The sequence below is a fragment of the Macrosteles quadrilineatus genome, unplaced genomic scaffold (genome assembly GCF_028750875.1).
Source record: "Macrosteles quadrilineatus isolate MER2022 unplaced genomic scaffold, UCM_ALF_1.0 Scaffold_7__1_contigs__length_78375512, whole genome shotgun sequence".
In the NCBI taxonomy this organism is placed as follows: domain Eukaryota; kingdom Metazoa; phylum Arthropoda; class Insecta; order Hemiptera; family Cicadellidae; genus Macrosteles; species Macrosteles quadrilineatus.
In genome coordinates this window covers 29,443,040-29,701,858 of record NW_026542600.1, presented here as the reverse complement: position 1 = coordinate 29,701,858, position 258,819 = coordinate 29,443,040, and the positions used below count along the sequence as shown (strand labels likewise).

Genomic DNA, 258,819 nt, shown 5'->3' with positions numbered 1-258,819 from the left:
TACATGGCATATCAGCAGCTCCAACTGTAACAGATATGATGTCTATGATGAGGTCATATCCCTAGTTGTATTGCCCTAGCCAGGTGATTGCACATACTAGTGAAACTACACTCTGGTCTGGACGACATGAGATACATGGCATATCAGCAGCTCCAACTGTAACAAAGATGGATGACAAGGAAGAACAATGCAAATCGGAATTTTTACTTGGGACTTAGAAATAGCCTGTTGAGTTTCCAAGATGACTGATTATATCTTAAGCCATGACATGTCAGAGTTTTTTGTGTTTTCTGTTTTTTGTATAGTGCGAGTGCTGGCTTTTCGCCGGAACTCGGTCGGTTTGGTTCGGGCAGCAAACCTGCAACCCAGAGTCAATGTCCGCCTGACACATGTGCCTCATAAGGCCCATGTCTGTCGTCAGTACCTGTCAGAGTTTTGGGTTTGTGTTGTTAATTTACTTTTCTCACCATCTAGTCACATTTTGTACTGTGTTTTGTCCAAACCAAATCTTCTGTAACATGTAGTTTAGCGGGTTGCCGACGTCGGATGAGGTCCCGGATGGGAGGCTTTAATCAGCTGCTATCCTCGGAGAGGGTCGCCCGAGGAGCCAATCTTTCGGGCTGCCAACCATGCTGTCGCTCCGGGGACCATTGAGCCGCCCTCCGCAATTTGCCTTCACAAATGCGTCACCGCCGCCCACCACTATTATCTGTATACACAAGTTGTATACTGCAAGTTGTAAAATGCATGAACATTTTTTAAACGGACTACATATGAAGGGGCCCCAAAATTTATTTATTTGCCTATCTATTATTTATTTTATTGTTATTGTTAAGTATTTATTGTTTATTTGTTTAAAGTTTAACACAGTCCAGTTACCTAACTTTTTCTCTGTTACCAGCTAGTTGTAAGTCCAGGAGGGTACCTTTTTGAGAAAAGTTTAAATTGTCTAGTAATTCTTTGGATGGCTGAGATTTTTGTTGATGGTTGATTTTTTTTAATTATAGGTTTTGTTGACCTTTTGTCTTGTCTTGTAATTCACCCACGGCCTTTCAGTTTTTAGTTATGGTTGTGGGGCGATTACTCGCTCTGTCATTATGGGGGGGGGGGGGGGAAGCTTCCAATAGTTGCTCGACTGGGGGCGGTGCGAGAGGTCGGCTCAATCTCCTAATCAAGACGCATGGCCCCTGATAAGCAGTTGTTGATGTTTGCTGGTACAGGTTGCTGCGTTATGACGAAATGATCAGATGAAATGAAGGATGAAGGGTGTTGAATAAGGACACCTTTAAGATTATTACTTGTGGTTCCGTCCATTTGGGACTTTGCATCCTGGCATTCTTCTTTTAAGCATAAGGAAGAAAGACTATTTTGGATATTAAGAGGATACCTAATTACATATCAGTAACTCTCATTCACTATTCTACTACTCGATATCTAATGAGACGTTTGAATATTTCTTAGGACCGTTCCGTAGTGAAAGTTCAGATCGAGTTTCTAATTAACGCAAAAACTAGTTGCAACAAGGAATTGCATTAATTGAAACTAGTAAACCTAATTAGCTTGATCCTTTCTCTGTTCTTCGTTTTCCTTCGGTGAAACCCCAATGATGGCTTTGTTCACCACAGCAGAGAGGTACGTTTACGAGATGTTATGTTTATCCACAAGGTTTGATGACCGGCCGGTACTGGGTCGGGGACATAAGCCATGCGGAGTGACTAAGTGACGGAGAGCGGAGGTGAGTTTACACCGTGTCGCCTCCTCTCCGACTGTCACAACAAATCCCCGTCCTTCACTACTGAGTCGGAACAACCACTTTATTAGCAGAGAAATAAAGCAATTGGCGAGTGTGCGTTATCATGAAATAATGGCAATGTTACTTCATGTAAATATCTTGCCACAAAGGTTTAAAGAATGTGATTTTGTAAACTACCTAAGGGACCAAATGAATCCGAAGACTTCTGTCTATCTAATAACGATTTCAAATTTAATATTATATAGGTATTTTAATATTATATAGTTATAGGTATTTTTTTACAATGGGTCAGTATCCAACAAAGTGTTACATGTTTTTAACGTATGAGGCATTTTCTCTCCAATGTTTTGGTTGCTAGATTCTAATAGAGATATAGAATTTTGAAGCTGCAATGCAAATAAGATAAGTCCGTTTTACGTCTGATAAATAAAACAACATTGTGTTTTTATGAAACTCTTACTCCCCATACAAATCAGTACAGTATACTGTTCTGGTGGAAAGAAAGATTGTCGACCATTTTACGTGTTGAATTCTGACAAAATGGTATGCTATTTGGACAGTACGAGAGGGTCCTGTAGTATTCAATGTCAATGCTTGCAAAACCTGTTCCTAGTCAAAAATTCGGCTGTCTCCTGAGACAATGTAAGCACATTCAAGTGAATCTGATTCAGTGTACACTCGTTTGTCTGTATTACGACGATAATATTTTAAGACTACTCTACTTGAAAAATTAGGTTGGTTTTTCAATTAAATATACCTTTATAACTCGTAATAATTTATCTAGTTTATCTTGAGCTTGTGTTCTTGTGTTGACACCCGGGTTGTTTCTCATTCCTGTTTTCAAAATAAATAATTAAATAATCGTACACATGTTTTAATACATATGTTTTTATATATGCATGTTTTTAATGTATGAGGATATATACATTTTCTCTCCGATGTTTTGGTTGCTAGATTCTGCTAGAGATATAGAATTTTAAAGCTGCAATGCAAAATATTATAAGTCTGTTTTATGTCTAATAAATAAAATAACATTGCATCTTTATGAAACTTGTACACCCCCCCCCATACAATGCAGTACAGTATACTGTTTTGGCGAAAAGAAAGATTGACGGTGTTTAAATTATCAGAGCTGAACATTGATTACGATAGCACCATTAATTAATCAACAACCCTCTACTTTTTTAGGTTTAAGTCATGTGACCTAATACGATCTGAGAATTCCAACAAACAGTGTGGATATGCAAAGAAAACAAAGATTTTGGAATAGTTTAATTCAACAGCGTTCAGTTAAAAAATCAGATAACAATTACATTCTAGCGATATAAAGTAGGTCTAATGCATTTTCAAATAAAATATTTGAGCTTAAGACTCAAGAAGAATGTAAATACAGTAATGACTTCAAAGACTGTACAGATTCAAAAGAAGACATTTTTAGTCAGAGGACAAATTATTGATTCGTGGTTGTAATCTCTATATTTATAGTAACCATTGCATTGACCTAACTGCACAGTCACATGAAACAGATATCTCGCCAGCATGATTTAGTATTAAGAGTCCTTTGAGGCTAGCGGCCATCTTGAATAATTTCAAACAGCTGCTGAAGAGTTATTTACCATCTCAAAATATTTTTTCAAACACCATAGTGATTGTAATTTAAATATCTAGTATACTGTGAGATTAGAAATTTACTTTGTAGTTATTTATTTTTTTACAAGTTTGAACGTCTAGGCTCCAAGGACTCTTAGGATGACCTGACAATATTCGGTCTGATACAACTGACTTAACTAAATTGTTTAACCTCTTTTATGACAGTATTATCTCATCAAAATGTATAATTACACGCAGGATGTCAAATATTGTTATATTTGGTAGAATTTACTAGTACTCATTGGTTAATTTTATATCGTAATTTGCGTTCGATCCATGCACAAAATCCATAATTTTAAATTCATATTTTGCCGTAATGTATTTGATATTTAAATACGATCACTTTCAATGAAGTTGACCAGAACATACCTATAACAGATTGGTGTGTACATAATGTTTACTTTTACATAGGAGCAATCACTCAGTCTTCGTAGTTGTTTTACTACGCTAAATGCAAATACCTTATGTCTTAAATACGCATTAGTCTCTATGGCTAATATATATACAACGTATATATTTAATCCGTCCGTGAGGAACACGGACTTGTATGCAATCCGTACGCCTGACACCTCCCAACCACTTTGATGAAAGACCTTGGCATGAAATTCTTGGTTAAAATAAAGTTTTTCGACACACCCTGACCTAAGGGCACAAACTTTAATCAATGGTTGTTTTTAACCACATTAAAAATATTGAATTTACGTCGGCTGTTTCATTTGTATTTGATTTATAACTATTTTGTTTACTCTTCTCCTTAGTTAATCCTTTGACTCGTATTGATAGATTTCCATATTTTTTTCGATAAAGTTACTAGTTTTGATTCTGCCACACATCTGATTGCAAATAAAATAAATAAAGAGATACACAAAGTATGATTAAAATTAAGTAGTACAATTTTGTTTTGGCTCTATTATCAATGGTGGGTGTTTTATAACTCATTTAAAGAATCGCAGTATTCTCCTCTGTATCCTCACCCCGTTGTGGAGTACGGGCAAAGCAACTAGTTTGAGTAAATTGCAAATGATGATGGACATGTTTGTGTTTGTTGTGCATTCAAACCATAGAGGATTGAGGAGCAATCCTGCCCGCATCCATAGAAACTAGTCTTACATCTATACGTGTTTTATGGGCGGTGCTAAACGAATGACGAATTTCTACAACGGGCTATGCCACTTTGGTACCCCGATTATTTTAGCTAACACAGAAAATCAATTCTGAATTTTGACAGAATATTGAAAGTAATATAAAAATATACAACATTTTGCCGATATGAATCCATAACTAAACAATTTGGCATAACACTTATGTATACAAACACAAACACACAAGTAACGGGTGGACCGGTGTCACCGGTTCAGATTGGGCCGTCCTGAATCCTGATTAACGTCCTAAAATATGGACGGACTTGGGCAGGAAATAATCTTCACTTTTGGAGACAGGAAATCTTGGGCAACCGTGAGGCAGATATATGAAGTAGAAAACCAAACATTTCTTGTCAGATTCATGAGATTGTAAACAAATCTCTAGCTCTAAAGCTCAGGTAAAATCTATTGCCCCATTTACTTGGCCTGAATCTACATTAGTAGATGAGCAGACTAGATAATATGCATAAAGATAATTGATTTTGTTCTAAGTACTTTTTGAGTCCTGAGCAAGGTTCCACTAGAACTAACCGCACAAAGAAACGCTAAGGTAACAAATTTAAACAACTGCAAGTAATTAAAATGTCAAAAACCAATAGGTACTTAGTTAAATCCGTGAACGAAAGACCTTCTTAAGTACAGAGTTACTTTCCACTAGCTACCCATACCGATGTGTGTGTTATGTTCGGACTTGGCACTTGCTGTACTACTAGGTGGTAATCGTTCATGCGAGCGTTAAGACAGACTGTGTTCTAAAAAGGCTTTCCTCGTACAGATATAAAGTTAGTTTTCCTTTCTTGGCAATAACTAATTACCAATAAAGAAATTCGAAGGCAAACGATAGGGTAGCAAAGGTTTTTACCTAAAGGGGTTTTATTAGTCATAAATCTTTTAATTGAAAAGTCTTTAACCTTAGTATCCTGCAACCTTAGTATCCTCGCAACCTAGCAAACTGCAACCTTAGTATCCTCGCAACCTAGCAAACTGCAACCTTAGTATCCTCGCAACCTAGCAAACTGCAACCTTAGTATCCTCGCAACCTAGCAAACTGCAACCTTAGTATCATCGCAACCTACCAAACTGCAACCTTAGTACCGTCGCAACATAGCAACCTGCAACCTTAGTATCCTCGCAACCTAGCAAACTGCAACCTTAGTACCGTCGCAACATAGCAACCTGCAACCTTACTATCCTGCAACCTTAGTATCCTTGCAACCTAGCAACCTGCAACCTTAGTATCCTCGCAACCTAGCAAACTGCAACCTTAGTACCGTCGCAACATAGCAACCTGCAACCTTAGTATCCTGCAACCTTAGTATCCTTGCAACCTAGCAACCTGCAACCTTACTATCCTGCAACCTTAGTATCCTTGCAACCTAGCAACCTGCAACCTTAGTATCCTCGCAACCTAGCAAACTGCAACCTTAGTACCGTCGCAACATAGCAACCTGCAACCTTAGTATCCTGCAACCTTAGAATCCTTGCAACCTAGCAACCTGCAACCTTAGTATCCTCGCAACCTAGCAACCTGCAGCCTTATAAAAAAACATAGTACCGTCGCAACCTAGCAACCTGCAAAGTTAGTATCCTCGCAACCTAGCAACCTGCAGCCTTATAAAAAAATAGTACCGTCGCAACCTAGCAACCTGCAACCTTAGTACCGTCGCAACCTAGCAACACTTCGAAGTTGTGTGTAATGCCCCCGACAGAGCGTTTCGCTATTGTGATACAAAATTTAGGGTCAACTCACACCGACAACACAACACATGTGCCCTCCTTCTCCTCTTCTCTAAATACGACATTAGATGACATGACATCAAAAGATTGGACCTCTTTAAAAAACAATATTAGAATAAAAATCCCACAACTATTGGTTACCGTTAGTTACTAAACACAGTACGTCGTCTCTCATGCTTTCATAGCGTATCGTATAATTATAGCGTTCGTTATATGCTATAATTATTGATATTTGTATTAGTATAACTTCATGAACTTTTAGAAATTTCCTTTTTCCCGATCTTTTAAATTGTATTCAAAACAAACATTTTTGGGTTCCTCGTTGCAGCAATCCTAGGTAACCATTGAGCAAAGAGCTATACTAAGAGGGTATAGATGTATTTTCTGAAATTAAAATTATGTTTAAATGAAAACTCTATAAAACAACTAGGATGACGCTTAGTTAGGAAGTTTTCAGCGACAACTAAATAAATGTGCATATTCCTTTTTTTTATAAAGAACAAAACAGTTTATCACACCCAGTGAACTAATGTTTATCGGTTAGATATTTACAATATTTATGTAAATAATAAATTCCTTGTCTAGGGTCAGGTGATGGAGAAAACGGATATCATTTACCGACCATAAGTGACAGTGCTCTTTTTGAACTTGAATGAGCAACATACGAACTAGTAATAATAGTTACTTGATCCACAGTTTTAATTCATAAAATTGTTATGCCCCCAGTACACTCTCGCCGAGACGTTCGCCAAGGCACCTCGCCGAGGCGCTCGCCGAGTAATTCGGGCGAGAGCTTATGCGAGGTAACCGTGTACACTCTCGCTTTGTCTCGCAGTCGAAATGGAGGCAAACTTCGATGTGGAAGTAGCAACATTAACCTTGTTTTGTGCATATGCTTATTTTAATTATGTTTACGCGTATCACAAGAAAAGTCAGCAAGCCATGGACCAGAAGGAGATGGTGGATGAAGGCATACCCCTAAAAGTAGCCATTAATGATTCTTTCTTTTTCTTCCATTCGGTTACTGGACGGTTAAGTTTTACGCCCAAACGGCACCAAGCATCTGTTAGTTTAAGTTTGTCCTTGTGGTGTACGTGTCATGGGTCCCACAGTAACGACTCACCATGTTAGGCTTCTAAAAAGTCAAGAGCTGTGACATTTGACCAATACATGTTTATTTTAACGCAAAATGCACGCAAAAACTAACCACGCATAGCTGAACTAACCACGAGACAAGGCGAGAGTGAACTGGGGCGCCTCGCGCTCGCCACTCGCTCAGTCTCGGGTCCTTTGACTCGTGTCAAAAAACCGACTCCAGATGGAGCGCCGGCGAGCACGAGGCGAGGCGAGGCGAGGCGACCCGAGTCAAGGCGAGAGAAGACGAGCTCATCGAGTACACTCTCGCACTCGCCAACGCTCGCCTTACCTCGGCGAGAGTGTACTGGGGGCATTAGATTGATTTGAACTTAAAATGTTTTTTAAATTGGATTTTTCAACTAATAGATCGAGGTTAAAGTTTTTACACAAGTTGATTTAGTAGTATTAAATAAAAATAACACGAAAAAAGACATTTTCTTGTAAAAAAAACTACTGTTTCCTGTAAATTTACCTAAAAGCTATAAAACTTTTACCTATACCAGATTTGTGCAGATATAAATCAGTTATTTATGGATTTAGAATAAATTAACAAAACATAAATCATATAGAAAACAAAATTCAATACGACACATCTCAGAATTACATCAAGAGTTTTCGGTTAGTTTGTTGGCAATCTAAATAGTTTCGTTTGGATTTATTACATTTATATGCGTTGTAAAATTTACATTATATGTGTTGGATAAGATTTATAATTTTGTTTAAAATGCAGATCAATCTAGAACTATGCACCCAGAAAACTATGCAACTATGAAACTATTCTAAACTTAACTATTCTAGAACTATGAATTGTTTAAATTCATTACTTGACGCATAAACTGGTAAACAGGTCAGTGCGCTGTGGATAACAGTTCATTTATAGCTAATAACATGCCAACGATGAACTTCACAGTATAGGATAAGGATATTTCCGCATGAAAAACCATTAACGATAATTTGGTGTTAGCATTCTAACAAACCTTGCAAGATATCACATATCACGTCGCAAGCGGGAATGAGTTAATGGCGTTAGGCTCATTCAAAAACAAGCTAAAACTAAATAAGATCATGAATACTAAAATAAGTGTTTAACACAAACAAGTTATTCTGTATAACAATGGTCTACAGAATTTTTCACAATGGTTTTGTTATTCTTAATTATACTGTATAAAATGAGCCGTCAATGGTTTTAGAACTTTCAAGGTGATCTAGAAGCTATTATAACTTCGATTGAAAGATTGAAAGTGGAATTAATTTTTGTCGGTAAATCTAACATCATTGGTGGAAAACATTTCTGGTGTTTGAATGAATAAAAATGACAATTAAAACTTTTATTTGTTAAGCTAGTTATTGTGTTACGATATTGAAAATAAGAGAGAGTTTTACATTCTTCACATGAGCAAAAAGCTTATATACTGAAAGGTTAATGTATCATTTAAATTTTTTAGATCCATGTTGTATACGGTATCCGTTTTAGCAGATGACAAAATAAAGGTTATGAAAAAAGTCTGTGAAAATTCATTAACGTAATTTCTAATATAGATAATGACTGATAGACATACGTTATCAGTTCTTGTACAGAGATGAAGGATTATACCCATTCTTCTTCTTCCTACCTTTTGTACATTACGGGTGCCAACAATAAAAAACTATAGTTTTAAAATATAGAATTGAAATCTAAAAGTTTTAAGTTTGTAAGGTCCTGATTACTTTAAATACACATTCCGTTTTCCTAGTCAACCTACAAACTAGTCAATATCACTCGTAGGGTCATTATTAAAAAATATTAACTTGAAACGTCCTCGTGCATCGGTAAGCAATTGATTGGCCGATTTAGTAATCATAAGTCTATTTGGACAACTAATGGCTTTTTACTTAATTGATAGTTTATTGAAATTTCCCAGTGACCGGGTCCGTTCCTCCTCGACAGTATTATTCGTAAATTATTGTCTAAACCTCTCGAAAAATACACTTTCCGTGGAATGTTTTGAATCTCTAAATTCAGATTTAATGTCAGAAGATGAAAAATAATTTTCTTTTTTAGGGTGTAAGAATGTCACAACATTATTTCCAATTACTGTGCTCCCTACTCTAAATATTGCAATAATATAGATAATTTTAACAGCCCCTTAATTTTGGACACTGTATATAAACGATAAACATATTCTGAGCAGTGTAGTATTAAGAAACACATTCTGTGATAGAGCCTTCAAAATCTCTAGAGTTAAAAATTAAATTCCTTTTCAGAGTGTCAATATCTACAATCAACGTCCGAGATATAATTGTATTCCTTGTCCTATTTCACTATACATTTGATAAAGCACGAAAAAATGTTCAATTTTGAAGATAGTGTAGAAAAACTCAGAGTTTGAAGTGATTATAAAATAAACATGTTCAGTTGTATAAATACATTAATTAGAAAGAGCAACAAACATCAGTAATTCACATAAGCCTCATTACGCTCCCTGTTGGTGGCTTAATTATACGTTAATTTTAAAGCTTTGGCTACAATTTTAACATGGGAATGGAAGGTGTAGTTCAATGAGAGTACTTACAGGTATCCTTGGCTGGTTGGCGGGTCGTGGTGCAGAATACATCGTTGAGTGCGGCTTGCTGGTAGACGGGTCGTTCTATGGAGAGTCGGCATGACGCGGCCTGTACCATGGCTGCCGAGGTACTGGGAATGCCTGCACCTCCTCTGCCGGCCAGCACCACGGGCAGAGTCTCCGGGTCCTCCCCTGCGACATGCCACAGTCCTTCAACTGGATCTCGCTACGTCTAGTCTAGTGTGGAAGTCAATTCTACTTTGTGACTAAAGTGGAGATCAATAAACTGTATAAATCCAGTGTAGGCCTGAATATGTATGGTATTAAAGAGAATTCGGACGTTTTCCATAACAATTAGTAATAAACAATGTTTTCACGACGTTTTGGGATGAGGGATCTGATCCCGTCCTCAAGAGATGAAATACTAAAAAAAAAACCAAAAGTAAAATAAAGCAATACTATAGTAACATTAGAGTAGTAATACACAGAAATAGATCCATACGTATGCAAGGATGTAAGTAAAAACACAAATAACAAATACAAATCGGGAGAACACAATGCAAACGTCTGCACAACAAATTTTTTTTACTGATCGTGATGGAAAATGTCTCCAATTAATTAATCCTTAAATAACGTAAACAAAATTGTAATAAATGTATCCTAAAAAAAAGAATCTGTGCGTGTGTGTGTTTGTTTCTCATGGATAACTAACCTGTTGATAATTGATAATTGATAATTGTTTTTACGATTGCAGTGAAATTTTTGGACATTGCTTTTTATATGCCTAAGAAGATTTCTGTCCTTTAGGGCTCTGCCCCAAGGGGTTCCAAAGTTTCAATTTTAACCTCATAGTAGAATATGGACATGCACAACAATTAAACTATACCAGTAAGAATATTTAGATTTACAGCAAAGAATATCTGATGGCTACTGTGTTAAAACAGTGGATCAGTAATCGCGTCTGAAGAATGTCTCATGTAATTTTTATGATACATAAAAATTAAAATATTTTGTTTGCCGTTTCATTATGAATTTTGTATAAATTTTATATATTGTTTCCGTACAGTACAATGTCATGTTTAAGTTGAATAGTAAAATGTGCATTGAATGTAATGTAAAACCTTAATTAGCTTTTATTATTAATTTCTTATGTTTTTACTTAGTGTTCAGCTTAATTGATAGCATATACTTTTTTGATTCTGTAAAACAGTTTTAACAATAAATTTGTGCTCAATTTAAATTAAAGTGATTTAGATTTACGATAATTTTAAAGAAATTATTTTAAATTCATAACTACACGCAATGGGTAAGATACTGTATGTATATATTGTCTATAAAACAAATTGTTTATATTTTATACATTTTTGTCTCCATGACACAACCAGCACAACAATGACCAAACCACCCTCAGTTGTGATACAATGACTAAAACCACATAATGAGACAAAACTAGTGTCAAAACTAGTACTGTATCACTAGTAGTGTCTAGGTTACCGTTGAGCCGTGGATATAGCATCTATGTCACAAAGGAAAAATGATTAAAAACTAAGAATAATAAGTTATTGTTTTATCAGTACGTACAATGGCTAAGTTGTTACGTACTGATACGCCATGGATGGTGAGTCTATCTAAAGTAATGAAGGAGAAAAAAACAACAGAAACAAAAACTACAGATGAATCATTACTGTTTAATTTATAAAATTGCACGTCATCAAAAGAAACCGAAGTAAAATAAAAATTACTACTCCTCGAAGGAGTTAGGCTAATACAAATTTTCCAAAATATTATACTTAAAATTCAATCCATATTTATATCAAATAAATTCATCGTAAGACGGATTTTAAGGCATAAAGTGTTATTCTCTCAAATTTGCTCGAGTCCCAAATGAATGGAAGGATGAAATTATAACTTAAACATGATGGTAAAGGAGGACGAATTATTATTCAGATGATAGCAGTTCTTGGAGTGAAAAGAGCGTGATGTTAATTTAGAGGAGCCTGGTAAGAAAATCCTACTACTTGTTTTAAGTTTATCTTAGAATGTCCTTTAAATGAACATATAGGTTGTATATTATATATTTGGCCCACGAGCCAGGAAGAAAACATACTTTACAGATAACAAAATATATTTTTTAATTACCTGAATCAAGCTAATTATGACATCAACAGTGTATTTTTGTACATAAGTTGACATCAAACCCCACTCTATTGTTAGATGGCTAGTTTGGGAGTATTTAGCTCATTTTTTAAAATACAAGAGGTTGTCAAAATAGTCAAAAACAACATTATCACAATTATAAAGGGAACATCAAAACCAAAATTAATAACATGATCGCAAGGCCGGTCAAACATGTAGACACCAAACCGAGTGTACGAAAAGTTAAGAACAGTTTTTGTTTTTGAACACTCGTTTATTGGCAAGCACCTAGAATTAATGAGGTAAATTAAATTAAAAATTATTTATTTACACAGGCAAGGTTAGGGCCACGTGGCTCTTTCTTTCACTTAACCTGTAAAAAGGTACGTAACCATGCAAAATTTCAGCTCTAACCTTTCCTACTTACAAGCTACTAATATGTGTACTATTGTACCAGTATATGTAGCTTTACTGTTATATGTACAGCAGTAAATAAAAAGCTGCGGTTGTGGATAAATTATCTAAAACTGTATAGATATAAATGCAATTAGATTTATATAAAAAATATAAGTCTAGAGACAACTAGCACATAAATCTTGCTGTTAACGTAGTGTGTGCCAAATGTTGTGTTTATAGCTTTTACCTACAACCGTTTTTTTAAGTAGCTGGTTTAGTTGGTTCTTAGAATTGAGAAGATTCACAAGCACTGTTTACTTGGCCAGGCGCACACAGGCGATTTTGAGTTGCGCAACAGTTGCCCGACTAATCGGGGGACTGTTGCGCAACTCTCTCGGAGACTCTGAAGTCTAGCGACAGTTGAGCTCGAGTGCGCACACAGGCAACTTTTTAGTCGCGGATCTAGTCTTGAGACGTGTTGGAAATACATTCGTAAAGACCGGGGCCACGTGTATTCATTGGCCACACTCATCTTATCTCGCTGAATTTTTTCCACGGGCGTTACCCGTGGGTTTGAGAGATTTACGGTTAACAGCGTTCCGAATGGATTTCAATGATACAGCCGTAGTATGTGCTTTGTTGCTGAAGTTTCGCGCGCGAAAGAAAAAGAGAAGATACTGGGTTCATCCCATATATATAGTGAGTGACTTGTGAAAGGACAGTTTCAATGACTTTAAATATAGTCGGCCTCTTCTCAAATTCATCAATTAATTGTTCAACATCCTCATCACGCACACTTATACTTGTAATTTTCTAAAATCTTCACACAACAAGAGAGCAAACACTAGTGAATGTTCTGGCCACGAGTACCGTAGTTGAACTCCTGGGGTGAGACTGAGCGACACAGCGACTATTTAGTTGCATGTGTGCGCATCTACACTTGTTTCAATGGATACCAAACCTGGAGCGACAGTCCCGCAACAATTCAGTCGCAGAGCAGTCGCTGGCAAATTGGGTCCGGGAACATCGGTTGCAACAGTTGCGCGACTGTCCCCAGACTGTTTCCTTCGTGTGCGCACTCCAATTTAAAACAATGTTGAACATTTTAGTCGGGCAACTGTTGCGCGACTCAAAATCGCCTGTGTGCGCCTGGCACTTAACAGCCTTGTTGTTTTACTTAAGAACACGGGTAATGGACCAATGAGGTTCAAGGATTGTGAGAGAAGAAGTAAAATTGATTGCTTCGAACATCAACTAATCAGCTGTTTAAAACAATTTAATTGTTAATGAGTGGTGCAATTACTTTTTGGTACAGTGATTCGTTGCATCACTGCCAATGGCATTGAGAGGTTATAAACGAAAATATAACCTTATTTAGAAGCTATAAGTAGTAATTCTCAGTAATAAAAAAACTTTCTGAAGTAAAGTAGTGTACGAAACTCGCGTAAATAATCTTAACGACACTCGTAGACGTTTTTAAGGCACTCGCCAAGGCTCGTACCTTATATTTCTACTCGTGTCGTTAACACTATCTTTACGCGATCGTTGCGTAAACTACCATAACATTTTGAGGAACAATGTCGTCAACGTACCAACAACTCGACCCTGAACTATGATCACTTTTCATTACTATGTTGACGTTCCCAGACTATGACTCTTGCTTGATTCATGCGTGGGAAATGATAAACATACAACGTAAATGTAGTCTTACAAAGCTCAAAATTAACAATTATGCGTTTTATCTATACTTTACGTAAACAGCAATATACTTATGTTTCGAGACATTTTACAATGAATCAACTATAAACTATAAATAATATTGGAGTGAAATTTACGAAAACTAGGAAAATTACTATTGTCTACCGATCGATTCAGAATAGATCATTTAGGCAAGAGGTAAGCAAAAACCTCTGTAGGGATTTTGTTCATGGGGTCATGGGGATTTTATATACCTAAAGCTTAGTCAGTGTGTGTTTAATAACCTAAAATAAATCATTTATGATTATTTAATCCATTTAAAAAATAATCTAGCAAATTTGGTATCATAATACACAGGTTTATTAGGTACCTAGGTTTGCTGCTACAGGGAAGGTAATGAATCATGTTTCATAGTAAAATATTAATAGCTTAGTATAAAATAAATAAATTTACCAAGTTTAATCAAAACATCCATAAAAAGCAAAGTATTAAGAGTATACCAATTCTCCATAAGAATAACATAATATGAATTTTAAATTAACAATTTTTCGGATTTTCTCTGTAACCAATAACCGTGCAAAACACTTAAAATTAACAAACTTATTTGTTTTTTAAGCTCTACAACTAGTTTAAAAATAAATTGCGAAATTTTTTGTTTTTTAGGTCAAAGATGGGAAACCCCCTGTAAACCAACGTTCCCATAGTCCGATTATGCAGGTTCGCGAACTAAATAAATAAACTAAACTCGTTCGAACATACGTTGGTTTACACGTTTGTACAAAATATGTTGTATGCATATGCATTTTATGGATAGTGTTTTGGCCTCTAGGGACATTCAAAAGAAAAAGTAAATCTGTCCCGGGCCCAGGTCTTACCATGAGACCTACAATTGCTTATTCCCTATATGGGAAATTCAATAAAATATAAAATCAATTTTCATTTTAGGACGACATACCTATTATTTATTATTATTACTACCATACAATACTAAAATTTAAAAACAGCCTAATTCTTTGAATAAAACATTTTCTGTTTGACGTGCTGTTCTAAAAGTAACAAGTATTTTGTTTCAACTTTTAAATATAATCGTCCATGTAAATTTTGTACTGTATATCCATAGTTGTAACAGTAGTTAACATTAGTGTTTATGGAAGAAATTCGAATTCAAAAGATATCCACAGCAACTAGTCTCTTGACATTTAGAGCCAGTTAATAGTTCTTTCCTAGCTCCACATTGTTACATTTGGATAGAGTAAATCCATTGATGTAAATACAAAATCCTAAATTGTATTAAAATATTGTTTCGGTTTCCTGGTTTAGCATCCGGTTGTTCACATGTGCTTGAAAGTAATTGATGGATATTTTTTTAAATATTGGAAGGGGACCGAATTCCTTCTTTAAATCTTCCTATCAAGATTCAGATTAGGTGGATTTTGAATAATACACATTATTTATCTAAGCTACTTGTGTGATCAATGTTTAAGAAGTTACATAACTTGAAAATAACAACATAGTTTGAATCATATAACATTTTCTGCCAGTTACACCCTCGTTTCATCACGTTCGATTAAATGCGTACAACTTCCAACCACCTGTTTTGTCCCATTTATCATCAACCATCATAAACTATTAGAGAAAATGGAAACTCGACTGCTACACGCTCTCTCTGTAGTCTAACTACATTCTCTTCGACCTTAGTTCGATTATAAATGATAAGAAAATCTCACGAAATATTTATTTTTAATGACATAAGTGTTCTCAGTTTAATCAATTATTCCTCTCAGCTCAGTGAATTATTTCATCACTTAATTATTATATTTATTATAGTACATACTCAAAATTATTTCAACAAAATGGTGTGTCCCTTTTAGTTCAACTTGAATAGTTTGCAAACAGGTTGATAATAAGACAACAATAACATGGCTTCCCGAAAACGCAGACTATATTTTTAATTTCTCTCTCTAGAGTCTCGACAAAATCCCAGTTTACTTGGGAGAAACGCGAAATGTTCCCCGTCTGAGATATATAATCATTTATGTAGTCCCCACTGTCACAAGTAACACTGTCACCGAAAACAACGCCATAAACTTTCATGACACCAGCCGCGAAAGCCTACGTAAGGAGAAAATGTATAACCATTGAGCTGAAATAGACAATACTATGAATATCTAAGCAATAAAGTATCTTTAGCAACAAAGATGGCTAAATTGAGATGTAATTGAGTGTGGGTTATGGAAATCCGGTATATATAATTACCATCATAATTATTGCTATATGGTCACCAACACCACACACCTCTTAGGTGCGTAATATAAGCTTAATATGAACGAAAGATGAGTTTCAATGAAGTGATATTAACTGAATAGTTTTTGTTATTAACTAATATAATCAGGTTATTTACCCAGAGCCATATAATCCAACCCGATGATCAAGGACTCCTGGGCCCAGTTTTGAACCGGTAACTTTCCGATTGTTATGTGAATAGTATAATCACTAAGCTACCCAGATATATCAAGTATAGCTATGCAACGGTTTAATATTATTAATTTTTTATATTTTTGTTATGTCCCACTTTTACATTTTAGGACGCTAGTTCTAGCAAGGAACAGTTTGACACATTACTTCAGACTAGTCCTATTAGGTTGCGGCATTATCACATAGATGAATTCCATTGGTGATTGGCGGGATTTGAACCCGGGACCTCGGGCCCCGAACCCCCGCGCTCTACTACTAGACCAGTCGAATACATTGGTCGACACACGAGCCGCCAGGAGATGGTAGGGTCGCCCTTAGGTTCCAAGCTAATATAGACGAGACTATCTGTTGCTGTTGGGAAATCGTCGCTACAGGAGGTCCACACAAAAGATGTTTCTTCATTCTCAGATAACTTTGATTTATTCTTTCGTCAAAGTGTTAGATTGTGTCGCAATGATGCTGTATGAAATCCTCCTGCTAACACCTATTGTTAAATATTTTACCTGCGACCGTTTTTTAAAGTAGACATTTCAGTTCAGTTCTTAGAATTGAAAAGTTTCACAGCTGTTTACTTTCATAACAGCATAGTTTCATTTCATAACAGCATAGTTTTTCTCATAACAACACGGGTAACGGACCAATGAGGTTCAAGAATTTAAGGGGAAAAGAAGTAAAATTGTAATGCCTCTAACGTCAACTAATCAGCTGATCAGTTGACAATTTTAATTGTTGATCTTACTTGTTCCTGTTGGCTGTAGGTAAAGTAGTGTACGCAACTCGCGTTTATAGTCTTTACGACACTCGTAAAAAAAGTTTTTTTTTACTTCGTGTAAGTTTTTAAAGACTCTTAAATTTTCTACTCGTGTCGTAAAGACTAACTTAACGCAATCGTTGCGTAAACTACTATATTCTGTTAGTAAAAAAAATCCGCTATAGTAAGGCGAGGGCCTTAAAAACTTCTACGAGTGTCGTTAATACTATTTACGCGAGTTGCGCACACTACTTTGCCTACGACAGTGTTTGACTTACTAAAAATCACTTCTCATAACTTCTAAGAGGGGTTACCTTTTCGTTTATATTCTCCTTGCCAATGAAAGTGATGCAGCGAAACATTGTACCAAACACTAATTGCACCACTCAACAATTAAATTAGCCTGAACAGCTGATTAGTTTAAGTTTGAATCATTACAATATTACTTCTTCTCTCTCAATCCTTGAACCTCATTGGTCCGTTACCCGTGTTGTTATGAGTAAAACTATGCTGTTATGAAAGTAAACAATACTGTTATGAGAAACGTTTGAATTCTGAAGAACTTAACTGAAACGGCAAAAAACAATTTCCATTAGCCTGATTGGTTTTACACTAAAATGCCTCCTTAAAAATATCACCCTATTTAAATATAACTAATTTAACGAGTACTTAGGTTTGCTGCAACAGGGAGGGTAAATTTTTTTTTGTAAAATGTTAATAGTTTAGTACTACAGTAAATGTAAGTATTTTCCAAATTCGATCAGAATATGTTCCTTAACAAGCAAACTACCACAGTTGACTTATTCTCCTTAAGAATAACATGGGAATTTTAAATTTAATTTTTTCCCCGTAACCATTAGGCGCACAATCACACTTCAATATATTAAATTATTTGTTTTTTTAAGTTCTACAAAATGGTTTGGAAAGAAATTAGGAAATGTTGTGTTTTTAGTAGGGTCAAAATTGGGAAAACCTATTTTTACCCCATAAAAGTTTGCTTGTTACCCCCATACACACCCTCAAAATTTTGAAGGCTGCTATACCCTTAAAGCCCTTCACAAAGTAAACCCACATCAAACCTCTAAATGCAACCAACTGGTCTTAAGAAATTCTGAATTGGCTCACCAGTTGGTACTGAAAACAAAGTTCCCCTCTGTAAAAGGCTTAAGGTTACTCGGAATATTTAATGAATTACATAAGAGTTTTTTTTAGTTCTATGGTGCGTTTAGAGTAGGCGGAATGTAAATTAAAGTAAATAAAAAAGATGGGGTGTATTTTTTGCGAATTTCCCATGTAGGGAAATTACCGTAGGTTTATAGTAAGACCCACACTCGGGGTCACTTTAACATTATGTAGAGCTCAAAATATAATATAAGGTTATTGAAGTTTCGTTGTATGTCAAATGGTTAACAAATTTAAGAAAAACTATACATTTAAAATACAAATGTTAATCTAATAGAAAATAAGTAAACTGTTACAGTTTGCCCGTTAATGGATCAAATTTGGTAAATTTATTTATTTCATAACAAGCATTAACGTTAGAAATACTCGCTCTATGACATTCTTGTAGCATAAAACATAGGTTCTCACTAAACCTAATGGGGAATAAATCTAACATGTCTAAGGGAATATTTCAGTGCAAATATGACCAGGCAAATGGAAAATCTCAAGTCAGGTGGTTGGCTGCGATGGGGGTATTTACAAATATTTGTGGATGTCTATTTTTATTGTGTTTTCAGTAAATTTAAATTTAAACAAAACTATCTACTCCATGTGTTGCCAAAACTAATAAGCCACTCTTGAGTGTCTACAAGATTATTTAATTGCCAGCGCTAAGCAGTCACAACATCGTGGATATAAGGCACAAGGAACCAAGAAGCAGGCTGCAGAACAGATGACATTGAGCCATATTTATGAGGTGAACGGTGCAATACTACGCAGGAACGAACAAAAGGTCATAAATGTTTACAAGAACTTCCTCGTTGGTGAGACGAAGATAGCAGAGAGTCTTTACAGATAAGGTAATGAGACACTGGCCTATTTACTTGTAGGTATCAGGTTCAAGTTTGTTTTAAGGCTGAAGAGGACATAAGCCCTAGAACAGCCTCCATCCAATGAAACGTCACGATCACGTGATAGTAGTATATTTCACTGGTATCGGAACCTAGATAACACGATGTTCATCCGTAGGTACATGGTCACCATGCGTAGGTATGATGTTGGGTTCAGCCATAGTTAGGATATTTTTACTTTGTATTTTGGTGTTTAATCGATAGACAAATATTTTACTAGACGAAAGTTTATGTCTAACATATGTCAATCGTTTCTCCATACAGAATGGAGGTGACTTTCAATATTGTTTTATGAGGTGTTAAGACAACAGGTCAGGGGTGTCGCACGAGGGGTGAGAGACACTTTGAATTTCCCAACTATTTTACGTGGATTTTCCAATTATATTATTCCAATTTCCCAACTACATTACACGGATTTCCCAACTATACTACTGGAATCTTTCAACTATATTACTCAGGTCTCATAACTATTAATTATTAATATTAAGTTTTAACAGTAAGAAGGGCATTTTACCTTTAAACCCTCTTCATAGCTGACATACACAAATAACAAGAAATAAGTTTCTCTCAAATTATTGGTTTGACTGTCAATCTTCATTGTTGATTGTGTCCTAAGTATCTTAACAAATGGTCACCCTGTATATATATTAGGTTTTCAGCCTGTTAAAATCAATTTATAATAACAACTCAAGTGGATACGGCTCTCCACGCACAGCTCAGAAAGAAATTTCCCTTAAGCCTTGAATTACTACTTATACATTACGTAACGTACCATTAAAATTTCATTGGAATTTCTAACACTTCTTAGTAGAGGCAATATAGAAAATATAAAGTGGTGCTGGAATTAAATATTATTTAAGTCCAGCCCATAAATAAATATTTATGGGTTGGTCTTTTTGAAATACGTTTGGGGGGTTGCCTATGAAACTATGAGGGGCGAGAAGCAAGCCCATGGCAATGCTGTGGGTCGGGAGCAAGCCCAAGTTGTAAGGCCCTATATCATTTAGGCATGAAATATTCGTCTGAGGCATCCTCGGTAATACATGTTCCGAGACCCCTAGACTGGTTTGGCAAAAAGAAAACATTTTTGATGTCCCAAGACTATGTGTTTCATGTCATTTAAAGTAATTCCAGCAACACTTTATATTTTTCAATATTTCAAATCCACTTGGTGTGAAAATCTTATGCAAATCTTGCACAGGCAAGTCCTTGATATTGAAAATATATGCGGATGGATGGGGATTGAAAATATATTAAGGAGTTGCATATTAATGAAATGAGTTTGAGGGCTGCCTACCAAACGACGATGGGACGAGAAGCATGGATGGCTTCCCCCTACACCCTTTTGGGCGACGCCCCTGCAACAAGTTAATAGAAAATTCTCCATCTCGAGAGCAATTCAACAATACTACACACATTAATAGACAATTTAACTTAAATCTAATACAAAAACTATGTTCATCTGTGGAGTGAGAAAATCTTAAATGGAAAAGTCACACACAATTAAGTTTGAACTTTATCAAAAAATGTTGTAGTTCATAAGATCGTTTTAAAATAGAATAATTTTTTTAAACACAAACTACCCTAACCGTATCTTCGTACAGGTCCTTGTGTTCATGGTAACTCAGGAATATGTTCAAGCACTATCAGAAAGGAAGTTACACACCTACCCAAATAGGAAAGTTAAGATGCCCAAAAGGTAAAATATTCCAGTTTTCGGCTTTTTCATGTCCTGAATTCAAGCAGTTAAGATTAGTTTTAAGTTTCGTGTAAAGTAGTACATTTTTAGCCTATTAAACATCGCCAATGTTTTTTGGAATAAACTATATATTCATTCATTCATTCATTCATCGAGAAAATGCTACTAAACCGTAAAAATGCTACTAAAACTGTTTTTAAACAAATGAAATTATATAAAGACGAGCATAAAACACAGATGTGTTTTATTATTAATGGGCGAGGATGGTCTGGTCGTTATAATGCGTTACTTCTGTACTGAAAGACCAAGTTCAAACCCCATTAGTTACCTACGACTTTTGGGAATAGAGGCGTCCTTAATTTCGGTCGAGGTCGAACTATATCACTTACAGAAGAATATGTCAGTCGACGAGAACTTTCTATGTACTGGGAAGAGGCTAGCAGACTGGTGGTTTTCGGTGCAGCATTTTCTTCCCAAAAAGGCACAAAGCTTTATTTATTTGTTCCATGTGAAATTCTGATTTAATATGTTGGGTTCTTGTAAAAATCCGTCGCGATTAAATGTTTTATCTTGATATGAAACCCCGACACAAATGTTGTAAGTACCACTTGAGATTTTTACTCATATAATTTCATTATACAGTCTGCTTGAACAAAATCCATAATTTTTGTTTTGAAAAGCTGTAAAGTAAACCAGATTAATCTAGTTTCCTTATTTAAATCCAGAAACCCCTATTGTTTCCCGGATTTAAAAAAGAATTGTTTTTTTCTGTAATTAGCACGTCTGTCACAAGGCTGTCTGCAAATATGCAGCTGTTGAGATTAGTTACAGTCAGTTAAAACGGCTACTCTGCGGCCAAATGTGCCATGCTTTAACCTGTGATTTTCATGCTTCGGAGTTTGCTAGAGCTTGGCCAATACTGTACCTAGAACCGAAATAACTTGAAGACATCTCTTTTGTGGTATATTTTCATTAAGTGTAACATGTTCAAGAGTAAAATATGCACAAAATCAGAATTGCACATTGCCATAACAAGCCTTCACGAAGGGCCTAGACCCATCCTAGTGTATTGGTGTTAGTAAACCATTTAAAGTACAGATTAGCTCTTTGCTATGCATGGGTAATTTGACTTTTCAGCTGAACAAAAATTTGCAGAATTTATAATAGAAAAAGAGTAGCAGTTGGTAAACGATTAATTAAAGTGTCGGGTGCCGAGATCAAATTGACGATGTTAACTATGCCTTTTACAACATTAATCATACAGAGCCTTAACAACCTGTATCCCTTTTGTGGGATTGTTCGTAGCATATAAACATACAAACTTTGTCTTATAACCATGGGTCTCCCGTGTTCTAGTTTTCCGTCTATCTGCTCGTATGTGATTTTTGCAAATTTCCTTAACGCTTCTTAACGCTTCAACATAGAATCTTCAAATTTGGTAAATAAATGTAAAATTACGTTACAACAAAAATTAAATTACTATATTTAACAATTTCAAAATGGCGGCTATTTAAAAATATAAATAGCCAAAAAATTTGATCGAAAAACACAAATAATAGTACAATGGTTTAAATTTATAAACAAATATCTTTGGTAAATAACTATACGCCTTTTAAAATGTTTCATCATGTGGACTTGTCCATGCTTGTCAGCTGTAACTTGTTAATTTCTTCTTGTTAGTAATAAATTAGCTGATAATTAGCATTATAGTTATAGTTATAGTTATAGTTATAGTCATAGTTATATATCATATGGAATTATTGTATGGGGTAATGACACCAATGTTAAGGAATTGCTAATTGAACAAAAGCGTCTATTAAAGTCATAGCAAATGTTGACATGAGGACTCACAGTAAGCCATTGTTTAGGAAATTCAACATACTCACTGTACCTGCAATGTATATTTTTGAATGTCTGTTGTTTATTAAAAGAAATTTACATACTATACCTACAAATAAAAATGTTCATAACTATTTCACTAGAAACTGTAACTCACTTAGAATTTCCCAGTGTAATTTAAAAATTGCTCTGAATTGTTTTGTTGAAATGGGAAAAAAACTGTATAATTCTCTACCCTCTCATTATAAATGTTTAGAATTTAACTGTTTTAAGAGGAACGTTAAGCACCTTTGATTAGTATTAGTCCATATGACATAAATGAGTTTTTCCTTAATGTTAATGACCATGTATAATATTACTAAAAATGTCTGTGATTATCTGTGGACTGTTTTATAGTTATATTTATTGTAACTAGTTGTCACTGCTATGCATTGTAAAATGTTCTGGCAATAAAGATTTGATTTGATTTGATTTGATTGTCTGAACAATGAAATAGCTATTTGTGTATAAATACAGCAAAGTTCTGCTCGATAACTGTGAATCAACCGCGGCAATGACAAGTTTTGTGCTCGTAATACACGTAATACACACAAGATTTAACTTGCCACCCAATTTACTTAACATAATATACCTGATTAACTTTTTAGTTGCAATATAATGTCATTTAGGTTATGTTTCCTTTTTTTGGTCATGTAATTTGCTTACCGGGTTTAGTGAATGTCCCATATAGAGAATTAGCTATTATCGCAGGTCTCATGATAAGACCTAGACCCGGGACCGATTTACTTTTTCGTTTTAAGGTCCCCAGAGGCCAAAAACACCATCCGTTCAAATTCATATATATATATATATATATATATATATATATATATATGGGGGGTATTTAATTATTGTAGCTTCATTGCAATTTTTAATTTTTTACAACGAGGAAGTTTGACATACTTTTTAAGAAAATTTACAAATCTATGAAGAAGATGCAAAGAAATTCCTTTCGTTTCTTAACTCATTACTTTTTTTACCACGAATATTAGAATAGAAACTGGTATGTATCATAAACATAAACATAAAAATAAACATCACATAAACATTCGGGGTTGCTGGCCCGAATCCTATACTAATAACATTAACATATGGTTTAGTTAGTTCCATTTAAGTAATTTTAAACTATTTACTTTCGGGCCAGAAACATAATTTGTTTAAGATCCATACCAGGTCTGTTCTAGTATTCGTGATTTTTACTGTAGATTTATTTTCTCGGGACCAGACAGTTTAGCCGCTTTGTAAGATAAAACCTTTTACTGGAATACTATCCATGGTCTCATTTTAGTTTCTATGCTACTTGTATCGAACAAACCAACTTTATAATTCATTAAAATTGAAAATCCAAGAGATAAAAGGATCCAACATTTATAACTGATATTTTTTAATCACGTTCCTCAGTGCAACAGAAAATACGATATACCACATAGCTAACTTGAAGACATCTCTTTTGTGGTATATTTCCATCATGAGAACATCCTCATGAACTCCTTGGAGAACTTTCCTTGGTGAAAGTTTCTCTTTCAGTATTTTTGTTTTTTTGTTTGTCATAATGTAAGAGAGGAAAAGATTGCCATTGTCAAAACGGGCTTCTTGCTTGAACATTGAATGTACTCTGTCCATACAATAATACAAGAATGAAACTGCACGTGTTTAATAGCGGCACATGAAGGCAATCACAAGCCGGCTGTATGTATTTATTTCACAGTCCCCCACACTACGGGCTGAGTCACCAACACATAACAACAACAACAAATTCATTCATTTTATATTTATCCCGACCAGAAATAAAAATTATTGTTAAACTAGCTTTGTTACGTGAGTAGTGTAATAAAATAAAAATGTGGCATACACAATTTTCAAATAAGTTAATTATTAATCACTACGTAATGTTTACTGAGTATTTAATTTCAAAATTCAAAAGGTTTGCTTCATCTATTTGTTGTATTCACTATTACAATCCCAATGCAAAAAGGACATTACAACGATAAAAAAAATTAACCTGTGAAATAACATAATCGTCAATTTAATTTGTCGCTCAGGTTGCAGCATACATACCACGTACTTCCAAACGGCAGCTTTAAAAATAGACAATCACAATGTTTTAATAGCTACCTAGTGATTTTAAGAAATATCTATATGAGGACCAAAGAAATAACCTCTGATATAGGTCTCGAGGTCAAAGTTCAACCGATAACTCTGATTCGATGTCTAGCCGGGACGTTGTACGTGGATGACTAACATTTAGTACAATTTAAATCACTTTCAGTAATTTGTTTTGTCATATTACTTCTATATATTTTTACATATTTCTAACCGTTTATTTACTTGCGTACCTACATTAAGGTTAATTTTTCTTTCTTTCTCCGTTGTTTTTCAGCCGGCTTGGTTTGTTGTAATGTAATATTCGGTACTGGAATCTCAACTGGAAACTTAACTTCAAACCTTTCTTGGCATAAAACCAATGATTTGCTTTCAATGTATTATTCTAACTCTTCGAGATTGGGGAATCGTTATGTTGCGTCTTACTTACAATAATGATTTTTTGTGTGGCAGATTGCGCTTCGTATTTTCAACAAATTTTCAATAACACTTTTGATTTGGGTTCCTCGTTAAAAACGCCCTTAAGGAATAAAGAGCTCGCAGAAAAGTTCCCACTTAAAAACACAGATACAGTATTTTGTTAAATTAGTGTAATAACACAGGAGAGTATTTAAAACATACATTAAACCAGGTTTTAGCGAATTTCCCTATAGGGAAGTAGCTATTACCGTAGGTCTCATGGTAAGACTTAGGCCCGGGACCGATTTACTTTTTCATTTTGATGTCCCCAGAGGCCAAAAACACCATTCGTTCAAATTTTTATATATGTATATATATATATGTGTCCGTGAACACGATAACTTGAGTAATTTTTATCCGATTTTGATGAAATTTGGTTTGAAGGTGTAAGGCGGGATAAACTTGAATGAGTTCGCGATCCAGCATGATCGGACCATGGGAACAGGGTTTTATGGGGGGTTTTATGGGGTAAAAATTGGTTTTTCTCACTTTTGACCCTCAAAACACAAAATTTCCCGATTTTTCTCTAAACCTTCTTAAAGAGCTTAAAAAAACAAACAATTCAGTATATCAAAGTGTTTTTGTACGGTTATTGGTTACGGAGAAAACTAAAAAAATTGTAAATTTAAAATTCCCATGTTATTCTTATGGAGAATATTTTAAAATGTTGTAGTTTGCTTGTTTATGGATATCTTTTGATCAAACTTGGCAAATGTATTCATTTTCTACTAAGCAATAATTATTTTACTTAAAATACACACTTCATTATTTTTCTTGTAGCAGCAAACCTAGGCGGTACTCGTTAAACCTAATGTTATTTAAATAGATCGATTGAAAATCAATTCAGCCAAATGGAAATTCGCTTAGACGGCAGGTTTGCTGCGGCGGGGGTATTTTATAATTTATAATAGGATGAGAATTCAATAAGAAATATCAAAGTCAATCGATGTACCCATGTTATAAGAAATGTAAGTATGTAAGTAATGTGTGTGAAGTTGGGATGTGTTGCTAGCCAAGTAGAATGGGTTCGATTCCCGGTATATCCTCAAAGGTTTGAGTTTGGACCGCTTTTCTTTAAGTGTTTGAAATACTTCAATTTAATCTACCACTAAGTCATTAAAAACAAAGTTTTGTTTGGTAAGGAAATTCCTCAGCATTATTCGTAGTGAACACGCGTCACAGTGTACTAACATTGCATCAGCGGATGTAAGCACATTCTGCAGGTATTACTAGAGCACAACGGGCTTCTGAACTCTGTGTTATCTTCATTGTAAATACAAGCAGCAAGTGTAACTGTTTATACACTCTTGGGGCTGATAACACAGATAATGCAATCCTAACAAAATATTATATCTTTGCCTACACTCGTGGTAAGCGTGTTCGCTTGGTTCAATTCACTTGGTTCAACTGGAAAGGTTGAAGTTATTTAACGTACTAAAATAGGATTTTTGGAGTAGTAAAAAGTTGAATATATGGGAAAACAATAAACCGTATATGATTGTCCAGTACATTAAAAACTCTCGCCCATTCATTTTTATTTAAATGTTTTCATGAATTAGTGAACAAGAGATGGTCGGTACAAGAGGATACTTATTGAATAGTAAATAATTACAGTGCAAGCCGTAATAACATTTAACAAGGTTAAAAACTCAATTCAACTCATTAAGTTAGAAAAAAATTACACCAGTTATCTTCCCCACAAAACTCTGCGCTGCTAATTTTGGTCAAGCATAATGAATTTCCTCTCTGTAAAACAAGTAAAAAATTACCAAGTACTGTAGTCTAAGCGAATTTCCATTTGCCTGGCTGGATTTTAGAAAACAATTTTCACGAAGTATTCAAGAATTAAAAAAACATAAAATTCATGAAAAGTAATTTCTCCGAGTGTACTACAGGCCCGCACTCTGGGAAAGAGCTCCTACCTACAGAAAACATTGGTTTTGTAATATTTCATCATTATGACTGTTAACACACTTATTCACTACTTGGTCAAATACTGAAACAGAAGTATTAAAGTTAACTTATAGAAATCATATACAAATCTCCTGGATCCAAAAAAGACCAGAACGAGGGTATAACAATAGTACCTATGGTATGCAACGTTATTAAACTGGAGATTTCATTTAATTAATTCTTTAGATGTGTGTAAAGGGGAAGATATACTGCATTAAAGCATGAGTATGAGAGAGTATACTTCGATATAAAGGATGAGTGAGAGATATTATTAAACTTAATGCAGCAATGGATTTCAAGAATTGAAACACTGTTTGGTAGTGAACGGATTAGACTCTTGAGCCTCCTGCCTGACTTCCTATACTCATCTTACTCACGGGACCTGCCTGGGCTTGTTTCAGCAGCTGTTATGTCGGAACGTTGATTGATTGATAGTGGATTACTATAAATTATGTGAGCTATATAGAATGACTCAACACCGATATATTACCTTGTACTAGCAGCACCTTCTTGCAAATATTACCTTGTACTAGCAACTATTACTCTACAACCCAATAAGGAGGGGGTATTTACCTTGTAGCAAGGGAAGGCATTCCTCATGAGACCGTAGCATCTCTGCGAGATATGAGACTTTACTCGGACAAACCACGAACGTCACTTATCACTTATTGTTCATCACTTGGTCACTTATTTGGTCATGGTTTAGAAGAAACCCACTTGGATTGCATAGTAAATCACCTCTGTATCTCAGTTTCCCTATGTATCGAGCTAAATTTTGTGATTTATCTGTATTTGAAATACCGGCCTAGTAAAAAATTGTAGTATTTTACGTTATATCGTAGACACAATCGTAAAGAAATTAAATGAAGAAATTTTACTTTTTAAGACTTTATTCACGTATTGTAAAATATAAAAAAACTATAGTATTTTTTGGTCAATCATGAATCAACATCAATATTTACAATTGCTATTTTATCTTGGTTACGTAATCAAGTGATTGCCTATATCTTTCAGACGTACATATACAGATTACTTTCGCGCTGGTTTACAAATGAATCGTTCAGTATTTAATCTTGTTACCTGAATGTCAAACATTTCTGAAACTATATACTAACAAAATAGTTCAAGATAATAGAAACCAGACTGAAATTATGTCATGAAATTATGACTGAAATAAATAGTTATGAGACCAAGGATCTATGAACGGTGACAACGAAATCTTTAAAATAATTAACCAATCATACACATTCGGATCAAAGATTTAAAAAACAACTTTCTTCAAGATTGTAGGTAATTGTAGGCCTGTTATTTCCTTTAACAAATCCATAAGCCGACATACAAACTATCAATCACTTCACACTAGCATGGACGCACAAGGTATCTACAAGATTAAGTGAAAAACATCCTAACAAGTTGGGCTTAGCGCGTATGATCCGGCAAATCTACATAGAACAGACATCACCAATACAAACCCGCATAGGCACAGCCACAGTCAGTCACTGATTAAGCTTACTGGCGCAGCTATCATTAACGGGTTATCAATTTAATTGGCTAGAGAGGGAGGTATTGGCCTCATCATATGGCAAAGAAGATGTGCTGTAGTAATTGGCTTCCAAAAATTCGACAAAGTTCCATAATTATACAGGCTGAACAGTTTTAAATTAAATCATCCCCAGACATGACACTTTAAGTATGAACACTACGATAAATACATAAAGTAATAATGAGTAGTAATAATAAAGCAATAAAGTACTAAATACATACCAAGTTTCATAAAGATCGGTTTGATCAAATAAAAGCTAAAAGTGTTTATGAAAAGATACACAATGTTGGACATCTGGTTTACAAAGCGCTTTTGGGGAAAACCCATTCTTTATTTACTCTTTTTCTACCCATAAAATCATTACCCGGAGTTTGGATGTTTACTTACGGGACATTTTGTAAAATTTAGGATTGGTACACAACCAAATTCATAAGATAACAGTTTTTGAAGGTATATAGTGGAATAAAATTCATGGGAGTCAAATATTACTACCAAATTTATCACTAGGCCTTTTCTTTCATTTGCCTCGTCATAAACTTTGTGTCACACAAAAAGTTGCTGATGAAATATTATACTATCATTGGCCACGCGGTTCCTATATAAGGAATAGTAACAATTGTACAATGTACACACGTTGGGAGTGGCTTCGTTTGAAAATGAAAATTTCGTTAAAAATTTTAGCAATATAGCTAGTAGACTTCGACAGTGCGAGTATTACATTTCAAAATATTTTGTATACAGGATCTGACCACGTCATGTCCGTCAGCTCATCGAGACCGTATCCCTAAGAAAGACTCTGCGATTTTAGTATGTTTATATTTAGTTTTATAAACGATCTTAGCAAAGACTTAAGAAACGGCGATAGTTTATCAATTCAAGGACAAATGAATTAATTTTTTATACAATTATAGCTACATTTTATGCTATATAGTGATGATAGTGAACATATCCATATAGAAATTTGTAATCTTTTAGTTTGTTGGAATCTAATTTGAACACGGTTGTGAGCTTTGTGATCAAAACTTATTTTATAGAAGTATTTTTGCAATAAATAAACGATGGTCATATAATACATCACTATGGTTCAGTTTAGGGGGTTCAGCTGAATCAGTTCGCTGAAGACACGCCAATGCACTTTGATCTGTCAGAATTATCTGTTACAGTGTTTCCATATTAGCAAGCAAAGTGTTAACATATGTTTGATGTTAATAGTGTCATTAGTAGATGGATAGAGCCTCTATCAGCACTTTGCCATAGATGATAAGCACTTTTAAAAACTTAAATGGATGTAATTAGTTGGACACAAGGTTTGGACAGTTAATATAGTGATAGGTAAAAGCCTAAAATTATACAATTATTATATAGTTTATACAGTGCATTTCTACTGGTGCATTTATGTAAGGAAAGTGTTACAGTACTATATTTATACGTAACCTACATAAGAAGTATCCAACATTTCCTTAGTTTACCAAAAAGGTCAATTGTTTTAAGGTATCATAACATACAAAGAATATCTTATCGGGAAAGAGCCGTAGTTTGGTCAACTATTTGACATTATCAAACTCGTAAGACTCAAGAACTCGTTACTTGTTTAGGAGCTGTAGGATGCAGAATGTACACAGTAAGCAATTCACGGTGTAAATCCTGGACGAGTAGTTTTAGACAACACATAACGAATAAAAAGTTTTTAAATTCCATTTATATTATAAAACAATCACCAAATACCCAGTCCCATGAGAAATATTAAAGTTGCAGGCCATAACGGAAAATAGACGTCATATTTTAACAATTCCAAACCATCCCAAAATACATCTTCCATATAAAGGGGAGGGCCCTATAAGAAATAAACTACCCTTCTCATAATAAAAAAGTTAGCTATTGGTTCACTTTAGGTGAGACACCCTGTATCATCTTAGCGGATCTCCCAAACATAGGTAATATTAACATTGGAAAAAACATTTTGCAATTAGGGATACTCTTATTGTGTATATGCGATAGCATGTAACATAAACAACTTATCACTCTTTAAACTTGATTTATACCATGTTAAGTAAGAGAGGTTATCTATAAAATTATGAAAACTGAGTCGGAATTTTAAAATTGCTCTTATCAGCTTACCACAGGTTCCAAAGGAAGACCTCACTCTGTTTGGAATGTACCAATATATCACAGGTTCGACGTAAAGGCACTCATACCAACCGGGAAGTTGTAACCATTCATTTTTTGATACTAAAGTAGATATCCCAACTATATGGACCAGCTGTAGCCTCATTTTTATTAAAACCCACATAATTGAATTAGGCCCTTACATAGAATGCTTTAGTATAAAATTGTGTTTTCTCCCTTTGACTTTGTCACAGAGGTATTGATGTGATACAAAAGATGCTATAGGGTACAATGCACATAAATTCACTTTTCATCATTAATTTATCATTGATTTGACGGTAAAGCACTCTGACGTTTGTTCAATTCCATTTTGTAGCTTACTACATCTTTAAAACGAGATGGTTAATGGTACAAGCTCTGGACAACAATTGAACATACAAATAAATATGATATAGTAGTTTACGCAACGATTGCGTAAAGATAGTGTTAACGACACGAGTAGAAAATTTAAGGTACGAGCCTTGGCGAGTGCCTTAAAAACTTCTACGAGTGTCGTTAACATTATTTACGGAGGTGCGTACACTACTTTACCTACGACATTGTTTTAATTACTAAAACTCACTACTCATAACTTCTAAAAGAGGTTATATTTTCGTTTATAACCTCTCATTGCCAGTGACAGTGATGCAACGAAACATTGTATCAAACATTAATTGCACCAATCAACAATTAAATTGGCCTGAACAGCTGATTAGTTGAATTTCGAATCATTACAATTTTACTTCTGCGCTCTCAATCCTTGAACCTCATTGGTCCGTTACCCGTGTTGTTATGAGTAACTGTTATGAAAGTAAATAATGCTGTTATGAGACACTTTTCAATTCTAATAACTGTACTGAAACGGCTACTTTAATAAACGGTCGTAGGTAAAATTACATAAACAATTGAACATGCGGTTTCAGTTCTGGTTACCTTGGGTACATATTTTCTGAGGCTCGACTCCACCTTCAAGTTTGAGAAGGACCTTCTGGAGACCATCTAGAGATGCGTTCAGTTCGGAGGATACGCTGGTCGAGCAGCTGGACAGCTGAGCGTAGGACATGGTGGAGATGGATGCTGATGCTGTCCTCTGCCGCCGCAGCGACACTGTCTCATCTATCACAAACACCTGATAGTTTCCCCACCACGCCTGTTGTTTGATAACGTTGATCCTGTAATTGCACTGTTTAACCTTCTGAAAATAAACTATTTCGCATAAATGGGCGAAAATCAAGTGTTTCATGCGGTAATTTTATGTGTTTTTATAGTTTTATATTCCACAAATTAATGACATTTTATGAAATGTACAAAAACCAAACTTTATACAATTCAGCCATAATTGGAAGCTGTTGGTAACTACTTGGGAATTATGGAAATTTCAACGATGTCGCAATATTTATAACTTGGAATTATTTATAAAAAAAACTTACACAGTACTAAGAGCCGAAAATGAGGTGGGTAAAAAGAAACATACTTCAGAGCTGGGAAATACAATAATATAATACTAGTAATTAGAACAATGTCGCAATTCTCGTATCTTGGAATTGTCAAAAAGAAAACCCAAATGCGCTATAGCAACCTTTCTCAGAACTATTGTTAACCTTAAGCTAGGAGCCGAAACTAACAACATGACGAAATTAAATTTATGTATAAAATACATTTTTCACCTATAGTTAAATTTAAACCCTCCGATTGAAGGTACTTTTGTTGTTTTATTTTTTAATTTATTTAGATGTCTTATTTAAAAAATGTATCTTCAATATAGCATATTTGTAAAGGCTACTCAATGAATAAAGATTTTTTCAATTGAATTGAGTTATAGGCACAAAACCGTATTTGAAATTGACATAGCCGAGAACATAAAGATCAAGAGCTTGAAAATTTTGATGTACCAAAAGAATTATGTTTCGAGAGAATAATTAATTAAAACTTTCTTTCATTCTATTCAATACTTTGTCGTATTAATTTTTTGTTAAAATAAAATATATTGTGATGTCGGAAAGAAAACATTAACATTGCGATAAATAAATATTGATTCTATGGTGATAGTGATTCCGTAGGTTATTGACCTTCTCAGACACACATAGATTTTTGTTTCATGGGATTCTTTCTTATAAAAAGATAAATAGTGTTAAAGTTTGTTAGTGTTAGTATTTTTCAAATCAGGTTGGGTGCTAAATAAGGAATAAAATTATAAAATGGTAATTAAAAATGTCTATTGTTACAGAGACAATTTGAACAACGAAAACTTATTAACTGTGGGTTTAGAGCTGACCATTACTTCTAATTCTTAGCGTGTATTAGTTTTTCTAACTTATATTTTAGACACAATTTCAAGACATTATTTTTACTTACTTTTGTTTGTTTTACAAACTCTGTAGGTGCTTAATTCCTACACGGTTTTTGTTATATATCAGATACGTAACAACACTGAAATGAGTCTTTTACGCTCATATGTTAAATAAAACAAACATCACATTTGCGAGTAAAAGAACAATATGAATGTTAACTGTATCAAGAATAATAAATTTACACTTAACAAGATAAAAATATCCCAAATCAGGATAACATATCGATGACTTCCGGTAGTTGAACACGTTTTCAACAATCCAATACTAACACAATGTCGGTTGTCAACAATCGAATTAATCAGCTGTTTCAACTAGTAAAACATAGACACCACACACAACAACCACTTTACACAAACTCCAGTTGTAACAATTAATTACTACTGTGCTGTTATCAATATTATCTTATCTCAGTCGTTTACTCCATGAAGTACAGTACTGTATTTTGTTGGTGCATTCACAGCTTTCGAGAAACGCACCAAGCACCGAACCATTCACGTATTGGCAAGCTTAAACCCTTATGTTTACATGCTGTAGATCGGTGTTAGTTGAAAATTACCCTGAATATTTGCAAAGAGTTATCAGTACCTTGTTTGAAAACAAGAATCTGCTCTACTGCGGCTTTTAGAAACATAAATAAACCCCCATTAATAAGCTGATCAGCTGTTTTTGAGGAGTAACTCCAGTTAATGTATATATATTTACCACAAAAACTCCATACTCCTAGACGTAGTCTGAAGGTTCTATAAGTAAAGATAAGGGGGTTCAAGCTACACTTGTGCAATATTTAAAAACGCTCAAAGGTGTATTTTAAAACTATACTTAACTAATACCATCTTGACTTATGGTGAGGGAGCAGGGGACAAATCCGAGAGGGCCTGCTGTAGGCTCTTAAGGGCGCGCTCTACCCCTGACGCGCAACCGAATGCAAGGGGTTACAAGATTACTGTTTTCACCTGCTACATTGAAGGTAGAATCAAAGTTATGGTCTCATATTAAAGAGGATGAAATTTTCTATAGTTCTGCGTTTCATTATTTCATTTATTTTTAATACACACCTTATAAACTTGATTTGTAGGAGAAGAAAAAAGGTCTTTTCAACTAGCCCTAACTTATTGAAAAAACGTTATTTGAAAATTTGAAAAACGCAGAACTATAGATTGGTATTTGCACTACTATAAGCCGTTTACAGTGCGTAGCTATCATTATTGGTTAATTCGAAAACAATAATCTTGGAAACCTCTGCAAGCGCTTCTCGCGGCACTGTCCAATGGTGCAACATATTAACTGAAGCCCGAGCTGAGATTTCCGAGCTGAAGTATAATTAATTAACTAAAGAGATTGACAGGTTGTATTTTTAATTATTTTTAAAATCATAGTAATTATGGAATAGCAAACTACACTGGGAGAAAACGTGATCTTACTACACTTATACATAATTAATGATAAATATACAAAATATGTCTAAGTAGGGGTTGAATTGCAACAAATTAACGGACCACGGCACCATTCTAATAGAAGCAAATCTCCTTCAGGCTTGATCAAAATAAGAAACAAAGGAATACAAAAAGTTAAAATGGAATAACTTAGCAAAGGGTAGTTAAGATTAACTTATACGAAAGAGGAAATTTCTCGAGAAGCAAAGATATATTAAATTTGGTAGGACCCAAAAAGGTTTAGTTTTTAACCAGTTAACTGGACGCCAATTAACGCCAACCCCTCGAAACGCGTAACCATATAAGTGCAGAGTTTTTTATTACCAGTTTGGTTTCAGTATGGAAGGCCATAGTTTTTCTCCCTGCTAGGTGCTGACATCATAACAATCTTTGGATGGTACAAGAGACAATAGGTTGTAAACAGAACAATAAATCAAATTTTATTTTGTTTTGTAGCGTAAATCTACCAGTCGTCTTAAAAAATACACACTTTGTTAAAAATGACATATGTAAAAATCGTGAAAACATGTTGACATTTATTTCTGGCAACTAAAAAAGTAACTAAAGAACAGTTAAAGCTTCTGGAAACGGAAGAAAACACTTTGAATATCAAATTCATAATTCATCTATAAGGTTTAAGATCACTGGCTATTGTACAAAATTCCATGGGAATGACAATAATCACAGAAGAGATTTTCAAATCAAATAACTGTCAATGTGTGAACGTGAAAAGTGTTGATTATCATGGTCATGTCGGATTCTTCTCGCCAACCAACCTTGTATCCTGGAGTTGGGCGAAAGATGTTGATATGCACGGTCATGTCTATGGTTGCTCATTGGACGACGACGATGGTGACGACCCAGCGTTGTTGCTAGAAGAGGCAGTTACGTAAAGCGAAGAGACAGACGTTTGGTTCATCGTAGAGGTTCCCTGACGTTGTGTCCACATTTCAGATTCTAAATCACAGACCAATTTCAACGTCTTGACCTTAGCTTGCTGCTGTAGGTCAAGAGACATTTTACGTACACTTTTGGCGACACTTCTAAAGAACAAACTAATATCGTCATTTTCATGGGATTTCCCAAAAAGATTCTTAATAGCTCTTTTTGTTGATCGTTTCTTCGTTGTCAACCTATGTTTGTGTTTTGAAATAATTCTTTTTCTATTAGATTTAGGGGATTGTCTTTGTTGTACTGAGCTGTCATTGGCAAATGTTTGTTGTGGTAGATGAGTTTCAGGCAAGAAATCTGTTTCTGTAATTTCAGGATTTTCTTGCCTAGCTTCAGAGTTATCGAAACCGGCAAAATCATCTTGACCGTTTAAGGAGTTTTCTTCGTTGCCACCGTTCATATTGCAGAGACACCTGAAAATAATCGTAAAATATTGTAGATTTGGATACAAACAAAAATAATAACGGCACAGGAATGGAAGGGAAAGTTGGCTTTAGGATAAATTGGGCTTGAAAGAGATTACTTAAAAGCTTTAAAGTAACTGCCGAACTATCTTTCTGTGTTCTAAGCATAAGCGTGTAAGCCAGTAGATTAAGTAAGCAATTATCTACGATTTTACAAAATTTGAGGAAATTGCAACTCAGAATTAATTAACACAAATCAGGATAAAAGTCTCCCAACTGACGCCAACTCGTATCTTGCACCTATTTATTACATCGTAACAAGACATGGCCCGAACACATCGTTGCGATATTTGTGTCGTGGAACCGACCATGTAGCCGTCGACTCAAATAATTAACGATCAATACCAATCATTCACAACTTATACAACTTGGTTCATCTTCAAACATCGCTCATACAAAAGCATGAAGTAAGCTTAAAACTGTTGATCAAGGAAGGTTAGGTTTATAAATGTACTCATGGCAAACTACACGGTTTTAATGTTGACTTTTCAGCAGGTTCAGTCAATGATTATTTGTAACATGTTTAACGTAGTTCACTGTCCCCAAAAAATCAATATTGATTAGCCTGTGCGCATTTGTACCAATGTCTTTTAAATTTATCGCAGTTTTACAATAGGTTTAGGGTTTAGCTTAGGCAGCTTAAGGTGAAATATAACGCCTTAATCTGTACTGAAATGTAAACTTGTTTCAGGAAAGAGAGTGCTAATTAGACTTACTAACTCTTGTCTACGCTTAATGTTTTTATGTGTTAAATGATTACATTTTCCTCTTCACTCTACAAAAAAATGATAACAAAACATAGTTAACTTTTTAAATCCTGGACCTACTAATAAATACAAACTAATTATATCTTTACCTTCTATTTCTATCTGGAGTACAAGTTCTTAAAAACGCGAGTTTTCCCTCTAACAGCCACGTCTTCACTCTCTTGCGAGCACAGGTCACAGAACCAGTTCCAACTTGTTTTCGGATCCTTCTGCGATAATTATTTCTTATATTCCTCCATCGACTTTTGCAGTCTGCAACTAGAGATTACAACATTTATTGTAATATCTCTGGGTTAAGTTGCATTTATAACCTACTACATTCTATTTAAAATTTAACTCTAATTAAAATTCAAATATATAAATACAGCTTATTCTGTTTTACAACTAAGTACTTCAGTTCAGTAGTTCACGACTTAGATTTTAGTTCAATGGGATTACACAAACTCTATCAAAGTAACCGAATAGTTTGATAGGTCAAAAACCAAAACTCTGGATAAGTATCATAACGTCCAAGAAAGTACAAGTTCCCATATCTACAAGAACAGTCGTCGTTATCACAAATGAACCGATTCAAATCAAATCATTTTATCGAGCTAAAGTTTTAACTAAGTAAAATAGAAAATAAATACAGTTTTCGTCATGTTCTTGTGCTAAAAATACAGAGTTTGCTATGAATACAGAAGCAGAGACTGTCGCGAGATTTTATCAGGAGGCCTGCGATTCTGTATTGTCTTCTGCCTTAAAATTCAACTAAACTTCTCATATGGCATACATTTATAAACCGAATGAGTTACTGAGTAATGTGGAGCAGGTAGTACTGTAGTTTAATGTAAGTAGTACAAACCAACATGGAGCAAGGCAACAATGGCTATAGCTCTTGGCGTGGCCGTGAGTTATTCAGAATGATATGTACATTTAGTCCAATATATCTGGTAAATTAAATACGTCATTTTCCAATCCAAAAATAGAAAAATTTCACTTACTAATTTTTTTTCCATCTGCGTATCTAATACTTCACCTTTTTACAAAGTAAAAACAGTAAACTATTTAAAGTTAAATTCATTATATTGTGGTATTTAGGAACTCATGGAGATAGGGAATTTAAAAGTTTTTTCCTAACTAATTTTACTATAAGTAACAGTTGCTTTACTGATAGGGGATGAGGGGGGTTGTACACTGTGAGAAGTCAAATTGCGCAGGCCAATATTGGTTTTGGTCATTTGTTATGTCCCACCTTTACATCAAATGACGTTAGGCTCGTTTTACTACTTCAGGGCAAATGGTTGCGGCATCGTAACATATACAGTACTATGGGACATTGGTGATCGGTGGGATTTGAACCTGGGACCTCGGGAACCAAAGCCCCCACGCTCTAATAGACCAGCTCGTATATAGTTTGCACGTTTATGGTCTTTATAACACCTGGATATAATCAATCGCCTCTATTTAGATCGAAAAAACAAAAAACCTGATTTGTTGGATTTTAATATTTACAAAACAAGATTCGTCTAATTACTACATGGTCAAAACTTAACTCACTAGTCGTGTCATGAACAATTAAGCTTAACATACCTGATCTTCCCACCTCTTCAGATACCATTGCCCAAACACCGACCTTGTCTTCTTTGTTTTTGTACTGAGGGTGCAGTACGTCGTAAATATTGGGATGTTGAGAAATTGCATTTACGAGTTTCTCGTCTTCCTCGTAGGAGAAATAGTACAGATTGTTGGCCATATTGCACGAACACTACAACAGACACATGGATACTAAACTGCATTGCCACTGCCAACGCAACAACTTTGTGATCGTGCAACTTATTGATGGCAATTTTAATGTTACCCCCTTAACAAAACCGACGTCACTATAACGTAGTACCTCTCAAGTATGTTTGCGAGCCAAATTTACCCCTAGTTATATTGTCTAATGAACATTGGCAGAGCGTGATAGATTAGATTAGCAGTAAAAGACGGAATTTAACCCCTCCCAATATAACTAAGTTTTCAGAAGACTGTAGATGTACGGCCCGGAATTTTACCCCAACGTAAAACTATCCGAGTACAATTTTACCCCCTGTCCAGATATAGAATTTTGTGTGAATAATTAATTTTGTACATAACGGGCTTCTTTTAGGGGAAGACCTCTAACAGTTAAGTAATATTTACCGCTGCTTATATTTATGTCAAATCCTCATCTTTTTACTAGATATTCCGTTGAAAAAAAAAAAATTAAATTATAGAAAGTACAACGAAATATAATTCTTCCAGCATATTATTTAATTGTTGTATTTACGTTTAAGTGTTCTATCACCGTTTGAAACCTTGAAATACCTAATCTCTAATAAATGGAAATCGTAAAAAAATCCCAATTGCATTACATGTTTAAAAATTACTTTGTAGGCTTTGCAGTTAGTAAAAAGATCTTGTGTTTTGATTGATAAACATTGATTCGCAATTTACAGGCCTCTACTGTATAGGTACCGAATGCTACGGATTTTATTAAAAACGTAAACGCATAACTAGGCTAATAAAAATTGGATTCACGAAGGTTCTCCAACTATTATTGTTTTTGACTATTTTGAGTAAATCAAGATCAGGTTTACTTGTTTATTTAGAGTAACTCGAATCATTGCCACAACATTAACCATGGCAGTAATTAAAATAAGAGTTTCAATATGTTGTATTCCAATTTTAAAAACCGTGTCATTGATGGTGGAAACCGTTCTTGTAGGCTATGGTTTTTTGGATTCGGCCTTAGAATAAATAGATGTGTTACCATTTTATATACACCGTGTGTCCCAAAAGTAATTTTACGCTTTTATTTGTTCATAGATACTTTATTCGCGTTACAGGTTAGGTTTGGTTAGTTTAGGGTAGGTTAGGTTAATGATAGGTAAATTCAAATGAAACATAAGTATTCACTTTTTTGTACTGATTAACTTTATATTCTTAGTTGCTGGGGTATCGTACAGTTCTAAATGATATACATTTAATAACAAATTCAAACTTCAAATACACTCTCAGCCGTCAGGGCTGTGAGAGCCAAAATTGACCACCGCGCGGAGTTGGACATGGGCCGCGAGGGACCCGAAGTAACCACTGCACGGAGTTGGACAGTCGGTTTTCACAGATTTCTGACCGCCGCGCGGAGTTGGGATAGCCTTTTTAAGCCCCACAATCGACATCGATATCGTAACTTTACCGTCGGATAGTTTCGATGCAGATGCTATACTTATATACAATTATTATTAATTGTTATACTTTTAACGAATCATAATGTTTTAGTTTCCTACCAACTTCATAGTAGGTGCCCAACGCATTTCTACGTAGCTCTCAAATAGTAGCCAATATATTACAAATACGATGTAGATATAACCAATAAGTAACTCCTTTGACTTTGGCTCTAGCACTTTAAAATAACTGGTAGAGTTGAATATCATTGTCCTTAAAAAAGATTCCCGGGTAACCTATCACAAATGATATCACTTGTTATTTGTTAACCGCTAACCTTATTTCCAGATCCAAAGGGAAGCAAACCCCCCGAAAACGATTTATTTGGAATTATAACTAAAAAAACTTAATTACAAAACTGATGAAGTTCATCTAGGCACTTAGATAGATTACAATTAATTATCTTACCTTTTGTCTTTTACTGACTAGTAGCTACCACACACAAATGAAATACGTCTATGTCTTATCTCTGCTGGTATCTACGCCAGTGTTATCTTGTGAAGGAATATACTAAAGAATTTAAAGTGAAAGCTGCTCAACCTCTGAAATGTTTGTGGATCCCCTGTAGGATGGGACATGTCTCCCGACCCTTTGTCGTCCTGGGACTGGCCCGGACGGGTACATCCGAAGTGCGCCACTCCCCAGGTCATTTAGTAAGGGGGTCATAAAATGTCACCTAATCCCACTTCACTAGTGCACCATCTCCAGTCAGGCGTGATAATTGTGTAATCAGACAAACATAATGGGCTTACTGGGCTCTACATGTTTTAAAAGAATACTAGCTGCTGTACCCGTCCAAACCTGCAGACTTCTATTTACATGGGCAGATTTCCACTTAGGGTGGGCGCACACTGATCCAGCATTTCACCTGAAGCAAAATGTTGCACAACGATTTGCTTGAAGCGTATTGTTTCTTTGCTTCTCCAGTGTGCGGGAGGTTCAAGCATGATTCAGCATTTGGTTTCAAGCAAAAATAAGCAAATATAAGTACTATTTTTACTAGTCCTCTACAGTATTGTTTTAATATGTGTGAATATTAATTGATAGGAAGTCAATATTGCTATTGCGGTTCTATGTCAGTTTTTGCAAATGCTGGACTAAATAGACAGAAAACACTGGGTTCACAGAATCAATCAGATAATATACATTAAGGATTTCCTCTCAGAAATGAAATCAGACCCAGGGAAATTTTACAATTATTGTCGAATAATTGCTATGATATTTTATTGGAAGGGTCTCTACAACCCCTCAAAATTACTGAGGTAAAATACCTCATCAGTAGGATTTACTGGGTTAAATGCCGTATAGGATATCGTTCGAAATTTCTTTGAATGGGCTGTATGACTGTCAATGTTTATTGACTGTTGCATTGGTAGCAGGGAAATTACACAACAATATTGTCCAATGGAAATTCAAAATATAATTATTAAGTTTAACAACACTTCAAAATTATTTTTTCAAAGAAGAGTTATTTTTTAAACAACCAAAGGTCAATTGAATTTCGTGAGCCACTAAGCCTTTACTAGTTAGAAGGAATTTGGCGCATGCGCAGAACGTTTTGCTCCTTGAAACATCAAACATCTTGCTGTATGGGATCCATTCGTCGAGCAACTGCTCAAAACGTCCTCGTTAAAACATAAAAGAATGGCGTAATTGGATGGATCTAATACTAATAATCCCTCCTTATGTTTGGACGTTTTTGACAGTTGCATTGAAATAATAATAAGCATATTTTAATTTTCGGGTCATTTGTTCGGTTACGATCCATATCGTTTCTGTTTTACAATTCGTGGGATCGTTAAAGATCACGCCCATTCTGGTGGCGCGTCCTCAAAAACTACAGAACGAATTAATTTTCCCAGAACAGTGGCTAGCGTGGATATCATTTTTAGCCTGAAACTAAGATATTCCTAAAACTTTAGAGGAAATCATAGGAGCCATTTTTTGAAATTATTGTGTGCAAACTTTGCTTGTATAGATTGACTTTAATTAGTTCTTATATAGGTTTGCTGCTACAGGAAAGGTGTTGATAGATTATTATGAAATAAACAAAATTGCCAAAATTGATTAAAATATATCCACAAACAAGCAAACTACAACCGTTTATTTATTCTTGATAAGAATAACATGGGACTTTTAAATTTACACTTTTTTAATTTTCCCCGTAGTAAGTTTAACCCATCGATAGTCATACAACAACGCTACAAAATACTAAATGACTGTTTTTTACGCTTTACCAGTGGAGCCAAGAATAAATCAGTTTGTTTTAATCTAAGATAAAATAGATATCAGTTTATTTCGAAATGTAACTTTATTTTTTTTACTCCAGTAGTTGAAGCTAACATTTTTAATTCCAATTTTAAATTTCAGATAACTAATGTTTACAAACATTTAGCTTTGCTAAACCAATTTCCAATCACAACTTTGAATTACTACAACATACACGTCGCTAGGAATTAGCCGGTTATGTGATTTTACAATTCTGTTTTGAATACCTAATACAATTCCTCGTATGCATGCATATTTTTAGGGTGACCAACCCCAGTTGATATGCGGTGCAGAGTTTCGAGGCAGCAGTAAATCCACAATATTTGTTTGAATAACCTCACCTATTTTTTATGTACAAACCTACCCTCACATTGGTCAATTTGTCAGTATCTCTCTAATAACATATCACCATCAAAACAGTGTTTATAGCATCAGTTTTATCATGGACATATTTTTGTTACGTGGATTTACACGTTTAGTTAAGAACGGATTTACCTTCCATCTCATGACGAAACTTAAAACAACAGATTGAGAACGGTGGCGTTGCTCGGTAAAGCCGTGTCACAATATTAGTCACACGATATATAAAATACAAATGAATGACAGGAGCCACGGCATGGTATGTAGTGTGTAATTAATAACAAATGATGTAGTGTTAAATTAGTTACCTACTTTTTGGATGTACATGTTCTAGTAAGTATAGAAACTTTCTGCCTGAGTGGTTGAATAGGTGGCGCAAGTGTGGGGTGGCTCTAAGCTTGTGGCGCACTAGTGGAGTGTTTGTACCGATCATATTACACAGGTAGAATGGTGCAAGTGTGGAGAGCCCGCCCGGACAGTAAACCATTGGCCGGTTCCCAGGTTTATTTCTAGAAAATTCCCTACTTTATAAAAAATCATAAATAAGCATAGTAAAAGAAAAGATCGATTTTTTTACAACTCTATCATTAATGGGTTTTGCGTACATCTTTTAGTGACTCGTTAGTCACTAAAAAATGCAACGCGTTCAATAGCAGTTGTGTTAGGACTAGTAGTATTTAGACTTGGTCCTGTAGTCATAAAAATTGTTTTCAGTATCTAAGATATTTTATTAAAAGGCATTGTTTAGTTAGTTTATCAATGAAACAAGTACCATAGCATTCAGGTTAGGAATATTGCAGATTTTGTAGTCATAGATCTTTAATTTTTGAGGGTTTGAGTTGTTAATTTGACACACATGATAATTAATATTCATATTACATCTTTTAATTTACTGAAACAATGCAATACGTGTCATAGCAGTTAGGTTGGGATATTGTAGACTTGGTACTGTAGTCATCATTTTCTTAAGGATATTAAATTTCTAACTATATAATTCACATATTATTATCGTATTGCTTGATTTATTATCGATACAATCCAACATATTCCATGGCTGTAAGTTTAGAAATATTGCAAGTTTGATAGGAATAATAAATATTTTTTTTGTAGGTACCTCAAGTTTAAGTTTAAGATTTTAAGATACTAACTTTGTTATCTTAATTGTTACATTATTAGTGTATTGTTTAATCTAATGCTTAGCCTATGCAAAATGTTCAATAGCAGTCAAGCTAGGACTATTGAAGGTATTAATACTAGTTTTGTTCAAGTACATAGACATTAATTTTTCAAACGTTGATTTCCGTACCAAGTTTCTTTCACCCGATTGACGTTTTTCTGCAATTCCATTGTACAACAGGCAAGGGAGATAGTTGGTCTTTATTTCTCTTTATGCACAATTTCCAGGTTATTCCTATCTTAGCTCGGTCAAACTCCAATTCCCTCTTATCAGTGAACATGTCCATTCAAGTGCACGTTCTAGAAGCCACGTTTTCCCACTAACATCCCATTTCCCTGTGAGCTTTGGTAGGGCGTGCATCTATAGGAGTTCTTCCACTTCGTGGACATTTTCAGGTTAGTAACTTCACCTGTGTTACTTATTTATTTAATGCTGATAATCACATATATTCTTTTTGTATTCAGTTTTTTGAATGGTCAAATTTATTAATTACAGAATCATTCCTCAGAAATCGTTGGAGTTTGATACATGAAATTCATGTGGTGTCTTGTAAATCACGTTGTTGACTTTATATTTGAAGCTAATCATTCAATCTGAAATTGTTGGATTTAAAGAGTGAGATTTTAGTTAAGTTTCAATAATATCACAAACAAAATGTAGATTCTGAATGTTAAGCTAAGCTTGTTTTTCTTCACATGTCTCTTCTAATTAAACAAGTTCAATCAAGATCAAACAATTTCTAGGCATGAAATATTGAGGTTAACCAACGTGTTGATTATTTTTCTCTTAGATAAAAGTCATAATTTTGAATCATTAACTGAGAAACACATATTAACGTATTTTTATGACAAATATTACTCTTATTAAATTATTAATAAATCCGTGATTTGTTGCTTCTCAACTACATTTCCTGGGGGGAAATAAAACTAACTAGGTTTCTGAAAGGATTTAAACTATAATATTTATTTAGAATATACATTGTAAGAACAAATTATAAATTTATTAATGAACCGAGCCCTTCTGCAGTTTCTTGTGGGGTTCCAAATCCTGTTAGTAACAATGTATAAAACACTTATTTTTATATAAAAAGGTTCAACTTTTTAATATTTAAGAATAAGAATATTTAGTTTTAATATATAATATTAAAACTAGTTTTGATAACATTTCCTATGGTAGTAAAATGTTCAAGAAAACTTCGAAAAAAGTAACAAGTTTTAAAATTTTAAACAAAAACATTGAAAGATAGTAAGGACCAACTTTTAAAGAAGACGGTAGAATTTTAGAATTTTATTAAATACTAGTTTATAAAAGCAGATACTGTAATTGGACAGCAGCTGTTTGTAACATCAGAATATCATTAAATAAAACATGGACCGAGTAAAAGAAACATATTTGTAGGTCAGTTTTGCAAGCTATTAGTTGATCAGCAATAGTAATATACAGGGTGTATAAACTCCCGGTAAAAACTGTGTTTTGTTCCATAGTCTAGACAATAAAACAACTTAGTGTAAATACGGGATTAAGATTTATGATGTTCTGTCTATATATTTTACGCAATTTTTACAATATCTCGTATAAATAAATGTTGAAGTCATTTTGTGATTTACTTCAAAATTAGAACATAACTGGTGACAGATAAGTCTAATTGTTATACAATTAGTACCAATTCAAAATGACGGCCATCTAAAATTGTATACCTTAAATAGCTAAAAACGAGTGATTGTACTAAACCCACATCAGGAAAATATTGTTTAGACAAACTTATGAATAATTTATAACTAAAGAAATTTATGACTTTTATCCCTTAGGGGGGGGGGGGCTTGAGGAGTCAGACGAAGTTCTTGAATAGCAGCATAGATCGAGTTTTGTATAAAATTAAAGACCTCCGTTAGTAAAACACAATGTCACAACCCCGAACTCAATAGGACAATGGAGTAAAAAATGACAAGATGTTGAAAGATACCTTCCATCAAAGATTACTACCACAGTAATCTTTGATTTTACCACAGTAAAATGTTCAAGATAACTTCGAAAAAATGTAACAAGTTTTAAAATTTTAAACAGAAACATTGAAAGGTATTTAGGGCGCCCGCCCGCTAAAAGTCGAAAGAAAATCGTAAACGTAAGCATAGGTCGATATGCACATCACATTAGTAGAATACAATGCCGCAAATATGAGCTTAAAATAACAGCTGGGTAAAAAATAGCAGCTGTTCAAAGATTCAAAATGCAGATTCAAGAAATATTTGAACGGCTGGCATTTTTGACTCGGTTTTCCGTTTGAGTTTGCCAGGTTTTTTGCCAGGTGAGTTTTTTGGGTTTGCGGCAATGTGTTTTACTAAATAAGACCTATAACTTTTGATACTAAACCTATACTGCTATTCAAGAATTTTGTCTTACTCTACGTGGGGTCCCCCTTTAGAGGTCAAAAAGTAATAATAGCTAGAAAGAGTAGACATTTATAGTTATTATTGTTGAACCAAGTTTTATTACTTTATCTATGATGTTAGACATATATTACACCGCTCTGGGACTTTTCAATCACACTGTATACTTTGCCCAGTCATTCTAGAAACCAGTCGGCATACTGTAGGCAAAGTACGCTGTTTTATGATTTTTTAAATACATTTGTACCCTTGTTAGGCATTTATCTTCTCCAAACTAAACTAACCTAACCCAACCTAACCATATACACAATGTTATATTATTCAAAATATTATGTCTTTTGACTATTTATTCCTTTTTTGGCATTAACCAACCTAATGTAAAATTATAACTAAAATTAACCAACCTAACCTATCCATACTAAAATCACTAAATTAATCCTGTTAAATAAATAATTTTTTTACAAATATTTTTATGTTATAGGTAATTTGTCTAAACACATCTACGGGCCCTATTAAACCCTATCATTATTATATTTCATACTTTGCCTAAAATTTTCAGGCATTGCATAGAATGCCTGCATTATATAGGTACTTTGCCTGTAACCTGTAACATATTACTGTATATACAGAGTGAATCATGTAAGCAAGGTGTCCTCTATTGATATCGGACAACCGGTTTGTCCCACAATGATAAAATAAAAGCTTTTCCCACTAAAGCAAGGCTAAGGAATATTTTTAATGTTTTCCGAATACAGAATGTACCAAAACCAGAGGTTCGCTAGTTCAAATCTCACAATAATTGTCAAGTACAAAAAAATTTCATTATGGCCTATGTATAATTTTAAAGCTCTTGTTAATAAAACATTTTGGTGGAATCAGAATTTTAATATTTGTATTCGTTACAAAATGGCGGCTATTTATGTGAAACATTTTGAATAGGCCTGCCCTATATTCTTTTTGAAATTCCAAATATCTCTACTCTAGTTAATATTTTGAATTCATTATGAGCTAGGGTTTTAATTTGAAATGCAATATTACAATAATATAAAAAAAACTTTAATATTTATATACACAAAACTCAAATATTTTGAATAGCATAATGTCAAACAGCAAATCATTTTTAAGGTATGGAAATCCCAAGCAACTTTAAAATTTAGGAACCTTATCCATAACTCCCCCACCTTTTTATTTATTGTTCAAAATTTGTTATTTAGTAGAATTTACAAGATTTTAAATGGGTTTAGCTGTCTACCATATTATACGTTTTCTGATAGAAAATTTAATGAAGATTCAAAAAATACTATTGGAAATATCATTATGTAGGCTAAAGGCTAATAAAAATGAGATTTTATAAGACAGTGTCAAGAAATTTAGAAAATTTTCAAAATGGCTGTTGCCGGAAGTAGTGAGATACAACCATCCAAATTGTTGATTTTTATTGCAATTTGCGTGCATAATAATGCCTTTAAATATTTGACTCTAACTACCAAACACCCTATATTGACACATTTGCTATATAAATAATACTTTTTAAATGTTTTGACTACATAACTATTTCCAAAATACCCCGCAGCAGCAAACCTGCAGACTAAGCAAATATCCATTTTCCTGGTCTGATTTTTTCACTTAAATCTATTTAACTAACACATTAGGTTTAATGAGTATCTAGGCTCGCTGGTACAGAGAGGGTAATGAAGTGTGCTTTTTAGTAAAATATTAGTAGCTTAGTATAAAGTAATTCAATGTGCATAGTTTGATAATAATTGATGCATAATCAAGCAAACTACAACAGTTTACTTATTCTACACAAGAATAACATTGGAATTTTATGTTTAGAACGGTTTTTCTCCCTAACAAATAACCGTACATAAACACTTAAATATACTAAATTGTTTGTTTCTTAAGCTCTTCAAAATAGTTTAGAGATAAATTAGGAAATTTTATGTTTTAATGGTTGAAAATGAGAAACTAATTTTTACCCCTTAAAATCTCCCCTAAAACCCTGTTCCATGGTCCAATCATGTTGGTTTGTGAACTCATTCAAGTTTATCCTGCCTTAAACTTTCAAGCAAATTTTCATCAAAATCTTACAAAAATTACTCAAGTTGTTTACTTTATTGACAAGTTGTTCACACTTATAAATGTTCACAGACAAAATAGCTATATAACTTAAACACGGTAAAAGCTAGGCAAAGATTTAAAATATTTTTTATGATCAGGAATAAAATTTTCTGCAAACTGTTCACGTAAGGCATTGTATTCTACTAATAAAGACCTTTAATTTGATGTGCATATCAACCTATGCTTACATTTAAGATTTTCTTCTGACTGTTAGCGGGCCCTCCCCCTGAAGAGGTACCGGTAGTTAAAATAATTTTAATTACCAGTAGCTGTCTACCAAGTTTTGAAACTCTATCTTTATTACTTTTTGAAATATTTAACCGTCCTGGGGCTTTTTCCCACCCTGTATATAAAAAATATACATATAACAATCTGAACAAATAGTGTTTGTTTTTTTTAAGCTATCACTTAATAAGTAATTATTTGGTAGAGTATACATTCCTGTTACCAATATATAACTTCAATATCCGTTCATTAAAATTGCATATAAATAAAAATTAAAAATTGTATCTTAAAATAGTTGAATCAGAATAAGTTATATGATAAGACAAATATTTTATATAAGATATTATAATGTCCTTGATTTATCTTTCAGCTAAAGAAATATCTTTTGTGGTTCGTAAAATATTGATATTTTACCTATACCACACTCACTGATCACTCTAAAAAAATACCTCAAAAACTACAAGCCATTAGAACTCAGGAATTATAATGGAGGTTCCAATTAAGGTGTGTGTTTTCAAGAAATCCCATCAGGGCTCTGCCCCAGTGGCCTTTAAAGTTCCCTTGTTATCTTTGTTGTGGAGAAAAGATTTGTTCACATTGTTGTTCACATTTGAACAGATGAATACTAGGCCTATTACATTTTACACTATTATTTAAGGGTTCAGCTGGTTTTTGTCTAAAATATTATTTTGTCAATATATTTTGTTTTACAGAAATCTGGTTAGTCTTTTCTTTTCAGTTTTGTACATTTTGTGAACAATTTCTATGGTGAAAATTTTGGTTTTATTACAGAGGCAAAGCATGCTAAAGAAACCTGTTTGGGAGAGGTTGGGGTGACAAATTCAGACAAGGAATTTCAAACCCTCACTTTTAAGGTAAATATAAAAAATATACTTTTTTATATCTTTAAGTTGGTAAAATAACAAGAATTAAATGATAAGTAAAATACAAGTGCCTGCACAAACCGTACAAATAATCCTATAAATTGCCTACACCTGATCCATAAAGTAAAGATGATTGATATATATCTACAAAAGAGGGTATATGAGGGAGTATGTTTTATCTATGGTTTTACTTGGCAATGGATTTATTTGAGTAAAAATAGAAAAAAACAAGACTTAAACTGAATAAAACACATAACAATATCTCCATCATTGTTTACATAAAACTCCATTTGAATTATGAATTTTTCTTGAAGCTTTTATTTAGGTATTGATTTATTTATCAATATTTCCATATGGGTTGTAATGTGTTGATTTAAAAAATAACAACAAAAGCTAAAATAAAGAATCATTGCAGCTGCATACATAAACAAGTTTAACCAGCCAAGTATAAGGGTGGAACAGAACATAGACAGAAAATATTTGGATAAATACTATCATAGACTAACCAACACAAGTAGACTTCTCATCCCATTGTAAATTTTGAAGCACGTTTTTCCTGTCTAGTTCATGTAAGTGACACAAAGGCGCTAGTTTCGACGAAACTTTGTTTCTATTATTTTAGGGTTAATTTCTTGATTTGTGCTTTACTGTTTGGTTATATAACTAGGGGACAAGTTATTGTTTATGATTAGATCGTATTATTTGGTTAAACGAGGTTTTAAATGGCTGTAATAACGGGAAACAAATTGTAAACAAAACACGACCTCTACAGAAAACCGGACAGAACTAACAATAAAATTGGCTTCAGCTGTTCCATAAGGATGGGAAATCTACTAAGGGAGTATGTTTTATCTATGATACTATTGAGCAAAGACTTAGAGTAAGTCTATACAGGGTGATGCAGACCACTCGTATGCATACTTTTACAGAATTACGTTTTCACCTAGAGATGTGAAAAAAATTATTCCCCCCTAAATCCCCTACGAAGAATTTGTATAAAATATTTAGAATACGATCCTATCACAGGGTGTTCCAGAAATGGAGGTCACGGATTTGAATCTCAAAATTTCCTTATGTCAACCAGTATCTTATTATATGTTTTTAGAAAGGGCTTGCTTAAAGCAACATTTTGGTGAAAAAATAACTTAATTATCTCATTTAGTTTCAAAATGGCGGTCATTTTTGTGAAATTTTCCCATATTTACGTAAGGTAATACCCTGTATTTTCGAAACCGCTAAACATAAAAAATATATCCGTTCTGATTGAAAATTCGTAATCCTGGTGAACACAGCTTCACAATGATGTGTCACATGTAATAATTATCAAAATTATAATTTTTTACCAAAACTTTATTTTATTGTAATATTAGTAGCCCTGTATTTAAAAAATAAATAACATGGCAACATATGTCAAATTGCATATAAATGTAAGCGTCTTCTTAAGATGCACAACTTTCCAATTTACACCTAGTGTCTATTTCTTTTAGTATTTGAGTAATAAACAAAAAACTAAATTTTCTCATATTTAAATGCATGTTAACTGTGTTACCCAACAATAGAGTATTTTTAAAGTTTTTTTTAGCTTTATGCTTTTAAAATTACCATGCATTTTATATGGGAAAATCAAATATAAAACTTTTCCCAAAATCGCTTTTTTAACCAGATATACACCATTTTGTATTTTTTTACATAAACATATTTACAAGATTGAGCACCTACTTCGTTCAATTGTAGGTTTCAGTAGATATGAAGTGCCTCAGTCTTACCGGAATGTTGCAATTTTCCTACTAATTGTTTATTACCAACTAAACATTCAACACTTGTGTATCAGACACATCTTCCCCTTTTTTCGTTCATCGAAACCGAAATATTAGTTAAACTTATATCCATGTCAATTGGATACGTGCGGAAAGATAGAGGATTGGTGGCTTGTAGCTTATCAAACACGTGGAGCTGGGAGTCTTAAGTGCTAAAACTAGGAAAGACAACTGTATTAACTTTTGTAGGAATGGTTTCACCTAGTCTGCTCCATTAAGTGATATTGTTATTTGTGCACCTAACCATTGCAACGAAAAAATGACAAGTATTACTGTGGCAAGACCGTTGTTGGCACACAACAACACATACAACAATCATGGCCCCCACATACTGTGGCAAGACCGTTGTTGGCACACAATAACACATACAACAATCATGGCCCCACATACTGTGGCAAGACCGTTGTTGGCACACAATAACACATACAACAATCATGGCCCCACATACTGTGGCAAGACCGTTGTTGGCACACAATAACACATACAACAATCATGGCCCCCACATACTGTGGCAAGACCGTTGTTGACCCACAATAACACATACAACAATCATGGCCCCCACATACTGTGGCATGACCGTCGTTGACACACAATAACACATACAAAAATCATGGCCCCACATACTGTGGCAAGACCGTTGTTGGCACACAATAACACATACAACAATCATGGCCCCACATACTGTGGCAAGACCGTTGTTGGCACACAATAACACACATACAACAATCATGGCCCCCACATACTGTGGCAAGACCGTTGTTGATACACAATAACACATACAACAATCATGGCCCCCACTTACTGTGGCAAGACCGTTGCTGTTGACACACAATAACACATACAACAGTCAACAATCATGGCCCCCACATTCGATTGTGTAACTAGAATCGGAGCTCGGGCCCCCTTCCACTATGACTATGTTCGCGTAGTATGCTATTGTACATGGCAATGTTTCAACCATTTACAAATTTTTTCAATGTAAGTATTGAGACTATATCAAAGCAATAAAAAAACCGTATTTGCTAAATTATTGCAAATGTAAATTAAAGTAAATCATCCACTTTTATTTTAAGCTACTAAAAGTAAATTTCCATTTTGTGTTTGATTTCTTGTACTGACCAGGAATAAAATTGAAGTTATGAAAATAATAAGATTATGACTATAACTTGGGAGCTAAGCAATTAAAATATTTTTGGCGTGTTTAATACTCTGACTAGTGTATTTTATGTTGCTCGAAATCAAGCAATTGCAAAGTATTACAGGAGTTATTTAATAACGAATAACAGTCATAGTTTCCGATGAGTTTAAAAGATTTAATTCATTCGCCTATTGGGTCTGATGATGATTGGAGGGTCCAATCAAAATTGATCCCCACTTACCATGTTTTTTGTATATTTACTGTCTTGTAAGTAAAAATATAAGTGTAAATATATGTTTTAACTTTAAGTGTTATAAGACGTTTCTTTTATTTACATTCCGTAAAAGATACAACTCAAAGATTATGCAACTAATGGAAATACGCACAATAAATAGTTATTACAAAAGTAGAACAGTTCCATATAATCAAAATGTCTTGTAAATATTGTATGGTTACAAAAATACTGATCTTGTTTTTTTAGCGTTTTCTACAAATTTTTCCCACTCATAGCCGCATTAGGTTGTCCATGTTCGTTCACCTTCGTCATTGATAACTTAGCCTTCATCGACTGTCATAGATTACAAAAACCTTACCTTGATGTATGATAGTCTATGGTCAATATAATCATAGCTTTTTTAACATTATTTTCAATAAAATCATTAATAACGTCTGAAAAGTCAAGTGAGTTTCGCCAATTCATAACTAAACCTAAAATCTAGAATTAATATTACAGTATTTTTTCAATTTAATTTTCTAATAACTATATGTAGGCTATTTTAATTTTAAATCTATGATCCGCTGTAAAATATTCTTCAATAAACAAACAAAAATTAAACATCCGGGCCCTGTGACCATGTCAACAATGATAACGAAAGACAGTCATTTTGCAAAATGTTCCTTTTGGTTTACTATGTTTACAAGTGCAGATTTAAGTTTGAATTTTTAACTTGGTGTGTTTTTCTTCATCTCTAAAGAGTAATTTTTCTGGCTTTTAATGACGTGGGAAAAAATGTTTATAATTGGCTCTAATACTTGAGTATAATGATTTCTTTAATTCTATTTGTGTTATCGGACATTTTAAACAGTATTTAAAACAGTTAAAACAGTAGTAATACTGTAAAACCAAATTTTGTAGGAAATCATTCATGTGTTTGTTTTAGATTCTTTGGACCACCAAAACATAGGCCTATTAAACTCTATCAAGGATCGGTAATTACTGATTTTTGCAGTAGAGCCTATATTAATAAATAACACAATAGGTGGATCATAAATCAGGTTTGCTCTGATAATGAATCTAATGTGTTAGGGATACTCAGCTGTCAACAGCAAATAACATACACTACATTAGACATAATACATCGTAAAGAATAGAAGAAAAGCACACAATGAAACATAAATATAATATTCAAAACTGTCAACACTTAAAATGGAGTTGATTTGTGTACAACCTATAAAAATAAACTATGACTTTACGTTTTTCAATACTAATGGATCTTGTTTTATTTTTCTTTTCAGTTGAACCCATGTTCTCTCGGCTGAATCCTGAAGCAGCTGTATTTGTTCCAGTTTCACCGACTAAATTGATTATGATGGATGAGGCTATAATCACTGCATCTCCTGGTGTACAGATTGAAGAAGACATTTTACCCCCTGTGAATATTGAATATTCAAGTAAGTCCCAAAAATAACACTAGGCATGCGGCCTCAGGTCCGCCAATTGAGCGGAGTAAGCAAGCTTTGATATAAACAAATAACTTTAATTTGTTTACATGATTCAAATTGAATACATGATGACGTCACCATAGCAACAATCCAATTGAATTCTCGTGGTTGGTTGGAAGAGTTGAAGGAAATATGAATCCAGTCAGCTGTTTCTATTAGGTCATTGATTTTTACTTGTATATATGAGTAATAGTAAAACTGTGTGTTTGTAATAGCATAAAGATAAGTATTATTTTGTCAATATCATAATGTTTGTTTAGCTCCCATTTATGTAATAGGCCTATAGACTTCCTTCTCATTTTCTCCAACTAAAACATTTAGCCAATTAGTAAACTTTGCTCAGCGAACAGAATGACAGAAGAAGGTGACTATATATATCAATACCATAGTCAATGGTCACCACAGGAAATAAGGCGTGGCTAATTTCACGAGCTGATGATACCCTGAAAAAGATGGTGGTTGCCGCGACGCTAGTGGCATTGAATTGGTGACGTTTGCGCTAGCTCCGCCCCGATGCCAAAATAGGCCTACTGTACTCAATAAATAGATTAGATTTTAAAGACGGCACTGGATAGAGAATTGATGAATTAAACCCGAATATATTTATTCCTCATGCTAAATTACAGCATGATTAAGGGAAATACTGTATATGCATAATAAACTACTGTACAAAATTATTAAAATCAAATATAAAAGACGTTTTTATATTAGGCTATGGCAATTTAATTTGAGAACCTGCACTTTGTTGATGTAAAGCCTATTTATTGGGTTGTACTAAATTTTCAACCTGACATTAAAATGCCAACGTGCTGTTCTGTTAGCTGTATTAATTCATCTTATAGTATTACGGAAAAAATTGGAATATTATATCACGCTTATTTTATAACTGGACTCCCGTACAGGCCAAGCAGTCTAGGCTCTACTTTTTGGAATTATTACCTTATTATCTTCATCTTTTACCCAAAAGGGATTGATGGCATCAGACTTTCAAATAAAAATATATATAACAAACAGACATAAATTACTGAACATATATTTACAACATTGGCATGTGTAATTATAACTGTGTCTGTATATCTGCACAGAGAAAATTATTTCCACACTTATAAGTTATAAATTGGACAACACAAGTTAACAAGTTTAGTTAAATATTTAATTATAATAAATAGCTATAACTGAACTGTATAGGCCTAGCAGTCTAGGCATTAGGCCTACGCATCGTAATCGTAACTGTACAAGCCTAACCAATTATTTACACGATTTAGTTAAAGTGGACTTCTATAAAATTCTAGGTAATTATTTATTTATTGTAGCCGCAACTGGACTTTAGAGTGCAAGACCAGCAAATCAATGTATTTATTTAGGATAGGCAACCGTTAATAATATTTGTAAATACTGAATTCCTGCTTCGAAAATACAGTTTCTATAGTTCTCAATTTGAATACTCTCTTTTACTGTTTATAAACTAAGTACCTGGAGACCGAGCTTTGCTCGGGGAAAATCATTCCCCCACTCTGCGATGCCAGCCTTCACTACTTCCTTCACCATTTCCTACGTCATTGTTTCCTTCCCTTCTTATAGCATTTAAATATTACAGATACATTAATCTAACTGCCACAAACGGTTACCACACTCTGCGATGCTAAACTTTGCTACTTCCTACGTCGTGGACATGTTGTCATCTCTTTCAATTGCATTTTAGTATTTTAAATACATTAATCTAATTGCCAACAACATTTCCCACACTCCACACTGCTAGCATTTACTAATTCTTTAACCATTTCCTATGTCTTGGACATCTTTCCATCCCATCTCATATAGTATTTCAGTATTTCAATTTCTGATACAGAAATCGAACTGTTACAATTGGTTTCCAGTTCCCAGACTCCACAGTGCTCGCATTTACTACTTCCTTCACCTCTTCCTACGTCGCGGACCTGTTTTCCTCCCTTCCCATTGCATTTTAAGATTGCAGATACCTTTATATAATCCTTATAAACAGATTCCACACTCCAAACTGCTCACCTTGACTACTTCCTTTACCACTTCCTACGTTTCAGACCTGTTTTCCTCCCTTCCCATAGCATTTTAAGATTGTAGATACCTTAATCTAATCGTCGTTAACAGTTCCCACACTCCAGACTACTCGCCTTTACTACTTCCTTCACCACTTCCTACGCCGCGGACCTATTTCCCTCCCTTCCCATAGCAATTTAAGATTGTGGATACATTATTCTAATCGTCATAAACAGTTCACACACTCCGGACCGCTCACCTTTACTGCTTCCATCACGACTTCCTACGTCACGGACCTGTTTCCCTCCCTTCCCATAGCATTTTAGGATAACAGATACCTTAATCTAATCGTCATTAACAGTTCCCACACTCCGGACTATTCGCCTTTACTGCTTCCTTCACCACATCCTACGCCGCAGACCTGTTTCCTCCCTTCCCATAGCATTTTAGAATTGTAGATACCTTAATCTAATCGTCATAAACAGTTCCCACACTCCGGACTACTCACTTCTACAACTTCCTTCACGACTTCCTACGTCGCGGACCCGTTTCCCTCCCTTCCCATAGCATTTTAGGATAACAGATACCTTAATCTAATCGTCATTAATAGTTCCCACACTCCGGACTACTCGCCTTTACTACTTCCTTCACCACTTACTACGCCGCGGACCTGTTTCCCTCCCTTCCCATAGCATGTTAGGATAACAGATATCTTAATCTAATCGTCATTAATAGTTCCCACACTCCGGACTACTCGCCTTTACTACTTCCTTCACCACTTCCTACGCCGCGGACCTGTTTTCCTCCCTTCCCATAGCATTTTAGGATTGTAGATACCTTAATCTAATCGTCATAAACAGTTCCCACACTCCGGACTACTCACCTTTACTGCTTCCATCACGACTTCCTACGTCACGGACCTGTTTCCCTCCCTTCCCATAGCATTTTAGCATAACATATTCCTTAATCTAATCGTCATAAACAGTTCCCACACTCCGGACTACTCACCATTTTCTACGTCGCGGACCTGTTTCCCCTTCCCATAGCATTTTAGGATAACATATTCCTTAATCTAGTCGTCATAAACAGTTCCCACACTCCGGACCGCTCACCTTTACTGCTACCTTCACGACTTCCTACGTCGCGGACCTGTTTCCCTCCCTTCCCATAGCATTTTAGGATAACAGATACCTTAATCTAATCGTCATTAACAGTTCCCACACTCCGGACTATTCGCCTTTACTGCTTCCTTCACCACTTCCTACGCCGCAGACCTGTTTCCTCCCTTCCCATAGCATTTTAGAATTGTAGATACCTTAATCTAATCGTCATAAACAGTTCCCACACTCCGGACTACTCACTTCTACAACTTCCTTCACGACTTCCTACGTCGCGGACCCGTTTCCCTCCCTTCCCATAGCATTTTAGGATAACAGATACCTTAATCTAATCGTCATTAATAGTTCCCACACTCCGGACTACTCGCCTTTACTACTTCCTTCACCACTTACTACGCCGCGGACCTGTTTCCCTCCCTTCCCATAGCATGTTAGGATAACAGATATCTTAATCTAATCGTCATTAATAGTTCCCACACTCCGGACTACTCGCCTTTACTACTTCCTTCACCACTTCCTACGCCGCGGACCTGTTTTCCTCCCTTCCCATAGCATTTTAGGATTGTAGATACCTTAATCTAATCGTCATAAACAGTTCCCACACTCCGGACTACTCACCTTTACTGCTTCCATCACGACTTCCTACGTCACGGACCTGTTTCCCTCCCTTCCCATAGCATTTTAGCATAACATATTCCTTAATCTAATCGTCATAAACAGTTCCCACACTCCGGACTACTCACCATTTTCTACGTCGCGGACCTGTTTCCCTCCCTTCCCATAGCATTTTAGGATAACATATTCCTTAATCTAGTCGTCATAAACAGTTCCCACACTCCGGACCGCTCACCTTTACTGCTACCTTCACGACTTCCTACGTCGCGGACCTGTTTCCCTCCCTTCCCATAGCATTTTAGGATAACAGATACCTTAAGCTAATCGTCATAAACAGTTACCACACTCCGGACTAATATTTACCACAAAACTAATAGCAATAACAACAATTAAAAGTAATAATCTGCTTGGAATAATTCAGTAAGGCCGCCAAAAATTATTCGAATCGGTGTATTGTTAATCAACGCTTAACGGTATTCATCGGACTCCTTTTCTTTTGTACTGTCTTTTGTAAATAGGCCATATGTGCATGTGCAAGCTGAGGTGCCCGTGGGTACAGAATGTCGAGTCGCATACGCTACGATTCTTTGTTTTCATCAACGTTGTTATCTCGTAACCATCATGGCAACTCATAAGACTCATGTTAAACATTGCAAATTTTATGTCAGTCTTAAATTGTACAGGTATCATCAAATTGAAATTTGTTTGTTTCGAAACATCAAAAATATTTGTCGAAATACCCCTGGTAAGTTTGGATTCAAAATGTTCAGCCGTTATTGAGTTAATTGATTACATAGTTTGCATAAGGTCCGATCTCAAAGAGCTTCGCTCGCTTCGCTCGCTCCGCTCAATTATCAAAAAGTATAAAACATAAGATGGAGCTGAATATAACCTCCTGCAGCAAACCTGTAGAGTAAGTGAATTTCCTTTCATGTGATTGCTGGATTCTAAATCAAATAACAAGTAGGCCTATTTCTAATGTTTTTTCGTGAGTAAAATCTTATATGTGATTTGTTTTTATTTTAATGCTATTGACAAGTCTGGATGAATCATTCTTGATTCTTGAAATATCACTTGACAATGCCTGAATAGGTGAAACACGTTTAGTGATTTTGGCCATTACTTTGTTGGACAGTTGACATAACAGTATGTACTTTCAAACAAATCAAGATATATTTCGGCTGCCATTTTTGGCTCGATTGTTTGTTTGAGTTTGGGTTAGTGTCATTGTATTCTACTAATAAAGACTAATAATTTGATTAGCAAAATTAACCTATGCTTATTTTAAACATTTTCTTCTTACTCCTAGGGGGGGGGGGGCTTGAGAAGGTAGGGTGTTACTGAATAATGTGTTCAAATAACTTTTATGCCGAGCAATTTTCGTCCAAGTGTTGTAGCTCTGACATTATTTTTTTTATATCTATCTGTCTCACAAATTTTCCCCTTGGTAATTTTCCCCTACGGTATATATTTTGAACAGGATTTGTATTCGTTGTATCTTATTAATATATTATATTGATTGTTCTTTTTTCAAGGTTTGTTCCTCATAAATAGGCGTAAATATCATACAAGTTTTTATTTTATTTTAGGTTGTCCAAAACAAGTTGATTACTTCATGAGAGACAACTTCTCTACAGTTCCTAATAAAATCAAGGAGCTAAGTCACGTGATCGAGCACATGAAACAACAAGGGGTTGACAAAACTTCAGGATTGGAGTGCAATAGGATTGATCTCGAAGGCCTCGATATTGTTGGGCCAACTGATCCAACAATCGCTGATAATAGTCCCGCTCAGATAATATCTCTCATTCTTAGCCATCGGCCACAAAATTTTGAAAATGATCAGATTGTATCTGATGTAGTTTTACCCAATGAAGGGGGGGCACCACAAAAAAAGAAACATAAGTCTAAGAGTAGAAACAAGAGAAGATACAAGAAATTTGAACCTAACACTGTGGAAAATGAAGGATTCATAACAGAGCTTAGGAAAACTCCTCCAATTGACCTGACTTTTAAGCCAATCCAGAACTTTGGTGATGAAAATCCTTTTGTCACTCTTCAAACACCTACCATTACCACACCTAATACCACTCCTATTGATGACTGTTACAATCTTGCTGAATTGTACAAAACACCACCAACATCTCCAAAGAGAGAAGTATCATTTGAAGATGAAATAAATGAAAAGAACATCAAAACAAACACACCCCCTTCTTTCATACTGAGGAGAACACCTGTAAATGATGACGTAGTTCCATTTGAAAAGCTTGAATCTCCCAACGAGGTCCCTCCTTTCATGCATCCTCCAAATGCAAATAGAGTAATTTTGTCTACTGAATTGCCAAAATCTCCTGAAATTGAGGAAAGACTAGAAAACATTGAGGATAGTAACAAAGTTAACAAGAAGAGTGATTTATGTGGAACAAAGCATGACCTGAGTGGCCAGACTGAAAATAACAAGAAGAAGAAAAATCGTTTCTATTCCGAGAAAAAAACAAGCGATAAATCATTATTAAATCATGAACTGGATTCTGGAGAAAACTTTTTGAGACCTGAATACACAATGAAACATTCAAAAAAAGAACGTAAATCTAGGTTCAAACAAAATAATGTTGAAACAAAACTTGACAGAGAGGCGTTTGAAGCTGATTCATCGAAAAAGAATGTGGATGAACAATTGCCACATAAACATGATGATCTTACAACAATTACCAGTGAATCCAACTTCTTAACTAGATCAGAATTTACTGAAGTAGATGAAGCTCATGTTAATGACATTAAGCAAGAAAAAATTGATGATGATTTAAACGTTGAGATGCAGGAAACCAGCTTTACTACTGAGAAAACTGATAATAAGGAATCATTAATGGACATGCCCTTATTAGAGCAGGATCAAACACCAACGCTAGAAAAAAATACAAATGTGAACAAAGAAGAAACACAAGTTTCAAATGATAACATTGAATCTACTATTAGAGAGGAATTAAAGGAGATGACGTTAGAACTTGAGGCTCAGGTTACCAGTTCACAGAGTACACCGGAAGAGTTAAGAAATATTGTTAGAGGTTTTGAAGTTATTGACAAAGATGAGCTAGAACTCATCAACCCAGATGAGATAAAACAAGAAAAGTATCCTACTATGGAATCAAACAAAGCTGAAAATTTTGAAAACAGCTCAACAACTGATTGTCAATCAAAAGCTGATATTCACGAAATAGATGAGGGTAAGAAGTTTTGTTCTATTGTTACAAAACATAAAAAAGGCCTCATCGCCATCGGTAAATGTAAAGCCTCTGAAAACTTTGAAAAAGAAAATAGTCTTTTAAAGATAGATTCTAACTATTTCCCCCAATTCAACAGGGAAACAGTTGAGAACAGCGATGCAGATGAAGTAGCTCAACAGGTTTCAGAGGATTTGATTGCAGAAGTAAAAAATGTCATTGAAAATCCTTCTTCAGATACTGCAGGAAATAAAATAGTTGAAAACAAAAGTATGGAACCACTCGCAGAGCCTGTTGATCAAGAACATATGGAAAGTGATGATACTACAGGTCAAGTTGAAGAGGAGAAAATTCAAGCATCCAATGATGATTTCGACGAAGTTCCACTCACCGAGACCTCAGAAGAGTTGCCAATAGAAGAGCCTGCTCATCCTTCACTCCAGCAAGATCTGAAGGATGCCCAGGACCAACTTAGCCTCTCTGACCAGCAACCCCTCAAAACTGAACCAGGTACAGTACAATTAGATAAATTAATGTTTCTTTTTTACACAACAATATAACAACATGAACAATATAAGTAAGGAATTAAAAGATATTAAATACTCCACAAAATGATCGCCATCATAAGCAATGCAACATGTGCTTTCCTTTAAGTTTGAATTGCAAGTTTAAATCATCAGATTAGTTACATAGAGAAATGTTATGAAAACATAAAAAAAGGTTTAAAGATTGTTGAAGGTTTTTTTATGTTTTTGTTGATTGGTACAGGAAGAAATTGTGATATTGATATATTTATACGAGCAGAGCCCTCTCAAAATTGGTCATCACAGTGTTTATTTTTTACCGCATCCGACTAATTGCATTCACGTAGGATTTTGATTTTGCATGGACATGAGAATTTTTTTATTTTTCTGTTATATGCTTCTGAGTTATTGAGAGCCATGTTTGAGGGACTTTACTTTATATGCAAAACTGTATCAGAGTTTTTATTTTAAAATTATTTAGATAAACTTCTACTTTTTAAACACCAATGGGCCTACTTTACCTGCCACCTGAGACAGGATATATCTTACCAATGTGTTGGTAAACTGACTAAAGACTAAAGTACGGTATGCTGTTGGTTAGTAGAAGTAAAAACATAAACAAAACAATAAACCAATGAGTAATATGTTATTTCACAACTTTGATGTAAATGAACAAACTGTCAAAATTGCATTTAATAATTTTTATTAATTACAAAAAATACTTCATTAATTTATTACCTAGAGAAGGCAAGGGTGCACCAGCCATGATTCAGGTACCGGTAGGCAGTATTCTACCCTCGAGCTGTCACTACATGTGAGACACTGTCATTACTCATAATTTGTTTTACTCTAGGTGTATTTTTGTTCTAAAATAAAAAGGTTTAGGCAATTTTTAGTAAAATCTTTTTATCTCTAGAAACATATTTGTATCTAAAACTTACAATTGATGATAAAATTTTATAAATTCACATAAGATAATAAACAAGTAGTTCAAAATGTAATAAATTTCAATCATGTTTTAAGCTCTTTTACTCTATATCTGGGGTTTACACTTTTATTATATAAAAATAATATCGTATAACGTAGTGTAAATGGTTTCAAAAACGTAATATTTCATTCCGTATGCTTCTATTTTCAAAATTTTTAGATATACCTAACTTTTTAATTCGATCTTGAGTTATTAAGCTTTAAAAAATCTAGAATTTCAACCTTCCTAGATTTTCTGAGCAATTAAATAATACAGTAGAATCCTGCAAACTTGGCTTTTGATAACCCGGCAGTCTGGATAACTCGGCCAACACCTGGCTCAGAAAATTTGTGATTTTTTGAGTCTGAGTTAAACATGGACCAAGTCAATCCAGCTCAAGTCAAATCATTCGCAGCTCGTACCAAGGATTTGTTGTACTATATCTGATGACTTAATACTAACTTGTATATAAATAAGAGGCAGTTAATAAGCTTAAAAATTTTATTGTTCTTATTTTTAACCCTAGTTTCCGATAACCCAGCATTTCACAAACTCAGCACCCTTATAGTCCACATTACGCCGAGTTTGCGGGACTCAACTGTAATAAGTCCATGCAATCAATACTATAATTAGATGTTTATCATATACATTAATGTATTATGTTGCCCAATATATATTTTACTCCAATTCTCAAACAGGCATGGTTTTTAAATAGCTCGTTCCCTATATGGGAAATTAGCTAAAACAAAATTATTTGCGTACCTATGGACAATTATTTGCATTTAAATATAAATAACCCCTCTGCAGCAAACCTGCGGGAGAGCAAATTTCTGTTTGCCTGATTGGATTTTTAAACAAATATTTCCTTAAATATGTTAGATTCATTCCAGGCCCTCAGTTTGCATGTCATGTGCTATTGCGCCACCAAAAAACTTAACCCTCCTGCGCCCCTAGGCCCAGGCCCATTAATTAAAGCGGCACTGATTCATTTCCTATTTAAATAACAAAAGCAGGTTAAACGAGTACTTAGGTTTGCTGCTACGCTACAGGGAAGGTAATAAAATGAACTTTTTAGTGAAATGTATATATAGTCCGGTGGCTTAGGGCTTTAATTTACGAATACCGTTACCTGGTGGATAAAAGCACCAAATTTGGTATGAAGGTACCTTAGGGTATACTAATAAATTTTAGCCTAGGAGCCCTTTTGAAATTTTAAATATTTCCACACACGGCACCAAAATTCAAAATGGCCGACAAATACGACAAAAACTACCTTTAAAACAATCCATTCTCCTGTTAACTCTAAAATATAACTTTAATCCAACCAAGACTCTACAATACAAACCGGAGACATACTAAATTATATGAAAGAAATCTTATGTGTGTCTGTGTGTGAGTGGGTGGGGGTATGTGTGTGAGTATTTATGTAACGAAACCTATACTGGACATTGCACAAAAATGGGCAACCCAATTTACTGCAAATTTAGTGTGGACTTTGTTAGTATCATATGTCAACATTTAGATCTGTTTCCTTTTATTTATCTATTTTTATAATTTTATTTAGTTTTTTATACAATTTTTAACTATTTTTTTTTTAGATCTACGGGGTTAGGCAAAAGTATGGAACGCCCCAGTTAACTTTTTAACGCGTTGCAGTAGGAAAACCAAACTCGGCATATATTTACAAAATAAAAATTGCACTTTTTATCAAAGTTACAACTTTGCCTCAGCCCCAAAAATGGGGTATTTTGGGGGCCACCCCAAATTTTCAAACTTAAAAACCTATCATGTGACCACTCATTTTAAAGGGTTTATCAAGATAAATTGAATGGTGAAAACCAGAGGTCGATATCGCACCCCTAATCAAAATGGCATCCATTTTAATTTAAGATGAGCAAGCAAAAGATAAAGTCTGGACACCTCCAGTTAACTTTATAACGTGTGGCAGGGGAAAACCAAACTTGGCACATGTTTACAAAAATAAAAAAAATCACTTTTTCATTACAGTTAGAACTTGTACCCGGCTCCCAAAATGGGGTATTTGGGGACAGTCCCAAATTTTCAAATGTAAACACCTATCATGTGACCCCTCATTTTAAATGGTTTCTCAAGACAAATTAAATGGCGCAAACTAGAAGTCAATATCGCCCCCCTAATACTACTTACTTACTTTCCGTGCCCGGAAATCAGACTTCGCATTTCCAAAAATTAGCTACCGATATGGCTTTGTCATTCGCATGTAAAAGATCATCAAATGTGCAAGACTGGTCTAGCCGTGGGTAGATCAGCAGATGGCCAGGATCCTGGACAGCACCACACGCGCACAAGATGTTTTCTTTGTCTGGTAAGAGACCCCATTTCTGCATGTTTGTCCTGCATTTTGGCACCTCGACCCTAATTCGATTTAGGGTCTTTCACACCGTGTAATGAAGGCCTCCATCAGGAGCCAGTTCCTCCCTGGCTGGTAAGGAAGGGTTAGTCAACGTGGCCTCCCACCTTGCCACCCGATTGATTGAGAGTGATCCATCCAGGACTCGTGTCCGTGATAAAAAGCTCTTTCTGGACCGAAGCCGTCACTCTGCAGGTTGGTGGCCGTGTAATGGGTGACGAGGGTCTGTCTCTTGCTTAGTCCTTTCTGCGTCGGCAGCGACATCACGTCGGATTGATGGAGGGGCGATCCCTATGATAGGATAGTTTGTGTACTGGGGTTGGTTTCAAAGACCCAGTTACAATCCGAGCCATGTCATTGACTGCTATGTCAACCTTTTTTGCATGTGACGATGCATTCCATACTGGTGCAGCGTACTCCGCAGCCGACACACTGAGCGCTAAAGCTGAGGTTCTGAGGACATCAGGGTTAGCACCCCTAGCATCTGCTGGTGAGCTTCCTGATGATATTATTCCTCGCTGAGACTTTACCTCTTGTCGCAATACAATGCGCCTTAAATGCCAGTGTGCGGTCCAGTATGACACCAAGATATTCCCCCCTAATCAAAATGGCAGTCATTTTGAAATATACCTTATTAACTTTGTAACAGGTTATAGCTGAAACACTAAACTCTACATACCATTATAAAAAAAGATAACTCACCTTTTGGCCAGTATTAAAATATTAAATTTTTAAAGTTAACTGGGATTATCAAGACTTTATCTTTTGCTCTTGCTCATCTTAAATAATTAAAATGGCTGCCATTTCGATTTGGAGTGGGATATCGACCTCTGGTTTTCACCATTCAATTTATCTTGATAAACCCTTTAAAATGAGTGGTCACATGATAGGTTTTTAAGTTTGAAAATTTGGGGTGGCCCCCAAAATACCCCATTTTTGGGGCTGAGGCAAAGTTGTAACTTTGATAAAAAGTGCAATTTTTTATTTTGTAAATATATGCCGAGTTTGGTTTTCCTACTGCAACGCGTTAAAAAGTTAACTGGTGGGTTTCCATACTTTTGCCTAACCCCGTAGATCTAAAAAAAATAGATGAAAATTGTAAAAATAAACAAAAGAAAGTTATAAAAATAGATAAATAAAAGGAAACAGATCCAAATATTGACATATGATACTAACAAAGTCCACACCAAATTTCCAGTAAATTGGTTTGACCATTTTTGCGCAATGTCCAGTACAGGTTTCGTTACCTAAATCCTCACACACATACCCCCACCCACTCACACACAGACACACATAAGATTTCTTTCATATAATTTAGTATGTCTCCGGTTTGTATTGTAGAGTCTTGGTTGGATTTAAGTTATATTTTGGAGTTTAAGTTATATTAAGGAGAATGGATTGTTTTTAAGGTAGTTTTTGTTGTATTTGTCGGCCATTTTGGATTTTGGTGCCGTGTGTGGAAATATTTAAAATTTCAAAAGGGCTCCTAGGCTAAAACTTATTAGTATACCCTAAGGTACCTTCATACCAAATTTGATGCTTTTATCCGCCATGTAACGGTAATAACACTAAGCCACCGGACTAATAGAGCTTGGGATAAAATACATAAATTTGCCAAATTTGATCAAAATATATCCATAAATCAGCAAACTACAAAATTTAATCATTCTATAAGAATTACATGGAAATTTTAAATTTACAGTTTAATGGAATTTTCTCCGTAACCATTAGGCGTAAAATCATATGTCGATGTAATGAGTTGTTTTTTTACCTCTTCAAAATCCCCTTGGAGAGACTGCGAACGTTTTTGTTTTGAGGGTAAACATGGGGAAAACTCACTTCCACCCTATAAAACCCCAATAGTTGTGGATAAAGTACACATTACTGGTACATCACTGGAGTCAGATATAACCAGCTTGCTTTTAGACCTTAATCCACGGACTAGGTAATAGTTCTTTATTAAACATATTGGTTAAGTTACACTTTGTTTTTCATAAAGAAAAACTTATATAAAATTTGAATGCAAACACTTAACAAGTTTTTTTTTTATGGAGAAAATAAACCCAACCAAACAACCATATAACTAGGCCTATGTGGCTTCAAAGAATATAAAAAAATCTTTCAAAAATTACAAAAATGTGTTTCCTATCTGATTATTAAATTTAAGTAGATGAATGAGTTGTTTTGTTTTTAAACCCACTATTTTATATCCAAGTCCTAAGAGTTTCTATAATTAGCATTTCTATTAGCCCAGAGCATTATTTAAGACAACCACAAAAAGCAAGCATGTTGGTACACTCCTCCCCAGAGTTTTTCTTTTTTTAAATTCTAACGAGGTGCTAGATTTGTCCAATTACTAGTTTTTACCCATTATCGGGAGATTTTCCTTTGCCCTAAAATTTTCTCTGCCTATCTAAAACTATTTCTCTTTATACTTTACCAAACACATAAAAGTACACATTTTTACTTTAAATGTAAAACAGGTAAATTGGCGTTTGAACCAAAACAATTGTAAACATTATGTAACCATTTTGAATAAGTTTGTTTATTTATGGTTAGTTTTAATGTGTTTTCTGTAAGCATAAAAAAAGATTGTTTTTTATTACCAAAAAAGTGTAATTGGTTATTGTGTTTTGGCTAATTTAGCCAAAGGGTTTAAAAAAATCTAAAATTATTTTGGGATTTCGAAAGTTTTAGTCTTAAGTAAAAATATTGGACTGAATTTTCCATGTTTTGAATAACTTATAAGCCCCTACATAGCCTTTATAAAATATGAGCTCTAATAGATTCACATTACCTAATTAATTTAAAAAAAATTTGATGGCAGAGGAAATATACATTATAGTATAATTTATTCAAAAAGAATTTTCGTTAAGTTTTTTTTTTTTACTATAAATCAAAATTTTTGTCAGAACGGTTCAGTAGCTAGAACAGTTTCATATTTTTCATCCCACAAGTTCATGTTTGTCATTTGAAAGTGTGAGTCTGTGGGGGTGTTTCAAATGTCCAAGACCAGCAAAGTGATGTTATATTACAGTGTAAATTTATTTTAGTAAAGATAGGGGTTCAATTTTAATTGTGTAAAAGGTAAAGGGTTATACTGTTAGAACATGAAAGTATGAGTGAGCAATGTGAATCTAACTTTTTGGGTCAGAAACAAACTTTAAGCTAGACCAATATAGGTTATTAGGAAGTCAATAATTTATTGTTCTATTATTTTTTTGGATTCCAGTTTATTTGGCTACGATCGCCACACAGTTTGTTTCCCTATTGAATTAGACGTACAAAAATGTTAAAATGAACAACTCTGAAAAGTGAAGTAAATTAGTTCTGTGTCATTCAGCAACTCATGTTTATTATGAATCAAGTATAGAAGACAGCTAGAAGACCATGGTTATTAAATTTACAGGTCTATTGAATTAAAATAACCTCGCAACCGTCGGGTCTGTGGTCTGTTTGCTTGAGCCACAGCTGTTCTTTCATCATAATTTAAGACTGTTGTAATATATTAGTTTTTGTAATATTCTAGATATTATGTGACTAATCAGTTCTCTTGCATCATTTTAAACCTATGATTTTGACAAAAAGTAGTTTTGAACAATTACAATATGGGACTTAAATATTACAAGACTCATGAGAGCTAACCATGTAATAATTAGCTATTTACTTCTAAACAACTGCATCTCATGTTTCAGAAGCAGGGACTGATGTGACAGACCAGTCCAGTGAAAAGGAACCTGATGAAGATACCGAATTTTCTGAAGTTGCTAATACTACTTCTGAAATCCAAACAACACAGCCTCAAACTGAAGATGAACATACTTCTATGACAAGAACTGAAACAGAAACTACAGTAGTGAATTCACCTTCAGTTCAGGCCACAACAGGTAAACCATCTACGACTAAATCCACAACTGTTAAACCTGCTACTTCCGTTACTGAATCAGCTAAAAATACAAAAAATAATGTTGCACCTTCAAAATCCAGCGTATCTGCTATAAAATCCACTGCTTCGTCTACAACTTCACCAAAATCTACTGCTTCAAATAGTGCCTCTTCAAAATCTACTTCTAGTACAACTTCTTCAAAACCTGCTGCTCCTGGTGTGACAGCTTCAAAGTTGAACACTCCATCAAATGTAGCCTCTACTAAGTCCACAAGTTCTAGTGTGACACCTTCAAAGCCTGCTAGTTCAGTGGGCTCCTCCAAATCTAATAGTACCAGTGGAGCTGCTGCAAAATCTTCCACTTCTACCTCTACCACAGCAAAAACTACAAGTGCAACAACACAAAAGTCTACTGTTTCTAGTGCATCTTCAACAAAACCAGGCACTTCCAATATTGCTCCTCCAAAATCTTCAGTAGCTTCGAAATCTGCTTCTAGTGGTTCAACACCAATGAAAGTGACAGCAACTACGACCCCTGTTAAGAAACCGGTAGCACCAGCATCGAAACCAACTCTTAGTAAGACACCAACCCCATCTTCAACCAAACCTGCAGTTACAAGCACCGTCTCTTCTAAACCAGTTCCAAAACAGCTTCCTGTCGGTGAACCATCAGCCTTAAAATCTTCAAGTCCTACAAGCAATCCTTCTTCCCCAACCACACCTAAATCGCCAACTATACCAAAATCTCCAATCACACCCAAATCTCCAACTATACCAAAGTCTGCCATTCCTCCCAAATCTCCAGCATTGAAGACAAGTGCTGGAGAAAAGACAACATCGCCTGCCAAATCACCGCCTGCTTCCAAACCTATCAAGGATAAACCTTTAGAAAAGAAACCTCTTACTACAACTGATAGTAAATCATTGGCTAAAAAACCTGAAGCACCAAAAAGCTCAGCCGCAGCAACAGTAAAACCTGCAGCTTCAACAAAATCTAGTGTACCGGCACCAAAAACTGCCACCTCTCCGAAACCCCAAATAACAACACCAAATAAAACCACATCAGTGAAACCCGATATTTCCTCTGCAGCCAAACCGAAACCAGGAGGTTCAAATGAAAATCCAAATGTTTCTGTCTCTACCGGGGCAAAGAAGTCAACAGCTACAATAGTGGCAAAATCAGCAGAGAAAAGCAGCAAAGACCCTGCAGGAGTAAAATCAGCTGTAATTGGGAAACCTGCTGCGGCTAAGGCTTCTAATGTCAAGATTGAATTGAAGGGAACAACAAAAAATGGAGCCAAACCTCTTCCTGGCAAGAAAACTGAAGAAGGTAAGAAACATGAGAAGTCTACTCAGGTTCAAGATCTTAAGGTAACTACCACAAATGAGATCAACCAACCACCCATGACCCAACAAGTAGCTGTTGTGTAAACTAATCCTAAGGATAAGAACAATCTTACAATAATAACAGCTGTTAAAACAAATTTTGAAAATAAAAATACATTTTATATTTTAGTAAAATGTAAAAAAATGAAAGTATGAAATGAAACAAAAGCTTTTTATATTGATTCAAGAAGTATTTTAGTTGTTATTAAGCTTTAAAAATAAATGTTTTCTTTTCTAGTATTTATTGCATAGTGCTACCTATAACATTTTTAAAGAATGGAATAAACTCTTGACTTAATGATTTAATAGCTGATAAGTTTTTCAAAACTTGTTTACATGGTACAATTTCATTTTAATAACAAGTATTATAATTTAGTTCTAAGAAATGCTTTATGTTTAAGTATATCCAAGGCTTCATTTGATGTTAAGTTGCCTTTATAGTGATTCTTTTTTTATAATACATTTAACAATGTTAATATAGACAGCATAACATATTTTTTAGATATGATGTTATGTATATTTACAGTATATGCCGCAAAAAGTGACTCCTTACTTTAGAAAGAACATGGATATTTTATTTGCATTGTGTGTTAAATATTTTTTGTTTGATGATAAAGATAATATTTATTTATGTTTTAAATATTTCACAGGTGTGTAATAACAATGTTTTACACATTCCCTATTATGAAATAAAAATGTATATACTAATAACATTTCTTTTCTAATCCCCCAAAACAAAATTGGTATGTTTAATTATTGAGAGTTAAGGTGGCCCAATGTGTGTATATATAAATACTATATATGTATAAAAAAAGTAGATTTGAATACCCGATCTTCGGTTATTTGACCCTTGCTGCCCTTGCTTTGCCTTGCTGTACCGAGAAACCAGAAACCACACACAATCTCTGTATGATATGACTGTGCACTGTATCAAAGAAAACCCTTTGGCTACCCCTATCTGTAATCAGAAGATACTGAAATTCTGAGATACTGAATGAATAAGTTACAAATCTACCACTGAATTTAGATTTAAAATTCAATTGTATAGTTTACTTTTTTTCAAGTGTCTTTTAATTCAAGTAAGCAGTGAAAACTTATTTGCCTACTTAGTAAGAAATGTATAGCTGATGTATAAAAAAACCGAAACTATATAATTTTTAAACGATGTGCTTACTTAAACAATAATTACTGTAATTTGAAAAACCTACCAAAGTCAATAGGCTGTAGAAAAATAATACAAAACTTTCACTATCTAACACTGATGAAACTTTGAAACATATCTCTATTGTAAAATAATTCATTGATATAAATCAAACATCAACTAACGACATATTTTTCATGGAACTTGTGAGGTTCACATTGAACATTATACTATTGGTTTTTGGATACTGTAGTAGATGTCCCATCTGTTTAGACTGATGCAGCCTATTTTAGCGAATTTGCCTATAGAGAAGTAGCTATTACCGTATGTGGCACGGTAAGACACCAATTTACTTTTACATTTTGATGTCCCCAGAGGCCAAAAACACCATTCGTTCAAATTTATATGTATGTACCGGGTGTCCGAAACCACCCGTACACCCCTTTAAAAACGAGGGAATCGGAAACCTTTTCTTACAAACAACAAATAATACAGAACTAGATAAATTGGACACAGTTTACCAAATGGTGATAATTTCAAAGCACAATCACAGCGGAAGTGGCTTTTTCAAACAGGAAGTAAACTTTTTTAAATGTAAACTACTGTACCAAATTTGATCACAGAATCGGATTCTACGTTAAAAATACATAACTTTTGTAATTAAAAAATAACTTGTTTTCTACCTCCCCCTATTAAAGTCAATAATTAATTAGGTAATTCATCTGCCAAAGTTACTTGAAACAATAATAGAGAAAAACAAATATAGATTACATAAAGGCATATGATGAAAAGAATCAGCTGTTTATTGTAAACACTATAGTAATTGAGTAACAGCTGTTCTATGCATTGCTTAGTTTAATTTTATTTTAGAAAGAAGTAATTCGTTTTTACATGAAAGTGGTTGACTCATTTAAAATCATAGTGTTTACAATAAACAGCTGATTATATTCATCATACCTCTTTGTCAAGTAACAACAAGTAACGTCTTTCTTTATGTTGCCTAACCTTAGTTATTAGCGAATTTCCCTATAGATTCAATTGGAAATCAATTCAATTGTCAGCAGGTTTGCTGGGCCTATATATATTCAAAAGTAATTGATTGAGCAACTCACAGAGTAGGCTACTGCCAAAATTCTATATCCTCTTTTTATAAAAAGGTTTTAGATTTTACAATAGGGAGCTAAGTGCAGACTCCTTGCTACTGTATTAGTATTCAAGATCAATTACAGATGAAAAGATAATTAGCATCTCTGAGTAAATCCATCAGGATTTGTGGTAGTAGTCTAAAAGTAAAATTTGATTACACATTAAACATCTTGAGGGCAAGCACTGGGTAGCTATTGTTTTGTCAAAAGGCGACATCGAGGAATATGAATATTGGCTATGTCACGAATGTTGTACTGGTGGACCTGGTCTCTTGTTGTGTAGTTTTCAAGATTCTCTTTGACCAGCAGCAGAGAATTCAAAACAAACTGACCGTGGACGGTAAGTATGCCAAGTTCAGCAAACAGAGGTCAACAGTGCTCTCTGGAGTCATTAGATGTTAAAGTTCTTACAGCAATCTTCTGTTGCAAGAGAACTATATGGCAACTGGATGAATGTCCCCAAAACACAATACCACATGTAAGATGACTAAGGTATAGGGAGTAGTATGCTATAAATAGGTACGATGGTGTCCACCAAATATTGGTCCACATTGTAAAAATAAATAAACCTGCCACATGTGCAACAAATTAAACTAACTTATTAAATAGCTGAGTGGATTGCAAAATAAATGCATTTGACAAATTGGCTTGCTTATACTGAGATACAATGTAAACTATTGTGAATTTTCTCTTTGATGGCATGGAGATGGAGACCAATCAATAATTATTTTTAAAAGCCTCACCTCAGAACTTTGAAAGCCATTGGTGCAGAGCTTCTGGTCAGCATTGAAGCGGGAATGGTCTTAAGATAATCCTTAGGATTGTAGCTTTGTAAAATATATGCCCAGTCGGTTCAGTTGTTTTACGTGATTGAGTAATACACACATGCAGACAATTCACCATTAGATTTTTATATAATAGTAGAGATTATTCATCATTATCATATCAGTTCCTTCATTAAGACGTTAAACAAAATGAGCAATAGGCCAAGTTACAAAAATTGGACAAGTTAATTAAATTCTTTAAAAATTTTAAAGAACTTCTTGACTAAAAGCAAGGGTTTCCCTGGAAAAGTTTTCGTAAAGGGCCATGGAGTTGTTCCTTATCACTAAACAAAATATCAGTGCAGTTGGAGACTTCCGGTCAAGATGTCGGGTCGTACAGTTCGTTATCCCTGTGGCGTCTGTGAAAAAACCGTGAATAAAGGAAATCCTGGAGTTACATGTGACGGATTTTGTTGTAAATCGTTCCATACCGATTGTGTGTCATTTGAAAGTGATAAATACCAATCTATAAAAGAGCTGGGAGATTCAGTCAAATGGTTTTGTGCAGGCTGCGAAGTCAGGTTAGCTAGGCTTAAGGATTATGCTCTGAGCTTTGATGACAACTGTAACCTACTTCAGAATGTTGGAAAGCTATTTAAATTAGTGAATGATATAGTAACTGACAATTGTTTGATTAAAGCAAAGCTAGATAATATTTCCAGTGACGTTTGTAGGTTAAAAGGCAATGTGAGCCCACCGGAAGTTCAAATCAATGACGAAGTACATATTGCTGATTCTGACTCTACTTTGACTCAAGTAGTTGGAAATAATGGAAATAATTCTGTGACGTACTCTCCACTGCATGGAGATGATGAACTTAGTTTTAAAAATTGCTGTAAGACTGGCAGCACTGACGATGACGTCACGCCTCATCAAGATGGCCGTGGCGATGACGCTGACGTTATTAGTAATTTTGCTAACCCCTCTAGAAGTGAATGTTATAGTGAGGTACTGAAACGTGGTAAAAACACTTCCAATATCACTACCAGTGTTGTTGTATCGCCTCAGTTATGTATGTCTCCTGGTGATGATGGCAATTGGAATCAAGTGACTAGGAAGAAAAGGATTAATGTAAATAGTCGTGGTGATAGAGAGAAGTCAAATCCAGTTCGTCCTCAATCTAAAGTGCAACGAAACCGAGCTATAATAGGCAAAGCCAAACAAACTGGACCTCTTGTTGTGGCGCAGAGGAAATCCTGGGTGTTTTTATCAAGATTTGACCCATGTGTGAAACCTGAAAGCCTAGTTGAGTATATAAGGAACTTGTGTCCTATTGAACACTCTCAAATCCAGTGTGAACAACTTCCCACTAAGTACCAGGGTTACTCATCTTTTAAGGTAGGTGTACCTTCTGACTCTATTGACAAGCTGTTGGATAGCAATCTCTGGCCTGAGGGAATACTTATATGTAAATTTTTGACTCCTAGAACTAATAGTCACAGGACCAGTACTAGGCCTAACCTTGAACAACATGATAGGCCTAGGCCTACTTCTAAGACTTCTGATGGTCCAAAAAACGGGACGTAAGCCCCAACCCACATTGTCTTGGGGCGGAAAAAAACTGTGATATTAGTCTTAGGTTTGATTTCTTAAATATTAGGTCTATTTTTAACAAGATAGAAGACCTTGAAGTTTTGTTACATAATGAGAACCCTGAAGTATTGTGTGTTGCCGAAACGTGGCTTAATGAATCTAAGCTGAATTGTTTTAATGTAAATGGATACAAAACCATTTCTGAATATTCTAGACCTAACCGAGTAGGGGGTGGAGTTGCTCTGTTGCTTAAAACCGACTCTAGGCTTAAATTTAAGCCGATGACATTATCTATTGACGAAGACATTTGTTCTGAAGGTGTATTTGAGTTCTGTTTGGGACTAATGCAGCTAGACAAGTTCCAAATTATTGTTGTGGTATTGTATCGGCCTGGGACTGCCAACAGCGCTGATGTGATTGATTTTATTGATCGTTTTGACTTGTTGATTTCTACCCTCAGAGATAAGTTTAATATCCCGCTTCTTATTTGCGCTGACTTAAATATAAACAATCTTGAGAGATCCTGGGAAAGTCAGCTGCTTCAGGATTTGTTAGAATGTAATAACCTGAACATTATATTTAAAGGTCCAACGAGAGTAACACCTGATTGTATAACTCAGCTTGACTATTTTATTGTTGACTCGTGTGTTGCACATATGTTTCGTGCCCCCAGTGCCAAACCTGTCTTTTTTTCTGACCACCATTTGTTATCAGTACACTTGTTGTGTGAACGTTTTGGAGAGGAAAATGTAAATAAGACAGTGAAGAGGAAATTTACGGCCTCGACTTTTGAAGCCTTCAAAATTTTATCTAGCAATGAAGCTTGGATGCCAGAACCTAATTTAAGAAATATTACCTCTAATGATTTATTTGACCAGTTCTACGATTCGTTTATGTATGTTTTTAATGTAAGTTTCCCTGTGTCTACTTCAAATACAAAGAATGAACATAGCCCTTCTTGGGTCAGTCATGAGGTATCGCAGTCGCATGAAGCACTCTTGGACCTGTACTGGAATAGGTCGCCTCACTGTTCTGTCGATGGAAAAAATGCTTATCGCGCAGCTAAACGTCACCACTCTGCACTTGTTAACAAAACAAAAAAGGCCTTTTTTGGTAACAAAATATTAAATTCCAAAAACACAAGCAAGGAATCTTGGGCAGTGGTCCGTACACTGTGCGATGAAAAGTATCAGACCCAATCAAACCTGATTCTTATGATCGATGACGTGGAAGTCAAAAATCCTCAGACAATAGTAGACTATTTCTGTAAATCTTTTCACCAGGAAATATGTACGTTGGCTAAAGATAATGTAGCCCCTGTGTTGCCCACTGATCTCGAAGCGAGTCGCTTTGTACTGTCTCCTACTTCTGCGTCTGAGGTTCGTGAAGTCGTCTTATTAATAGGATCAAAAAAAAGTTCTGGCATTGATGAAGTCCCATGCAGCCTTCTCAAACTTTGCAATGAAAACATCTTTGAAGCATTGGCCTGCGCTATTAACAAGTCGTTTGAAACTGGTTGCTTTCCTGATTCGTTGAAAACTTCAAAGGTTGTCCCTGTATTTAAGAAAAATGATCCTCTTAACGCAAGTAACTACCGGCCTATTTCTGTCCAGCCTTGTTTTGGTAAAATCTTTGAGATTATTTTCCTTAAAAGATTGCTAAGTTTTATTGAAACAAATAACATCTTGTCAAATAACCAATTTGGGTTCAGAAAAAACATGTCTACCTGTGATGCCATTTTTGCCCTTTTAAAGGAAGTATATAACCACCTTGACATATCTGACAGCTTACTATGTCTCTTTTACGACATGACAAAGGCTTTTGATCTTCTTGACCACAGGATCCTTCTGGATAAGCTGCGAATGCTTGGCATTTCTGGAAACCCACTGCGATGGATTTCATCGTATCTTAAAGATCGGCACATGATTGTATCCTTGAAGCACAGAGGCCCTGACAACATCCTTCGGACATATAAATCGTCTCCATCACCAGCTCTGAACATCGGTGTCCCCCAGGGATCAAACCTTGGGCCCATCCTATTCCTGTTATACGTGAATGACTTGCCTGGCTCCATATCATCTGGAAATTTATGGCTTTTTGCCGATGACGCCTGTCACCTAGTCCCAAGCCCAAATCGGAACATCACGATTGAAAACGCCCAAACTGGCTTGCTTGAAATGTCTACTTGGTGTAGCGAAAATCATCTGGTCCTTAATTCTAGTAAAACTAAATTAATGGAATTTTATAACAGGAAGAAGCCTGAACCACCTCCGATATTGACCTTGGACGGGGTGCTACTTGAAACCTGTAGTGAAACCAAATACTTGGGCCTACACATTACGGAGAACCTTAATTGGGGAACACATGTCGATGCAATAGCGCCCAGACTGTCATCTGTCACCTACCTGCTGTTTAGACTTCAAAAGCTGGTTGACATCGAGATTCTCCTTAAGGTTTATTATGGCTGTTTTCATAGCATAATCTCATATGGTTTGGTATTTTGGGGTGGTTGTAGTGAGGCAAAACGCATCTTCATCCTTCAAAAGCGTGCAATTAGAAGAATATGTGGAGTTCATAGACGGACACACTGTAAACCTTTGTTCCAAGAACTGAACATCCTCACACTTCCGTCCCTCTTTATATTGGAATCCGCATTGCTTGTTAAGAAGAACCCCAATATTTTTGTAACAAACAGCATGGTCCACAATTACAATACAAGAAGAGCAACAAATCCACATGTACCTCAAGTAAATTCCACCCTTGCAAGCAAGAGCCCTTACTTCAATAGTATAAAAATTTACAATAAATTGCCTCAGTACATCACACAAGAGCCCTCTGTCAGCAAATTCAAGAACCTGCTAAAAACATTCTTAAGTCAAGAGGCCTACTACAGTGTTGATGAGATATATGTCTAGGCCATGTACAATCTTGAAGAGGAAATGAATCCATCTATATAAGTAAATATGAAGAAATGTATAAAAACCTGACGACCACGTCGCTGATGCGATACCAGTGGGAATTCTCCAAGTATCCAAGTAAAGTAAGTATCCAAGTATCAGTGTTCTATGTGCCTTTTTACATGTACATGTCCCTGGACTCATATAAGTCCACATGGCATGGACTTAAAATATAACATAGAGATAGCAATTAAATAAATCAATGTAAAAAGGCAATAAAATAGAAAGACACCATTTAAAAAACTTTAATTTCTATATAGTTTGTCAACAACTTTCAATTACTTAAATCATATGAAAATAAAGTATTAGTTTAAATTAATCAAATAAACATCAAAATACAAAACGTAACTTTTTACATATAATAAACAAATTATGCTAACTTCGTGACATTTGGACATTCCGATGTTACAGAAATGTGTTGCAATCATGCCTTAACAATGCGAATGATGTAACATGGAAACCAGTATGGAGCACTTAAAGTTTAATCTCCAACGTTTTTATTACTTTATTTACTTCAATATATAAACAATACATTACAAATTTTCATTATGATGATTCAAAGAAAAAATACGGACAGTGAATAACATCACATGAATGGATAGTATTAACTATTAACAATGAAGGTGAAAAAACAAGGCGCTAAGCTTTAAACAAAAAATATTTGTATTGTATTGTAACTATCACTGAAGTTATAACAAGCTCTTTTGGGCACAAAATAGTAATAATTAATTCAGCAAGGATTTTTTTTCCAAAATGTTTTCTCAGTCTCAAATTTTAACCCTAACTTGCGATCTTGTTTAGGCAAATCCGAAGCCTTCTGAACACTCATGGATGGCTTTCAAAAGATAGGTCCTTAGCTTCGTATAAGTCTCGTAGACAGGTAAATCTAACTGGTTAAAGCTGAAACACAGACAGACAATGCAAAATCAAGAAAATAGTCTCCAACTGCTTATACAACAAGTTTTGAGGAATAGCTCAAAATTCTAGATGAAAGAGGTAATTCTATTAAACATTGATCCATGTTATACTAGTTTCATTGAGTGCAGTACTATACATTTAACACGTTCAATGGCTGCGCGATGGCCGGCCACTGCCGGTGGTGTGAACAGCTAATGCGCTGCGTGGATGAGTGCGCGAAAACGTTTAAATTTAGTTTAATGTAAATAAGAGACATATACTGCGTACCAGTTGTTGAGGACGTAGTTTTACAAGAACCCAACAGATAGCAGCTCTAAACAATCCTGCTATGCGGTCCTCAGTATGGCCAAATGGAAGGAAAAAGCACGGGTGAATTACCCGGATACACCATAAAAAAATACCGCAAGAAAATGGCCAAGCAATGTTAGGTTCCTTCCACAATGCTACAGTACATACATTATCGTTGTTCTATTGCATGTCATTAGATTTAAGCCCATACTACAATATTTTTTTTAAACAATCCCTACCACCGATAAATTAGTCAAATCTGAAAACGAACTATACCAGTTTGAAGTATAAAACTGGCACAACAAGCGGCAAGCGAAACAACGTCTCACGACAGAGGCTAACCTCACACTAGAACAATTGTTTGTAAACGGCACTTTGACGAGTATACTCGTTGCACGCCACTAGAAAAGGCCAGCGGTGACAAGATTACTCGTCTTTTGCAGTGAACGTGTTAAGATATTTTTTCCACGGTTCTGAAAGCAACTATTATTGAATATAACATTTTCTTCAAACTACAATTTAACCTGTAAAAAATCCCTATAATTTTACCTCCACAAATGACTACTAGTACAATATGACCAGAAGACAGTTTAATTATACTGAAAAAATATTGTTGGCTCCAACTTGCAGCCAAAGCTATAAATGATGTTGTGTAAACCAGTTTTACAAATATTTTACACTTATTTACTATTTGTATTTGAGCATCTATTAAGGAAAGGTTTCTTTTTCATTAACCCATTTTGTTAGGTACGTACCAAGTATGGGCTGAGGGTAGACGATCTGTGGACCGTTCATCACGATGGATCTGGAACTTTTGAACACCATTCATGCCTTCAAGGGCAGCAAACCCTTGAAGTGGAACTTTGGATGTCCCTGTGACAAATTGTAGGAATTTTGCTCTGTCAGCGTGATCAAACTCCCGCAGTGCTCGCCAGAACCATTGGATCTGGAAATTATGGCAAGACGTTAATACAATAGCGAAACAAGTGAAACAATATAACAACATATACATACATTACAAACAAAAATCAATACATCTCAGATGTGCAATGAATGCATTCCAGCCATATTTAACTTACGCTTACATTCTGCATTGATCTTTTGATCACAAATAATATGGTGTTTTATGTTATTATTTTATTTTCAAATTTATCTACACTCATGTTACTATGTTACTATGGTCTTGTTATTATCTAAGGGGTGTGCGATGCAGCAAAAAATGTTTGATTCGATTCAAAAGATTTTCAATTTGAATCGATGCAACTTGATTCAAAGCAATACGGCACTTTTCTATTCATGTCAATAGAGTGAAATAACAATAATTAGAATTTACCACATTTTTGTAACGCAAATTTTTGTTCATGTGAGATTAGGCCTATTCATACATAAGACATATATGAATTTTAGGTGAACAAATAATTTATTTTCAATCATATATTAGAAGAACCTGTATTGCTGGAAATGTCAGTGAGCTGCTTGCCTAGCCTATTTCATAATATTGATTTTAGAAATGAAGATGTCTAAGTGTAAACAAATTAAAACATTTTTAAGATTTATACAGAAACTTTCAATGATTTACATTGATAAATTCTGAAGAGTTTTATCAATGTAAACCTGATAAATAAAATGGAATCAGACCTACAAACTTCACAAGGTATACATAGCTTCAGACCCACACAAATACCAAATTTATCAGTCTAAAACATCAGTCTTACTAGTTCAGTATACAATTTTTCAGACTTGTGTTATTTTAGAATGATTTTGGAGCGACTTGTTTTGGCTATGCTTACAGTAGTAAAACATGTCTCACACAGCTAATTTTATGCTTAACAAAACTTCCAATTATTTGCAATTTGTCAAAACAGAAAATTATAAAACAATTAATGCAATAGTTCATGCAACAGATTCATTAAATAAGAAAAGGAAACGCAACATCAACAAGCTCCTGTATTGCATTTACTTTCTGAAGGCGTTTTTTCGTATATGGATACTGAATCCCCCATGAATCGAATCGTTTTTTGACCACCACTGAATCGAAGCGAGATTCGATGCATCAAATCGAAACAAATCGGAATTTCAATGAATTTTCGATGCATTTCACTCCCCTACTATCTAACTTGGCCTTTTTTTAACAGTTGATTCCAAGAGCATGTAATTTAGCACCTAGGCCCTGAATTGACTTTCAGATTAGTAGGTGAGCACATAGAATTAAACAACCCATTCCTATTATTAGAACATCGGCTTATTGCAGATTTGGTTAGAAAAGCATAATTTTTATAGCAAATCATATCAAATGGCCAATTTTAGAGATTCTGGCTTTTATTGCCATATTTTAAACAAACAATCAGACATCGCTAACTTGCACTAATCAATGAGTTGATTGAACCTTGTTCTAAACTAAATATTAAAAATCAAGACACACTTTCAATAAATATTAAAAAAACAGAAAAAAGGCAACTGTTGTTCTTGTTGTTACCTGCAGTGAGTTTGGCTGATACTTGTAGTACTCTGTATTTGCCTTCAGGTCCTCTATGTCAACATTAGGAAGCCCTGATATTAACAGCTCAAGCTCCTGCTCGTTGAATATGCTGATCAACCTCTTGGGGATTATGTCGTAGAATCCCTCCAAGAAAGAGTTTAGCCTGGAAATTATGTTTTTCATTAATAAAAAGTCTAAGACAATATGTGATAGACATATAAAATTTCAAAATTTTAATTGTATTACCCTTAATTCTAGGATATAGAATATTTATTTCATCACCCTAACAGCGCCTAAATTAAAAACTTCCCATTTTTAAACTACTGGAAACATTTTTAACTGCTTATGTACTTGTGCATAGTATTTTTTAAAACAAAAATTAAGGCGTGGACTGCCAACTGAGCCACTGCCATCTTTACTATTTTTAATCCCACCAAGTGAGGTCATTCAATCAGAAGTATTGGAAGGTACAAAAAATATTTGCTCATAACTCTAGTAAAAAAACAACTGGAAACTCTAATTTGATCAATACTAACTAGTGATGTGTCGATACAAGAAGGCAATTTTTGGTTTCAACGGTTGTTGGAAAAATTACAGATACCAAGAATAATTCTTGATCAATTATTGGTGTTTTCTGTCTTTTTTTAAATTGATGTTTAAATATCGGTACTGCTACTTTGGTGCCAAATGAGCTTGGGCATATTGATCGCTTGGTATTGTGGCTTGGTATTGTGGTAGCGGAGACTGAGAACGGCTACAGATGGACCAATGGCAGCAACCATAGGCTGACTAATAAATCCAAACTATACAAAATTCTTTTATTTCATAGTAGGGATGGACAGATCTTGAATTTTTTTAGAAATTTTAATTATTGTCCTACGAGATGAGATTTTATTAATGTAAAATTACATCTGCAGAAAGTCAATGCAATACCCCCAATACAGGAGCGTGTTGTTGAGTTTCCTTAGCGAAGGCGTACTTATTTAATTAATTCTTTGTATGCAAATATTGCTTAAATTGTTTTATAATTTTTTGTTTTGACATTGCAAATGATGAGAAGTTTTGTTAAGTGTAAGCAGTGTGAGACATGTTTTACTATGCAAATATAGCCAAAACAAGTTAATCCAAAATCATTCTATAGCAAAAGACAAAAAAAATGTACTTTACTAACAGATGTTTCAGACTGATAATTTTTTTTTTCAAAGTTGAACCATATCATAACTGATATCACCATGTTTTCATTGCGTAAGAGTTATTTTTTATAAGGTAGGCCTAATTTAATATATTTTTTTATAATGTTGATTTTTATTGAGGTTTTTTAATAAAAGATTTGAAATATTTTAGCCTTTTAACATTAATATAACCAGTCATCTGTCATAAATCAGTAGGTATTTAACAATGTTAAAATAAGGTCAAAATGTCAAACGTACATTTCCCATATGTATGAGAAGGGAAATCCCGTCTTAAAATTTTATGAAAAATAAAAAATCCCGTATTGTCTCAAACTAAAAATCCAATCTCGTCCATCCCTAAATCACAGGTGTTTTTCGGGTCATCAAAATTCATGTACAATTCATGGTTTCCCTGGTTTCATGGTTGGCTGGACACCCTGTATAGTAATAAATTTATTGAATTTGTGATTATAAACTACAATACTTACAAAGTAAGCTATTAAGTCCTAAATTCTTTGAACTTGGTTTAGCATTTTATTACAGAGTTAATATTATAACTGACACCCTTAATTAAGCAAAAATTGACAACTATTTGTGCAACTAACATTTTTTTATGACATAAATATATCATGTAAAAAACCGCAACATTACTTTTACAGAACGGGTTCAAGTGGCACAAACACATCACTAGTATCAACATAATTTACATTACAAATTACAGATTGATCTAAAGAACATACTGTTTTCGGATGGCTCCAGTCATCTTCATCTGGCAGACTAGTCGTATGTAATCCATTTTGTTGTCTTCTGTAACAATAATGTTACGACCATTTGGTAGTAGGTCTCTGACGTCAGTAACACCAAACTCTTGCACCTATAATGACAATGTGTTGTGATGAGCATCAGGTTACACTTCTACTATCTACTGTCTGAACAGGTCCTTTATTAGGACTACATATCAAGTGTTATGTTTTGTGACATTTTATCGTACAATATATATTATCTATAAGCTCCTGAACTGATATTTTCTCAGGTAAGCTAGCTCAACTCAATCCCTTTCCAAAGAAAAAATCTTGTTACATATAACATTTAGTTTTTGCTATAGGAATGAACAATACAGGGTGTTTTTAAAAGAATACCGGGATTTCAAACGATCGTTGCTCGGGGACTATTCAAGATAATTAAACGATTTAAACGTCGAATTGGAGGGAATAGAATACAGTTTTTTTCTCATTCTTTCATACAATTCGGAATGATTAATTAAAATTGAAATTTTAATCAATCTTATATGAGCGTAAAACTGGCAAAGTCTGTACGCGTAGGGCGATTGGCAGGTTTATCTGTTGTCTTAACTGAATCTTTTTCGGTACAAAGACTCTATATTTTATAGTAGCATCATAAAGTTACCAATTTATGTTCGTTAAACCGAAGACTTCGTCGGGCAAACTTTTCGGGCTTCTGATGCAGAATTGTCGGATTTCTTCGGCTATGTCATCGCTTGTTTTTAGCCGGCCAGGTGAATGTCTTTTCAAAACATTTCGGTGCCACAAAACTCATTAAACCAGCTTCAAGTTTCTTTATCATCAAGTAGATTTAAATTTAGTTTAATTTAGCAATGGATATAAACTCTGTGAACTACAGATTACAATCTGTGCCTTCTGTTGCGCCATAAACGTCGTACTGGCGACTGGCGTCAGGCGTATGAGTCACAATAGCGGCCTATCACCCCGCACCTGTTTTACGCATACCAAGGTCAACATTTCCTCCCTTGCAACACAGGAAACAAAACTTAGTTATTTTAGCTTTAATTTGACGTATAAAACGTTTAGTTACCTTGAATAGTATCCAAGCAATTACCATTTAAAATCCCGGCATTCTTTTAAAAACACACTGTTTGTCACACTCTTAACTCTTATTCATGGTTGTTTTTCTAGATGATTTTTTATAAACAAAAAAAAAATCCATGTCAGAATTCAACTGCAATATTATAGGTGGGTCACAAACATATACAGGTATGAAAAAACTGTAGCTACTCCATAATGAACAGTATGCAAAGAAGTGTGGCTACCAAATTCTAACCTAAATTAAAAATACAATTAATTGTCAAAAATGAACTATTCCGTTATGAATGGCTGCTTCATTGCAAATCACTTTTAAGTTAGTTATAAGAATACTTAATTTCTATGATCTAGGTAACATTCATAGTTACCAATATATAGTAAAGAGATGTTACTTAACCCTGAATTTCCAGCAGTCCAGAAGGAGATTTCTGTTCTTAAACTGTAAGGCAAGCTATGTTAAGTGGTGAGGACAAAGTTACTCACCTCCGTACTGAATGTTAGCTCATAGCCCAGCATGTCCACATGGTTCTCCATGAGGAAGATCAGACCCTTATAGAAACTATAATCTTCACTCTCCATGTCCGTATATTTGACTAGAATTCCTAAGATATGTTTGTAAAAAGAACGAGTGAAGTAGCATTCTAGCAATTTGTTGTCGTAGATTGCTTTAGCTGCAACAAAACAAACAGATATTTGTTATGTATGTTTGGAAAAACTTCATTTAGATAGTATATTGCAAATATTATGATTTTCTGCCTACTAGATTAAGTTAATATCATATTTTTCAAATTTAAAGTCTGATTAAAGTTAGTCAAACACAGAAGACTCCCTCTAGTTCGGCTTCGGTTGGATCGGCCACTGGATGGTCCGGCCCGGTCTCAGGGGGACAAGTCATATCGTTACGGGCGAATGACCTTCGACAGGATTCAACTTAAATGTTTCGTTTCTGGCCATAGAAGTAAACAATTCATGTCATTTTAGTTGGCGGGTGCTTCTATGGGTGAATTGTTGGATATTACCTATGTAAAACTATGTTACATAACCTCAAAATACCAAGAACATTTTATAAATAGTTTTTCTTCAGTCTTATATGTTGAAATGGAGTGCATAATTAAATATTTCAGACCATTTTTTACTCGGTAGGTTCCCCAGGGACGTATTTAAGTATCTGCCGCCTCTAGGCAACGAAGTGTGCCTCCCCCCCCCACCACTTTTCAGCGCACTCCCCGACCTCACTATTATCACCCCAATGGCCAATACATGCCCTGTCAGTTGATTTTGTAGAAAAATAAACGGCAATATTGCATGCTGCATAAAAAAAATAATAACTTTTTGAGCCCTTTTAACAGACGTTTTTGTGCCGTTTTTATGCAAAACGTGATCCTGGCTTGGATACATGGAATGCAATCAGTAATTATAATCACGTTTTGCGGCGTCAAACGGCACACAAAATCATCTGTATACAAGGGCTCTTATAAGGCTTTTCATTGGATACTTTTAGTCAGATCCACCAGAGAGACATGCTATTGGCTTTTAAATGAAACAAATATGTTTCCTCATAACAGTTTTATAAAAATAAAAAAAGCATGAATCGAAAAGAAAAAAGTACGTACTTTTTCTTAATAGAATATTAGACTAATATATAATTTTAAATGAGTTAAGTTAGTACAGTAGTAAGTATTTTGTTCACACTTTCCTTATTTCAAATTTTTCAACCTTTCAGCTAGCGCTGCCGTAGTGACTAGTTAGTGCCGTATGAAGTATGAAGTAAACAGAGGGAAGTGTTTTCTTTGTTCCCCACTACGCTGACATAGCGCGCGTGTCCGCCAGACCAATTAATAGGGCAGCACAGAAAACTCAGCACAGCCGTGTAATAAACTATTGACTTTTGTTTGACTTAAATACTTCTGAAATAATTTTATACATAATTCAAATATTTCAAATGGATGTTTTTCTGTTGCCAGAATTATTTGCTAAACGTTTGTTTTTTTAGATTAAAACCTCCCTTTTTAATTTTTTAACCTCCAAAATTGTGCCGCCTCTAAAATTTGCCTAGTCCGCCTATTTGGAAATATGTCCCTGAGGTTCCCCCATTATTGTTTTTAAACACCACGGTTTATTTGACAAAAATAAATTAAAGCAAAACAAAGAAATAGCCATCGTTATCTTCAAGGTCAAGCTATCCGCTTGCACTGACAATCATCTGCTCTTTACACTTAACTGTCTACTACTTCTGTGCGCTTGCTATCTCACAACAGTTTGTGATTGGGTGATTAGTAACCATGGCAACTTGTTGAATGTGTGGATGAAGAGAAACCAAAGAATAAATAGAAGAACAAAGAAGAAAGAATAAGCGGTGTTTTACGTCATCCATTGTTATCTTTATCCTATTTTAGGATTGCCGTTATTATCTTTAAGACTTAAGTACTATGATTTTATGCTGTTTTATGAGTTATGTAATGTTTTTATCGACATTCTTATGTTCCGAAACAACATGTAGAAGTAGCCTATGCTGACTCAATTGTTCTGTTCTTTACGTGATTGATTGCTGTACATACAGTGTTGTGTAATTTTTGTTTTGCTTGAGTAAGCGTTATTTTAACCGTTACAGTTTTTATTACTGAACCAAGTTTAATGACTTAACATATCACGATTGCGCAATACTATTATTTGTATTTTGATTATGTAAAATGCAAATTAATTATCACATTAACGTCCATTTTATACAGTATTAGGTGTTTTATGGGTATGTAATGTTTATGCCATGTTGGATTAACCATGGTTTTCAGTTATCCGGATTATTGATGGCCCTCAGCCAGTGGTCCGGTCCCGAGGTGGCCGAACTAGAGGGAGTCTACTAGTTATACATTTTGTTGTACCGATGAGCTGAATTGATACTTACCGATAACTCTGCCAACAAACTTGAAGTAGCAGAGATGGTTAGGATTGCAGTGTGAGGAGGGGTTGATCATATAGGTAACTCTGTCCCCGGGTGACGTGGTAAATAGAGCGTACATAGGGTTGAAGATCTCACGAGATATTATCATATACCATTCTCTAAGTAAACCACCTGCGTCTTGTCCCTCTTCACCTGAAATGCACAATAAGAATATCAGCACAAAAGTGTAACAAAGTACATCAGTTTTCAGTGCAAATAAAAATACCCCCATTGCAGCAAACCTGCAGGCTAAGCGAATTCACATTTTCCGGGCTAGATTTCAACTAACATATTCCTTTAAAATTGTCAGTCATTTTAATGAGTACTTAGGTTTGCTGCCAAAGGAAAGTTAATGAGGTTTTTTTTATTGAAATGTTGATAGCTTAGTATGAATTCATAAACAAGCAAACTACAACAGTTTATTTATTCCCCATAAGAATGACATGGACATTTTTAATTAACACTCTTTTGTGTTTTCCCCACAACCATTAGGCATACAATACCGCTTCAATATATAAAATTATTTCTTTAATTAAAATCAACAAAATAGTTTTAAAATAAATTTTGAAATTTAATCTTTATATGGCCGAAAATTGGAAAAGCCCCAAAAAATGTTGATTCCTATAGTCCGATCATCCTGGTTCCCGAACTTGTTTGAATAAACGTAGGTTTACATGTAGGCCTATGTACAAAATTTAATCAAAATCGGATTATTTTTGCTTGAGTTACCGCGCTAACAGAATTTAACATGAATTTAACGGAGCGGGTTAATGGCCTCTGGGAACCTCAAAACGAAAAAGTAAATGGGCCCTGGGTCCAGGTCTTACTATGAGTCCAACAGTAATAGCTTATTCCCTATACGGGAAATTTGGTAAAAACAATGTAGGCTACATACAAAATAAACAGTTTTATATTATTCCTAAGACAAAAATGTAACGGGCCTAATTTTAATGGTGAGGGGGGGGGGGGTGGAATTTTTCCGGTTATCCCAAATACGTTGATTTGCCCCATGCAAAGAGTGCAGCAAACGCTGAACGTGGTGACGTCATGTGAAGGGGATGACTGTAATTATCTATCCCGCTGCCAAGGCTGAAATTCAACTCACCTTCAAAAACTATGTAAAATCTGTTTTTCCATTCCTCAGGAGTCCTTCTATGTAATTCTCTAAAAGAGTCTTCAAACACTTGGGTCCTTCTAACGTGAACCGCCAACTCCTCGCGGCGATGGCCTTCGTCTGCACGTTCGAGCTCTCCACGGAAGTAGCGTCGCTTGACATCAAAGTCAAGTACTCGTGTATGATTGACGAGAACTGCGAAGGGTCCCTCAAGCAGTGGTGTAGTCGTCTGTCGTAGGATCTGGTTAAGCACAGTCCTGTGTGTTTCTATAAACAAATATGAACAAAATTATTCATTGGAAAGCCTAATTAAGGTGTTATGGTATGTATATTATGAATAGTTAATATCAGGGAAGAGTTAATGTCTTGCAAATTTTATTATTTTAGTTTTCTCAAATTTGAGATTTGATTTACTACTCACACATTACAGACTACAGAACACACGATTGATTTTTAAGTTTATTCTTAAATTTATTAACTGTCTTTTGGTATTAATATCATCTTATCAAATATTTCTACATGGTGTCTACTAAACCTGGTTTGTAAAATTCAAGGAGTTTTCCAGGAGAATTCAAGACAAATTCCTGAATTTTAAGGAGCTACTATCGGAACCCGTTTAACTAATCGCAACCCGCTAATAAATGAAAATTATTATTAGTAGGCTATTATTATTATTAATAATGATTATTATTATTTGAAACAAAACATTTCCAAAGAATAATATTTTATACAACATAATAAAACACTATAACTGGTAGGTAAGGCGACACCAGTTATCATCTCCCGCGATCGCGGCAATACCCATGGTGAGCATATCTTGCGGTTTTAGCAACACCGATAATCGTTTCCCGCGATCGCGGTACAACCGTAGGCATCTCACGCGTCTCTCGCGATTGCGGCAATACTCGTGAGCATATCTTGCGGTTTCGGCGACACCGATAATCGTCTCTCGCGATCGCGGCAATACCCGTGAGCATATCTTGCGGTTTCGGCAACACCAATAATCGTTTCCCGCGATCGCGGCAACACCCGTAGGCATCTCACGTGGTTTCGGCAACACCGATAATCGTCTCTCGCGATCGCGGCAATACCCGTGAGCATATCTTGCGGTTTTAGCAACACCAATAATCGTTTCCCGCGATCGCGGCAACGCCCGTAGGCATCTCACGTGGTTTCGGCGACACCGATAATCGTCACTCGCGATCGCGGCAATACCCGTGAGCATATCTTGCGGTTTCGGCAACACCGATAATCGTTTCCCGCGATCGTGGCAACAAAAGCGATAGTGTTTCGGTTAGGCGACGATTCCGATGACTCGGCTCCGGATTCCCGGAGGTTTGGGTGGATTCCTGGAGTTTTCCAGGACATTTCAAGGTAAGATAAAATTCCCGGAGGTTTCCCGGTTTTCCCGAATTTCCCAGAGAGGAGACACCATGTTCTAGTAATGTTTTTCATTGTTATGGACCTACAAAGTAAACAAAATTTATTTTCTTCTTTAACTTTTGTAACTGATCTGGGCCTAGTTGATGTTGCATCAAGATACTACAGTTTAATTTAGACAGGTCTATCAGTTTGACTTGATTTAAAAAAATAAATGTTTTAAACAGAAATCTGTTATTTACACCAGCAAACTTTATCAGTGGCTTAATTCAACAACCTTAATATTTATTCTAAAACTGGTGACAGCTGAAACATGAGTATGGATGTCTACAACAATAGGCAAAAGTAGCTGATTAATTACTGACAGTTACAAACAGTTACCTGCGAACTTGAGGAACTTGAGTTGATGCGGAGGGACAGGTGGGCCAGACTCTTGTGAAGATTGAGTCGTCGGGAAGTAGTTGTACGCCTGAGACGAAGAAGGGTCATTGGTAGGCTCAGTGGGGAGGGGGGAAACTGGTGGAGGGGCTTGTGTCAGTCCGTCTAGACCCAAGCCTTGCTGCGACTGTTGGGAGGTGGCGGGCGTCTCCTCTATCACAATGGGCTGCTCACTGCTATTCCTGGTGTCTCCCCTTTGGTCAGTCTTATCCATACCACTCGCATGTACCAGGAAAAACGCTTCAACAGCAGGCTGTAATCCAAGTATAATTTCAGTAAATAGTAAAGACAAAGAAAATATAAAATAATTTGTTTGATCATCGCCAACATTGAGATTAACTGTCGTCTTCTGGGATCCCTGCAAAATCCTGAATATCTTCCTCAGTCATGGAAACATAATCACGGTCTTTCGCGGTCGCGAAAAAATCCTGAATATCACTCAGCGGTATCAGAAACACCATCATCGTCTCCCGAGATTGCTGTGAAATCACGAACATCTACTTTAGCCATGTGGACATTATCATCGTTTTCCGCCATCGTGGCCAAATTCTGATCATCTCCGGCGGTCGTGTAGACCTCATAATCATCTCCCGTGGTCCTATATATTTCACGGGAGATATATTTCATATTTATATGAAATATATTTCACCTACGACCGTTTCAGTTCTTAACAGCATTGTTGTTTTACTTTACAATACAGTTAATGAACCAATGAGGGTCAAGGATTGAAAGAAAAGAATTAAAATTGTAATGCATCGAATGTCAACTAATCAGCTGTTTAGACCAATTTTTAATGAATGGTGACATTACAATGTTGGTACAGTGTTTGGTACAATGATTGGTTGCACACTGTCAGTTGCACTTAGAGGTTATAAACGAAAACATAACCTCTCTTAGAAGTTATGGGTAGCGATTGTTTTAGGTAAAGTAGTGTAGGCAACTCGCATAAATAGTTTTAACAACACGTTTTTAGGGCACTTGCCAAGGCTCGTACCTTAAATTTTCTATTTATGTTGTTAACACTATATTTACGTGATCGTTGCGTAAACAACTATAACAGTACTGAACCCAAATTTTCTCTAATTATTATCAAACATAAAAAAAAAATTAAATCAGTTGATTTTAATGTTGGTTACAGATTTCAATTAAATCAATTCAAATTTCAAACTAATAGTACTTGAGAAAATGACAAACCTGTAGCACCAATACAGCATGGCTGTCATTGGTGTGTTGCAACTCTGTGAGACATTCACTGAGAGTGTTCCACAGAATATCCAGGTTAAGCTGTTCACTAAGTGGAGGTAGAGGTGTTTCTTCCTCACACATATTGATCACCACCACGTTTTCTGAGGCTATAAACATGAACATATGGTTAATACTACACGGCTAGTCACTACAGGTAGGTTCCCAATAGTTAACAGATTTGTGGTGAAACACTCCAATTTGTACCACCATTTACCATTTTGTAAATCAAAACTGACTGTTTCCAAAGACATCAGAGTATTTAATTATTTCATTGTCACAAAGGATTTGTGTTTTTGAGAATTGTTTACATAAATTATCGTTAAATCCACAAAAAATTTTAGTCTTCAACTACACTTCATTCCAATTTCATCGTGCAGTGCTGAGTGTCTACTAGGCATGTATTCACAAGTAGACTTCTCATCCCATTGAAAATTTTGAAGCTCGTTTTTTGTGTCAAGTTCATGTCCAGTGACACTGATCTCAAGTGTTTACGAAATTGTGTTTCTGTTATTTTAGGGTTAATTTCATGATTTGTGATTTACTGTTTGGTTATATAACTAGGGTACGAGTTATTGATTATGATTGGATCGTTTTATTTGGTTAAACGAGGTTTTAAATTACTGAAATAACAAGAAACAAATTGTAAACTAAACACGACCTCTACAGTGTACCGGACAGAACTAACAATAAAATTGGCTTCAGCTGTTACATAAGGATGAGAAATCTACTAATTCCATTGACTATTGTATACTGAACTCTAATTGTATCAATAGTCAAAGATTAAAGTGTAATATCCTTTGCAACAAATAGCCTAATTCAAAAAATCTGTCAAAATGAAAATAAAATAGCACGTAGTACGCCTATAAGGATTATTTAAAATTTATTTTTAACCGTAATACCATAGATATTATCGTTCCTTAATCTGTGGCAATACAGATTAAAGACAGTGCCCGTGCTCTAAAATAAAATTCACCAGAAAAAGTGGGAATTTCCTACAATCGTCTCAACAATCTGTGATGATTACCCGCGATCACAGCAGTTCTGTAATCATTACTGTACTTACTATCACAACCAAATCCACAAAAATGTCATGTGATAATGTCTTCTGATGGTAGCAGCATTCGTTTTATCTTCCAAGCGACCATGTGGACCCCTTTATTTTACACAACCGCGGCAATAAGGACAAGACCTGTGATGATTTCACACGATTGCGGCAAAACCCGCGATCGTCTCCAGCGATTTGTTCAAACCTGTGACTATTTTTTGGGATCTCGGCGTGGTTCATGATGAATCCACATGATCGTGGCAACGCCAGAATTGCAGTAAGGTTGTAAGTGTCTTACACGATTGCGGCAACATCCACCATTATCTCAATGCTCGTGACAATCTTTTGCGATCGCGGCCATTATCTTGGATCATATTTCAATTCAATCGTGGCAAAATTTGTGATGATTTCCCCCAATTGTGGCAACGGCTCTCATAATTTCTTGCGATCGCGGTAATTTGCGGTATTCGTAATAGTTTCCCACCATTGTAATTTTCAACTATGCCACCACTAAACTAGATAGGCCATTCGGTAAGCGCCTAATTAATTTTTTGGCGCAGAGGGGCCCCTGTCCGCCCATAGGTAAGCTCGGCCCTGATGGCACATTTCTCAATTAGGGCCTATACAATTTTTCAACAAGAATCAAACACTTGATCTAACACAAACTAAGACTGTGGCTGAACTAAACAGCCTAGAGTCGTCAAATGGAATGGAATGTGGAAGGGAAAGGGGGCAAGTCAGGCAACTCGGAAATATGGCATTTGACCTTGGGGTTCACACAGTTTGTCTCTTGGAAAACTAGTCTCGTCATTTTATGTCCACAACTCATACTTACTAGTAGGAGATTGGGGAACACCTCTAGTAGCTTGCAGGGCCTCAGTATTAGCTCTGAATATTCTGGACAACATTCTAGCAGTGTGAGGATCGAGCCTCTGCGCGTGAGGTGGTGGTGGATGGGTTGGAGACGTGGGTCGCCACTGACTGGTGTCCATAGCAGTAGTGGTTTGTTGGTTGTTAGTTTCACCTCCTGCCTGTGTTGTGTCCATAGCCGTGTCTCCAGTGTTAGCCGACGAGCTGGTGCTGGGCTGTGTAGAGGGTGCCGATTCTGTACCCTCAGAATCAGGCTGAAGTGTGGCTTGCTCACTCTGTTGGGCTTCAGCTGTAAATATTAATCATTGTCAGATCTGCAATGTAACTTTTCAACGAAATACAGGGCTTGTAATGGATACTAATCATAAACTAATGGTAAAATTAAATAAATTACAAAAAAGCTAAATAAAAAGCAAAGTCTGGACTTATAGATTCGTATAAGGAAATTTGTGGAAGGGCAATGTATAAGAAATTTGTTGCCAAGATTTAGAAAATTGTTTTGGATCTTTTATTTTAAATCTACACTACTTAGTTTGACACTGTCCCATGTGCATATTCATTTGATACTTGAAAACACTCACCAGCTTTTCGTTTCTTCCTATCATGGTTACGGACGGATTCTCTTAACTGTACTATCACTTTGAGGATACGTAGGAAGAATGCTTGGCTGGATGTTTTAGAAATGAGTGGTGCCATTGAATTCAATTGGAGATCCAATCCTGCCTTAACCTTCTTAGGTGCAGTAACAACAACTGTGTCTTTGGTAAACCTGAAATAACACAACCAGCAGTTAAAAAAATGAGCATTCACAAAAACAATGCATGTCTTGGTTATACAAAGAAAAAATGTGATACACACCATTAATAGTTATCCTAGGATGTTACCTTTAGGGACCAAGGTGAGGTTGGTGAGCAATTAATGCAGTCAATGTTTGCATTGCACAACTCCATCAGCTGACGATAGTGACAACAACTTAACCAACCAAAAATGACAAATTTCCTGGTACTTTTCCCAAGAACCGATGGAACCGACATTAGACGTCAAGTACCCATCACTACAAGAGACTTTCTTATACACATCTAAAGCCTTAGGACAATATTTCTATCTGGTAAGTTAACTGTACCTTAAAAAGGAATAACACAGTTGCATGGCATTTCCAAAAACTCTTACCTATTGCTAAGTATGCCTTTGAGGCTGGTTATTCTACTCTCTACTGAGCTATCATCTAGATCTTCGTTTTGAGCATGTTGCTTGTTCAAAACTCGCAACTCCTGAAGCATCTGCTCGATGTGAACACAGACCATTGATGCCATCTGACGAGCACCACTCAACAATAAATTCATCACCTACAGCAGAGAATCTGAATTAATACATGTACACTAATTGCAGTGATTCCGTTAAAGCCCATTGCTTGTTTTTTACCTCTCTTAAACTCATAATAAGGTAAATTGAAGTTTAATTATTTAACGTTAATACCGTTACACTCTGATAAAAAACAAAAGTAACTTCATAATTTTAATTCCTCCGAGTAAAACAAAAAAAATTTTGGTTTGTGAAATGAAGTCATCCCTAATTGAAACTTGCACAAACATGACGTGAATTGAGAGAACTAATCTCAACTAACTAATTTAGAGGGTAAAACTAAGACAAAGAAATTATTCTCCATTACAGATATATGTATAAAATATTCATATCGATATATTAACCCTTAGAGACCGACCCTATAGTATATGACGCGCTGCGTAGGACCGGGGTACCTTGAACTAGAGGTGTGCGGATATCCGAAAAATCGGGTCGGATTCGGTTCGGTATATCCGAACCGAGCCCAAATTCGATATCCGACACTATCCGTTATATATCCGACTTTTTCGGATAGACAATATATTTTGAAGTTTTGGACAGAAAACTAAATCTCCATAACCATCATTAGTTTCCCAGGACAAATTACAGCAATACGTTTCCAACGACCTAACAGCAAACGACAAAGAAGCCGTATGATGCAATACCAATAACTAGTTTAGTCGTTATCGGCTGTTTTGCTTTACGATTAGATTCATCTGGAACGAACAGACATAAAGCAGAAAAGAACTACCATGGTCAAATGAAAGTCAACTCGTGCTTGTCTCGCTCCTGATACTAGGGGCGCTGCGTAATAGGTTTTTTTACAGTACTGTTTCAAAGTAGAAAAATCTAGCCTACTACTGTGATGTTACGTAAACAATAAATTTAATGTTTCCCAAAAAAAAGTCAGAATAGAAACAATAGAAAGGCAACACAATAGAAGGGTGGGAGGGGTTGGGCAATGACCTCGAAAGGAGCGCGGGTAGTGAGTCAAGTAGGACCGGAGGGGGAAGGGGTGGGTAAGACCTTGAAGCTATATATAGACTTGCACTACTTCCCTAAACCTAAAAGACTGGCCGGCGAGTGGTATTCCAATCACAGGACAAGATACGTTGTTTTTTGGGTATTCATTGCCCGGTTTAACTTTGGATTGTCTTACTGTGTAGAAACTTTGAATAATAAAAAATAAAGTTAGAACTAACCACGATTATTTAGCATTGATTGTGTACATATTAAATGATTAAACGATAGGGACCATGGATATATACAAACTTTTTTAATTAATTAATACAAACGTGATTTTAATTTCAACATCAAAATACAATATTGCACAATGGTGATATTTTAGGTCATTGACCTTCATCATGCATCCGGTATTGCTGTTTCAGAAGAGAAGCACGTTGATAAATTATAAATTGATATTCCCGTAGTTAAAAAGAATTATTAGTCAAATAAGTCTTAAAATTGCATCCACATTCCAAAAAGACCATAAAATACTCAGTTTTCCACTTTTCAAGTTTGCCACCATTTTGGAAAATGGCCGCCATTTTTGAAATAATAGAATTAATATTTTTAACGAATTTTACAGTCTTTTTGGAATGTGGATGCAATTTTAAGACTTATTTGACTTATTTACTCTTCGCATTTCGCTATAAACCTACTTGTTTAGGAGCTACATTATGTAAAATGTACACCGGAAGTAATTTTTCCATAGGCTGTAACTCCTAAACGAGTGGGTTTATCAAAAAAATGTCAAGAATAAAAAAGTTTTTAAATTGCATGTTCTATCCGAAAACATGAAAATATAGGGCATTGCATAAGAAATTTCAAAGTTGACCGTCATATTGGAAAATGGCGGCTAGAGACGTAGGAATTGGCTAACTCAGGAACTCGCTAACTCGGTCGTGTGTTGGAACTGGCTAACTCTGGAACTGGCTAACCGTCTCAGACAGGAATTGGCTAACTCCGGAACCCGCTAACTCGATTTTGTCTCGCGGCGGAATTCGCTAACTCTGGAAGTCGCTAACCCGGCCGCGCCCACTGCACGGAGCGTTGCCAACCTTGTTCGACAAAATAATCGTACACTGCCGTATTTCAAAATGTCAGTGTCAATGGAGATACAGTAAATGTTATTGTTTTTTGTTATCAATTCCACTTTTAACAGATAACTAGCCCAAAGTAATTCAAAGACAATTGAAAAACCATGAAAAAGTGTTTATTTATTTAACTGTACAATGGCTAGTTAAATGTTTATGATTTCGATCTTAAAAATAAATGCCATCAGTACAAAATAAAATAATAGAATATGAAAAATATTGAAAATTCAGTTTAATTGGTACTAAATAATTAGACCCCTACGAAATTAAGCTAAAATACACGCAAGTTCTCAAACACGGAAAACAGATTTAATCGTTATGTCGTAATAAACCAAAACCATTAATTAATACAGTCATCAACTATCGTAACTTTCATAACTAATTCATAGATTTAAAATGAAATGTTCGTCGTTGAACCGTCCAACTTACGTGTACAAATACGATGACATAGACTAAGTTTTTATCTAGGCCTAATAGTTTGAACCAAAGCATTGTAGGCCTACTAGTAAATAGTTGCCTAATTCTAAAATGTGTTGAATTTTTAGCAATAATGTTACATGTTTTAAACCCGTTTTTAGATTGTACACCTACTAGTAAAAAATAGGAGAATATATAATACTAGTGGCCTGTAGGGGCCATAGCCCCTAATTTAGACTACAATAAAAAAAACATATATATAAGACAAATATTCGAAATATTTTTCAAAATTATCAATTTTGTGTTATTTAAAATTAACAGTGTTTCTTGTTTTATATCTTGGTTTTCCTTCCGTTGGAGTCGTATATTAGTTGCTTCTGATTTGTCAATAAAATACAATTGTAAAATAATGATTAATTCAATAACACAACCTATTAACAAATGGAAACGTGCACACGGTTTGGCCTGAGCCCGGAGAACGACGAATCAGAGCTGAAATCGTACAGCCAAACATTGCACAGCTTTTCTAGTTTAAAATTGAAGATTTGTTTTGTAATCTTACGAATTCTGCATGGTTATAGTTTCCATTTTGAGAACCAAAAGTAAAGGTTAAAAATATTATTAATTATTATGAAGGCAACTCCCCATTTTGCGGTAGTAAGTCAGAAATATATCTATGCATTTGTCCCTGAATTTTAAGACAGTAAATGCCTATTTCCCGGAAAGCGACGCAAAAGCCATTGCACTGTTGTATTGCCTTATGTTTTTTATGAAGTTCGAATCATGTAAAAACAGTTCTTTTAGTTCGTCATTTACTTGTGGTTGTGGCATGTCCATTGTGGCAACATGCGTTGAAATGTCCTTTTGTGGCCTCCTCTGCGAAGTGAAATGTGCCACAATGCATGTAAGTGCTTTAAGAGGACCTAGATTGTGAGAAACAACACTCAACTCATTTTCCAGCGTTCTTCTAAAGACAGGTTGTAAAACAGCTTCTGGATTTCTTTCACAGTTAGGCCCTACATGACGTTCTCTTTTGCATTTCTTTAGTCTGTTGAATTCCTGGACACTCATCCACGTCTGCAGGTCTTCCCCTAGCTTGTCTAGTTACTTCACTCATTATAAAAACGGAAAACAAAAAAAATAAACACAATTCATTTTGAAACATTATTTACCAACATTGACTTTCGTAATAAATGTAAACATTGCAAATAAATAAGTAACAGCTGATAGAATGCAGACGTTTTTCAGTCCCCATGCATTTCTTATGGTGGATATTTTACGTTATACCTCGTTTTCTGTTAACTTTGTGGGAATTCTGCTATTTTCCCGAGTCCCTGGGGTCAAGACCTTTAATTTAAGACCTCTCCCACCTTTCTGTGACTTACCAGACGTCCACTATTTTCTGGTAAAAATTTTGTCTTACAGAATTATATATAAGGATTCATATAATAAAACGTGACAGGGTTATTTTAATTCACGATTGTTAAACAACGAATTGACTGATTTTCCTGATTTGAGTGTTGGGTTTCCTTTATATTGCTTTCACAAACTATGTAAACGATACCAAGCCATTGCTCGGCTCACCGTTCACCGGTACTGAGCTACACAATAGACAGCTTTGTTTTTGGATAAGATCAAGTAATTTTAGCTATGACCACCATTCATAAGAATTGTAACAAACAAGAACGCCTGGGTCCATTTAGAACCAGCCTGGAGAAAAACTCTAGACTTTTGAAAAATAGGCCTACTGAAAGACGTAAAATTAATATTAATTCAACAAAATTAAGAGGATGACCCGGGTTCTACATGGTAATAGCCTATGATAAAGAAATTTGCAAGTTGTATTTTTGCATAGATTCATTTTTAATGCAATCCATGAATACATTTTAAGCCTACCACTTTATAATGTATTGATAAATAGCCTATTTATTTAAATTCAATAGCTCTATTTAAAAATGCATTACCACTACAATGTAATTCTGTAATGACGTTTAACGTGCAAATTTTATTATAATTTATGATTCAAGGTTACAAGCCCAGTATATAAAATGCAACTCAATAATTTTATTTGCAGAAGTTCACAAAATGGTATTTATTCGAATAAAAGAAACAAGTGGCGGACTACGAAAATAGATATTTCATAACATGTAATAGATCAAAATTACAATGTAAATGTGCATTTTGATCTTTTTGCATACCAAAAAGCTACTATTTAAGTAAGAAACCCACATATAACACATACTCCCTTATATGAGTACACTAGCAGAGTACCCGTCCTTCGTACGGGGTTGGCATATAAGAGTAAAATGTTTATTGCAGTCATAATCAAGCTTTGTGTTTGCAATGGGGGACGACACAGTTTGATAAAATTTGGTTCTTGAAGTTTACGGTATGCTATAGTATAACACATTTACCATAGCCATAATGCTCTACTACTGCACCTAAACAATAGAAAACAAATTATCAAACCTTTGCACAATATCACAAATGATTCATTAAATGGGCATATAGGCCTAAAAAACTGTAAACAATCCTACTTTGATAGTTCTCATTGCGTATCACAGCTTTTGTTGCTGCTTAGTTCAATTAGCTATTGTCAAACATTAAAAAAAAAAAAATGGCCTAATCGTGTTGTACCCTGTTGGTAAACCTTAACGTTTTAATGCTATTGCATATCATAGAACCAACTTGTTTAGTTGAAACAGCTGACTAAATTCTTTAATTCCTTTTAAATGTGAATACTCATAAGGTTAACATTGGGATCCATAGAGCCACTGGGGCGGAGCCCGGAAGGACTTTTGAGATAAGAATAGGCTTATATGTTAATCGGGAATGTGAGCTATCAGTATGCCAAATTTCAGCCCAATCCGTCCAGTAGTTAAAGCGTAATTGAACTTCAAACAAACAAACACACAAACGTTCACATTTATAATATTAGTATATATTAGTTCTCATCCTTATAGATCAGCTGAAGACAGTTTTATTGTTAGTTCTGTCCGGTGCACTGTCTTTAGAGGTCGTGTTTTGTTTACAATTGTGTCCTGTTTTCAGTCATTAAAAACTTCGTTTAACCAAATAAAACATTCTAATCACAACTAATAACACGTCCCCTAGTTATATAACCAAACAGTAAAGAACAAACCATGAAGTTAACTATCAAATAATGGAAACACAATTTTGTCGACACTTGCGATCAGTGTCACCGAACATGAACTAGACACGAAAAACGAGCTTCAAAGTTTACAATGGGATGTAAAGTTTACTTGTGTGTTGGTTAGTCTAACGCATTTTCCAACCTAAATCATAAGAATAATGTTAAACATACTTCCAAATATATTAATTTATCGACTACGTTGCTCTTACTCCTAATTAATCGTAGGATACGACATTATGGTACCGATACGATATAGGTACTACACTTTCGGCAACACTGGCCAAAAATATTCGTGCTTGGCTCCCATTGGACGGCCCGCGAGGCTTCTGATTGGGAGTTAGCGAGTTCCGCCGAGGGACCGAGTTAGCGACTTCCGTACGAGGACGGAATTCGCTAACCCGGCTCTAGAGCGGGTTAGCGGGTTCCGGAGTTAGCCAATTCCGAAACCGAACAAGTTAGCGAGTTCCTCTCATCGACCAAATTTGAAGATAGGGCATTTAACATGGGGTTAGCGAGTTCCAGAGTTAGCCAATTCCGCGGACCCGGCGGCTATTTACAAAAATTGTATTTAATTATTTTTGAACCTCTTTAAAAACAAGGGAATGTTCCCCATTTAAAGTTTGCTGTAAAATCATTAGTTACTGAGATCCAAATGGTGGCACACTTAAAAAAAAAACACCCTGTATAACAAAAGGTCTATGTTAGATACAGTCTAACCTTGATATAACGAACCTCGATATAACGAATTCCTTGATATAACGAATTTCTTTTTAATCCCCTAGAACTCTCCATAAGACACAATGTATATTTTACCTCTACATAACGAACAAACCATAACAACGACCTTGATTTAACGAATTTTTCGTGATTTCGGCTTAAATAAGACACCTCAATATAACGAATTTATCATTGTCAGAACCTCTACATTGCGAATTTAACCTCTGCATAACGAATTGTCTACGTCTTTCCCTCGATATAACAAATCCCCCACCCAATTATTGTTTTGGGAAAATCTGTTTCTTTATCAAATGAAATGGAAAGGTCACGTCATCGCTTGCGCTAACATTCGTCTGCTCCGTTTTACATCTTTGTCTGCTGTCGCTGCGCGCGCTATGTTGCAACACTGAGAACGAGTGAGAACTGAACTGATTTCATTCACTGAGGACTCATGACGACGTAATGTTTAGTAAGCTGTGATTGGGCAATATGGGATAACTATGGTGAATTGTAAAATTTTTGGATAAAGAGAAAACTAAGATAGAATATAAAAACAAAACCAAAGAGAAAGAATAGCAACATCGTTATCTTAACATTCCTTTTACGAGTGTTTTTATTATCCTAAAGTTGGCTATGATTATACACTTTTATAATGACTTATCTAATAATTTATTGTTTTCAATACGATTTGTTTCAACTAGCAACACCAATGCTATAGTTAATGATTATTATTGACATTTCTCTGTTGTGATAAATCAGTACTGTACTGTAAGTAGCCTACCGGCCTATCACGAGCAGTAGCTTACAAAACTTTCTACTGTTTTGTTTTGTTCTTTACATGGTTTATGACTACGCAATACAGTGTTTGGATAGGTTTTAGGAGGGTTAGAACAAGCTGTGATCTTAAACTTACAGTTTTTAACCTGTACCAAGGTCAATGCCGTTGTCATGATTGCACAATATTCAAGATCCCTTCCCTTTAATTTTCCGGATAATTTAGGTTCTACTGTACAATGTAAACACTGTACTGTAAAGTATTGTAGCGTAGTCTATGCTACTTTAATTGTATTTTAATGAAGTCAAATCCCGACCTATATTGACCGACGCTGGTTCTGAACCTCGACTTAGCGAAATTCCTGCAAACCTAACCTCTATATAACGAACCTCGTTTTAACAAAATCCTTGATATAACGAATATTCAGTTCGGTCCCTTCAGATTCGTTATACTGAGGTTGGACTGTAGTAACAAGATCAGGCTGCACTTACACTTTCCCTGGTGTTGGGAAGATTGATGGTCATGTTGAGCAGGAGACCTTTAGCATCCTCTAGTCCTTCATCTGAGCAACAGTTGGACGTGAGCACGTCAATAGCCAGTCCAAGATGGTGCAAGGTGTTAGAGTTTACCTCCACTTGCACTCCCAACTGTAACGAAACCATACAAATATATATTAATATTAAAATATTACAACATTTGTTATATAAGGCTTGGGTAACATAAAAGAGTGTTATTCTAAATTCGGTATGTTTATAAATCAAGTATGAATTAGACAGTTACATCGTCATTCATTCAAGAGCTACATTTGGGAAATAGGTACCTAAATATTAGGGGTGTGCGATGCATCGAAAATGCATCGAAATTTCGATTCGATTCGATTCGATGCATCGAATCGCGATTCGATTCAGTGGTGGTCAAAAAACGATTCGATTCACGAGGGAGTCAGTATCCATATACGAAAAACGCCTGCAGAAAGTCAATGCAATACCCGCAATACAGGAGCGCGTTGCTGTTGCGTTTCCTTTACGAAGGCGTTCTTATTTAATACATTCTTTGCATTAAATATAGCTTTAATTGTTTTATATTCTTTTGTTTTGACATTGCAAATGATTAGAGGTTTGTTTTTTGTCTTGATGTAAGCAGTGTGTGAAATATTTTACTACTGTGAACCTAGCCAAAACAAGGTAGGTTACTCCAAAATCATTTTAAAAATAAGTCTGAAAAATTGTTACTTAATACTTAACTAGTAAAATTAATGTTATAGACTGATTCATTTGGTATTTTTGTTAGGTGTCTGCCGGTCCCCGTCCCCGAATTTTTGTTGGGGCAAAAGAAAAAAAAAAGAATAATTTATTTCCAAAGAAACACTCTTATATTATTATATCTATTATTACAGAGGAATTAAAATGTTCAAATGAGAATTAAAAATTAAGTTGGCTCACGACCTTTAAGAATAAAGACACAACAGAGCAATTGCCGCACTGCCACTAGCCAGAGCCAGGTCTAGTCGTCTACTGATAAGAGTAACAAGACAAAAGCCGTGACGCAACACTAACAGTGCAAAGAAAACAAAGTCAAAAGAATAGAAAGACTATTTATCCAGACATACTAGTATAATCATTTATTGTTTATTCAATACCTAATTAAAAATATATTTTATTATTTTACATAATAAATTATAAACAAAAGAAATATCTGATATAGTGAACAGATCTGTATCTTGGTTAGATGGGGTTAAAAAAATATATTTCTAAGATCCAATACAATATTTACAACTCACAAATTACATTGAATTAATTTCTTTGAAAATAATCTCTAACAGTTTTGTGTTTTTGAATAAAGAAATATATTTCTTTGTCTCTACTCCCTTGTTTCATCACTTGCATTTTGTCAGCAATTGAAGCAACTGGGTAGCAACCGGGTGGTGTAAGAGGGGAGGGGGAGGGTCTATGACCTTGAATTCACACATCGTTGCCCGGGCCTGGCTGGTGAGACTGATTCATTGTTTTTGTTGACATACTACTACCCTTCCTTAAGAGAAAAAGGCCCTGCTGTTCCAAAAACATTGAGGGTAGTTTAAAAACATTGACCTGTGTTGCCAAGGGCACTAGGCTAGAAGATAGCATTTAACTTTCTTGTCTCTTGATTTAATATTATTTTAATCTTCTATATATTATTTAAGAGTTACTTTTCGGGTACCTAATTAGTTGTGATATTGTTTGGCTTTATTTTATGGATTTTTAATTCTTTTCATTCATTAGCTATCAAAATCAGTTGTTTTAGGATTTTAATCTCTTGCAGTAGGTCTATACTACTGTATGACATGATATGCATTTTTTAGTCCTTATTAATTATACCATAAACAATGTTTGTATGTTATTTACTGTTTTTGAGTTTTATAGGAAATTAGTTTACACAATATCTTTTCTTCAATGAGTTCTCCACTTGACATGTTGCTTCTAGCCTATTACTATTTTAGGCCCTATAAAAATAATGCCTAGGTAAAGCTGTAGGCCTACTGATGCCAATAATAATTCTTTATTTATGATGATGTAACAAATAATGTAAGTGTGAGGTTATTATACTAAGGAGGTTAGGAGGCAGGGAATGAATGATACATATTGCATGGTGGAAACATATTATTTTTATTTTCTTCTTGCTTGCAGTCCTGAAGCCGGTCCACAGGCCCTAAACTTGTGATATGTAAATTTATTTCTTAATGGTCTTTTTATATTAAGTTCCATTCAAATTTGTTGTAATTTAGCTACCGGCACCTATTTAGTTATTTAAACAGTTATTAAAATGAGAATGAATGTCTTGATAAAAAAAATATTTTCTTCTTTCTTGCAGTTGAGCCAATTCAAGTAAAAATTATGAAATAGGCAAGTAAAGCAGCTCACTGGTATTTCCAGCAGTTATTCTAATACATATGATTGAAAATAAATATTTTTTCACCTAAAATTCATATGTAAAGTATGAAATAGGCCTAATACCACATCAACAAAAATTTGTATTACACAAATGTGATACATTTTAATTATTGTTAATCCACTCAATTGACAATTATGAATAGAAAAATACCGTATTGCTTCGAATCGAGTTGCATCGAATCGAATCGAAAATATTTTGAATCGAATCGTTGCTTCGAATCGAAAATTTTTTGCTGCTTCGCACACCCCTACTAAATATGCAAGGTACATAACAATTAAATACACTTGTTTTGTTCTGTCTACCATTCGCTGGTTATAATGGGTAAGCGTTGCAGTAACTACAATGTTTTATGGGTAAAATTTCATCTGAATTGTTTTTCTTCTTTACACAAACCTGTTAAGGAGTAAAAGGTTTTGATAATGTAGGATAATTATTTATAGAAAGCCATGAATGTTGGATAATATCAATCTTCATAGTAATGTCAATTCATCTAAATTAAAAATAATGGTTTGAAATCAATCCTTCGAAGAAAACACCAAAAATGGTGGTAACCACATACCGTACCTTACTTATAACTGATTAAACAAAAATGCAGGCCTATGTTGTATATAATCCTTAAAAATATACATATTCCTAAAACTGTTTGGAATATGTCCTTCCCACCTGAAAACTAGGTTAGCTTACAGATCCTGAATTGTGGTAAATTTTCCGTTTTACAATCAGTGATGGAAATGTTAGCATAAATCCATTCGAGAACTAATATGTTCAGTTAAGAATAGTGACACTTATGAAAATCGTATGCAATATAATGTTGGTGTGTAGACATAGACATAGACATAGACATATTTTATTTGCACATAACATTCTTTACATGTGTTACATACAGAATAGGTGCATTGTCAGAGTTCGAATTGTCAGAATATAAAAAATAAAATAGTAATCAAGATGATAATATAATTAACAAAATTGAATGATAAAACTATTCTAAACTAAAGGGGCATTGTGAAAATCTGCAATTAAATAAAAGGCTCTGTCAATTAAGAGTTCACCTATTTTATCTTTAAAATTATTTTCATTTAGCAATTTATAGTTTGCAGGCAGCACATTGTACAGCCTCAGCCCAGCATATAGTGGACTTTTTTCATAAAGGGTCAAATGGTGCCTTGGAAATCTAAAAATGTTTTCATTTCGAGTATTATATCTATGGTTGATTTGAATTGATTCTGGGAGGTCGTTTTTAGCTGAATGAATGTAGTTTAGTGATTCCAAGATGTACAGTCCTGTTAGGGTGTGGATTTTTAAATTTCGAAAAAGGTTTTTGCATGAACTACGTGGATGAGAGCTGGTCATAATACGGATAATGCGTTTTTGTAGCCTGAATATTGATTTGACTCTGGTAGCCTGACCCCATAAGAGTATACCATACCTCAATACTGATTCTACATAAGCATGATAAACCATTTTCAGAGTTTCTTTAGGAACACAGTCCCTTAAGTGCAGAAATACAATTGACATGGATCTAAGTTTACTTTTTAATTGATTCAGATGTACATCCCATTTAAGTGATTCGTCTATGTAAACACCTAGAAATTTATGAGACGTTGCCAATTTAAGGGATTCAATTTTATTACCATTGTTTCTGACAGAAAATTTTATTGTTTGCGTTTTTTCAAGATTAAGTTTTAATCCATTGTTCAAGAACCAACCTTCCATGTCATGAACCACATTTTCAAGAGAAGATAGCATTTCAGAAGTACTATTATTTTTTATCAAAGCTGTTGTATCATCTGCAAAAAGAATTAGTTCCTGATCAATAGCTTTAGGGAGGTCATTAATGTAAATTAGAATTTGTAGATATTAGCCTAGACACCTATTTATTATGAGTATTTTTACCTTTTTTTTGGTAGCCTAAGGTGTCCAAAATCCTTATCTCCTGCGAGACGCGTTTCGCATTAATTACAATGCATCTTCAGTCGCTGTCATTGTCAGGTTTCAACATTGCCCACAGAAGTGGTTGTCACGATTTACAAAACATATAACACAGTTCACGAAACACATATTTATATACAGTTTTACAACCATGGTCACACACGTACTGTACATCAAGCGAGCGGGAGACGACACGCGATACCGCACAAGGTTGTAGGCCTACTGGTCATTCCTCCCTTATCTTGTCTTAATCAGCTGTTGTGTTATCCGTGGTAACCTCTTCCCCCTCTAGTCTACTGTACAGACGATAGGTAACTTTATCAGAAAAGTCTTCTTTAACATTTAACAAGCAATGTTTACCCATTGAAGTGGCCTTTTTGAAAATAAAATACTCCTCCCATATTTTCGACCTTTGAGCGTTATCACAGGCTTTTAGCACATTTAGCGATTTATCAAAACTCAAAGTTGCCCAACACCTGAAAGAACATCCTTCCCACAATATAAGTTTTGATAAATCGCTAAATGTGCTAAAAGCCTGTGATAACGCTCAAAGGTCGAAAATATGGGAGGAGTATTTTATTTTCAAAAAGGCCACTTCAATGGGTAAACATTGCTTGTTAAATGTTAAAGAAGACTTTTCTGATAAAGTTACCTATCGTCTGTACAGTAGACTAGAGGGGGAAGAGGTTACCACGGATAACACAACAGCTGATTAAGACAAGATAAGGGAGGAATGACCAGTAGGCCTACAACCTTGTGCGGTATCGCGTGTCGTCTCCCGCTCGCTTGATGTACAGTACGTGTGTGACCATGGTTGTAAAACTGTATATAAATATGTGTTTCGTGAACTGTGTTATATGTTTTGTAAATCGTGACAACCACTTCTGTGGGCAATGTTGAAACCTGACAATGACAGCGACTGAAGATGCATTGTAATTAATGCGAAACGCGTCTCGCAGGAGATAAGGATTTTGGACACCTTAGGCTACCAAAAAAAGGTAAAAATACTCATAGTAAATTAGAAAGAATAGAGGACCTAAGATTGAACCTTGGGGCACACCTGCCGATAGGTTTTCCCATGGCGAATAGTACTTGATCTTATCCAGTGTTATTAGAGTTCTTTGTTTTCTATTAGAAAGGTAAGAACTCAATAGAGAGTGACAACTTCCCCTAATACCATAATCACTCAGCTTGAGCTGAAGGACTGAGTGATCAACACAGTCAAAAGCTTTGGACAGGTCACAGAAAACACCAGCTGTAGCCTGAGACCTGTCCAAAGCCTGGGTAACCTCATTTATAAACTGTGTTAGTGCAGAACCTGTGCTTAAATTTTTCCTGAATCCAAATTGTTTGTTATAAAATAGATGATTGCTTTCAAAATAACTAACCAATCTCAAATTTATGACCTTCTCAAATATTTTAGAAAAATTACTCAATACAGAAATTGGACGGTAATTGTTAATATCCGATTTTAGGCCCTTTTTAAATATTGGTGAGATTTGGGAAAGTTTTAGTTTATCCGGAAAAATTCCATGTATTAAACACTGGTTAATAATTTGAGATAAAGGTTCAGCAATGATATTAACAGTGGCTTTTATCAATTTAATTGGGATCTCATCCCAGCCAACGGATGATTTGTTTTTTAGTGACAAAACAATCTTTTTGATTTCCTCCACATTAGTTAGCCTGAGGCTGCACAATGATATCCCATTATCATTACAGATATGTTTCACTGAAGCATGGACTCCATTGACAGTAGCCTTTTGAACATTTAAGTTACTTACTGTATTCGAAAAAAAATTGTTAAAAACTTTAGCAATACTTCCAGGATTACCAAGCTCATAACCATTTGTATCTTTCAAAACTATTCTTTCTTTTGGTTTTTGGTTTGTATTGCCAAGCTCTTGATTTACAATTTGCCAAGCTGCCTTAGTTTTGTTTTCTGATGTTTTTATAAAATTGCTATTCGCTAGTAATTTTGCTTTTTTTACAACTTTGTTAAATATGTTTTTATAATGCTTAACATATGTAATAAACTGTTGGTCATTACTGAGCTTGGCTTGCATGTGCAATTGTCGTTTTGTTTTACTTGAAATTTTTATACCTTGAGTAATCCAGTTTACAGAGAAAGACTTGGTTTTAGAATTATTACTATTATTTTTAAGAAACTTTGGAGGAAATATAGAATTAAAAGCCAAAAGAAAATCACTTAAAAAGTTACTAAAGTTTTCATTTGGGTTCAGGAATGGATCAAATGTAAAATTAATATTTTGGTTTAGATATGTACAAAATTCATCAATTTTTCTATTTGAAATTATTCTTTTGGTATAGGAACTTGTATTATTATTATTACCAGTAGTCAAAATATTCTTATATTGCCCAGGGAGGCTCAGGAATATGGCGTTATGGTCAGATAAACCTAAATCAGTATTCAGTTTATGGTCTACTTTATACATTTTTTTTTGTAATCATGTTATCTATACAAGTAAATGAATTGGCAGTTATTCTAGTTGGCTCATTAAACTGCAAACAGAAACCATTACATTCAACAATTTCCTTAAACCTACTTGTGATTGCATCATCCTTTAAAATGTTTATATTAAAATCCCCTGTTATAAAAACATTTTTCCTTTTGGCTTTTTTTTGTAAACTAACAAGTAGCTTTTCAAGTTTGTCCAAAAACAATTTACTTGAATTATAATTTGGCACTGTATAAATGGAAAAAAATACTGAATTGAAATCTACAAGTTCGATAGCAGAACATTCAAAAATAAAATCTTCATTTAAATAAGAAAACTCCTGTACAGTTAAGTATTTACAATTATTATCAACTAATATACATGAACCACCCCTTAGGCTACTATTTCTTACATAAGAGTCAGCAATTCTAAAATTATCTATTGTATTGAGTAAAGAAATAGAATCATTATCCAACCAAAGTTCATTTAATGACATGACTTTAATATTTAATTTGGACTGTGATAAAAATAAATTGAGCTCTGATATTTTAGTAGAATTTAACCCTTGACAATTGTAGTGCATTACTAAATTAAATTTACTGTAAGTATCGCTGTTTTTTAATGAATCTGAGCTAATATTACTCTGAGCTTTTACACTGTTGAGATTATAAAATTTGTCTAGAACTAGTTTAGCAGGCATTTGGTCTTTGTCAGGATATCTTAGTTTAAAGACAAATGTAAGCTATTATCTAAGGAGGAATCTACATCTATCACCTGATTGCTCTCACCACTTGACACAACACATTTACTCTGCTTTTTGGCACTTGACACTGATGGTTTACTCTTCAACACCTCATGTAGAATAATGTATCATACAAATATAATGTTCAGTCATTAAACCTTATGGAGACCTTGAAATGAGCAACCCTACCAAACCAACTCAATCAACTTAGGCCTTAGGAACTGTCAAGTATATCAAATGCAATAATTGACTTACCCGATCCCAGAGACGCTGCCGATGGATCTGCAGACTGATGGAGATGAGGGACAACAACCTAAGTAGCTTGTCCATCAGCAATGGGCTTCTGTGTACCACTGGTGACTCCAGCATCTTGAGCAATTGTCCGAATGGAGAACAATCCAGACTCAAGCTTTCCGAGTCCAAGGGCGCCGACACACTCTGTCGCGGCACCGCCTGCAAATCACACAAGTTTTTAACCAATCTCTTCTTTGTAGTAGTCTATGCCTAAAATATCATTTATATGTTGTTTTTTAATATCTATAATTACGTTTGGGCGTATTATTTTCTCAAGAACGATAGCTGAATTCTATAATATAAATTAATAAATCAGCTTCATGGCTGTAATACATTCTTTTATCTCCCATGTCTCTGCGTTGGACAAAACATATCTTTCAATGGAATGCCATGAATACAGCTAAGGCATCAATAAAACTTAAATAACAGCATTCTGGTTTGAGACATGATAGATAATAATTCCACTAAATTTTTAAAGTTTTGATCTCATTAAATTTAATGAGAACATAAAGATTTATCAGATCAGAGCTAAAATATTTCAGTATAATTACACACAGAATAAAGAATAATTTATAATATCAGACTCAGGATAAAAAATATTATTCAAATTGTATAAACTAAGTGTTCATATTGTAAGCATTGGAAGAGCGTGGAATAACGGTTTCGGGATGCAGAGAGGCTACTTGTAGATGTGAGTGTGCCTAGACTTCCAGGAAGAGGGTGAAGACCGGAACGCCTCTGAGTTGCGGCCACTTGTAGAAGGAACTACTTAGAATGTCTTAAAATATTTGGATATCAAATCATGTAGTCTAGGCCATCACTTTTAAAAGGTTTTAACTGCTAAGTTAATTACTTTGTCCTTAGAGGGGTGTCAAGGCAAATTATTTCATGAAAACACAAAGAAAAAAGTATCCAAGGAACTTTTATCAAGCAGTATTAGATTCAGATAGTTGGGAAATCTTTGCTTCAATTGGAATGGCCCTTTTTCACGCAAATCAGAACGCTCCTTATACGTATGATTTCTGTTGCCAATAAACTTGTTAAAACTCGCTGGAGACGGTTAGCCGGTTCCAGAGTTAGCCAGTTCCGACACACGACCGAGTTAGCGAGTTCCTGAGTTAGCCAATTCCTACGTCTCTAGATTTCTATACCCCTGAACATAATTCTATAAGAACACAGGACTAAATGTAAAAAGAGCCGTTTTCAACACACCTTGCCCTTTTTGGAGGTACTCAGAGAGTCAAGGCGAATAAGCATGTCCCAGAAGTTGGGAGAGTTGTCAGTCCGAGGGCTCTTAGCAGCTTTGGGAGGTGAGGCAGTTACTGAGGAGGGACCAGCATTGCCTGAACTAGACGTGGTCGGAGGTTTACCGGGTACAAAGTGACTTGGAAAGATTTTGGCTAGTGAGATCAGTATATCTAAAGCGTGCCTGAAAAAAACAAACAAATGTATGAATAGCAAAGAACATGAGCACATTTACAAGTGGGAAATATTTAATTAAAGGTTTGGCCTGGATACCTAACCTTTCAACATTCAAAAAATAAGTTGAAAAAATAAGTAAATTGAAAAACATCAGTGGAATTTAAATTGAGCAAACACTTTGGAGGATGGAAATCTGCCCAAGCCTATAATATCTTTGTGAGTATGTTAACAGGGTGTCTAGTTTATTTCCATTATAAAATTCAAGACTAATTCCAGACTTTTCAATACTAATTCCAGATTTTTCAAGACTAATTTTTTTCATCAATTTAGTTAGTGTCCATACCAAAATGTATCGATTCTCGATACCAATACCAATTTTTATAGCTTAACCAAATTTTCTAAATAATTTGGTTATACTACATACTACACCAACCCCTGTCTTTGTCATAAAGTAGTATTAAGATGTGGTATTTTCAAGTAAAGAAAAAAATACAGCAATAAAAAATTCTAACTAGCCAATTTGGGTTGTTTTGGATTATGATATATTCCACGGACAGGTAGACATCATCATTGACTGCCACGGATACGGAAACGTCATCGCCGTCGTCCGCGATCACGGCAAAATCAAGAACATTTTCCCCACCCGTGTAGACATCATCGTCGCCTCCCGAGGTCTCAGAAATGTCTTCCGTGATCGCGACAATATTATGAACATTTCCCATGGCCGTGTAGACATCATCAATGACCCATGGTTACGGAAACCTCATGGTCATTGTCCGCAATTGCGCCAAATCATTAACATTTCCCAAGTCCATGTGGACGTCATAGTAGTCGTCCAGGATCGCGGGATAATCATGAACATTTCCCACGGTTGTGTAGACATCACCATCATCGTCGTGGTCCGCCATCGTGGCAAAATCATGAACATTTCCCGCGACCGTGTAGACATCATCATTGACTCCCGCGGTCACGGAAACATCATCTTTGTCGTTTGCGATAGTGGAAAAATCAAGTACATTTCCTGCAGCCGTGTAGACATCATCGTGGTCCACGATTGTGGCAAACATGAACATTTCCCGCAGCCGTGTAGACACCATCATTGACTCCCGCGGTCACGGAAACGTCATCGTCGTCGTCTGCGATCGCAGAAAAATCGTCGTCCACGATCGTGGCAAACATGAACATTTCCCGCGGCTGTGTAGACATCATCATTGACTCCCGCGGTCACGGAATTGTCATCATCGTCGTTCACGATCGTGGCAAAAATGAACATTTCCTGCGGCTGTGTAGACTTCATCGACGTCTCCCGTCGTCACAGAAATGCCATCGTCGTCTCCCGCGGTTTCGGAAACGTCATCGTTGTTGTCCACGATAGCGACAAAATAATCATTGACTCCCGCGGTCACGGAAACGTTATCGTCGTCGTCCGCAATCGCGGCAAAATCGTTAACATCTTCCGCGGCCATGTAGACATCATCATCATTGCCTTTCGCGGTCACGTAAACCAATGATTGTGCGCGATCGCGTTAAAATCATGAAAAAAAAAGATGATATCAATATAAAGACTAAATCCCATCTTTTCAAGACCGTTTTGAAAATCAATACTAATTCCCAACTTTCCCGTTTTTCCTGACTACTAGACACCCTGTGTTTAGGATCAAACTTGTCTTTCTCGTACCTAAGTCTGATACACTAACCACTTAGGCTAGCAACACACCCATTTTGTTCTCTGATACAACAAATCACACAATTCTCAAAGATTTAATATTTAGAAATTATATCTATTGCCGTAATGTATTTAATGATTTTTGACAAAATATGTATTGGACTAATATATGGTCTAATACGTAGTAGGGTGGGGGAGCGAGCTGGTTTAGTGGTTAGAGCACAGGACTTCGATACCTGAGGTCCCGGGTTCAAATCCCGCCAAATCACCAATGTACCTATTTTATCAAAGTGATAATGCCGCAACCCCTAGGTCTAGCCTGAAGTAATGTGAAAAACAATCCCTGGCTCATGCCTAGCATCCTAGGGAAAAAACTTAGTAGGGTACTTAATATATTCAAAAACACCTGTGAACAGATACCCAAAAATCAGGATACACAACACCTGTTTGTTTATGTTTTTACTAGGGATGGTCAAGTCTCGAAATTTCGGGAAATTTTAAATCTCGTTACACGAGATGAGATTTCTTTTTGGCCGAGATTTTTATCGAGACGAGAATAAAAAAAAAAAATTAAAAACGCCTGCAGAAAGTCAATGCAATTCCCGCAATACAGGAGCGTGTTGTAGATGCGTTTCCTTTGCGAAGGCGTTCTTATTGAATTAATTCTTTAAATGTAAATATTACTTTAATTATTTTAATAATATTACTTTAATAACATTTGAGAAGTTTTGTTCAGTGTAAGCAGTGTGAGGAATGTTTTATTACTATAAAAAGTCAAAACAAGTACCTAACTATTTTATAAAAATTAATATTGCTTTTATTTTATGATTTTTTTTTATTTTAGGATAAGTTGAACTCTATCCTAACTGATATCACTATGTTTCCTAATTGTAGGCATTTTTAATAAGTTAGGCGTGATTAATAAAAAAATGTTATGCTGATGTTTTTTAATAAAAGATTGTAAATATTCTTGCCTATTATCATTATTTTTGTATTTAAACAGTCATCTAACAATGTTACAAAATCAGGTAAAAATTTTGAACGTGCATTTCCCGTTGTGTGTGAGAAGGGAAATCCCGTCTCGATCTCGTCTCGAAATTTTATGAGAAATAAAAAAATCTCGTCTCGTCTCGTCTCGAACTAAAAATCCAATCTCGTCCATCCCTAGTTTTTACAATTGAAAACATTACTCAACTAAATCTTCTTCAAATCATTCTTCCATGATTGTCATTGTTTTCAAACATGCACATGTTGTGAAAGAATTAAAGAGCTGCTGACTGAGCTAACTTTTCCAGCTGCAGACAATCCTTGTTAAGCTTATTGGTTTTAACATAAAAAAATATAACTAACAAAAACTCATAAAACTAAATACAAAATGGTTCATACCTATATACAAACGGTGCTGCTTGAGGGTTTATTGTGATGGTACGATCGTTGCGACGGCCAGGGTTTTTATGTACATGAAAGACAGTGGCTCTACAACCGAGAGCGGCATCCATACTGATATTGAGCCAAGAGGAACCTGACCGGCCGGTACCAGAGCTTGTGGAAGCAGCAGGTGTAGAGGAAGGTGTAGGGGCAGGAGCGCTTGTCAAGTGTTCAGGGCTAGCTTGAGACTGACTGCGGGTGACTCTACGATTGGATGTAACAGCAGCAGAGCTGGCTTCTCCTACTGGTGACTGGCCTTCATTGCTTTTCTCCATTATTGATAGGATAGCCTGAAGTAAAAAGCACAGTTTAGGGTTGAATTCACTATAAAAAATAAAATGTTTTCAAAAACATGAACTCGTATTCTTGTTTGAAAAAAATATTTAATTATATTTGTTGAACATTAATAATACATCAGACCTTACACTTACTTCATAGTATTATTTTTAATACAGGCAGTTTACAGTTACATTAGTGAGTTATTCAAATTTTTCAGTGTTTTAAGAGTTCACAAGGGATTATTGTAAAATCTGGTAGATTTAAGAGTTAGAATAAAGTTAGATTAAGTTAGAATAATAAAAAAAAACATAAATCTTACCCGAATAACCCATTCTCGGGTAGGAGGATGGTAGCACAGGTTTCGGAATACCCGATGGAGTCTAGCAGTGTTGATCCTAACGTCGTCGACAAACAGAAGGACGAGCAAGCAGCAAATACTCTCATAGTCCAAAACCTGTCTGCCTTTTGGTCTAAAAATATATAAAAACAACTAGGTTATAGTAGGGAAAGCAAAAGTCAATTGTTTAAACTATTATCTAATGATTTTGAACTCTAGGCTTACAATAAAATAATTTTTACGTATTCAAGCAAATACATTGGCGCTCCTTAAACAATTTTTAGGTAAGTCACAAAAGAACTAAGTATCTGAGAGCTTTTCTACTAAAAGTAAGGAATCTTTCAGAATGGGAGATTTACTTTACTGGAAGTAACTTGCAGTAACAGCTTCTTCCACTCCACAAATTGTGAAACTTTTCGCAACTAAGTCCATAATAATTTGTTACGATCCTCCTGACATCCGCAACTGCAATACCCATATTTTCTTACTTGACGTGACGATGCAATTACTTAACAGAACAACCAGCGACCATTAGCAGGTTTCAATGGCGATTATTTTAAATCTGAGATTTCCTGGTCCCATACAAAATTTACTTGTCACGATTAGGGGTGTGCGATGCAGCATATTTTTTTTTATTCGATGCATCGATGCGATTCAAAGAATTTCGATTCGAATCGATGCGATTCGATTCGATGCAGCACGGCATGATTTTCTTCAAAAATTAAATACAACATGTGTTTCTGATGGATCCTTTACCTTAAAAAAGTAAAAGTAAAAAGTGTACTAAACAAAATTATGAACAACAGGATAGTTGCTGACCTAACCTCATTAATGGACACTGCTAATTTTATGGTTGGCCTAAGGAAATTCACCCTTCACTAACAATTAGAATAAGCCTATATATCAATAAAGCAATCGTTAAGTTTATTATTATTGACCTGTATTAAATAAAATAGAGTTAATTTTATGATGCACGGTAGTATTGTTACTTAGTTTTCACATTTATATCTGTTGGCTTTCAATACTTCTGGTTCATTCTTAAATCAGCACGAACCAAAAAGTTGATAATCAGTGTTTACTCTTACTGTCTATTAGTGATGGTCGGATCCGGATATCGGACTACCGGATCCGCCGGGTCTGAGCTAGACCGACGCCCGATTGGATCCACAAAAAATCGGATCTTGGGCTGGATCCGGTTTTAATGGACCCGATTTTATTTATACTATTAACACAAAATGGGCGAGTATTCGAGATTTTGAGTTTGAGTAGAGTACAGCCTTGAAACTTGAGCTTATCTTTGAACTCCTAGTTTGGTATAAAATTGTAAAAGATCAATATTTGTTGAAATGTAACTTGTGTTTACATAAAATGATGGATAATTTGTATTAATGTAGATTCTACAGTCATACAAATATAGAAATAAGCAAGAGTTAGTTGTCCTAACCTATTTTTATAGCTGTCACGACAGAATAGGTCAACTCAAAGCAGTCGCCGGCGACTGACTGGCAAGGCAATGGTATACTGACTTGACACAGAATAGAATGACATGATCGACATGATCGACATGATCGGTAGTGATTTTGTTTTAAAGTAGGCCTACTGTTTCACAATAGAAAATTCCACTACTGAACTGTTAGTAAGCAATAAATTTATGTTTCTAAAAGTTAGAATAGAGACACTATAAAGGCAAAACAATAGAAGGGAGGAAGCGTTGTGCAATGACCTCGAAATGAGCGGAATAGTAACATTGAGTAGGGGGTTGGAAGGGGGAGGGAAGGGAGGGTGAGACCTTTGAGCTATATTTAGACTAGACTTTCACCACTTCCCAAATGGCTGGGTACGGGGATTACAATAGCAGGTTTTTTCCTTGCCTGGTTTGACTTTTGTCTTTTTGTGTAGGAGATTTGAATAATCAAAAATATAATTTGAATTGACCACAATTATTTAGCATTGATAATACAATTTGCAAGGGACCAGGAGGAAATAGAACAAAACACAGAATAACATACAAAGTAAACAAGAAATTAAATACAGAACACGGTGATTTAACACTGTCACTGTCACTCAATTTTGTTGTCTAGAAGGGTCGGTGAACTAATCAATAAATAGCCAAAACCAGTTTCCTCCCCCTCTAACCACCACCCCTCCCCCCTAAGCCGGGAGGCCCAACACTTTGTCCTTGAAACACCCTAGCCTCTGAAACAATAAACCCTTACACCAGCGTTGCTGTTTTGACAACAGGTTTATGAATGCGTTCACTATTTTTCATTTTCCAGAATTAACTATCAATTATTATTATTTGCAAGTTACAAATAGGAAACTACATGACATTATGGTACCTATTCAATGACCCATGTTGGCCCATGTATTATCAAAAATTTATAATTCATTACTTATTTTGATAATAAAAAGGATTCATTACAGCACGCAGCACTTATATATATATATATATATATCTATCTATATATATATATAATCATCAAAGTATCTGTTACTTTATACAAAATAAAATAGTTCCTTACAAAATTGTGTGGCCAGTCAAGCTTTATAAACAAACATTTTATTATATAAAATACAGATGGCAAATAGGGGTTGGTTTAAAGGAAATAAAATAAAAAAACAGATTAATTAATTATTTTGATAAACGATAGAAAGGTTATGGGATTGATTGAACAAAAATAACCACAGGGAATCTTAAGTAGAAAAGTCGTCAACCACAATCTGTTTAATCAGTACATCATTAGAGAGAGAGGGGGGGGGAGATAGAGATAGCAGATAGGGGCGTTTGATAGGGAATCTGAAAAAGTAAACAAACAAGGAACAACGACGCGACAATACTCGTTTATAGCCTTATTGTCTCGACCACTACATTTGCACACGTGACCACTTTTTGTTTATTCCTTATCTTTCATCCGTCCCAAAATGAAATTCCTGAAATAGTTTGTTGGTATAATCTCCAGCCGGGTACGACACGTAGGCCTAACTACAACCATAGATAAAACATAGCCTACTCCCTTGTGTTGGTTAGTCTATGCTACAACGATCGATTGGAACAATTGATGTTTTGAGCCAAAATATTCATATTGATATATAATCGGAAAAATTGATGTTTTATTAAAATATTATATAAAGCCATAATATGTCAAGATTTAGTTAACTGACATAATTGAACGTCAAATCTAGGTCTTTGTGAGACAAAAGAAAATCACACCGTTTTAAACTTTAACCTAATTTTATACTCTTTACAAACAAACACGCCCTACATAACGGTTCTTGATATTATCAATGTATCTTCTTATCTAAACCCTTCCCACAATAATAGACTCACACACAAATAACGACATCAAAGCAATCGTCACTTGCTCCGTTGAAACACGAACGTCGATTGGCTGACATGACAGTGCAGCGTGGCCTCTCGGCCAATGAGAACTCTTGTTACATACTTTGATTTATCTTAGATAGTCAACATTTACCATTCATTATAATATTACAAAATCGACATGGACTATGCGTATGGTGTTTTTCAATCAAAGCTTATGTTATTGTAGCACTTAAAACTTCACTTAAACTCTTAAACTAGGTAGATAGTACAGATATAATACGGACCTACTTTTTGGTGCAATAGGCAAGTCCAAGCCTAACCCTCTGACTTCAATGTTGTAATTGAATATTTTTCTAATGATGCGTAATGCAGGGATGAAACTGAACATTTAGACAAGTTTAGGTTATTTATTTTGTTCTAAAAATAAAAATAATACATTTAAAGGTCTGACTTATTGATACAGACATTTTTTAGTATAATTTCGTGTTGAGGACACTCGCGCGCCGGCTGTCTGAGACTGAATTCTGACTGTCTGACATCTTGAAATGTAGATTGTATTGTGTTGTGCAATATCATCTGCCTGCAGAGAGAACAACTAAAAATAACTTTAGCTGTTTTGAACTAAATAGTGTGCTAAGTTGGTTACTAAAGTTGTTAGCGTGATTAGAAAACTAATAGATATCAAATAAGTAAATGTTAAAATAAAATATCTATCCATCCCTGTCGGCTGCCGGTATCGGCGGAATCGGGCGAAATCGATGTTTGGCAAACGATTCTTGATACCGATAATCCTAGTATCGGCAATGTCCGAGTATCGGTGGTAGCGATAATTGACACTTCCCAATCTAAAACTTATTTTGGAGTCCTAAATTAGTTTTAAATATGCATCGGGACGTAATCGTTGCATCGGGAGTTAACCGATGCATCGGTCTTTTTTGATGCATCGAGGCTAAATCGATGCATCGTGATTTCGATGCATGCTGAATCGAATCGCGATTCGATGCATCGAATCGAATCGAATCGAAATTTCGATGCATTTTCGATGCATCGCACACCCCTAGTCACGATTCACAGATTTTCCCTGGACATCAAAATTCACATACAAATCCGGTTTTCCATGTTCCCTGTCAGGTAGGATACCTTGTATTAGTAAAACTTATTTATCTGCAATACTCCCTGGACCAACATGAAACTACTGTCATCAACAATAAGCTATATCAAAGAAAATTATCTTTATTGTAGAGTAGGCAAATAAGTGGATGGAAGTTTTATCCATTTAAAACGGGAAATAACCAAAACGTGAACGATTAAAAAAGAAACCGCACCAATAAAACATTGCGACTAACACATCACAAAATTTTTCACTCCAAGGTTAGCTTACCTGCCGATGATACCGCTAGCAGAAGCCAGGTTAGCACCTGTTAAGTTGCCAGTCTGCGAGCCTGATTGGGTTGAGTCCAGCAACCGGGCACCCAAGTTCCAAGAACTCAACCAATGTGTTCTGTTTCCTGGCCCCATATTTTGAATGGTATATCTGGGACCAGTGGGTCGCCCTTTACACAAAAAGCAAACATAAAATATAAAAACAATGGATACAAATTGCTGACATAGTGAGCTAATGACTTAAAAGAGGGTAAGTAAAACTACTACTGTAATATGTTAAGTTTCTAGAATAGTACCTTTCTGAACCAAAACATTGTTTAGTAAACTGAAATTGCCTAACAAAATAAAAACAACAAAATGTGTCTTGGACCAAAAGGGATGGCACAGAGTTTGGGATTAGGGTTGTTGATTACATCTTTGTACTAGAAGTAGACAAAAACAAACACCGGTCTGTCAGTGTCGTGGTGGTGTGGTGTCATTGCAAAAACATTGCAAGACAACATGGAAACATAAAAAAATCAGCATAACTGCAGGCATTTTTATAAAGCTTTTTCCACATAAAAACGATAAAAATGGAAACTTGCTAAGATTTATATTCTATGACATATATTTAAGTTCTTAGTTATAAATAAGTAGGCCTTTGTTTGTTAAGAGTGCTGTCTAACCCTACCATCTATTTCAGTAACATAATTGTTTAATTCCTATCACTTTAATACCTTTTTAACCCCCCATTTATTCTGGTAAAGAGAGGTTCTACCTTACTTTGAAATAAAATTAGAGCAAAGAAACAAAGCAATTATTACCAACTAAAAACCTGTTTAGTAAAGTTCCTCTGTTAAATCAAAACCTGGATTAACTAAAACCATGAAAACATATTTAAATTAAATCAATTACAATAAACAGTGTTTTTGGTTGTTAAATTAGATAAGAACGAGAATCGTTTGCCATGGTGTTGGTAATTTCCACACCCAGACAAACAAAAGCCAACCCAGGTGGAAAGTGATGAAGATTCAAGATTTATTTTGGCCATTCAATTTTTCACAATAGGCTATGTCACACATTATTCTTATATACACACATCAGTCTTTTCCTAAAAAAAAAGAAACTATTTTAACAATCCACTACAAACAAAAACCAAACCTAACACAGCAAGCAAACCATGCAAAGGTTAAACTGACGAACAAAATAGGCCTACCTCAGTACACACATTAAACATTAAAATTGGAATCAATGGCAGCTAATTGGCAATTAATGACAACAAAACACTCATTATATTTGTAATATGCGTGTTGTGAGGGAATGTTGGTTTGGTTGTTGTAGATCTCCCCTTTACTGTATTATGATGGGTTACATACGGAGATTACGAGGTGTGCTGGTGTGGCGCAGTATGGAGGACAAGGCACTTGTACTGTGTGTGACGTGAGACAGGAACCTCTCCTGCATGAGCTGTCGGTTGCGAGCTTCCCACTCCCTGCGCAGGTTCTGGGCCTCGGCAGCCAACTCTGGGGGCAGCACGGAGATCTGGGACTCTTCAATGTCAGTCAGTATCTAAAATACGACACAATGGTTATCCTACTTGTGTTTTGAAGGGTCCAGATTCCTATATTGTACTTTGTAACAATCTTCATGTAAAATTAGATTGAAATGCATATGTATGTGTCTGAAAATGATTATACAGTGCAGCTATGATGTAACGAATTTCAATGAGCCAGGAAGTTGTTTATATTGAGTATTTCATTACAATGAAGTTTCATTACATTGAAGTTAGGTAAGCTGACAATTTGGCTACTGGTACATCAAGATTCATAGACTATCACAGTTACGTTTGACCTCATTAAAACCTTGTGAAATTGTCTCTAAAAACCAACTGCTAAATTAAATGCCTTAATTTTCATCATATTTAATTGACATTATTAATTAGGCTTATTCATGCTGTTCGTTTCAGATAAAATCAATGACAGTGATCTGTTTACGTACAGTATAGTGGCATTGATTAAGTCAACAGAGCAATAATATCCAGGGGTCGATTTTACCACATTGTCACTCAAACCATAAGTTTTGAGAAAAAACTCTTTAGTACATTTACAAAAAACATTTCACGGAAACTAAATAAAAGGCCTATTATTTTAGGCATCATCAACTCCTGCGGTCACAGAAACGTCATCGTTGTCCTCCCCGATCGCGACAGAATCATTAAAATCTCCCAAGGCCATATAAACGTCATCAATGTCCCTCGCAGTCAAAGAAACGTCGTCGTCTTGCACGTTCGTGGCAATAGCGGTGATAATTTTTCGATCATGCGGGCTTGATGGGTACCAGTATCGGAATCGACTTTTGACGATCGATTATTCTCGATACCGATACCAACGGCCAAGTATTGGTGGTATCGAGAATCGACACTTTCCTAGTTAGTTATGTAGCGTGTCACCCTCCCTAAAATTAAGTGTAATATTAAGTTGTTTTTTTTTTTCTTTTTGTATTTAAGTTAAGTTGTAACAGTTTCCTTAGATCTTTTCAGCCTTTTAGGCTTATCTAATGACAAATCACGTGATTTAAATGCAAGTGTAAGAAGAAAGAGACGCGTTGAAGTTACTTGATCCCGTATTGGAATAGGGAGGGAGCACGCCGACATTATCATCTAGGTATTAGTTGCGCTTCACCCATCATACTGTTTACATCATTTCTGAAAGTCAATATATACACACACATTGTTACCTAATATTCGAATAAACCTTAAACTCAAGTTTTCAGCATCAAAGCTATTATTTTATTTTTATCTTCCCGTTCTCATTAAGCCTACTCTCCCTTTTTAGAGTGGTGGTGGCAGCGATACCTCCTGTAGACCCTTGGACTTTATTTGGGACCGGTACAGTTATGTTGCAGATGCAATGTATCAATGACCCTATTTCACTCACAGATTGTCGGAGGGCATGAGGTAGATCTTGGAAGAATGCAGCAGCATCCACTGGTTCATTAGGGTTGGCTGCAGCGGCAGCTTGGCGTTGTTGTTCAAGTCTCTGTTGAGCTAGTACCTCCTCCTGTATAGCAGGGGGCAAAGCCGCCAGAAAGTCTGCGTTCACTTCCATGCCACTTGGTCCAGGTGTGCTCAACGTATCCTCAGAACCTGCACTGCTCTGAGAGGAGATCTGCTGCACTCGATTCTGCAGTCGCTGTAGCCTGTGACAAAAGTGTTGTATTGAGCAGAGCTCGCCAAATCTGACTGAGATGAGTGATGGTTAAACTAGAGCAATATTAAATTTAAAGTACATGACCTTGTACTTGAACAAAAAATTATATTTTAAAACTAAATAAGAAGGCAACTCACCTCAGATGTTCAGAAATAACTTCAGCTCTCATGTCTTCAGGAAGAGCTGCTAGGAATGATGGATCCACACCTTCGGGTAATTCTTCAGGGATTATTGAGCTGTTGGACGACATGGATGATTGAGAAGGCTCAACAGTGAGAGCTGCACTGACAGGCAACGGAGGGGGTGGTGGGGGAATGTACTCTGATCTTTCCCTGAAAATTGATTTCATAGTTAATTGCATGTGAATGTTGAAACATTTTCTGATGGATTTAGCAAATTCTATAGAACTTACTTTCAGAGTTCAAAAAAGATATTTTTGTATTTACATACAAATAACACCTATTGCTGTTGATTCATTGTTCAACTCTAACGAGACGTAGGAATTTGCTAACTCAGGAACTCGCTAACTCGGTCGTGTGTCGGAACTGGCTAACCGTCTCTGTCAGGAATTGGCTAACTCCGGAACCAGCTAAATCAATTTTGTCTCGCGGCGGAATTCGCTAACTCTGGAAGTAGCTAACCCGGACGCGCCCACTGCACGGAGCGTTGCCAACCTTGTACGACAAAATAATCGTACACTGCCGTATTTCAAAATGTCAGTGTCAATGAAGATACAGTAAATTTTATTGTTTTTTGTTATCAATTCCACTTTTAACAGATAACTAGCCCAAAGTAATTCAAAGACAATTAAAAAATCATGAAAAAGTGTTTTTTTATTTAACTGTACAATGGCCAGTTAAATGTTTATGATTTCAATCTTAAATATAAATGCCATCAGTATAAAATAAAATAATAGAATATGAAAAATATTGAAAATTCAGTTTAATTGGTACTAAATAATTAAACCTATACAAAATTAAGCTAAGTTCTCAAACACAGATAACAAATTTAATCGTAATGTCGTAATAAACTAAAACCATTAATTAATACAGTCATCAACCATCGTAACTTTCATAACTAATTCATAATTTGAAATTAAATGTTCGTCGTTGAACCGTCCAATTTACGTGTAGATTTGATGACATTGACTAAGTTTTTATCCAGGCCTAATAGTTTAAACCAAAGCATTGTAGGCCTACTAGTAAATAGTTGCCTAATTCTAAAATGTGTTGACTTTTTAGCAATAATGTTACATGTTTTAAAACGGTTTTTAGTTTTTAGATTGTACACCAGCACCACTAGTAAATAATAGGAGAAGATAAAGGGTGACACAAAGGAACCGGACGTTTTTTAAACAGCTGTTCTATTGTTGTCGAACGTGGTAGGAAGATTGAAGTTATGTCATAACCTTCAGTGAGGCTTGCCATTTTTGTTTAAATGACTCAGTGGACCCTAGGCCATCGCGTTTTCGCACACGATACTTTGGTCCGAAATTGTGAATCCGTCGTCAAATCTAGTGGGATTTGAGTCTATATTTTAATATTGAACGCCATGGAGAACGGTTCCAAGCCGAAATACGCTATTAAGATGGGTTTCAGGGTTCCGAACAACTGGTAATATAACAAAGAAGAAACCACTAGGCCTTGTTAGAACTTCGAGAACACCCGAAAACATCGCAGTATTGAATGAACGTTTCATAAAAGGTGATTTCTCGCTTTAGTGACATACCGTGGCCGCCAAGATTACCTGACTTGTCCACTAGTGATTACTTACTTTTGGGGTTTCTTAAGGAGCGTGTTTATGCTTACAATCACGTACTCTAGAGGATTTTAAGTTTGCAATTACAGAAGATATCAATGGCATTGAACAAGACCTCCTGACCCGAGTTTCAGATGATTTTCAGACCAGAATGAACATTTGTAGATAAGTACATGGCCCCCATATGCATGACGTCATTAAAAAAAATTACTTTTTGTAACAAATGGCAAATGTTTATCTCACTATATACATTATTAAAACCATTTTATTCCATTTAACTACTGTGTACTACTTGTTTAAAAAACGTCCGGTTCCTTTGTGTCACCCTGTATAATATTCATACAATAAAACGTGACAGGGTTATTTTAATTCACGATTCTTAATAAACAAATTGACGGATTTTCCTGATTTGAGTGTTGGGTTTCCTTTATATTGCTTTCATAATCGATATAAACTATACCAAGCCATTGCTCGGTTCACCGTTCCCGGTACTGAGCTACACAATAGACAATAGCTTTGTTTTTGGATAAGATCAAGTAATTTTAGCTATGGCCACCATTCATAAGAATTGTTACAAACAAGAATGCCTAGGTCCATTTAGAACCAGCCTGGAGAAAAACTCCAGAATTTTAAAAAGTAGGCCTACTGAAAGACGTAAAATTAATATTAATTCAACAAAATTAAGAGGATGACCCGGGTTCTACACTAATAGCCTACGATAAAAGAAATTTACAAGTTGTATTTATGCATAGACTAATTTTTAATGCAATCCATGAATACATTAGGCCTACCACTTTATAATGTATTGATAAATATTTATTTAAATTCAATAGCTCCATTTAAAATACATTACCACTACAATGTAATTCTGTAATGACGTTTAACGTGTAAATTTTATTATGATTTATGATTCAAGGTTACAAGCCCAGTATATAAAATACGAACTCAATAATTTTTATTTGCAGAAGTTCACAAAATGCTATATTTGTTTGAATAAAAGAAACAAATGGCGGACTATGAAAATAGATATTTCATAACATGTAATAGATCCAAATTAAATGTGCATTTTTATCTTTTTGCATACCAATAAGCTACTATTTAAGTAAGAAACCCACATATAAAACATACTCCCTTATATTAGTACATTTCTCATCCTTATGGATCAGATGAAGATAGTTTTATTATTAGTTCTGTCCGGTGCACTGTCTTTAGAGGTCGTGTTTAGTTTACAATTGTTTCTTGTTTTCAGTAATTTAAAACCTCGTTTAACCAAATAAAACGTTCTAATCACAACTAATAACACGTTCCCTAGTTAAATAACAAAACAGTAAAGAACAAATAACATACTTCTAAATATATTTATTTTATCGACTACGTTGCTCTTACTCCTAATTAATCGTAGGATATGACATTATGGTACCGATACGATATAGGTACTACACTTTCGGCAACACTAGCCAAAAATATTCGTGCCTGGCTCCCATTGGACGGCCCCGCGAGGCTTCTGATTGGGAGTTAGCGAGTTCCGCCGTGGGACCGAGTTAGCGACTTCCGTACGAGGACGGAATTCGCTAACCCGGCTCTAGAGCGGGTTAGTGGGTTCCGGAGTTAGCCAATTCCGTAACCAAACAAGTTAACGAGTTCCTCTCATCGACCAAATCTGAAGATAGGGCATTTACCATGGGGTTAGCGAGTTCCAGAGTTAGCCAATTCCGCGGACCCACTCTAACGCTTTTATATCTTAGGTGAGTGTTTGTTTCACAGAGTTGAATATTAATGATTTTGAATACATTCAATATTTAGACTGATAGTATTGAATTAGTATAATGCTTTGAATATTGTTTCAACTAAAGATAAAGTTTTAGAAGTAGAGATACATCTAAGACACTAGAAGATTTAGTCTTTTGAAATTGTTTAACCTGTTACAACAATCTTGATGTTGAAGTTTAAAAAATCAGTTGTTGTTTGAAATTTCAAAAAGATCATGGACCAAAAGGGGAAAAAGAAAATTGGAATATGTTTTTCATTATCTTAAAACAAATAGTGTAGGTACAAGGAAAATTTCAAATCCAGATTAGATTTGTAGCATTCAAAAAAATATATAAAAACTAGGGATGGTCAAGTCTCGAAATTTCGGGAAATTTTTGGGAAATTTTTAATCTCGTTACACGAGACGAGATTTCTTTTTGGCCGAGATTTTTATCGAGACGAGAATAAAAAAAAATTAAAAAAAATTTCAAAACGCCTGCAGAAAGTCAATGCAATACCCGCAATACAGGAGCGTGTTGTAGTTGCGTTTCCTTTACGAAGGGGTTCTTATTTAATTAATTCTTCAAATGTAAATATTACTTTAATTATTTTAATAACATTTGAGAAGTTTTGTTAAGTGTTAACAGTGTGAGGAATGTTTTATTACTATAAAAAAGTCAAAACAAGTAACTATTTTATAAAAATTAATATTTTATTTTATGTTTTATTTTCTTTAGGATAAGTTGAACTCTATCCTAACTGATATCACCATGTTTCCTAATCGTAGGCATTTAAGTTAGGCGTGATTAATAAAAAAATGTTATGCTGATGTTTTTTAATAAAAGATTGTAAATATTCTTGCCTATTATCATTATTTTTGTATTTAAACAGTCATCTAACAATGTTACAAAATCAGGTAAAAATTCTTAACGTGCATTTCCCGTTGTGTATGAGAAGGGAAATCCCGTCTCGATCTTGTCTCGAAATTTTATGAGAAATAAAAAATCTCGTCTCGTCTCGTCTCGAACTAAAAATCCAATCTCGTCCATCCCTAATAAAAACTAAATTAAACTTACACATTCTGAACTGATAGTTGACGCTGAATTTCAGGTTGGACTGATTGCGCAAGTTGTTGGCTAAAGGCTTGGTTGTCTAGCCTATCCTCTTCGATCGGAATACCTTGCCCTTCGACTGTCTGCAACCAATCAGCTGACATGCGGATTTCTAGAAATCTGTTGGGTTGTGCAGCTAAATCTTGAGAACTATTCTGGATCGCTTGAATGTTAGCCATATCCAAGTTTTGAGCTGTACGGTTGATCAGAGCCATGTTTGGCTGAGTTGGTAAATCATGGAAGTCTACCGATGATTGTGAACTGTGAATAGACGGTGGTTGGCGATTTTGGATTTCTAGAGTATTATTGGGGGGTGGACGGTTCAGCAGCGCCAAATTCGGTTGGGTTGGCAGGTCACTTATATCTACAGAAGATTGTGAACCATCTTGCGAGGGCTGATTAGGGGCAAACATGTCAACAGATAACTGAGAATTTTGGGAACAATGACTAGTTTCAATTTCGAGCCCTTCGTCATTTTGGTTTGAGATGGCTGACGAGGTTTCAGAATCTCCAATGCCTTGTGACGTCTGACTGAACGGAATTTGTATTTCACCAGTTGTACTCGGTTGAGATAAAACAAACAAAGACCCTTCACTGCTCTGTGACGGTTGATTTGATGAAATTTGCATCTCTTGTTCTAGCGGGAGACGCTGTGTCAGTGGGAAAAAGGGGTCTGAACTTGATTGAGATGAAGGCAATCGAGCCTCTTGGGTCTCATCGGGTTGTGTTAGTACAAACAACGACTGAGCACTGTTGTTGGACGATTGAGTGGAGGAAGGCAAACCTGTTGGTGAGTCAACAAAGAGGGACTGGGGGTTGTTTGATGGGCTCATATCAACTGGCAACGACCCAAGAGGTCTCTGTTCCTGTCCACTTCCATCGTAATTCCTGGGATCACTGTTTTCCACACTCACTTGTGACTGTGATTCATCCGTAATCTCACTATTTACAGACCCGCTGTTGTTCTCGGTTTGGTTGATAAAAGTTGGGTTGACACGGAAGAATCCATCTTCGGGGTCACTAGGTGGGGGGTATGGAACACTGCCCGGAATCAATCCCATTGGATCTGATATTTCTGACGCGGGAGGAGTTACAGGGATGAGCTCAACTGCTTCAGGAATGCTGGATGCCTGAGGTCGGCGGTGGACGAATGGCACAACAAGTAGGTCGTTGTGTTCCTGATCTTCTGTATTGTGCTGAGTATCAGGAGGCTCTTGTGGAGACGAGGGTCCGGCTGGAGGTTGTATTGGGAGAGGTCGAGTGTTTTGAGATTGGACAACACGTGGATGTAACACTGACTCTACAATGGAGCCAGCCAGGCTCTCCGTAGCATGTGCTACCTCCTGTGCTGCAGCCAACATAGCAATGCGCCGCGTAGGCAATCTGGCTGGTGGACGCGGTGAGTCAAACATATCCATTATACCTGCAACAACACACACACAGCTTAGAGGCTATATAAAAATACTGTTATCCAGTGCTTGATTTGTAAAAAATTAGTTGCCAGAACTGTAACCTATTTAATGTGATTAGCTCCTATTCATGCCAACATTTTTATCTTTCCGAGGCAAAAATTGAGCACTGCTGATATCAACACTTGATTGATTGATTGAGTTGGGGTGGAACTTGTCCCGGTGCACGTCAGTCGCAGATGGGCTTTTTGTGCTCCCATCTAGGTGTGTCAGAACCGGTCAAACCTGAGTTGCTTGATGAACTAACAGCATTCTATAGGTGTACAGGTTCTATAGGTGATTAGGTTTCTGCCCATTATCATTGTTCCAAGCGTGCTTTCCCTGACCTCATTCAGAGCTGTACTAAATAGAAGTTTGATCAACTAAAATGTTGAGTTTATTTTAGGCTATGGGCTAACTATTAAAAAAAAAAAAAAAAAAAAAAAAAAAATACATCGATATGAAGAAAAACTGTTCTTTTGTATGAATTAATTGTAATTTATGTCTATGTCTGCCTAATTGACTTTGAGCGGCTGATTTTCGATTCCGATTCCAAAGCCAAGAATCAGTGGAATTGAGAATCGACTTTTGGAATTGACCCATCCCTAATAAAAATATATCTCCTTAACACGTTTGCTACCGCAATAGTACAAAATTGTTCATTTATATGGACCAGCTCAAGATGTTCCAACAGCTGTGCAAAACGTATACACGGCTGGTTTTTACCTATAGACTGCCTTCGCTCACATTCAAATTCTCTGCAGTGGTCTACAGGGATGTCTGTCGCACAACTGCATCGCTTGGTCTGTGGATATGATGATTGGTGACGTCATATGTTAGTTGTAATAACTGTTCTTTACTTTGCTGCATCACTGTATGTATGTATGATGCATTATCCTATGTAGCTTTTATATTTGTTCAATTATTAACTGTTCTTTAAAAATATGGGTTTTTTTACTTACTTTGATCTAAAAACAAAAATTAACTGTCGTATTATATGCGGTGATTGGGCTATTCCAAGAAAATTATAATAATTTAATAATAATAATAATAAATTTATAATAATGGTCTGTGTATATTGTTGTTAACCAAGTGACAGCCAGTCTATGTCTAAGATTGAATTGTATACCTCGGTCCATGGCAATGATCGCGGCGTCGCATATATGCGACGCTCGGTAGCGAACGTGTTAAATAAAGAAATGTACTTATTTATTACCATCATACAGTTTCTTCTTCTCTGTTTCCCCGTTAGTGGTATTAGTTTTTTTATTGTTGTCTTCTTCTTCATCCATCTTTTTGCGCTTTTCTTTTCTTTCAGCAAACTCTTCATTGCGGTAGCGTTCAAATATTGGAACCAGTTCAAATCCAACACCTATGAACATAAAAGACTTACTAATTTGTACAAGATAACTAGAGTATTATAAGAGAACAAGAAAGAGCACCAACAAAACTACGCATACTAAAGTTAAAAAAAAAATGAACTGTCGGCAACTTGCATCTACTGGCATGCTACTCAAGAATAAACAGGATTATAAAACAAAATTTACGTGAATTGAAAGTATAACAGATAAGTTTGATATAGTAATGAAATTGACTTACAGATAGCACAGTCACAAATGGAGTCCCGGTCGAGCAATTTAAGTTCCTCATTCCACCAATACATTGATGTGGGCACATTGTTGAGGGTTGCGGCCAAGCTGGGCCCCAACAGATATCCAGACTGATCCTGAAATGTAAAGAGTAAAATTAATTAGAATCACAAATATTGGTAAAGTGTCAGTTTTCGCTGTATGGCATGTATATAGTGAACTTTGTAATGGTGATACTTGACATTTTAGTAGTGAAAGGAACAAATACAAGTACAAACACTGTACAAAAGAAAAAAATTATTTAAAATAAACAAAAAGTAGTTTAAAACCTAGTTTAGTAAAGTGCATTTTGGCATAACAGTACAAATGAAAACATTGCATAATATGATTCAGCCCTTTGAACGATACCGGTACCACGTTATAATACTCACTCGCTGCATGATGGATTTAAAATACGAGTCGATTGATACTAGTGATCTTTCAAAACTGAATCTCTAATATAAAAACCACCAAAACTTTGCTAAGAATTCGGTTTTGAGATTCAATCTACTAGTTTTGAGATTCAAAAGTTTTGAAATTGAAGATTTATGCTGTCATTTATAATTTTGAATAACACCGTTTACTGTTTACACAGGGGCAGCAATGTAACTAACAGATGGTGATCCCTGATGAAACAGTAAATTATATTCTGAACTACAACATGTACCACAAATGCTAATACAACCGCGGGGGGCGTATACTGTTTTTTTTTAGTGAAATTCCTGATTTTTCAAAGTTTATCCAGGTACCTGCATGAATGTTTTCCACGTTAACATTATATTAACTCCCCCGCCCCTGTACATGTTTAGTTTCACTCAAACTATAACCAATTTAAGACTTGCATGACAAACAGCCAAGCCGTCATTCATCAAACCTAAAAGGGCTTTTATTTGATATTGTTTGTATGCTTTGTTCAGTGGTTTGTACTTAATTTTGTTTTGTCTTCTCTTTCTCTAGCGAGGTGAGAAAGTTTAAAATGTAGTTTAGCGTCGTTCGTCTGCCAAGTTTCTTTGAAATTGAAGAATTGGCCTTTGTTTGCGTCGTATTTCTTAAATAATTTGTATGTTGATGTGAATAATTAAACTTGTTTTGTCTGTTAATAATAAGTGAAAGTGGATTAGTTTATTACAGGGATGTTGAAGTAGGGCTACCTTAAGATGTTGTTTTATAGACTAATTTGTGATCAATTTTTGATAATTGTATCCCAAGTTTGAAAGTATTTTAAAATTGATGAAGCAAACAACAGATTTGCGAAATGCAACATAAATTTAATAATCTCTAGAGGTGGGGATCCAAAAGGACTTTTAACCTAATGAAATACCTAAAAACCCACAATATTGATACAGGCACTAGGCCTAAAAAAAAAAAACCGTCACAGTCACCAATCTAAGCCTTTGTTAAATATTTTTTCAACAAGCCTGCACCTTAAACTAAGTTATAACCTCAAATGAATATGTAGGCCTGTTTTCTAAAAATTTTAATTCCTGAACGTCTCCAACGATTTGTAGACATTATCGTCGTTTCTTGCGGTCACTGAAACATTATAATCGTCATCCGCGATTGTGGCAAAATCCAGGGCATCTCCCATGGTATGTAAAGATTATCATCAGACGTAGAAGTTCAGCTGGAGTAGCGTCGTCGAAAATCGTAATTTTTAATCTCCTTGAGGTCCGGACAATTAGCGATCTGGATGGTTGGAGTTTGGATAATAATTGGGAAAGGCATATCTAATCATAGTACAACTTACCACAAAATTGATTTGCTCCTCCTCGGCATTGGTAAGGATCCCTAGGCCATTGTCCATTACGATTAGTCGAGTGTTGGGAAAGGTGGAAGCTATCATCTCTCCGTAGGTGTTGCCAGGATGGCCTGGGATGTTAAGATAATTTGGGGGATCTGTGTTTCCTTGACCCATCAACCTACAATCAAATTTGCAAGTTAAGTAATCTTAGAGGTCGTTTCATGTTTAGTTGAGACAGGCTACCTCACCAGAGGATACAACAGGACAACAGCTAGACCGATCCTCCTATGTTAGATACAACCTTATCATTTTAACAGATTAACAGATTTAATTGACAGATTTATTGCCAAACTAACAATAAAAAAAAGTGTCCACGATGATGCCGTCCACCTCTGAGCAAGTGGGAAAGTGCTCAAAACATAAAATTAGTTCACAAGCTCAGGAAAGCTGGAAAATCACATTTAAAAACCCAGATAACTGTATAGTAATTGAATAAAAATTGAAGATTACATCTATCACCTCTGTACAAAATAGTGGTTTCACTTGATTGACTCTTTAGGGGCCAACCTTGTCCTGGGGCACGTCAGCCAAAGATGGGCTTTTTGTGCTTGGTCCGTCAAACCAGAGTTGTTTGCTTTCACTTGATTCCAGATCCCAAAACATCAAGAAAACTTTGTTTTTTTTTTATTAATCGAGATGGAAAATGTCTACAATATTCTTTTAAATAACATGACCAAAAATTAACTAAACAAAGAAAATAATAAAGATCTCCTTGTGTGCTAGAATTTACAAAATTAATGAAGATTTTTGCTAAGATAGATTGAATGTTAAGTGTGTGATTGACTGTCTGTGGTAGAATGTTGTATTCACATCAAGTAAACAAGTATTTTCTTTTCATTCATCCTAAAATGTAAAACAACTACGTTTTTGTTTGTCATTGGGCTATCATGATGCTACCTCCTACAAAATGTTGATTGTTAGTAGTAACAAGACCAGGGTTGAAGTTCCTTTACAAAATATAAAAAAAATGCCAATAGTGTTGAAACACAAATAATAATATTAATAAATGGAACAGTTAAATTTAGAGAGTTAATTAGCAAACAAGAAAAACTCTGATGGGTTGAAAGGTCATATAAACATAGGATAGCAGTTATCCCTTATGATTTGATGCTTAAAATTGAGCTACATACATAGTGATTTAATTTTTATATAGCCCTAATTTTTTATTGGGTAACTCAACTCACACACCTGAATGTGTCATTTTAGAGGCTCTAAATAGCAATGTCACAACTTCACAGTATAAATGGCCTATAGATTTTTAAAATAATTAATCTATTCAGTTAACTAGAAGTTGATTACTATAAATTTAAGTATATTTAAGTATACCTCTGTAAAAATACAGGTGCAGCAACAGCAGCTCGGTTCATCTGGACATATTGGTAGCGACGAGTGCGACTCATACGCTGGGTGCGGTTAGTAGATGAGGTGGTGGGTTGGTTGTCGACATTACGAGCCATCAGAGGATGCTGTGCAGGGATCACACTGCGAGAGCCTAAACATTGACAAGCCCAAGTTGTGTATTAGTCATAACATTCGCAGAGTATTACAAAATTAGAGCCAAGGCCATGTTTAATGTTCACAATATTTTTAATGAAATGTTATTAAACTTTTGTTTTTAACTGAATTATTCTTTTAGTGTGTTCACTTTCTGTACTTTACTGCCTTCATTTTACACAACAGGAAATATAAACATGAACAACTAAATATAAATTAAAGCTATCAACATCAATATTAAAAAACTTGAGTACAACAAGACTAGACCTCTCAAAATGAGGTCAGCAACTGCTACATGAGGTAATAAAATTAAATCATCACCTACAATAAGAATGAATGAATGAATAAATGAATGAATATATAATTTATTCCAAAAAACATTGGCTACAAACTGTACTCATAAAATAATATATATATATATATATACAAAAAAGTCATGTGTTCAGTATAACAATGAAGCAACAGGATTACATGAAGCTATAATAAAGTAAATTCTGTATATATAAGACAGAAACTTTAGTCACTAAAAATACATAAGAGTTTTAGTTTTAATAGCTTAAAAATTTAAAAACAAAACAAAGGAACTAGCAGACATAGGCAGTGCTACCTGTGCGTCTGCTAAGTTGCTGTTATGTAGAAAAAAAGAAAAATTATTGATTTAGTGGAATGGAAATTAAATAGACAATAGGTCATTATTATTACTGAAATTAGTAATGTTATTTCCATGAACACAATGCTGGTAAAATATAGCGCTTTAATAGATTTTCGTGGTGGCCGGGAGAGGGAGAGAGAGAGAGACTGTGTGTGTGAGTTTACGTGTGTAATGGGGGTAGTGAGGAGAGTGGAGAGTGATGAGTGGATTGTAGGGTAATGAGTGGAGTGGAAAGTAGTAAATTCGACTGCAGACAGTTCAAAGTGCCAAGGTCAGTCAATGCAAAGGTCGGATCAAGTGCGCCGGTAGTCCGCCGTGATAATAATCGGCCTCGTCGATAGTTTTAACTATTTAAATTTCAATGAAAGGCCACACACTCAACAAGCAAACGTTGCAAGGCGCCTTGCAACGCCTTGAAACATTTGAGCAGTTGCTCGACGAATGGATCCCATACAGCACGATGTTTGATGTTTCAAGGAGCAAAACGTTCTGCGCATGCGCCAAATCCCTTCTAGCTAGTAAAGCTTAATGGCTTTCAAAATTCAATTGACCGTTTGTTGTTTAAAATTAACTCTTCTTTGAAAAATGAATTTTGAAATTGCGTTGAAACTTTAACAATTATACATTTATAATTTTGAATTTCTATTGAACAATACTGTTGTTTGATTTTTCTTGCTACCATTTTGGTAGTCATACAGCCCATGCAAAGTAGTAAAATAATTAAGAAATTACCAAGGTTACTTAGTTCATTAATCATTACCTATTTATATAACCATCACGGCGCTATCTAATAATAATTTCTTACGGTATTTAAAACCCTTCCTATAAAATACTATAGCATTTATTCGACAATGATTGTAAAATTTCCCTGGATCTGATTTAATTTCTGAGGGGAAAGCTGTCTATCATCAGATTGATTGGGTGAACCCAATGTTGTCTTTCTATTTAGTCCAGCATTTTTCAAAAACTGACATACAGCAATAGTTGACTTCCTCGTCACATATGTGTTAAAACAATACTGTAGTATAAGACCAGTAGACATAATATGTAATTCTAATATTTATTTTTCTTAATTTTGATTGAAACCAAATGCTGAATCATGTTTGAACCTCCCGCACACTGGCGAAGCAAATTAACAAAACGCTTCAAGCAAATCGTTGTGCAACATTTTGCTTCAGGTGAAATGCTGGATCAGTGTGCGCCCAGCCTAACAAATTGAACAGTGAGGGATTGTTTGCCTCAAGTTCCTTAAAATAAAAGAGTATTGTGACAACTACAGTAATGGCTTATTTGCTAAAAAAGAAAATCATCATCTAAAGATGTATTAGGGTTCATGCAAAAACAAAAAAAAACTTTTATTAGAAATAAAAGTACTGGTTTAATAATACTTTGTTATGTGTTAAAACCATTTAATTTACTACTGCAAAAAACCAACACCATTTGGCTAATATTAATAGAAATAGAATGAAAAAAATAAAACTTAATGGATACACTAAAAAGCAAGAACCAACACCATTAATAAAAACAAAGACTTTTAATATTAAAAACTCATTCCCATTTTAAAATCAAATGGTAAACAGTGACTCAGCAATAACAAAGAATGTGTCAACAAGGTTGAATAAAATAAGTGACAAGCAAGAGGATGGAACCGATTTTGTTTAAATGCATGCCAAGGAATTATTGCAAAAATAAAAGTTCTTTTCAAAACTAATACAAAAGCAAATCTTTATTCAATTTTTATCCTTGACCAACTACTTAAGGTGAAAAAAAAGAAAAAAACCAACAACCTTAGGGTACAAACTACTGTAGTATAGTATCCACCACTACTAAGGGCTAGAAACATCTGACTATGGGGATCACACAATGCAGACATGCCACTTCAGGCCAGCAAAATCTTACCAGCTCATATACCAGTCAACATGTACCTGTATTGTCTGATGCATTGTTGCCTTCTTCAAAAAGAGTGAAGGGTAAGAAGTTGTCACGCGACCACAGTTGACCTACAGAAGCTGAGGGATCGGGTTCAGAATACTCAATCATGAGAAAATCGTCAGAATCTCTGTCAAGCCCAGGGATACGGAATAAACCTTCATCAGGCTCAAACAACTCCAAACCATCTTCATCATAGCCACCGTTGCTTTCCTCTCCTTCGTTTTCCTCTCCTGGAATGTTTTAACTTGTAAACTCTAAAACTATTTTAATTTAGAATACAAATCTTTTAAAGCTAAAAACTTTGACAGCCTGTTGGCAGTTGTTGAGTCTTAGTCATCAGTGATAGAGAATCAGTAGTAATATCTTGTTAGAGTTAGAGCAGGTGGTTTTAGAGTGTCCACAAAATTGACTCTTCAAAATTCCCGTATAATTCCTACCGGTATGACATATTCTGTATAGCCCCACAATTCTTCTAATTTAAGTTGGGTGAACACCCTGGGATTTGTATTTACATCAGATAACAGACAGTTTAGGCAATGATTAAAGAGGCTAATACTTGAGAACTGGCATAAGTCAGGAACCCGAAATTACCTGGTACCCACACATCAATAAATTTGGCATCACCAGAAAATAATTTTTAAATTGCACTGAAAAATTCTACTGCCTATCAACATTGACATAGTGGTATGTATAACGACAGTCAAATAACACTATGATGGGGGAAAGATGAATGTGATATCTCCACTACCGCTGGCGATGATCACTATTACCTCGAGTTTGGCTTGACTAAAATGTCAGGCTAGCACACCTCGATTAGATTTTTTTTTTGTGTTTTTAGACCTTCATTTATCTTTAATATGGTAGTTTTTAGTAGTGCGACCATCTTGGTGTTAGTTCGTTATGCAGCTCAGTCGGCATCTAGCCGTGCTAGTAAGAGGTTTCTGCTGTACCCCGTTGAGTTACTGTGACAGTTTAAAATTTCTGTGTTAATTGAAAATGCCGCGAACTGTGAAGTGCGTGCAAAAAAATGAATGGACTCTTTGGTTTGGTTACAGTTTGGTAACCAAGCTTTTCATTTCGGTTATGATCTTGTGCAACAAACTTCACGAAATTTGTGGAAAACCCATAGAGTGTTCTGTTATTGTATAATGGCTTTCGAGTTTTACAGACATCGGCATCGACTTTTTCAACAAGTTCGGCAGTCACAATGCTGGGTCTTCCACTTCGTTCTTCGTCGTGAACGTCAGTTCGGCCATTTTTAAATTTGATGACCCACTGACGAACTCCACCTTAATAATGTTTTCCCCATAAACTTCACAAAGTTGCCGATAGATTTCTACCGGTTTACAGTTTTTTGCAGTCAAAAACCTTATAACTGCACGCACTTCACAGTTCGCGGCATTTTCAATTAATACAGAAATTTTAAACTGTCACAGTAACACAACGGAGTACAGCAGAAACCTCTTACTAGCACGGCTAGATGCCGACTGAGCTGCATAACAAACTACCACCAAGATGATCGCGCTAGCCCAGCCCCTAGCTGATACAGACAAAAACATAATCTACTTTCTGGATAGCCCTCGTATATGATTTTTGTAACTACTTGATAGATTATAATTGGTAATAACCGCAAATCCAACAGCCCATGTTAAATAAAACCCAAGTGAGTCACCAACAAAAACAGTATGTCAAGAAAAACCACAACAATCAACGCCAGTCGACAAACATTTTAAGATCAATAGTTACAAAATCTGTTTTGTTGTGACAAGATTATTATGGTGTAATTCAATAATAATCCATTCAGTTAGAATATTTCATAAATATTAGTGTTTAACTTTAATCATTAGAAATATATTTTCAGAAAAAATATTAGGGATGGACGGGTCCCGAAATTTGGGGAATTTTTCGGGAAAAAAATATTCCCGATTATCGGGACGGGATTACATTTGATTTGGGAATTTTTCGGGACGGGATTTGGTCCGATCGTTGGCGATTTTGCCGCTTCGCGAGTGCCAATGCCGCTATTGTGAGCGATAGGTCCCCGAACGCAGGAGACAAAGTCATTTCCACGATTGCGCCGTGTTCCGTGACCGCGGAGTCATACAGACAATCGCACCATGACCACGAGTCATAACAACGATCGCGCCGTGACCACAAGTCATACCGACGATCACGTCGTAACCGCAAGTCATACCGACGATCGCGCCGTGACCGCGAATCATGCTGACGATCGTACAGTGACCGCTGTTACCATTAAGTACTGCATGTTACCATGACCGCGAAGACTTGCCAAAGATCGCGCCGTGATCGCGGAGTCATGCCGACGATCGTGCAGTGACCGCGGAGTCTTGCCGAAGATCGTGCCGTGATCGCGAGTCATACCGACGATCACCCCGTGACCACGGAGTCATACCGACGATCACGACGTGACTGCGGAATCCTACCGATGATCGCGCCGTGACCACGGAGTCATGCCGACGATTGTGCCGTGACCGCGAGTCATTCCAACGATCACCCCGTAACCGCGGAGTCATACCGACGATTGCGCCGTGACCGCGGAGTCATGCTGACGATCGTGCCATGATTGCGAGTCATACTGACGATCATGTCGCGACCGCGAGTCATACCAACGATCGCGCCGTAACCGCGGAGTCATGCCGACGATCGTGCAGTGACCGCTGTTACCATTAAGTACTGCATGTTACCATGACCGTGGCGTCTTGCCGAAGATCGCGCCGTGATCGCGGAGTCATGCCGACGATCGTGCAGTGACCGCGGAGTCTTGCCGAAGATCGTGCCGTGACCGCGAGTCATACCGACGATCACCCCGTAACCGCGGAGTCATACCGACGATTGCGCCGTGACCGCGGAGTCATGCCGACGATCGTGCCATGATCGCGAGTCATACTGACGATCATGTCGCGACCACGAGTCATACCGACGATCACCCCGTGACCGCGGAGTCATACCGACGATCACCCCGTGACCGCGGAGTCATACCGACCATGACACCTTGACCACGGAGTCATACCGACAATCACGCCGTGACCGCGGAGTCATACCGACGATCATGCTGTGACCGCGAGTCATACCGACGATCACCCCTTGACCGCAGTCATTTTGACGATCGCACCGTGACCGCCAGTCATTTCGACAGCGAGTCACAAGTTTCTATAGGTACCTGTAAATTGTTACCCATTTTATGGTTTTTTTATAGATCAGTGCCACAAACGGTAAAAATTAATTTCATATGTCTTTTTTGGTAACTGCAATACTCCACACTTTCTTTTTATGCACAGAAAAAAATCCCGTCCCGTCCCGAAAATCGGGAAGGAAATAAAAATCCCGTCCTGTCCCGTCCCGAACTAAAAATTCAATCCCGTCCATCCCTTAAAAAATATGGGTGCTTTTATATTTTTATAAAAATATATGGAATAGGAAAAAAACCTTGTATCCAACTGTTCAAATTGACAGTCAACTAAGACAACTGCATTAGTAATTCAGTTTTATGCAACAAGCAGGCAACGCTAAAGGTGAATATGGAAAAAATGTCTGATTGAGTTTGACCATACTGGAATGATTTTGTAATTCCATCCCACTCTTGAAATTTTGGTAATACAATAGTAGGTTAAGTTACTGCATTTATAAAGAAGGCTGGACAGTAATCATACTAAATCAAGTTGATTTGTTAAGTCAAAAGAGATGAACTTGGTCTCACATTTAGATTAAATACCCCCCGCAGCAAACCTGCAGACTAGAATTTACATTTGCATGAATTGATTTAAAATTAAATCTACTTAAATGACATTAGGTTTAACAAGTACCTAGGTTTGAAATGGAATTAAATGAAAAGTCATTTATTTACACAGGCAAAGTTAGGGCCACATGGCCCTTTCTTACACTTAACCTGTAGGTTTGCTGCTAAGGGAGGCTAATAAAAGTGTGTTTTTTTTTTGTAAAATATTAGTAGCTTAGTATAAAAAAGAAAAAAATTCCTTGTTTTATCAAAATATTTCCATAAACAAGCAAACTACAATATTTTACAATATACTCCATAAGAATAACGACATGGGAATTTTGAATTTGCATTTTTTTAAATTTTCTCCATAACAAATAACCGTACAAAAACACTTTGATGTACTAAATTATTTGTTTTTTTTTAGGTTCTTTAAAATAGTCTAGAGAGAAATTGGGAAATTTTGTGTTTTGAGGGTCAAAAATTAGAAAAACCAATTTTTACCGCATAAAACCCCACGTAAAACCCTGTTCCCATGGTCTGATCATGCTTTTTCGCAAACTCATTTAAGTTAATCCTGTCTTACACCTTCAAAGCAAATTTCATCAAAATCTGACAAAATTAGGGTCAAGGTAAGTGGAACCAGGTTTTAGTATTGTTCAACTTTGACCTTACATTGCTCAGGTAGGCCTAATATTATACTTGTAATTGTGATTTTTTGTACCATAACTACAACTAATTAGCTTTTAGAATAACTAAAAAAATAATGGTTTTTTCTTAAAAATAAACATAAATAAAAAAATTGTCTTTGTGGTTCCAGTTTCCCCACCATGAGGGCAAGTGGAACCACCCACATCTGAATTAAAATATATCGCATTGAGAGGAATGAGGGGCAAGAGGGTCAGTAGGGAAATTGTCTGTAATTCTGGGACTTTTTGAATGATCAAAATATCTCTATCCGTTTTTAAGTTACGAACTTTTCCGTAGACCTTTGCAGAAAACATCGTAAAATGCAAAGAAATGTAAAATTGCAAAATCTTGTAAAAATAGAAAATTATAACAAAAAGTGGTGCTTGCATTGTGTGTATAACTCTCTAGGCACTAACTCACTTGAAAAAAATAGTTTTAATACATAGTTTTATAAATCTAGCTCATATTGTTATGGTCAATTGATGAAAAACCTGTCTTTTCAGCTTCTAGAACTGTTACTTATATTTTACTTGCCCCACAAGCAAAATTTTAGAGGGCAAGTGTAACCACGGTTGGAAAATCTAAGTTGTAAGAAATGTAATAAATTTGAAGTGATATTCTGAATCTACATGCAAACAATAGTTGGTGCACAAAATATTGTTACATTTACTTTAACAATGTAACTATAAAAAAATGTCAAAGTTTGACCTTTGAATTTACATTGCATGTATGTAAGCTTTTTTTAAAACTAAAAAAGGACAGTTTTTCATATGATATTTAGCTTTTTAAGGTTAAGAACCTTAAAACGAGGTCCAGAGAACACAATATGATGGCAATTAAGCTGAAACTTCTCTTATCAGTGAATTGATAAGCTGCGGTTACACTTGCCTCCTGGTTCTACTTACCCCACTTGACCCTACTCGAGTTATCACGTTCACGGACGTATATATATATATATATATATATATACATATATAATATATATATATACATATATATAATATATATATATATATAAATCTATCTATATATCTATCAAGATATATACACATAAATAAAAAATTTGAACAAATAGTGTTTTTGGCCTCTAAGGACATCAAAATGAAAAAAAATATTGGTCCCGGCTCCAGGTCTTAGCGTGGCACCTACGGTAATAGCTACTTCCCTATAGGGAAATTCGATAAGAGGATATAACGAAAGTTGTTTCCAAAATTTACATAATAGCAGATTATATCAAGTCATGTGTTCAGTAAAACAATGAAGCAAAAGGATTACATGAAGCTATAATAAAGCAGGACTATCAACATTTGAATGGATTTCAGTGTTTTGTAAACCCATTTGTAAAACAGTGAGGGATAAAATATTGAGGGTATTTTATGTTGATTTGGAGATATCTCCATTTTAGAATCTTCAACCAATGCAGTGAAGTCGGAACTCTCAGCCAGAATGATAAAGTAGCAGAAAAAGGTTCAAATTGAACAGATCGCATGCTTGTGCTACTTATTATTTAAGCAATCTATTGACTTATCTCTTGCTAACAAATTGCCATACAAAGATAAATCAAGATCAAACAATCCTACCTTCTTGCTCATCATCATCGTCGTCATCGTCATCTTCATCGTCATCATCATCCTCCTCTTCTTCATCATCGTCATCGTCGTCGTCTTCTACATGGTCATCAATGTCTGTGGCAGCGTCTTCCATATGTCTATCCTCATCTGTCGGGTTGAATTCCGACTCTTCACTGCTGCTGTCTTGGCTCGTCTGAATCAACAAAGTTGTAAATATTGATGTGTTTTTTTAGAGGTGGATGAAAAGTCTGTATTGAGTGCAACTACTAGGACAAACTATATTTAGTTTACTACTGTTTTAATAATCAAGCTTATTTTCTTAAAAACAATAAAAATAAATAGAAACAAATGGCTGTTCTTTTATCACTCATTTCAGTTAAACATCAATAATCCAGCATCTGATGAATTCAGTGATATTTGATTATTTAATTAACAATGTACTTTAGTCAACAATGAGAAAAACCATATTTTTAAAGATTTACAATAAATTGCCTCAGTATATCATGCAAGAGCCTTCTACCAACAATTTCATGAACCTGCTTAAAACATATTTAAGTCAAGCGGCCTACTACAGCGTTGATGAAATATATGTCCAGGCCATGTGCATCCCTGAAGAGGAAATGAATCCATACATAAATTAATAACAAGAAAAGTATAAAAACCTGACGACCACGTCGCTGATGCGATACCAGTGGGAATTCTCCAAGTATCCAAGTACCCCAAAAAACCCTTTGTAAAACCCCGTTCCCATGGTCCGATCATGCTGGTTCACAAACTGATTCAAGTTTATCCCGCCTTACACCTTTAAACCAAATTTTATCAAAATCGGAAAAAATTACTTAAGTTATCGCGTTCATGGACACATATATATAAAAATTGTAACGAATGGGGTTTTTAGCCTCTGGGGACATCAAAATGAAAAAAGTAAATCGGTCCCGGGCCTAAGTTTTACCACCTATGGTAATAGCTACTTTCCTATAGTTAATATACAACCTATAGACTGGGACGGGTGGCGTCGTCCTGTAATCCAGCTACTTGGAGGTCACGGATTGTGGATATGTATAGGCATGCACTGTGGATGGGATACTCCCTGGTGTGGATTAACGTCCGCACTAGAGAGTACTACTACTATCCGCAGTACTATCCTGATAATTCGACCAATTCGTATATACCAAGGAAAAAATGTGGTTCGGATTCCACTATAAACTGTAGGTCCCTTAGTTGCCATTAGCTGTTTGGGCTATTAATTAACAGCTGTGTCTAAGGAATGTCGGCCTTAGTCACTAACAAGACTACAAGATCGCGCCACTCATCCTACACTCATCTCCATTCATACTTGGCTTAAAATACCTACATAGTATGGTCGCCATTTCATAAGAAAGTATAAAAGTATAAAGTATCGGGTAATTCGCTAAAACATCCCGGCTTCGAAAAAAAAGGTCAGGCGCCTTCGGCAGTGTTTGGGAGCAAGCTTTTGAGGTACTGAAACAGTCTAATACCATACTCTTATTTAGTTGATCTGTTTATTAATTAATTTTTATATCATTGCAAAACTAGCACTCAGTATATCCAACATTTTTGGTAATAGCGAACATATAATGTACTATTTAAATCATGGTAAAAATCAAACCAGTTGATACAGTATTTTTAATGACAAAGTACTGTAGTACAAGACAGTACACCTTAGTATCTTCATGAGACAAGTTTATATATGTATATATATACCTCTTCAGTTGTGGCAAAGCTCAAATCATTGGTCAACATTTGAGTAAATCTGGAAAGTTCACTGATTACTCGTCTCTGCCCTCGAGAACGTCTGTTGCGCCTGTGAAAACAAATAGAAGACATCAAGTTAATCTTATCTCTTAAAATAAATTTAAAACAAAAAGCAAATTAAATTAAAATCCATTATACAGGGTGTCTACTACATTCTGGATGAAAAATGCATGAACAATCTCCATATATTTAAGCACACATTGTCGTTACCTTTTGTCGGTGTTATTACCAAATATATTTGCCTTATTACTGTATTAATCTTTTGTTTTTTTCACTGTAGTTGTAGCAGAGGAAAAATCAAGTATTAATAGACAAGAGCTAAGTTTCAGAATAGAGATTTATTGAAATGAGACGTTTATGACTTTAGGTACAGCTTTATAGTGTAACAGAAACGCAATCATCGTCTCCCATGATAGTGACAAAATCCTGGATATCTCCATTCGTCATGGAAACATTATCAAAGTCTTCCGCAGTTGCAACATAATTTTGAATATCTCAGGCAGTCATATGGTCATCATCATCGTCTACCGCAGTCACGGGAGCGTTTTTATCTTCACCCGAGATTGTGGCCAAATCCTGAATATCTCTGTGGTTGTGTGGTCACAGAAATGTTATAATCCTCATCCTCGATCACAGCTAAATCCCGAAAATTGAGTACAATTCCCGGTTGGTAGACACCCTAGATGATCAAAGAACTGCAGCTTAAATGGGAGATTAACAAAAATAATTATTATAAAAGGATGAAAAATAATTAGGTCTTTTTCATTTTTCTCTGCTAGAGTATAAGCGTTTAGTAATCATAATGTAACAAAATGTTACCTAGAAGTGTACCTAGAATTATTAAGGTTGGGCATCCTTCTGCGTTCGATGACATCTTGCATGAGGTCTTCCATTTCATTTACCCTCTCAACTACACTGTTCATTACTTCATTGAGGGTAGGATGGTCTTCTATCATATCGGTGTGGTCTTCTTCTACATTCGGGGCACTCCCTGATTGGTCCATCTGTGTGGGCTGGTTGCCATCTGATTGAGCACTTGCTGTAAAGTTTATAAAATTGTAGATTGTAAATAAAATTTCATTAAGGTTTTTTTTTACTAACAAAAAAGTATAATCAACCTGAGCTTACAGCAAAACCCCAAATAATTAAAATAAAGAGAGCAAGACTTTTACCGACAACATATTTCTTTGGATAATCAATGGTTGGAATTCAAAGACTATACTGGTTCATAGAAATCTCAAAAAAGGTTCAGAGTACTTTTTAAAAGTGCTTTAATTAATAATATTTTAAACCCTACCAATTAATAAAACAATTTATTTCTCAAAATGATTGGCAATCAATCTATGTAATCATTTACTTCCTCGCTGGGCAAACTACCCGTGACAAAGCAGACAATTTCAGTTGCTTAGCTTATTTTCCAATTAATATCAATTTTGTATTATGGTTTCAGCAAACCCAAGTTTGGTTTAACCCCCAATGTGTGGTTAAAAGTGTATTACTATATAAGTTATACCAATAAAATAAACTGGAGTTACATATACTGTACTTGACCTAACGTATAAAATAAAAATAAACTTTTAAGTTTATATCAACACAGTGGAACTTGGATAACTCAAATGATGAGGGACCAGTAACAAATTTAATCATCAAAAAATTGTATGTAGGTATGAGGTTTACCAGCAAGGGTACTTCCAGGATCATCTGTAGTAGCAGTGGCCGTAGAACCCTTAGGTTTAGTCTTGCTGGGGGTAGGCCCTGCTGAGGGTTGACCCATGATACGGCTCAGAGTCTCCAGGGGCTTCAAAGAAGCATTGATAGTTGTTGCCATCTTGGGGCTTGACAAGTCTAGACTGTGTGGTATGCGGGCTAGGTCTGTTACAATGCCCTTGCGCATCATGAACCTCACCATGTTGTTAACACTGTTAACAGCAACAGGACAATTAGTAACAAGATCGGAACTTTAAGATCGGGTCATGGGAACAGGTTGTTTAGCTGACACATGGGTATTTTATTAAGTTCCGTGACCTTTCCACTTATCTGACTACACCATGGCTAATTTAGGCTGGATAATTGAGACTCTTGTACCGGTAATAAAAATTGACATGATTGAAATGTGCAAATCCTACCTATATTGGTTGAGTTTGAGTGCTGGACTCAGTGGTGTACTACTGATTGGCACAGGAGGACAGTTGTCTATCATAGTAGTTACCACTCCTACTAGGTCTTGGATGTGAACATGCTTCTTGGAGGACTCCGGCCAGGCTAGTGCTCTCTGCAGAGCTGCTTTCACCTGTCACAAAATTCAACAATCAAAACTTTATATTCAAACTATAGAATTTAAGAAAATGAACAATGATCTCAGTCTATATATAAAAGATAACAACGTGAAACACAATAATTACAATTAAGAGTCTTACCAACAAATTGTTTCACACTGATTTTGTTAATCTTTACTACAGGGTGTCAAGCATCTCATGAAATTAAAATTTTATTCAAGGACTTGTTAAGGTGAAAGGAAGGATACACAACTAACTCACCTGAAGAAATTGTCCCACAAAGTTAAAAGAATACAAAAAGTAACAGAAGGCCCTGAAAGGGGCGAAATGTTAGTTTAAATGTTTCACTTTTTTGTGTTCTTTTAACTATTCCCCCCTGGCCCGGTTCATCCTGGGACTCTTTGGTAGGCTAAGTTAGTTTTGTATCCTCTTAAAGCGATGTCGTTTTTCCCTTCAAAAATCTTATTCAAAGACAATTATAGGAAAATTGTTGAATATTGTGTTGTGACTAATCGAATACACAGATTACAAGTACTGTTTTGTTTTACCTCAGAAACAAGAGCACATTGAGCTTCAGGTGAATGATTACAAGATGCCAGAGCAGCTATCAGGTTACGAGCCATGTTGGGTCTATCAGGGTCTAATTGTATGTTCAGTTCTCTATAAGGCATCAGATTGTCCAAAACAAAGGCGACAGCAGAGCAATCCTATGAACATAAAAATTATTATTACAACTAGGAATAAAGTTTATGTTGAACCTTGTAAAGTATGGGTAGATCATTAGTAAAGCCTAAGAGCTGTCTTTGCTGAATGGTATACAGCGGTCCTCATAAAAAATTTAGAAAATTCACCCCTCAGTAAAATTGGTGGGAAATTAAGAGAAGGTGAAACAATTATTCTGCAGACTAGACAACAATTAGACAAATGGCACGAGCCATCGGCAATTCACCGGCGATATCCCTGACAAAAGATTATCGATATGGTAAATTAATGATGGCTGATACTACGGATCTCGTAAGGATTTAAAAACATTTACCCTCCTTAAAAATTAAAAAAAAAATGGTAAAAATAAGAAAAGATGGAACAATTTTTCTGAGGACTTGACTAGTGTCTCATATTAGCATTTGAGAAGGTACAGGCAATGTCCGAACTTAGTTGGAATTTCTATTTTATTTCTTTTTACTAAAGCCTCTTTCTTACCTCTTTCAGAATCTCTGCTTGCTTTGTTGAGTACTTGTGGTCAGTAATCATTTTTGCAATACAAGTATACGAACGAACTGCATCGCCCAAGATCTTCAGAACGTAGGAAATGAGAAGAAGTGGTAACTTCTTTTTTCTTTCATAGAGGTTATCCACTTTCTGTTCTTTTTGCTGCCCATTATTTGTGCTCTGCAGAAGAAAAAAAATCCACTTAATATTAATAAAACTGAAAACATTAACGATTGAAGGATTAATAGGCCGTCAACTGAGGCGAGAATTATTTAAAATAGTGAAATTAGTTAGTTATAGGCCTATACAAATTTATATGGCCATTTCCCAAGAGGTGTTATTTCACACCTTCAGCAAATTATTGCAATAAATTGATTATATTTCAAAGAGTATAATGCCCTCTCACTGATGTTATTATGTTCCTTCATATCAGCCCCAAGCTTATCTGTGAAAAAATAATCCAAGTACAAATGGTGAGGTAATACAGAATAAGAATCAACAGTTATGAAAAATGCTAGACGTATAAATCTTACATCACAGTCATTGTTACAAAGTATTAGGCAAAACTAATTCCTTATTGGAACAATGGCTTGCTATTTTGCCTTATATTGACTAAGGTTTGACTCGGTCTTAAAAATTGGGAATGTTAAGTTCATCATAGATTAACTAACAATTTTATTAAATGTGATAATGTAGGCCTAAAACAAATATTTGTTTGGTGAATTTTTCATACAGAGATGTGTAAAACTAAGCAGACGAATATTACCGCAAGTGTTGACATCACTTTCCATTTAATTTTCATCAAGAAACAGTGATTTTTCAAAAACAAAAATGTGGGAGTGTTTGTTATATCAAGGGAAGGGAACCGGAAATTTCTTAAGTACGGTTGAGGTTAAATCAGGGTGTCCACCGACCGGGAAAACCGGGATTTATGCTGGTCTTAATAGACATTGTTGCGAGTTTGCACAAAGATTAATAAGATCCATCTCCCCCGCACCGTGGATCTCTTCTGCACTTGAATATATATCAATATCATATTTTAATGTCATCGCATTGATTTGGTAGACCATAGTTTAGCAATCCATTTAGAACACGGTTTACAAGATTTTTAATAAACAAAAATAGGCATAGTAATGAAAGCACAAATTTTATTTAAAATAAGTACAGAATCATTTGATATTTTCAGGATAGTTACCTTCTTATTGACCCCTGAGCTGGAGATTGGTCCAGATGCTGCTATGTACATAGGCAGATTGGAAGCATTAAATGTATCCAAGTCAATGTCGTCTCTGTCATTTCTCGCCGTGGAGCAAGAGCTGATATTCTCATCAAAATGTAAAGTGTCTGCAGGTTGGCCACCTGACAATTAGAAACATTTAGGTTCTTATAGTTAAAATTTGTTGTCTCACAATAGATTTTTCCTTAATCAAGTAGTGAATATTCACATGCGGTGCATATTGTCCAGTTGCGTTTAAGTTGGTCCAAAACACTGCGGTGTGACGTTCGATCATAAATGTAGCATTCAATTTGTGTTTATTTGTTATACATTTTGTATTCCTTTAGTCAAAATTATTTTTATTTAACCTATAAAAATAATAGGCCAGCTAGTAAGTTAGTAATAGTGTATTTTATTTATTAACGTAAATTACAATAGATATGCATTTCAAATCATGACAAAGTTAATACAAACAAAAATCATGATACGACAGCCAGAATTTATTTTATAAAATCAATTTGAAACTCATTCGTCGGAGATTAGCGATTTTGTATTCATCAAAGTTTAAGTAAGTTATATTACTAAATGATGTGAATAAACGAATAACTTAGTCCAACAACTATGTTATTGAACGACTACAGCTATATACAACCGAGCTCCACCGTGTCCATCCTGCGTCTGAACCGCCTTGTGTAATGGTCCAACGGGTTTCAAGCGGACTCCAGGCAACGGGGATCCCGCCTATGTGTAGTTTGCAAAAAATTTGTCACGTTAACGCGCGAATCCCAACACGGTTTTTACGCTCTTGTAGTTGGCCTTAATGCTTTCCAAAACAATTTAAGACACTGCCTTATTCAATAAATATTTTCCATGAAAATGCCAATTATTTATCATTTAATATGCATTGCTGTTAAATAAAACATATACTTTACAAGTCTTTGACTTCCTAATCTGGCACCGTAACCTCAAAATCTAAGAGACCTCCGTGTTTCCAGTGTGTCACCGAGGCAGTCTCAGTTCCAACGACTTCGGTTAATCAGGAGTGTACTGTAATAACTTGTTATTGAATTTGAATGACATTTGAGCACTTTTTTAATACCGAGCACATTTAGGTTATAAAAGTGAATGAACATAAGAAAAAAAGAGCTGACTTGAAACTTATCTTTACCTGGTTACTAACGAAACCAAATACACAATATTTGATTAAGGAAACGCACACTACTCAAGTAGGCCTACAGAAGATCAAATAAAAAAAAAATAAGAATAACATATATTTACTTTCTTAAATTCAAATGTTGAAATTGTCAGATAAATTAACAATTAATTTGTAAAAAAAATTCTTTGATGTAGGCCTATTTCAAAGAATAGAATTTCTTAATATTTCTTTTTTTATTAGTAGGCTATATAACTTATTCACACTGGCAAAATTTTAAATAAGAACCTTTTACCAAATAAAATATTTTCTGGATGGCTACACTTCTTACTTCCAAAGTGCTAAGAGTACTAATTGTCTGTTGGCTGAAACCAACGAGTTTTCAGATATGATACATTTAACTTATATACAGTTTGGGATACCTGGTGGTGGCAGTGTTCCATCAAAAGACTGATCATCATCATAAATGATATCGTTGATTCCAATCTCTTCCTGTCTTGCTTCCACTAGGAAGTTCAAGAGCTGAGTTATGGTATTCTTCACAAGGTGATCCGCTTCTCTGTTGTTCTTTTGATTTTCTGATGGTAAACACTTCATGAGTAGTCTTGGATCATCCTCTTCACCTACAATGAGACATAGTTAAAACTGTTAAAAGTAAAAAGAACCTGTTACAATGATGACATCTGTGCTCACAAGTGTGACGGCCCCAAAAATTCCTAGACCCATTATATCAGCTGGGGAGGTTATTTCTACACCTTCAAGAAAGCCTGTCAATACCGTCACAAAAGCTTTGCTTTATTTCAAATTTAAAAGGAGGGTCTGTAATATTGAACTGTGTTAACCTCCCAGCTTTTGCATCAGCCAGTTGCCTCACCATGGAATATTCCGTCAGCCATGGCTCAGCGCTAGGCCAGGCCAATGTTCCCAGAAGTGTAACGCGCATGGCTGGAATTTGCTGAGCTCAGCAAATTACTGATTACTGAGCTCAGTTCAGCAAATCGCTTGCTGAACTCAGTAACTGCGCAACTACAGTTTGTCTAACGTCCCGAGTGATCGTTAGGCAGCAGCACTATCCAGCGTTGCTCTGACATCACGCGGCATAGCCGCAACGTTGATTGGCTGGTGCCCCTCCACGGCCAACTTGGCTATGGACGGGGAACACTCAGTTGGGGGAGTCTAAATTGATCTCGGTCGGTCGGCTAAATTTCCGCGTCGCCTTTCCCCATAGCCTCTTCAGGAGGCTATGTCCCCCCTTTGTCTAAAATGTAATAATTAACCATGTCAATCTTTACCTTAACATTGTAAATCTGTAACAACTTAATTCGGAATTGTATTTTCTCTTTCTCACCAGCTAGTACTTTTTGTTCATAAATTATTTGTGTTTATAAATTATACAGCAAGTCGGAAGCCAAGTTACATTGTGTTTATTATAATTCTAATGAATTATTTATTCGTAGCGAATTTTCGTTGTTTCATTCGGCAACCTGTCACACAAGAAGTGACTGAAGCCAGTGAGATATAGATTTGTACTATGGGAAATCAATGGACCCTAAAATTTTGTTGTTGGGACACAATCAAATATCTACAAACAGTAGAACTCCAACCATCAAAACTTGAACTAGTAAAAGTAAACATCAAAATTGTGTACATCACGCAGCGAGTCTCTTGCAGTGCTGTATTGACCGGTGGGCGTTGAGTCATGAGTCATGGGCCTAATGCCACCGTCTTATAAACTCTCTTCTTGAAAACTCCAACTATAGTGTTGATTTATCTGGATGGTATGAGTTCTACTGTACACTACCTAACTGTTATACACAAATACAGTCAAACAGAACTTAATACATTTACTTCTTCGGAAGGGATTCTAGTTCACTATAATTAGGTCAATCCAAACATGCACAGTTAAAATTTTACCTTTTGTTTCAGTTAGTGATGGTCGGATCCGGATATCGGACTACCGGATCCAAGCTAGAACCGGCACCCGATAGGATCCACAAAATTCTGGATCTTGGGCTGGATCCAGTTTTGATGGATCCGATTTCCCCCGATTTTTTTATTTACAAAAAGCTGTCTGTATCCATGTACAAGACCGATTTTTTACTAACACAAAGCTGTCTTTATCCATGCACAATACTATCTGTGACTTTGCACAAGAAGACTATCTGTGTCTGTGTACAAGAAGACTAATGTCAATATCACAGTACTGTATATTGCCGACGTCAACAATCTCTAATGTCACAGTACTGTATATTGCCGACGTCAACAATCTCTAATGTCACAGTACTGTATATTGCCGACGTCAACAATCTCTATGGTCAGTCAATGTCACAGTACTGTATATTACGATGTCAATAATCTCTATGGTTAGTCAATGTCACAGTACTGTATATTACGACGTCAACAACCTCTAAGGTTAGGCAAAGTCACAGTACTCTATATTGCCGACGTCAATAATCTCTATGGTTAGGCAATGTCACAGTACTGTATATTACGACGTCAATAATATTTAGTTAAAACTTTAGCTGGTCTCAAAAAAGTTTATATTATTGATTATTAAAACATAATAATTATATAAATATAATTATTATTACAATTGTTTGAGGAATCGCCAATCCTCACTATTTGAAAACTATTTATTAAAAGCCTATTAATAAACATCTTTAAAAATCATACTAATATATTTTAAGGAATAACTCACTCTCATAGTACCCATTATTCCACACGAATTGGCATATCTTCACGTCAGATAAATTATACTTTCTCTAAAACAAGCTCTTTCTATATTTCTAATATACTATATCAAAATATATGTTCTCATTTTAGTAACGATGACCTTTTTGAATCACCTCCCCTTAATGTTTTCAAATCAAAGAGTTAAAGAATTTCTTTCAGGCTCGGTATAGATGAGGCCGACATTATCATCTCAGCTGATTACCAGCATGTTTGACCCGACCCTTACCCCCTCCACCCTGAGCCTGCAGGAATCGTTGTCCCCACCTGATTAAAACATTTCATTTTGTTATTATGTTTTAAATGGATTTGATTTTAAGTCTTTTACCTAAACTAATATTTTTTAAGCAACAGTTATTTCAATTATCAAATAGTTCCATTATGATTTGGTTTATTATTTTTTTAAATAGCAACCCAGCAGACGCACTGGCAGCAATTGCCTATGTCTGATGATTTTTTTTTTTTTTTTTTTATATAAATAAAATCAATAAGTTAATACAATTCTTTTTATTTGAGTTTAAGTTTATATTTTGTAATCGTTACGTATAAAAATTATTTATTTTGTAAATCTGTATATTATGTGAAAAATAAACACATTACTTAATTTATTATAGAATTTATTTGGTAGGCCTACCTCTTTTGTTGAGTACAGATACGTCTACTCTCATGATCTCCTTGGCAACAGACTTAAAGATCTCCGGATCTCGACATATTGCAGGCGCGCACTCCCGCAGTATATAGTGCAGCTCTTTGAAAGTGGGTGGTATATTGGGCAAGGTTTTGAAGCGAATGACCTGAAAAGAAGTTAGAACAAATCATGTCAACTGAATTCTGGAAGCAAACTTGTGCAGTTCCATGTAGTGATGGGCGGATCCAAGAAAATGTAGGAATATATGTCAAATATAATTGTTGATTTTCTCGTGAACTACTCGACTCGACTCTATACTCGAGTATTAGGGCTAATTACTCGACTTAACTCAAAAAAACACTACTCGCCTATCCCTATAAATTATCATTTAATTTGGAACAATAATTGATTATAACCTACTTTTAAATGGTAGGTGGTTAATTTAAATATTCAATTCAAACTTCGAACCTATTTAAAAAATTTTGAATCAAATAGAATATGCCGATATTCAATTTTAAAATGTTTGAATATTTGCACACCCCTAGAATCAACCCATCCCTACCAAAAATAATCAATCAAAAAATATTGTGACAGCAAGCGCACAGCAGAAAGATGCGTCATGTGTAGGCCTAAGGAGCAGACGATTGTCAGTGCAAACGGATAGCTTGACCTTGAAGTTTGTTCAACATTTCTTTGTTTTGCTTCCATTTTATTTTTGTCAAATGAACTGTGATTTTTCAAAAACAATAATTTGTGAGCCTACTGCATATAAATAATGGGCAGAAATAGTTAAATATACCACAAATTTTTAACACATTAGACTAAAAAAACACAATTCTACTAATTCTAGATTGTTCTAGATATTTCTCTTTGACAATGAGGTTACGTTAGCAGAAGTCTATTGTGTCGGCGGCACGGTCAGACCAAGCGAGGAGTCAGACCATAGGAGGTGGGATTAGCGAGGTTCTACTGTACCAGTTAAACGGGGCTAAATTTATAAGAACTAAAGAACAAAGGTTTCGTACATCATACAATCGAGTAAAAATATCAAGGACACAAACTTGTAAATAGAGCAAAATGGGTAAGGTAATTTGTATTTGGATTTGTAACTTGTAATTTGATTGTCAATTACTTTACTCAAACATTCACAGAACATGAATTATAGTATGCAACACGTTCATGATCTTTGGGCATATCTAAAATTGTAGGGTCTTGAATAAGTCTTACTACAGCTTCGGCTTTGGATTTGTAAATTACATTCGACCTGAGGACGCTGAACAGAAGAATAACCAATTATGAATCAAGACAAAAAGCAAATTAAATTCATGCATTTGCGAAGATGTGCAATGAAAAATTTAGGATTGTAGGAAACGATGATGCCACCAAGATGTTCACGATTTCGCTGTGGCCGAGGAAGATGTTCTCGATTTTACAGTGCCCGCAGAGTAAATCAAAATTCCCACTGTGTCTCCATAAATCTTAACTTACAGTCCTGTGTCATGCATGCCAATTAAAAATAATAAAAAAACTACAGAAAAGGAAACTAAATAATATGCATTATAGCTTACTCGTTCAATGGCAGCAGTGATGTTAGCAGGCTCTTCAAGAACATGGCGGATTAACATAGTAGAGAGCCCAACAAAGCCAGTGAAGGAGGAAACTTGTCTCAGCTGAAGCAATCGTTGAACAGCATTCATATCTGCGATGAGCCGAGCATTTTCGTAATCTCTAGTGAACCGAACGCAAACCTGCATGACTGCGTGGAGGGTATCTGGGTCCACAGGCTTAGAGATCAGCTCCATGCAACACCTGCAAAGATACACATCAAAATAGAATTACTATTCTGAGTAAAAAGGACCCTGTTCGCAGCAAAACTGCAATGTGATTTTTATTTGCTTGATTGAATTTTAGCAAATTTCCCTAAAGGGAAGAAGCTATTATGGTAAGCGGCATGGAAAAACCTAGACCCAGGACTGACTTACTTTTTTTATTTTGATGCCTTTAGAGGCCAAAAAACTTTTTTTCTCTTTATATAATAATATAGGCCTATTACATAATATATACAATGTCTAAGGAAACTCCCTGGGACGTTTTTGTATTATATTTATTAATTTATTACTCCAAAACAACATAAAAGCATACTACGGTATAAACATAGGTCTTAAATGACTGGTTTTCTGCCTGTCTGTATGTATGTTATTTTCACAAATTTTATGTATCCATAACTTTATTTTTTAACCCCTTAAACAAACTTGTTGATTTCAAACTTGGTGCATAAGTAGTGACAAATATGACCACCTTCTGTACAAGGTATCAGAATTCTACATGATCATTTTACCAATTTAAAATGGCAGCCATTAAACATTTTCCATCTTATATATTGAAAAAATAAGTGACTATACAAAAAACTATTAGGAATATGAACTGTAAGGAAATTTTATGACAACCCAACGACACCTTAATGGTAAATATCCTAATTTAAAAAGGCAAAATTTATGAATAGTATGATAGCAACTGGTTTTTAGACCTCACTGCAAGAGGAGTAGTTTGTTTCTGTACCTTAACACCTTTGAGAGGTTTGAAGAGTTGAAAATGTCATTTGTCTTAGCAAACCTGCTGACCAAACAAATTTCCAACTTCTTTAATCTATTTGTATTCCAACTGGTCATAGAAAAAAACCACATTTGGTTCTGAACCGAATTGGCTGACTTTAAATTATCAATAGCAAGAGAGATTGGATAGTATAGGTACCAACACCAACGTGTCCATTCATAGGCAATACAAAACCAACCTAAGAATTATTTGAATATCTTCTGGGGTCACACCAGCAATGGGCTGTAGGCCCACACGACGATGGAAGAAGTCAACGTAGTATTCAACTTCTGACAAGGACTCGACCGTGTCATTAGGGTCTTTATCTTCAGGCATTGGCGGTGCGGAGACGAAGGGGGGCAGGTCTACAGGTTGGTTATCATAGTTGCTTCTCGCTGTAGGATCGTTAGGATCAATCAAGGTCATCATAACAGGACGAGCCTTTCCAGAGTCATCGTTGATCTGCAACAAGATAGGGTACATGAAAAAACAATATTTCACAACTAATTTGTAACTAAAATTCATAACTAATATAAAGTTATATACAGGGTGATCAACTCAAGGAGGCCACCATTGGGATATCGAAAACGGTAAGAATTAGAGAAAACTTTAAATGGGGGACATTCCTTTATTTTTTGTGGCAGTTAAAAATATGATTTTTTTTTTTTATTCAGCTGCCATTTTCCAAAATGGCGGCCAACTTTGAAATTTCTTATGGAACACCCTATATTTTATCATGTTTTCGGATAGAACAGGCAATTTAAAAACTTTTTTATTCTTGACATTTTTTCGATAAACCCACTCGTTTAGGAGTTACAGCCTATGGAAAAATGACTTCCGGTGTACATTTTACATCATGTAGCTCCTAAACAAGTAGGTTTATAGCGAAAATGCGAAAAGTAAATGAGTCAAATAAGTCTTAAAATTGCATCCACATTCCAAAAAGACCAAAAAATACACAGTTTTCCACTTTTCAAGTTTGCCGCCATTTTGGAAAATGGCCGCCATTTTTGAAATAATAGAATTAATAGTTTTTAACGAATTTTTTGGTCTTTTTGTAATGTGGATGCAATTTTAAGACTTATTTGACTTATTTACTTTTCGCATTTTACAAAAAGACCAAAAAATTCGTTAAAAACTATTAATTCTATTATTTCAAAAATGGCGGCAAACTTGAAAAGTGGAAAACTGTGTATTTTTTGGTCTTTTTGGAATGTGGATGCAATTTTAAGACTTATTTGACTCATTTACTTTTCGCATTTTCGCTATAAACCTACTTGTTTAGGAGCTACATGATGTAAAATGTACACCGGAAGTCATTTTTCCATAGGCTGTAACTCCTAAACGAGTGGGTTTATCGAAAAAATGTCAAGAATAAAAAAGTTTTTAAACTGCCTGTTCTATCCGAAAACATGATAAAATATAGGGTGTTCCATAAGAAATTTCAAAGTTGGCCGCCATTTTGGAAAATGGCAGCTGAATAAAAAAAAAAATCATATTTTTAACTGCCACAAAAAATAAAGGAATGTCCCCCATTTAAAGTTTTCTCTAATTCTTACCGTTTTTGATATCCCAATGGTGGCCTCCTTGAGTTGATCACCCTGTATAACTACAATATTTAAAACTAATCATAAATCATAAATGACGCAATGATTGTTGAACGTTTACACTTTTTACACAAAGTTTCTTTGGGCAAACAGATCAAATATAGTTCTGTTAATACTGTTCAAAGAAATGGCGACCATACATAGTAGGTAAGAAATTGTTTTTTCCTACAGTTACCTAACAATGTACATGTTCTCTCACTGATTTGAGAAAGCAAAGTGGCCAATTTGCTCATCAGTGAGACAATGTTAACATTGTCTCACTCCAATTACTTTGTCTCACTCACTCCAGATTTGCAACATGAAGGCACAAATAGTGAGCGCGTAACATACAGACAAGGACGTATGCGTGCGAAATACGTTGGCAGCACTGGCTGTAAATCAGCTGGTCAGCTGTTGTACTGTTGTAGCATTAAATGTCATATTAAAAGTTCACTTCTGTATAAAAATATTTCACGTTCCTTTACCAATTTATTTGTTTTATGGTAACTGTAGGAAAAATATAATGTGCAATTGCCTCACTCGATAAACCATTCCTCTCACATTAGCTCGGTAAGCATTTCTCCCGAGTGAGTCAATTGCTCCCTAGTTGCACAAATAACTATACTTTTTATGTTTGTAATTTAATTGTAACGGCTGTTGGTGTAAATAAAGTTAGAGCGGCTTTGAATTTTTTTTTAACTTTGGCTATTTAAAATCAACCTCCTACATAAATGTCTTAAAACAGAACTAGTAAAAAATGGTATTAACAAATCGAAAAAAATATGAGAAATGCAAATTTAAAATGAATTTCACCACCCAAATTAAAATTTTCATTTTATTTAACCTATAATTAGTAAGATTGTTTTATAAACTGGAAAAAATTTATTATAATTATTTTTCTAAATACGACTTTTAAATATAGGTAAATGTATATTTTTCATTTTGAGAAACTCTTAAGGAACACGGATAAATTATTAATTTGTATGGATACATCATATTTTTTTTTAAAGTCCAGGCCAGTTCTTTCAACTTGATCTTCAATAATAAATAATAGTTTTTGTAGAAATGAGTGACACCGTTCGATAGGAAATTTAATTTACTTTAAAAATGCCATCGGAGAAAAACACAGGTGTTTTAGTTTAGCGGCAATTTTTAAAACAAAACAGCGAACGTTTCGTTTTTCCCTATCCCTCCCATGTTATTGTTGCAGCTTTTTGCCACTCTACAGCTCCGCCGGGCCCCTCTAGTGTTCTGCTAAAGCTGACTTCACCGCAACATGTGTAATCCTATTCGCATGCCCTCTCCTTAATGTTTAATCCTTCTAGTAATTGAGGTACAGTGTTGTGGGTATTTTGCCCAGAGATTTTCGTAGAAGCAGGCAGCTTGGGAGTGGCGAGCAACCCCTCCTATAGTCTACCCTATTTCGTGACTCTGTCTAGTTTTGAAACAAGATACTTTTGAAGTATTATTCATGTTTTTAAAATTGTTTGAATTCTTAATGTAAAAATGTACACCACCTATTATATTGTGCAGATACAGTACTGTGTTGGAGTAGAGTAATTCACCAAGTATATTGTTGAACTTTTTGAAGACTTTGTCTATTGCAATACTAAGCACATGATGGCTGACGATACAGATTCTGAATTGTAAATTGAAAAACTTCTAAGTCGTCCATTAGTTAGATATAATTTTGTATTGTTAAATGACGTTTCCTATTAAACATTTAATTTTGATTATCAGCAAGTTTGTTTTTCTTTACCTCAAGTTTACTAAATACTTGAAATGCTTGTTTTATGTAAATTGGCGGGGGAGGGTAGGTTTAAATAGAGGACAGCATCAATTGGGGGGAACTACTCCTTTGGGGGGGGGGGGGATTGCGCCTTTGGGTTTGGGGGGGATAGGCCCCTCTGCTTTTGGAATTGTATGTATTTTTTTGATTTGAATGAGTTTGGTTGTTAAAGTGTTTTTTCAACAAATAGGCTTAAGTTTTAGATTCTTAATCCCTTACCGATCCTACACTGATGAAAAATAATCAGTTTTAAAAATTGAAATAGGGATACTGTATTTTGTTTAAAAATAAAACAATTAAGTAGCCTAATTTAAAATGAGGTACCGATGGTATCGGAACCGAGAACCGGGAATCGATTTTGGATAGGAATTGGTACCGACATAGAAAAAGTGGTACCGACCCATCACTAGTTTAGATATGTTTTTTGTTTCCTATATTTTTTATTGTGTTGTACACGCAATCTAAATCTTATGAACCATATCCTAATGGGGAGTGTTGCATGACGTCCAAGTGCCGACCTCCAATTATACAGGGTGATTGGTACTCAGTGTGACAAAATTTTTTGGTGTAAGTACAAAGTAAATGAAGTGTGATGATGCATATAACAGGTTCCAAGTCTAAAAATTAGCTTCCCAAAGAATTATTTTATGTTTTTCAAAAATAACTATGTTTTTAAACTTAATACAGCTATTTCTCAACCTGTAGATGTATTTGAGTAGATAATGTCATTTTCGGATTTTACATTAAATTTTGAATATGATTAATAGAAAATGACGAAAGATCAGTTGTAAAAACTCCATTGTAAATAGATTCAAGGATAAAAATTAAGATGTTTGATAACAATTTAAAAAACAATGGTCTATTGTATTCTTCACACCCTGTATACATGAAAGTGTCGGAATATGTTAAAAACTGTGCCATTTTATAAGCTTTCCAACCATATGCTACACTATTGAGGTTTAGATATTTTTTTGTTTGTTTTAGTGGTTTGAATACCAGAAAACAGGGAACTTTTTTACTGTTTTTACTGTTCAAGCTGAAACAAATATACAACTTTTGCTTAATACATGCCGACTTTCTATGTTTTTAATGTTAATGCACCATGCTTTGTAGTCTTCAAACCACTAAAGCGTACATAATCAGGTATAAATCTCAATGGTGTAGCATATGGTTGGAAAGCTTATAAAATGGCGCTGTTTTTAACATATTCCGACACTTTATTGTATACAGGGTGTGAAAAAAGCAATAGACCAATGTGTTTAAAGTTTTTAACGAACATCTTAATTTTTATCTTTGAATCTAATTACAAAGGAGTTTTTACAACTGATCCCCCGTCATTTTACATTAGTCTTATTCAAAATTTAATGTAGAATCCGAAAATGACATCTACTCAAATCTACTCATCTACTCAACATTGTGTATTAACAAACTAAGACCATAATCTCAAAATAGTGCTAGATAAAGATAAGTATACACCACCATTCATTGTCGACATATTTTCACTTGGTTATGACGGATGTAGTTTTTTCAGCCGCCATCTTGGATCCGCCATTTTGAAATGTGATCAATTAATTTAAATATGAAGGTGGTGTTGTGGCCCATTATTTTGAACTACTTTTTTACACTGGACTCAATGCTGCAATCCGTTTTTGGTTATCAAGCTTTCATGATGAAATATTAAAATACTCTTATTTAAAATTTCAATATTTCAAAATCCAAAGATGCAAATGAAAAACGGATTGCGGCATTGAGTTCAGCATAAAAAAGTTACTCAAAATGATGGGTCACAACACCACCTTCATATTTAAATTAATTGATCACATTTCAAAATGGCGGATCCAAGATGGCGACTGAAAAAACTACATCCGTCATAACCAAGTGAAAATATGTCGACAATGAATGGTGGTGTATACTTATCTTTATCTAGCACTATTTTGAGATTATGGTCTTAGTTTGTAAATGCACAATGTTAAAATGTGCTAAAAATAAAGTTATAAAAAGTCCTCATAACTTTAGAACGAATCAAGATTTTCAAAAACTAATTGCGGCATTGTAATCAGCGTAAAATTCTAGTTTGAAATAATGGGTCACAACCCTACCTTTACATTTGAAAAAAAAACTTTGTATCCAATATGGCGGATCCAAGATGGCGGCCAAAAATGTATACCCAGTCAAAATGAATTACTTACTACTAAACAATGATCTGACGTGGTCCGGGGATGATATCTTAAGAAATGTATAAAAAAGTAGGGGGGGGAACTCATTTAAAATTCACCCTGTATAAAGTTAATGAAAGAGTTGTAGTCGAAGATCAGATAGTTGTAGATATGATAGTCCTCCTATGAAGCGCTAGTAATAATTTTTGAAATGCGTACCTTTGCATAAGTAGAGAGAAAAATTATATTTAAATATGTGATTTAAGGGGAAATCGAAAACCAACAACCAACAACCGATAAAATACCCAACCCAAACCAACCCATCACTACACAGGATATTCAAAAAATCACAGTAGTGATGTGCAAAGATTGTGCAATTGAAAATTTGATAATCGTTTTTAGGATTTCAATGTTTACAAGGTTAAGTGCAACCATACATAAGATATAGTTACAGATCTCATCTAAGTTAATCAGTATCCTATATAATGTTGAACGGATTGGGCTGAAATTTGGCATGATGATAGCTCACATTCCCGATTAACATACAGGGTGGTAAAAAAGTCCCTGGACAGTTAAATATTTAAAAAAATAATGCGGATAGAGCTACAATACTTGGTACAAAGTTACAGGGCATAAAACTCTATTTTAACACATATTCAGTGATCCAATAACTCTTCAGAGGGACGGCCCACAAGGAGTCGGAAGAAAATCTTAAATGGAAGCATAGGTCAATATGCACATCAAATTAAAGGTCTTTTTTAGTAGAATACAATGCCACAAACCGCACTTCAAAAGGTTGACCCTGCACAAAATGACAGTTGTTCAAAGATTCATTTAATTTACATTGCTATTATACGCTTTATCCTCAGGGGGCACAGCCCTAGGAATCGGAAGAAAATTGTTAACGTAAGCATAGGTCGATATGCACATCAAATTAAAGGTCTTCACTAGTAGATTACGATGCCGTAAATTCAAGCTCAAAAGAATGCCTGAGTAAAAAATGGCAGTCGTTCAAAGACTCAAAATGGCGGATTCAAGAAATCTTTGAACATCTGCCATTTTGCGCAGGAACAACCTTTTGAAGTGCGGTTTGCGGCATTGTATTCTACTAAAGAAGACCTTTAATTTGATGTGCATATTGACCTATGCTTCCATTTAAGATTTTCTTCCGACTCCTTGTGGGCCGTCCCCCTGAAGAGTTATTGGATCACTGAATATGTGTTAAAATATAGTTTTATGCCCTGTAACTTTGTACCAAGTATTATGCTCTATCTGTAGCTCTATCTGCATTATTTCTTTTAATATTTAACTGTCCAGGGACTTTTTTACCACCCTGTATAGGCATATTCTTATCTCAAAAATCCTTTCGGGCTCTGCCCCAGTGGCTCTGTAGTTCCCAATGTTAACCTTATGAGTACTCATATTTAAATGGAATTAAAGAATTTAGTCAGCTGTTTCAAATAAAAAAGGTTGGTTCTATGACATGCTAAAGCATTAAAAGTTATAAGATTTACCAACAGAGTGCAGCACTATTTTTTTTCCTACAGTTACCTAACAATGTACATCATGTTCTCTCACTGATTTGAGAAAGCAAAGTGGCCAATTCGCTCATCAGTGAGACAATGTTAACATTGTCTCACTCTAATTACTTTGTCTCACTCAAGATTTGCAACGTGAAGGCACGAAATAGTGAGCGCGTAACATGCAGACAAGGTCGTATGCGCACGAAATCCGATGGCAACACTGGCTGTAAATCAGCTGGTCAGCTGTTGTACAGTTGTATCATTAAATGTCATATCATAAGTTCACTTCTGTGTAAAAATATGTTACGTTTCTTTACCAATTTATTTGTTTTATGGTAACTGTAGGAAAAATATAATGTGCAACTCGGGTGCAAAGTGCAATTGCCTCACTCGAGAAACCATTCCTCACTCGCCTACGGCTCGTGAGTAAGTATTTCTCTCGAGTGAGTCAATTGCTCACTTTGCTCACTAGTTGCACAAATAACTATTTTCATTTATGAAAACAGCTAATTTGAACTCATTTTAAGCAGCAACAAAAATATGTTTATGTTTTTAATTTCATGAATAATTTGTGATATTTTGCGAATATTTAATAATTTTTTTTTCTATTGTTTGGGGGAAGTGGTAGAACATTATGGCTATGATAGATGTGTAATACTATAGAATACCGTAAATTTAAAGAAGCAAATTTTATCAAACTGTGTACTCCCCCATTGCAAACGCAAAGCTTGAGTATAACTGTACTAAGCATTTTATACTTATATGCCAATCCCGTACGAAGGACGGGTACTCTGCTAGTAAGTCATATTTAACCAAAACTATGACAATATTCACCTTTTATAATAAACAGTATCAGCAAACTGACACCCTTTTAATCACATTAGCTTGTCAACAACTCTTAAAAATAGGTAGCGGTGGGAGTGACTATGATATTAATTCGAGTAACTATATGTCCAAATCTTAAAATATCCAAATCTGAACCTCCCAATGTCCGAACCGAGCCTCAACTATCCGACCCAAATCCGATCCGAGATGAAATTTCACTATCTGCACACCTCTACCCAGTACCTCTAAAAAGCCAAGCAATCTGAAGACACATGAGGTTACGTCTATTTACACACAGTTAAATATTTTGTTGTAATACAACTTGTAGCTTATAACAGTTTTAACTATGATTTTTGGGTATTTATTTCAAATGCTGTTTGATTGGGTTATGTCTTGATGTTGTTGTGTCTAGAAAGTTAAGCGTTTCCAGTGTTGAGATGAATTCTAATAAATTATTAACCCATTTGTGTAGCAATAAATGAGTAAGCAAGTTAAAAAAGAGAAAACAACTTATATTTTCTCATTCTTTTTATAAGTCTTTGGTTAAAAATATTTTATTTTAGAACTCAATTTAGCCATTAGGCAAATTTTTGGAATATCAGGACTCTACTGCATATTCACACAGCAGTTTATGTATGTTTAACATTAATAAAATTAATATAGCACAAGAGCCAAGCTTCATAATTGCTTGGTTTAAGTTATGAATGGCTCAAGATTCTCTTTTAGTATATGAATGAGAAAACAAACGTTAATCTTTCAATACCAGTCTTGATGTTGTTTTTTGTATATGGTAACCTAATGATTGGCATTTTTTTCTATTATTATCTTAACTTAACAATAAATTCAAATTCAAATTTATAAAGCTTTTATTCGATTCAACCATGCAGCTAGCTTAACTTATACATACAATCTTGTGCACACACACGTGCAAGGGGATCTTTAGATACACAAATTACAAAATGTAAATGGATATGTTTAACAGAAGGCTTTACTGAGGTAAATAGATGTAAAAATCACAAATAAACACAGCATTTTCTAAGCTATTGGCTCTTTCTTAGGTAGTAGTAGTCATTGTTCTTGTAGGGAGTCTTTGTTCTTACACACCCTACAAGAACAAAGACTCTAATGAAGACAGAGCTATAGTACAGTTTAACCTCGGTAACAAGTCACCCTTTATAACAAAAGTAATTTCCAAATCATCTAGAATTTATTTTTATTTGCGCTTTTTTTATCTATTTTTGTCAGTAAGGTAAGCCTGCTGTTAAACGTATCCATTACAATATCCTTAAATAAATAAAAAAAAATAATAACAAAGACAGAGAGATTTTAATTTATTATAGCTTACAATTACAGAAAAATTAAATAAAAATAAAACAAGCAACAACAGAAATTACATACACATTTTGAAAAATGACAGTGTTATTAATTTAGTAATTTCATAGTGAATGATTTTACAAAATTCACACCTCTTTATCCACAATAACTGTATTACTTAAATCATTTAACAAATAAATTATTTTTTCAAAAATGTGTAGTTCAAGGTAAAAAGTGTGAGAAAAGTTTGAAGAAAGGTTGAAAAGGAAAAACACACCAATCAGTAAGAACGATTCCAACATGCCAAGGAAGTTTTGAATGAATACCTGGCACATGTTTGCAAAGGCGATTGTGTAGCGTCTGCGACCACTACTGATGGTGACGTCTCGATCGCCTCGCCAGTACGCTTCATTGATCAACTTGTTGTTCTGAGGTAAGTACAAGGACCATCTACCTGAGGCTAAGTCAAGCCATTTCCAGACCTGTGTCGTCACCTACACAACAATAATCCTCAGTCTAAGGTTTGTAAAAAACATATTTAACACGTTTACTACCGAGTGACACAAGTCCTCTAATACAGAGGAGTGTGACGGCTGGTAGGCAACGTCTTAATTTAATGTGTTTTATACCTGCATATCTATTTTAGGTTTATACCGTACTATTTTAATTTGCAGATCAATATTTAATAAGAATGAACTATTTGAAACTAAAATACAATGACGGATACCATGCTATTATTGTTTTATTTAGTTGACTTTCGAGTCCTAACCATGTATTGTGAGGATTATTATTTTAATGTAGAAAAAGTCGAACTGCAGGCTTATCTGATTAAAAGTAGATTAACATGAATTTAAATGGTTACAGTTAACACTTCTTCCTTTAACACGTTCAGTGCTGACTACATCAATTGATGTAGTTGCGTAATCCCCACTACATTAGTTCAGTATGAGCTCAGCCGTTGCCGGGGAACGTTAAAATCGTTGCTAGCCTATAGCTTAGAATGTGAAATTTATTTTGGTGTAGGTTGGTACTAAAATTTCCCGTAAAATCCAACAACATTAATAAAATTAATTAATTAATTATTGCTTTTGTCCCAGTTTCTAGGATTTTCTCTCTTCAAGCCATATTACAAAGCCACTGACTACTGATCCAGGCAGTGCTGCTACCTTTGGTTGTTTTAGGGAACTACGTCTAATCTCGGGGTAACGTAGTACAATCGCCGCTGCTCTTTTGTTTTTCGTCAGATTGAAATATTTGAATGCCAATTGCGTTCGCTGTTACGGAACCGCGCCAGGGATTTGCCTGGGCCTCGCCGCCATTGGCGAGCGCCTGTTGGAATGCCTGCCTCACTGAACGTGTTAAAGACCTATAACCAATTTTAAGTAGGCTGATGAACAAAATACCGGTATAAACATTTTAATTGACTTGAATTAATCATACTGGTAGGCTAATTACTACCGTCTCAATGGGGAATGTTGAATTTTTCTTTCATTATGGACATTGTTGCCTTGTTAGCGAAGCAAGACTCCAAATCTAAACTATCTTCGGATCCGAATCCACTTATGTTTTTTTTTTTGCTTTTTTTCTTTCTTCAAAGACGGGTTTTTTAATCACTCATATTATGACTATTATGTCAAAGACTATCTGTGTCCATATACAAAACTGTCTGTGTCCTTGTACAAGACTGTCTGTGTCCATATACAAGACTATCTGGGTCCATATTATACAAGACTGTCTGTGCCCATGTACAAGACTGTCTGTGTCAATATACAGGACTAACTGTGTCCATATACAAGACTGTCTGTGTACAGACCACAAAAAGATAAAAAACAAAAAAAAACACATGTAAAGATAGTCATGTACAGGACTATCTTTGGACAAAAAGATTCAAGACAAAAAAGTCTTGTATATGGACTCTGATAGTCTTGTACATGGACACAGATAGTCTTGTACATGGATACAGATAGTCTTGTACATGGACACAGAGAGTCTTGTATATGGACACAAATAGTTATGGACACAGATAGTTTTGTACATGGATTCAGATAGTCACTATTATTTTATTTTAAAATACATCAATATGACACAACACATTTTCTTATGTATGAATTGTACTTTAAATACAATACTTTACAACTTTATGAAGGACCTATTAAAAAAAGACCGATCCATTTAACCACATCCAGCCCAAGATCTGATTTTCTGTGGATCCGATCGGGCGTCGGTTCTAGCTCAGATCCGACTGATTCGGTAGTCAGATATATCCGGATCTGACCATCACTAGAAAATATACTCATTGAAAACTTACTGATGACTAAAAAAGAGAGTCCATGTAATATTACCAATGAATGATCTACATTCCAAGTAAATAGCTTGTAGAGATGTGCTCAATCATGAGCTTAAAACTCAAAACTGACCTCAATAATACTTCTAGTAACAATAATTTTGCAATCAGTTGTTGCGACATCGTTTTGACACCAAGGAAAATACACACCTTGTGCATGTTGACTTTTCTGTTGACACAGACTGACACTTTCTCTAGCAGATCTATGAGGAGCAACGAGGGAGCCATCCACTTGGGGGTTGGTGCATCCTCCTCCATCACCTCTGTCACTTTCATAAGCAGCTTCACCAGTGTCTTCAGCAGGTTAGAAGAGTGCACTACCTTAGCACACGGCACCTTGATCTCCTGTCACATACAAGAGACTAAATAAGTAACCTGCAGCAATGGCTATATGTACAAGATTAAAAACATCCCCTGACCCCTACTATTACTAAATTACATTAGTAAACATTAATATTCCATTTAGTTTGGCTACAGAACAGTACTGTACAATGCTGGAGGCAGTTCAGAACACGCTATATATTGTTTGGTAGGCAGGGCCGAACTTACCTAGGGGCGGACGGGGCGAGCGCCCGGGGCCCCGAAAGGGGCCCCTTACACAGTAGTTTTTATTAATATCTTCGAAAATTAGTCAGACACTTTCCGAATGGCCTTCTCTTTTTAAAAGCTTTATTGTCATTATCCTATAGTTATATAGAAGTTATTGTTAGGTGAATTTTAAGGTATTACTAGGACCAAAATTCTTGACTCTAAGGGACTTTTCCTCAGGGTTGCACTCGGCCCCGCGCTTAGACCTAGTTTACACGAGCATAGCTGCTAGGCTGTGACGGACCAGTTTTGAGTTTCAATGAAGCCGTTCACACAAACGTACGGCCGCGGCGATCGAGTTGAAGGGGGCCCCTTCGCTTGGGGCAAAAAATACAATAAATAATATGAAAACTCTTGTCTTAACGTAGAACGTAACTTGTACAATTGTGTTGGGTTAAATGGAGATTCAATGAAGTTCTAATACTTTTGAAAAATAAAAACATTGCTCTGTTTTAATGTTTTATTAGATGTTATTCTTTTCCCTCTAAGTATATGCCAATCTCGATTTTAAGGGGCAGAAGTATTATATTAACCATTCAATTAAAAGGTTTTGTAAAATAGCAATTAAGTTATGCGTCAAAATTTGTATCTTCAATTTAGTCGTTAGAGTCAAAATCATACAGCGCCAGTATGATAAAAAAATTTATATAGACATTTTATGACAACTAGGGTCGTCTGATATGTTAACAAAAATTACATTATTTGGGAGCGGGCGAGCGTTGTCGACAGAAATCGTAAAAAAGCAACAAGCAGCTGCAACAATAAATGATAATGAGCTGATAAGGGATCCTGTCTAGTCTTGTCTGTCTCACGCACGCGCATACACATACATACAATGCCTTATCGCCTATCCAAAACAATTTGAATCACTTTACTCCCAGTGTGTTTTCGGTTGACATTGTCGTACTTTCGTGTTGTATTTTATTAATAATTCTGCAAACACTACAAAGAACAAATTAATGTTGTATTGAATGTTATGTTTGTGTTGTATTAATCTGAGATATTGAATACATTTAAACATCTTTCAGTTACTCATATAAATGGTTAGCTTGTGATTGGTTATTAGACTTGTATTGTAACATTTTACTCGTCAAGAAAAACTCAAACTCGTTAAAGTTCTTAATGGTACTTTTCATGCTAGGACTTTAACAAATTATACAAACAAAAATTCCATACCAAAACCACTATGAAAATAAACATAAGTCATAGTTTATGGTTTTATAGTTTTAGTGCAGCCAAGAAATGTAGGAAAAGGGGGTTTTAATTGCCATGCCAACGTGACCAACGTATCAGAGTGGGAAGTGACATTTATTTATAGAGAAAATAACTATGTTCTAAACCTTATAATGATTAATCCATAAAAAGTAAACTTTAACATTGTTTGGACTTGCATCTTATAAACTTAGTAAAAGGTTTGTTAGTAAAATTATAGTAAGTTATAAAATATATTAAAGCTTTAAAAGTTTATGCATTATCTCTGACTTACATCACGTGTTTAAATATAATTAATGTGTTATTTTTTATTTGTGTTTTCATTCAAGCACCAAATAGAATGTGTATTACAGCAAACAAATTAAATTAAACCTTTTACAAGTACGTGTTATTTTATTTTTATTTTATCTATAGTTTTCATTATTTGTTGCAAAGGATATTAAATTTTAATGTATTGCAAAAAAAATGTGTAAGGTACCTGCTAGGTATATTAAAATTTTATAAATACAATTACAACAAGAACAAATCATAACATAACACCGTACATTGTAGCTATTTTCAGACTTCAAATATTACATAAAATTAGTTTATGCAAAATACAGAATACTATTCTAACAGGTTTACATATTAATTCACCTTGATATTGCCTATTTAAAATTAGTGTGCATGTAATATGCGTTATATTGTGTACCATATTTGTTCTCGTATAATCATACTGGGGGCCCCATCGGCAAATTTGCCCGGGACCTCTGAAGTCCTAAGTCCGGCCCTGTTGGTAGGGTGCCTTCCAGCATCTAGCTGCCTTTGATCTAGCGCTACGCTACGTTGAACAACAGTCCGTCTCGACCCCAGCGGATACATTGTTTCTATGGCATTGGCTTCATTATGCTTTTTTTGCGTTGGTAACAGACTTTTTAAACCAACTTAAGACTTCAGTCCAACACTGTATGTAAGTTTCAAACACTGTCTTTACTGTACTATACATTTGAAAAGTAGGACCGAAGTTCGGATTATCGGGACTCTACTGTGTTTATACTAATTTTTTGCTTTTAATTTACTGTAGAGAAATAATTGAGGGGTTAACTTTTTAAAATTGTAGATTGACTATCTTTCATAACCATACCTCAAAAAGTAGCATGAAGAGATGTAAGTTTCCAGCGATTCGAGTTGAGGGAACTGAGTTAAGAACAATGTCACTAACACTAACATTGACTTTGCCACTTTCACTAATATCAAGATGTCTCTTTGCAGTGTCAATCTCATCTATCAGCTGGCCAATGTTCTGTATCGTCTGAAAATAAATAAATAATTAGTGTTAGATAAAAATGATAAGCATGAATTAAGTTAATAAAAAGTAAAGAAATGGGAGTGAAACAAAAATTTCTAGGATAAAAAAAAATGTATTGAGAGGTTTATTTTAATTTTTTTTAATTTGACAAAAAGGCAAAGCTTCTAAAAGAGCCAACCAAAGATTAGGTATTTGTTAAATATTAAACACACTTATTTGGATACAGCAATAAAACTTGGTTGGATTTAGGTTTCCAACCAATATACTATCTGAGCAACTGCAATATAAGATGGAAATGAGATAGCGTCAATAAATATACATTACACAATAGTTAACAAGATATGTCTTTTACCTACGACCGTTTTTTAAACTATCCATTTCAATTCAATTTTTGGAATTGAAAAGAAATGCGGGAGACGTTGGAAATACAGCAGAGCGATATTCACGATTTTGCCTCGACCGCTAGAGTGATGATGTTTTTGTGACTGAGGAAGATATTCAGAATTTTGCAGGGATCCCAGAAGACAACAATGATGTCTCTTCGACGGTAGAAGATGATCACGATATTACCTCGAGTTTGACTTGACCGAAAATATCTGACTGACACACCTAAACTTTAAATAAAATTTTCTTTTTGATTTTTTTTTTTTTTTTTTTGCTGGATCATTATTTACATTTGATATGGTATTTTGTTTAGAAGGGTTTAATCTCAAATTGGCTAGTTAGAATTTCTCATTGCTGCATTAATATTTTATTTAATTGAAAAACTCCCTATTAACTCGAAAATACTTTACAGGAAAACATAGAGACGGAGATTGGTGTAGTATATCCAATCCATTCAGAAAATTAGGAAATACTGTAAAAATAATATTCGTATCAAGAATTGAGAATTGATTTTTCAGATATCGGTATCGAGAATCAATAAATGTTGGTATTGACACATCTCTAGTTGTAGGTAAACTGTTTGAATGCATTCAGTATTGCTAAAAGATATGTAATATTTGTCTACTTGTAATTGAAAAAGTACTTATGGTAAGAATGCTGATGGCAGTACCTTTTCTCTGAAGAAAGAGTATTGTAATTAAGTTTTACAAATGTAATTAACCATTACGACACCCGTAGAAATTTTTAAGGTACTTGCCTTTCTACGTGTCATAAGGACTATCTTTACATAATTTTTGCGTAAACTACAATTTAACAATCTAAAAACACATAATATACAATAGAAAAGCATTTACCTCCGTGGCTAGTGTGTTTAGTAGTTTGTTGCAGTACGTTTCTCCATTTCTCCTGATAATTATCGTTAACAGATCACAAACTTTGTATACTGTTTCTGGCAGTCTTTCAATGTACTCCAGGCATACTTTGAGAACTTGATTTGAAAATTCGTCTAAAGCTTCTTTGGGCAAAAATACCTCTTCTTCTTCTGGTTCTTCTTCCTATTTTAAGACAAAACATTTATTAAAAACTAATTGAGTAAGCGATATGTAACAAATTATTGTGGACATTTTCTACCATAATTAATAAAACAATGTTTTTGAGTAATTTTTTTGTACATAGTAACACCAAAAAGTAATGTTAATAGAAGACATCTATGGTGATATAAAAAAAAAAACTATGGTAATAATTTGAGTTTATTTATGGTTTTGTAAAAACTAAGTTGAATTTACTAATCATTTTTAGCAGATTATTTGTAAAATATTTTTTATAAATACAGGGTTACAATTAAGTCTGGAACCTCTTTTTAATTTTTAAACCACAATAGAAAAAAATACCAAAGTTCACACGTGCTTACTAGTGATAGTAATGCACACATCTGCCCAATTACCGACCCGATAACCCCTTTGGGGGATGGTCCACAAGGAGTCAGGCAAAATTCTTAAATAGCAGCATAGGTCGAGTTTGGTATCCAGGGTGTCTACTACATTCTGGATAAAAAATTCATGGACAATTCCCGTACATTTAAGGACACTTTGCCGTAACCTTTGTCGGTGTCATTAGGCCTACCAAATAATTTTCCTGATTTGTAAAACTGTATTAATCTTGTTATTCACTGTAGTTCTACCAGGGAGAAAAGTAAATAATAATAGAAACGAGTTGAAAATTACAAAATAGAAATTTATTGAAAGTAAACAAACATAGGCCTACCGCCGCCTACCTATACTTTAGGTAAAGCTTTTATAGTGTAACAGAGAAACGCAATCATTGTCTCCTGCGATAGCGACAAATATCTCCATCAGTCACGTAAACTTCATAACATAGCTTATCCGATCCAGGCCGATTAATTTGGCATGATTCGCCCTGGCACAACGTTAGGTTCTCGACTACTTTTGAAAAAATCTTTAATGCATATTGTTACTCAATTCTTAGTACAAAATCAAGGTATGGTAAGCGGCTATTAATAAGCAATAAGCACAGAGTAAGATTATTGTATTTTCATTTGCAAAGTTAATATCGACATATAGCAATCATTAGTTGTTTATCTTAGGCTCAATTACATTTTCTTAATATATTTTACAGCTCTTTCAAGAATCAAAATACCCAGGCCTAGAGACCTAATTATTTAGGAGGGCCTATACTGAGTAACAAACAATGAGGTTATAATAGCAGCAAAGTCACTATCATCATTCTAGTTCATAAGATTTTGATTGCTTAAAGCATACAACTCAATAAATAAATATATGGAAAACAAAAAACATTGAAACCTGAATAGCAAACAATATAAGACAAAGATACAGAAAATGCAATGACATAATTTGAAACCAAGCAGGCCTACATAGTGATAAAACATTAATGCAAACAACAATGCTTGTGGTTTTGTCAATTGAAAGATAAAATGTCCATAAAAAAGGGGTTAACTTACAAAATAAGACTGTAGATTATTTACATGTTTAATATGAAACCACAAACAGTTTTATGGCACTGTAGGCACTGGCCGCGGCAAATTGACTTCAAGCCGAAAGTACAAGTAAGAAGTGAAATTTAACAGCCATTATAAAGCTATTATTTTCACGATAAAATAGGTTTGAGATCTAATAATAATTACCCTAGTAATAAAAAAAGAAGTTGTAAAGGAATAAAAGTGATACAACTTTTATGAGCTAGCTGCTGAGTCAACAGTTCTTGGAAGTACTTGACTTGACACTTGATTGTCGTGATAAAATATTAATGGGTTTGAGATTGTTAATGGGATTTTTATTGCATAACTACTCTAGTAATAAATTATGAAAATGTAAACAAACATCTGATAAACCTTTTATGTGCTCCTAACCAACTAGCGATCAATAAAATTATGGCCCATTAAAAATTTAAGGACATAGTCTGGCATTTAAGGACAATTCCGTACATTTCATGGCCAGTAAAAATTTAAGTACAATTCCCGGTTTCCCCGGTTGGTAGACACCCTGGTATCAAATTAAAGGTCTCCGTTAGTAAATGACAATGCCACAAATCCAAACTCAAACAGACAACCAAGTCAAAAATGACAGCCGTTCAAATATTTCTTTAATCTGACATTTTGAATCTTTGAACAGCTGCCATTTTTTATAAAGCTGATATTTTGAGCTCAAATTTGCGGCATTGTATTCTACTAATAAAGACCTTTAATTTGATGTGCATATCGACCTATGCTTTCCTTTATGATTTTCATCCGACTTCTTGCAGGCGCCTCACAGTATAATATGCATTGCAAATTCAAGGAGTATTTGAACAGCTGTCATTTTTTACTCTATTGTCCATTTGAGTTCGGGTTTGTGGCATTGTATTTTACTAAAGAAGACCTTTAATTTGATATCAAACTTGACTTATGCTGCTATTTAAGAATTTTGTCTGACTCCTTGTGGACCCAAAGGGGTTATCGAGTCGATCATTGATTCATTGGGCAGATGTGTGTGTTACTATCACCAGTAAGCACATACGAACTTTAATATTTTTTCTATTGTGGTTTAAAAATGTTAAAAAGAGGTTCAAGACTTGATTGTCACCCTGTATCAAAAAATAAAATGTAATGTTACTAAAAACTAAGAACTAAAACAATCAACCAAATCAATAATATTATTTACAAATTTTAATTTACTTACATGCAAAATAAACTTTATTCAGTAATGCTTGAACATCATACAAGGGCTTATCAAAAAGTAAAGAACTTATTTAATGAAGTACAAATTTTACAAAATAAACTTTTTACCATATACATTTAAAAGAACAGCTAAAATACTACTTTCCCACATATCCACCGAACACATTGAGACCCTAAACAAATTTTACCGCCCGTGAGCTCAGCCACCTGGTGACATGCAATTGGAGGTCCTCATTTTAATCAAAGTGCTGTGCTGCTAACAAGTTCATCATTTTGGTGCATCAGAGAGGGTTGATGAGAGAAACTCCCAAATTTGAATGATTAAAGAGATTGTATGAGCGATTTGATATGAGCTCGGGCATTGTAATGAAAAACAAATTTTGGACTTTGGAAACTGAATGCACCATTTTTAAACAAAAACTTTCATTTATTACGTTGTTTCTGTACACTTAACACGCTTGACAACAAATTTCTATAGGTTTTAACTTTTTAAGTGTATGGCCACATATTACATACAGCACCTCAAAGCTGGTAGGATTTTCAATCGCAGCACACTTTTTAAAATTTATATTTGGGACAACAGGCAGCACAATGACACTTCCACTACAGTAGCTGGACAGTCATTGAGTTAGATAACACGTCTGTACTAGAAAGTGCACGGACAGCGCGCGCCATTCAGCGTCAGACGAAAACATTCCTTACTTTCTGAACAGCCCTCGTATTTAACCATATTCTTAGTGATGTTTTACAAATATATATTTTTAGCATTGCAAGAGTTTTAAGCTTAATAAATGTATAGATAAGTTGACTTTTACTGTGAGAAAAACTAATATTATACAGTACAACCACGGTAATCTGTCACCTAAGGGATCTGAACCATGGTTAAAACAGTGAAAAGATCAAAGTATCCGAGGAGGTTCAGGATTTTACCATGATTGCCGAAGAATCATGATGTTTCTGGTACCGCAGAAGATATTCAGGATTTTGCTGCGATCGCCAATGAGGAATTTTAGCAAATTGTCCATACAGGTCAAAGTCAAAGATATGGAACAAGCTATTACCGTATGACTTATGATAAGACCTAGCTCCGAGATTGATTGATTTTTATGATACTCGTTTTTAAGTCCCCATAGGCTAAAAACACCATTTGTTCAAATATATATATGTATATATGTATACATATAATAGGGATGGGTCGATTCTTGGCTTTGGAATCAGAATTAAGAATTGACCAATCACAAGTAGAATCCGATACTGATACTTGTCTGCGAAAATCGGTGCGGTCGTAAAATTACTAATGCTAATGCCGTAATAGCATCATATATATTGGGAGATGATGACAATGTCAACATGGCCGCGGAGGAATTCGCTGAAGATGACAATAATGTCTACAAATAAATTAAAAAAAAAAAAATCTGCGATCATGAAATATGCCGGTGTTTCTGTTACCCCGGGGGTTTTCCAGGGTTTGCCTTTACCGTGGGAGACAATGACGATGTCTACCCGACCGAGAGAAATGTTTTTGGAACCAATGGAATCAGAATTGAGAATGAATTTCAAAGAATAAATAATTTCTGGAATTCACCCATCACTGATATACAGGGTCTCTCGTAACTCTCTGAAAACGGTATGTAGTGTTATTGCTTAGGTCCAGACAAACACATTTCACCATAAGAGGATAGGTCTCTGGTGCGTAGTTTCCCATCTATCTATCTGTATGTGATTTTTATAAAAACAATAATAACTCCAACTATACACCAATGTTTATCTTATCAAGACATGTTTAAAAAAGTTCTAATAAAATATCAATTTAAAACTAATTTAATTCAAACAACGCTATTACTCCTTTTACATTCTCTATAACAGCTGATGGCATAATTTGTTGTTGTCATTTATAAAAGAATTCTTGTCTTAACTTTACTGCATGAATTTGTTGCACACTATTCTTAATTATAAACAAACTTTTTACATAATCTCTGTTGGTTTTTTGATTGTTTAAAAGGAAGAGTAACGTAACTTAGCAACAGATATGAGTGAAATTGCATAAATTTAATTAACTTGTTGACTGCGCGCGCCGACTTTACAAGGCTCTCCCCAGTGGCGGGCGAAGCCCCGGCGCGCAACCGAATCAGCGAACGCAATTGGCATTCAAATATTTCAGTCTGACGAATCACAAAAGAGCAGTGGTGACTGTGCTGCGTTACCCCGAGAGTGGATGTAGTTCACTGAAACACCCAAAGGTAGCAGCACTGCACGGATCCGTATCCAGTGTCTTTGTAATGTGGGTTGAAGAGAAAAATTCCCCGAAACTGGGACAAAAGCATTGCCAGACAGGATTTTACCGGAAATTTTAGTACCAACCTACACCAAAGTAAAGCTTGCATTCTAAGCTGGCAGGCAGGCAACGATTATAACGTCTCCGTCTGAGGCTAAGCTCACACTGACTCAACATATTTCTGTTGGCCTGCTGGCGACGCCGACTAAAGTCGGCGCGCGCAGTCAACGTGTTAAAGAACAGGGCTCTGACGATTTAATGAATGATTTAATTAAAGAACAGGGACCCCAAACATTCGCACACAAAATTTGAAACTGGGCCTCTTTACATGGGATTAAAAATCTACAATCATTTACCTAATTCATACAGAACTTTATCAAAATCAAATTTTACTTATAAGCTGAAAGAGACTTTGAGCCAGAAAGCGTATTACAAAATTCAGACGTTTTTAAAAGATAAATTGTAATAGTTTTTACTCTTATTAGAGTATAATTAGATTAAGAAACCTAGATATAAATTGACCATGTACCAGCTTGGGAATTACTTTTGTAATTATTGTATCAGGCGTCATGTACAATAAAGCGTCTATTGTCTATTGTCTCTGAGGTGAATAATCATTTCTCCATTTACACCTTGAAGTTTATCATTTTATCAGTACAGTTCATCCTTGTACTGTACCAGCTCACCCCTTGCTTTGCTGGATATGTTTCACGCACGAGTCTATGTGGACAGGCAAATGCAAGGTTAAAAGAGGCCGCCAACCTCTTTAAAAAAAAGAAAGATAAAAAGTTATTTAGAGAATGTAAAAGGAGTATTAGCATTGTTTAAATGGAAAAAGGGGCCATGCATTAGAGAAAAACTAATTTATCTGTTATTCTTTATTCAATCCTAAATAATAAGGTATCATTGAAATCTACGTAAAATGGGTTAACAACTTTACGTCTCCTGCAATTCTTTGTATATTTTAAATGGCCGCCATTTTGATACTGTCAATGATATTTTATTACATTTGTTTAAAAACGTACATCTTAATAATATAAACATTTGTATACAATCTCAACGCTGTACTACAAACCATTTAGAAGTTATGGTTGTTTTTGTAAAAAACACATAGGCCTACAGACAGATGGATGGGGAAACTAGAAACTATGCACCAGAGACCCATGTTTCTGTAGTGTAGTGTGTTTGTCTTGACCTAAGCAATAGCGCTATATACCATTGTCCAGAGAGTTACGAGACACATCTCAAATTTACTTATATTATAGTATTAGCAAATTCGGAATGCCGATGAATGCCAGGTCAAATCCCATCGCACGCACGCACCCCCACTCACTGGTGTAAAGGACAGGGTAAGTTGCTTGGCCGATGAATAGCTGGGGTGGCTCGGTCTTTAAATCCCATTAGTCAAGCCTCACCGAAAACTCCACTTAAAAGCGGGTATGTAATAAATATTCATTATTTGCAACAACAAAAAATTTATACTGTATTGTTAGTTATCATAATACAAACAAATGTGTGTTTGTTCGTTAATCGGCCGACTTAATTATTATTAATACATGAATGGTAAATACACAGTTACCGTAACTATATGTTGTTTAGTATAATTTTACTTGTTACAATGTAAAGAGTTAAAAAATAATAAAGAAGTCAAAATAAAATTACAATTAAAAATATTTTTATTTTGATTGGTTAAGTACAATAGAATATTTAACGGGCGGAAATACGGCCGGTCCTAATCCCCTGCGCCTGTGTGCGTGCGGTCTTGCTTGTGTGTGAGTGAACCTACATTGCCTCCATCGGCATTCCGAATTTGCTAATACTATAGGGTAGAAGGTTGACAAAATACCTGTGCATTAACGTCACGTAAAATTGAATGTCCCTAGTAATTTTTATTAAAATTTGTCTTTGTTCTTTACATCTCTAATAAAAAAAACCAAACAAAAGACAGCTTTTACAACTTTTATGGCTATACTGGAACCAAAATGTTAAGCACGGGATTCAAAGTGCTATGTAAACCTGTCATGTGTATGCTAAGGATTTTCTGAAGTGAGCTTTGCGGGGCAATGAACGCTTTCATGTGCATGTTGCCTTGGTGGCTAATAAAGAATCTTGAAACTACATTACTTTGAAATATAAATATGTCCAGAATAAATCTTGAATCCTCCTAAATATCAAGAACTTGCAATTTAAGTTTAGATCAGTAGGAGATTAGGGTCAAATATCTAATATCCACACCTGCCGCCCCCTGCACCATCACAACCCATGCGTAGATTGATGGTAGTAAACAAAATGCAATCCAAACAAGACAGAACCTCAAGAGAAAGTAGTTTCCTGTTTTTAACAGTGACATAAATTAAGTCCAAATCGCAGCAAAATCGGCTGATTTGAAAGATTTTATGTAACAGTTTGCACTACTGTTGATGTATTGAAGCTTGACACCCCAGAGTGTGGTATTAGGTACCCCCAATGAACTTTTGACTACTTTCGACAGCAGGATGGTTGGACGTATGAAAGATTCACAAGAGTCTGGGATTCAAAATTTAAAGCTTTCACTTTCTTTGCATTAATAAAACCGAAATCAAAAAGGCAAACTACAAGTCACAATCAATACAACCAGGGATTAAGAAGTCTAGAGAAATGTTAATACATGTAATATAGTCATACAGTAGAACCTTGATTATCTTAGGTATTTATGGGGAGGGATCTACAGATAACCAATCCACGATAAACTACAGTTATGGTAAAAAAAATACCAAAAACTAAAAACATTACACTAAAATACTATTTATATAGAAATTTATGTCACTAATTAGCATTTTTACATCAACAAAAACAATACTAGGCAATCATAATATTTATTTTTACCAGCAATACACTGTATAGCAACAAATAACGCAAAGCCATTGAACGTCTTGCAAAAAGCGACAAACCAGTGAAGCTTGTAATCTGTTATAAGCTACTGCTAGTGATAAGCTACGAGCAGTTTCACCATTGAAAAATCAAAGTCTGAAAATTAATTGATATGTAGGTTGATTATAATTATCAACTAGCATTGATGTTACTTAAATTGAAAATAATAAAACCATTACAAAACTCAAATATGCTTATGAGAAAATATGGTATGAGAAAAGACTGCTGAGAAAAATATATGGACCAGTTGAAGATAAACAAAGATTGGGGGATATGAAAGAACAAATAGTTTAAGGAAATATATAAAAAACAAGAAATAGTGGTGCTGCCCAAAAGTAAATGGCTAAAATGGGCAGACCATGCGAAGAAGAGAGAAAATACCGTTCAAATAGTCTATTCCAAGTATAACTACAAGGTAGACAACTACTTGGAAGACCAAGAATGAAGCGGGAAGACCTAGTAATGAAAGACATCTCCAGACTGGGGTCTACATAAGATGAGGTAGGTGATAGAAGATAATGTAGGCGTATTGTTGGGAGACTAGGTACGTGATAGTATGGTATGCATGCACCATTGTGAAATCGGCCGCCAATCTCACGTTGATGCTTTTCACATTGACAATGTTGCTGTTTCATTGTAAAATTGTTGAATTTCAAATGCACATCATAGGTCTTTAGACAAAAACAAATAGGTGGCCATGTGACATTTGTTAATACAGTAGATAGATTTTTCACATTAAAACTGCCAGAATTTGCCTTAATGTAATAAGCCAGCTGATTATACACTCTGAATAAAAAATTTGACAGCTTGATTCCCATCTGTAGGACAGGGCCACAGCTAGTTGATACTCAATGTTTGATGTATATTTTGACCACAGTTGATCTGTGACCTGCCCCTGAATAATCGAGGTGCTTACGGTATCAGAAAACAAACTGTACAATAAAAAAGGTGAAATATACACACTCAAATTATAATTTACATGGGATTGGGTTTGAAATGTATCAAGGTATTCCCTAAGAAGTAGTGGTAGATTACGTTAGAGTTTGAGAAACTATAAAATGGCTAAACCAAACCCGTTTTGGGCCATTTAAAAGGCTTGAGAGGTATGTATTCATTCAAAGACCTGTTCTTTCCTGCATGAAGTTAACTGACAGTAAGAAGTTACTACCCCAACAAAGGCAGAGTCCAAGAGTTTTTTTTTTTTTTTTTTAGGCACGAGCCCGGGATTGTTTTTTACATTACTTCAGGCTAGACCTAGGGGTTGCGGCATTATTACTTAGATAAAATCCTTTGTTGATTGGCGGGATTTGAACCCAGGACCACAGGAACCGAAGTCCCACGCTCTAACCACTAGACCAGCTCACTCCCTGAGAGTCCAAAAGATAGTAACGCTGATAATTTTAATAAAGAAATTCAGAAGTACGACAAATGCTACTTTTAATACCCTAAATTAGATAAATATCCTATGTCAGGATTTTGAATTTAATTCAGTGAATAGATTATGGCAATGTTCAAAGCTTATTGTTTAGTAAACTTTAAACCATTAAAATCTGACAATTTCTACTTCACCAAATTAACAAACAAAAAAGTTAATAAGCTGGTTAATTAGTTATATTGGTTTTTATTCACTTTCATGCGCTCGTTAATGTGATTTGTTTAGTTTCGGCAACAAAAGTTTTTCTCTAACTTTTAACAAAAAATGTATAATTAATTACTTATAATTATAATTATAAAACTATAATAATTATAGTTATAAAAACTATAATAATTATAATTATAAAAACTTTAATCATTATAATTAATATTAATAATAATTAACTCATCCTGCTTCCTTAATAATTGTATGTTTTTTTTTTTTTAATAATCCCAGCACATTCACAAAACGTTAAAGGGTTTGGACCGTGTTCCCTTAAAAGTGTTTAAACTAACTCTGACTTCAATTAAAATGCCACTGGCGTAAGAAAAAAAAAAAACTATTAACCAGATCATGTTTAAAGTAGAGGTGCACGGATATTCCAAATTTAAGTTTGGTTTCATTTTGATCGTATATCCCTTTACTGTTCTGAAGCTAATACAAAGACTCCCAAGGAAATATTATATGAATTTAAATAGATTGCAATTTTCAAGTGTTATAATTAGATATTGGTGAATTACAGCATATTAATTTAAATCACCGACAACTTCCTTTACCCCCACACGGTGTTGTTATAAAGCAAAACATAGGAATAAGTTTAACCATCACCAAGAAAGCCAGCCATTGAATGGGATGACTAGTCAATATACTATACTGCATTCACAAATGAATCTAGGTAGATTGATGAATATTCTGAAGTACTAAACTCATGACACAGACAAATCAAGCGATCCAGACAAATTCAGAGTGAACGAGACAAATAAAGGGTAGATGACTGAATCCTAAAGTCTTTCACGAAAAAATAAAAAATCAAACCAAACATTACAAAGGACCAATGGTGACTGAGTATGAAGATTGTTGTACAACTAACTATATTGCTAAATTATGTTACACCATGAACCAAACAAAGGACATAAATTAAAGGGGGTTAAGCAGTCTCATACAAACGACTAGGGATGAAACAAGCAGCTACACACGTGCCACATTTACAAAGTGCACATTCACACACATACCAAGACTTGAGGGGGTTGTACATTATGTGGGAAAAAGTTGTTCAGTAGGTAGTCGGTTGCATGTTCTAGAGTTGAGGTAAGTATGAGAGCCTCGTAGCAGTGTTCCCGGGAGAAGCCCATATCCATTAGTTGGCTCAGTTCAACAGAATTTACTTCGGGCCTCTCCCTACCACTGGTGTTGCGTCTGCTTTCTCCAGTGGCTGAGTTTACGAGAACAGGAGGCTCGTTATTCTCCTTCTGCTTTCGCTCCTAAAATCAGTTGACTTACAAACATATCTATCAATTCGATGTTTGTGTGTATGTTAAATATAAACTTACCTGCAATTACTATATTTTACCAACAATGTCTGGAAAGATTTGACTGACTATTATGCTGAAAAGCTTATTAAAGTAAATTCTGGACTAAAAAAAATACCCTCTTCCTTTTAAGTGCTCTGGTGGTTTTCGGTTCTGGTGTTCTTTTCCTTTTACGAGAACTCTCAGCTTGTTCTTCATCTTGGCCATTGGCTATCACGTCTGAGTCCTGTGAAACATTTGAGTCTCCAGAATCATAGGAGTCACCATCCGAATCATCAGACTCATAGGAGTCACCGTCTGAATAGTCAGAGTCATCCGAATCATCAGAGTCATCCGAGTCATCGTCAGAGTAATCCCAGTCATCGTCCGATTCAGACGAGTCATCGTTAGAGACATCCAAGTCAGAGTCGTCAGAGCCATCAACCATGGAAATCAGAATCCAGAAGGAATCAGAAGTCACTTCATCATCTGATTTCTTTGCTTCCGTCTTTTTCTTCATTACCTCAAAATAAGGCTATGAAACAATTTTTTTTTTTACAAATAAGAGGTGTACCGAGCCTGCAACTTAAGATTGAGCAATCAAGCACTAGGCTGACAAATTAAGCCGAGCTTGAACGTTTCCCTTTGAAATGTTTCCAAAAGAATACAAAACTCATGAAGAGTGGTTTTACAGCTTACTTACTTATAAGTTTTTAATATAAAAATGAAATCTTCCTCTTGACTTAATTTGAAATCACCAAAAACATAATACAGAGATATTATAAAGGAGTGTAGCTGTTCATCTAGGCAGATATATGACCATGACAACTGAAATTTCATTAACTAGTGTTGGAAAAATGTAAGCTAACTTTGATTTAAAATATTTTAATCACTCATAACAACAATTTATTATTAAATCCAGTTTTCTGAAAATCCTAACAACTCTGGACCTATTAATAATACTTGGGCTCAATCTAGGCTCAATTAAAAATTCCAGACTGGCACACCTCTAAAATAAATAATATTGAACAATCTCATTAAATAGATCAGGTTTTCCTCCAGGAAAGTTACTACTGTTGTATGTGTGCACACACTCTCCCCCAAATTTGCTTAGTGGTGAATTAAAATATAAATATCTAATCTGATTTAACAAAAAAATGTAAGGAATTAAATTCTTTCACATACAGTGCATTTAAAAAAATTAAAATAAACATAGAATTAATTTTGAAACTGATAAGAAGTATTCTAGGCTAATTCGAGAATGTTTTGAGGAGATATTTAGGCTGAAGTGTCACACTCATTATCACTATATGACTATGATTTTTGTTGTTGTTAATTATTTATCCACTCAATTGCTCCTGTTGAATTATCTTTTGTTGCATTTTTAAGGTAATTGTTGACCCAGTATGTAATCAGGTTGGATCTTGAATGGGTGAAGATGTTGGTATTCTTAAAAATAAATTTCTAGACAATATACTGGTGTTTCCAATACCTATCATATAACAGTTTTCAACAACATTACAACCTAATATGACTAGTGAATATAGCCTTGAGTTGTAACCTTAAATTTTAAAATAAGACAATTGTGAATTGTACCTATCGATACCATAACCTACTGAGGTAAAGGGGATGTTGTCTAATCTAATCTTGCTTTGAAATATAATAGTTAACTTACAGTTTAAATTTTTAGGACTACTGTACTAACTTTGCATGGGTAGACAGAAAAATTGTATTTAAGTAAGTGATTTAAGGGGGAAACCGATAAACAGAGAACCGACCAAAACCGAACTGATAAAAATCAGCAACTGATCCATCACTATTCTTTTTGTATGCTGTTTTACCCTTATTATTTTTCCCACTTATGAGGTAAATTATCTAAGATACGCAACAAAATAAGACAGTCTACGGAAATTAATATATTCTTCTTATCATGTGAGGCAACATACTGTACATAAATATAGCACTAACAAAATCTCAGTAGGCCCTATCCATGAGAATTATTAAAAATTCCATTAGCCATAGAATAAAAATGTGCATCTGGCTTTGTTATTTTTAATAACCTTAACATTTGATTTACTTCAAAGTGCAAAGACATTTTCATACATACCTCAATCATTTCCCCTCCACGAATGATATGACGATAAATGGTGAGCATTGTTTCAGTCATCCGTGCTCCATACGTGGGTAATGGTCTGCGACCCCACAAAAATGACAAGGCATCAAAGGCCATCTATAAAAAATTTAGATTGCATCTTAAAACAAGTTTAGTGTATAGGTTAAAGCTTAGGCTAAAACTTAGGTCAAAGCTATATAAACTTTATTAAAAACTCTATCATCATGCAATTGACTGATGAGCAGATCTTGTGCTGAACACAGAAACGTGCAGAGAACTCAGTAATACAGTGTTGAGTCGAGATGAACGGGTTCCAAAATTGCGGGAAATGTTCGGGAAAAATATATTCCCGATCATCAGGACGTGATTACATTTGAACCCGGTTTTTATCGGGACGGGATTTAATCCGGAGATTTAATATTAACGGAGATACGGCCGAAAAAGCGCGGCCAGAAAAGTTCATTAGTCACAGGAACAACGAACGGCATCAGGAGGATCCGTAGGTGCTGCTGTCTGTGGGAGCGATTTAGAGGTTATTTGGTGAATATATATTCTTTATACCCTTGATTATATTAGGTTAACCTAACCTAACTTAACCTTTTTTGGCCATTTTGACGCTAACTCGATTTACCGACGCTTTTCCTGCCGTATCTCCGTTAATAGTAATCGGATCTTGAAAAATCTTGCATATTCTTGTTCAGCTCGCTTTACCGGTTAATTTGAGTATACACATGACCCATTTCCGCAAAATTTTTGTTTTTTCCGATTTTCCGGGAAAACGGTGCTTTTCCGATGAAAATGACAATCATTTTTGAATTCAGGACGTAATTTAGCATAAGAATAGTAAAAAAAATTTTTTAGCGACACGTCCGTGATCAATATAATTACCCACATTCCCAAGCCAGCAAAAAAATTAGCAATATAAACCAATAAATCAAAATTTAAATTTGTATGTAGAACATTTATTGCAAATATGAAGACTCAAATATGTTTAGGTTCAACCCATTGGCCTACTTCAACGAGCACCAACCGCCACAATGCGCGAGGCCCACCCAATACATTGGAGTTAGCGACCACGGCCGAAGTAGTTCGGTTTAATCCTTTACAGATGCCAGCACTACCTTCAGCTGCAACAATTGGCAATCTGTGTTACCATATTGGAGTCGTTATAGACTGGCTCAGATTTTTTGGCGAAAATCAGTAATATTATGATAAAGCCGTCTGCCTCTTGTTATTGTTTGTTTACTAACATTACAGGTGGCGATGTACGTCTTTGTTTAAGTGAAATTGATCGATTTATTGGTGATGGCGGCTTTTTGTGAATCAGACGAAGAGTAAGAGGTGGAGGGAGTGATCAAACAAAGACCCGAACCTTTTGATTTAGTTTTAGAAACAATTGGCAATCTGTGTTACCATGTTGGAGTCGTTATAGACTGGCTCAGATTTTTTGGCGAAAATCAGTAATATTATGATACAGCCGTCTGCCTCTTGTTATTGTTTGTTTACTAACATTACAGGTGGCGATGTACGTCTTTGTTTAAGTGAAATTGATCGATTTATTGGTGATGGCGGCTTTTTGTGAATCAGACAAAGAGTAAGAGGTGGAGGGAGTGATCAAACAAAGACCCGAACCTTTTGATTTAGTTTTGGACGAGTTTTGGAACGATCAAGGGAGTGGTTTAACTTATCTGAAGGTAAAATTTAAAAAAAAATTAGGTGTGCCTGTTCAATGGTGCATGCATGAGTAAGGACAACAGGCCAAAACAGTCTCTTTTTAGCACTGAAATGCCAGAATGTCCATTTTGTTACATAGGAGGGTTTACTTAGTAAAACTTGTTCTCAATACCATTGGCCAAGATTGATAACAGTGATCAATTCCAGCTAGACAAAAGATTGCTTTCATCACACATAAAAAAACTTATCGACTGCAGACAAGAAATACTAATTTTTTGTCGGATCATCAAGTTTTGCAATCCTTATTGGTTACCTAAATTTCATTTGTGTTAAAATATTTGAAAACTTGGAAGTAAGAGTTTTCTCTCTCCAGTGCATTTATACACAAGATGTCTCAAACTGCTTCGCCAGTTATTGTGTTTTCTTCATCTATATTCTCAATAAATACTTCTTTATTCAGAACTAGTTTAATACTGACCTTAGTGATTCGTTGCAAATACTTGTAGGGATCAAAACTTGTAGTTTTAAAACTGTTGTTAGGAGATTTAGATGGCAGTGTATGCGTTGTCTCTAGTATGGCCTTAGGATTGACCATTTTCTCTAATAGAAGGAGCCACGCGTCAAGAAATTCTCCAGTTCCCTCAGGTAGTGTGGTGTTATTAAGATCCATCTCAGCTGGAAACTTGTCTCCTCCGTTCAGTGCCCATTTGAAAGTCCTAAAAAATGTTCCTTTTTAATATGAGAAAAAAATGAAAAACAGTTTAGAAAACTATAATTTTGATGGCTCCTTAGAGAATTGTTAAACATAATCCTATGATTTTAAAAAGATTGCAAATTGACAAGGCATTATTAATATTACTTGTGATGATAAAAAAAAACTCGACAGATTTGTTTTGTATATTTGTAATGACAAAGCAAGGTATTTAACTTGGATGAAGTTATGTAAGGTAATTTTAGAGATATCTATCAATTGATCTGCCGCACCTCTTTTTTTCTTTTTTTCTAGGACGCTAGGCACGAGCCTGGGATTGTTTTTCACATTACTTCAGGCTAGACCTAGGGGTTACGGCATTATCACTTGATTGTGTGAGGGTGGACTCAAGGTCCAAGCACGTCAACCGAAGCTTATTGTGCATCATCATTTAGATAAAATCCATTGGGGACTTGGCTGGGATCGAACCCGGGAGCTCACAGACTGAAGTCCCACGCTCTAACCACTACGCCAGCTCGCTCCCCAGCACGTTAATCGAGGTTCTACTTTAAGTTGTAGTAATTTTTATAACCATTAACGACATTTAGAGCCTCATAGAGTCTTTATCCCTAAATCAACAACCTAAAAGTCTATTTCAGCAGTGTATTGAACAGAACATATAGAATTCAAAGAAGTTTTTTTTGCCTGGTATTGAATCAAAGAGATTTGACATTAAAAAAGAATTTTTAAAAGTAAATGTGTTATCAATCTTAATACAAGACTACGTAGAAAAATGAAGAATGTATTTAACAAAATACACCTGCCGCAGCAAACCTGCAGACTAAGCGAATTTCTATTTTCCTGATTTGATTTTCAATTAAATCTATTTCAATATTAGGTTTAACGAGTAGGCCTACCTAGGTTTGTTGCCCACAGGGGAGGGTAATAAAATGGGTTTTTTTAATAAGACATTAATAACTTAGAACAAAATAAATAGATCTGCAAAGTTTGATCAAAATATATCCATAAACAAGCAAACTACAACAGTTTACTTATTCTCCATAAAAATAACATGGTTTTTAATTTATAATTTTCTCCGCAATCAATAACCATAAAAAAACTTCAATATACTAAATTATTTGCTTTTTAAGCTCTTTGAAATGTCCTAAAGAGAAATTGGGGAATTTCATGTTTTGAGGGTCAAAAACGAGAACAACCAATTTTTATCCCATAACTTGGCATGGTTCGATCACGCTGGTTCATGAGCTCGTTAGAATAAACGTAGGTTTACACGTTTGTACCAAATTTCATTGAAAACCGAATCATTTTTGCTAGAGTTATCATGCTAACGGATATATATATATATATATATATATATATATATATATATATATATATATATATATATATATATATATATATATATATATATATATATATATATATATATATATATATATATATATATGAATTTGAACGGATGGTGTTTTAGGCCTCTAGAGACATTAAAATGAAAAAGTGAACCGGTCCCAGGTCCAGGTCTTACCATGAGACCTATGGTAATAGCTTATACCCTGTATGGGAAATTCGCTAAAATTAAACTTTAGTTTCATATCACTTATCATAAAAGACAAACTGGAAAAAATCTAAACATTACTACATCCGTCACTATATCCGTACTATATCCGTCGTGTCCGCCGTGCTACCTGCGTCAGTGTGTCTCTTATAAAATGTAGCCGGCTACTCTCATTAAATGTGCTTTGTGTCGTAAATGTGTGAACTTTATGTGTCGACATGTGTTTGTACCTCATAACGAAGACTTCTGTCGGATTTTGGACCAATCGATTTGATGAAAATGGGTTTGAAAATGGGTCATTTCTGACCCGAAACTAGTCACCCTCTGACTATTTTAGGACTGACGACGGAATAAAAAAGGTACGTAACCTATCATATCATTGGAAAAAATCATCTGTTTTGAGCAAAAATAAATACTGTAACATAATGTTAATGCTATAATCATGTTTTGTTGGCAATACTGTCTTTCTTCCATGTGGCGTGATTAAAATGTGCTGAAGATAACATCTTTAAAAGAGATTCAAATTCAAGATGGTCTTCAGTATTTAAGACTCTCAAGTGTATAAGAAATACTTAATCGTTTGGGGCTTGCTTGTTAGTTTAAACTTAATAATTATAACAAATTAAATAATTAATTAAGTATACATACTCGAAGAAAGCCACAAGGCCACCGTGTTGCACAAACTGCATCAGCATAAGGTGGTATGGATACCGTTTTTCATCAAAAAGCATTGGCTGTGTGAATCCCACAGAACAAATCAAGTATGTCAACCTGAAATAATAGGCAAAAGTTACTCAAACGAGGCAGTGTTCATAATGACTGGATTTACAGTAATAAAACCCCTTAAATTTGTATTAATATTTAAAAAAAAAATGCTTTTAAAACCCACTAAAAACTCAAGTAAACAGGTAATATTTTATATTTCAGAGTTTTTGTATTGTTGGTCATCTGTTACAAACTAAGGATAACAAAAATGTTCCAAGTTAAAATGTCAATGAGGATTTGTCAATGAAAATGTTTGGCTTATTTAATACTGTTAAACAAAATTTACAAACTGTATTAGTTTTTATTAGATTAGTGTGTATATCTTCAATAAAATTACCAAAATAAAAAGACTTCCTACATGTACAGAATACATGTTTACTGCTTCACCAAAAGGTTTGGAAATGTTTTGGCTAAAACATAGAACACTATGTTTATAGTCTACAGGTATGTAAACATTATAGCTGTGAGGAAATACAAAAAAAAGAAACCCCCATAAAGGAATAACAAAATGATTAAATAATTCTCATAGCCACTTTTAGGCATGTGCTTAGTAAGGTGAACAACTTCTTGATCAGCATCGTTTGTGTTATTCAATTACCCGAAAAAAACAAAAAGATGTACGTCTAACAACACTTGTAATAATATATTTACACTTATACTGTTGACTCACAAGACGGCAAATACATATAAAAGGTGGTAAGTGGAGACCTATTTTGATTGGATACTCCAATCATCAGAGCCTGATTACCCATTAGGCTAATTAGGCTGGAGCCTAGGGCACCAGTCAGCCAAATGTTTTAGGGGGGCGCCAGACAGCTAAGACTTAAAGTTGAGACCGGGGGCGTAAAAAATGTTTTATTCCAAAAAAGGATTCGCGCAGATAGGGAAGGAGGTGGGGAAGGGTGCGTTCGGCAGATTTTCATAATCATTATATCCATATATAAAGCCCAAAGTACCCATGAACTTTTGAGAAAACTACAAGTCAGTTTTCTTGTTTTTAAATAAACTGAATAATAGTATAATGCCTTTGGCCATTTTTAATTTTGAATTCAGTATAAGTATTCGTTCTTTGAAATTTTGAAAGTGGTAGCGGAGAGGAGGGGTAGTGGAAGGGAGGAGGGGGCGCGAACAACGTCAGCCTACTGGCGACTAGACCCTTAATCAGGCCCTGCCAATCATAATCATCATTCGCCTATTGGGTCCCATGATGATTGGAGTGTCCAATCGTTATCCATTACCACTTACCACCTTTTATATTGTATTTACCGTCTTGTGACTCAACAGTGTAAGTGTAAATATATAATTACAAGTGTTATAGACGTATATCTTTTTTTCAGCTTAGTAAGGTGTTTACACATACTTGAACTTGGGGATAGAAGAGTTAGGCAGGTTTTGGTGGTTAAGGCCCTGAGAGAGAAGTTTTGCCAGAGCAGCTGAAACTGAGTGGGACCAAGGGGTAATACTGGTGGTATTGGCCAACTGATTGCCTCGTCTTGCTCTCATTGGAAATCCAACACATAGCTGTAACAACAGAAAATTTAATCAACTGCATACACTTATGTACCTGTAAGCCAACAAGTTGATTGCTGAAAACGGTTTTATAGAATTCAAAATGTCACAAGTACTTTTAATAATTAAATCTCAGCAGTGATCTATTGTTGTTAAGTCTATTGACAAAAATTTACATTTAAACAGGCTGTCACGCCATACGAAAAAGTAGTTTTCTAGCACCAACTGTATGAGTTTTGCTTAGGAAAATAAATATTTGCTGGTTTACATACCGGTATTAGAAATTTAATTTAGGTTTTCATCAAGTTGGCTGTATTGCAACTGCATATGCAATGTGACAATTGTAAGATGTAGCCCTAAAGAATTAAAATTTGCCCAAACACCATTTTTCAGGACTAAAAATAGTCCACAACTGTAAAATGTGAAAAAGCCTACTCTCGGACTTTGATTAAAAACTACGGGTGTGCAAAGCAGCAAAAGATTTCCAATTCAAAACAACAATTCAATTTAAAAGATTTTCGATTTGAATCGATGCAACTTGAATTGAAGCGATACGGCTTTTTTCTATACATACTTGTCAATTGAGTGAAATAACAATAGTCTAAGTTAAAATTTAAACACATTTGTGTAAACAAAATGTTTGATGATGTGGTATTAGGCCTATTCATACATATGACATATATGAATTTTTGGTACAAAAATATTTATTTTCAATCATATATTAGAATAGCCTGTATTGCTGGAACTGCCAGTGAGCTGCGTTACTTGCCTATTTCATAATTTTCACTTGCAGAATCTCATTGTTAAGCAAGTTACCTATTTTATAATATTGATTTTACAAATAAAGATACATTTTGGTTTAAACAAATTAAAACATTTGCAAGATTTATACTGAAACTTTCAATTGGTTTACAGTGATAAAATGAGAGGAAAGAATCAGACCTGCAAACTACAAGGTATACATAGCACTATAGCACTATAGCACCTAACTATAGCACTATAGCAGGCCTACAAAAATACCAAATTTATCAGTCTAAAACATCAATCTTTTGAATTTCGTTGCATTTTCGATGCATCGCACACCCCTAGTAAAAACGTATCTGGATCTAGAGGTACTGAGAGTTATGAAATGTTAACACAGTTTCCTCGGGAAAGGGTTTTTACTAAATGCCTAAGGTTACAACCAGATTTTTTCATACAAAATCCATATTTTTTGTATTTGAGAGTTAGTTTTAGAGTGAATTCATAAATGTTCTATTTTTTTTAGATTTTGAAACCACGAGTTTAAAATAGAGAATCAAAATTGAACTAATCCAGTTCAACAAGCACTGCATTTTTTCATACATAGGGCCAATCAGTTTGTATAGCAGAAGACAAACACAAACCTTGACCAGTAGACCAAATAGTTCGGCTAAAGCTCTTCCTAGACGTGAGGAAGCCCCAAGCAGAGGTTTGATGTATTTGAGTTTGATGTTTTGTGGTATTAGAGGGGAAGGTTTGCTGTTAATCTTGTTGATCTTTTCTTCTTCCGAGCACTTAAACTTGTCTTCATCTACCTCCATTCCCAAGTCTTGGCCTTCGGTAGACACTTCCATGGACTCGGCCTGCTAAAATTGTCATAGGTTAACGACTAAATTTATTATCATTAGGTAACCATTTAACAAAAACATAATCATAAATATGAAAATAAACAGTATTATATTACATGATATTTGATATATTACATGATATTTTAACAGTAAGACTTCAAAATTAAGACTTGAACAGGGTGTCCACCTGGCCAACCAGAAAAAATTCATGAGTAAAAAAAAATCCCGGTAGTTCAGTTTGTACTTTCATACTTAAATTTCCAAAGTTTTTTGCGCGCCAACTCTCGCAATGCTGTTTTAGTGCTAACACAGCTCGCTATTTTAGTTTTGAGAAAGAGCATTCTCAGTTAAAGAAACAAAATTTATGATTACTGTAATATTGCCTGACACAAGTATTCAATTTTTATATATTACTGATTAAATAATCCGAAAATTAAAAACTAATCCTTAAACCTGTAATTTATACATAACTACTTAAAAATAGTGATATGTTGATACCAAAATCTATCGAATCTCTGTACAGACACCTTAAAAATAGATTCTTAATACTGACTGATCATTTCAATTTTACCAAATTTTCTGAAAGGATTACTACACCAACCAGTGTCTTTACGTACTTTCATATAGTATGTAATTTTGAAGTTATGGGTTGTTTTCCAAGTGACATACAGAAATAAATAATGCAGAAATTACAACAATTTCAAGTAGCCAATTTAAGTTTTAAACCCTTCCACCTTCCAAACACATTAAACAAATACCACGATAAAAGTAATTGCAGATATTACAAAAAATATAAAAATAAAACTTTCTAGAAGTGTGTCGTTTTGAATTTTTGTGTCAAGCCAGACTCGAGGTTATATCGTGATGTTATATCGCGGTCATGGAAACGTCATCGTCGTCTCCCAGGGTTACAGAAACGTCATCGTAATCTCCCACGGTCACGGAAACGTCATAGTCGTCATCGTCGTCACCCGCGGTAATGGAAACGTCATCGTCATCTCCCGCGGTCACGGAAACGTCATCGTCGTCTCCCGCGGTCAAGGAAACATCATCGGCTTCTCCCGCGGACACGGGAACGTCATCATCGTCACCCGCGGTCACGGAAACGTCATTGTCTTCACTCACGATTTCGGAAATGTCATCTTCGTCTCTCGAGGTCATGGAAACGTCATCATCGTCTCCCGCGGTCACGAAAACGTCATCGTCTGTTCCCACAGTCACGGAAACGTCATCGTCTGCTCCCGCGGTCACGGAAACGTCATCGTCGTCTTCCGCGGTCACGCAAACGTCATCGTCGTCATGTGCGATCGCGGCAAAATCAATAACGAATCCCACGGCCGTTTGGACATCATCATCGTCTCTCGCGGTCACGGAAAAGTCATCTTCATGCGCGATCGCGGCAAATTGAAAATTCCCGGTTAAATACGAAATTGATGCATAATTCCCGGTTTCCCGGTTCAAAGAACTGTGGACACCCTGTTGAATCTATCAAGACAATTTGCTTTGGATTTTGTAGCGATGAAATGTTTCAGTCAGGTACAGAAGATAATAAAATTTAATTTGATTACTTATATTAGGCCTACTAAATAAAATACTGGTAAGGTGATACTTTGTACATCTCCAGGTAAGACATATTCTTGAAGTAAGAGAAAGCGGTAAATACAAATCAGTAGCTTGTATGGAAGACACCAAGTAATTAAATTAAAATAATTAAAATATTAAAACATTGATGTTAATTAAAATTGTTTATTCTTTAATTTTTATTATTAAATTGTTACTATTTGTATTAATTTAAATTGATAAAAATAATTTTCTGATTGAATTTCTAAAAGTTGGTTAGAGCAATAGAATTACAAGAATGTGTAGCAAACTTTTGTTAATATACTATTCAAAAAGATGTCTATAAATAAATATAGCGCCAAAGTTTTACGTGCCAATCTCATCATGGAGGCAGGGTATATTTTTGAGATGTCTTCTCTGGTAAACTCTCGGCTGGTGTCCTCGCTACAAAGTGCCAGCAAAACAGTGCTTTCCCATACAAGGGCTGTGTACAGATCCGCAAGAGTTCTCAACACACTAACCCCAGGCTCAGTACCCCAAGCTGTCATGGAAATTTGACGAATGTCAACCTGCAATCAATTTATTAGGTAAATATTATTAGGCTAAATGGTTTAGGTTACCTTCATTCGTCGAGTGATCCTTTTTAAGTAGTACACTACTATAGTTTCGGACGTTAGGAGTCCGAATAGACCAAGTCCAAGAAAAGTGGTACATACTACTAGAAATCTTTTGCAATTGCATTTGCAATATTTGCATATAACTTCTAATTAAGATTTGTCTTTCTTGGAGGGTCTGATGGTTACTGGTAGATTGTTGAACATATTCAAATTGATCATCAAAACAGTTTACTAACATAAAGATTAAAACTATTTCTAGTGGCATACTGATTACTTGATTTGTTTATAGACAAGTTGATAAGGATAAGTTCAAGAGGAGAGATGTTGACTTGAACTTTACCTGTCCAGTTCGGCAGACATGGACGAACATAATGACGTAACCGTGAACAGCAGCCATAGCGTGCAGTAAAGGCGTGGCTGAAGGTGTGGAGAAAGCAGTGTCCATACAAGGAGCTTTGGCCAGTTCCTCCAGCAGAATGGACCCTTTGTAATGGTGGTTGCTTTTATTACAAAGAGGCTCCAACCTCTCCAAAACTTCTTTGAGCTGGGCTAAGCCTTGCTTTATCACTTGAGGTTCGTGAGCTAAGTTCTGCAAAAATAAATTGATGTCAAACTCAAGTTAATAACCTGAATTAAATCAATAATAAAATTATAAATATTTCTGAACTTGATTGAAAGGTTGTCTCTAAATTTGAACTATAGTCCTCGCCACCCTAACTTGAGGCAGCCCAAAGCCGCACTAGATATACGGCGTGCGGCCTTGGGCTGCCTCAAATAAGGGTGGCGAGGACTATAGTATAGGTCATGTTTTTTGTACAAAAAATATTTTAATATACATACAGTGAGTAAACCTTTGGCTGAGGCTGTGTCTAAACATTAGCGATTGATATTTTGTTTTGATACGTACGCCGGTCAATGACTGGGACCAGTTCTTTCCAGTTATATACATTCTATTGTTTACACGGGACATCCCCCCTTCCCCCCACCACCAACTGTGGGTCACGTTGTCAAATCAGTTCGCTTGAGTCGCAGCCGGTGATTAGAAACACAGTTATTTCGTGAACCATTTCAGTTTAAATTCTTTAAAACGACGCAGTTTTTAGTTTAATTACACTGTTTTGTTTTGTGTGTTTGAAGATGTCGGACAAAAAAACAGAAAAGGTGTTTTGTTTAGATGGAAATGAAATTAGACACACTAAAACAAATTGATAACGGAGAAAGTGTGAACAAAGTGGCTGGTGAATTAAATGTTGGTCGGTCGAACAATCGAAGATCGAAAAATATGTTGTCAAGTGATATTTAGTGGGTACTATTGTGTCATGATGTAAGTTGACTTGGAACATTAATTTCATAATTTGTCATTTATTGTTGACGTGAGACTTAACTAATGAACAGTGAAATTGTTAAGCATTTTAGTATATAAGTTGGGTGATTTCTATATAAAACTTGTGTTTTTACTTTCCTGGATATTAAACTACATTTACTCCCAATAGTTTGACATTTCGATAGTTCAACACCCCTTAAGTCCACAAAGTGTCAAACTATTGAGGTTCTACTTTATATATGAGAAATAAAAGGAAAATGTACTATATTACGCCTGTATTAAACATTTGTCTGTTTTTACCAGGCATCACGCTAATTTTGAAGGACTGTACTGTTTATCACGTACCAATACAGATTTGCACACTGAGGCCACGGCTTGGGCAGCTGGTGTGATAGGATAATCCACAGGGAGGTTAGGTAGTCCGAGGATGGACAGTAGTGGGACCAGGCCATTCTGGGCAACAAACTCCCTACAGTGGTCATCGGTGGAATTGTTGCTTAAAATGGCATCAACAAATTTCATCTGAAAACAAAAAATAGGTTAAAATACAGGCTTTAGAATTTGATAATAATAATAATAATAATAAAAATCTTTATTTGTCATAAGGATACATTAGATCATCGACAAAGTCAAAAATAAAACAAGGACTTAAATTTTTCTTGTGTATAAGCATCAATGTTGTTTTTTAAAAGGTTGTATACTTAAGTTGATGACACTCTTGCTGGTCTTACTCAGACAATGTGATTCTTATAAGGCACTATTTTTAAATCTGGTATTGTGATTATGAATACTGAATTTTAGGTGATGGGTTTTTTTTAGATATAAAGGGTAAGATCATAAATAAACAAATTTATTACAGTTTGAATCTTAAATCCCTAAAAAGAGGCTTGCAGTGCTCGTCTGGCTCCGATCCATTCATAGCTCTGACAGCCCCTTCTGTAGGATTAAAATTTCATCAATTCTTCACACCCACCCCAGAATATCAATCCATATTTTATTACCTACAGACTGAAAGTATGCAAAGTAAGCCGATCTCAAATAGTTCTTTGGAATTACATCTTTGAGACGACCAAGAAGAAACTTTACTCGAGATAGTCTAGTAGACAAATAATTTATATGCTCATTCCAGTATAGTTGATTATCAATATGAAGGCCCAAAAACGTTGTAGTGACAGGACTTTTTTCATTATTTGGGGCAGAACTGTGTTTCAATGTAAATTTTATTTCTTGAGTTTTACAGTTATTCAATAGGAATCCATTGACATGAAACCATTTGGATGCGTTTAATTTTGTGACATGGACTAAATTTTGAAGTACAAGTTGGTTATTATTTTTATGAAAAACGGTTGTATCATCCGCATAATAGTTATTGGCATTGGAAGGTCATTAATGTAAAATTAAAAACAAAAACAGAAGTGGGCCAAGGACTGATCTCTGTGGAACACCCCAATTTACTCTCCTTTCTTGTGACTTTTTCCCATTAGAATTTACTATTTGTTTTCGGTTTTTGAATAAGACGAAAGAAAATTTAGAGAAGATCCGTTAAACCCATACAGTTTTAACTTTTTAATTAAAATTTCAAAGTCAACACAATCATATGCTTTAGTTTATACCAAACAAATATATGTGTATACCATTGCATATTATCTCTGGAAGAATTAATACTATTTCAATACAAGATTTATTTCAATAAAAAGATTACTCAGGGTTTTAATAACTGACAGTAAGTGAGGTATGTGAAGTGAAAGCATACTTTATGTCTATTATAAACCAGTTACTATCCAACCTTAGGCTTCATCTGAGTCCAACATCAAATGAGCTTATCCTCAAAAGATTGTTCTGTATTTTAAAAGACGCTGTTTTTAGTACAGAGGAGGAGAGTTAGTATGACCATACAAATCACAATGGGAGTATTTTAGTATTTAGAAACAAAATCTACGCATCGCAAAACCTTCAAGAATCCTTTAAGGCTAACGGCCATCTTGTATGTTAATTTCAAACAGCCACTCATGACTTATTTACCATCCCAAAATATTTGTTCAAATAACAAAATCGATTGTAATTTAAATATGTAGGGCGCTATTAGATAAGAAATTGTTTGTAGTTTTGTAATTGTTCTATGAGTTAGCACGGCTAGGCTCCAAGGACTTTTAACTTAACCCATTGCGGAAGACACAAGAGTCCGGCGACACAAAAGCTAGACTCTATGTATTTCGTTGATGTTTTGACTGAACAACCGTATTTTGTTTGAGTAGATTTGTCAACCTGTTAATTTCTTATTTCAATTATTGTGAAGCATCATCTGTTCATTTTATAGACGTTGACGACGCCATTGCCGCTTGACGTGTGTTGTGTTAGTTTGTTTATGGTTTACGTTTTGGTTATGTGTTAAGCATTAAGAATCGTGAACATTTACGTCCTTCAGAGGTAGATCGTTACTGTTAAGTATTTATTAGTTTTTCTTATGTCATTCATATTTAAATTATTCCAAATAGGCTAACTCAATCAAAATTCACTAACCAATGTTTATGTTTACAATTTATTATTATTAAAGCTTATATTACAATTCATTTCAATATTATTATCATATGTTATTACATCAATTATATTATATCACATTGTATCTAAAAATATATATATTTCATTAATCGATTGGCAACACTGTTAATGCAAGCAGTTTTACTACTCTAAAAATGCTCAACAATTAAATCTTTTAAAAACAACATTTGAGACTTTGGTGACTGTGATGAAGATAAATAAATGAAGACAGAATGAAATGAACTGAAATGAAGATCCATTAGAAAAAGTGTAAATTAAATTCAAGAAAATCACTACAACATTATTGTATTTAACTTCAAGAAGAATGAAAAAAAAAACATTAAGTGATTCATAATGTAAATAAAACAAAATACAGTCCACTTGTTCAAAAACTATAACTATTTTTCTTATATTTATTTTAGTCACAAAATTAATTTATTTTTCAAATAATAAACTATCAAAATTTCATGACAGTTATTTAGGTAAGGTTTATAGGTGAGACTCGGAAAATTGCAGTGACTAAGGTGTTGAGAACATTATTGTTCATCACGGAAAAAATAATGGACAACCTGTGGACTTCCTTGAATTCACGCCTAGTCCTCGCCTAACTCTTACTTCCTTAATGAGTTAAAGATTGACACATACCACTGAGAAAAGAGAGGGTTGAAAAATATCAATTTTGGTAAACTGTCCTTGCAATGTATTTACTGAAAGACTATGTGTATGCCACATTCAGATATTATTGACATAAAAAATTATATTTATGTAAAATGCGAATACCTATATTGATAAATAACTGCTTCATTGTAGGAATAATTACACAAAGCTAAACTACAAGTATGCCAGTGTGATGGTTTATTTTTCTGTTTAGTAAATCGGAAAAGGTATAGTAATTTACTAATTTTGAATCCATTTGCTTACAAAAACAATTTACAATTACAATTTAAGGTGAAACAAAATCTTATTACCTTAAACAAGCTATCCCACTCTAGGTAATTTGTAACGTTACTCACCACATTAAGTATGTAGTCTACTAGAGCGATTGGTGTTTTCTCGCTAAATGCTGTGGTAGGAGTGGTTTCAGGAGCTGGTTGAGGATGGGAGGAGGTACTTGCTTCCTCCTCATCCTCTTCCTCTTCATCACTACTTCCTGCTTCATTAGACACACGAGGGGCAGGATGGGGGGACTCGTTATTGTTGCCTTTCTGTGGCTTCCAGCAAACATACCTGGGGTCTCGGCCCAGCTGACACAGATCTTGGAGGAGCTATGATGCAAAACACCAATATTTAGCTACAAATCAAATCTTGCTTTGCCAATGCTTTAAAACAGGATGAGAGGATGCAGAAGAGAATAGGCTGTTGAAATCATCAGAAAACTGTTGACTATAGGACACTCACACTATTGACTATAGGAAAAACTGAGTTGTACCACTCAGTGTTTACTTTCTCCCCTATACATAGTTTATGATTAAAAAATTGTTTCTATCAAAATATTTGAGTTCTAGGAGGAAAGTGGTTTTTAAGTGAGAGCTGTATATAGAGCGGGTGTGTTATTGGATGTGTACAGAGCTATAGACTACTTCTGTGGTTCAATTTGTATGGAATTTGCTATGTGGGTACCCATACTAATCAATGGTATCTCCAGGCCTTTTTTTATTTTAATTCTTTATGTGTTAAATGATTTTTCCTATATAGTCTAGGCGCTAGGCCATGTTCCGTGTGCACTTATATGTCCCCACTTACAAGTCATTGTAATAGGCCTAGTGAGTGATTTTACGACTATTCCTTTATCATATTTATGACTCATGGCTATCCTAAAAACAAAGTTGACCATACTAAAGTTCATATTTTCTTTTTTGCTACAATATTTATAAATAAATGGCTATTTAAGATGTTTCATTTAGTTACTAATACTCATTAAAAAAAGGGGAAAAACATTTTTTACATATTTTTATTTTGTATTTTTTTTCTAAGTACTTTTTAACTATAAAACATTTATAAAGACCAAATTATTTATGCTGAATTTTAATGTGCATTTATTTAGCTGCATAAAAATATATAACAAGGTATAGTTATTTTGCAAAGTAGATTTGTTATAGTGTTTAATAAACATTGCTGCAAAATGCCTGGATATCAACAGGCACCACACAAAAAATTTCTGACACCAAGAGGGTTAGGAAAAATGTTAAGGAAATGTTACATGTTAAACAAAACATTTTTTTAAGCACTATTCAAGTCCTACCTTTATAATAGCAGCAATAGCATCCGATTTAAGAGTTGGTTGGTGACGCATCAGTTCATCCATCGCATTGCCAAGGTTAGAGGCAGTGTCTCCGATTGGATCAGAGCTTCGTCTTCGTCTCATGGCCGACAGGTAATTAGGTGACAACAGCACTTTAAATAGTTTTTCAAACGGCTTGTATCGAATAAAAGATTGAAGACCCCTTGGGTTCAAGCAAAGTGCACTGAACACATTCGGTACAGAGCCCAGTACTTCTCTAGTGGCAGGAACCTAAAAATGTACAGCTTTACAATATATTTAATTTAAGCTATCAACTATTTACTTGAAAATATATTCAAACAGTTATTGCCTTGCAAAAATCTGACCAGGTCACAACAAACAAACAAAAAATATATTATTTTGTTTGTTAAAACACATTTTGAATACCCCACTTGTTATATAATCTAACAATATTTTTAAGTACCTTAAATCACAGAAAACGTACTACTATAACCCAGAATGCCAACCGCTTGGTAAAAAGCATTAAGTGTTTTGAGAGAACTTTGCCTGTCAATCCGTAGGCAGCGCCATGCAATAGCATAGCAACGCTGGTGGCGCTGCCTACGGATTGACAGGCAAAGCTCTCTCAAACCGCTTAATGCTTTTTACCATGCGGTTGGCATTCTGGGTTATAGTAGTTCGTTTTCTGTGCTTAAATATATGAGTTATGTTTTATACTATGTGGACAAGAGGGTACTGTATACAAAATAGAGGAATAAACTTATTTTGTGTAGGCCTATGTATATTTTAAATCATTCCAAAAATGTAAAATAGGCAGTTAATGTATTAAGTTGATATAATTCTTAATGAAATAAGAATTCTTATCAACTCAATTAAATGGGCTATTTGGGTTTATTTAAACAAAATTATAGCTATTAAAAGTACTTAAAAATATTTATTTTACAGGCTTGAGTGAAGACTTGTAAAATTGAAATGCAGTCAACTTTTAAATGCGACCTGAAATGCACATAATTTTCACATTAGACTTTAATCAAAATAAAACTTACATGTTTTATAAGGAGGGCATGCAGGACAACTTCTGTGATGCCAACATCCTGTAGGGAGGACAACAAGGCAGGTTCTTGGAACACGTAGACAGCCACAACGTCAGTAGCTAGGAGGAAGAGACTAGGCCCGTAGTACTCACAGTTGCTGATGATGTGCTTCAATGAACTAGGCAGCGACCCGTCCATAACATGGCGAATGCTATCAGTGAATGCTGGGTCCTACAATCAGTTAAATAAAACATATTAGTTTTATATAATTATCTAGCTTAAAGTGACAATGTGTACACAACATTTCAAGCATTAGCCATCCCACATTTTATTTTACTGCAAAACCTTTTGGATAGTTTTTTTTGCAGAGTTTAACAATATTTGATATAATATGATATTTTTTTGTTTGTGTCCATTTAACCTTTTGAGTGCCACGCAACGATATATCGTTGTGCACGGAACATCTGAAAAATACTTTACGACGATATATCGTCATTGGTGGTTGTAGCGAAAAATACATTGTAACGATATATTGTTGTTATGGACAATTTTTATTACGTCATTACTTTTCATGATTTCTTTACATAATTAACACTAAAATAAAGAAGAACAAACGGGCAACAAACGCATGTTATTTATTTTTAACTTATTATAGTACATAACATTGTAAAACAACAATGAATTAGCGCCATAATCAAGGACGCCGTGGCGTCTGCAACTGGGTTTCGCAGCCATCTGACATTTATTGTTTTTGCCGCTTTTTGTGAGGTTGAGGTTATTTACAACAGTTATTATTATTGTAAAGTTTACCAGTGTCGTAATTTTTTATTTTAAAATATGACTGAACGTAGTAGACGTAGTATATCACCGAAAGTGAAAACACGATTTTCGAACATCTGAGACAAACTGGACTCAATATTGACAGTGAAGAAAGTGGCAACTCAAATGTTGACACTCCCGATAGTGTTTCAAGTGAAAGTGAAGTTGATGATACTGACAAAGACCCGACCTTCAATCCAGAGCTCCCTGGGACATCTTTTGAAGATACAAGAAGAGGTAGAGGTAGGCTTGAGTTATTACTTTCCTCCAGAACTAGAACTCGGCATGATAGTTCTTCATCCGATGAGGAAGAGCGTGTTGATTCACAACAAACTAGGCCTACGCCAGAAGTTTCAGTGACAGATTTGTATCATAATGACATTCCCAATAGGCCTAATTCACCAAATGAAAATGAGACTGATAGTGATAACTTTCATAATATTCAACAACCAATTAGGCCTATGCCAATACCCGCTAGACGCGGAGATCTTAGGCTTTTAGGACAGGGTCCCAGGACAAGAGGTGGCATCAGAGGTAGGGGGGTAGGCAAAGAGTCCGAGTTCAAGTACCAAATGAGCCAGAATCAAGTGATTGGGACCAGGTAAATGAAGAAAATGATCATCCATTCCAACATCAGTTTTGTTTTCAGGAACTTTCAGGCCCCAAACACTGTCCCCCTCAAAACAGCAAGCCTTTAGAATATTTCAAATTATTCTTTACAACTACCTTGTTGACAACTTTTGTTACAAAAACAAACCGCTATGCTCATAAATTTATTCGGGCAAATCAATTCAGTCCAGCCAGTCGTTTGCATAGCTGGATAAATGAAACTTTACAAGAAATGAAGGCATTCATTGCTATTATACTGAATATGGGAATTATTAGAAAACCCAGCATACATAGCTACTGGGATACAAGCTTCACCCAAGAGACTCCTTGGTTCAGAAAAATAATGACCAGGAACAGATTGCAACTTATTTTAAAATTTGTCCATTTAGCTGACACTGATAAGATACCTGCTCGAGAACAACCTGGCTACGACCCCTGTACTCGTTTCCAACCTATCATTGACCATGCCAACAAACTATTTCGTCATTATTATTACACTACTGAAGCTTTGTCCGTGGACGAGTCTTTAGTCGGAACAAAGAAGAGAGTGGATTTGACGCAGTACATACCCAAGATAAAGCACCACAAGTGGGGTATAAAATTATGGGTACTTAACAGACTCTGTAACATGGTACTGTTTAGCATTTTTTTGCTATAAAGGGCGAAGAGGAATGAGGAAGAAAGTGCAAGAGTTACGGAGACAGGATTGGCCACGACAGTAGCTTTAAAATTGCTTGAAATGGGTAATTATTTCAATAAGGGACATCACTTGTATTTAGATAACTTTTTCACAACAATTTCATTAGCTCGGACGTTGTATGAAAAACTCACTTTTACCACTGGAACTTTTGAGGATTGACCGGAAGAGGATTCCCTACCAATTGTTGGTCAAATATAGGGTTGGTCAACAAACTTAAATGAGAAAAGGGCCCGTTTTAATTGTGGCAAATAGAGAAAAGAAAAAACACTAAACAATTTTTAATTTTATCGACTAATTGTTAAGCCGAAAATGTACGTTATACAAAAAGAAGGGGTGGTAGGGTAATAATAAAAAGAAAGTCTGGAAAAGCTCATCAATACAACATGGGGATGGGTGGCATCGACTCCACTGATCAAATGCTTTATGTGTACCTAGATTAAAGACGCACCATGAAACACGCCAAGAAAGTTATATTCAATGTTTTAGCCCGAATGCTGTTGAATTCATATATCCTGTACAAAATTAACATTTTTTAAAATAAACTATCAAGAGTCAAGTATATTATTTCAATCATAGAAGAATTATCAAGAGAATGGTTGGCTTCAAAATGTGAGTGGATGGAGTTGGACAATGATAATGGCGGCGGCGGTGATGCTCCACGACCTGCCTTAGATCTTAGAAAACTTCCAGGGAGACAGGAAAAGCTTTGCAGAGCTTGTTCTGGTGTAAATCATCCAGAAGGAAAGTAGAGAAGCTCCCGCACAATATGTGTAAGGTGTGAAACTGGTGTTCATGCTGAGTGTTTAGTGAAACATGTTTGCCTCTAAAACTAGAGAAAAAGTTGTAAATAGTGTTTAGAATAAGGAAACCTCGATAAAGACTAAAACTAGGCTTGTATATATTTCTATTGTTTTATTTTATTTACAGAACAGTTTCAGTGACTTAAATTTATAAGAGGCAATATGCTAACTCACACAGACATTACGCGAACAAGTTTGGCGATTTTTATTTTTTGGCTTTTTATGCGAACTCGTCCACTTTGCAGTCCAAATTGAATAACATTTCCAGGATATTTTCAGGTGAACATATACTCCATAAATATTCTAGGCCTAGTTAGTCTGATACATGAAATAATATTGTAATGAAACTTTAACTCTTGATTAAAGTTAGGCTACTGTCTTGTGTGCTAATTTGTAGTTTTTTTCATTTTTTTACATTTATGGGAATAACTCGTCCGCCTACAGCCCAAATTTGATGAAAATTTCAGGAAATATTTCTATGAATCTTGTAGTTATTTGGCGAAAATCTTATTTTTGAACAATGTTTATTTACCTACAAAATTAAAAAAAATAAAAAATAAATTTCCACATGTATATATATTTGAATTTTTTCTTTTATATGTGCATATTATAGCTAAACTTTAAACTTACATAACAAAAATGGTTTCATAATAATATCTTACCAAATAAAAAAGTTATTGATCTTTTTGCAAACCCTTGCAAAATGTTGATTTTATGCCTGGCACTTTTGGGATATACTATGTTAAAAACTCTGGCACTCTAGGGATATGATAACCGAAAAACTCTGGCACTCAAAGGGTAAATCTATTTTCATTTATTTACGCTTATTTAGATTGCGGTTGATAAAGAAGCCAATAATTTTGCTTGCATGCTTATCTCAACGTATCAAGGATTTTTGTTAAAACACTGTTAGTTAGATGGAAACAAATTACCTAACAAATTACAGCTTACCTGAAGAGCTTTCTTGAGGAAATTCAGCATAGACTTAAGTAGGGCTGCTCTCTGAGGAAGACAATGTCTTGATTTTCCGTAAATATCATATGGTATTTGGCTTTTATCAAGGGTTGGTTCTGAAAATAAAATAATATCAGTTAATATTTTAAGAAACTAAATTTTTTGAACTATGATTTTATAAAAGGTTTATACGGATTACACTTGCACTATAATTTTGAGCAAAAAAATGAAGGTACAAGTAAAGTATTTTGAAACATATAGTTAAATGCGTTGTGCACCCCGACAAAATACAGGTAATAAATCTTTATTTGTTGTAAGAATACAGACATATCATTGACAACGCCAAGACGCATGCTAGGTCATTCTAAATGTTTACAAAGTATCTAAAATACAATAAATAAATAAACACATGTCGGTTTGAATAAAATACAACCATAAAATCAAACTACAATAGCTAAAAATCTAAATATAACAAAAATCGTCCAGTCCATAAAAAGTATGTTCCGATAACCACAAGTAAAGGCTATTTTAAAATTCCTCTAATGGTCTATTAAAAAACAGCTTTTGAAAACGTTTTACACTTGAATGGATAACATGATATGGCTGTTTGAGGTTTTTTTTTAGTTTTATCAGCCGCTAAATGACTTATTACAATTATTCAATTAAATTATTATTTGTAAATTGAAACTGTAGTTGTTAAATGTGGAATTTTGGTTCCTAAGGTTGCACATCATGAGGTTGTACATATGTATGTATATGTATAACCAACACATATATACAAACGTACTTTGTTAACTACGTAATTAACAAGTCTGGATCTTCCTTTCTGTAAATAATGTGCTTGTTACACCTCGATTCATTAACCTTAAAGAATTTTTTTGTAATTTCAAAATATTTTAAACCTTGTGCCACATACACTCCAGAATGTTGATCCATATATTATTTAAATTTAAAGTAAGCAAAGTATGGGGTTTTCTAAAATTTGTATCTGAATTTGGTGTCTTATGTGTCTTAATAAGAAAATTTAAATTGGTATGGTTTTGAATGATAAATAGATAGATAATGTGAGAGTTCTATGATAACTGGTTGACAATGTGTAGAATCCCAACTCCTTGGAACTCTTAGGTGAGTTAGTTGTGTAACCGCTTCTTCTCCTTTGATATATTCCTAGCAAGTGTTTTCCTCAAAAAACCCACACTACCAAGACTTAAGATTTTAATGCATTTTATGTCACTATCAATGATACGGGTCAATTGTATAATAAACAACATTATAAGACATCACATTTCCAAATCAGTCGTTACCAGTTCTAAAATAAAAATAGACAAAGTTAGATTCAACCTCCAACGGTGTGCTGTTAATCACTATTTCTGGCATGTTGGCTTTTAACTCTGCAAACTAATGAATAACCTACTTTAACTATTTCATCGTTTATGTCACGTAAATGATTAAAAGCACCGAAAACTAAGAGAGAAAATATAATTTTTACTGCTAGTCCATACAGATGGGACACATACCAGGCATTTGATCTTTGGAGCAGGAACAGGAGTCACTATCAACAGCTACTCTGTCTACAGAGTTGGCTATTCTGACCATCTCCTCGTCCAGCTCGGCCGCATCTGAGGTATTGGGGGGAGGCGATGAGTCCCCTTCTACGTTAGAGTCAGATCTAGGACGCTGACAAGGCACCTGTATTTCGAAAGGCTTCTCTTGCCTACATATGGCAATTTCCATCTGTAACGTTCAATTAGAAGTTAACTACACAAGCTGTATATCCACTTTAGGGTTAGATAGTGTGATAATAATATGGCAGTATTGTTAAGGAAGACTAAAAAGTATTTGTTAAGACGTACACATATTTTATAATGCAAATAACATTCTTTACATGTGTTAGTACATACAGAATAGGTGCATTGTCAGAGATAAATTATCAGGATATAAAAAATAAAATAGTAATCAAGAAGATAAATGTGAATTAACAAAATTGAATGATAGAACTATTATAAACTAAAAAGGGGTATATTAAAAATATACAATTGAGTAAAAGGGTCTGTCAAGTAAGTGCTCACCTATTTTAGCTTTAAAATTAGTTTCATTTAACTCAAAATGATTATTAAAATTATGTAGCCGGAAGAACTGTTCTACAGTATCAGGCAACTCATAAAAATAATTAAATTTTAGTGGGTTTGTTTTTTAAGCTTACGGGAAAGTAATCTATAAAATAATAAAGAATTTCATATATGTTGTTGGTCCAAAAACACATGTTTATTCCTTGCTTGTTAAAACCGCTTAAGTATTTAGATTGTGTTTCTTCAAAAAACTTATTTTCTAAAATTCCACTAGATAAACAGTATGCGATTGTTGCCATGTTATGTATCGAGCATCAACAGCTTAATTTAATTGAAAACAAGAACATTCATCATCTTTAAATAATTCACGATTATTTTATTTATTGTTTGACGAACTTATTATTTAAAATTATAATGGTTGTTTAGTCATACCTGGAGTCTGTTAATGAAACTGTTGAGGCCACCGTGGCTCTGGAAAGACTGCATATCAATGTTTGTGATAAGATCAATAACTCTCACAGCTCGAGTTACAAACTGCAACACATCAACTGACAGTTAGAACAATAATGTACCAGTACCATAGATAAAAGGAGTATGTCTACTTCTTTTAATCTATGCCAGTACTTGTAGAGTAGTATACAGGATCAAATAAATCACCATTCCTGGCCTAAATGGAAACTTTAGATCCCTATACAGTAAAACCCTGGAAATGTGGCCCCAATAATCTAGTGTATATTCAATTATCTAGTCAAGGGTTTGTTTACAACAAATAAGGTTTTTGAGAGTAATCAGTAGTTTGGGAGAGTAAGTGGGTTAATGAGATCGGTTGTATGTTATTCAAGGAATTATTATTGTAGATATTCTCCACCACAGTACAATCAGTAAAATCTAAGTTTCCAAAACGTTCTAAGATTTAAAATGTGATCCCATTCTTAGGTAAGTACCTAACAGAACGAAGGTAGGAAGTCGGAAAAGAATAACGAGAAAAAGGAGTGTATAGTAGTAAAAAGCTGAAAGAAACCAATAATTAGTATAAATGGAAAGTAGAAGCACAAAATTTACTTTGTCTGCACAAGATGGAAATTCAAGTGAGATACCCCATGTAAACTAGTGTTTTCTTTCAGCATTTTACATTTCTTTTTTTACTACTATACAATAGAACCCCTCCTATACGACCATAACGGGACCAGGCCATGGTTGGAACAGCCAAGAGTTGGGATATCAGGAAGAGCAAAAAAACTCCAAAATATTACAAGAAAATGTATTTATTTCACAAAAAAAACAATATGGATACTATCGGACCAAGCTCGGGTCAAGTCGAGTCAAGCCGAACACATATTTCCACGACGGCAGAAAGCATTTGCAAAGATGCGCAATTGAAAACAGACGATTTTAGCCACAATTGGGGAAGATAATATGTTGCTATGATGGCATTGATGTAACATCTAAGTGAATTGCCGTAACCTAAGTGAGAAATTCACGATTTTGCCGTGACCGTGGAAGATGTTCTCGATTTTACCGTGACTTCTGAAAATGTTAACGATTTAACCATGACCGCAAGAACTTTCACGTTTTCCCATGCCCGTGGAAAATATTCACGATTTTGCCGTAACCGCGGAATATTTTGTTGATTTTATCCCATGACTGCAGACTAAAATCAAGTTTTCAAAATTCATGCGCAACTCCTGATTTTCCCTGAATGTCTAATCTGTGGCCACCCTGTAGGTCGGTTATCCTGAGGAGCAGGTTTTATCAAGATCGGATATGAGGAGTTCAAATAAACAGTAATTGTGATTTTCTTTCGTGAATTATTTACCAACTTAAGCCGGATTTTATACTATTGCTTTTATATTATAATTTTAAATCTGCGTGTGGGATTAAATTCTAGATTGTAAAACAATGTTCTTATTTAACAATCGAGAAAGAAAATGTTTGCAATACTATTTTGAAATAGCATAAGCTCAGTAGGTCTATATGAGCATTGTCAGTATTCCAGAATCACCCAAATATCAAAAGTGTTGGATTATAACCAATGTCTGCAATATCTTACTAAAACAAACATGAGAATGTAGCATAAATACACAATTAAAAAGGAGATCATGAGCAAAAGCTCCAAGTTTATGAAAAAAATTGTGAAATGTTTGAAACTTACTGTAATGTGTTCTAACTCAACTCCAGGCCAGTTGATAACTCGCAACAAACTCTCCATCATACCACAGCTGACAAGGGCTTCTCCACCAGCCTCGTAGCTGGCCAGATGGTATAAGAAGCTGAACAGTGCAGTGGCCAAGGGTAGCGGGAACTGGTCCTCCTCTCCTTCCTTGTTCTCACTGGTCAGTGAAGTGATACAGCTACGAACCAGCTGCGGCAAAAACCCGTGGTAGAGCCCAGCTCCTGTCACGTCGATGATCATGTTCAGTCGAGACCCCGGCTTTCTACATTAGTAAATAAACAAGTAAGGATCAGTTATAATCTTAGAGCATAAAACGTGTGGCAATGTAACACATAATTTATAATTATACCAGAAATGTGCGAGCACAAGATTTTTGAGCAGAGTCGAGTTTAAGTTCCGCCAAATACTTGATCTTATGTTCGAGATGAGTTAAACTTAAAAACAACAAATAGTTAAAATGTGTAAAAGCATTGCATAATGTTCCAATGATCGATTGTGTTATTAAAGTATGCTTCCCTTGTATATTTTACACAAAAAGATTATACAAAGAAAAAGAGCAAGAAAAATAAACACATTCATGTTACAGTCAAAAAAAGGTAAGTACATTTATATCACAATGTTTTAGTTACATCCAATGATTGTTCATAAAAAAGTACCTGTATTGCATAATATTTCACTGTATAAGTTGATGAAATATTTATTATATTTATCTTAATATTTAATAATGTTATTTAATAGTACCAATCAACAACTTTGAAAACTATCTGAGTCTTTGTTTTATTTCCTTTATTCCTTTCTCTGAGTATTTTTTGTTACATACATAATGTGTGGATAGTATACTTGGTGCAATTCTTGAAACAGTATGCAATTTACAATATTACCAATTGATGAATAGTAAAAACAAACGTAGGGAGCATAAAACTAATTTTAAAGTTATTAATTGGCCTAATGCTTATTAAAAATACATTTATTAGTTAAAAACCTGATTAATATTAATAACATACGATAAAACATTAAAAACAACAGTCCTTAACCTCTTAATTTTGTATAAAGATAGATTGGATTAATTTCATAGTCTGCAAGTTAAACACATATTATTAACACAAATTTTTATTTTGAAAATTGGGAAAATTAATCCAAAATACGCTAATTTCTTTTTTCTCAAGACTTAAAAACTTAAAGAACACTTTGTCATTAATTAAATTGGCAACAAAAAAGTTGGATACAACTATGATGGTAGTTTACATCTACAGAAGACGAACATGGACAACACAGTGTTAAACAACAATTTAGCTATACCATAGATGGTGCAACAGTTCATAGAGTATACCTTTATTACATTGTTTTATTTTTCCTCCCCTTTACTCCAAGTAGCCAGGTATGCTCACTTATTGATTAAAAAGACAGTTCAACCAAAAAACTTAGATTTTATCACATTATTTATACAAGACTTTATAAGTTTGTTCCTTGCAGATTTGATAATTTCATTTTCAAATTATTTGTAAGTTTAAGTAAATAATCTACAATGTAACGCCCAAAAAGGTTTGTCATGTATATATTCAATACACATATTCAAAGAATTGAGCTAATTTATAGTTCATCTCTTTCAAGAGCATTTCTACATGGGAAACTCTTAAATGCAAATGAAAAGAAGTTGCACAGCAAACATCATAAAGTGAGAAATAAAAAATATGCCTCATCTAGGGTGTCCACCAGGCCAACCAGAAAAAATTCATGAGTAATTCCAGGTAGTTCAGGTCGTACTTTTCATACTAAACTTTCCAACGTGTTTTTGTGCCAACTCCCGTAATGCTGTTTTAGCGCTAACACAGTTTGCTATTTTAGTTTTAAAAATCGGGAAAGCATTCTCAGTTACAGAAACAAAATTTATGATTACTGTAATATTGCCTGACACTAGTATGTAATTTTTATATATTATTGATTAAATAATAAGATAATTAAAAACTAATCTGTAAAATTGCAATTTATCAATAAATTCTTAAAAATAGGGATTTTTCAATACCAACATCTCCGTACCGGTACCGACAACTGAAAAATAGATTCTTAATACTAATCATTTTAATTTTTCAAAATTTTCTGTAAGGATTACTACACCAACCCCTGGCTTTATGTACAACAGTTAAACAGTATAGTATGTAATTTTGGAGTTATGGGTTGTTTTTCAAGTGGCCTACATAAATAATTAATGCAGAAATTATAAAGATTTCACTAGGCCAATTTAAATTTTAAACCCTTAAATAAATACCACATTAAAGGGAAATAAAGATATTACAATAAATATAAAAATAAAACTTTCTAGAAGTGTGCCATTTTAGGTTATATCGTGATCATCTACCACAATTGTAGAGACACCATCATAGTTTTTCGCGATAACTGTAAAATCCTGAATATCTCCCTCAGTAATGGAAACATCACTACTGTATTCCGTGGTTGTGACAAAATCCTGATATTGTTCAGGGGTAACGGAAACTTAAATAAAAATATAATCTTTTCATACATGCTTGGTTTTTGGGCTCTTGCATCAATGCCTGGGTAAATGCCCATTTATAAATGTCCAGCCCACTGGGCATTTGCCCGACACAGTTCACCATTTATAAATAACTGTGAGAAATATCTCAATATCAGTTCAATACTTACATGGATGGCAAACGTTGAAACCGCAAATTTAATGCCGGACATATGAAGTCCGGTATTTGTCTACAAACAAATAATTGTATTTGTAAGTTGAACAAGATGTACACCGGCATTTTAAAGTATTTGGTACATTATCAATTAGGCCTACTTGGGTGGTTGATAGTGAACATATTATAATGTTGGGAAGGGATTAAAATAAAACTCTATTAATTTGTTTTCAAACATTTTACTCTTTGGCAAGCTGATTTCTTCTTTGGATTCGTTGAATGGTGGTTGACGCCATTGGCGATCACAATCACGATCACAAGGAAGAGCAGGCAGTGTTAGGCCTTGCTGTGGAGCTGTCTTCTTCGTATTAGCAAACTACTTAAATTTACTTATTTACTTCACTAATATAGAAACAACAGTTTAACAAACTTAAGGTAATTTTTAGTTTAGATACCTTGTCGCCAAACTCGCTCAAAATTGTTGAGTTTGAGGAAAACCTTGAGTTTTATTTTCAAACTCGCCTCAATCCAAAATTCTGAGTACTCGCACATTTCTAAATTATACTCATAAATAGTAATGTAAAATACGCAGGCATTTCAACTACAGGTATTTATGATCACATGCTTTAACTAAGAATTTTTCCTTAACATTGAAATGTATGAATGTAGGAATTTAAAATTACTTAATAAAATTGAGGCAAACATAAGCCAATGAAAATGTAATGTAAATTTTAACAACAATTTGAATAGAAAGGGCTTATTGCCTGAGAATAAGGGAGACAAAGGATAGGATAAGCAGGCTTACCTTAAGAAATGAAGGCATCCCACTTCACTACAGTAACACATAAGAAAACACAAGACCAATTTATCTTATCTTGTGTTGTTATGTGAAGTGGGATGCCTTCATTTCTTGAGGTAATCCTGCTTATCCTATCCTTTGTCTCCCTTATTGTAAAAAAAATTTGATATCTTATAAACCCCAAATTTATAGACTAACTATTGCAAATATGTCATGTAATTAGCTATGGGGAAAAAAGTTAACTAAATAAACTCATTTTAAACTAAACATCTAACACATGGTCTAAACACAATCTTAGCATTTCTCAATTTTTACTACTTGCCAATACTGTTATCTTGGATTTGACTATTACGATCACAGTTATAAATTTCTTACTTTAATAATCGAAGAAAATTTACTTACTACAAAAGATCATTGTGAATAAGTCATTTCAATAACTGAGTATTTTGGATATAAGGAGTTTAAATATTTAAGTTATATATATGTGTGTGTGTGTACTAGGCCTTAATGGTTTGCAATACAGAAAACTTCAGGACAGTAAATTACCGGTACTTGGTTACCAGTATTTTAGCAGTTATTTTTCAGTTTTGTATTTAAACCATTATTTATAATTTTAATTTTGATACATCAACATACTATCAAATGGATGAATGAAGTATCCAACATGCATGGATTTCTATCAACATCAATTACCACACATTATAAAACCTTTAGGATTGTGTCAAGAAGAAAAAGAGTTAAGTTAAAGGCTTTGCCTGTTTTATTACTAAGATAAGTCGTAGCCTTTATAAAGCGAGTTTAGAACTAGGTTAAGAATTTTTAGGAACCCAACATGTTTATTTAACTTTTCATGAGTGTCCTTGATTTCAAAACACAATCGGTGACACAAGACAATTTTTCCGAGTATTGAAACACTAAACAGACAATGAATTTTTATTCATACATTAATACAAAAAGGTATGAAACCCATGTATAATTAATCAATGTGTAGGCCTACATTAAATTAATAAAAACCTTACTTGACATATTTATAAAAGTATAAAGCAAACAAAAGAACAATGCCAGAGGTGACCGGGAACCAAGTAGCGGGCATGTAGCGCGAGCGGGACATGCAAAAGCAAACTCTTTGATAAGGGTAGTATGGGGAGGAAGGAGGGTAATAATAATTAATCAGTTCCTAGAAAGAGGCATGTAAATTATCCCTAACTATTTAATTAATCATCCTTTATGTGGGTTATCCTTTAAACTGCTGATCAGCAAAGTACATATTTCATTAAAAACAAATGCGCCCGAAAAAAAACTCCGTTGTAACACCTATGAAGGGTTAAGAAGCAACAAGAATCAAGGCGGATTACTGGAAGATCCCATTATCAAAGGCCTTTGTAACGGGTCAAATTCTGACGTGGGGTAATATTTCATAGTCATCCCAAATACGTTGATTTGTTTCACGAAAAGGCCGCCACGAAACGCTGGACATAGTGACATCATATGGAGGGGATGACCGTGGTTCTCAACCCCGACACCAGGGGTGGTAGGAGAGAACCGCTCGAGAAGCGCCCAGACTAGGCAGTCGTTCTTCAGCCGTCGAGAGTCAACCAATTCTCACGGATCAATAACTGGGAGTTGTCACGAACCGTTAAGTACATGATTCTTCACGAACAATATCTGACAAAAGCCGATACTAGGAATCCCGAGACGATACGAACACTGGTAAGTGTAGAGCCATGATGATAACGCTCTATTTAATTACCAGTCACGCTTAATATAGTTATTTGAAGTTATATTTTAAGTTTAGCCGATCACGCATGACCGATGTTCCAGGCAGGATTCTGCGCACACGGGTAAGTGTAGATTCTGTCTTAAACTACGCTTTGGTGATAACCAAGCATTATAAACGTTTTATTATTTCAATTTGTGTTACAAACACCACATTATAATGACCGATTAAAATTAGTTACAAACGACTCTGGCAATTGACCGGGTATTATTAGGACACACAGTACTTTGGTGTTAACCAAGTACGTAACGTTCGATTCATGTTGTTTTTCAGCTTGTCAGTTATAGTTTTATTTGCTCGGTATTAAATACACTAAATTCGATCTCAACGCATATTTCGAGTGACTGCGATCATCACTTGTTGAAGGTAAGCTAATATAGTTACTAGCATTGTTGTTATAATATGAGCCAATAAACTCCAAACAACAATTAATTAAGGAACACGTTAGTATCCTGGACTATCTCATTGTAGGCTAGGCTATCTGGACAAATTGTATGGTGTGACTAATTTCAGGTGAGACGACTATTACGCAGGACTCCACTAAACCCCGATATTAAAATCTAATTTTGTCTCCCGAACCGAAATTTTTGCCATATCTTATGATAGAATAGAGGCTCTTTACTGTTTCACAAATTATACCCCCTAACAAACTTTGTAACAGATTTTCTTATAAATCATCTTTGCAGTCTCTCATTTTACCGAATCTAAGTTACCACAGAGTAACTGAAACGGATGTGAAATCTTCATTAGTTTTAACCACAAGTACCTTTAAGAGGTTAAGATCATTCTTCAGGAAAACCAACTTTTGCATGTAGGGCATACCAAGATGTAAATAAACAAATAGTAATCAACTTTAAAGCTGGATCGTGTGCCAAATCTGCTATAACTGAAAACATGGCAGTGTATGGGACTCCAATTTATAATAGATTACATCTTAGGCCTACTTACTTGGGTAGATGTGGACTGCGGTCCAGATGGATGATGGAGGTCAGAGTCCTGAGGGCAGCAGATCGAATCTCCACAAGTCCTGGGTTGTCCAGTTCAAGAAGTTGGACCAGTTCGTCGAGTAGGCCCGGGTAGAGCAAACCATGTGCGTCTGAGTTGGAGTATAGGAGAACAGACAACGCTTGCAGTCGTGCCTGCACACACTTCAGTCTCAGCCCGTGGTCAGAGAAGCTGTGGGCGAGGCGTAGGTGGGTGAACAGCAGCATCTGCAAGTTGGAATTAAACAATTAGCATAGGCATTTCTTACAAAATCGACAAGATTTTCTTTTTATCAAGTTATTTTGATTGCCATAGAATCGAATCGTGATTCGATGCATCTAATCAAATCAGAATTCCTATTAATTTCTGATGCATTGCACACCCCTAAAATCATTACATAACTCATTAAAAAAAATTTAAATTAAAAGTATTAGGGGTGTGCGAAGCAGCAAAAAATTTTCGATTCGAAGCAACGATTCGATTCAAAAGATTTTCGATTCGATTCGATGCAACTCGATTCGAAGCAATACGGTATTTTTCTATTCATAATTGTCAATTGAGTGGATTAACAATAATTAAAATGTATCACATTTGTGTAATACAAATTTTTGTTGATGTGGTATTAGGCCTATTTCATACTTAACATATGAATTTTAGGTGAAAAAATATTTATTTTCAATCATATGTATTAGAATAACTGCTGGAAATACCAGTGAGCTGCTTTACTTGCCTATTTCATAATTTTTACTTGAATTGGCTCAACTGCAAGAAAGAAGAAAATATTTTTTTTATCAAGACATTCATTCTCATTTTAATAACTGTTTAAATAACTAAAAAGGTGCCGGTAGCTAAATTACAACAAATTTGAAAGGAACTTAATATAAAAAGACCATTAAGAAATAAATTTACATATCACAAGTTTAGGGCCTGTGGACCAGCTTCAGGACTGCAAGCAAGAAGAAAATAAAAATAATATGTTTCCACCATGCAATATGGATCATTCATTCCCTGCCTCCTAACCTCCTTAGTATAATAACCTCACACTTACATTATTTGTTACATCATCATAAATAAAGAATTATTATTGGCATCAGTAGGCCTACAGCTTTACCTAGGCATTATTTTTATAGGGCCTAAAATAGTAATAGGCTAGAAGCAACATGTCAAGTGGAGAACTCATTGAAGAAAATATATTGTGTAAACTAATTTCCTATAAAACTCAAAAACAGTAAATAACATACAAACATTGTTTGTGGTATAATTAATAAGGACTAAAAAATGCATATCATGTCATACAGTAGTATAGACCTACTGCAAGAGATTAAAATCCTAAAGCAACTGATTTGAATAGCTAATGAATGAAAAGAATTAAAAATCCATAAAATAAAGCCAAACAATATCACAACTAATTAGGTACCCGAAAAGTAACTCTTAAATAATATATAGAAGATTAAAATAATATTAAATCAAGAGACAAGAAAGTTAAATGCTATCTTCTAGCCTAGTGCCCTTGGCAACACAGGTCAATGTTTTTAAACTACCCTCAATGTTTTTGGAACAGCAGGGCCTTTTTCTCTTAAGGAAGGGTAGTAGTATGTCAACAAAAACAATGAATCAGTCTCACCAGCCAGGCCCGGGCAACGATGTGTGAATTCAAGGTCATAGACCCTCCCCCTCCCCTCTTACACCACCCGGTTGCTACCCAGTTGCTTCAATTGCTGACAAAATGCAAGTGATGAAACAAGGAAGTAGAGACAAAGAAATATATTTCTTTATTCAAAAACACAAAACTGTTAGAGATTATTTTCAAAGAAATTAATTCAATGTAATTTGTGAGTTGTAAATATTGTATTGGATCTTAGAAATATATTTTTTTAACCCCATCTAACCAAGATACAGATCTGTTCACTATATCAGATATTTCTTTTGTTTATAATTTATTATGTAAAATAATAAAATATATTTTTAATTAGGTATTGAATAAACAATAAATGATTATACTAGTATGTCTGGATAAATAGTCTTTCTATTCTTTTGACTTTGTTTTCTTTGCACTGTTAGTGTTGCGTCACGGCTTTTGTCTTGTTACTCTTATCAGTAGACGACTAGACCTGGCTCTGGCTAGTGGCAGTGCGGCAATTGCTCTGTTGTGTCTTTATTCTTAAAGGTCGTGAGCCAACTTAATTTTTAATTCTCATTTGAACATTTTAATTCCTCTGTAATAATAGATATAATAATATAAGAGTGTTTCTTTGGAAATAAATTATTCTTTTTTTTTTTTTGCCCCAACAAAAATTCGGGGACGGGGACCGGCAGACACCTAACAAAAATACCAAATGAATCAGTCTATAACATTAATCTTACTAGTTAAGTATTAAGTAACAATTTTTCAGACTTATTTTTAAAATGATTTTGGAGTAACCTACCTTGTTTTGGCTAGGTTCACAGTAGTAAAATATTTCACACACTGCTTACATCAAGACAAAAAACAAACCTCTAATCATTTGCAATGTCAAAAGAAAAAAAATATAAAACAATTAAAGCTATATTTAATGCAAAGAATGTATTAAATAAGAACGCCTTCGTAAAGGAAACGCAACAGCAACGCGCTCCTGTATTGCGGGTATTGCATTGACTTTCTGCAGGCGTTTTTCGTATATGGATACTGACTCCCTCGTGAATCGAATCGTTTTTTGACCACCACTGAATCGAATCGCGATTCGATGCATCGAATCGAATCGAATCGAAATTTCGATGCATTTTCGATGCATCGCACACCCCTAAAAAGTATTAACTTAAAGATGATAACAACACTTGAAAAACTAAGATAAAGATAACAACAATATAGAAAGGTTGTTATTCTTACACATTGTTCTTTTATTCTTTCTTGAATTTCTACCACACATTCAACAAGTGACCATGTTTACTTATCGGCCAATCACAGGCTTAAGTTGTCATGGTTACCACATCATGGACAAACCTATTCGGATACAAACATCCAAACCCGACTGAATCCGATCAAATTTTTCAGATATCCGCACACGTCTAGTTTATTATATCTTTACTATTACTTTAGCAAGAGTGGAACACTTGTGGAATAGTATGAATTTGATGATGACATTATGATTTGATTTTATTTGATGTAAACAATGTTTAAAAAGAGCAAGAATCTTTATAGGTACCCTTCCTAAGAGCATGGTGCACTAAGCTTTTGTTTTAAAGGAGTCACAAAAACCTTGTTGAGAGGCTCTCCTTTCGGAAGAAGGTATCTCAATGCAAACTCTGCCATGTAAGAGTCCTGCTTCACTTTCCTAAAGGGGGAAAATGAAGCAAAGTTCACAGTGGGGAAAGTTTGGGAGGAGTTTCTCGTAATTCGGCCAAAGTGTACAACCTCTTAATTCCTTTGTTCAATTTAGTTAAAACGAGAGAGAGAATTAGTCAACTACAGTACTACGGTTGTTATTAGATTATTTAGAGTTTCGTGTTATTGGTATTGAGTTGTTGTTACTGCAGCTGGTTGTTTGATTTTTCTCATTTTATTTGTTATTTAATGTTGTTTGTTATAGTGATTAGTCAATTCCACAAATTTTTTATTCTGATTTTTGATTCTTTGAAATTGATTCCCGATTCCATTATGTTAAAAACATTTTGGAAGGTCGTGTAGACATCGTCATTGTCTCCCGCACCACGACAAAACCCTGACTACCACTGCAGTAACGGAAACAATATAGTCCCTCACAATTGCGGCTACATTTTGTCAATTTACTGCGATCACGTAGACATCGTCATGGTCACATCATGGTCACCTTGCGCTATTGTGACACTAATAGTAGTATTCAGAACGTGCGAAGACGAGTCGGGTATTGGTATTAGAATCGAATTTGAGCGGTCAATTCTCAATTGCGATTCCAAAACTGAGAATTGATGGAATCGACAATCGACCCATCCAATAGTTTTTTATGCACGTTGTTATGCACAGCAGTCATGTACTGAGAAATACTGGATTTACAAAGGAATTTCAATCTACTAATAACAAAGAAAATAAATAGAAACTTTTTTAATTTTATAGCTTACAAAGGATTTCAACAGACTGAACATTACTGTTGGGATCAATTTTAACTTGGAACCCTTCTTTTGGATGAAACATTTAAAAATTGAAAATGTTTTATGAGGGATTTTTTTTCAAAACTGTGTTATGAATAAAATAACGTAGTTGTCATTACAAAATGTTTCGACAGTCATCAAATTCATTTAGGTTTATTATTATTATTGTTATTATTGCCAATAATGTTTAACTGCACAAGCCATCAGTATTTTATCACTTTGTTGTTCCAGGTGCTACAGATTACAGAATAATGTATCATAAGTTTGTAATTGTATTTTGTCAGGTTGTAAGCACTGTAAGAGGGCTGGGAACGGTGTCTCACTCTGCTTTTTCCAATAGTCTTATGTATTAAATATGCTAGCCAGTTCTTGGACGATGGGGAGTGTTCCCACACTGGACATTTTACAGCTACGCCACTGGTTGTAAGGGGGTTTTTTTAATCGTGAAAATATTGTTATGTAGATAGTCTAAAATACAGTTTTCAAACATAATTGGAATTCCCATTTTATTACCTCCTGGTATTAAAATTAAATGCATTAAAAAAATGAAATGGATATAAAAAATTACCTAGCATGTTAGAGAAACGGGATTATACTTACGTGTCCATCTTTTGGAACATTAAATGTTTCTATGAGTCCGTCCATGATCTCCGAAGGCAACTTGTTTATTTGGTCAACGTTGTCTAAATGGATACAGGATGCCTGGCTCATTGCTCCTTGATCCTCAGTGTAAAACTCGTAATGCAGGGTAGTTGCCGTGAGCGGTACCTAAGGCAATTTCATCACTGAATAATATGTTTCATAAACAAACGTACATAGCTTGTATATAAAGAGATTAAAATTATATTTAAATCAAGGAACTAGTAGTCATATGAAACGTCAAAAGGAGATATAGGTGACATCTCAGAACTTAATAGCAATTGAGAATCAAATAGTTTCTCAGCATTTCTAGTATTTGAGAATCAAATAGCTCCTCAGAACTTCTAGAATTTGAGAATCAAACACCGTAGTTAAATCCACAATTTTAACATGTTAAAAAATTAGATTTAATTTTGAATAGGCTAATAACTTACATTGTCAATAATGTTTGTTGGTATAGACTTTACTAAGGTTTACTAAAACCTAGTCCACATTCGGAGACTGAGTCGGCAGAAAGTTGGACAATCGTCTACCAACCTAGCCAATCAACACAGTTTCGGATAGGTACTAGTTTCCAATTTTTTTTTTTTTTTGCGACCACACTAGCCAGCCATTGTTTGTTGGTATTGCGACCAGAGAGGACATGATTTTATCTTATGCGTGCTTTAACTTCTTAAACATGAACGATGTAAGAAAGAGACGATGGTGAGCCCACAAGATTCTTGAGCTAGGTTCTTATTATGGTCAAAGATTTTGATCAGACTTTCAATTAGAAGATAGCAGGATAGTAGGATTCAAACTTAACAAGAATGACTCCTACAGATTTTGAGGTTCTGTTATCTTTCTTTGGGCTAAAGATAACAAAACATGTACGCGTTATAGGGCTACAATTTTAGCCCTGAAAACCACGGTGAACACCTGCGGTTTTGGGTTGTATCTGGTCTTCTATATCCAGACACATCCACACATGCAGGAGACAAAAAGAGTTGTATCTTGTCTCCTTGTTTCCCATTTGTTTGGGCAATAAAAATCACTGTTGTTCCTTGTCTCCAGAAACAGATACTTGTCTGCTGGTAGTAAGCTGATTATCTGGAGATATCATCAGAAACAAAAGGCAACACTAAGGATACAGTCGACCGACAATTTTTCCAGAGACAAATCGCCAAGTATGGATGAGGATTTAAGAACAATTTTCTTTTATTTCAATTTTCTAAAGAAGAAGCTTGTAAACCTACTAAAACTAGGGTAATTTTTCTTTTTTTTCAATTTTCAAAGAAGCTCATAAAAAATAGGAACAATTTAGGCTATTAGAAATCCAAAACACATAAAACTATCAATAAATTGTTCTCTAAATGGAAAAGTAGGGATGGACGGGTCCCGAAATTTCGGGAATTTTTCGGGAAAAAAATATTCCCGATTATCGGGACGGGATTACATTTGACTCGGGAATTTTTCGGGACGGGATTTGGTCCGATCGTCGGCGATTTTTCCGCTTCGCGAGTGCCGATAACGCCGTTATTGCGAGCGACAGGTCCGCGAACGCAGGAGACGAAGTCATTTCGACGATTATGCCGTGACCGCGGAGTCCTACCGACGTCCGCGCCGTGACCGCGAGTCATACCGACGATCGCGCCGTGACCGCGGAGTCCTACCGACGATCGCGCCGTGACCGCGGAGTCCTACCGACGATCGCGCCGTGACCGCGAGTTATACCGACGATCACGCCGTGACCGCGGAGTCCTACCGAAGATCGCACCGTGACCGCGGAGTCCTACCGACGATCGCGCCGTGACCGCGGAGTCATACTGACGATCGCGCCGTGACCGCGAGTCATGACGACGATCGCGCCGTGACCGCGAGTCATGACGACGATCGCGCCGTGACCGCGAGTCATGACGATGATCGCGCCGTGACCGCGAGTCATGACGACGATCGCGCCCTGACCGCGAGTCATGCTGACGATCGCGCCGTGACCGCGAGTCATACCGACGATCGCGCCGTGACCGTGGAGTCATACCGACGATAACCCAGTGACCTCGAAGTCATACCGACAATCGCGCCGTGACCGCAAGTCATGACGACGATCGCGCCGTGACCGTGAGTCATACAGACGATCACCCTGTGACCCGCGAGTCACAAGTTTCTATAGGTTACCCATTTTTTGGTTTTTATAGATCAGTGCCACAAATGGTAAAAATTGATTTTGTATGTCTCTTTTGGTAACTGCAATACAGTACTTTCTTTTTATGCACAGAAAAAAATCCCGTCCCGTCCCGTCCCGAAAATCGGGAAGGAAATAAAAATCCCGTCCCGTCCCGTCCCGAACTAAAAATTCAATCCCGTCCATCCCTATGGAAAAGTAAACCAAATCTTAGCCTATTCATTGAAATACTGTAGATCATCGATTATCTGTAGACTGGTTATCCAAACTGTCAGTTAACCGAAAGGCAACCCACAAGATGTGCTCTCGGGGTGTTACCGCAATAGCGAGAGACGATCAACAAAGTTCCCGAGACCGCAAAATATAATCACGAGTGTTGCTACAACTGGAGGAGATAACCAAAATCAATTTTAAAAGACACGTACAAATTATAATAACGTAATAATAAATGTTAATGAATCACAGTATTTTAGCTGTCAATAACCGATCCAACCAAACAAAAGTTTCCCCTCCTTGAAGTCAATTTATAAGCTCATCAGTGCAAAAAATTTCTTTTTCACAAATAATACGCCAAGTCTAAATTTGAAAAGAGTAAAAACAAAATGTCTTTACACAAATAATACACATAGTTTATGTTTGAAACAGTATTCAACTACAAATAGGCACCAGTTTGAACTAATAAAGTTACTTAAGAATGACAGAGATGAATACCATTTGTCAAATTATTTGTTTAGTAGATAAAGAAATATTTACAAACAAACAGTTTCAGATAAGGCTTATTGTTTGTAAACAATTCATCAGAAATAGACTGTTGCTAACCTTGAGGACACATTATCATGATAACTGTTCTAAACTGTTGGATGGGTTTTGTTTAACAGCTGTCTTTCAGCTAGACATTTTTCACCAAGACCAACACAAATGTACAGGATGCCTCATTCTTCAGCATTGTGGTTATTATAAATTAGATTAACTTCATTCACGCAAGTAGGACATTCTCACTTTTAATAAGTTAAGAAGATTCAAATGATCAAATTAAATTAGTCCTTTATCCTGTCCTGCCACCAAATTATGAAAGAAGCAAATGTTCAGGAAATATTTGTCGAGAATGTGCTGTAGTTGGCTAGCAGAACGGTTATCTATAAAACCTAATAATCTTAATCTCCATTTGCAATTTAAATTAACTTAACAGCTTAAAATTTACTAGACAACATCATGCTTTTTAGTTAAATATTTGCTATACATATTAGTGATGGGCGGATCCAAGAAAATGTCGGTACCGGATCCGGATCTTGAAAAATTCGGATCCGGATCCAGATACACACTGTCGTAAGGGCTTGTTAAAAAAAATGTAATTAACAGAATGCCAATTTAAATCATACAGTTTAAAATTAAATTGGTAATGTTTAAAGGTTAATATAGAGTAATCTCCAGTTGAGCCCATAATCCCTCATTTTTTGGGGACACTAAAACTTATCCAAATCTTAAAATGAAACTATTAGTTGATGATATTAGTTGGGAAATGTCACAGTACTGTATATTACAACGTCAATAACCTATATGGTTAGGCAATGTCACAGTACTGTATATTACGACGTCAATAACCTCTATGGTTAGGCAATGTCACAGTACTGTATATTAAGACGTCAATAACCTGTATAGTTGGGCAATGTCACAGTACTGTGTATTACGACTAGGGATGTGACGAATCCGGATCTCGAATCCACCTCTATGGTTGGGCAATGTCACAGTACTGTATATTGCGACGTCAATAACTTCGATGGTTGGGCCATGTCACAGTACTGTAGGTATATTACGACTTTAATGACTTCTATGGTTGGGCAATGTCACAGTACTGTATATTACGACGTCAATAACCTCTATGGTTAGTCAATGTCACAGTACTGTATATTACGACGTCAATAACCTGTATGGTAATACGCCTCATAATTCTATTCTAAAAAAATATATTCTCGAATCCCGATCTTTTCTTAAGATTCGGTGGATTCGAGATCCGGATTCGACACATCCCTAGTCGTAATATACAGTACTGTGATATTGCCTAACCATACAGGTTATTGACGTTGTAATATACAGTACTGTGACATTGCCTAACCATACAGGTTATTGACGTCGTAATATACAGTACTGTGACATTGCCCAACCATAGAGGTTATTGACATCGTAATATTGACGTCATTTTGTGTGCAAAGAACAAAATTCTTATTGATGTCCCTCACATACCCACACATCATTATAACACTAGAAAAAAGAACTCTATAAGGCAAAATCAGCACAGACTGAAGCTCTATGAAAAAAAACCAACATATGTTGGTGAACAGTTTTTAAGATTAATCCCAGAAAATATTAATAAAGAAAAAAATTCAATTAAATTTAAAAGACAACTGAAAGTTTATTTAATTAACAAGGTAATTTACTCACTGGATGAATTTCTAAACCTCCCTCTTAAATAAATAAACTAATATGAATGTATCAACAAAGCTTCCTTAGATGAGTTGTAGGAAATAATGTTAGTTTATGCATTGATAATTTTAAGAAACCCTTGGTTATACTTTTTCATACCTGTATTTTGACACTATTTATGTATGTTATTTGCTACTTACAAATAAAGATTATTTTAATTTGAATTTGAATTTGAATATACAGTACTGTGACATTGCCTAACCATGCAGGTTATTGTTATTTTATGTATTATATTATTTTTATGTTGGTATTCTTAATAATTGACACTATTCATGTATATATTGTACATAATGAATAAAGGATGATTTTATTTGATTTGATTGACGTCGTAATATACAGTACTGTGACATTGCCCAACCATAGAGGTTATTGACGTTGTAATATACAATACTGTGACATTGCCTAACCATACAGACAATATTTATAACTAAAAACTAGCCAAAAACTAACCTACGGGGGCATCTGAAACCCATACAATATATTATATTAAAATAGATTAAATGTTTAAAATAACACAAGGCTACTTACATGTGCATCTTCCCGGACACAATCAGCAAGTCCAAAGCCATTCTCGCGACCTCCCCAACTCTGAAAACCACAACATTAACATGTTATATTTGATTCTATGTACTTAATAAGTAAATTTTGACTCAACTCTATTAGGCAAGGTATGCTTTTAAAACTAACGACTAATGATATCCTTCAATAACTGAACACTCTGAATAACCAATTACACAGCAGTTTGTAGAGTTAGGCTACATTAGTAAATTAGTTAGGGCAGTGTTTCCCAACCCCTTTTTTCTGGTGTACAACTTCACAATACAATATTAATTTGCATAACACCTAGTGTAATTTAAATTTATAAAAAAAACAGCTAAGATTATTTTCATTCTGTTGGCAGTAAGTGGTTACTTTGGCTTACAAAGTGAATACCAACTGGGGAAAGTACGTTTTTTAAAGTAAATCATAAGCAAAAAATTGGGGAGCTGCAAGAGAACCTAAAACTCAATATGAAAGACTAAGCAAGGGAAGAATAAATTAACCCAAACATCACAGATCAAACTTATTTTAAGAACAGTACAATGGCATGTAAAGAATGTGCTCTATGCCAGCAAAGGGGCTGTCCTATCAATGTCAACGGCCTAAGACTCGAGTTACATGAATGTACTTAAAATAATCAACTTGGGCTGTACTAAATAACAAAAAAATAGTGATGTATTAATGTTACAATGTTTGATTTCCTCTTCTAATTCTATGGAATTACCTCAACCACATAATTAGCACTATTCAAGAGTCAACTACCAACACAGTAGATAGTTTTTGTTTAATTTAAGGGTTATTAAAACCCCCCAAAGTCCAATCAGAGGTATAGAGAACTGTAACAATTGTATCAACTACATCTAGGTTTGTTACCTCTGCAAGATAGGTGAGACATTTCAGTAAAGCTATGCGCATCTCAGGGTTTATTCGGGTTATGAAGTTGCTCCTCTTGGAGAACATGTAAAGCAGATTGAGAACTCCGAGAACGACATTGAGGTCGCAGGAACTCAGCAATGTCAGCAGATGTTCCACGGAATTGTACAGGTGACGTGAGAAAGAGTGTTCGATGAGCAGCGTAGTGAAGTGCAACACCCACAGCAGAAGTTCTTTGGACTAAATAATACAAATCAATCAGAATATACTATCTGGCATTGAAATTCCTTGAAGAAATACTATTTACAGTAGACTATCCCTCATCCAGATTTATGTGGTAGACTTTCAAATTATCGTATACGAAAGAGTTTTGGAGGTGTGCCAAAATTTTGCAATTGTAACCAAGTTATGACAAATAATACTATGCAAGTGAGCATCCAAAACATGTTTGGAAACAACTTGTTATTTCTTGGTTGGCTATTAAACTTCTACAGAAGTACAAATTTTTACTGGACATTGGTTTATTTTAGGGCCTCCAAACAAATTTAGAAAACAAATCTATACTTCTCATTATTTTGCCTAGTCTGAACACTTATTTTTCCTTTGACACTCTTGGAGGGGAACACCTTCACACCTAACCTAGCATTGGACCTGCTTAGAATTTTTGTTTCTCTTAATTTTATAATTAAGGCTATATTGAGTACTTAGGTCATACTACTCTAAGGTTAAGTTACTCTAACCAACCAAGGCTTAGGTTGGCATTTTTTTAATTGAGGTTATTTTTAATTGAGATCATTTTTAATTGAGGTTATTTTGAGCGATCAGGTTAGTTTATAACTTAGCAATTTGAAGGCTGATTGTTAGGCGTTAGGCCTACTACCAAAAGTGCCAGAGGAAAGAAGTGTTCAAAATGAGCTAAATAATGAAAATTAAACAAAAACATTCTTGATTGTCAGCGCTTTTTGTGATGTAAGGATGAAATAGGCATTTCCCCCAAATGTGCCAAAGGAAAAGTGTTTAAAATGAGGTAAATTATGAGATGTGATGAGTTAAATAATGTAATTGGAGAACTTAAACTAATAAATACCTTGATAGTGTAATATATAATGTGTGAGCAGATATTATTTCATATTCGCAGAGCTTTGTACATATTCACGATTTTGCTGTCGAATCAAAAATTTGGACATTTAGAAGTCCAGACTAGGCCAATTTGTACAACTTACTACTGTATCATGATTTACCTCACTAGTTTTAACAAAATAAAATGTTGCAAACTCAAGACAGTACATTTTTTATGTAACGTGTCCTTAATTAATAAATAATTCAGAATAGGCCAACTAGGTCCATATTCAAGGCAAAATGAGTCACTGAATATGTAAACAGTGATTTGAATATAGCCTCTAGTTAACTAGGATCCTTAGTCTCCCAACCACACAGTTTTACTTTGAACTCAATGAGAAAGATTAGAAACCTTACTGAGAGACATTATAATAATTCCTTTCTTTAGCATTTCTTTGGTTTAATTTGTATGACAAACTCTGATTCCTTGTGTATAAAGGATGACCAAATAGCTATAATAGCTGGACTACCATTATGTTACATAATCTCTCAGCTATGATAGTCAACAGATCAAGCATTAACAAAAGGATAACAAATGTGTTTCAAATGAACAGTAATTATACGAGCCTGTGTTAAAAGTATAATCAGTTTCAATAAAAATACAAAACTACACAAGCCTACAACTAATTTGTTGTAAGTATACAAGCACATAAACTATCACATGTTCACTTTTCCAAACAAAATCAAATGAAGCTGGAATATATATTGCATAGAATGGAATAATTACATATTATTTCCTATTAAGTGATATTCAATATACGTATTTCTTGTATTAACTACATGGTGTTGACATATAGATATGTATTTGAAAATTACTAGAATGTTAAGCTTATACATACATAGACTAATGTTTAAATTATGAACATCAGCAATTGGGAAAAAAACTTATTCGTAGACTATGTTTATCCATAATAACGATAACAATCATAATCCATTGCCTTAGGAATTAAAGTACAAGCTTAAATTCTAGTTAAAGCCTATCAAATTGCCGTCAACATGCCAAAAAGAAGTGTATGTTGTTGCGTGTTCCGACAGAAAAATAAGCTTACATAATTTTAGTGTTTCAGAATCCACTTACCTCATGATTTTCTGGTAAATCGCACGCTATCTGCCAGCTCTTGGGGGACACACGTGTGGTTGCACTTTCCAATATTGAGTCACACAGATCTAAGATATCTATCCAATGATAAAGTTCACACTTTCCAAAAGTCCAAGTATCAATCTTTTTAAGTTCCTCCAGTATTTCTCGCCGAGAGCATGATCTTAACTTGTCAATCAAGGCTTTGCACTCTGAAGGCTGTAAAAATGAGGCGATCATGAAAATTGAGTTAGGCCTAAATGTATATATAAATATATGTTTTGATAGATACCTACATTATATAAACAGGCTACCTTGAGTAACAGCTACAAATAAAAAATACCCCTGCCGCAGCAAACCTGCACACTAAGCATATTTTTTACCTGGTTGGATTTTCACAAAAATATTCCCTCAAAATTTTTAGATTTATTTTCTTTTTAATAAGTGCTTAGGTTTGCTGATACATAAGAGGTGATAAGGTGGTGTGGTGTTTTTTTTTTTTGTTTTTTTTCAGTTAAATGAAAATGATGGGTATCAAAAATTAATTGATGTGAATTGATTTATCAAGCTGTCTTACAAGCAATTGTTAAGTTTTAAGCAACAATGCAAGAATTTGAAAGAAATACAATCTTCTAGGTCTAATTAACATGAAGATAGGAGTTCATGAAGCCTTGTTCAAGCAATTGGAAACAAATTGGGTTTAGAAAACTTACCCTGGCATAGCTATTGAACTCTAATAATATTCATTTGCATTTCTTATTGTATTCCATGTTTTTACTTAGTATAAATCAAAAAGATTTTGGGAAAAAAAACTATAACAGTTTGCATTTTAATTTAACACTTATTTGTATTTTTTAAAATTCAAAAATTATTTTATTCTTTTAATGGCACAACAAAATAAAACCCTAAAACTTAAGTGATTAAGATAGTTGTACCATAGGCAAATAGAATAAGTATAGACTGTCAAAGGAGGGTTCTGGTGCCCACCGCTAGGAGTGCTGTGTAGTTACGGCGCACACCACTGCAGGCGAGGAGCGCAGGAGCCGTATGCTACCAGCAGACACTGCAGTGGTGTGCGCCGTAACTACACGCAACTCCTAGTGGTGGACGCTAGAACATATGCTAACAGCATAAATAAAAGACTTTTTTATTACTATACCAATCCCAAGAAGTACCAATTTGAGAAGTATTGGTTCTTAAAATGATATAGAAAAAATAGCCAAGACTAACACTCCTAACCCAGCTTAAGTCATTTTTATGAATCAAAAAAGTATTTTTGATCTGAATTTTACTAGAAAATTACCTTTAAATTATGTATTTTATAACTTTGTCCCACATTTCATTAAATTAAACGCTCACATTAAACAAATTTCCATATAACTCAATGTGTTTTTTAGATACTAGCCTATCCCAGTAAACAATTCCTTTGAGGGGGAAAAACTAATAATGCTGTAATAAAATTTTTAACTTACAACTTCAATGGTGCTTTTCTTGATCCGTCCTCTATCAATCTTCATTTTGGTGCTTTAGACTTATATGCAATTTTTTGAGTTGTGGATTTTCAAATATTTCTTCATTATCTGCAACATGGAAAATATTTTCAAGCACCTGGCAATTAGGCCTACAATACATCTAAATACAGTCTACAGAAAGGGACTGGGACTGTTTCATTAAGTAATTGATGAGAAGTTACCAACATTTTTTATCTGGCATTAGTTACAACATTTTAGTACGGTTAACTTCTGGTGTTTAGTTAGAGCAGCAATTGAATCGTCTGGTTGGCAGTGTTTGCTCATCAGAAAAGCCAGAAAGCCTAGGTGTTTTAAAGACATCCTTATTAATTTTAAAATAAAATCAAAGAAAACTAGTTTGAAGCTGTATATAGCAAACTCGATTTTATACACCAATCACTATAGTATACATCCCTGAAACATAAGCTGACAATTGAAGGGTTAAAGTTAATTTTATTTTAAATTTCTAGCTTACAACATGATGTGACTGTTGACCAATCATATTGTGTTAATTAAACAGGTGTTTACACTGATCAAAGTGCTATCTTTCTTAAAGGGAACAATTATATGTGGCAGAACACCGACTACAGGTTAAACAATTATTGGGCTGAGTAAAGGGTTTAATACTTTCTTAGTCTTAGATCAGATAAACTATTATGTATAAAGTAAAGTTCTACGTGTCAATAGTACCATTAAAATTTATTGTAGTAGCCCGAAAATGTGATAATGACTAATGTTGGTTTTATATTACCTGTCGACAGTTCCAAATTGTAACTTCCATAGATGCTACATGTTTCGGCGAGCTGGTATTGTCAAGCATACAGTTCAGGAATGTATATTAAAAAATCCGCTTGTATAGCTTCGTTGATAGTTTACACACATGACACTTAACACACGACACATATCGGTCGTGTAACGACAATGTTTCGTACCCATGATAGGCCTATCCAACCAAAAGTATTATTTATTTATGTGTCGTTCATCTACGGAAGTTACAATTTGGAACTGACAACAGGTAATAAAACCAATATTAGTCAATAATATAATTTGTGTCAAATTTAATCTTAGTGTTGCCATGTGTAGTCTATTCCTGCTATTGTTTGCCTATTTTCAGTTTTGCTTACGGTGTCAGGACTGCAGTAGCCAAGTTAGCACTTTGAGAGTATGAATCATCACATAGCTTGCAAGACGTTAGCATTATACGAGGTGAATTAGTCAGTGGCTCAAAATAAAAAAAGATTGGAATGAGTTTTACAATTAATTTACCATTAACTATTTTAATATGAGTATAAAGACAATGATGTTGCTTTTGAATAGAAAAGTTCTTTTGTAACATTTGCAACTATTATAAAGAAAGTATGTTACAAAAAGTTTAGTTTAAGTTGCAAACATGCCTTGTGAGGCTTAAGCAGCTTATTGAAATTTATGATATGCCAACTATTTTTTTTTTCACTTAAATAAATAAATAAATAAGAAGACAAAATTAAACTTCAGGGTTATAGTCTAGTTGCCAAAAGGCATTTTTCACCCAAACCTGAAAGTAAGGTCCACCCGAAGTTTTATGGTGTTTTCTGTTTCTTCAAGACCTACATAACTAAAATCTGCAAGGTGCCACTTTGTCACCCTTGAGCAAATTGAAATATTCAAGATGGCGGCCAAGATGGCTTAAAAACTGTATATTTGCTGTATCTTTTCCTATAGAAGAGACAGGATAATAATTTTTGTGTCTAATTTTATGTTTTAAGGGTCAGAGAATACCAATTATTGATTATCTTAGTAATAAAAAGACCCCCGCCACAGCAAACCTGCCGACTAAGCGAATTTCCAGTTGCCTGAATTGATTTTCAATTAAATGTATTTAATTAACATTAATTTTTATGAGTACTTAGGCTTGCTGCTACAGGGAGGGTAAAAAAGTGTTTTTTTTTTGTGAAATATTAATAACTTAGTATAAAATAAATAAATTTACCAAGTTTGATCAAAATATATCCATAAACAAGCAGACTACAACATTTTACAATATTCCCCATAAGAATAACATAGGAATTTTAAAATAACAATTATTTAAATTTTCTCCGTATCTAATAATGGTACAAAAACACTTTGATATACTAAATTATTTGCTTTTTTAAGCTCTTTAAGAAGGTTTGAAGAGAAATTGGAAAATTTTGCGTTTAGAGGGTCAAAAATTAGAAAAAACAATTTTTACTCCATAAAACCCCACGTAAAACCCCGTTCCCATGGTCCGATCATGCTAGTTCTCGAACTCATTCAAGTTTATCCTGCCTTACACCTTCAAACCAAATTTCATCAAAATTGTATAAAAATTACTCAAGTTATCGTGTTCACGGACACATATATGTAATTGTCTATTATGAAAAATTGAATTTTGGTATGTTTCAAAACCCCAACTTTTTCAATCAATCAAACAATCAATCAATCAATTTATTTATTGAACTATAATGAATACATGCATATTATACAATAGGTGCAAAAACCATACAAGGCTTGTCTGCACCAACATATTATGAAAAACAGTGTTCAGTGTTCTCATGCTAGGATTTTGTCAGATCTTTTTATACATTGCCCTATATGTATGAATGTATGATTCCAAAATATGTTTTAAATGTTCTCAAAGCAATTTTTCCCACCTCAAAGTGTATTTTAATCGAACTAGATGTAGTGGTGCAGCCCGCGTCACGACTAGCGTTCCAAGTTGAAGACTAATAACAATATATCCCATAATATATCTTCAAAGCAATATACAAACTGATATGAGGTTGATAATTGTTGAAAATTGTATTCAGATTCTTTTAAGAGCCACAAAATATGAATGTTCTTATCACCTGAGTTTGTATTTGCAAACATTTAAAGGTTTTACAAAAAAAATCTTCGAAATTTGCTATTGTTTCAATTTAAAGCTGTCTATTTTAAATAAATCAATAATGAAATGGTATAAGGTTATTATTATCTTAAAGTAAACTTGAAGAGGAATCTATTAAGACAAACCGCAAATCGTTAAGACGATTAGTTGTCAAATAATTGATGTTTTACTAAAAGCTTACATAAATCCAATATGGCGCAAGTTTTTTCAAAAATGGCGGCTTTCCACCACTTGGATTTTCTTGATTTTTAGTATAATATTCTTGACACCTTTTTTGACAAAATCCCATATATTTTGGAATATATGGGGAAGAAATATATTTTATTTCTTTTACCTTAAGTTTGATGTTGGACCGTATTTTGACTAGCCTAAAGAACAGTGTTTTTTTCTTAATTCAAGAAAACTATAATTTAAAAAGCAGTTGATAAAGTCATTCACTGTTCCTGAAGAAGGATAATGCACTGTCCCCAGTACAGCACAAGCATCAATTAGGAGAACTGCTTGTAAGTTAACTGATTTGATGACTGTGTTCTGTTTGAATGTAGCACTTATCCTCAGAAACCATAGATATTATGTTTTAAGTCAAGTAAATACTTGAAAACATTGTTGATAAGGTAACTTGGCAACAAATTAATGTGGAAATTTATTAAAAACTTATATTGATTTATAATTTTGGGTAATTTTCTAATTAAAACATCAAACTAGGCACAAAATGATTATCCTGTCTCTTCTATAGGGAAAGATACAGCAGATATACAGGATTAGTAAACCGAACCAGCATGATCGGACCATGGGAACGGGGTTTTACGTGGGGTTTTATGGGGTAAAAATTTGTTTTTCTAATTTTTGACCCTCTAAACGCAAAATTTTCCAATTTCTCTTCAAACCTTCTTAAAGAGCTTAAAAGAACAAATAATTTAGTATATCAAAGTGTATTTGTACCATTATTAGTTACAGAGAAAATACAAATAATTGTTATTTTAAAATTCACATGTTATTCTTGATTATATTTTATATATTTTTCATATTAGGATATATTTTGATCGAAATTGGTAAATTTATTTATTTTATACTAATTTATTAATATTTCACAAAAAAAACACTTTTTTACCCTCCCTGTAGCAGCAAGCCTAAGTACTCATAAAAATTAATGTTAATTAAATACATTTAATTGAAAATCAATTCAGGCAACTGGAAATTCGCTTAGTCGGCAGGTTTGCTGTGGCGGGGGTATTTTATTACTATGATAATCAATAATTGGTATTCTCTGACCCTTAAAACATAAAATTAGACACAAAAATTATTATCCTGTCTCTTCTATAGGGAAAGATACAGCAAATATACAGTTTTTAAGCCATCTTGGCCGCCATCTTGAATATTTCAATTTGCTCAAGGGTGACAAAGTGGCACCTTGCAGATTTTAGTTATGTAGGTCTTGAAGAAACAGAAAACACCATAAATCTTCGGGTGGACCTTACTTCCAGGTTTTTTGACCGGCAACCAGACTATTATCAGATCTAGGTTTTGAACTTACCATAGTTAGGATCTAAATGATTTTGATTAGATTAAGGGATTAAAATAGGTAATTAACATTAGTTACATTTTAGGGTTTTGTACGTGAGTAAGAAACATATCTAAATATCATATTTAAATTGTACGGAAGTCCTTAGTAACTCACACAGCCACAACTTTTTTTCACTAATTTTTTTTCTATAATGTAGTTTAAGATACAAAATTGAAACTTCGCACAAACATTTATGACAACTAAGCAAAGCTACAACAAAATTATAAAAAAATTTCAAATTTATCAAACAAAATGGTGGCTGTGTGAATAACTAAGGATTTCCGGACAATTTAAATATGATATTTAGATACGTTTCTTACTCAGGAACAATGCCCTAAAATATTGGTAGAGAGTTCTGGGACACCCTGTAGAACCAATGACTTCAAGTGTAGGGTTATGCCACTTTTCTTGCTAACCGTATTAAAGGGGTACTGTCAAACGGGGCTACTTTGTAAAACTTTTTTTGATTTTTGGCTGTAACTTTTTTGTTTTAAGAGATAGGACCATGAGAAAAATCCCAAATTGTGCATTTCAGTTGGTTCTTTTGAGTGCTACATTTGAAAAAAATCTACATTAAATACTTTGGCAAAAAATTTAAAAAAATGGTGGCTATCAAAGTAGCCCCGCTATGGGGGCCTACTTTGTATAATGAACTTTAATGCCTTGTCACAATGTAACCACTGGTTAAAGGGGTTACTTTGATACTTCTATTGAAAGCTGGGTTTATTATGATTATTTTGGTATGTCTCTGGTTGTTCTACTTTTTATAGTTTTTGATCTACGACAGGTTTTTTAAAATGCTTTTCCGAGATTTCCGAACTTTACAGAGGTTTACAAAAAAAAATCATATCCAACCTAAAACAAAGAATTAATGTGCCAACAAAACCAGTTTTTAGTGTATAAAAGACTAGAATTTAAGGAAAAAATTAGTGATAGTATGTAAGTACGTCTTGTATTGTATTTTGTCATAGCCGTGAAAGTGCTCCAGAAGCAAGGGTCGCAACTCCCTTTCAGACGTCTGGTCTGCTGTACGATGCTCGTGATTTTATTGGATGTTTAGTCCCTGGAACTTGTGTTTAAGAACACAACATGTCCTCTTCTGTTCAGGGAAGGCTCACTTAAAATGTTTATGATGTCATCATATGGAACATGGTCTTCATCAACGTAGGCCTAATCCAGCCACTTAAAAACTTCTTCTGTGTCGGTTACTTTTCTAATAAATTGGACCTCACAAACCTTATTATGATAATCAATACTTAGGCCTATTATCTGGCCAACAAAGTGAAGTTTACATGCCTTTTTTATATAATTCACCACTACCCATGTTAGTGAACATAAACCAATAAAATAAAGAGTGTCAAAGTAGCCCCTAAAAGTAAAAACCTTTGACAATTTTTTGAAAAAGAGTTTTTTTTCCTCTTAGGGTACCCAACTATTCATAATTAATATGTATTTTTATCATTCCAGATAGATGGACTATTCATTAAAATATGCCAAAAAAAATTTGATAAAAGTGGGTAGGTTGTGCATACGAAAGTTTGGGGACTTTTTTTTTGCAAAAAAATCAATTCATGTTTAAATATTTTTGATAACAAAGAATATATATATTTTTGAGTGAGTGTGAAAATAAGATTACCTATATTATAAGGAAGATTTTAATATATAAGTTACCATGGTTACTACTAAAACTAAAATTTAAAAAAATATTTTAGGTAAAAACAAAAGTTTTATCATTGTAGCCCCGCGAGTCAAAGTAGCCCCGGTTGACGGTACTTAAAAACTATAGCTAAATAATTATAATGTTGTAGGCCTATTTGAAATTTGTTAATTGGTGAATCAATTTACTTGTTCAATGAACAATGTTTAATACTGTATTTTTAATCCATTAATCAGAAAATAAATTAATGAAAATAATTTGAAACCTTTCTTAATTAGATTAATACATTCGTACTAGAGGTGGGCGTTTAAAACAACAGGAAAAATAGTGAAATTCCCCAAATTTTAATACAAAGTTAGATATAACGTAACATGTTCTCTATAAAAAAGCATTAGAAGCCATTTACTGCTGATTTTTGTTTACTTCAATAGGCCTACAGCTGATCGTGATTTTTCACTAAGTCAGGAAGCAATATTACATTTTGATTACTCATTTGCCAGTCAATTCTGCAATGTACTGTATACTATATAAACAATGGATGATGTCAGTTATAATGACGTTTTAGTTACGTCTAGAAAGTTGAAATCAATTGTTTTACTGTGCAATTTGAAAACTTGTGTATTTTTAAGTAAATTAGTTAAGCGTATGATAAGTAGTAGAATCATAGGAGATGGCTCAAATCAAAGGAATTGAACTTAGAATTGCTGAAAAAATAATGAAGTTTTTCTTCTAATTTGAAGGTTATTGTTGTGTTGAAGGAATGTTTAACATGAAATAACCACATTAACTAAATAATAAACGATTCAAGATTAAATGGAAAATTTCTGCTTTATTTTGATTTCAATGCATATATTAAAAGATTTATTCTACACTTTTTTTTTGTAAATTTACTAACATTTATATTTGAGATTTATTGTAGTGTTTAATTAATATTTTGTATGAAGTGGAATAACCTCAACGGCTACTCTTAGAAAACAACCTGGGACTGAATGAAGATTAAATAGGTCCGTACAGGTATTTATTTGTTCATAAAGTAAGTACTAGGACTATGACAAGTTCCAATGGGCGGAAAAACAATATTATTTTAAGGAGATTTTAACCAGGTTCTACTTTTGCAACTTTCCTGTTGGTCTAAGCAAAAAAGGTTCAAATAATACAGGGTGGCTGAAAAGTAACTTGCACCCCCCCTTAACTTTTCAACCATTTGAGATATTTGAAATCGGTTTGCGGCAACCTTCTTAGATATGAGGGGCCACAAAATGTATGGTCAATTTTGAAAATTTTGCCCTTAAGGGTAGCGGAGGTAGGGGGTAGCTCAAAATTTTCAAATGACAAGTATAGTCAAGTTTGGTATCATTTTACAGGTCTTGACGAAACATGAACATTGACATAAAGAAAACCAAAATCGGCTCACTAATAACAAAATGGCGCCCTAAAACATTTCAAATCCAAATAACCATGAGGGTGGCAAAAAAAAATAACTTGCACCCTCTTTAACTTTTTAACTATTTGAGATATTTGAAATCGGTTTGCGGCAACTTCTTTGAAAATGAAGGGCTACAATAATTATGGTCAGTTTTGAAAATTTTGCCCTTAGGGGTAGCAGGGGTAGGGGGTAGCTCAAAAATTTCAAATAGCAACTATAGTCGAGTTTGGTATCATTTTGTAGGTCTTGACAAAACATAACAATTAACATAAAGAAAATAGAAATCGGACAATTAATAACAAAATGGCAGCTCAAAATTACTTTAAATAACCATTGTCCCAATCATTTTTAGGATGCGACCAGTTGTACCTATGTCTAGTTGTACCTGAGTAAAAATTTAAAAACGTACGTTTTCATGTCCCTGGCCTTTTACTTCGTAGATACTGGATTTGTACTTTATTATTATTTGTTTTAATATTTTTTGGGACGGGGGTAACATGTTACACACATTTATTTGGTTTTAAATAGGTTCTAGGTATATTTTTTTGTATTTTTGAAGTCTCGAAATTCACGACCATGACGTGTCCCTGGGATACTTTTCCAACTTTCACGCTGTTTTTAGACTAATTATTCATGCCAAAATATATAAAGCCATATTTTTATTAAATTCCATGTTGATGGCCCCTGGATTACTATGAATGACTATAATATTGTGGTATAATTACCTCGTCAAGTAATCCAAATGATGTGATGTTAGGCTAAAAACCTACATGTTTCGCCGTTAATACGGCATCGTCAGGGTACAAACACAGTAAGACATTGCTGTCACACGCATACAATAAATAAATAACACGAAACGAATTACGAACATAACATTTAGATAGGCCTATCACATCCTATGTCTACTACCTGCGCCGGGACCGTCCGCGTCGTGTGATAGGCCTATCTAAATGTTATGTTCGTAATTCGTTTCGTGTTATTTATTTATTGTATGCGTGTGACAGCAATGTCTTACTGTGTTTGTACCCTGACGATGCCGTATTAACGGCGAAACATGTAGGTTTTTAGCCTAACATCACATCATTTGGATTACTTGACGAGGTAATTATACCACAATATTATAGCCATATTTTTATGCCATCAATAGTTAATAAACTTACAAAAAAGGAGCATATTATAATTTTATTGTCATTGCAAACTGACTACCATGACAAAATAGGTCTGTCCCTCGATTTGGCGTCACGACCATTTGGGAAAAATTTTCAACTTTGGAGCACGACAGTGGCAAGCCTGGCGTCGATTGCGTCAGTTCGTTTTAGAGACTAGTTCGGGGTGTACGTCAAGTTTTTTGTGCCAGTCGTTTTGTGTTGAAAGAATTAGTTACAAGATTAATAAAGGTAAGTTTGTGTTTTTGTAATTTTGGTGTGTCCATGACCGTACGTAGTCATTTGATGAAGTAGATGTGGTGTTAATTTTTGTTGATATGATATTTCAATTGCTACATTAACCTAGAAGTCCACTTTGTATCCTCGAACATGAGGTGCAGGGCTACCGCCAGAACAGAGCCAAATAACACGTAATGTCACGACCTTGAAAGTTTCACGACCACCGCGGATATTTTCACGACCAATCCAGCCTTATGGATTATACTGTGTTTGGTCGTGACAATAACTTAAATATCATTCTAAATTGAACAGTTTAGTTCAATTGAAACACATATTTTTATTATAACCCATCGCGTTTATGATTTCTATCATAAAATTTTCAAAAATTAAAATATCATCATATTTCAATGTTTTATACACAAAAGAAGCACACCCCTATAAAGACATTACAATTTTTCGGGTCTCAGGTAAGTCTTTGCGGAGTTATACAAACTTAAAAAGATTTTATTGGTTTTTTTTTAATTTTTTGAGTTTTTTATATTTTTTTCTAGAAAGACCAAATATACCAAAAGCTTAGTGATCTGTTTATTTTATAATGGCCATAAAAGTAAATTAATTTATAGCAAAACATAGCTATTTTTAATTATTCAGTCTTATGTCCGTGATGGTCGTGACAAAATTTTGTGTCTTTCCATCAAACATGCTCTATTAATAAAAAATCACCAAAGATATTGCGTTACCATGGACATTTTATGAAACTTCAAATGTCAATGAAATAAAAAAAATAAAAAAAGTTTCAAAAAACGGAACAAAAAGTTTTAAAAGTGCTTTTCCTGAAAACGTACGTTTTTAAATTTTCACTCTGCCGTTTCTTAAAACTAACCTTAAGTGTCGAAGATGCTGATGAAAAGTAATTTCGTGATTGGTTTCAATAACTGGGTAATGAGACCCTAACCATTCGCAAAATAGTTAGTAATCAGGCGTTGATTAGGCCCTTTTTTGATAGAATGTGTTACGTCAACCGTACCTTTAGGAGGAATACCACCACATAAACTTACACTAGGCTAATAGTAGTTTCAGTGAATTTCCCAAATAAGCTATTACCTACCAATATTTATCCACAAAAATGTTTGCTGCCTTTAGCAAGTTAAACTTCTGGAGGCATTCAAATTATTTATTTTAAAAAATCAATAAAAGCAAACAAAGACAAATGACAAACTGTTTTTTTACACAAAAGATATGTTGTACTTGGATATCTATCCTGACACATAGATAATTTGATTCTGAGTTTGTTTAAATATTACAATACGTTGTTTTACATTTGAGCTGTTTAGGGACTTAAGTCCCTACAAGCCACTAGTTATTCTTATTCGTCAAGTTAAAACAATAGAAGAAATCGCCAAAAAGACGAGACGGAAAATCGAGAGCCAGAAAAGGTTACACAGCAGAACAACCTTGAAATAAATAAAGGTAGAAAACACCAGATAGGCCTATGCTACGTTTAGTTAGACAGGACCCAGGACACAAAGGATCGCTAACAAGTTTGATTGTGATCATGTTTACATTGGACAAACTGTAAACTTTATTAAACGTTTAAAAAACCATGTCTCTGCATGGAGAAACAACAAACCAGAAAGATCGAATGTTGCACAACACATGTTACAAAATGGCCACTCATAGGGAAAATGGAAGACAATGTATGTATTTTAAAGAATTGTAAGAAAGGAAATGTGATGAATGCTTGGGAAGACTTGTATATTTACAAGGAAAATAATTAATGAACAAGAGGAGTATTTTTATTTTTTTATAGGCTAATTTTAACTAAACCTACTTAAATGGTACAATTGGAAGAACTATAAGTATTGAAACTAAAATGTATTTGAGAAGTAGGCCTACTGACTATTAAGTCTCGAGCTCGTGAACCCGATTTTTTAACTTGCAGCGCAAATACCGGTTATTTTTTAATTTTGGGCTTGGACTACGATAAACCCGAGCTCATGAACTTATGTCATTAATTCATTTATTGTCTGGAAACCTTTGAATGGAATGTTTAATGTCATTCGTGCTGCTACCCTAGTCATGATTTGAGATAAAATTCTATAGAATGATTATTTTAAATCTGAAGAAATCTATTGTAAAACATGTTATTTAATGATTAATAAAGACTAGCAGCAAAACCCAGCTTTGCCCGGGTAAAATTATACAATGTACAATAAGTGGTTATAGAATTATTTTTTTCTGTTTTCATAGATGTACTTACACATATCTTGGTACCTACTATTAAATCTAGAAATATGTTAAAAATATTCTTTGTAGCAAAGGTTTCCTTAAATTGCAACTAAAATACTAACAGCAATTAAATCATCCAGCTGATCATAATGTAAACAAATATGTGCTTCATAAGGATAACATGAGAACTTTAAAAGCCACTGGGGCAGAGCCCAAGGGACTTTTTCAAAAATGTAAGGTCAGTTTGCAAATCTACACACATAGACGAACATTATGGTAGGCCTACCGGTAGGCTATATAATATGTGGGGTTAAATCTTAAAACAAAAAAACCTTATTGTTCACAAAGTTTCATGTAGCGTATTAATAATATAGATTTGATTTGATTTATTGTATTTATATTGTATGACATTGCTGGTTCAGTTAATCACAGAGATTGAGCAGGAACATTTCAAAAGCACATGTAGGCTATATTAACCTTATGAAATCCGGCTTTTCCAAGGTAATTTTTAAGCCCCAACACAGGGTTTGTTGGTAAGTTTGTAGACTATTAAACCTGAGAATACTGCCTGTTACATTAACTCTAAAATTTAAGTGTGTTTCCCCAAAAAAATTATTTATAAGAAATTAATGTTGTGTATGTTTTGTTTTATTTAAGGAAGAAACATAAGAGTCAATATCGTATTCATTATTATTTGTATAGTAATAGTGACCACTTCATTGACAGCTTATAAACACAATAAGTCATAATATAAATAAAGGCTGTCCCTGAAATCTCTACCGACCTTGTGGTATCATCACATTAAACATTTTCAAAACTCAAAAATTACTTATAGGCCTACAGTCGCCATTTCATTTTGTTCACAAAACTTTTTTTTTAATTTGATAACAGATTTTTGTAGTGGGTTCAAATTGGTGCATAGATGAATAACACAAAGACCTATTTTGAGAAAAGTATTATTTTTTATCTTTTGTGGTTTCAAAATGGCAGTCATTAATAATCATTAAACTAAAAACATAAATTATGTGGGTAAATAAAACTTATGTTCTAATGTTTTATTTAGACAATTTTCTTACAATAATTCTAATGATGACTAACAAATTTAAGAAAATCGGTTCATAAATAAGAGAAATTTAACTAATTTTCAAGATACTGTGTATCAAATAATATCTGCCGTTAATGGCACTGATCATTGCTTATTAAGATCACTTTTAGTTTAGCTAAAACAATCAGCCGTTTTAATTGTTGGTTAGGCTACTAAAAATTTCCAATCACAACTATTCAAAGGTTTGTGCCTTTTATGGTTCAACTGCAATAATAGTGAATTTAGATATAAAAACTTCAACTTAAGAAATTGCAACCATAATAATTTTGAAATTGGAACACAATGAATCAATCAAAAACAAATTCAAAGGTACCTACTCGTTAAACCAAATGTAATTTAAATAGGAAATGAATCGATAATTTTTTAGAAAACATTTGAATGAAAATCTTATCAATCAGGCAAATGGAAATTTGCTTGGTCTGCAGGTTTGCTGCGGTATGGGTATTTTATTAAAACATCGTTCTAGAAAAAGGTTGAAATTTGCCTTAGGCCATATCTTATAGTGTTACTGTAGCCTATGCAAATACAAAATCTTGTCCAGTAAATAACATAAAATAACCCTGTCACAGCAAACCTGCACTCTGCAGACTAAGCGAATTTCCATTTACCTGGCTGGATTTCTACCAAAATTTGTCAGATTTATTTCCTGAGAAAATAACCTTAATTTAACATTAATATTAATTAAACATTAACATTAATTAATTTTACATTATTTTAACATTTAAATAACATAATTATAATGAGTACTTAGGTTTGCTGCTACAGGGAAAGTAATGAGGAGTCTTTTTTTATTCAACCCAGGAGGACTCACATGCTGGTCTAAAAGACTGGCTAGGTAATAATTTTAGTAAAACTTGTATTTAACGGGTCGACGCAGTATTCTCCGCCACCGTAACTCTCACATATGAATCGGGAACAACATGAATCATTTCCCACACTCACCCTTTTCCTAGATTTAGTGTACCTATTGTATGTTCGCGTTAAGGACTGGTCAGTTTGAAGTTTGACCGTGTGCGAGTGACGGAGTTAGTGTGATGCCAGATTGTTTGACCGTGAGTGAGGGACCACGGGTAGTTTTTAATGAACTTTATTTAGTTTTTTTTTTTTTTTTTTTTTTTTTGGACTATCATGGAAAATATCATAAATAGGCCTACTATGTAATAAACCAAAATAATTTTAATTTGGAAAAAAATTATGGTCTCTAGATGAAATTTGCTGCAAATCCAAAGAAAATATTGTAGGCTACTATGTGTGCAAAAATGGACTCTATGGAACGTGTAGAATCATTTTCTACTAAATTAATTGTATTCTAATTTATTGTAATTTTATGGTAATTTACTGCATTATTTCCAAGTTTTGTTTTTATATATAAATCCATTTTAGCGAATTTCCTTATAGGGAAAAAGCTATTACCGTGGGTGGCACGGTAAGTCCTAGGCCCGGGACCGATTTAATTTTTCATTTTGATGTCCCCAAAGGCCAAAAACACCATTTGTTAAAATTTATATATATATACTGCCGTTAACACGATAACTTGAGTAATTTTTGTCCGATATTGATGAAATTTGGTTTAAACGTGCAAGGCGGGATAAACTTAGATGAGTTCGCAAATCAACATGATCAGACAATGGGAACGGGGTTTTACGAGGTAAAAAATTATTGTTCTAATTTTTGACCCTCAAAACACAAAATTTCCCGATTTCTTTCTAGACCTTTGAGAGATTGAAAAAACAAATAATATAGTATATCAAAGTGTTTTAGTATGATTATTGGTAACGGAGAAAACTCAAAAATTGTAAATTTAAAATCTCCATGTTATTCGTATGGAGAATATTGTAAAATGTTGTAGTTTGCTTGTTTATGGATATATTTTCATCAAGCTTGGCGAATGTATTTATTTTAAACTAAGCTACTTAATGTTTTACAAACAATACACTCAATTAGTATCCTTGTTGCAGTAAACCTAGGTACTCATTAAACCTAGTGTTATTTAAATAGATTTAACTGAAAATCAATTCAGACAAATGGAAATTCGCTTAGTCGGCAGGTTTGCTGCGAGGGTATTTTACATAATAGTGTGCAGTAACATTATAGTATTTTTTAGATCAGTTCTTATATTTCTTGTTATGATTTTTCATGGTACTGGGAAGAACTAGTCTAGTGGTAGAGCGTGGGGTTCGGTGCCCGATATTTTTCAGATGTAATGGAAACATTATAATCCTCTTCTGCGGTCACGGAAACGTCATCGTCGTCACACGCGGTCACGGAAATGTCATCGTCGTCTCCCGCGGTCACGGAAACGTCATCGTCGTCTCCCGGTCACGGAAACGTCATCGTCGTCTCCCGCGGTCGCAGAAACGTCATCATCGTCACTGTCATCGTCATCAGGCACGGATTTCCCGACAACAAAATCCATTACAGTAGGTATTCTAAATTAAAAAAAAAAATGTTAGTTGCACTAATATTTTTGACTGATGGCACTTTTCATCGAGAAACTGGTAATTTAATGGATGTTAGTAAAGCTTAAATGGTAGCTTATTTGTTTGGTGATGAAACAATCAAATTTTATGTTTGAAGCTATGCCCAAAGAAAAAAAAACAATGTTTTCCTAAATATAAACATATTGTAATAGCTATGAAACTAATTTTTAAAATCTCAACAACACAAAATGTAGGATAGGCCTAAATAAAAAAACCATAGCTTTTTACATAATTAATATCCTAGATAAGGTACGAGCAAACCAAACCACAGAATAATATTTCAAAATTTTTCAGCTGGATTATTAAAGAGTGTAAGAATAACACAAAGAATATTCTTAGATTACAACCACGAGACCAGCACACACATACGATTTTTATATCTAAATGGTCAGTACTTCTAAATAAATTTTAGTTTCAATAACTGTACCCCATTTAAATAAATTTAGTTAAAATTAGCCTATCCAAAAATCACCATCATAATTATCGGGCATATATACAGAATGGGCATTCATACGGTTATAAATAACCAGTTATTTGATGTCATACATCTTAATTGAATTACAATAATGCACACAGAAATATATTTCACTAAAGACATCCATTATCTGATTTCATACAAACGTGGCTTGTTTTGTTTATAAATCAATAAACATTGATATATTATTATGGGCGAGCATTGAGACAATAAAATACGCAAAAAATAATCGTTTTGGACGTAATGGTTCAGCCTTGTTTCACAATAATCCTATTGTATGAAAGTGCCTATGTCGGTAGCAGAGGCTTCACATGTGTTTCCAGGCTGTTGTTAATAGGCCTACTTCAATACTTTTCACTGAAATGGCAACCATACAAAGTAGGTAGGTATTTTATGTTTTTACCAACGTCTCAACAAAAATTCCCTGCGAATCCCTGTCATTAGGCTCCGCTTTGGATTTGGTCTCGACCAGCAATAAACCCAGCTTTCACATCATTAGGCTCTGACTCGTGATCCAATTTTTTGGTCGGCGCTTATTTAGTCCGGGACCAGTGTCTGGTCGCGGACTATGCAGTTCCGAGCTCGTGAACCGCCCCTTAATATATTTTAAATTAGGGGAATTATTCCTAAAACCCAACGGTTTTTGATCCGATGCCCGAGGATCAAGATTGTTTACTCAACCCAGGGTAACAAATTTAAAAAGTCTGGCCCTGACCAAAGACCCTTAATAGGCTTATTGAGCTATTGTATTAGCTAGTCTCCAAGGTCGTTTTGCCGATCAGATTAATGAAAACAAAAAGTAGAATGCTACATTTATTTCTGCCCTTAAGTTCCAACCTTCTGAAGAATCAGAATATAGTGGGGCCTCTTTGGTGAGAGCCGCTGAGGACTCATTGATTGTACATAGGCCTAAGTTACGGCCCTGAAAACATAAGTGACCATTTTGACCCATACTTAACAACCATAACTAATGACATTTTGAGAAAATTACATTGATTTCTGAATTAAAGTAGGCCTATTAAATTAGGCCTATTGAAGTATTCCAGTCATTTTTGTTACCGGATATTTGAATTTGTATAATAACTTTCTTACAAAGCTGTATTACAAATATTTCACAATCGAAAAAATTCACGCTTTTGCCCCAAACACAGAGGACGATTATGATTTTCCTTCACCACGGGAGACAAAGATGATGTCTACAAGACCGCAGAAGGTGTTGAAGAGTTTGCTGTTATTGTGGAAAACGATGTCAATCTTTCCAAAACTGTGAGAGGCGATCATGTCTACACAACTGTGCAGGAGATGTTCACCATTTTGCCATGATCGCAAAAGCTAACTAATGTTTCCATGACAGCGGGGGACAATGATAATGCCTAACTTACGAGGTTTTGGATCTAGCCGCAATTATGGCTTCTGCCTTCTTTAATAACAATTCATATTAGGCCTACACTGTAGATCTTAGTTTTAAACTGTTGTCTGTAGGCAACGATTGTGATACAGTTTGAACGATTCAGATAAACGGCAAGTCTAATAGTTGGAGACTCTTTAACTCATATTGAATAGATAGGACCTACCTTAACAAAAATCAGGCCCTAGGCCTAAATAACTTATGTGAGCAAGCAAGTTAAAACCATTTTAGCCTATTACATTAAAGGTTATCATCTTAACCCTCCGAGTGTCCATAGTTTAGGCCTTAATGTCCGCCTATTTTTGGCGCATTTGCAAGGTTTTATTACAACGGATCTGAGAAGCTTAAAACAATGTTAATTCTACTGTTCTATATACCATTTTGTTTGGAAAATCATGGGCTTCAATATTATACATAAAACATAAGGAACATTTGTTTCAAAAAAATTTTTTAGGTAGGCCTAAAAAAAAAATATTTTGGAAAATTTTCAAAAAAAAAAAAAAATAAGTTCGCGCTCAATGAAATTGTATAAATTATAGGCCTATAAATATTTGAAAATAGCCACTTTGTTCTAAATTTTATGAGGATTACAAATATATAATAATATAAGGAAGTAGATTTGCAAATAAATAAGTTATGGGCAAAAAACAGATTTCAGTACATAGCGTTTAGCTAAGAATGCATAGCCTAACCATAGCTAGGAATCTGGCTGATAATTTACATCAATATCACTACCTACTTCTTCAGGATCATCAACCAGCCCTTCAAAATCACTTAAATCTTCTTATAATGCACCACGTATATCACTACTTTTGATTTTTAACACTAAAACATATAAATTCAAATTTATTTTAAAAATTGAAATCTTACTACACATTGTAGTCTGCTGTAGAACAAAGAATAATATTACATTAAATTTTGCAAGTTTGATTAAACCTAATTATGATAGTTGTTATATAGGTGGTTTCTTATAATATTAATAGAAAATTTTATGGCTGTTAAAGATATTAAATATAACACTTGATTTTCCAACTTGAATTTCTTCCAAAATTTCTCAACTTGTTGAGGAATTGTTCCTCTTGATCCAATGAGTAGTCCATATACTTCGAATTTTGATATTTTATATTTCTCTGAATAATATGGGATAGTTTTCTTGTAAATATTTACTTTTTCTTCATGGACTTCCTGTGGCTGATTTTCATTTGTCTCAAGACGAACTGTTGGGTCTATAATGAGACCGAAATCTTTCTCCTTGTCTATAACAATGATGTCACTCCGCCTCACAGAGCCCTCTTCTTCTATAGCCGTGACCTCTTCATAGACCTCGTAACTTTTCTTTCTGAATTGATCAGCAATGATTTTTCTGATGGTATGGTGGCGGGTATTTCGTAGAAGACTACTAAATGGGCACTTTCCAAGGACGTGGGCAAGAGTTTCAAGAGTAAATTTCTCAGATACAGGACAATGCCTGCACTGGTTCCCGTCCCTGGATCTCCCATGAAGACTTCTAAGAGGAATAACGTCTCCGACCATTTTCAAGTATTGTTTGAACTCAGCTTCTGTGAGGCCACAACCTCTAGCCAAATTTTTATTGATCTTGTTACATTCTTTGAAAAGAACCACCCCATTCCCTTTGTATGGAAGTTTACACCAATTTTGATACTCTAAGTCTCGTAAGGTTTCTCGCAGTATCTTGGGTTTTGATTCGAAAAATTCAATACTTAAATTCAATTTTTCCAGACAAAACCTAATTTCTTCGTCAAATTGACGAATATTAAGTAAGTAGGGGTTTCCCGTTTGTTTTAATATGCGACATATGTTTATATGTTGGATTGATGATTCCCACATTGATTTACATAACCCAATCCCTTTGTTTTTAGTACTTGTATAAAACATAGAATTTGGCATATCATTTGGAAGATCTAAGATTTCCTTTGTTGTTGATCTTATCACTTTATCAACATCGTCAAAGAATTTCATTGTAATTTTCTTAATTGGTGCGGTTTGAAAAGGATATATTAAAGATGGCCAAATATTATGATTCAATACATACATTTTTTGTTCAGACCTTAAAAAAGGAGAACATGTTAATTTTTCAATTTTGTTTATCAATGAACTAATTGTTTTTTCAGAGTCAAATACTATGCTTTCAGAAAAATTTACTCCTAAGTACATAAACGTAATAAAACACATCAGTCATCGGTCCGAGGGTAACCTAGCTGTTTACAAACGCACGTCAGCTGTCTGCTGCAATTACGATCGGCTCGGAGAACATAAAGCGCTTAGAGACAGACCTCTGGAGAACGCGTAGAATATAACGAAAAGAACGATACCTAACTCGATCCAGTTCAATCCGATTCAGTCAGTCATAGAGCCTTCGCCGTAAACGATGTTCGTGCGTCGAAAAATCGACGCGTGACACTACACAAAGTGTGTCGCGCGTCGATTTTTCGACGAGTGACGCTCGGAGGGTTAAGGATAGCCTTAGGCTTTGGGACTAAATTAGGTCCCGCCTAAATACCTAAGAGCATTTAGTAACTTATACAATGCAATTTATACAATGCATTGGTCCTATGAAACTTTATTAGGCCTAGAGCCTAAGTTACCGGTATTTTACTGGTACCTACCTACCCTTGTTGTACCTTAAGCCTTATAAAACCATTATTCTTTGGAAAAAGCATTAGGCCTATATAAGCTAGGCCTAGGCCTAGCCTATGGCCTAAGTCATTTACATCAAGATACAAGATACATCAAGATAGGGCCTAGGCCTAAGTTTAATAAGACCATCTGCAAAAATAAAGAATTACTTATGTAGGGCCTACATAGGCCCAAGCCTAGGCTATTTAAGCTAGGCTATGTCAGGTTATTAACAAGTGAAAAGAGTAGGCTACCTGAAACTCACCGTGCAAAACAGCACGTAATCGGAAAACATCTGTTAAAATAGTAGGTAGCCTACCTAGTTGCTTACTTGGTCCTTAAGTTTTAAAAAATAATCCACTATGTCCAATTGATAGGTTAGGAGGACACATTGCACACCCTACCCTACTCTTGAATCTACCAAGGCCATGTCTACCTGGGTCTAACACTTGGGCCTTCTATCCAACAAATAGGCCCTAGGTTTTGGTTTAAACAGCTCTGAACAGACCTTAGCTGCCTAATTAACAGAGAATCAACCAAGTGACAAAGCCAAGAATTCAGACTAAGGCTAATTTCTTACTTAGGATAGTCTTGCCTTTGCAGCCTAGGCCTAGGCCTAGGTCTACCTTAGTGATCTAACCAACCTAGGCTATCACATTATGGTGCAACCGATACACCTTGGCTGTCACATTACCTTACTAATAAACTTAAGTTTTTTTCAATATAACAGTAATATAGCCATAGGCCTATACAACATACAATCAAGCGTGGTCCTACCTTAAGATATAAGAGTAGGGAAGGTAAGTTAAAACTTCAGACAAGAAGACGAAAAGCCATTATCGTGCAAATGTCTCTTGACTGTTTAAGTTCGACTATTGTATTTTTTATGTTCGCACTAAAGTATGATCTATAGTATTTAAAAAATATAAGAACACTTGTGAGGCAAATTTATACAGTTATTTCAAAATACACTAAGCTTTCTAAAGTAACAACACGTCCGCCATTACTTTTCTTCTATACGGATTATACGGAAAAGAAAACCACTCCACACTCCACGGCCACAGTTCTTTCGTCGACCAAAGAACGAGCGGAAAGTGTGGATTTTTTTTGTAGTCGACTGTTCTAGACTTCCGCCAAATGATTCGAGCTACTATATTCAGTTCGATATAAGTACTCGAAGTACAGGTCTTTCACCTATCCCCTGACAACGCCGATATGTATAAGGTATCGTAACCGATATGGTATCGTTTTTGTTTTGAATCGAAATGAAATCGTATTGAAATCGAATGATACAGTCTTATATCGGAAAACGAATGAATAGATAATACTGATTCCCTGCCAACCAAATAGCAAAACCGTTAAGCAATGGCTAAATTCAAAGATAGCCAAATCCATTTTGTAACCAGTACTTATGATGACTTTCAAAAATAAGTTACAAAGCGTATCTGACATTAGTAAAATGGTATCTATATATATAATACGCTAAGCCGATTTTTGTGAACAGAACTCCTCCCTCACTTTTGGACCGATTTTGATGATTAAAATGTCAAAAAAATTGCCCTGATCTGTAGTTTTGCAAAGTGTTTTTCGTTTTTTGATATCTTTATTAGTTTGGGCAGGATCTTCCACCAAAGTTGCATTTTCTCCCATAAGATTAACATGGGGGAATCTAAAAATTTAATTGGAAACTTTGTCTCCACTAATTTGAGAGAGCGGCTGGGCGTAGAAACTTGGTAGGGGTGTCAAAAGAAAGGTCTTGGTCTGTAGATGGGTTATCAAAAGAAAAACTAAGTAAATTCCCTTAGGGCTCTGCCCCAGAAGCCTTTAAAGATCCCTCTACAGATTTGTTTACATTTTGGCCATGTGGATAATACTTTTTAATGAAACAGCTGTTAATTTGTAAATTGTATTTTAAACAAGACACATTAATTGGGAGTTACTGAATTGTCCAAAAGAAGCATTTGTAATGTTATTTTCTGATTTTAAAATTAATTTTTTTCTGTATCATGTTATGTTTTGCAATATATACCATGACGAAATCAGTGGAAAATCCTTTTATCACAGTAACTCTTAAAATTATTTCTTATTGACCTTATATCTATTTTACAGGCTGGTGACTGCCCTTTTCACCATTTTTGTCTTAATTTTTATCATATTGTTCTAGACAGATCATCATAGGTTCATGAGATTATTGTCATACATGTTTTCAATCATTGGAAAAATATTAAATTGTGTAATACAATACAAAATAATAGCCTACAAGTGCAGAAGGGCACGGTGCCTATTTGAGCCATGTCCATATTTTGTTAAATTAATAGTAGTTTACAGCAACTGGATAAAACATTTTACAATATTTATGTAGAAATATTTGCATGATAAATAAAGTCATTAAGCTGGAAAACTGCAATATACTACAGACTTTTCAGAGAGGTTACTTCGATGTATTCATTCAGCTTAGTGAAAACATGTATAGATACGTACCTATACAAATAAGAAGAACTTGAATTCTTAGAGAGCCTTTGAATGTTATTAGACTAACGAAAAGGGTTGTGCATGTTTACTAGCGCTACTTTGCAACAAAAACCATTTAATTTATCTCCAAAATATATATTCTTAAATATATTCTTATATATTCTTTCACTGATCAGCAAAAAAAAAAATCTATGTAACTTACCCATATGTTATTGAAAATAACACAACATTTTGGCTGTAAATATGGCCCAATGAGTAAATAATATTTAAACAGCTACTGTCATGAAAGAAAGCAAGAAAGGTCATATTTCTTTTAAACTAGATCACATCATCCTTTATAAGATACGTTGATTAACAATGTATGTAAACGTCAATATTTACGTAACAGCAAATTTACAGTATTTTTGCTTTTTGGAAATGTCCCATTGCTATGTCATTTGCATTATTTGTTGTCAATGAAGCCGCATATAAATGAGGAGGCCCCTAACAGTTTAAGAATAAAAGCCAACTTCACTTCAAGTATATTCCACTACACCTCACATTCCTAGAGAGATTATATTGACAACTTTATGTAATTGATATGGCTGAGACAACTAACTGACATCCCCCATGTCAAGGAATTCCAGCTTTAACAGTAACCCCACAACAAATTTCTCAAAACTGTGATAGAGGGTTATTCATTAGCACAGAAGTACGATATGAACTGACGCGACGTGACGAAGGAAAAATCAAACTTACACTGTAATGGATATCTCCCTTTGAAGTTAGAACGTGTCTTCCCAACAAACAGATATTTTTTTCAAATAAAATCATAGATTAATCTGCATTACACTGATGAAATCACGGAAGTGTTTAACTACAAAAGATCCACCAATACGATTTTAATACTATTTAAAGTTTAATCCAAACGATGAGATACCAGATAATATACTAATAACTCCGATGACGTACAGTATGGGAGATATTTTATTCATTGAATGATCAACCATATTTTGGTAACTATCATTATTGTTTTTACACTTATTAATCTTTAAACAATGCTAAATGCTCAAAATATGTACAAATTCACTCAATTTATCGCAGTTAGATGAATTAGCGTAATCCTTGAAAATAACCGTCGATTTCGACGGGTTTCACCTAGTATACTATAATAGTTGGGCAGATATTGATTTTGTCGCTAGCTTTTTTGCTTCCATTAAATGTTTTAGGAAGATGTATAGAATAAAAACAGTTCAGCTCCATGAGCAGGATTAAAAATATTAATTTATAAGCATTATATGGCACAAAAGTCAACGCTTCCAGGTTGCATCTTTTATCAATCCTTTTGTACAAATTATCAAACATTTTAAAACTTTCTTGTGATACTTGAGTGTTGCATGTGTAACCGTTGATACGGGTGGTTGCCATATTAGCCCAAGCAAATTAGGAAAAATAAAGGAACAAATCTATGTATTCCCAATTTTTTCAAAAATGTGTCAGGGAGGGTCCCCTAATGAATATATGATAGGTGAGAATAAAATCACCCTGCCGCTCTCTGGTGGTGGGAGGTGTAAATGCCCCAATTTGCGGTTTTTTGCTTATAACTTGAAAACGGCGTGTCGTAGCTTAAATTGTTCAGCGTAATAGTTAAAGCTTATTAAATTTGCTACAACTTTGATCATATACATTATTAGTGAAAGACGCATAGTTTCTGAGATATCCGCGCTAAAAAAAAAATAATAATGTTCAAAAAAAGTTTTCATCCCACATTTTTTGTTAAAATCTTATTTGTTTCTCCTTCTCTGTTATTTTTCAGATATATTGACAAAAAGAAGGTTGTAGATATTTTTTTTTTTTTTAAGAGGTTAGCGGCCTCTATTAACCTTGCATTTGCCCGTCCACATAGACTACAGATCTGTGCGTGGTACGTATCCAGCAAAGCAAGGGGTGAGCCGGTACAGTACAAAGGTGAACTGTACTGATAAAAGTTAGTGGCAGAGTGACCAGGATCCGAACCCTCGACACTTCTGCCTTGGGCCCAAAGTCCGCGACGCTACCGACTGAGCCACCGACTCACCAAATTAAATTAAATTAAATTAAATTTACTTCAATAGTATATACAAATATGTAAATAGATAAGATGTAGGTATAAAGTTACAGTATTTTTAAGATTAGAAGACAAAATTATGAATTACACAAATAGTGGCAAAGTTTTGATTTTTTATCATTGCACGATTTGTATGGTTTATGATAATTGTTTAGGCCAAATATAAGTATATTTAAGGTAAAAATGTTTAATAGTTATGTAAATAACAATTTGACAAAATAAAAAGGTTCTCTATTTATTACGACGATCCAAGTTAAAACAATTGAAACATACAAAAAAATTCATACTTAATTATAGAACTAATGTTAACTGAGCCTTTGTTCTTGCAAAAAAAAGGCTAAGGTAACATTAGTTCTATAATTAAATATTCTAGTTCTTGCCACTGAGAAATACATCACAAATTCATGTTATGATAAAGATTGATCTTATTCTTTTCATTGTCTTCTTCATCATCATCTTCACATTGTTGTTGCATGGTTCAGGCAAGCTCCCCCGCAGGTACATAGGTACCTGGGAACAGTGGATGCAGTTTTTTCTGCATCCACACCTGGATCCACATTCAGTAGGCTCAGTCAACATTAGTTCTATAATTAAATATGAATTGATTTTGTATGTTTTAATTGTTTTAACTTGGATCATCAAAATAAATAGATAACCTTTTTTTTTGTCAAATTGTTATTCACATAACTATTCCCATCTTTTTCCTTAAATATACTTATATTTGGCCTAAACAATTATCAGAAGCCATCAAATCGTGCAATGATAAAAAATCAAAACTTTGCAACTATTTGTGTAATTCATGATTTTCTCTTTTAATCTTAAAAACGCTGTAACTTTATACCTACATCTTATCTATTTACATATTTGTATATCCTGTTGAAGTAAATTTAATTATCTACAACCTTCTTTCCGTCAATATTTCTGAAAAATAACAGAGAAGGAGAAACAAATAAGATTTTACAAAAAATGTGAGATGAACATTTTTTTTCGAACATTATTTTTTTTTGCGCGGATATCTCAGAAACTATGCGTCTTTCACTTATAATGTATATGATCAAAGTTGTAGCAAATTTAATAAGCTTTAACTATTACACTGAACAATTTAAGCTACGACACGCCGTTTTCAAGTTAAAAGCAAAAAACCGCAAATTGGGGCATTTACACCTCCCACCACCAGAGAGCGGCAGGGTGATTTTATTCTCACCTATCATATATTCATTTGGGGACCCTCCCTGACACATTTTTGAAAAAATTGGGAATACATAGATTTGTTCCTCTATTTTTCCTTATTTGGACTTTTTTGCTTGAACTATATAACCGAAACCCAATAATATTTGACCGAACGGCTAGATTGAGTCGTAATATACCATCAATGATTCACAATTATTTACTATGCCACAAAGCCATAGGCTATGTCACTCACAATCGAAAACCTATCGCAATTCACATTTGACTCTTTATTTATGTCATTTTATTTGTATGACCATTGATCACATCGTTGACTTCAATCACGGCCACACCCAGCCCGCGGACTCCAGGCCGGGGCCTTCGAAGTGGCAACGTTGCAAGTAGTGTTGTAACAGCTGTTTTTGAGGCAGCTAATAATGGTATTTGAATACGAAAGCTTGGTTACTGGGATATGAAAATATTGACTGCAATTTAAAATGTTCAGGAATAGATTTTCAATTTATATTGTTTTGGTTTTCAATTCTATATATTTTATTTTAAATCTTTTAATAAATTGATATTAATAAATTTAAATTTAAATTAACAATACAAGAATTAATGAGCTGGTGTCACCTGTCTGCCATGATATCTTATGGGACAACTCTGGCGCTAAACAACATTACTTGTGACGTTGCCAATTCTAGCAGGCCGCGGCCTGAAGTTAAAGGTGACCATGCTGAATTATATATAATCAATTATCAAATATATTTCAAATAACATTACATCAAATAATATAATGTTTTGTTTTGCAACTTGTATCTTTTACCATAAATTAAACATGATCACTTACTGTATTATTTCAATTCAATGACTCTACGGACGTTGTTTAAAGTGACAAAGAATATACTGGATTTAAAGTCAGTGTCCTTTACTTACAAAATATTTAAATAGTACAGTAGTTTACAGGATCTTCTATACCACTCATACGTTTACGTTGACCTACTTAACCTTTATCGATGCCACATGCCGTGACTGGATTCTTATTTCATGCTGCTAAATTAGCTGCAGAATGGGGATCAACTCTTTTCCTTTTTAAACCACTCCAGTTTTTTTCCCGTTCAAACAGAACTCTGTGAGATGTTATAACTATACAGATAATGAACTTATATTAGGAATCTATGTTAAAGGTATAACTGATCAGACAGTCATTCAGTACGATACACATGCGACTTTTTATTTATTTTTGTTAGATTTTGTTAAAACAACCACAATCGTTCCATGGTGTAGGCCTAATACCGACCATAAACAGAGTGAAGTTAAATATGGGGATCCGTTTAGAATTTTTAAGGATTGCCATAAGCAGATGACATTAAAAATAATATTCATTGGTAATCCGGGGGATATATAGCACTATCATGAAAACAAGCCCACATGAACTTTACCGATGTAACACCAAAACTCTTGGGCCGATGTCTGATGTATTACACGAGGCAGCAAAAGACACAATTTTGTACTATAAATGACAAATACATTTTACAATATGATGAGAAGTCTTACTTACTTACTCCCTCGTTAATTTCGTCGACCAGCTCTTGTTCGATAATGGAATGAAATGAAATGATATTTATTCATCTATATACATTATTTAAATGCATGAGACACAGTCAAATTATATAACCGGATATCAAATTATATATACGGACCTCCAGAAAGCGTTCGACAGCCTTGACAGAGCCATCCTAATAAACAAATTAAGACAACTCAACATCAACAACCTGGCTCTTAAATGGATTATCAACTACTTCTCAGATCTAAACCAACGAGTTGAAATTGAATATACCAACAAAAATTCTTCAAAATTAAAACAAGATCCACCCTCACAACAACAATACAAGGAATTCCCAAGGCTTCATTCCCGGACCCCTT

The 258,819-nt window shown here is 34.8% G+C and overlaps 3 protein-coding genes across 6 annotated transcripts; 1 reads left to right on the top strand and 2 right to left on the bottom strand.

Annotated features, from left to right (window-relative positions):
- Positions 1-35,603: 35,603 nt before the first annotated feature.
- On the bottom strand, positions 35,604-38,971 carry LOC128998904 (uncharacterized). Its single transcript, XM_054425260.1, has 3 exons — positions 38,809-38,971; positions 37,326-37,494; positions 35,604-36,418 (listed from the first exon to the last, which is right to left on the bottom strand). Exons 1-3 carry the CDS (start codon positions 38,969-38,971, stop codon positions 35,878-35,880), a joined length of 873 nt encoding a protein of 290 aa, XP_054281235.1. The 3' UTR covers positions 35,604-35,877.
- A 5,635-nt stretch (positions 38,972-44,606) lies between these two features.
- LOC128998383 (proteoglycan 4-like) lies at positions 44,607-71,389 on the top strand. The gene is made up of 5 exons (XM_054424496.1): positions 44,607-44,664; positions 49,795-49,877; positions 54,357-54,512; positions 59,902-62,043; positions 69,109-71,389. Exons 3-5 carry the CDS (start codon positions 54,365-54,367, stop codon positions 70,728-70,730), a joined length of 3,912 nt encoding a protein of 1,303 aa, XP_054280471.1. The 5' UTR covers positions 44,607-44,664; positions 49,795-49,877; positions 54,357-54,364; the 3' UTR covers positions 70,731-71,389.
- Positions 71,390-78,514: 7,125 nt separating this feature from the next.
- LOC128998322 (E3 ubiquitin-protein ligase HUWE1) lies at positions 78,515-252,201 on the bottom strand. 4 transcript variants are annotated; one of them, XM_054424414.1, is made up of 67 exons: positions 251,946-252,201; positions 231,880-231,987; positions 230,408-230,626; positions 228,211-228,450; positions 227,326-227,385; positions 222,117-222,284; positions 217,377-217,639; positions 213,869-213,928; positions 211,190-211,472; positions 209,470-209,571; positions 208,486-208,702; positions 206,966-207,084; positions 203,099-203,317; positions 202,053-202,322; positions 200,824-201,075; positions 197,618-197,794; positions 196,289-196,537; positions 195,706-195,900; positions 193,568-193,789; positions 192,034-192,194; positions 190,557-190,679; positions 188,120-188,357; positions 185,962-186,084; positions 183,579-183,827; positions 172,908-173,108; positions 171,505-171,672; positions 168,732-168,926; positions 166,564-166,731; positions 157,244-157,506; positions 156,021-156,261; positions 154,459-154,618; positions 151,517-151,717; positions 149,921-150,084; positions 148,717-148,905; positions 148,065-148,223; positions 147,367-147,530; positions 146,918-147,159; positions 146,072-146,279; positions 145,190-145,289; positions 143,474-143,657; positions 137,461-137,697; positions 134,716-134,881; positions 133,336-133,507; positions 131,560-131,686; positions 131,177-131,332; positions 128,477-129,935; positions 124,031-124,225; positions 123,621-123,882; positions 122,061-122,253; positions 120,704-120,875; positions 115,983-116,133; positions 115,343-115,674; positions 112,081-112,297; positions 110,830-111,027; positions 103,005-103,160; positions 95,184-95,359; positions 94,595-94,782; positions 93,979-94,302; positions 92,048-92,205; positions 90,797-91,106; positions 89,027-89,302; positions 87,886-88,074; positions 85,467-85,654; positions 83,883-84,016; positions 81,968-82,133; positions 80,247-80,437; positions 78,515-79,185 (listed from the first exon to the last, which is right to left on the bottom strand). In XM_054424414.1, the coding sequence occupies exons 2-67, from the start codon at positions 231,922-231,924 to the stop codon at positions 79,083-79,085; spliced, it is 13,857 nt and encodes a 4,618-aa protein (XP_054280389.1). In that variant the 5' UTR covers positions 231,925-231,987; positions 251,946-252,201; the 3' UTR covers positions 78,515-79,082. The 4 variants fall into 4 exon arrangements, with proteins under 4 accessions (XP_054280389.1, XP_054280391.1, XP_054280390.1 ...); XM_054424416.1 differs by having other exon boundaries at positions 149,921-150,069; XM_054424415.1 differs by having other exon boundaries at positions 193,568-193,786.
- Between the last annotated feature and the right edge of the window lie 6,618 nt (positions 252,202-258,819).

What these genes read in the sequence shown, in the direction of transcription:
- LOC128998904 (XM_054425260.1), bottom strand. Translation starts at nt 38,971, where the DNA reads ATGGCCAACAATCTGTACTATTTCTCCTACGAGGAAGACGAGAAACTC. An exon ending in TGAAGAGGTGGGAAGATCAG is followed by an intron (nt 37,495 to 38,808) that starts GTATGTTAAGCT and finishes TGTAATCTCTAG; the next exon opens with TTGCAGACTGCAAAAGTCGA. An exon ending in ACTCCAGATAGAAATAGAAG is followed by an intron (nt 36,419 to 37,325) that starts GTAAAGATATAA and finishes GATTATTTTCAG; the next exon opens with GTGTCTCTGCAATATGAACG.
- LOC128998383 (XM_054424496.1), top strand. Translation starts at nt 54,365, where the DNA reads ATGTTCTCTCGGCTGAATCCTGAAGCAGCTGTATTTGTTCCAGTTTCA. An exon ending in TGTGAATATTGAATATTCAA is followed by an intron (nt 54,513 to 59,901) that starts GTAAGTCCCAAA and finishes ATTTTATTTTAG; the next exon opens with GTTGTCCAAAACAAGTTGAT. An exon ending in ACCCCTCAAAACTGAACCAG is followed by an intron (nt 62,044 to 69,108) that starts GTACAGTACAAT and finishes CTCATGTTTCAG; the next exon opens with AAGCAGGGACTGATGTGACA.
- LOC128998322 (XM_054424414.1), bottom strand. Translation starts at nt 231,924, where the DNA reads ATGAAGATTGATAGAGGACGGATCAAGAAAAGCACCATTGAAGTT. An exon ending in GTCTCACCTATCTTGCAGAG is followed by an intron (nt 227,386 to 228,210) that starts GTAACAAACCTA and finishes TGTGGTTTTCAG; the next exon opens with AGTTGGGGAGGTCGCGAGAA. An exon ending in CGATGATGATGAGCAAGAAG is followed by an intron (nt 137,698 to 143,473) that starts GTAGGATTGTTT and finishes AAAACATTCCAG; the next exon opens with GAGAGGAAAACGAAGGAGAG.